This window comes from Homalodisca vitripennis, chromosome 5 (genome assembly GCF_021130785.1).
Source record: "Homalodisca vitripennis isolate AUS2020 chromosome 5, UT_GWSS_2.1, whole genome shotgun sequence".
Taxonomy (NCBI): domain Eukaryota; kingdom Metazoa; phylum Arthropoda; class Insecta; order Hemiptera; family Cicadellidae; genus Homalodisca; species Homalodisca vitripennis.
In genome coordinates this window covers 173,347,086-173,635,443 of record NC_060211.1, presented here as the reverse complement: position 1 = coordinate 173,635,443, position 288,358 = coordinate 173,347,086, and the positions used below count along the sequence as shown (strand labels likewise).

At 35.3% G+C, this 288,358-nt stretch overlaps 4 protein-coding genes across 8 annotated transcripts; 2 read left to right on the top strand and 2 right to left on the bottom strand.

The window, feature by feature from the left end:
* Window positions 1–6,176: 6,176 nt before the first annotated feature.
* Window positions 6,177–18,417, bottom strand: LOC124363737 (protein THEM6). The gene is made up of 3 exons (XM_046818999.1): window positions 18,367–18,417; window positions 14,228–14,488; window positions 6,177–13,013 (listed from the first exon to the last, which is right to left on the bottom strand). Exons 1-3 carry the CDS (start codon window positions 18,415–18,417, stop codon window positions 12,759–12,761), a joined length of 567 nt encoding a protein of 188 aa, XP_046674955.1. The 3' UTR covers window positions 6,177–12,758.
* Window positions 18,418–75,025: 56,608 nt separating this feature from the next.
* On the bottom strand, window positions 75,026–111,738 carry LOC124363192 (sodium/hydrogen exchanger 9B2-like). Of its 4 annotated transcripts, none has more exons than XM_046818349.1 (10): window positions 111,592–111,738; window positions 95,096–95,186; window positions 92,739–93,065; window positions 91,113–91,295; window positions 89,948–90,123; window positions 89,659–89,768; window positions 89,382–89,546; window positions 85,180–85,323; window positions 77,330–77,431; window positions 75,026–75,315 (listed from the first exon to the last, which is right to left on the bottom strand). In XM_046818349.1, exons 1-10 carry the CDS (start codon window positions 111,632–111,634, stop codon window positions 75,082–75,084), a joined length of 1,575 nt encoding a protein of 524 aa, XP_046674305.1. In that variant the 5' UTR covers window positions 111,635–111,738; the 3' UTR covers window positions 75,026–75,081. The 4 variants fall into 4 exon arrangements, with proteins under 4 accessions (XP_046674305.1, XP_046674302.1, XP_046674306.1 ...); XM_046818346.1 differs by lacking the exon at window positions 111,592–111,738 and adding an exon at window positions 101,789–101,911; XM_046818350.1 differs by lacking the exons at window positions 85,180–85,323; window positions 111,592–111,738 and adding exons at window positions 84,266–84,409; window positions 101,789–101,911.
* Window positions 111,739–162,861: 51,123 nt separating this feature from the next.
* Window positions 162,862–212,689, top strand: LOC124363191 (cytosolic carboxypeptidase Nna1-like). 2 transcript variants are annotated; one of them, XM_046818344.1, is made up of 22 exons: window positions 162,862–163,299; window positions 166,113–166,265; window positions 168,768–168,994; window positions 170,380–170,526; window positions 170,686–170,824; window positions 179,597–179,710; window positions 181,774–181,884; window positions 183,387–183,556; window positions 185,556–185,715; window positions 186,535–186,762; window positions 188,007–188,112; window positions 189,125–189,254; window positions 191,892–191,979; window positions 193,405–193,537; window positions 193,665–193,726; window positions 195,010–195,073; window positions 196,072–196,174; window positions 196,854–197,015; window positions 197,986–198,157; window positions 203,611–203,738; window positions 211,430–211,530; window positions 212,659–212,689. In XM_046818344.1, the coding sequence occupies exons 1-19, from the start codon at window positions 163,114–163,116 to the stop codon at window positions 198,137–198,139; spliced, it is 2,637 nt and encodes an 878-aa protein (XP_046674300.1). In that variant the 5' UTR covers window positions 162,862–163,113; the 3' UTR covers window positions 198,140–198,157; window positions 203,611–203,738; window positions 211,430–211,530; window positions 212,659–212,689. The 2 variants fall into 2 exon arrangements, with proteins under 2 accessions (XP_046674300.1, XP_046674301.1); XM_046818345.1 differs by lacking the exons at window positions 211,430–211,530; window positions 212,659–212,689 and adding exons at window positions 207,212–207,313; window positions 208,445–208,499.
* Window positions 212,690–220,476: 7,787 nt separating this feature from the next.
* LOC124363190 (CD151 antigen-like) lies at window positions 220,477–280,325 on the top strand. Its single transcript, XM_046818343.1, has 7 exons — window positions 220,477–220,586; window positions 259,306–259,388; window positions 260,550–260,741; window positions 262,085–262,255; window positions 269,235–269,315; window positions 277,666–277,797; window positions 279,504–280,325. Exons 2-7 carry the CDS (start codon window positions 259,311–259,313, stop codon window positions 279,546–279,548), a joined length of 699 nt encoding a protein of 232 aa, XP_046674299.1. The 5' UTR covers window positions 220,477–220,586; window positions 259,306–259,310; the 3' UTR covers window positions 279,549–280,325.
* Window positions 280,326–288,358: the final 8,033 nt, after the last annotated feature.

Sequence of the window (288,358 nt, the reverse complement as noted above, 5' to 3'; positions counted from 1 at the left end):
TTATGATGAGTATATTCCAAATTCTGCCGAAGAAAGAACAAGTGAAAAGGATATTCCTACATGTACAAGAAAAATAAGAAAATTAAATACAGGACAACAAACCCAAGAATATCAGACTAGCTCTTCAAGCATTCTTGCAAGTATCGCTCTAAATGATAATGAAGATCAAACTTCTGAAAATGAACATGAACTGCTCAGACCTCCAAATTTTCCTAGTTTTGTCATTATCCCTAATAAGACAAATATGAGAAGAAAAAATAAACATAAGTGGTCTTCTGTTCCACCTAAAACAAGTGGCCGAACTCCAAGAAGAAATATTGTTTTAATTCGACCTGGACCTAAAGGAACTGCTAAAGGTGTAAAAAAAGAGGTGAGTGCTTTTCAGTTGTTTATCAGTGATCACATGATAGATAAAGTTGTAAAATTTACAAATCAAGAAATCGAATTCCAAAAAGCTAATTTTGTTGATGCAACTTTTGTTGGACCTACTTCTCCTGTTGTGAGATTAAAGCATTGCTTGGCCTCTATATGTATCTTAATCAATCATCAGAATGCTTCTCCAACTGAGCACCTATGGCATGCATTTAGAGGGTTTACGAATCACTAGAAACATAATGCCAGAGAATCGTTTTAAGTTTTTAACCATCACAATTCGTTTTGATGACAAAACTGTCGACTGGTTCGACAGGAAAATGATCCTTTAGCAGCAATTAGAGATGTCTGGGAGATGTTTATAAATAACTGTCGAGATTGTTATACCCCAGGAGCATATTGTACCATAGATGAACAACAACTGCTAGCATTTAGAGGCAACTGCCCTTTCAAAATGTACATTCCAAGCAAACCTGCAAAATATGAGCTTAAAATCGTGATTATGATCGTGATTCATCAAATGGATATCTCATTGATGCCATACCATATACTGGAAAGAAATGAACTGTGATGGTAAACCCAAAGCAGCTTATTTGGTAGAAAAACTTTCTGAAACGATCCAAAACAGTATCATAAATATTACTGTTTTGTACGGTTTTCATCAGTTTCTCTTTTCAAATCAATGCTTCAACACCAAAACTTGAGTATGGTTGGCACTCTAAGGAGAAGTAAAACAGAAATTCCTCCAAAACTTATTAATTTTAAGGGTCACAAGGTGGAAATATCGATGTTTGTGTTTGATCAACAGCTAACTTTTGTTTCCTTTGTTCCAAAGAAAAGTAAGAATGTATTACTTCTTTCTACAATGCATGTGGGTCGGGTTTTCACAAGAGGAATGCAAAAGCCAGAGATAATTCATTTTTATAATGGTACCAAAGGAGGTGTAGACCTCTTAGATCAGATACTCGTATACTAGCAAAATATACTGTCAGTCGAAAAAACCAGACGCTGGCCTCTTTGTATGTTTTATGGGATTTTTATCTCTGTTTGATTGAATGCATACATTTTACACAGAAAATTTGATAATTTAAAATGAAAAGGTAAACACAAGATTGCATTTCCTTTTGACTCTAGGAGAAGGACTTATGAAACCATTCATGCTCCATAGACTGCAATTGCCTACACTTCGTAGAAGTATCAGACTCGCCATTTGCGAACAACTGGGAGTTGAACTACCATCTCCACATGCGGTAGCATCAAATCGAGCTTCAGGAAGATGCGCACTTTGCCCAAGGTCAAAGGATAATAAAACTACAATCAAATGCAATGAATGCAAGACGTTTGCTTCAAGGAATCATGTCGTTACTCTGCGTAATGACTGTGAGCAGTAAAACCACGACACAAAAAAAATGACAACTTAAAAAAAAAAACTAAATATTTCCCTAATTATTAGTAATTCCCTAGTATTAGTGTGTCTGTATTCACAAAATAAGTTTACTTGAAATCATTGAGAATTTATTTCAGTTGCTTTAATGTATAAAGTGAAAGAAAATATGCTTTTGTATCAAATAAAAAGTGTTTTTTAGACAGATAAATGATTTTTTTTGTGGAGACACACCATAACCCAGTGTACCTGTCATGTGATTTAAAACCACAGAATACCTTACCAGGGTTAACTGGGGGAACGAAACATACTTAGGATGAAGTAAATTGTAATTATTTTCTTGATCGTGGCAACAAGGCAAACTCAAAATCGGCGTTGGAAATATAATTTACTCCAACTTAAAGTGCTTAAACAGGTCCAAATTGCGGGCGAAGCCGCGGGTAACTGCTAGTCCTATTATACTTTCTAATGGGTTTTATTAGATCAGTGTGGCAGAACAGAACAGAAAAGAATTTTTTTTAAATACAGCTTATTTACAAACCGTATAAACTGTCTTATCATAGTGCAGTCCTATGCAGTCTTATTTGCAAAGATATCTGCATCAGTGTTTGTGTTTTATTTTGGAAATAAGCAAATAAACTGTCCACACGTAAATTATCAACAATTTAAAATCTAAAAATCTATAAAAGTAGTAGAACCAAAGCTTCCCACCATAGCTACGTTATGTGTAGAAAACTGGGTTGCTCCACCGTGCTTAGAGATCGTGTCTAAAACATCGTAGTGCACTCAATTGTGTACCTGATGAAACAATGAGACTAGCACTTCACCTATAGAAAATTCCATTGACTCAGATCATTCATTCATTTAGATTCTTTTAAAGCTATTTTTTCATACAAATACTATATTTGTGTATATCATTTTATAGCTTAGATTTTGACTTAAAATTTTTTTTATCTAGCATATTTTTAATATTACGACCTTCATTAGTGTGGACACTATTAGTAAATAACATTCCAGACACATTAAGTGTTTTGTTTTAACACCACCATTACCGCGAAACTATGGGGTGTTTAGGAAAGCGTATAAGTAACTCTTTTTTTAGGTGTATATTTGATAAACAAAATAAAAAATAAAAAAGTTTTCAAAGAGTTTCCTTTATTTCTTTACGAGTAATAGTTGATTTTCTATAGGTATGCAAAATTATGAACAAAGGGGGAATACACAGGGAATCAGGAATTTCGTTAAAATAACACGAAGTATAATGAGCTATAAACACGGAAAAATCTGCTTTTCGGGAAATTACTTCCGACACATAAATTACGTGGACTCACTGGAATTGGCTAAATGACGTCCGCAAGGCGATACAATTATACACAGTTTTGTGGTGTGGAAACCTCTCTGTGGTACGTGCCTCTTCGTCCAGGAGCCGAGTTAATTTGCACTGAATAATCAAACAACCTGACTTTATACTTGAAATTAATACAGAACTTCCAGCCGGGCTAATTTTGGTAGAGGTTGAAATGGAGGCTTTTAAAAAGAGTTAAAAATACTAAATTATTGGCTATATATTTTTGTTTTTTTACCTGACACATTTAATAGGTACCAACCGAAAGACTAAATGACGACTTACAGCCTGCTGTTTATCTAGCTGTCTGACGGTTAGTAGCTAAAACACCTAATCTGAGAAAAAAATTATTGTTTCACGTTTTGAACCCTTTCGATAGCCTCCAATTTCGACCTCCACCAAAATTGGCGAGGTTAGCAATCGATTTCTTTCCTTACATAAAAAATTCTTCTATCTTCTTATTAAAAATGTTATGTGATTATAAAGTGTAAAATGGCTCTCGATTATGTTTATTTTATTGTTTATCCTTTCGTCATTCATACTCTAACATTATATAATCCGGTGATTTAATCGACAGGCCGTCAAAGTACATTTGGATCCAACTATTGCATTACTATTTGCTTTATTAATGGGTCTTTTTTAGAAGAGGACCGCAATTTCAATATATATTTTCTACAGAAACAGGACAGTTATTTTTACGTGTATTGAAGTTATTGGACAGTTACTATCTTATCGAAGCAGAAACATGAATTGTAGACCTTATCTAGGTAATCGTTATCTTTCCTTATCAGCTGACGCGAGCCGCTATCTGGGCGTACGCTGCTTTGGTCAGTGCAGTTTAAGTACAGACTGAACATGTCGTTTTTACTGTTAGCTCGTGAAATAAATTGCAAAGAAAGTGCCGTGCGTTTTCTACAAGAAAAGCGTATTCTTCATAGTGAACGTAGTTGTGTTCAAGGTCATGACATGAAACTCTATCTTTCCGAAACCAAAGAAAGACAGATGGCGGTGTAACGTAACTCAATGCAGAAGCACTATTGGATTAAGAAAAGGTACCTAACCTTAACCTAACCTAACCTAACCTAACCTAACCTAACCTAACCTAACCTAACCTAACCTAACCTAACCTAACCTAACCTAACCTAACCTAACCTTTCTATTGGCCTCCACATGTTTAAAAACTTGTCTAATATGTATAAATATATATACTAGTACCAAATATTGTTAATTTTTACTGTCCCGTATATTCGGAAATTGCGGTCCTCTTCTAAAAAAGATCCTTATTAATTAAAAAGTAAAAAGTAAAGAATGTCTTATTTTACCAGGCGAAGTTAGGGCTAAAAAGCCCTCTCTAACACTTAACCTGGGGACCAACGGCTTAAAGGTGACTTCCGAACCACCACCAATGGCCGGGCAGGCGGGCTGCTTGCAAGGACAGGATCTCTCAGCGGTCACCTGTCCAAGCAGCAGCCACGCTCGGCGTTGCTTGATCTGGTTATCTTGCGATAACCGCCGTACCCACTACACTGCGCCACTGGCATTATTAAAATATTATTAAATTATATAAAAATTATATTAAAATTATTAAAATATAACTGGTAATATCATAGCAATTACTTGCTGGCTCTTTTTAACCTAGATCAGTGAAGTCTTGTTTCAACAAAGTCATACTTTGATCAAAATTTAAACCAAACCAATACAAGGGGAGTTTTTTTAATAGGTTCGTTAGTTACTTTCGCATGCATGTATAGACGAGCACATCGACATGCGTGAGTTTGTGTGAATCCCCCATAACTTCAATAATAATCAAATACTAGCTGTATCCAGCGGCTTCGCACGCTTTTCGTAAATTTTGTCATGTACGAGCACTTCTAGTTCAAATGAATTATATTTCCAACGCCGATGTAGAGTTTCGTCTTGTTGCTACGATCAAGAAAATCTGTCAAAAGTATGTTTATAGCCATTGTACACGTACATGTACTTTATTATAAAGTGGTATAACACTCAAGCTTTACGTTCATCCAGAAATTTATTTAAAAAATAAACATAAAAACTTATCGCCTTCAAATAGTGTTTGGCTATTAATGTACATAACTGTCTTGTAATTGCATTTTATAATGTGCAGGCGCTTTGAAAACTTTTATCTTTTGGAGCGCCGCCTGGTGGCGAGTTACATCAATCGGCATAGCACATTAACCTTCTCCGTGGGAAAAATACATATGAATACAAATTGTCATAATAATCGAACAAATAGTTTCTGAATCAATAAATGTCATACACATACATACATACACACACACACACATTCATTCATTCAAAAAAACACACACTTATTTTTCAAACACAAACTTTTCCAAATAATGGAAATAAAACATGAAGGCCCTACACATCAAATATATAAATGTAATCTGTAACCATTAAAGTATTTTATTCTGTAGTGTGCACGGGCATAAAATAGTTTTGGTTAACTGCAGGGAAATTTCATCATTGAAAGTATTAAGACACGATTATGTTATTTTGTTATTATTATTTTATACTCTATCTTAGATAGACTACGTCTATTTTTGTTGCAGCCCTTTAATCATCCGTTCATCACAATAAAATGTCTCGATTTATCATAAATAAAAACGTCAATTTAATACTATTACTGCAATGAAATTGGTAATATTATTAATTGGGCATTCTTTTATAAGATCGTTATCTTCTGTAGAATGATCCTTTAGAATTTTCTGAAATGGAAGTGGGTTTCTGTATCAATTTGACGAAGTAATGAGGTAATTATGCAGCCTGGGGCCACAGAGTAATGAGGCCTTGTTCACATAGAGAAAGCCGTTGTACTGACTATTGAAATGCGCAGTTCCCCCATAGAGGAATATTTCAAAGAGCAACAAATATCAAAGTGCATTGTGGATAGGGTTTTCAGAGATGTATTGAATGGGAATCGCAAAACCTCATTGACACTTGAACTTACATTGTTAGTTTGTTCCAACAATAGTATTTGGTGGTTGGTCAAAGACAATACTACGGTAACATCAATGGAAGGTATCTACGTAGAAAGTAACCACGCTCGTAATCTTCATTCATAAATTTTATTACGAATAACATTAACATAAATACAACACTAACTATTCTTATAGCAAGTATAAGTGTACCGGTAACTTAACATTACAGTACATTTTACAAATATAATACAAAATCAAAGTTAAAGAAATGGTGCCCTTAATGCTTTTATAAGCTTAAATGTAACTAAAGTAAAATGGTAAAAACTAATAACAGGTAATATAATAACCTTATCGAAATTTATCTACAGTTAAACATCCAACATGTTCTGGGGGTGTTTATTAAAACTAACTAAAACTAACATCAGGTTGACTAATTACAATAAAAATACAACAGCGTTCTTAATACAATTTTGATTTCAAATTATAATATTCAGTCTATTAGTCCGCCTCTTTAAGGTTAAAATTTTAGTAAGGAAGTACGTCGCTTTGTATGGAATGAACTTAAATATTTTACATAAAGTGATTTATAAAATGTTACGTTTCTCTATGAACAAAGACTTATATAGCTTTTTTTTAACCATCAGTGGTTAAAAAAGCTTATCTGAAGGGATTTCAAGGAATACCTGAAATAAAAACACGTAACACACAATTAAGAAGTTCGATAAATAAAGGTCTTCTTCATTAGATGAAAAAATTAGTAGTAGGAAAATTTAAATACTGAAAAAAAATTGTTTGAGTATCGAATACATCACCAAAGGGAACAAACACAAAAAAAGTCACAAGAAAATAAATCTAATTTTGTACCACGACAAGAGCCGAAATATATGCCTAAGCGAAGTCTTCTTAGCCACTATGCAACAATGTAACTTAATTAAAAGTACTTTTGATGTATTCTTTAAGAATTTTATATAATACCATTAATCATTTTATATATTAGAACCACTCTAGTTATTTGAGAAAGAGAAATATTAATTAATGTCTTAATATAGATTAAAATACACAAATTTAATATTTCGCATCAAAATTAGATTGTATTTATTTGTGTATTTTAGATCTTTAGTTTTATTTTCTATGAGACTTAGTTATTGTTCATTCCATACAGTAATTATGCAACATAAACAAATGACAATATCAACATTTCCTTAGTAACCTATTTGTATCACAATACAAACAATTAATTTACGTCAGTACAATACAAGTATTTCTCACTTTATACGTTTATGAAGTGCTTAAAGCTCAAATCAGTGCAACTTTGATTTATTCTAATATTACACTATACCATAACAAGATCATCATAGTTATATTTGTTATATTTATTCAAAGAAAGCACATATATCGCCAGAGAAGATGTATTCAGTTTAAATCAATAAAATCAATTCATTTAAATTTATTATTTATTCTGAAGATGCTACTTACTAACTAAAGAATACCCGAGTAACATGGTTTAATATTTCTTTATGTAAGATCTGTATAGATAGGAGCACTTTTTACATACATGTACAATGAAGTAATAAATAAATAGGTATAGTTAAAATTTAACGATTATTATTCTAGGCCTGACTTAAACATAGTTCAGTCTTCAGCGCAATGGCTCAACAGTAAGTGTACGAGTTAATAAAATAGTTTAGTTCTTTATCTTTTGATACGGTTTTTGATTTTGTTCGTGTGTAATGGAAGAGCTTGCTGTGACGATTTCAAAAGTCTAAGATACAATTAACGTCCTACGCATCTTTTTCTATACTTTACATTAAAATTGCGTTTAAAAAACTGACTGTCGAAACAGTCCATTTTCAATTATACAATAAAACAATCACTTAAATACCTCACGGAAACAAAGAATTGTTTTACCTTTGTAAAGCAAAATATGAGTACTAACTAGAGCAGGTCGCACGAAAGGAGTACAATGACATTTAATGCGGTGTTGCCAAATCGCTGATGACCACCAGCTGTTCCCTGATTAGTACTCGTAAAACTGGCAACAGCGTTGGGCGCGGGGTGTAGAGGGGGGAATAAACGCAACAGCCACCATATGACTATTTTTGTGCAGGCCTACTATAGTCACCAATTACAGCTAACCCTACCTAACCTTACTTATACAAACCATCAACAATTGTAACACTTTATCGCCAGAACTACAGTGTAGGCCTACTCCAACTTTTAAACTGGCTCGTCAAAGTCTAATGCTTGAACAAACTACAACTATAGTGTGCATAATCAGTATTTTCTATTCTGCAACAAAGAATTTTGTCGTGGTGGATCATTACGAATGCTACTCATTACAGGAATAATAATAATAAATCTTTATTGCGTATTGAACTGTATAAATAAATTTAAATATCGTTTCAAATAGTTCAATAGTTCGTATCGTTTTTTGAAAACTATTAACTACTAACCTTAACAGAGAATAAGCACTGTATTTGTTCATGTGCACTGCTCTTTGAAGCTTGGAACGAATCTAGATCACATAATTATCAGGGTGGTTTGTCTAGAGACAGTATTAGAGGAGAAATCAACCGTGGATTGTTTTTGAGGTTATAATTCCGTTTCACTCAATCGTATTTTAGCGGCGAACAAAATTGGTGTACGTTCCATGGCCCTTGACATTTATAAGTGGAATAGAGTGAAGTAACTCAGATCAGGTGTTTGTCTAGAGACAGTATTAGAGAAGAAATCAACTGCGGATTGTTTTTGAGGTTATAATTCCGTTTCACTCAATCGTATTTTAGCGGCGAACAAAACTGGTGCACGTTTGATGACTCTTGACATTTATAAGTGGAATAAAGTGAAGTAGCTCAGATCAGGTGTTTGTCTAGAGACAGTATTAGAGGAAAAATCAACCGCGGATAGTTTTTGAGGTTATAATTCCGTTTCACTCAATCGTGTTTTAGCGGCGAACAAAACTGGTGCACGTTCGATGACTCTTGACATTTATAAGTGGAATAGAGTGAAGTAGCTCAGATCAGGTGTTTGTCTAGAGACAGTATTAGAGGAGAAATCAACCGCGGAGTGTTTTTGAGGTTATAATTCCGTTTCACTCAATCGTATTTTAGCGGCGAACAAAACTGGTGTACGTTCGATGACTCTTGACATTTATAAGTGGAATAGAGTGAAGTAGCTCAGATCAGGTGCATTTTAGAGCAGTTTTGAAGTGCGCATTGTATAAGAGCAGATAGTTAAATCGCATCGCACGAAAAATATAAATTACAGCGCACCAAGGACTTCAGTTTCAACGCTTCATCAACAGCTGAAGCTAGAACTAAAGGTAATATTTTTATTGGGTAAAATAGTATACAGAGTATTACAATATATTCTTTGTGGATTATAAATCTAGTATTTTAGGAATGAATAAAGCGGACATCTCACTGGGAAAATCCTTATAATACTTTTTAAATTCCTGTGTTTTACTGTTTATTGATACTAAACCTATTTTATCTGTTACTTGACAAAACTGAGATCGCTAATTGTTACATGTTTATTTACTATTGAAACAAACTATCTGTCAGGTTTAAAGATTTAGCTTTTGGACTTTAAAGACAGTATGTTTTATAATCACATACTTTTATATTGATGTTATGTGATGATTTTTAGGTAATAAAAAAGGTATCAAACCGGTTAAATTAACGTCTACATTATTCTGAGATTCATTTACATCATACGCTTCGTTATTTAATCATATTTTGTAGAAATGAGTTTTAAAGTTTCAAGATATTTATTTGTTTTGTTATTCTTTAAATAACCCTTATCTGTATGTCACCTGGAAATATTTACATTAACTAATATATAGAAGGATGTGCAATATTTATGTACACAATTTTTTTGTTACATCAGTTGTTACATTCTCTTTCCGCCTTGGCAGTCACTTCAATAACAAAATTAAAGTAATAAAATATTTTATCTAACAGTATGAACGAAAGTTAGAATACATTATTATGTAGTTACAACGGTTTACTTGTTTTCAAATGTAAATTTTGAAACACTGTATAATCCAGTATTATTTTTTTAATTGGCTTTGTTTGAAATACATTAAATAATAACCAGACAGTGATTAAAATAATATAAATATATCTCCTAAGTGTACCGGATCAAAACTCACCATACGAAAACATTGTTAACACAATAATAATAATGACAACAGTCTATCACACTGGCCTTAGCGCTTAAGAACAAAAATGAGAAATCTTACAGAGAGTATAATTTCGAAGTGGTAACTTAACTATTGCGTGCTAGCTAGAAGTCCTAATTTAATGACAATATATATATATATATATATATATATATATATATATATATATATATATATATATATATATATATATATATATATATAACCTATCATTGTTTATGAATACATTATTTTGTGTGTTATTATTACAAATAAAATCGGTCGATATCAATGTTTTACACACCACAAAATAATTAAATACGGTATAGTATCACTTTTCGAGAAACTTTGTACTTCTCAGTGAAGAATGTTAGCCTATATAACTAAGAAGATCTATGTTTATTTCTGGTCAGTTCAAGATTTTGTGTTATGTTCAAAATGATACAAAGTTGACCAGTAGTCGATCCCATTCAATTTGGATTATTTAGTATTTTACGTTTTCTGTTGCCATACAGGATATTAAACGATGTTTATTAGATACTGATGTCACTAAAGATAATATTGCATTAGAAATAGGAGTTTCCCAGCACAAAGACAATAAACACTTCAGCTTGAGTCAGTCGGTGGTGTCAATATTTTCTACACAAATGACCAGGAAACGCCACACAAAATCATACAATTGTCAGATAGGTTTGCAACGGTGGAAGACATACTTTGTCATAACCTTAGTCAAGCAACTGTTCCACTGGCTTGGTCAGACAATGAAACATTAAATTCGGTGGGGGGTTTTCATTGGGTTATTATTTTAATAAACGATTTTCGATTAGTTTATTTCGAATCCAACTTAGCCGTTTAACCCCTTAATGGTTTTGAAGTATTATTGTGTTTATAGCGATTGCGTAAAAACGTGATACTGATTTAATACAACACACCGTTATATTGTTCCTGTTTCAGCACGATGCGGTAGTAGTTCCTACGTTTTCTACTAGATGTCAGGACTTCCTTGGTTCCATGTAGAGTGTGTGCAACCTGTTGAGTTGTAGTCTCGGATCTCTAACCGAGAGATCACGGGTTCAAATCCCGTAGTTCTATTTGAAAAATCACTTTCTGTTTTACCTGCCGCTTTTTGGTATTCTTTTAGTGGAGCAATCCATTTAGTTGTTTTCCTCTTTAGGCCCACTTTGATTTTCATAAAACTCTACAGCTGGTTTTGTTATCCTAATGGGTTGCATCATCTTGATGGTGACGTACCTATCAATACCATCATAAAGGGCTGTGACCACGAAATTTAAAAAAGCGACCCGACCGTGAGTGGATTGCGCGACACAGAGGGGTAGGAAACCTGTCCAAGTGCCATGATCGATAATTGTCCGCAATTAAACTCAAATAAGTGACTAGTTCTATGACCTAGGTGACCAAGTATTCTAGGTCATTCAAACCAACCCGGGATATTAGCTAGTAATTGAGCTTTTTAAGTAAGTAACTTAAAATAAAAAGTAAGTCACTGTATCCTTAACATAGACACGTAAAATTATTTATTATCAAAACATTTACTAGGTTGAATCTGTTGTAGAACATTGTCTCTTAATAGTCGTATTAATAATGTGCATAGTTTTCAAAAGGTTAAACTAATTTTGTAGGATAATAGGATTTCGGACATTTGCCTTCGTAGTATGTTGCAAAATGTAAACACAGAATTTTAATCCATCCTCTTCCTCACGTAAGAGTTAGAAAGTTGGAACCTGCGATAATGGTTCATTTTCTCCTCTGGAATACAAGCATTTTCGGACATCTTTAATCTCTTTTCTTTCTTTTTCAGAGACAGTACAGTGCCGCAGGTTATCATTTTTTGCGCCAATTGTTTTCTTACCTGACGAAGGGGATAGATTTCAATCACCGAAACGTTGTCTTATATTTTGTAACATTTAACGAAGGCATATGTCCGAAATACTTTTATTTTCAAACCTTCCATCATCAATGACAAGCTTTAATTTTATATGTTATTTCAAATATTTTTGGTTGGTAATTCCAAAATTGTCGATTACCATCACAACGAATAGGCTATGTTGTTAATGTAAACGCACACTACTTAATGTAAAGGTTTAACAGGCTAAACACTTGTTCATATTTTAAATGTTAGAGCTTTAGTGAAAGAATCTCTAAAGACACTACCCGGTACATATGAAAAAATAACATTGGTTCACCGATCTTTGTATTATTAGGTCGAACATAACTCCACACACTATGCAGTATTGTCTCTACCACCTCTTGTACCGGTTACTTACAAGCTAGTCGAGGTAATGCGCAAGACGAAGAGAGCGATATAGTCTGTACAAAGATGCACAAAAGACGAGGATTAGTAAAGTTCGTACTGAATATATACTACGTTACACGATCGAGAAGGCCGAGATGTACTTTAGTACCACACCGGGGTAAATGGAGGATATTTGGCTACGGTTTGATGTAGGAATTGATTCGCGTGATTATAATTTAATAAGCGTTTCTCCTAGTGGCGCGTCACACCTCCCCCTTCTCGGGGAAGTGCTCCTGCGGTCAGCAGCCGTTGCGGAGGTTGGCGGAGGAGATCTCGTTACTCTCGTTCCACCGCAGGACCTCCAGAGGACACTCCGGCTTGCCGAGGCCTCGCTCCGGGTCCTGCGCCTTGCCGGTGAGCAGGTCCTGCATCACGTCCTCTGCCGACACGTTGATCACCCGCTGCCGACACAGCGCGATCGCCCTCACGAACTCGTCCTTGGGCGTGATGAACCTGTGCTCCATGTAGATGGAGTTGTGGTCCCAGTACACGATCTGCAAAGTGATGGAATTCTGTTAAGCTAGAGGAAAATATATGTTACTTATGTGTAAAGATGGAGCAAATTCTAAAATAAGCAACTTATCGCGGAACACTCTATTTATTGACAGATAGAACGTCAGACGATCTTACGGTCAGGGACGTACCCAGTGAGGGGTCCAAAGGGGCCGTACCCCCTTCCAAATTTTTTAATTACTTTTTAGTAAACGATTATTATTTAAATAATTCAGTATTACTGGTATGTAGGCCCTACTGCTGAAATATCGTTCTAAAAAAATTTTTTTAATGAACATAATGGGGCCACTACTGGAAAAATTACGAGCCCCCTCAGAATTATTTCCTGGCCTCCCCCATAGTTTTTCTTGGCTATGTTATTGCGTCTTGCAAATTAATAGAATACTATTAAGCGGAAAGAAAACTTTTTATTTGTGTTCAATATAATTAATAACCATGGTGCAACATATAAAATAAACGTGTCGCGTAACAGTCTATGTCTCATTGAATAATTGACAGATAGAATGACAGACGTCCAGGGACGTAGCCATGAAGGGGCTGTAAGGGGTCCGGACCCACCTACCAAATCTTTCAATTACTTTTTTAGCAAACGATTATTATTTAAATAATTCAGTATTACTGACATGTACTGCTGAAAGACCGTTGTCAACAAAGAAACGAGTCAAGAACTATTTAAGGAACAAAATGAGACCTTACTCTCTGCCAACTGCGGAAAAATATTAGTTGTCTGGACCTCCCCCCCCCAATTTTTCTTGGCTACGTTCTTGCATTTTGCAAATTGGTAGAATGCTGTTAAGCGAGATAATATTTTTTACTTGTGCTTAATATAATTAGTTAGTAATTAGTCTATGCCTTATTTCATAATTGATAGATAGAACGACAGACGATCACACGGCCAGGGACGTAGCCAGCGAGGGGTCCAAGGGATCCGGAACCACCCAAATTTTTAAATTAATTTTTTAGCACAACTATTATTATTATTTGAATAATTCAGTATTACTGACACGTACTACTGAAAGATCACAATTCAAAGATTCACAATCCATCCAAAAATAAACTTCAATCAAAGGACTCGCATAGTGTTCTTTTCTTGAAACATGTAACGAAAGCAAAATTTGTTACCCTCTCAAATAAAATATTGTCAATAATGTTTAACGTCTACAATTGCTTATCTTAGAAAACGAATGTAGCCTACCTTAGAGGTGATCTTGTAGCAGGTGAAGGGGCGTACGAAGCGACGGTAGCGGATGGTGCAGGCGCCCTGGACTACTGCCCCCTTCTTGCCCCGGATGGTACGGTACAGCCCTGTGCGCTCGTAGAAGTCCACCCGAGCGAAGTCCAGCTCCCGCAAGTATCGAGCGTTGTTCATGTGGTACAGCAGCGTGTCCACGTCTGTGCTCAGGCACACGCCTGCAACATTGCTCGGATATACTGACTGTTCAACACAAGGCTTATACTATACACTGAACAGGGCCGTACCTAGATTTTCGTTTCGCGGGGTGGAAGGGGGGGGGGCGAAAATTCAGTGGAACTTTGATAGAGGCCGTGAGAAACGAGGCGGTCCCTGACCTTGGAGCAGAGAAAGCAGTTAGAACCGGATTTTCAGTGGTGTACACTTTTATGAAAAGGGAAGCAGAACAAGGGCCAATATTATTAAAACAAGTTCAACAGCGTGTAGCAGAGGCCACAGGAATTTCTAAAACTAGTGTAAAAAGAATTGTGAGTGAAGAAAGAACCGCGCCGAGAAATGGTCCACGTTTCTCAACTCCCAGAAAAACATGGTCGAAAAAAAATTAAAAAAACAGCTGTTGACGACTTTGACAAGACTGTTATACGGCGGACTGTTTCATGAATTTCCACAGAATAGACGGTCAGCGACCTACCCTAAAAAACTCTTCTTCCGGTATTAAAAGAAAAAAATCGGGTTTAGAGAGGAGGAATATGGACTCTGAGACAAGTTCTCAAGGAACTTCAGTTTTAAATGGAGAAATCTACAGATAACAGAAAACTTTTAATAGAAAAACACGAAATAAGAGAACACAGAGTTCGTTTTTTATTAGAGCTATAAAACGTTACAGAGAAGAGGGTCGACCAATTGTTTATACGGATGAGACTTATGTCCACGCTTCGCACACACAAGCCCCACTCATGGTCAGAAGATGGCAGCAACAAAGGCCTCTTAACACCTATTTCTAAGGGCGAATATGGAATAATTGTTCACGCAGGTAATGAGAACGGATTTATCGACAATGCATTGTTGGTGTTCAAATCAGGCCAAAAGTCAGGTGACTATCATGATTGTATGAATTTTAAAAATTACAAAAAATATCTGCAAGAAAAACTTATTCCAAATTTACCACCAAAAACCGTCCTTGTGATAGACAACGCATCATAACCACAATAAACAACTAAACCCCGCACCTACCAGCAATTCCAAGAAAGCAGAGATAATTCAGTGGCTAGTTAACCCATAACATCCCGTTCCATGACAAAATGCTTAAAACAGAACTCTATCAGATTGTGAAGCTTAATAAGAACCCGCACAAAATGTTTGAGATTGATTCCATACTTGCAGAACACGGTCACTCCGCTTTGCGCCTCCCTCCTTATCATCCCGATCTTAACCCGATAGAAATGATAAATGGTCACTGATAAAAAACCACGTTGCCCTGAAAAAACACGACCTTCAAATTAAATGACTGCATCAAGCTAGTGAGAGAAAAAAAGTCCAAGATATTACAAAAAGAGGAATGGGCGAAGAGATGCCAGCACGTTATAAATATTGAAAAAAAGTATATGGAACATGAAGTATCTATTGATGACATCACAGAATCTTTCATCATAAATCTAGAAGCCGGCAGTAGTGATGACGACAGTGGAAGTGACAGTGAACACTCTAGCCATAGAGAAGACAGTGGCGGTGAAATGAGTGGAGGAGTGGAAGTGCTTGAATAACATAAATGACAAGTAAGTGACGCAATTAATTTATTTGCTTATTAGGTTTAATAAAGAATATTTTATTTTGCAATTCTAAGATAATGAAAACGTCAATAGTAAGTATTGATAATAATAAATATATAGAAAAATACAGCAAGTCTCTTTCATATTTTTATGATATAAAAATAATGTACATTAACTTTTCATGACAATATAAACTAATAACATACAGTCAGACAGACAATATTATATATATATATGCTACTAGCTAACCGTGTTGCTCAAAATCGAACAAAAAGTGAAATGTGTAGTTAAATACTAAAAACCAAACATTTATAGTAAACAGCTGTTAAATTGTAGTTAGTAGACATCGATATAAAAATTGAATTTAGTTTGATCCAATGTCGAAGGATAGCGTCACTGTAGACCTTTACTGTATTAAAGTGATACTGTGATACCCGTACTGTTGTTGTTAAAGTTCTAAGAAGTATTAGCAAATCTAGGTAAAGATACCTTTAAATTTGACACCTCAAACGTTAATATCTATCAAGAGCCGTTATCGAATATTATGATTTCGAAGAAAAAACCCCTAGCGTTATCAATACAACGCTCCTACTGGGCTAACTTTTCTTCCTAGAGTAGTACATCACTGGGCCGCTATCATACACTTCCCCTCCACTGGCGAGCTATCCCACCATTACCCGCCTCTTCCCCTACTCAGGGCTCCCTCAGCTCGTTACTCACGTCCTCTAATTCGAAGCTCAGGAGAGCAATGAAAAAATACAAATTATCCAAAATTATGCATTAATTTTAACATGTATATAAATGTTAAGGAACCAGATAAAAAGTTCCAATATACTAAATTTCGAATTATCCAAATGTGACTGTAAGCAGCTATCTAATCACTATGGTTGACGTACATTAAACATAAAAATTATACTTTTATACAAAAATACACATATATACAACGACGTAACCTTAACACTCTGTAATCTAGTTAAAGTTCAAAACTTAAGGAGAGGGTTAATTTAATTACCCATATCCTAGGTGGTGCCGCTCTGATATAAAATAAATAGAGGAATCCTGGAATTAGATTTGGATTATTACAGCAAATGTACAAGGGAGTACCACTCAATAGTAATCTATGGGCATTCATTTTGGATGAAACTCCATTTCTACATGGCCAAGATCGGCATTTCTTCGGTGGTGAAATTAAATAAAAATGCTTTTATTGCGAGAGCGTGTCAGTTACAACTGGATGTCCCTCATATAGCCAAAATGCTGACTAAGATACACTTATAGGCTGTTGGGGTGGGACATCATTTGGATCTGAGCTAGAGATAGCGCAGGGTCAAATCCCGTCTGTAGCACTTTTATCAGCACAATCGACCTTGTACGTATCGACTATCCTCCGCAATCCGTTTCTTTTAGCCTATTCTGATTTTCGCACAGGCCTGAGGCCCATGCGAATAATGTCAAAAGGGAATTAGCGTTTCCTTTTAGTTAATAAATGGAAAATTAGTACCATTTTACTTGGCGGTATTTGGGTCAAGGCAGCGTTTCGGATCCACCATATACCACAAGGATGTTGTGGAGATACCAACAATAGCCTTGAAAGTTAGAGAGCCAGTTAAACGACATATACTTATATGGCACACTCTTGCCTAACTCGTAAGATAGCGGAGCTTGTCTAAAACCTGCGGCGGAATGATTGACACTAATTAAACAACGGGTGTCCTACTGAGTTGGGAGCTCGCCTCCACGCCTTAGCGTGTAAGTGGATCTCAAGTTAGCAAAGAAGTGGGCGGTAAACTAAAGACTCCTTGCCAGTGGGGTTGAGACCAGCACTCTGGCGAGTTTCTTTAAGCTTAGCAGACTGGTATTAACATCAGTACTCTGGATAATTTCTTTAAGCTTAACAAGAACGCAGCCAAGAAAAAACTCTTGGGGAGTGGGGTCCAGAAAACTGATAATTGGCCGTAGTGGACAGAGAGTAAGGCCCCAATTTGTTCCATAAAAGGCACGTTTCTTTGTCGAGAACGATCTTTCAGCAGTACATGTCAGTAATACGGAATTATTTAAATAATAATAATCATTTACTAAAAAAGGGAATTTAAAAAATTGAAAATTTGTGGGGGGGGGTCCGGACCTCTCGGAACCCCTAGCTGGCTAAGTCTTTGAAGCTTAGAGGCTGGAGCTAAGATCAGAACTCTGGCCAATTTATTCAAGCCCATACACTTCAAGCCTATGCGTGAATCTACCTTGTTGACTGGCTGAACGTTTAGCGGACTCTCTCCCGCCAGTTTGTGATGGACGAAATCCGATTTTTATCTGTCTGTATGCACGGTAACTGTCGAACGAGTCTAGAGTTAAAATTTGTGGAGAAACCTCTACTACCTCTGGTCTACTGGGTGTCTCAATTTCTGTCTTGGTCTTAAGGGTAACCATCTTGGTATCAAGAAAAACTGTATATTCAAATATGTAAACATAGTGTAAGGTGAAGGTTATCAGTAAAAAGTTAATCAGTAACTTATCAACTTATATAGTATAAAGCTTGGACATTTAGCTTCACCTCCAATTTCATCTTGTATTAAGCTTCATGGTTAGTGGGCATTTCCTATACCAAATTAAATAATGCTACAAGAAAAAGAAACTGCCCTGAAATTTTTTACTTAGAGAACAACGATGAAATATGTTAATGTGATCTGTTTCCGTATTCGGTGTTGTTTATATATGGCATACTCGCTGACCTCGACGAGGTATCCTTTCAGGAGTTGTCCACATCGCTCAGGAACAAGAAATACAAAAAATCGGTGGTTTACCGTTAACCTTTTGAAATTTTTTAAGATTATGTAACACATATTCTAAAAACTGGTCTTGCAAAAAAGGTTGCTGTTCAAACATTCAGGAAGAAAACAGTCGTAACAATATTAAACGTGTAATTGTACATTAGGTTTCTATTTGAATGTTATTATAGTGCTATGTTTTCAGTTATAAAATAGAAAAGTATTACCTAATTCCATTATTTACCTGTTACTACCATATTAGTTCATTGAATATAGAAGCACATCCGTATTTATTAATTGTAAAGCAGCATAATCACGGTTTTTCAATATTTAAATATTGTTTTTTAAAGTAATTTGTTTTTAAAAAAAACAAAACATTTAATACAATTTCTACTATGAGAAAATGAAGAAAAAGCAGAAGAAATTGTGCTTTAGGCTTGTCAGAATTTTTATATTTAATACGCCATACCAACATAATTAGAAACGTTTGATACAATGATAAACAATTTTCTTCTGTAGAAATTATATTCTTATAATACTCCATTTAAACTTTCATAAAAGTTGGACTGGAAATAAATAAAACGTGATAAAACATATGCTTTAGATCTCTGGTTGATTAAAGTTATGGAAAAACTTATATGCAGAGTGAATAATTAGGTTTACTGAAGTTCTCTAAAATAAGTGAACATGTAGGCGATAAGTATAAGATACACTGGTATATGTAACGTAAGGGCGCATGCTTACACAACATGTACTGTAGTATAATATGAGACGAAAAAGTTTTGCGCTAAACACTAGCAAATAAAAAGTTAAGTATAATTTTAAAATTTTAGTATACTGTGGGTAATATTAAGGAATTAATTTATTGAAATCAAGTAAATAAATAAATCATGTAAGAGTAAAAAAAAACAAAAAAAACGAATACTTTTAATCACACAATATAAAACAATTATTATGAACAGTTTTCTGTTTAGTATTAAATATTTGTAATGTACCATTACAAATAAAAATGCAAACACATTTTTTTTGACGAAGGGTTCTTGGAGCAATGGAAAATTTCAACGTAACTAATGATAATAAACAAACATATAACTAATCTTTTTTTTGTACGAGATCTATCGAAATCGAAGACAAATTTCATGTTCAGGCAAGTCAGAAATCAAGGAGACTTCTCATAAATATAAGTGAATATAAAATCTTTGATTTCGAAAAGGCTCGTATAAACATAATATAGGCTACACCTATGTTGGGAAATGTGTGAATATTATTAGATACATTAACATTTAAATACTTTGAATGCTTTCGAAATTGAATAATATTTGTGATGTTCTTTAGGAAAAATATAAAATATTAAACTTTAGTATTTTAGCTAATAAATTAAATGTTTGTATCTATAAGTTGAGTGGTATAAAACAAATAGTTCAAATAGTTATTCATCTGTTCATTTATAAACTATTATAAAGGTTACGTTATATTTAACACCATTTATTATTGCGTATTACAACAAAATGGTTATAACGCCAGACCGTTACGATTGTGAAGTCTATGAATACAGTGGAAGCGTAGCGCCCGCCTTACACTCTACGCAGTTGACGAACTTGCGAGTACTTGTATTGCATCTCTAATTGGAAGGCGCTAATGGCCAGAGCAAAATGCGTCTTCCAATGTCGCCTCCAATTATTCGTCTGCTACAGGCTACAGCAAAGTAAATATTTCAAACAGGTCGGTACTTTCTAGATTTACGTTTACGTTACAAATGTATAAACACAATTTCTAAAGTTCCATTTTGAAAGTAACGTTTGCCAAGTGACGTTATTGTTTCAAGGTCGTAGCCAGCGAGGGGTCCAAGAGGTCCGAACCCCCCCCCCCCCAAAAGACTTTTTGGAAACGATTATTATTATTAACAGGTCAAGACCTTTTAAAGGAACAAAATGGCGCCGAACTCTCTGTCCTCTACGGGAAAATATCAGTTGTCTGGGCCACCCCCCCGAAATATATTCCTAGCTACGTTCTTGTATTGTAGCAATTTGTGACGTCACGATGAGATCGCGAGCACCGGCTAAGCCTTCGGCGACGACACATCTATCACATTCGCATTTCCTTGCTCCCGTAAAATGGGCAATCAATCGGAAACAATTTATGTTCCTATCAGTCTGCTCGGTGAATCGAATGAGCGGTTTTCGATTCCAAGCGTTTTGACCTGTTGACGTTAACGTGTATAGGTAAAATCAGTGGCGTATACATGAAATTATTCGAGGGTGGCTAATAAACTGGGTTAATTAGAGGTCAATCGGAAACAATTTTTGTTCCTATCAGTCTGCTCGGTGAATCGAATGAGCGGTTTTCGATTCCACGCGTTTTGGAGGCCTGTTGACGTTAACGTGTGTTGGTAAAATCAATGGCGTATACAGAATTTATTCCAGGGGGGCTAACACTCTGGGTAATTTAGGATATAACACACCCTCTTAAAGAAGAGGCTCAGAAATCTTCACACTGGAAATGTTGCGCTTTAAGACCTCATAAATGTGTTTTAGCTTAAAACAAACTACTGGGTGCAATTTCGATGTGTCTTTTAAAATTTCAGGGGGGGCCTTGAGCCCCCCTTTATACGCCCATAAGCAATATTGGTGTAAGCTTGTTTTTAATCATCAACTTCTTCCATTTGTAAATTGCTAAATAATTATAGTAAACCAAAATCATTCCAGATACACCATATTAAACCTATCCTATCCTCTTCGTTATTTTTACCCCATAATAAACGTTTTCTCTTAACGGACTAACTAACTTCAGGCTAAGTAACCTGGTCATTCAACCTCCATTCTAATTTAAAAAATAAATAAACACCCCTTACTTCCATACTTATTGTAAGCTCATGTCCTCGACTAATGACTTATGATGCATACAATGGAAAACGTTACACCCATTTCCCACTAACCCATTGTAAAAACAAATGCCGTAATACGCTTTACCCATGGCCAATTTTCCGAAATTCCAAATTTGGATAGCCCTCAATTTACCCAATGATTCACTGGGAGCTGAGGAGGGAATCCTTTATAATAGTATTATTAATAGACTGTGATCAAAATTTAAATAAATTCTTACTGATTGGTTAAAATTACAGTCGTATATTAGGGTTAACAACAACTATGAATGAAGGGCTAATTTTATGAACAGGTGTTCCTCGTTAGCGGCTGAGATTAATTGATTATGAACAAGTGTTATTAATTACTGTAATATCAAAGTGAAGAATAACCCAGGGATTCCTCACTTTGTATTTGGAATTGTAACTGTGAAAATTCTCGTCCTACCTGAGTTGGTGGTTCAGTCTACTAAATCATGTTCCTGACTGGTTGGTAGTTCAATCTATTGAATAACATTCCTGACTGAATTAGGAGTTCAGTCTACTAAATCATGTTCCTGACTTTGGTAGTTCAATCTATTGAATAACATTCCTGACTGAATTAGGAGTTCAGTCTACTAAATCATGTTCCTGACTGGTTGGTAGTTCAATCTATTGAATAACATTCCTGACTGAATTAGGAGTTCAGTCTACTAAATCATGTTCCTGACTGAGTTGGTAGTTCAATCTATTGAATAACATTCCCGACTGAATTAGGAGTTCAGTCTACTAAATCACGTTATTTGGTCAGCTTTTAGTTCAGTCTTCTAAGTCACGTTCCTGACAGAGTTGGTAGTTTAGTTTAATAAATCACGTCCTGACTGAGTTGGTAGTTCAGTCTAATAACCCATGTCCCTGTCAGAGTTGGTAGTTCAGTTTAATAAATCACGTCCTGACTGAGTTGGTAGTTCAGTCTACTAAATCACGTCCCTGTCAGAGTTGGTAGTTCAATCTATTTAAATCACGTCCCTGACTTGAGTTGGTAGTTCAGTCTACTAAATCACGCCCCTGACTGAGTTGTTAGTTCAGTCTAATAACCCACGTCCCTGTCAGAGTTGGTAGTTCAGTTTAATAAATCACGTCCTGACTGAGTTGGTAGTTCAGTCTACTAAATCACGTCCCTGTCACTGAGTTGGTAGTTCAGTTTAATAAATCACGTCCCTGACTGAGTTGGTAGTTCAGTTTAATAAATCACGTCCCTGACTGGGTTGGTAGTTCAGTTTAATAAATCACGACCATGACTGAGTTTGGTAGTTCAGTCTCCTAAGTCTCGTCTCTGACTGAGTTGGTAGTTGAGTCTAATAAATCACTTCCCTGACTGGCTGGTAGTTTAGTCTAACAAATCATGACCCTGATTGAGTTGGTAGTTCAGTCTAATAACCCACGTCCCTGTCAGAGTTGGTAGTTTAGTCTAATAAATCACGTCCCTGACTGAGTTGGTAGTTAAGTGTCCTAATTTACGTGACTAACGCCAAAGTTCACTCTTTCATCGTCAGATTTTGATACCATAGCGGGGAATGCTTATCATATTTGGAATAAGTTCGATGCGCATGTCCATCCATCCACGGGATTTGGCTAAGCGTTATTGAAGTCTATTTTTCAATAGACTGGTAAAGCCCCATAGCTTTCGCTGTTCGTTTGCTTAGCGTAATCATCTGCAAGATACCTCTTTAGAGATTTCATATGTAGATTTTAGATGTAGAAATAAAACTTCATTTCTACATCGATAAGAATACTTTCGAAGAGGCTATTGGATTTGGCTAAGCGTCATGAAGCCTGTCACTCTGGAGGGTGGTAAAATTTCTCTTATGTCTGCAAGAACTGTAAATATGTATTTTCTGTCTGAAGCTCCTCGAAACGTAGGACCACAGAGTAACATACTGACGTCAGTAAGTCACTCTGTGGTAGGATCACTCACGAGGAACGGATCAAGCCGCCTTGGCTTAGCCTCTCACATTCGTTCCTTACTTGATAACGGGGGCATTTAGGGCAGCCCTACAGCTGCTATTGAGGTTCTTCTAGGACTTCTACCATTAGACAACACAAATCCGCTTACAGAGTAAAAGCTGCGCGCCACTGGAGGATAAGCTCGAGTAGTATCATAGTTGATCTGACCAAAGAAAGAAATAGACTGGGCATTCTCACATAAAGTTCATTACAAGGGTAAAGCCCACCCATACCCTCATATTAATGATTTCCATAAAGCAATGACTAAACCTGACTATTACACGAATATATTGCCATAATGACAAGCATTTAAGGCTAGTTCGTTTTTCTTCTGTATTATCATAAATTTTAAACATAAGTAACAAAACCTTGCTTAACTACAAAAAACAAAGATTCCTTGTATGAGCATTATTTTGGTTATTTGATCAAGCTCTTGCGTGGGGAATCATTAGTCAGTTTTGCAAGCAGTGGTTAAAATATTTGTTTTTAGCCCCCTAATCTCGACTATCTCGATAAAAGCATATTAATTTTATCTGATAGCCAAGCCGCTCTTATGGCGATTCAAGTCTGGTATGGAAATGCGTTAAGTAACATTCTTCCCGGCCATGGCGCTGTTGGTGGCGAGATGAACACACTGATGGGTGGGTTGGCAAGAAATGGGTCAAAAATGCAATTTTTGTGCTGAATCTCTGTGGAATACATCAACTGCTATCAATGCTTATTGAATCTCGGTTTCAGAGATAAGCATCATCTAATGATCTGTGGCAGTTTCTCTGGTCAACAAGAACCTATTGCATGCACCAACACTTAATTATAAACTAGCTTATGAAGGTGGCAAGTAATTTATCTCATTACCACACACAATTGTTAAAAAAGAAAGGACTCAACACTGAAGTCCTGGGTATAGTTGTGCAATCAGTCAAAGGAAATTGTCATTTTGGACTATGAGAGGCTTGAGGTTAGAAGAAAGGCCCTGTTTGAAACCTCACAGGTAAATAAAAAAGTATGTAAAGTATGTTATTTTGCCAGTTGAAGTTGGGGCTAAGAAGCCCTCTAACACTTAACCTGGGAACCAACGGCTTACAGGTGACTTCCGAACCACCACCAATGGCCGAGCAGGCGGGCTGCTTGCAAGGACAGAATCGTTCAGCGGTCATATATCCAAGCAGCAGACACGCTCGGCATTGCTTGCTCAGTTATCCCACTAGGTGAAGGGTACGTTGAAGGTATGGGATGGACAAGCCCTATTAACAGCATCTGGGGTTTCCAATATAATCCTAGGTTGACGCGCTAGGAATTTGTTCTAATCTACATCAGTTCCCGCAAGTACAGTCCCAGATTGTTTCCCTTGTTCATAGAAACATTTTGGGTTATATATTAAACATTTATAGGAAACATATTGCAGACGTAGTCAGTATGTTAATATCATTCTTTAGGGATTAATTTCAACGATAATGTTTTTCAATTATATTTCAATTTCGTGTTAAAATGATACAATGAAATGACAAATTGATTTTTAATAATGATAAATTTATTATTCACATTTAACATCGTTCTTATGGGGGTAAAAAGAGTGGTACAATTAATATAACTTGGATCAAAATGCATATTTTATACTTAATCCGAATATAAAATTTGTTTTACTAATATTTATGAGACTATCGCATTCAATACAATTTTAAAAATTGTCTAATGCAATAGAGTTTGAATTTCTATCAAGGTGGAAAAAGAGGCAATGCGATAAAAACATGATTTTAAGTTGATTTTAATCTGTCTTAATAAGACGTCTGAATGCAAAGACTTAGATTAGCGGTGAAGGCAGTTGAAACAGGGTTGGAGCAATCGTGCCCACGATGTCTTGGGCAACTGCGGGTATCGATTGACATGCAGTGAGGTCGGGCGCACTGAGGTCGCACGTGTGGGACCGTGACCGGCCGTGCCGGTGTCTACTGTCCAGTACAGGCTGGATTTGGGGGCAAAATATTGGGGGGGTTGGGCGACCTCAATGTTTTAAGAGGAATCAAAGTTTTCAGCGAACATATGATTACGTATTGGAGAGAATATTATTTTAATGTTAAGTTTAGCTCCAGTTCATCTTCCTCTTAACAGCCAGACTTGACTTCTGAAATCTGGAGTCATTTTCGTCTGAATATATAAAAAAATCGGCTACGAAGAAGCTCACATAGTTTTGACATCACAGACACATAGACTATACGTAGTCTATGGGCAAGAGGGAGGCGAACTGGAGCTAACTCAACATTCAAATAAATAATAAGAATAGTTTTATTGCTTTCGAAAATGTACACGTTTCAGCAATTGTCAAGCAAGAAAATAGGGTAAAATTTAGGATTCGTACATGACATCTAGGTTACTTTCATACATACGATGTATTCCATTCATCCGACTGCTCATTCATTCGAATTTCCCACTCTAGCACCAGCGTCAGTCAGCCAATCATGTGGTCACCCAAACATGTGCCATGAACTCGTCTGTACTGTAAAAAGTTTCTGGGAGCAATGCGGTTTTCAGACGAGTTTTACATGCCTTAGGTAAATAAATAAACAAACACCTAATAATTACAGACTAGGTTAAAATAAACAAATCATACCAGAGCGTTGTGACACGCTTAAGTCAGGATTAACTTAATATACAAGCTCTCAAGGTCTTTGAAGTTTTTTTTTCCTGTTTTTTTTCCCTGAAAAAGGAGATCAAATTGCAAATCTCGAAACGTAGTGTTACTGAATTTTTTATCACTGAACGATGGCAAATGTCCGGAAAAATCCTGTTTCCTTCACATGTGACGGATATTATATTTAAACTTTTGTACCAACCATGAGCGTATACAAGGGAATGCTCAGGGGGTTCATAGCTCCCCCCCCCGAAATTTTGTAAGACAAACACTCAGTAGATTCTTTTGGCTAGAACACATTTATAACGTCTCAAAATACAGCAATCTTCCGGGGGAACTAAACTACCCAGTGTGCCAACCCATCCTGCGAAATAATTTTCAATATATATTACTGGTACCAACAATAGCTTTTCTCTGGTGGACGATTCTGATCGATCATGCAGCGAAAAAGCACTTTCTGATCGTGGATAATTTCCATTACAACAGAAAACATAATCAGAAAGTTATCAGTACAATCTTATAATATTACCCGTTAATTCACAATAATTCAAATAATTTATTGACACTTTACTGTAACAATTGTTCTGTGCAAAGGTTATAACACAACTAATTGTCACACTAAAAGTAGTTATTGAAAATGTATAGCCCTATCTAAATGGTTCTTGACAGATCTTTCTTACAACGTTGGGAACAGGCAACCTTTTCAAGACTGTCCCGATCATATGACGCCTAAGACGCGCCTTGGAAACTTTGCAATTGGGAGATTTCTTAATATCTTCTGGCTTTGAGTTAAATATGTTGGTACCGTAGATATATATCATATATCTATATGATACATAGTGACTGTAAACAAACATAATCTGATTTTTCCTTATTGAACTCGGATTTGTTTCGGTTATTTGAATTATTTTTTAATGCAGAAAACAGATTTTGGTGCTGAAAGACAAATATAAGAGTGTGAGAAACAAGTAGTGAGGGCAATGTTAAGACGTTATCCGATCGGAAAGGTTCCCGGAAATTGTTAAAGAGAATAAAGACTGTGAAAGTCATGCTGACATCAAAATCCCCAGAATATGACACTGATATAACTCAGGATTAAAAAATTCAAAAGTGTATGGTCTTGAGAACTTTTTCAGAGACACGATCGGGCAGACATCGCAGAGCAAATATTGTAATTTTAATCTTTTGTATCATGAATTGATGTAACATTCATCCAAATCCTGATTAAAGTGAACACCTAAAGATGTTATCAATTTAGACTGATTAGTCTCCAATCCAAACATTTGAGGAAGTAGTCTTGATTCAATCAAGAATGAGATAAACACTGTTTTAACGATTTGAACAATAATTGATTCATCTGAAACCAAGATTGCGATATATGATGGAAAAATAAAATATTTTATTGACAGTAGTTGGATTTGCGTGATGGAGCATTCATTATACTTGTATCATCACCATAAATGACGTCGGAATAATCTATATTCTCCAGGTTATATTTCAGACAAACAGATACATAAAATAGGAGAGGACCTAATATTGACCCTTGAGGAACTTTATACAACAGAAAAGTAGGACCTATAATTCTTATCCTTATGACTTAGTTAAACACATTTGACTCGCCCCATTAAAAAGGATTAAACCATTTACGATAATTATGCAGATACCAGAACATCGAAGTTTACTTACGAGAACATGATGGTCCACAACAAGGAATACTGGACAAAGATTGCAAAATAATTCTAAAGCAGACTACCTTGACTCAAACGAAGATAAATTTGGTGACCGAAACTATTACGTCATTGGTATTTAGGCTTGGGCTGAAGCCAAACTGACAACCAGATAAAAACAGCATGTGTGAAATAAAATCACATAATCGTCTGAACAGAATTTCAAATATTTTGGATATCGCTGGTATAATTGATATTGGTCTGTAAGAATTTGTGTCGGTTGCAAAGATATATTTAGAGATTGTGATTGTTTTGGAGATTTGTAAGGTCAGTTGGGAAAATCCCATACGGAATTATTAAAAAGAAAAGTTAAAATAGGACAAAGTTCTTGAACATATTCTTTAATAGCATTTTAAGACAAATTAAAGCTATCTTCTAATTGGATGTTTTTTAATGAATGAATTCCTTATAATGTTTCAGGCACTGTTATTCATATTACGAAAAAAATTGTAATTAACTGGGATGTTACTGTCTGAAGATGGACAGTAATTCGCATTAATGGGCGTTGTTTTTTTTAGAATATCAGCTACATTTACAAGCATGTTGTTAAAAAACGAGGCAGTCTCTGAAGGACCACCAATTGTTTGACCATCAACTTCCAGCTCACACACTCCAGGGTCACTACGAACGACCAGGCCAGATCTACAGCTGTTGATAAGTCCCAGGTTATTTTAACCGGATTTCCACTAACCAACATAGCATCTTCAACAACTCTTGACTTTGAATCATTGATAAATTTCTAACGTTTTTTCCTAAGTGGACTATACTGAATCTTAAGGGGTCCGCCAATCTGAAGAAAATAAGTATCCCTTAATCCCTCTTCATGCGAAGAATTCCATGGGTCAACCATTTTGGACGTGAACTGAAATGAAATGAAATGCAGAGTTGAAATGGATAACATAGGTGCCCATGAAATGAGAGAACATCGCATCAGTTAAGGTTTGCAGAAAAACACCCTCCCATGGTGTACTGACCAATACAGTTTTTTCAGATTTTTCTTGGGAGTAAATATTTGGACAAATTTAGTTCTGCTCTTTTTACTAAATGAGACATTCAATAATGGAAACTCCAGGATCTGAACTTTGTGATCCGACAGGCAGAAGTTATAGACATGAGGCTTTACTAGGTGTGCAGGAATGTTTGTGAAACTATTATCTAGAAAGGAACTTCCTCGTCTAGACACACGAGCACTCCCTGCAATTATTGCCTTTAACGAAAAATCCTCCAAAGAATCAACGAAATCTTCAGAGACCAACGAAGACTTCAGCAGATTGATATTAAAGTCCAATTTAAGCAGAATGTTGTTTGGAGTAAAGAGTAGCAGAACCACGAACAGTTCAGGGACCAGTAAAAGCACAAAATAGTAAGCTTGAGTTCATTAAGTGGAACAGTCGCAATTTCAACATCCAGATCGGAACTATGCTGTATAATGTTACACCATGATTTGAAGTCACATATCAAGGTGATATTCAGTAATAGCTATTCCGTCACGCTTTCTTGTTAAACCGCAATGGCAACTTACAAAACTATAACCAGTTATAGCAACAGTTTCAGTTTGGTCAAGACTTAAAATATGCTCCGTTAAACAAACAATGTTTCGTATCATTCATCAAGACAATTGACAATTTAATAGCTATATTAGAAAGAAAGTATCGTATAACTAAATAACACCAGGTTACTTCATATTTCAAACGCACAATTAGTTCTAATTGAATGACATAGCACCGCTGCTAGTAGATAAATGAGGCAAGTTAATAGTGCCTAGAGATAATGAGTTGATAGTTTCCTCTCGTATTTGTAATCCGTTAATTATGAAACAACTAGCACATAACCGAAGCTTTGCCTGCAATTTCTGTGCGACATTCCGTGTATTTGTTTGAATAGCTCCCACGATTTCAGTAACACTTGAACTATTTTAGATCAATGTAGAGGACCTTCAAATTCGAAGTTCATTGTTTTCTTAGTGAAAGCACTTGTGATGTAATATGATAGGGTCCTAAGATGTCTTTAAAGTGGAATTAGTCACACATCGTGCATCAGGTACCCATTTTACACTGTTCATGATTAAGAGGACCAGAATTTAAGAAAAAGCGTGAGTAATTTTTATTTTAGGTTTTGCACTTCTAGTTGAAATAAATTATATTCCCAATGCTAAATTGGAGTTTGCAATTTTTGCCCCGAGAAACAATATAAATAGACTTATATATAGTTTTGTAATGAGGTTGGATTCAAAACAGTATATTTTTCTAAATCGTACGGATACAGATATTGTTATTGGAAATTAAAAACTAAAACCGACACCAATAATACTGACACATTTAAATACTTATATTATGACAGTTTTTATCCATTTGTAAACATAATACACGATCAAGTAAATTTCTTGTTTCTCAATCTATGTTGGTTATATCACATTATTTCCTCTGTCCAGTGTAGGAATTAATTCAGTATTTATATACCTGATTATTATCGTATAAATAGCATCTATCAGTCAGTGGATACCATGTCACTTCAACAGTTTCTGTCATAAAAATGTTGTGTCTCGTGTATTGCTTTGCGGCCTAGAACAAAATAAATTGGTTTGTTTAAATAAAGACGTGAAATAAGAAGTGTTAATACTTGTTTTATGCTTTCACTCTATAAATAAAAGAAGCTAATAAATTGCACTTAGTCCTATAAGGACCTTAGCGCTGTTTCCGGAGTGACAGGATATTTAGGATGGGGTAAGGTTAGGGAGTAAGGGCCGCATCCTATCGAGATCCATGAGGAAGAATTAGGGCACTCATCTCAAAGTCATATCTCCCCGAAAGAAGGGGAGGCCAGCTCTGAACCAGCCCTCTCCAGTAAAAGCAGGCAGGGGGTGGCACACCCTTTTTGAGGCTAGCAAGAACCTCTGACAGTGAGGGAACGAACCCCACCAAACTTTAACAGTTATCTCCCGCAGTAGACTAGTCCTATTGATTTACCCCCAGAAATTTGCAATTATAGACAATAGACAATAGACAATTTATTGGCCATTAATAATTTTCAATAAAATTACAATAGGCTTCGTCAAATATTAAGGGCTTAAAATTACTAGCCTAATCTAAAGTTAAAAATCCTTATGAACGATCTCACAGCTAAAATATTCATTAATATTATAGAAAGGTCTATTTTTTAGCCAAGAATACAATTTATTATTAAAAACTTGACATGGTAAAGTTTGAACAGCATAAGGTAACAAATTGAACATTTTAATGCCTAAGGTTGTATGGTAATTCATGGTTTTACCTAATCTAGCTCTATCTACATTTAACTTATCTTTATTTCTTGTATTAATAATGATGAACATCATTTCTTTTCAAAACCATGTGTGACTTTTTTTTCTTACATCTACTAATACCTCATAAATATACAGACTTATAACAGTTTAAAAACACCAATATTTACAAACAAAGGTTTACAATGATCTAACACAGGTGCATCCGCTAAAATTCTCACAGCCTTCTTTTGGATTACTAGCACCTGATCAATGCCTGTACCATTACCCCAAATTATTAAACCATATCTAATAATACTTTCAAAAAATGCAAAGTAGGCCATTTTTATATACCTTTGTGATACTATTTTTTTTTTTAAATTACACAATAAGTAAAATAACCCTAGACAATCTCTTGCATACATAATCAATGTGTTGTTTCCAAGATAGCCTGTTGTCCACTATTATCCCCAATAACTTAACAAAAACTTCAGATTCAAATATAGGCCTATTAATATTCTTAAGAGTTATTAACATTTGTTTTGTTTTTTCTGCGTTTAAATAGAGACCATTTTACATTAAACCAGTTAACAGTTATTCATTCATTGTAGTCTCTACCAAGTTGTTTTAAGTAAAGCAAATTTGTGTGACTATTTAACAAAGTGGTATCATCAGCATATATAGTAGTAAAACTAGAGACATTAAAACTTAAATCATTAATAAATATAATAAACAAAACAGGACCCAACACAGATCCCTGTGGCACACCTATATTTATATCAGCCACTTGGAATAAGCTCCATTTAACCATAACAACCTGTTTGCGATTTGCAAGATATGACCTTAACATGTTCAAATTCTTTGCACGAAACCCATAGAATTCCGATTTGTTCACCAGTATATCAGGTCTAAACACAATCAAATGCTTTGCTCAGATCACAAAGTGTGATCTGAGCCCAACAATTATTTTCCAAAGCTAAGAGAACATTATTTACAAGAGTATTTACAGCTTTAAACCGTTTTGAACAATCAGTGCGGTAACCAAATTGACTAGAACTAAATAATTTGAGATTTTTCAAAATGAATACATATTTGATGTTTAAGTAATTTCTCAATTACCTTAGACAAGATTGGTACACATGAGATAGGCCTATAATTATTCGGACAATCAACGTGAGCCATTTTTTATACACAGGTACAACTTTTGGAAAATTTTAAACATGTTGGAAAAATCCCTTCCAATACACAACAATTAATAGAATATGTCAAAGGCTCAATTATATAATCAATAACAGCTTTAATTAAAATACTGCTTAATCCATACACATCTTTAGAATGGGAATTTTTTAGAGATAAAAAACTTTAACGAAACATCATCTACAGTGACAGGACAAAAAACACACTCCTCAAATGGAGGCAATAACTTATTAAGACATTGATTTGCACTATTCACAGAACTTTTCACTTTGGCACTGATCTCTTCAATAGCTGTCACACAGTGTGAGTTGAATTCATCAGGCAGAATATTACTGGACCGACTGCGTAGGGTTTCCTTCCCCGATGCCTTGTTAATGATTGTCCATGCTGCTCTACATTTATTGACTGAATTTTCTATGTAATCTTCATTACTCTGTCTCTTTTGCTTCTTTAATAGCCAGTCTATAGCGCCTTCTAAGAGTTCTCAGCAAGTTGAGTAAATTATCATTATTCGTTCTATTATAAATGTAATGACAACACAAAATTTGCTTTTTCATGTTCTCTAGCTCTGGGGTATACCAATTTAAAATTTTGCTTTTTAGTTTCTATTATTAGGTTTATTAATCTTTATCTCTTGCATTGGATGGCATTGATTAAAAATTTCTAAAAATGTATTATAAAACAAATCAAAAGTTTCTTCTGCTGTTAAGTTACAATTCTGAGGAGCAATAAAATTCCAGTCTACCTTACTTAAACAGTATTTAAACCCCTCCAGGTTCACAGTTGTATACCTTCTTGCAAATTGAATCGAAGGCCTACTTGAATTTATTTTATTATATTATATTATTATATTATTATTATACTAATAATATTTATTATATAATAATAATTAATATAATATAATATATAATAAATAATAATAATAATAATTATTATTATTATTATAATATTATTATATTATTATATATTTATATTATTATATTATATTAGTGATGTGTCGCTCCTGGACATCCATAAGGTTGGCCAGATTTAAGTGACACAACGTCAAGATTTTGGTCTTGTACCCTAAGGGTTAAAGAGTTATTTCTACTTTACATTCCATTTAAGAAATTTACTTTTTATTCCCTACAATTTAAAATTGTATTCACGCAGGCTCCGTAATCTGGGAACTGTATCATTATAGTTAGACAATATGAAAACTTTACAACCCTAACATTACGAATTTCGAAATCTAGCCCATAAAATATGGTACAGTTATCAATTAGTATTGCCTTATTATAACTGGTACATCAAGCATTGGCGTATATAGAAAATTATTTCGGGGGGGAGAGGAGTGGGGGGCTCACTCATGGGGGAGTTTTTGAAAGTACCGTATTAAAAAATAGAGCCAACAGGAATCTTCCCACTCAGGATTGTTTTGAGCTTGAAGACCTCATAAATGTGTTTTTGGGTGGGGGGGGGGGGGGGTGGGGGGGGGGGGGGGTGGGGGGGGGGGGGGGTGGGGGGGGGGGGGGGTGGGGGGGGGGGGGGGTGGGGGGGGGGGGGGGGTCAATTAATAATAATATCCTAAAATTTCAGTCATTCACACTATAATACACATACAGACATACAATCTTAACAGTCACACCTCTTTCATTCATCGCCAATGCAACCCACTTCGAATGGCAGTCTTCTAATTGGGCGGCCTCCCAGTTGAAAGCCAAAAACCCACCTGCATTATAAAATGCTTGAGACATCAAGAAGCGTTTTAGGCGAGTCTTAAACGCTTTTGGCGTTGGAGCATCTTTGATTGAATTGGGCAGTCTGTTGAGGAATTGAACACCCGCTTGTGAAGGCAGGCGTTCATAAACCAACCGTTCTGTGTCTCCCAGTTCGGTAGTTTGATCTGCCACGTGTCTCACACATGTGTATGTCTTGGCCTCTGGTTAAGGTACATTTATTCATACAAAACATAGCTGTTTCCAATATGTAGAGACATGGCAGAGTCAACAGCTGCAATTTCTTGAAAACTTGCCTGCACAAACTCTCTGAATTTTGATTTTTGCGATGATTCGAATTGCTTTTTTTGGAGTCTGAAAGCACTTTGGAACTGAGTGTTAGCGCAAGCTCCCCAAAGGATCACTCCATAGGCCAGGTGGGGGGTATATCAAGCCATAATACGCCGTAATCAGTACCTGACTCGGGCAGTATTTTGCTAAAGGCCTCAAAACAAAGATGCCTGAGCAGATTGCTGATCAATGTGCACATTCCATGTCAGTCCTCATGTATTTAAAAATATAGGGTGTCCAAAAAGTCCCAGGTCGGTTAAGTACTTTTTTAAATATTTAAAATAGAGCTAAAAAACCTTACACAAAGTTACTGGACATAAAAAATCTATTTTTATCACATATTCAGTGATCCGCTACTTCCTCAAGGGGGCGGCCAGCTAGGAGTCAGAAGAAAGTCTTAAATGTAAGCATAGGTTGATATGCATATTAAATACAAGGTCTTTATTAGTTAAGAGTACAGAGCCGCAAACCTGACCTCAAACGGATAACCGACTCAAACATGACAGCCGTTCAAAGATGGCTAGAGTTTGGGTCCAAAAAGTCCCGGGTTCGGTTAAATATTTTTCATAATATTTAAAATAGAGCTACAAAACCTTACACAAAGTTACTGGACATAAAAATCTATTTTATCACATATTCAGTGATCCGCTACTTCCAAACTCCATTCATTCCAATCATTCATTACATCTAAGACCCTCCATATGTTTCATTTGTTATGTCTGTTTTAAGTGTTTTAATACTTAATACTTACAAGAGATTTGAGAATAATTAGTTATAATCCTCATAGGAATGAAAAATATGTCGGAAGATACAGAACCAGGTATTTCGTAACTAAGCATTCTTAAATATTTAAACGAACTTCAGAAACAGTTTTAACTAAAAATCGTTTAAATTTAAACTGTCTAGTCTTCGTGTTTTCTATAAGAGCAGATCTTAGTTTATATGACCTTATTTTAATAAATAGCAGGCCGTAATGAATGCGTTCTTCCTAATGATTAGGATGATCACAGGGAAAATCACTTATAAAGGCTCGATATGAGAATCGATCCTGTGACCTCCTAAACCGTAAGACGCTCCAAATTTCTCAAATTAGGCACGTCCTCAAGAGACGAAAGTTAAATTTTTAGATTAATAACAGTCTAGAGAAATCGATACTTTCAAAACAATTCCAAAATATTGAAATCTGTAAAAAAAAAAGATTTATGTTTCATAACATTATTCAAAAAGATTCAAAAAAGTTTCGATGAGCTAGAATATTCTACTATACTACAACGCTAGAATATTCTGAAATCTAATCATTTCACCAAATTAACATTGGCGGGTAGGGTACGATAAGCGGACCCGGTTTTTATATCGAAATTGGCAAACGATATTACTTAATCATAACCATCGATATAATCAATCGATACTGATTAACTATTTTGAAGTATTAACTTAAATAATCTATATCAACGGGTAACACTCTGATATAATACACGTAAGATAATATTTCAATTTTACATTGGTACAAAGTAATTTTGATTTTTTTTAGAAAACTACACGACGTTGCTTTTTCGTGGCTTCAACATGTTCGACTCGTACCGAAAAACCCCATTATGTGAAATTTGTGGGAAAGAAAAAACTGCACTTGTGAGAGGAATAAATATGGTCGTCTTCAGTTTTTCTAATTTTGGTTGTAATAATTTCTTTAGTCACTGTACGTAAATATTGAATTCATAGTTTAAATTAAAACATATGATTGTTATTGAGGACTATAGATACTTTTATATAGATTGATAGTCTAGGATTTTAGATGCGAATATTAGGTATCGATGACTATATTCTTCGATATAAAAAACCGGGTCCGCTTATCGTACCCTACCCTTATGTTTTCAACTCTACCATTTTTTCTTTTACCTCTATGAATGGAAATGTCATATGTTGAAATTTCATATGGCATGACACGCATATGAAATTCAAATGTACTTAGTTTGTTAAGGAATTTATTTCTTCTCCTATTTTCTTGCTGCCATAATGTCACCTATAAGACCAATAAATAAAATATTTGCTAACGCTCAGCCAAATCCCATGGACTGACATGCACCATCGTCAATTTCAGCGTTGCTCATAAAAATGACGCTAAAAATTTATACGTCACTTCGTTTTCAAAATATCGTGCGGACAGACAGACAGACAGAAATTAAATTATTCCAATCTGTCGAGTATCGGTCTTCGCTAACGCTCAGCCAATAAGTTGTTGCACAGATGCTGTTTTGACACACACAAATAATGCTGAATCATCCCAATTTCCGTCCTTGTGTATAACGGTGCGAGACCGGTTTAGGGCACTGTAGGCTTTGTGGATGTTGATCATGTCATGTTGGTTCCTCGCAGATTAATGACTCGCTTCAGGCGATGTTGAATAGTTTTAACATGAAACACAAAAAGCTAACTTTAGTCACAGGTTTAGTTCGGAAAAGTTTGTGATTAAATTTACAAAATGACTGAAAGTCCAGTTGATAGAGAAAAAACTTACATAAAATTGCTAATATGGATTAATACTACGTAAAACTTCCAATAACGTACTATTTTACTCAATAGTCAATATTAAAATATTTATTGCAGAGACAAAAAGTCCATTTGTATAGCAAACTTTAAGTATATAATGATTTTGGCGCACATACAGCATCATACTCTCATTTTTACATTTTTGACACTTACTGTGCTCTATTCATCGCCAATTGTTTCTTACCTCAAATTTGGGGTAAGTCCTGTAATTGTGTGGTCTCCCAGTTATACGCCATAAACTCGTTCACGATGTAAAACGTGTTAACTCCATTTTCACGCGTTTCGAACGCTTTAAGTGGAAGCGAATTTTTAGTTTCATTTGGCAAGCTGTTGATGAGATGATCCCCTGCCTGTGAGGGCAAATGTTCATGGACCACTGTCCTGTGTTTCGTGGTTCTCTAGTTTTCTCTGCCTTTTGTCTCGTACGAGTGAACATCTCGTCCGTTGGTCAAGGTATATTTAAACATACACTATGAAGTTATTTCTATAATATAGGGACTTAGCAGAGCCTACATCTGCAATCTTTTAATTGCATTGTTCTTGTTGGCCTGCACGACCTCTTAATTGCAATTTTGCAATGATGCGAATCGCACAGTTTTGAAGTTTGAACGCTCTAAAAAATTGGTTACTTGCACATGCACCCCATGGCACCATAGTCCGTAGGTGAGATGTGGATAGATCAAGCCATAATAAGCCATAATAATAAAATGAATAGGTCAGTATTTGACTAGAGACCTCAACACACACAGCCTGAGGCAAATTTGGAGCAAACGTAATCGATATAAACATTCCATGCCAAATGATGAAGGAAATTCCAAGGAATTTCGAGGAACAGACCTCTTCTAGTGTTGCGTCATCCAATACAATGGCCGGGCCATATTCGCAGTCTGTCGAGCGCAAAACAATTGAAAATATTGGATTTCGAAGCATTTGTTTTCAGACTGAGGCTTTGAAATTTTATCCAGTGTAATATGGTGTACTAACATGTATATCTATTTCCGACCAGAAATCATATCTCGGTAAGGGAATTGATAAATATTAAACTGCCTGTAATCATTAACAGCAATTAGTTAAACCCCAAACGAGACTATGCAGAAGATTGAAGATGCCATTAAAACCGAGGTACACATCTGATAAACGTAACAGGTTGTTTCTTTCACATCATGACTTATTGAAACAATTACGGAGTAAACCGAGCCGGTTATCCTTGGCGTGACCTTGCTGACCAAAGAATGAAATTAACAAAGCAAACATTAATTTTAAGCTAGTTGGATTCTATATAACTTTACCGTTCGTTTCCACGTACTACCCGGACACGTTTTTATTTACCGATCGTAACCCCCAGAACAAAGTCGCAATATTTCAAAGATTATATACTTCGCATTAATACAGAGTCTTAAACAAGCCCGTAGTAAGACCGGGGTTTCGAACTTTTTACCGGGGCCCGGCCCGGGCCCCGCTACACGTCTATTAGAAAGACCTTGTGGACGGACGGGGCCCGGCCGAATATTTTTTCCGGGGCCCGCCAAAGCTGAGTATCCCCGCTCAGCGGGGGGGCCTGGTTTTAAATATCCTTACCTTAATTCTTACTTGACATGTTTTTAACTCGGTTCATAAAGCAGTCAGATTGTATTATAACTTTCGCGATGGCAAAACTATCTGCATGTATGCATTTTATCTCATGAAGCTTGTATGCTATATAGACTAAGATAGTTTATGTTTGAGGACTCCAGAATCGCTAACTAATTTTGTTGGCCAATTTGTCAGAATAGTTTCGGTAATATTTATAAAGACATCTTCAACAGTTCCAACTCTAAAAAGTATGTCAATTATTTGTTAAAAGTAATTTTAACTACTTGCTGTATTCTTAAGATGATGAAATCTGTTTTTATATTGTAGAATAATTTCTAATTAAGGTAACTCTCCTATATAAGCTGAAAATTAACAAAATGTCATCATTCTAAGATGATTTATAGCTATTTAAATATTTAAACTAAGAATTTAGACAATGTCGTGATCTGTATTGCAGATCTCGAAACGCAGTGTTGCTAACTTCTTGTATCACTGAACAAATGGCAAATTTTCGGAAAACATCATGTTTCCCTTCACAACTCCTTACATCGTGAAAAACACTTAAGATAACATTTCTTATTCTGGAACTTCAAGATGGCAAATATACATCAATGTTTGATTTGTCTTACTTAACCAGATGATTTATTGTGTGTACCATTACAGTGTAAAAAGATTTAAAATTCAACTAAACCATTTTCAACGAAAAACATTAAATCCCTAGTTCACTGATTATCAAACCGTATAAAAATCATTATCCTCGTTTAACGAAAACTTCCATATATTGAGTACAGGTTAATACAGAATTACATTATAACGGAACAGTATTCTACCGGGTGTGAATGAAATTCCATTATTATTCTTTTTTAGTTAGTTTTGTCTTTCCTCGAAATCACAACTTGCTGAAGCGAGGGAATTTAGGCCAACGGAAAAAGCCGCACAAGACGAACAGAAATGTTTGTAGTTAAAAGAAAAGAGCATGAAAACACGGTTTAATGAACTAGGAATTTATGCCGATACGAAGTAAATTTTAGGTAATTATAGCAATTTCACGTTTATAGGTTTCAAATCTAATAAATACACATTTACTTGTTAATGTAATGCAATCAATTTTGGTTAAAATGATATTTTTTATGTTATTGTTAGTTCTTAAAAGTAACATGCCTGAAGATAAAGAGAATATAACACCGTTGTAAGAGGCATTCTTGTAAGCGGGCACCAAATTTTTTGAAAACTGCCGAATATAAATATGTGGATGTTTTCACAGTATTACGTGAATTACATTACTTAATTATGAGTTACTCATTTTTTATATACATTGTGTAAACATTTCACGCCCTTGTCTTCCAACAGTTGTTTGTGCCTGTAATAAGATGTTCCTAAAATTCTTTATAAAATATCTACAAGTCATCATGAATGTTCAAAAGATCCTATTTTCAAATCTTCAGCCTACATGTCTTAAATGCTGAATGTCTGGCATGTGGCCAGATTTTGATAAAATAAAATAAATTAATCATCCATACCGAAACTTAATGAAAAAGTTGTTATAAATCAAAATTGTTACATACATGATTTTGTTCTTATACTCAGCTCTAAAATGATTTGCTCAGCGATTACAGCGTGAGCTATTTTTACACGAAAGCCAGAGAAAGGGCAACTTTCAAAGGCTTTCACTCTCTGCAGGGGTAGTACATATTCATCATTCATCTCTGCATCTTCTTTGAAAAGTTCTTTTCTAGACTTCATCTTGAAACATAATAGGCCTGCTATCAATGAATGCTGACAAAGAAAGGTCAAGATGCGTCACTACCGTTTCACAATGTTAACGTAGGTGTCCTATATAAAACTGTTATTTTAATAGTGCACATTCATTATTGATTATTATACTCTGATAAGGAAAATTGTTATTTATTAGAAATAAACAATTTGGGACGTGTAGAAGGTATCATGAATACCAAATTATTAAAAGAGATTTGGCAATAATTTGCTATCATGTTATTTCCATAACATTAAACATACATGTTATTTCACAAGCGGCGTTATTTTAAGAGATTCTTGTAACGAAACATTTATTTATTCTGTAAATAGGCAAAATTAGGACCACATGAGCATTTCTTACATTTACCATCACTTAAAATGGTAAAATAAAATATGTAAAACTTCTAGTAAGAAAATAATATTACACACAAAGAAGACGTGATGGGAAGGGGTGATTTAATATGAATGTTGTTATGAATGAACTTAGATCCAGTTCACCTTCCTCTTAGAGCAGCGTCTGGAATCTGAAACTGTCACAGACTTGATTCTTGGAATCTGGAGTCATGTTCGTCTGAAGAGATTGAAAATAAGTCTTCGAAGAAGGAGCTATTTGCATTGTTTCGACATCAGAGGCACCTTGATTACACAATATAAAATGTAGTATAATCCAGATGAATTAAGAGAAAGGTGTACTACGTTGTGTGTAGAAAACTCGGTTGCTCCACCGTGCTTAGAGATCGTGTCAGTAACATTGTAGTGCACCTGATGAGACAATGAGAATGCCAATTCACCTGGATTACACTACATTTTATATTTTGTAATATAGATGTCTGTGATGTTGAAACTATGTAAATTTCTCGTTTTGACCTCCATCGTCGTCGTATACTTTTCGATCTCTTCAAACGAAGATGGCTCCAGATTCCAGGAGTCAAGTCTTGAACATCATCATCATCAGACGCTGCATTAAGAGGAAGTTGAACTGGAACTAAATTCAAAATTCATATGGAAATGCTATATTACATTTTTTATTTGTATATAATTTATTTTTAAACGTTATATGCTATTTATAATTCACAATGAATATAAAAAGAAAATACAATTTTTTTTATAATCACTCTCATTCCCTCTAACACGCACCCTGTATCAACAAACCCTTAACGCCAACCAACTCTGCACCCTAGGTTGCCCGCCCTAAGCATATGCTATTTAATGGCAATAAGAGCCGTTCTCAGCTTTCCTTTGCTGTTCTCGTTGGTGGAACGGAGTTCCAAGAACGGCAAGCTGATACTACAAACGGCCTGGAGTACGCAGAAGTGGTGTGTGAGGAATGCGCAGCATACATGATCTCATACAAGTGTCATACTTGAGTATGCTCATTACTTACCATTAAAAAACCATTTACCAAATATTTTTGCTGTAAAAATTTAAAAATGGTAAAGAGGATGGTTAAAATAAGAGTTATTTAATTTTCAAATTTGAGTTGTAAATAAAATATAGGTTGGCGTGATCACGTCTTCTTAATATAGTAATAGATAATACTCAGGTGACGTCATAAAAGAGTGAATATTTTGTTACTTATATGTGTTACAGGAGTGTTAACAAGCACACAAAAAAGTGTCGGCGGTTCTTATCGGTTTAGATCTCATAAAAATTTGAAATGATATTGGACACAACAAATGTTTTGTAGAAATGATCGTGAAATACGTTTCTATCAATATCATATAACCACGAAAGGAAATAGTTTATCATTAAATCATTATTCATTAATGAGTACCTAAACATGATGTTCGATCTAAACAATTAATTATTGATGTCCTTCTACCTGATTAAGTAAGAAATTCAAATTATAAACTGAAGTACTCTTCAGAGATTAAAAGAAGTATTCATGTAAATAGATTTGAAATTATAATCTGTATATTATTGCGCAATCAATTTTAGTTGACATTGAAGAATCATAAAAAGTACAAACATGTGGATTTACCAAAGTATTCTACAATTTAAATTTAAATTGAAATTGTTTTTGCTAATTAACAATAACATGATTCCATATAAATAATATTGTCAAGGTGGCATTGGAATAAGAGTGCTTTGTAAAAAAAACCACAAACAGAAATGAAAAAACTGATTGAAACATTCTGCTGGCATTAAAATTGAGCGAGAATGATTAGAATCCTTTTCAAAATTATATTACATTCTTTGGAATTATAAATAACTTAAACAGTACTTTAAACTAGCAAATTGCGGTAGTTTAATGTTTTTGTCAATACAAGTAAATATAAAGTAGTTTAGTTTCTGAAAGAGAACAATATTGTGTGACACATGTTTAGGAATATTGAGAACGAAAGAGCTATATCCAAAATTGTATACTGTACATTACATTGTACTACAGATATTTTACAATATGAAAGTACTGGCTGAGCGTTAGTGAAGCCTATTACTCGAGATACTGGTAAATTTAATTGTTTATTTGATATTCTATTGATACTTCGAGAACAAATTAAGGGGATTTTAAATTTTTCATGAACCTTCACCTTTATATACACACACCCTTCCATGGGAGTTTATTGTGCCTTAGCGAAGTAGGCATCATATATAATTTTTCTTTGGATATCTCAAGAACAATTTGAGTTTTAGAAAAAATTTGCATATTTTATTATATCTTAGAAGGGTGACAAAATTTCTCTTCTATCTGTAGATATATCTTCCGCAGAATCGACTTCAAATTTTAAGTATTACTACATTTCTACATAGGCGAGATTGTGTTCTAAGATTCTGAATACCCCAACATTGGATATAACTGAGCTTTGTCAACCAGGGGCATTTTCTAGCTATGGGGAAAATGAGCTGCAATCTTCAGTGTTTCGATGAAACCTTGTTTCTATATAGGGAAGATCGAGTTCTAATATTCTAAATACCCCTTCATTGGATATAACTGAGCTTTGTCAACCAGGGGCATGTTTTAGCTATGGGGAAAATGAGCTGCAATCTTCAATGTTTGGATGAAACCTTGTTTCTATATAGGGAAGATCGAGTTCTAAGATTCTGAATAACCTTTCATTGGATATAACTGAGCTTTGTCAACCAGGGGCATGTTCTAGCTATGGGGGAAATGAGCTGCAATCTTCAATGTTTGGATGAAACCTTGTTTCTATATAGGGAAGATCGAGTTCTAAGATTCTGAATACCCCTTCATTGGATATAACTGAGCTTTGTCAACCAGGGGCATGTTCTAGCTATGGGGGAAATGAGCTGCAATCTTCAGTGTTTCGATGAAACCTTGTTTCTATATAGGGAAGATCGAGTTCTAAGATTCTGAATAACCCTTCATTGGATATAACTGAGCTTTGTCAACCAGGGGCATGTTTTAGCTATGGGGAAAATGAGCTGCAATCTTCAATGTTTGGATGAAACCTTGTTTCTATATAGGGAAGATCGAGTTCTAAGATTCTGAATAACCTTTCATTGGATATAACTGAGCTTTGTCAACCAGGGGCATGTTCTAGCTATGGGGAAATGAGCTGCAATCTTCAATGTTTGGATGAAACCTTGTTTCTATATAGGGAAGATCGAGTTCTAAGATTCTGAATACCCCAACATTGGATATAACTGAGCTTTGTCAACCAGGGGCATGTTCTAGCTATGGGGAAAATGAGCTGCAATCTTCAATGTTTTTATGAAACCTTGTTTCTATATAGGGAAGATCGAGTTCTAAGATTCTGAATACCCCAACATTGGATATAACTGAGCTTTGTCAACCAGGGGCACGTTCTAGCTATGGGGAAAATGAGCTGCAATCTTTAATGTTTGGATGAACCTTGTTTCTATATAGGGAAGATCGAGTTCTAAGATTCTGAATACCCCAACATTGGATATAACTGAGCTTTGTCAACCAGGGGCACGTTCTAGCTATGGGGAAAATGAGCTGCAATCTTCAATGTTTGGATGAAACCTTGTTTCTATATAGGGAAGATCGAGTTCTAAGATTCTGAATAACCCTTCATTAGATATAACTGAGCTTTGTCAACCAGGGGCATGTTCTAGCTATGGGGAAACTTTGTTTCTATATAGGGAAGATCGAGTTCTAAGATTCTGAATACCCCAACATTGGATATAACTGAGCTTTGTCAACCAGGGGCATGTTCTAGCTATGGGGAAACTTTGTTTCTATATAGGGAAGATCGAGTTCTAAGATTGTGCATGTGCCTTCATGTGGTATGTCTGAGCTTTAGCCAAGCTTGCCACTCAGGGGCATATCTTAGCTATAGGGAAATGAGCAAAGATCTTCGATTTTTGGATGGGACCTTATTTCCACATAGTCTAACATACGTTTGGCTTGTTTATTTATGACGTCATGATCTACAAAAGTGATGACGACTTGTGTGTTGTCAACACTGAGTGGTTGTACTGAACACAAACCTCGCCCGGAAGGTGACCTAGAGGCCGGATCTGTCCCGTAAATACGTTGCCGTACTGACGCTAATAACGTCGTTTTTATTGTTGTCGCGCAAGACTATTTGGCACAGTATACGGTTCTCCTTCAAACGAGTCGAAAAGGGAAAAGGCTTCGACCATCTTGGATTTCTCAGGCTTCAGCTTACCTGAGCGTGAAATGTGGTGTAACTATTTTTTTCTTGGGTTATATTTTTTAATTTACCAGGGAAAAAATAATAGAAAAAAGTGTTTGATCGCTCCATGAGGAATAGATATTTAAAATGTGCATTTTGAGCATTTTTGCAACCAGGGCAAAAAAAGTAAACGGGTGGAGATAAAAATGTGAAATTCTACAGTATTTATATTACTTTGACCTCAGAAAATTACATAATTTTTAACTACTTAAAGTAATTAAAATATAATATAACATAAAAAAATAATGTGATATTTTGAGATTTATATTACTTAAGAAAATTACCTTTTCCTACAAATAAAAATCGAAATTCCCTTCAGTAATATTTAATATACACACTGTAAAAAAGTTTTTTCTGAGGACCTGAATACAAAATGTCAGTAAATAATAGTTTAAACCCCTCCAGTTCATTGTGGAATCGTAAAGAAATGTTTCTTTTTTTCCAGTCCAGTAAAAGATATTAAAATGTGAATAAATGTTTTAAGTAGTTAATGAATTTCACATAGAAGAACATATAAGATTGTGCCACTTTAAGGCGAATACTTATTTTTGATGATACCTTTTAAAGTGTATTAAGTACAGTAGAAGAGGAACTGTTGTTGTAATCACTGTTATTAACACTAAGGGCGCAGTGTAGCGGGTACAGCAGTTAACGAAAAATAACTGAATCAAGCAACGTCGAGCGTGGTTGCTGCTGGGATGGGTGACCGCTGAGCGATCCTGTCCTTGCGAGGAGCCCGCCTGCCCGGCCGTTGGTGGTGGTTCGGAAGTTATCTCTAAGCCTTTGGTCCCCAAGTAAAAAGGCTTCGCCTGGTTAAATGAGAAGTCTAGTAATTTGACTAGTCTGTTATTTGACTTTGAGTAATTTATTTATTTCACTGCCACTTTAAATTTCGTCAACACGCGAGACCTGCTTTTCTATTGACGCAATATTAAACATTTTAAAACATGCTTCTATTTGTATGCATACCAAATAAAACATTCTATTATTTTATGTAATTTCTCTTTTTTCTTACGCGGAACTGACAAGTAGAACACGGTGTTTGGTATTTTGTTTTCTATATATATATATATATATATATATATATATATATATATATATATATATATATATATATATAAATGATTAAGAAGTTCTTAGTGCTTGTCAATATACTGTACTTCATTTACACTACTAATTAGTTTCTTCGCAACTTTCATAACTTCTCGATTTTTCCTCACTAAACTAATCACGAGTAATTTAATTTTAAATGATTTGGTGGTATTCCCACTGGTAAAAAACACTTGTTTGTACACATTTAAAACGGACAGTTATGACGTAAACATTTTGGGAAATTCCTTCTCTGTCGATCCAGGCATTAAAATAATAACCTCATATTTGTGTTGTTTGTTAATGGTGGTTGGTAAATGTTCACACCTGTTTATAAACAAACCAGAGTTTGTGTTAGACAGGGCTGTTTGTTCCAGTGGTTTCATGGCATAAGTGAAACTTGGGGCTGTGTTTGTTGTTTGTGGCATAGCGAATATTCTGGAAAATCCCGCGATTTATTTATTAACTACTGTATTAAATATTTGACAAACCGCTATCCAAAATGTAGAATCGAATAGTACTTAGGGGGGGGGGGGGGGGGTGAAACAAGAACATGTGTGAGCACAATATGTACGAGCTCCTCACGTGTTAGATTTAATGGGGTGATCAACCGAGGCGGAGAGAAAGAGTGGGGACAGAGCCGAGCAGAGCCGAGCAGTACCGATAAATCCCGAAAATTCCTGACAAACTCTGTACATGCGGCTAATAGCGACCTCAGTTCGGAACGGTTCTGATTTCTATTATCTTACCAATTAATGAGTCGTTTTATATCCGAATTAATGAGTCGTTTTATATCCGAACATATCTGCAAAACATAGAAATTATATCGAATTAATTATATTAATATAGAACTTTCTTTATAACTCCAAAGACACTTTACACGAACATATCTGCAAAACATAGAAATTATATCGAATTAATTATATTAATATTGAACTTTCTTTATAACTCCAAAAAGTTACCCTTATTTATAAAGTCATGGTAAATCTTAACATATAACAACCAGTTTTTCAGCAGTAAAATGTTGGCAATACAAAACACATAAATAACAAGATTTACGACTATCAAACTAAAAACAATGGCCGACCCATGGTCGTTTTGATGAGTTGACAGTAGTCACGTGACAAACAGGAAAGTTTCCGATTGGCCGAGAGGGTCACGTGACCTATAGGACGGCTTCGATTGACCGCCAGACGTAAACAAACAAACCCACATTGACAAGGAAAGGAATAATTAGTGAAGTTATTGAAATGGCGTGCGATGGTTTTTTGTCACACGCTAAAAAGACCCTAGCTTGCGTATTCAAAACTCAGATCACGCGATGCTTGCCCGCTGCGCAGCGCTTTGCGCTGCTTGCTCTTTTAGAAAAAAAATTAACTCGAGCTTGCAAAGTCCAAGCCCAGATCACGCCATGACTGCTTACACACACAAAACTCAGACAGAACTAACGCAGGTTTCATTACAGGCAAAAGGTAACCGGCGCGCGTTTATGACTGATAAGATAAGACGAGTTTATACTAGAAGTAGTACCTGGACTACTGCCCTACGAAATAATAACACCAAAAAAAACAAATAAATACATTGTCAGTCAGGTTTTTCAAATTTTATTTTTTCAAAAATTTTTTTGGGGGGGGAGTAAACGGCTACGGCGATAATCGGGACTAGTTTTTTTCGGTGAAATTACGTGCCGCTGGTCTTAAGATTTACCAAAGTCATTTAATAATGTAACTGAAATGATGCCTAACATCATGGAAACTGAAGGATTTTAAAAATGACTGGGATTTTGAATTACCTTTATTTATGGAAGAAAATAGTATAAAAGGCGATACTAGATTAACAAATTTTAGAAGTAAGTAAAAAGAATACGAGTAAAGAAACTCTAAAACAATTGTGGTTAGAAAAAATGTCACTATCACATTTAGGTTATGTTTATGTTTATACTGATGGATCCAAAACTGACACGAGCTCCTCACACGGGCTATCTGTAGTTGGCAGGAGGGGCCCCTCCATCCCCACTCTTTCTCTCCGCCTCGGTTGATCACCCCATTAAATCTAACACGTGAGGAGCTCGTCACAATATGTGACTTCGACATACATAATAAATTGTTAGTTCGTGGTTCGAAGTAGCATTACTTCCAGACTATTGTACGGGAAGTTTAATCAATAATTTACCAACTAGCAATTAATTATTTAATAATAAATAAATAATTAGTTATAAATTTCATAACAATTTTATTTTATTAATATATTATTGATTATGAATTATAAATAATTAACTACATAAATAATTAATTACCATTATTAATATATTATTAAATAATAATGTTATGAATAAATAGAATTATAATTAATTAGTTTGTAATCAATAATTACAATTAATTATTTCTTCGTGTATACATATGCTATGAGTGCAGACAATAATAATTGCGATAAATAAATATTTTTCGAAATAGCGACCGAACAATATTAATATGCACAGTCTCCATGCATTCCTCATTGCATTTTAGTGAATAGTAGGGTCGCTTTGAGTCAGGTTAAGGCTGACACTGGAACGCAAAACACGCGCACCGAGAACACGAACACGTCGCGAAGTATTGGCTGAGCGTCAGCGAAGCCTGTTACTCAGGGGGTTTCCAAAATTTCTTTTCTGTCTACTAGTCCATCTTCTGAATATCTTAAAGACGAATTAAACTTCATTTCTAAGTGGCAAAGATCGAGTTCGGTGATAGTGTGTGTCCCTTAATGGGATTATTCTATTATTAGCGAAGTCTGTAAGCTGCTCATAGTCTACTAGCTGTGACTCAGCGACTCATTATTTAGCGTTCCAGTTGCTACATTTATAGAGAGTTGACCTAATCAGGTCTTGTTTTGAGTCTATTTGGAGCTAACCGACTTTTTATGGGAAATATAGCGGAGCTAAAATGGGTTCCCAGACATTTAAATAAAACAAAACGTTTAGGAGAACGAAATTTAAAAAAAATCGAGTTATTTTATTTTGTAAAAGTGCATAATTTCATTTTTGAGCCATCGGGTGGAAAGTGAAAGAAACAAGTTGCTCAATGCATAGATCTGGATTTGTAACAGTAATGCCTCTCATTGAATTGTATCACGCGTTCCTGTTTTATTCCAGGGCATTACATTATCTCAAACATACTACTCAAAAAAGAGGAAAATCATAATCAATACATCGTCGATAACTAAATACCAGAAGTCTTGTACTACATGCAAAAGCAATATAAACATACATTTAAAACGTGCAGGGTGTCTCATAACTAGTGACCATTATTGTTATTTCACAAATAGCTTCTGAGCATCAAAATTTAATAAAATTTAAGTTGGACTGTCATCAAAAAATGCCTTGTTCTGCTTCTGTCTGTCTATATGTGTTTGGTACAAAAGATCTTATTTAAAAAAAAGTGCTACAGCTCCCATTGAATTTGGTATTAAATGCTAAACGTAGTTGCAACTTTTGATAACGTAGCTATGGTGGGAAGGGTTGATTCAACGTGAATGTTGAGTTTAGCTCCAGTTCACCTTCCTCTTACGTGCAGCATACTGAAGTCTGCTGCACAGTCGCCGACCTTTTTTGGCTTCCTTCAGACGAACATGACTTCAGATTTCAGGAGTCAAGCCTGTAACAGCACCATAGCTGCGTTATGTATAGAAGACTCGGTTGCTCCACCGCGCTTTGGGATCGTCATCATAGTGCACTCAATTTGTGCACCTGATGAGACAATGAGAATGCCTTTTCAACTAGATTGCACTACTTTTTGTAGTCCGGTTGTGTCTGATGTCGAAACGGGGTTTCGGTTTGAGCATCTTCGTTCTTCGTCGCCGACTGTTTTTGGATCCCTTCAGACGAACATGACTTCAGATTTCAGGAGTGAAAGAGAAATATAACTCTGTATTCATGAACATTGAAAACAGAATATTTGTCACATCACAGAATAGTAAAAAGTCCAAATCGATTACATTACAAGAAAATTTTAAACAAGAGGGCGAAAATTAAAGGTCAAGGCTGCAATATAATTCTTCTGTGGTGTAGATGGACTTCTTCACGAGCCAGTCATGTAGTTCTTTTTTCATCGTCTTTGGGTTGTAACTTTTAAGGTCCTCGGGAAGTTTGTTGAAAAGCTTGGCTCCAGAAAATTATGGATTTTTAGTGTAGAGAGTAGTTCTGTGGGCTGGAAGATAATATGCCTGAGCTCTCTAGTTTGATAAGCATGTACCTTCTCGACCCTTGTGGGACTCCTCTTGTCATATTTTGTGGTCTTGATTGTAAAACTTCATTAACACCACTCACACACTGCTTTAATTCCACTACTTGCTCTCGCCCAGTAAGGTAACTTTCGAACCAGCTAAGAGCTGTTCCTTTTATTCCAAGGGCACTGATTTTAGTGAGAATTAGTCTCTGAGACAAGGAATCAAAAGCTTGACAAGGTCTAGAAAAAAGATTGAAGTCTGCAACAGCATCAGATTCCAGACGCTGCACGTAAGAGGAATGTGATCTGGAGCTAAACTCTACATTCGAATTGCCATTTTGATGTTGTACTATACAATAATAGTATAATATTGTTATTTTCATTATTATAATTAAAATGCGTGTACCGGTAGCTTAACCGCTTTAAAATAAAACATTTGTCCCTAAAATAAACACAGACAAACGAAAAACAGGGCCGTTCTAAGATCTATTATCCATTTATTTTTATCTTGCTTTAATTTTTGACCTGAACTAATTTTATCATACTGACCACCCGATATTGGACACCAATTAAAGTCCATCTTTACATAATAGTGTATCTTCTTCGACAATCTGTAAGATTTTAATAATTTTTCAACGTTAGCTTACGTTTATTTTGAGAACATCGTCCTGTGCACTAAGACTTGTTATTGTAGTATCCGTCTGGTACTACATCTCTGAACACTCAAGGTTAAACATTCTTGTGTGCTATAACGTTTACGTACACACTCCATTAAGTCATTAAGAGTCCAGGAAGGCATGTCCTTCTGTCGGAGAGTGGTGGACCAGGAACGTCACGTCGGTTGCCCTCCGGGCTCCGAGGCAAGCCGTTATTTTTCTCAGATTGTAACTAATAAAAACAGAATGTAAAGACGGTATATTTAAGAGTAAGAGATGTGTGTCTCGTCCATCAATGCGGTGTGGTCAGCTAGGATGGCGGTGAAAACTATCTTCATGGTCAGGTAAGGAGTTTTCGAATTATACGTTATTGTCAAGTACAGAAAGGACATGTAGGTTAACTTAGTAAATATAGAGGAAGTATTTTGTTAGTAATTATTGTTAAAAGGTTTAGTAGGCTGGCAACATTTCTCTTCTGTTTCTCTGTTTGACTCCACGATATCTCGAGAACATTTTGACATATAGACTTTAAATGTTTCAAATGGGACATGAATTTTTGCATGTATCTTCATTTCTGTATGGAAAATTTGAGGTTAATTAAGTTGCATGTCCCAAATCAGGATTTGGTTGAGCGTTAGCCAAGCCTAACTGTCTGTAGAATATAAAGAAGGTCTTTAGCTATAGGTTTGACTCCACAGAGTATATATCTAGAAAAGAATTTCTGCTATGGACTTGAGATTTAGCATTTTATTCTTCATTTCTAGATAGAAATCTTCAAGTGTATTGATGGTGTAAGTTGAAACCCACAGATTTTGCTGAACGTTAGTGAAGCCTAACTATCCGTAGAATGTATAGAGAAGGTCTTGAGCTATAGTTTTGAAATTTTATATATATATCTTAATTTCTACATAAAAAGCATAGAGTTTGATAATTGTGCATGATCGTTCATGAGATTGGACTTGTTCACAAAATATATAGGCCTATCTAGAACATAATTTGTGCTATGGAATTGACAATTTGCATATATTCTTCATTTTTAGATAGAAATCGTCAAGTGTGATGATGGTGGAAGTTGAAAGCCACAAATTTTGCTGAGCGTTAGCAAAGACTAACTGTTTAAAAATATATAGAGCTATGGTCTTGAAATTCTATACTCATATGTATCTTTATTTCTACATAAGGAACATCGAGTTTAATGTTTGTATTGGATGCCCCTCAATGGGATTTGGCTGAGCATCAACACTCAGGAGACTGTAAAATTTCTCTACTCTCTCTGTCTCTGGAGGTTGCAAGAAAATGTTTTTCTGTGTGTCTGTCTTTTTGTTTCTCCGCAGTTTATTTCGTAAACAAAGTCTCAAATTTTACATGCAACTCAAGGAAAATCTATTAATATCACGTGGTCTGGCTTGATATTACGTATTAAAATTAAGACGACCATGTATGTATGTTCTATGTTCATGTTTAATATTTACGTAGCTAACACTGAGTAAGATAATTAATCACACTGTTAATGCTACAGTACATTTTAGAAACGAAGTTATGTCATTGTATAATCAATTTCAAATAAATTTTAGTTTAGTTTCTTTTTTTATTTTAATACTAGGTACATTTTGTCTATTTTCATCTCTAGCAACGCCAATTATTAATATGCATTTAACAACCCTGAAATACAGTATTAGCCAAAATAAACAGTACTGAAATGGTAATATTTTATTATGGTAAACACAGTAACATTACATATAGATTTTACCAATAAATACAAGTCAAGGAAGCAGAATCGATTAAACTCGGGTGTTAACATGTTCAATATGACCCCTCCCCCCCCTCCCGTTCAGTTTGAGGCGACACTCGTATCGTTCTTGTAGGTTTTGCATTATTTTTTATGAATAGCGGTTGTTTCATTCTCCGAATACACATGTTTTTTTCTTTGAGGTGAACGATGGTGGATGGTGGGTCCTTGCGGAAAATATTTTTTTGAACATTCCTTCGCATTGACGTATTGCTAATATTCAGTTTAAGAGAAGCTCGCATTAGGATTCTTTTCAGTGACTGTAACACTTGCTGCAACAATCGTCTGGTTTCCATTTGTAACAGACAGTAGTTGGGCGACCTGAAAAGCCCTTTCGCTGTGCACTACTTCTTCTTCGAAATTGTTCAACAACACTAAGAATCACACCATTAGTAGGCAGGTTTTCTGGAAATGTTCCTGACAAGCTTAGCCCACCCGCACGTACAATTCCGTATGAGCGAAAATAATGCTCTACGATAAAAAACTTTCTCTGACGTTGTTAGCACCATGTTAGCAAAATCTAACCTCAAATAAGAAAGAAGAGTAATGAACACGAAACCGTGGCAACAATCCATAATTGAACCAGCTGATCTAAAAGGCAACTATAGCTGATTCAGTTTCAGTACTGTTTATCATGGCTAATACAGTAGTTATTTGGCCGTGATACGGTATGCCAGTATTCAGAATATCTGTTAAGGGGCTGTGGAATACGGCTGTAATACGGATGGCGCCAGAATGCGCTGCAACTGTAATAAAGTGTAATACCAATGAAACAGCGCGACAACCCCATGATTGGATTCCAGTCTCATGTACGACATTGGTGAGCTCCAAGCTCGACTCGTGTTGTTATGTGTACGATACTGGTGAGCTCCAAGCTCGACTCGTGTTGTTATGTGTACGATACTGGTGAGCTCCAAGCTCGACTAGTGTTGTTATGTGTACGATAATGGTGAGCTCCAAGCTCGACTCGTGTTGTTATGTGTACGATACTGGTGAGCTCCAAGCTCGACTCGTGTTGTTTATGTGTACGATACTGGTGAGCTCCAAGCTCGACTCGTGTTGTTATGTGTACGATACTGGTGAGCTCCAAGCTCGACTCGTGTTGTTATGTATACGATACTGGTGAGCTCCAAGCTCGACTCGTGTTGTTATGTATACGATACTGGTGAGCTCCAAGCTCGACTCGTGTTGTTATATATACGACAGTGGTGAGCTCCAAGCTCGACTCGTGTTGTTCTGTATACGATACTGGTGAGCTCCAGCTCGACTCGTGTTGTTCTGTATACGATACTGGTGAGCTCCAAGCTCGACTCGTGTTGTTATGTATACGATAATGGTGAGCTCCAAGCTCGACTCATTTTGTTATGTAGCGTACTCCATTTATCACACAAATGACAAAGTTTATTAAGTTCTCTGTTGTACTTTTCTTTATCTGATATACTTTTTTATATATTTTTATTTTAGCTTCTACAGGTTGTTAGAAGAGTAGAAATGCTCTATATCCAGAGGCTGTTTTACTTTATGTCATGTAAAATAACAACTTTAGATCTATAATCATTCTATCAAATTTTTCATCAGAAATCTCATTTAGCAGAACACAGTAAAAACTCAATTACAGTTCAGCTTGTTACGAGGATAAAATGTTCAAGCATTACATGAACCAATACAACAAAGTAATTTCATCACGTGTGTTGATAAGTTAAAAAATATCATATGATTAAACTGCACTGTACTGTATACTATGCTTTTACTGATGTGTTTTACTCTGTATTTTAATTTATCTTTTGAAATTATTGTTTAACTTTGAAAGATTGTAGGACTTTTCAGAGGGATATCACAAATTTTATTCCAGTGCTTTTTTATAAAAAGTTAGTGACCAAGTTGTGTAATATTTTTAAATTTATAATACAATTTTCTTTAATTTTTATAATTTGGACTGTTATATAAGTGTGTTTAGGTAACTGAACTAAGTGGGACAGTAGTAAACAACAGTTTTGTTTTTTGAAAAACATTTTATAACTTTGAACAAGTATTCAACGTTAAATAGTTTGCTTGAAAAAAAATATGTATAATATGTTACAATTTGCTAATTTTTATGTACTTATCATTTACTTTCAACATTATGTTTCCAGGACTCCTAAAAACGTGCAGTACCACAAGTGAATATAATCAGGACTTTGAGGGTTAAAATTATTTGACGGAAACTAAAGGGTTACAGCCTGAATACACGATCAGGATAACATCCCATAAGGGCTTGTTGTAGGTAGAATGCTTGTGGGGGGGGGAGGGGGAGAAAGGAGAGGGTAGTTGTAGGTCATGTTTGCCCACCGACCTTTGTAAGGACAGTATCCTTTCTCACTTGACGATTCTATCATACACGTCATTCCCTCGCCGCCCGCAGGTGTCCTTTTTGTTTTGGGACTCCTTTCACTCTTTACTAAAATTAATGTCAAACTCCAGAAAAAGAGTGAATGCCTGTGAGTTTACTTTTTTTCTGGCGCTTCTAGCTATCTCTGGGCAGAGCTGGATTGACATATGGGCTGAATGGGCTATAGTCCAGGGCGGCAGAATTCAGGGCGGGGGGGCGGCAAATTTTGGTAAAAAAGTAAAAAAGAAATAAGTCCAAAAGTTAGAAATATGTGAAAAAATTACTTGTAATAAATTTGTAAACATAAAACCTTATGAATTGGAATTGTTTAAACAATCATTCGCTTAATATATTTCATTTACCTGGTAGTCATAACAATATTGAAATATGGTAGTTGTGCAAAATAAAAAATGTTAGTTAAGGAGTTTGTTTTATAATGTGATGTTTACGGGAATTTGTTACAATAATTATTGTAACAAATTCCAATTGGGTAGGTCGTATTTGGTAGGAATATGTGTATCTTTTTTATATACTGATTGTAATTAATATTTATTATTTTTGGTACGATTTAATTCTTAGCGGTTAGACAAATTTGGGTATGACGTATTTGGTAGGAAAATTGGGAACATACGCCTCTTATATTTGTTATGCTGACCTTTTGATTTGTTTCGTGTGTTTAATTTTACATTACATTCGTAATATTTCATTTCATTTCACAATAAAAAATAATAACTTAATTCATTTTCATCCAGAATTTCATTTTCTCCCGTTTCGTTTTATAATTTAAATTTATAATTAAATATGTGCAAATTGCAAAATAATAAATTTCAGATGACCTAAATCCTAAATCTCAGTATTATTAAAATCAGAGTGAAGTTATTGCATTGTAATTCTTAAATATATCTTCTTTAATTTGATTGTCCTTAATCCAACAGAAATGGAAACAGTTTGATGTTTTGATAGTATTTTATTAGTGTTACGACTTTCGTTTCACGATTTTTTTAAGTAATTTCCCAGTTGATAAATGTTGTGACATCTCATCATATTTTATGGTAAAAACAATAACTGCAACTATAAGACGCGTAAATTCAATGTTGGCGATTCAACCTATTTTATTTGAGTTTTATTACAAGCTTAGCACGGCCGCCTCGCTGCCTCCGACGTCGCGTCGACCCACCGCGGTATCAAGTTAAGCCTATATGGTTGTTTGGGGGGGGGGGGGGGGGGCGGCGGTAAATTGTGGATAGCCCAGTGGCAGCGTATCTTCAAATCCGCCTTTGTCTTTGGAGTAGAGTAGACAAACCCGGATTTCAGTAATGAACCATTACTGCTAGCAAGCAGCTGATAATCAACTGACACTTATGGATTTAGTGGGATCTTCAAGCCAGTCTAAATTTTAAGTGTTTTATATATATATACCTTAGTACACTGGGTCCTTTACTGTATTTAACATTTTGTTCTCGAGATGTCCAACGGATGTACAGTCAGGTAATCAAAAAGAACAAAAAATCTCGTAGCTGCCAGGCGGGCAGAAGAGAAAATCTGTTAGTCTACTGAGTGATAGTCTTCGATGACGCCTAGTCTAATCCTATGGATGGACATGCACCTTCACCGAACTAATTAATGTCTAAGCATGCAAATGAAATTGTTCCCGAGATAACAGATCATTAGCTATAATAAGGCTCAGCCACATTCTCTTAACACACACGCGCTGAATATGTAGAAATGATGTTGCATGGATAATTGCATAACTCAATTCATTATCGATATTTCATCTTGAGTTATCTTAGTGATAGATAACCAAAATATAGAATATTTCAAGTTTATAACTCAACTCATTCTCGAAATGTCATCTTGAGTTTGACAGCTATGCTAACGCTCAACCTTTAGTACCATGGAGAGACATGTACCATCTTTGAACCCTATCTTGTCTATATGAAAATAAACCGATACAGCGGATATCGAAGGAGCCGATATAATGTAATGAAATGTTTAGCCACCAATCCACCAAAATTTATCACGTGTATTCGCTAACGCTCAGCCAATTGAGGACCTACAGGCCTCTCTTATGATCTTGTCACTATTTTTTTGTCCGTATAATAACTTTTGATAGAAAGATCCTAGAGACTTTAAATTTTGTTCATATGTTCTTCTTTAGTCTAAGGAAGAACTGTATTGATTTTGGGATACAAGGTAAAACGTAAAGGACAAAATAAAGTTCAAAAATTATACATTGTTGCTATGGATAGCCATGATAGCAACGAGGAAATTGCAGAATAATATTTTTTTTTACCGAGTTCAATAATTTGATATTAATCTCATTATGAAATCGCTGTTGGATAGGTTGGTAAACCTTTCGTTGCATTCTGTTGGGTCCTTTGATACCCAATTTATTTTTGACTTTAGTACGATCGACAAAGAAGATTAAATGTTAAACTTTATGTACAAAATTAACCTTAGATTATTTTCAGTAATAAATTGTAATACAAAGGAAATAACATTGTTTTAACGCTTTTCTTTGTTTCGTGTTTTTTTAAACATTATTTCAATGTAATTTCATTATTATGGACATTTTAGGATTATTTGTCTTTTTTGAATAAAGTGTGAAGGAGTTCTCCGGATATTTGCCATCGTGTAGTGATACAAAAAGAACTGTTTTAGGTGGTTAGTCGCGAGTGCTGACCTAAGGTAACATGTTAATATTCTGTAGTTCCAGCTTTAATAATTGTTGTAGTGTTTTGTTTTGATTTAATGAATGTTTTTAGAGTTTGGTCTGTATGGAGTTGCCACACAGCATAGTTTTTGTGCTTCCTGACATATGTATATCACAACGCTATGGTATGATTTGTTTATTCAACCTAGATTACAGTTTTACGTCACTTGAGGTGGTGGGGGGGGGGGGGGGTGGGGGGGGGGGGGGGTGGGGGGGGGGGGGGGTGGGGGGGGGGGGGGGTGGGGGGGGGGGGGGGTGGGGGGGGGGGGGGGTACAGTTTTCTTGCCGAATGTATAGGATAGACTGTTACGTAAAAACTGAGCCTATATTGAATAGAATATGAATTATGAATATGAATTTGAAACTAGAGCAGCTGCGCAAAAAATTAGTTTCCACAAATTAAACAGTTAGTGTTTATTACTAACCGACCGTAGAAAAGTTACAAAATAATTTTGTATTTTGGGGTTATAAGGTCCAACGAGTTCTCTGTCGTAATAACTCATTATGTTTTAAGGGAATATTGGAAAACTAAATATATGATATATCAAAATGGTACTTATTCCTCTTCCTCTGGTGTCAAAAAAGAAACAAATATCACGAACCTAAGAGAAGAGTCAGCTGTATTAAAAAAAGGATCTTCAGTTCTTTCCAATGAAAACAGTGTAAAACGTCATGCAGTTTTACGCATTTTGTGTTTGACTGTACAATTAGGGGGGTGATTTATTTTTAATATACAGGGTGATTCAAAACTAATCGGCAATCTCTCGAGAGCTTATTCTATAGCTAAAAACAAGTAAAAAAGTTCATATAACCATATGCCCGGAAACGCTTCGTTAGCGAGTTACGCCTAGCGAAAGTATTTCGCCCGGATTTCAGAACCCTTGGTGAAGTCAGGCCGTATAAAAATGGTAAAGGTAGTTACAAAGATACAAATACGATTGTTTTTTATGTTTTTATATCTGAAAAATTTATTAAAATTCGTCCCAGAGCTGTAAAATGCAATACTTTCCAGAGATATCTTACGTAAAAACACAAGAATTGGTGCAAAGCAATAACACATTTTTGTGTTTTAACGTAAGATTTACTTCCATAAATGTTAAATAAAGGTCATTTTTTTCTTAAACAGATTTGTTAGAACATTTAATTCTGAAAAGATTCATGTGGAATTACTTAGGAAAAAAAATTAATAATAGGTATTGAAATTTAGCTTTATTTAAAAATAAAACAGACGCACAAAAAATGCATATTCTTATCTGCATAAAATATTAACTAATGTTTAGGTTGTGAGTAACAGCTGATCATTTATTCAACACTTTTTATCGTCATATTTTCTTTGCAAAGGTTGGCAATAATCAGCTGATCAACAATTAAGTTCATGAAGTAATATTTGAATAACCTTTATGGAGGTTTTTGTATTGTGGCGTTGTGAAGATTGTATTTTGTGAGATCCTGTGATTATTTGGAAATATTTTATACAAGTGTATAAAATATTTTATTAAATATTTGTTTTTAAAATATTTTATTAAATATTTGTTTTTAAAATATTTTATTAAATAATTTTTATAAAAGTGTATGTAATTATCTTAGTTAAATAATGGCAGATAATGTAAATGGTATGTATTCGTTTGAAGAGTATACGGACATGATACTGATTTTACGGCAAAGTTAACAAGAATGGTTTAGCTGCAGTTCAGGAATATCGTGATACTTTACACATCGAAAGAACACCTGATCGCAAAACATTTGAAGCTGTGGAGAGACGACTTAGAGAAACTGGTAGCTTTAAACCGAAGGCGAATAGATACTGGTCGTCAACGTAGCGCAAGGAACTATAATAATGAACAAGCAATAATAAATGCTGTAGAATTATCACCAACCACAAGCACCAGACGATTATCACGTCAGTTAAATATTTGCCAGTCAAGCGTATGGCGGACACTTTCATGAAGCACAGTTGTACCCATTCCATATAACACGTGTTCAAGACTTATTAACCGCAAGATCTTAATAAACGGAAGATATTCTGCCGCTGGTTAAGAAGAAATTGTTTACGACATCAGTATTTTCTTCGGCGTATTCTCGTTACTGATGAATCCTGTTTTATTTTACTAGGAAATGGAATTGTAAAATTTTTCGTAATACCCATACTTGGGGCGTACGACAACCCACATGAAACTGTGACGAGGGCATTTTTCAACATACATTTTCAGTCAATGTATGGCTTGGTGTTCTGGGTGATAATTTGATTGGTCCATTTTCCCTCCCTAATCGACTTAATGGAGTAGCGTACTTAAATTTTTTTAAGAACAAACCTGCCTACCCTCTTGGAAGATATTTCCTGTTCAAAACAGAATAAATGCATGGTTTATGCACGACGGAGCACCTCCACATTTTTTCTAATGATGTGAAAAACTATTTAAATGGATTACATACGCGTAGGACAATGGATTGGTCGAAATGGACCAGTAAAATTGCCCACCACGTTCTCCTGACCTCACGCCAGCAGACTTTCTTATGGGGTTGGATGAAGTCAATTGTTTATTCAAAACGGATTAACACCATAGAGGAGTTACGTAATCGCATTACAGAGGCGGCAGAAACTATCAAGAATGCTCCAAACGTTATGAAACGCGCTAGAAAAGAGTGGATTCGTCGTGCGAAAAACGTGCATTGCTAACAACGGAGGACACTTTGAGCAACTATTATAGGTGATTATTACAGTTTTATAAAGGTAAATACATTTTATGTTAATGTTCCAGTCTAGAATAAATGATCAGCTGTTACTCACAACCTAAACATTAGTTAATATTTTATGCAGATAAGAATATGCATTTTTGTGCGTCTGTTTTATTTTTAAATAAAGCTAAATTTCAATACCTATTATTAATTTTTTTCCTAAGTAATTCACATGAATCTTTTCAGAATTAAATGTTCTACAAATCTGTTTAAGAAAAAAATGACCTTTATTTAACATTTATGGAAGTAATCTTACGTTAAACACAAAAATGTGTTATTGCTTTGCACCAATTCTTGTGTTTTACGTAAGATATCTCTGAAAGTATTGCATTTACAGCTCTGGGACGAATTTTAATAAATTTTTCAGATATAAAAACATAAAAAACAATCGTATTTGTATCTTTGTAACTACCTTTACCATTTTTATACGGCCTGACTTCACCAAGGGTTCTGAAATCCGGGCGAAATCTTTCGCTAGGCGTAACTCGCTAACGAAGCGATTCCGGGCATATGGTTATATGAACTTTTTTACTTGTTTTTAGCTATAGAATAAGCTCTCGAGAGATTGCCGTTTAGTTTTGAATCACCCTGTATAACTAATACGCACTTAAGTGTTTTGATTTTTTTCAATGTTGGTATTGGTTTATCCAGAAAAAAATCTCAAACTTTGTTGTACTTCATCTTTTAAATATTCAAAAAGTATACACTTAAAAATAAAACTAAAGACAAAACGTTTATCTGCGTGTTAATTATATCTTTAGAATGGATACATCCCATAACGCTAAGTCAAACTTTATGATGCTTAACATTGATTATTAATGCGAAAACTCAAGATCATTTTACTACAGCTGGCTCTTAATAACATCCAAAATCATCCATTTAAGATCATCCATCGAGATGGCAGTTCTTTTAGACTATTCAATGAATGTTTAACTGTTACTGCTGAGTGTTCAACAAAATTCTCGTATTGTCTACTTGGACCTTGACGGATTAAACGTATGTTAAACACTCTTTACTTTGTTTTACAATTTAGATTGATATTGTGAAGTACATATTTATCTCATTTTTGATTGAAAATCATGATAAGGCTACTTATCTCAAGATTTTGACGAATGTTTTGACATGCAAAGGAGAAACTGACTCCTTGGAAAACCTACTTATTGTTACAACATGCGGCCTTGACGTATCTAAGGATTAATATTAATTTTAAATCCAAGGTCATATTGTTTTATTTAATATTTATTTCACGTAATCTCTGTTTATATTCACGCGGTTTTTTCCTGTCCCATAGGTGGGACCTTACTTGTAGACACAAAGGCCTACATAAAAATTATGCATTTATAAGGAGATTTTCCTCTCTCGGGATGATGGGGAATATGCGAAAAGCATATTATAACTATTCAAATATGCCCATATTATTTATAAATAGCAAGAACTTAGAGGTACCCCGATTTATCAATACCCTTCAAAGCCAGTCACAGGATGAAAATCCATCCCTTTCTGTCTAAAATTACTCCCACACAGGTATATCATATAATTTCGTTGTTTTAGATCAAGGAAAATAGCAACGGTAATTATATTAAAATGGTAACATTAGAAAATGTATTATAAAAATTGGGATTTTATAACTATACATCTAAGGGCAGAAGTAAATAACAAATTTGTAAAGGAGTTCCTCTACGGAAATTGTTACAAGAAAAGTAGTCAATCAAATAATCACTAACGATAAATTTTAGATAGATAAAAGTTTGTAAAAATACAATGTTAAATAATAATCCAAGCGTTTTCCAAATTTCAAGATACGAAGTAACTCCTAAAGTGTTACGAATACGGTGTTATATAATTACGACACGTTTTATATTTCTTTATATGTACATACAATATATACTTCAAAACTATCGGTTCATTTATTTTCAGTAAATGCAACGTAAAAAATGTAAAACTCTCAATGACCGTATTTTCTACTACTATAATCAGTGGCTTAACCGTAATATGAGTTGGGCGGGGAGACTTATTCCATCATCTCAAAGATCGTTGGACCAAAACTTCAAGATATTTTTGAATCGATTTGAATGAAAAACAAAGTTTTTACCACTCCTAGTCGCCCTCTTAATGACGTAGAAAATTTTGCGTTATTAATATAAATTATTAATACAATATAAGAAGGGAAGGGTACGATAAGCGGACCCGGTTTTTTATATCGAAGAATGTAACCATCGATACCTAATATTCGCATCTCAAATCCTAGACTATCAATCGATGTAAAAGTAGCTATAATCCTCAATAACAACAATATGTTTTAAATTAAAATATGAATTTAATATTTACAGTACTCAAACAAATTATTATAACCGAAATTAGGAAAACTGAAGACGACCATATTTGCTCCTCTCACAGTTACAGTTGTTTCTTTTCCACAAATTTCATATAATAGGTTTTTCGGTACGAGTCCAACATTTTGAAGCCACGAAAAACATGTCTTGTCATCTTTCAAAGCAATGTCTTGTAGTTTTCTAAAATTGACTACCATTTTTAATAATCAAATGTTACTTAATTTATAATGTATAAAATTTAAATATTACCTTACGTGTAGTATTATTTGAAAGTGTTTAGATCTGTTGATATAGATTATTTATGTTAATTGTTCAAAATAATTAATCAGTATCGATTGATTATATCGATGGTCATGATTAAGTAATATCGTTTGCCAATTTCGATATAAAAGACCGGGTCCGCTTATCGTACCCTACCCTATAAGAAGACACATTTAATTTCCCTAATCCCGTATGAGTGACGATAGCCTACTATCTGTGATTATTTCCAAATTGGGGACCAACTAACCACTCTGTTTGATTATCACCATAATACTTCGTAATAATCTAAATTATACCCCAGGTATTGGAATTGTTATAGTTGACATTACACTGATAAAAGTAGAGGATGTTAATAAACATTTGTATACTTCAATAAATAACCGATTGCGCGCGAATTAGCAGGCAATAGATAGCACCAGATTTTACTAGTGCACATTTATATGGCATTCGCGTTGATATTGATATATAATAATAAGAATAACGGTACTAACCCAGTGCTGGAATATATTAGTCTAAATTGCACTTGTCGAATATAATGAATAATAAACTAATGCTCGGATAAGTTAGCTGTGCCGCTGACCAGACAAATAAAATCTACAATCTCTGTTTTATAACGTATTAATTAAATGTTGCAAGTAGCTCTTGTTCAACAGTGAAGTAATGTAACGAAAACATATAATCTAGTGCGTAAACCTTATCTTTGACATGATTATAAACAGCTTATCATTTCAAAGACATCCATCATTTAGTACTTCCAGAATGTTACATAAAAAGAACCAAACAACAATGGTCCAAAGATACATCCCTGCGCAAGATCATATTGTTCTTCCGTACTGTATTGATTACAATTATCTTATGGGGTTTCAACTCGGTCTTAGGGCTATGAATAGAGTTCCAATAAAAGTCTGTTATGGTAAAAAAAAACATTATTTACCTTATTTTTATGCTTAAAATGAATGAAATGTAATGTAAACTTAATTCAATAATAAAAAAAATATTAGTATAACGTTGTAAGATGATTATTATTGTCCAGCAGTTACCCGCAGCTTTGCACACAATTTCATAGGATTTATGCACGTGTATGGTTATCTCTGATTCGAGTGAATTATATTTCCGACTTCAATGTCGGATTTACTGTACTTGTTACCACGATCAAGAAATCTGGCAATAAGTGTCTATAAATTACTCATTTTAAATTACTCAGGTCTTAGTATTTTTTTGTTCTATTGTTGATTTTGTCTTGTTTCGCGATCATACAAAGCTCTGAGAAGCCTTACTTTATGTTAAAAGAAAACAAAGATGGCTTTTATAACAGTCTTTCAATTTATAGGAAAAGTTAGATAGTAACTTTTTCTTTGATGTCTAGTACTTAATATTACGTATCTTAATGCATTGGTATGGATACTTTATTGATGATCTAAACAGCGTCGGAAATACTAATAGAAATGTTAAGTTTAAAAGAGAAATATGGTTATTGTAAGTTATTATTTGGAGAAATATTTATGCTACCACGAACTTTTTTGTAGGGTGTTTGAAGTGTGCAATTCAAAAAGTGACTAATTTATACTATGTATTGATGGTATAAGGCGGTTATGGAAGACACCCAGCCTCCCTAAATACCCAACTGACTGGAACTAAGTTCTGTAGTTAACCTTTAGGTTAACTTCGTAAAACACCAAATTTTGTTTGCTACGTCGTGTGTTTATTCTTCCATTTCATTTACAGAGCATTTTATTGTGTTTTTTTGTACAATATGGACACGTAATATGTAATACTTAGTTCTCAATTTTTGTGCATTGACACTACTGTAGATATAGTATGCGATTTTAAAATCTTGTCTTCTGAGGGGCAAAGTGCAGCATAATCAACTTACGCAAAACTCTGTGAACGAACGTTTTTATACAAAATCAGGTACAGTACACTATTAGCAACCTTAAAACAATTATTGAACACTAATGCTTCAATACACGGAATAAAAATATATTAATTAACGTTTCTTTATTACTACTTATTATGTAGATACACTTTATAATAGGTACAAGATACAGCAAATAGCTTTTCATTCTAACTTTTTAAAATTATATATTTGGTATTATTAATTAATGAACAGTCACAGCCCAAAAAAAGTGTTTTTAATTATTTACATTACAAGTTTAATTTTTAAATAATTTATATCATAGTTTATGTAATATAAATTTCAATTTGTATTATATTTATACTTAATTTATAATATTTATTTTCATAATTTAAGTATCAAAATAAATATGAAGTATTGACAATGTCAATGTAATTAATAACAATCTATTTCTACAGAGTATTGCAGATTAATCTGGAATAAGATAAATTAGTACATAGGTTGTACCGCCTTGAGCGTTAACCAGTGACATTGGACCTTCACTGGAGGTAAAGCAAGTTTTGTTAATCTCTCTAAGCGCTCTCCGCCTATTCTAGTGTTTGAACACAAGTTTAGTTGCCCTATCATTGTAGACATACACTAAAGCAGAGAAATATTGATAAAACGCTTAGATTACGTCACGGAAGCCTATTAAAGTAAAAGCTTAGTCAGCGACTAAATAACTGGAGGTATCGTCATTATTGGCGAGTGTCCATTCGAACAAATTAAGTACCGAATAGTACAACTCTTGCATTCCTTAAAATTGTAGATACAATAAATTTATTGTATTTAAGAACTTGGTGATATATATATGTAATTAATTAGATGGCTTATTACATTATAAAACTGTAATTATTATTCGTTTACGAATTGAAAATGTATTAAAATTAAAATTTTTTCAACAACGATTTTTTATTTTGCAAAATAACAAATTTGTACTAATATTTGTTTAATCTGCATTTTACGAACGGTACTAACACTTTTAGGTTATTTTTTTACATTGTCGTGAATAAAACAATTAATTAGTATAAAGATTGTTTTAATTAACACAATTTAATGTTTCATGGGTGTTTTAATTTAATTAGTATAATAAAAACAGTCGTGACCTACCTATGAGAAAATTGAGAACCCATCCAGCCGGTATTCCAGACACCTTGCGAGCACCTTGACCTAACGCACTACAGCTGACGATCGACTGGACATAGTGTCTGTTATCGATCACTAGTTAACGTGCGCGTCCACGGGGAGCGCTACCAGTCGTATTCGCAACGACCACCACACACCACTGTCACTACGCTTCACTTGGTCGTCTTTGACTCTGAATCCTACTGGCGTTCCCGCGCAACCTTCCGCAAGGTTGGCACCCGAATGCGGAAAACAGCTGGTGGTTCTCTCAATATTCCATTCCGGGTCAGGTCTGAATGCAAAAACCGCCTATGTATTCTCGTCGAGTTTTGTGACCACGGTTGACCTTTCTTTTCGTGGATCTTTAGCCTTTGCTTTTTACGTTGTTTTCGTGCACTTTAAGGCAGTGTTCATTGCATTCGTGAATTACTACCTGGAGATAATTAGTGTTTTATGAATACTGGCGGCCTTCTACGGGCAATGCGGATAGTAAATTGTGTCCTAGACACTAGACAAGCGCCTATAAAACTGATAGCGGTGGTTTGCTTTGAAATGTATAGTCCACGGCTGCACATAACCTCCAATCACTTCCTGATGTGTTGTTTACTAGTGAACTGTTTAAAGACCTATATCAGACCAGTTCTATTAGATTTGTTATGTGAAGAATGAGTCTGGATGACCTGCGTAGTTTTGTTACCTTTGTAACTGATCATATATTATGAGTGCTGAGAGATTACAGTGTCAGTTAAATAATGTTCTTGTACTCTTGAAGGTTAATGCTGAAAATGCAATGTATGAAATAAAGCAATCCAAAGAAACCTTTATAGAATGAGGATGGTTAACTAATACCTACTGCTCCTTAGAACGGTTCAAACCAATTAACGATCCAACAGTAGCTTAACGAGGATTCCGAACCAATTATGTACTGTTGTGAATGTAAAGCCTGACGTTATGCTATAACTGTTTATTTAACGTTATATGCTCATTATGAATTTGTATGAAATTAGCACACCTCATCAAGCTACAATATAGTAAATTTGTTTATATCAAGCATAAATTTCTCCTACATAAAAACACAGTAAGTAAACCTCAAACTAGCTAATTTAGGCTATAATGTGGGGTAATCTCAAGTATTTTGATGCCTATAACTTTCTTTTTTTAACAAAAGTTGAATTCCATGTAACTAGCTTGAGAAAGGAAAATAGGAACACTTTTATAAATAACCCCAAAACAAACACTTGATGATACTTAATTTAATAAAATACTTTTTATAGCCTAAAGTGTTGGCGATGTGATTACTTATGCTCTATAATGGAAGCGGTTAAATGAAAGTGAACTAAAATAGCTAAAACTACCAATTAGTACAGGTTACAAAATTATTAATAACCGAAATGTTTAAAGCGTATATTCAATAATACAATCAATCAGATATGTAACTGTAACTTATTTTGATTATTCGCTCAAGTTGTTCGATGCTGTTAAAACCTTTTATTCTCCAAATTTTATTTAAAGTTATGCTAGTACTACAGTAAGAGATTTTTTTTATGTTTCTTACACTTCTAATCTTTGAACCCGACATTTTCGGTCACACCACATTTTCCAACTTATCCCGGAATGCGAATTTCACTACAATCACTATCCAATGGTGTGTACTTTCTTGCTTAATTGTAGACATGGAATGTGTTACTGAAAGACTTTAACGTAGTGTGTTTTACCTGTTGACAACGTTGTATCTGTAAGTTACTACACATTATTTATAGATTTATAAATTTCTTCTTAATTCAAGTCGACGAGTTATTTGTGTAATTGAATTAAATATAAAAGCTCACATGCTAGTTTGTAAGTAAATGACTAAATGTTAAACAAGACATCAGTGCGCCATATCCCGTACTGCATGTGGAGCTCAGTTAAATTTCAGGCCATGGGCATTTTCTCTCTACGGCATCCTGGTGTAACAAGGTTTATCTTTATTTTCCGAAAAGCTGCCTTGATTAAGCTGCCACAAGAAGTACTAAATGCTATCCTATTACCATGCCAGGGACTTTTCTGTCCTTCTGGATTTAACTGTATCCTTGACAGCATCCTGCCTAGATCAGATACCGAGATCAGAGACATGCACCACCATTGACCTCGAGCTTGCCTTTGTAAAAGTGAAGCCTTTTTGCAAAATTTGAAATCTGTAGCTCAGTTCAGTATTTAAATACCCGCCGTTACTAAGTATTTTGATGTATATATTGTGATATGAGCTTTGGTCATTACATAATGTTGTTTCCTATTTTTTATAATTAATTTTTAGATGTTATTTATGATGTTTTATTAATTATTTGGTATTTTACGTTATTTATTAGGTGGTAAATTACACTTCGGCTGTTATTTAATATTTTTACATATTATTTATAATTTATTGATTTCGATATTTATTTGGATGTAGGTGTTAATATTATATGTATATCATGTTAAAATTTAGTTATTTTTTACATTGTTTTCTATTATATACAATTAAGTGTTGTCGATATTCAAGTGTTAATTATTTTGATATACGTGTATATCACGAAGTAAAGTTTGGTTGTTATGCAATTTTGTTTTCCAATTATTTACAATTTGAGTGATTTTGATATTTATTTGTTGGTATTAATTATTATGCGTCGTTGCTTTCCTATTAATTAAGTAGTATAGGAACATAATAATTTTGTTCTTTGTTATTTTGTTCTCAGTTGTTAATGTCTGGCATGCCATTTGTTACTTAAATATACATGATATAATATACGAAATGGTTTAACGTTGACTCAATAAATAAACAAATTCACTCTCAGGACCTTTTCTACGCTGAATTAAAGGTGATTTAATTTGAATTATATACCTGTACGTACGTTTTCGAGATACCCACGTACGTTTTCGTGATATCCACGTATGTCTTCGAGATATCTACGTACGTTTTCGAGATATCCACATAAGTTTTCGCGATATCCACGTACGTCTTCGAGATATCCACGTACGTTTTCGAGACATCCACGTACGTTTTCGAGACATCCACGTACGTTTTCGAGATATCCACATAAGTTTTCGAGATACCCACGTACGTTTTCGCGATATCCACGTACGTTTTCGAGACATCCACGTACGTTTTCGAGATACCCACGTACGTTTTCGCGATATCCACGTATGTCTTCGAGATATCCACGTACGTTTTCGTGATATCCACGTACGTCTTCGAGATATCTACGTACGTCTTCGAGATATCCACGTACGTTTTCGTGATATCCACGTACGTCTTCGAGATATCTACGTACGTTTTCGAGATATCCACGTACGTTTTCGTGATATCCACGTACGTCTTCGAGATATCTACGTACGTCTTCGAGATATCCACGTACGTTTTCGTGATATCCACGTACGTCTTCGAGATATCCACGTACGTTTTCGTGATATCCACGTACGTCTTCGAGATATCTACGTACGTTTTCGAGATATCCACGTACGTTTTCGTGATATCCACGTACGTCTTCGAGATATCTACGTACGTCTTCGAGATATCCACGTACGTTTTCGTGATATCCACGTACGTCTTCGAGATATCCACGTACGTTTTCGTGATATCCACGTACGTCTTCGAGATATCTACGTACGTTTTCGAGATATCTTGTGGCCAGACATACAGAAGTGAAATTCGACAAGCACCTTTCGGAAGTAAATATGTAATTCTAAATATGAAAGTGGTTTACAGTAGTTTTTATGAAACAGTAGCGGTAACGAAATGTGATACTGGCCAGGTAGGCCTCCTTGTCGATAAGTGATACAATCTGGACAGTCTCAACTTTGCGCCCACGGACCGGTCCGGCGTGGATTTCCGGTTCCGGCAGCTTCTCCCATTGTCAAGGATACCAACCTACGTGTCCCAAGTGACGAAATATGGTTTCTGTGTGACTCCAGTTGGCCTCCTTCGGTTTTTGCCGATTTTAGTTTTTTTATATTTTTTGCATTTTGTCGATATGTTATATTTATAGAGAACAACTTCAAGGCGGTTCACTTCGACTATACGGACAATACCGGATCTTTCAAATATTAAAATTAGGTCAAGCATTTCAGCAATTTTTATGTTAAAACACAAACTGTTAAATTATCTTTATTGTCAAATCTACGACTGCCGTAGGCTGGCAAATGCAGACCTATTGTGACCTTATATTGTGTAGTTCAGTTTTAATAATTAGTGTTGTGTTTTGTTTTTTTATTAAGTGCGTGATTTAGAGTGAAGTTGACAAACAACATGGTGGTTGTGATTCCTGACTTACGCGAGTCACAACGCTCTGGTATGATTTGTTTGTTTTAATCTAGTTTGTAATTATGTGTTGGGTTAGTTTATTTACCTGAAGAAGAGTTCAGACGGCAAATCTCGAAACGTAGTGTTACTGATTTTTATATCACTGAACGATGGCAAATGTTCGGAAAAGTCATGTTTCATTTATTTGGGGTAATTTCATTAGTGTAATGTATACATTTTATTTACTCTACAAAATGTTATTACTACGGTAGCTATAAATTCAATAGTAATTAGCATGGATTTATTATCTAAAATTATAATTAAGCAAAAGGACGTTACTGTGTCAAGATCAATTCGGCGCTGCTTATAAAAGAAGAAAAGTCCGGTTCTAAACCGGTTTAAGAAGCGTGTAAAATGTAATGCAATACTACTATTTCTTGTTACCACAAGATAATTTTTAAAAACGCCCTGAGTTTTGTCCTTAAGTACGTAAGTAGGTAGAAAGCTTTCGTTCAGAATTCAGGCCGAACGCATAACTAAGTAGGAAACGACTTATAAAATTTAATTAAAAGCAATCACGTGATATATAAGAATGATAAGTTCAACTCCAGTTCACCTTCCGCTTAGTGCAGCGTCTGAAGTCTAATGCTGTGACAGATTTGACTCCTGGAATCTGGAATCAACATCCATCTGAAGAGATCCACAACGGTCGGCGACGAAGAAGCTTAAAACGAACTCTCTAAATCATTTCGACGTCAGAGGTACCTGGGCTACAAAAAATGTCATCAAGATGAAGCGGTGATTTCATTCTTTCATCAGGTTCACAAATGAGTGTACTACGATATTTCTGAGACGATCTCAAATCACGATGCAGCAACCGGGTTTTCTACACATAACGTACTATGTAATAGTCACTGGAAGACAGCTCCATGTATTAATCATTCTTGCATGTTAAGTAAGTATCTTCAATGACCAATTGGTCGGAACCGTGAAGTCGGAGAATGAACCGGTTTTTAGTAAGCTAATGTTTGTCATTAGCTTGAGAAAGTTCAGTGGTTGCTTTTGAATTCTTCCTGTAAAGGGCTAATTGGGGCAGTCATCTGAAAATAGTTCGTACAGTAAAAAGTTTCTATAACATATTAAGTTTCTTCGCAAATTATCTACTAGTAGACTACTGGCAGGTCCAGTCGGGGAATAACGCATTAAGCACCTCTTAGACAATGCGAATGCCTATGCAAGGTTTCATAAAATTCGGTTAAGTTTATTTATGGGTCTTCAGAGGCTAGACATTATGAAAAAATTTGGTCCTTTTTCATTAGTTACAAACGCATACAGGGTGTAAATTAAATCTTGATACACCTGGATACATTCCAAACGGATCGAGATATCGATGTAAAATATCAACCATACCTATTAAAATACTTGTATGAACTTTTTTAAGGGTAAAGATATCCCCCCCCCTTTTCAAAGGGGGAAAAGGGAACTCTTTAAATTTTCAAATTGCAACCCATATCTTGTGGCATGTCTTTCAAAAGGTAAATTCAAAAGAAACACAATGACACGAACGAAACATCTCTACGGCAATCCTAGCAAAAGTTATGGGCAAATAATCCATTAAATTTTAATGCCATCTTGAAGAAAGACACCTCTTACCAAAACTATGCACACCAGAAACATTAGATACTACGTAAAGAAATAATCTGGACTATAATCTTAATGCCATTGTGTTTCCATTGAATATACCTTTAAAGTGACATGTCACAAGATAGAGGTTGCCATTTGAAAACATAAAATATAAATATTTGAAAAAGGGGAGATATTTTTATCCCTAAAAAGTTCAAAAAGTATTTTAATAAGTATAGTGAAGATTTTACATCGTCATATCAATCCATTTGGAATATATCCAGGCGTATCAGGACTAATTGTACACCTCTGTATGTGTTGAAGGCGAGCAAGAACTTATATAAAAACTATTGTCAATTAATTACTGCCCTTAGACACCTAAATTTGTTTCAAAAGAACATAAACTTTTATATTTCTCTAAAACCTTACAAAATGTTTAGCTTTGCCTATTCTAAGTACAAACCAAATCACGAATTGTCACACATGAAGTACTGTTCTTCATTAGTAGCAAATGTAAATATGTGTTGGTATTCCATAAACATCCGTTTACTTCTCATTGAAACTATTAATAGACACCTGCATATCAGTACACACCTGTGACGTTACATAAATTCAGAATTATTTCTCAAAATACATAGTGTTAGGTTCAGTTGCTTATGAATCGTATATTTCTTTATCAGTCAGCCGTTCGTGTGGTCACTGTTATATACATAAATTGATGTACCATGTGTTTAATTTCCGAAAATATCTATTTTCTAAATCAAACAATATAATTTTAAAAATTATTTGCATCAATTAATGTATGCAAATAACGTGGGTATGGGAAGGGTTGATACAATGCAAATGTTGAGTTTACTCGATTTCATCTTTACCTTAGAGAAGCGTCTCAAATCTAGCACTGTCAGAGACCAAGAAAACATTTGGTGGAGGAGGTCCAGACAACAAATATTTTTACTTAGTGGACAGAGAGTAAAGCCCCATTTTGTTCCTTAAAAAGTTCTTGATACGTTTTTTTATTTTTTTTATTTTATTTATTTTTTTTTTTTTTTTGAGAATCGATACATGTCAGTAATACTGAATTATTTAAATAATAATAATCATTTTTGAAAATTTTGGGGAGTCCGGACCCCTTGGACCCTTCGCTGGCTAAGTCCTTGTCACAGACTTGACTCGTAGGATCTGGAGTCTACATCCGTCTGAAGATACCCAAATATAAGACGTTCAAAATGATCAGAGACATCTAGATTACAGAGGAGCTCTGCCTGGTTTACCCAGTAGCTATTAATTGAGCTGTTCTCATTGTCTTGTCAGATGCAAAATTGAGTACACACGATGTTTTAAAAACGATTCCAAAGTACGGCGAAGCAACCGAGTTTTCTACACATAACGCAGCTTTGGTGGCAAGGGTTGATTCAATGCGAATATTGAGTTTTGCTCAATTTCGGACTAAAGACCCTACTAAGCGAAGATGAAATAGAGCTAACGTCAACACTAACGTTCAGTATCCCACCAGTATTACATTTGTGGCATAGTTTATTTGAATACAACACTTAAATTTGTTTCGTCCAACATGGTACAAAGTTATTGCTTAGGATTTCCTATAGTCGTGACTCAGTCTACATTCAGGAAACAAATCGTCTAATATGTACCCGAGTCATTGAACACATTAAGATATACGAAATATAAGCATAATAAATAATTGGCCATAGCCTACAGGATCACAATCACAAAACCAAATGTGCAATACAGAAAAAAAACAAACATTATTTCATCATAATATTAGTAATATATATATATATATATATATATATATATATATATATATTTATTTATTTATTTATAAAGGAATGTTTCTTTTTCTTGTATTGCACATTTACAATCCAAGAGAAACCTTAGAAATAATCAAGACAAAATAAATAAATTCAACAAAGAAGATAACATCAAATTGTCAAAACTCTGGCAGCCTTTGATAAAGAAGACATCTCATTGGTTGTTGATTGGTTAACCCACAGACAATCTTGATACAGTTCCGCCCCCTTCAATCCACATGTACAAGCGGATATCCATTACTTGCAGTTTCGGTTTGACATTTTTTTAACTGAAAATAGCTTTCCACATCAAGGTCGAAATATTTCAATAATTTAATTGCTTGAACAATGTTTCGACACTGTGTGAAGAAGAAAACTTTATTTTATGATCATTATTTTATGATAAGATTGTATTTTTATGCAGTTATGTCATCATTTTAGATATTTAATATTCATATACGATACCACTTTTTGTTGTAGTAGTGTACGTTTACGTTTAGTAATATTCCTACTGTCTTTTTATTATAGAAACTCGTTAGACTTGTTGCTGCATTTTAATTAAGATTTTCTAGAAAATTAAAATCACGATGGATACTTCAGATAATTCCGATAAATTTACTTCATAGGTAAGACTTATTTATAAAGGCTTTAAGGATTAAATTTAAACCAGTAGACGCCACGGTGTTCGCGTTTCAAAAAAGGTATTTTCTATTAAAAAGATTAAAAAATATTATGGAAAACGAATATTTAAAATTGTTTTAACTTATAGTCAGTTATACAAATATATAAAACTAAAGTTGTCAATAAAAAAAGTGAAAGAAACAGAAATTTTCTGGAATTTGCTATTGATCGTTTATTGATAAAAAAAAAATCAACACAACGTTTCGAGATGTGTAATCTGATCTCTTCCTCAGGTGAATAGCTTACCTATCACATAACTACGATCTGGGTTAAAATACAAAAAAAATAATACCAGAGCATTGTAATGGCAAATATCCAAAAAATCCCGTTTTTTTCACAATAATTCTTCTATCGTCAAAACAAACTTAAAATAGAAAAGTGTTAAGAAGTTTATTAGGTTATGGGCGTTTTAAAGGTAATTAGGGGAATAATTATAATATTTACCAATGTTTCTTTACTTGCGTCTCATTAGGAGACTGAGGTCATAAGACAAGACTTAATCTTCCGATTTTGGAATCTGTACGTTTGCTTAGTGAATAGAAAAAACACATTTAATAATAAGAACCAGTTTTTATTGCTTATTTCACAGGTGCTTTTGCTCTATCCTCACAGGTTATGGTCTGGCTGGCGGGTGGAATTGGTGTTGGGGGAGGAAGTGTTGGACGAATGCTTGGAGAGCAGCCTAGGTCCTGCCACGCTGGCTCCGATGGCACCCAGGGGGGCGGTGATGAGGATGGATAGGACGGCGATGGTCAGGAATTGAGATCCTCGCTCTAGGTCTTCAGGAGGCGGTGCGGTCATCTTTCGTACCATGTCCAACGCTTGGGGCGCTAGTGCTGCCTGCAACATGATCGGGACTATCACTCTTGGTGGAAAGACACACGCCAGCTGAATGGTAACTCTAACATATATATTTCAGAAACCTTTAATCAAATTTAAAAAATTTCCACTCTGCTAAATCAGCTAATAGCGACGATGAATGTATTTCGTTAAAACTGTGTTATAGTCTTGGTGTGGATTGGTTAAAGAATTAAAAATATAAATTCGATAGTTGTCGTGAGCATTCATTTAAACGGTCCAACTTTGAAAATGTGAAAAGAAATCTATTTTGTTTAATTTGAATGTTGAGTTTAGCTCCAGTTCACCTTCCTTTTTATTGCAGCGTCTGGTATCTGACGCTGTTTCAGACTTGACTCCTGGAGTCATGTTCGTCTGAAGAGATCAAAGAAAGTCGGCAACGAAGAAGCTCAAAACGTACCTTCACATAGTTTCGACACCAGAGACACCTACAAATATGTGTAGTGGTAGTCTCATTGTCACATCAGGTACACAATTGAGTGCACTACGATGTGATAGACACGATCTCTAAGCACGGTGGAGTAACCAAGTTTTCTACACATAACGTAGCTATGGGAAAAAAGGGTTGATTCAATTTGAATGTTGAGTTTAGCTCCAGTTCACCTTCCTTTTACAGTAATCCAGGAGTCTAAGTCAGACAGCGTCAGATACCAGACGCTGCAATAAAAAGGAAAGTGAACTGGAGCTAAAATCAACATTCAAATTTAATTAACCCTTCCGAGCATAGCTACATTTTGTTTATTTTGTAGGCTAATATCTAAGTTAAATACGAAACTAATGATTTTGAAACAAGCTATATTGATTACATTTCATACGAAAATCAAAGTCAAAATAAACGCATTTGTTGGAAAAAATAAAATGTATTTCGAAAATGATTAAATGAAGGCACATTTAACAAAATTGACTGATTGCTTCAAAATATATCCTAATAACTGAAATTAGTACCTTTTTAGGTTATTTTTAGCCCACTTTTTTTTAAATAAATTGCCATTAGATGTTAAACAATCTAACAATAAATGAATATTGTGTGATAAAGTGAAAGAATGGTACAGAGCAATGGTATAGGATATAGTTTTTTTCATTTCTGAAGTAACTTATTAGTATTAATATATGGTTTATTTCTAATCCATATATTGTCAGTCTTTCCATGGTTTCTGTGACTTGTTTTTTTGTGATACAGTTTTTTTCAGTTATATTTGTTATATTGTTTGTTGCTGTAATTATTATTGAGTCTTATTAAGCACTTATTATTTATGGTTATGATTGCCAGTAAGATTTATTGAGCAATATATTTATTTTGCATACTAGTGAATATTGAATGTCCATCTTGTTTTGTTTGTAGTTTATATTATCATCTGTCAACAGATTTACCGTTGGAAAATAAACTAAAAATAAAGTACAGAATAAAATAAATGGATTTAAAAAATGACCAATTCGACATGCTGACCCATTCCTTGGTATAAGTATTAAGGATGTGTATTGTTTTCTTTTTGGTTTCATAACAGTCTTTAAATTTATAGTAAAATGTTAGATGGTAACTTGTCTTTGATATCTCCATTACAATACTTTTCAAGAACTGCATACTTAACATTTGCTAAAATGTACACTTAAAACAGTTTTTTACTAAAACTTTTAAATTTTCTATCTGGTCATGATACTACTCTGTGATTAACAGTGGCTGAAGAAACTTATGAAATAAGAACTGACAAAAAGTGGTAGTATTAATTACATATGGTTGTACTGTCATGAAACACTGGTTTTACTTATAAGTTGACAACATTTAACAAGCCCTTTCAATCTATTGCATGAAACTCTTTTTCTTCGATATTTTAATAGTTATTCTACAACACGCAATGGGAACGATTCCAAGAAGTCAGAGATAATTATAATCAGTACAACAATTCTTGAGTTATAAATGGTGTAACTAAACCCGACTTTGCTTTATGTATATAGATTACTGTTCGAACAGATATAATGAATTTGAACTACAACTTACCTGAACTGTTGCTTTGGGTAGCCAAGCGAGGTTCACGAACACGACTTCCTTGAAGTTCAACTTACCACCAACCAAAACCAAGGAGCATGTCAACACCCGTATCTGTGACAGATTACAGAATAATTAGTTCTGAAACACGTTGGATATCTTTGTACCTTTCGTCATGTCTAGAGACCCTTTGTGGGTTTATGAAACCTACTTTATGGCGTATCTACAAATGTTGGGGGACAGACCCTCTGGGGGGGCACACCCAAACTCAAAATCTTCAAATGGCAACCTCCCCCCCCCGTTAAAACCCCCCGCTAACGTGGAAGGTATTCTTGAAAACCGTTCTAAAATTCATTCTCCTCGACCTGTAAATCCCCCAGATACCGGTTTTTCATTCAAATCCCTGGAAAGGATTACCAAAGGACGAAGGACAACTTCCTTTTTCCACTTTGAAACCACCGCCATCATGGAAATGAGTGGGTAATTTGTAAAACTGAAATCAGGTACGCGTTTCTTGATCTGAAACCCCCCACAATTTAATCCTCACGTTTGTGAATAGCAAAAACCCTATTTTTCGCCATTTAGCGACCGCTATCTTGGAACGGCGATAGATATCAACTTCCGGTTTGCGTCAAAATGTTTATTTTATTCTCTTCAACCTTTTCAACAATGTACACTTACCGTTTGAACATTTTGTGTTGGAATGCGCCCCCCCCTCAAGGGTCTTGTCCTCATTTTTTAATACACCAAAAAGTAGGTTTTATTATCCTACAAAAAATCTCTAAAATTTTATTTTAATTGCTGAAACTGTCTAGAAATGACAGAGGTGGGCACTGAATTTTGAATGACCCTGTATAGTAGTCAATAGTCAATGATTTACTGCTGAGATAAAATACATATGTATAGCAATACGTCAAAACATGTTCAAATTAGGACATACGTACTACAAACGAGCTCTCATTCAGACATACATTTGAGCACATTCCACATTCATCCATCACCAATACTTCCCACTTCGTTCGAGTGTCAGTCTTGTTATTGTGTGGTCTCCTAGTCATACTATAGAAAACTGTTTTTACATTATAAAATTCATTTGGCGATAACAGCATGTCAAACGACAGTAGCGTAGCCCAGAAATTTCGTTCGGGGGGGGGGGTCCGAAACCGGGATCCGGGGGAAGTTTTGTGTGTTATTTGCCAATGAGTTCACTGGTAAAAGGTAAAAATATTGAGCTTTAGTAACTATGCCTTATAGAAAAGTGGAAAGATTTAATAGGCAAATTCAACTCTCACAGCAACTCTAGTACCACAAATTTTCTTGTATAGCTACAGAAACTTTACGAAGTTCGATTCTGGCCGAGTAGAAGGCACCAATGTGATGTTGCATTCACTGGATAAGAAAGAAGAAGAACAAAACAGAGCTTCACTCAAGTGTATAATTGACACAAACTATATTCTGTGGAGAAAATGAAATACCCCTTCGGGGACATTGGGCCACTGACGGCCAAAAACCCTTTAGAAAAGGTGGGCAATTTTCAAGCGTTGCTAGGGTACAGATCAAAAATTAAGTGTCGGAAAATGCACCGGAAAAAACTCTACTGATTTAGAAGAAAATGATCACTTCCGATCGGAATATACTAAGGAAAATGAAATAACTCAGTCAGTGAAATCCAAAGTAGTCGGAACTTCTTATCACTTCTCATTATCCGACCGGAAGTGCTTTTTTCAATATTTCTTCGATAATTATGTAGTTATTAGTCGGCATTCAATTGATACCCAAAATCAATGTTCTAACATAGGTCTAAGTACCACTTTTATCTCAACGACTCAACCAGTGAAATCCAAAATCGTCAAAAACTTGAATCTGTAGAGAGCTTTTCTTCGTATTTTCCGTCCGACCGGAAATGGATTTTATTGTTTTGTTTCTCCGATAATTATATATGTATTAGTCAGCGTGTAGGAAAGAATCAACGTCCTAACATAATTCTAAGTACTAATTTTACCTCAACCACTCAACGAGTGAAATCCAAAATCGTCAAAACTTGAATCTGTAGAGAGCTTTTCCTCGGTATTTTCCGACCGAAAATGATTTTATTGTTTTGTTTTCTCAATAATTATGTATGTATTAGTCGGCGTTGAAAGAATCAACGTCCTATACATAATTCTAAGTACCACCTTTTACCTCAACCAGTGAAATCCAAAATCGTCAAAACTTGAATCTGTAGAGAGCTTTTCTTCAGTATTTTCCGTCCGGAAGTGATTTTATTGTTTTGTTTTCTCGATAATTATATATGTATTAGTCGGCGTAGAATTAATACCTAAAATCAACGTCCTAACATAATTCTAAGTACCACTTTTACCTCAACCAGTGAAATCCAAAATCATCAAAACTTGAATCTGTAGAGATCTTTTATTCGGTATTTACCGACCGGAAGTGATTTTTTTCTCGATAATTATATAGGTACAGTGTACAGTTTAATGGTAACAAAAATCGTCGTCCTAACTCAACTGAAAACACCACGTTTACCTCAATCACTGAAGTCCAAATTAGCTGAAGTTCTAATCAGTAGAGTTTTTCAAGTGTATTTTCCGACCATAGCTGATTTTTTTATTTTGTTCGATAATTATATACACGTCTGCAGTTTAATGACACCTAAAATCAACGTCGTAACTTAATTCTAATCGGTAATTTTACGTCCCCAAGACGAATTTGAACGAAGCGAAGTGGTCGCTAATTTAAACTGTTCGCCGTGTTACGGTTCCGGTTACTTTGCCACGTCACGTGATCGCGCCCTATAGAAATACCGTGATTAAAGTACACTATCCGAAAAGCCGAGCCCAAAAGTATAGTTTGATACTTTATGATTTAAACGGAAGGACAATTATATTTTTAACAACGGCCACTTTCACCAATTAAATCAATCAATTTAATGTTTGTAGACAAAGAGTAATGATAACTCTCCTTTTTTCTCCTGCTCCATGCTTAATTTTTTATGTTTTAAAAATTTCGGGGGGGGAGGGTCCGGACCCCCTGGACCCCCCCCCTTCGCTACGCCACTGTCAAACGAGTTTTTAACTCCTTGAGTGTAGGGGCTTTTCTTAATTCATTAGGCAATCCGTTAATAAAATAAACCATTGCCTGTGAAGGCAAGCGTTCATAAACCATCATCATGTGTCTCCCAGTTCGGTAGTTGTCTCTGCCTCTAGTCCCGTCCGAATGAATGTCTCGGCCCGTAGTCCAAGGCACATTTATACATACAATATAACGTTGTTTCCATGATCTAGAGGCTAGGCAGAGTTAACACTTGCAACCTTTTGAAAGTTGATCTACACGACTCTCTAAACTTCAATTTTGCAAACGGTGCGGATGCTTGCTTCTGTAATTTGAACACTGAAAATTGATTACTAGCAAAGGCACCCCATAATACCAATCCGTAAGCGAGGTGGGGAAAAAGCAAGCCATAATACGTCGTTATCAGAACTTTACTTGGGCAGTATTCGGCTAGAGACTTCAGAACATAAATGCCTCAGGCTAATTTGAGCAAACGTGATCGATGTGAACATTCCATGTCAAACTTTGATCAAGGGTAAATTCTGAAGAATTTCGGGGGATAGACTTATTCTAGTATTGTATCCGCTAACATGACGCTAGGTTTCAGACTCGAAGTCTACTGAGTTTTAAGTGAAATTTAATACGTTAGATTAGAAGAATTTGTCATTAAATTGAGTCTATGGAAGAGTTTGGACACAATTGTTAATTCCAACAAAATGCGTTTTGTTCCAAATCTGATTTCGAAGATCCATTGTAACAAAGAGTCGTATCATCAGTATACTGCACGATTTTCCCGTGTGGGGTAGCGATGATTTTACATCATTGACATGAAAACAGGAAGAGAATTGGCTGAGAATGGATCCTTGAGGGTCTCCATAACTCATATTCGTAGAATTAGAAACATGATTAGAAATTTGGACAACTTGAGTTCTTTGACTTAGAAATGAACTAAGCCATGCGAGAGGCACGCCTCGAATGCCATGCGATTCAGTCTGTCAAGCAGTGTAATATGGTCAACACAATCGAACGCTTTAGATAAATAAAGAAACACACTTAAAGTATATGCATAATCAAATATAAATCAGAAATTCAAGAAGATGAAATAAAGAAACATACAGCTTTTAATCGCAGATGATGTAATCTATATACCAGGACCAGTTTATCACTACACCGAGAAATTGCACAACTTGGCAACGTTGCAGGAATGCCAGTCAGATGCGCCATTGTATTTGCGACGTTTCAATTCTTTCAGCCGGCGCTATCCAAAAGTACAGTTTAAGCGGTTCTATTGTAAACTAACACAAGTGTTGTACCTTAAGTCATACAGTACCGTACTTATGAATCCCAATTCCATTTAGTTTATATTTTCCATGTGTTGAAATCACGTACATAAAAGCAATATAACAACCATACCAATACCAAAAACCAAATTTTAACAGATACGAAATTTGAATTCAATTACCATTTCAAGTTCCAGTGTGCGTAGAGGTTATATAAAAAGAGAGTAGATGTAGAGGAGTTTTTCATTATTGTTTTATAACGATAAAATTACCCAAAACAATCCTGGTGACCTCGTAAAATCTACAAAAATAATAAACAAACCACAAATTAAAACTAATTACTGTACTCGTATGCGAGTTGCCAACAATAGGTACACGTCGGAAATACTGTTAATTAGAGGTTCATAAGAATAGTATAAATTACTTTTTTAAGTTTAATTAGCGCAATTAACTCACTAATTAAGACCAAAGCGCTCCAAAGGCATTATTGATCGCTTCGTGGGAACATCCGTGTGACCTTTCAAAGGCTCGCCTTTGTGGAAATGTCAACAGTTAAAGTAAAGCAGTCGTTTGACCCGTTTAATTGAGTAGAGTATTTAAATGTAATATAATTAATCAAACTAAAATACTTCACACTTCATTTGTAGATAATACCCTGGACAAGCGAAGTGACCTCATGTTCTTTCGTCTTTATACTACACATGTTTATCCGCCATATCTGTATCTGAGCCCCCAGTTTACTGCAAAACATTTCGGGTAATTACATTGACTTTTGCAAGAGTAGCCTACTTTATTCACACACAAAAAAAACAAAACAATTGAAGCATAGAATTCCTCAACTCTTAGTACGTATTTTATTTCACATTATAGAGGCGTTTATGAAACATAGATTTGTTATTCATCAATTCGATATTTTTATTCTCAGCAATCTGTTAGTTAGTTAACAGGGGGAGACCAATTACCTTTTATAAACTTTTAACAATCCATAAATATGTTGTTATTTTTAGCCATTGCCCATTACTTATCTACATTGCCATTGTTCGCGATTACTTATCTACGAAACCTTCACTGTTAATTGTGACATAATCACTATTTGTAGTATTTTTTTATATAAACGTCTAAGTAAGTGATTATTGTAATAGAAGGAAATCGTCATTATTCGCTAACCTCATTTTCTGTAATCATCAAAAGAAGCGATTATTGTCATTGTAGTTAGTCACCACTATTCTCAATCCTCATTTTTTGTAATTATCAAAGTAAGCAATTATTGTCATTGTAGGTAGTCGTTATAGTCCGCAATCCTCATTTTTCTATAATCGTAAAAGTAAGTAATTGTTGTCATTGCAGGTAAACGTCACTATCCGCAATCCTCATTTTTCTATAATCGTAAAAGTAAGTAATTGTTGTCATTGCAGGTAAACGTCACTATCCGCAATCCTCATTTTTCTATAATCGTAAAAGTAAGTAATTATTGTGATTCTAGTTAGTCGTCACTGTTCGCAATCCTCATTTTTCTATAACCGTAAAAGTAAGTAATTATTGTGATTGTAGTTAGTCGTCACTGTTCGTAAACCTCATTTTCTATAATCGTTAAAGTAAGTAATTATTGTGATTGTAGTTAGTCGTCACTGTTCGCAAACGTCATTTTCTGCAATCGTAAAAGTAAGTAATTATTGTCATTGTAGGTAATCATCACAGCCCGTAATCTTCATTTTTTTGTACCCACTTCTATACATAATCGCTACGGTACTTTACCACCACTGTATGTAATAACCACAAATTCAGAAGAAGCCAATATCTGGCCGCCACCCCCTGGTCCAAACCTCTTCTAACTGCCGCCTACACAGAATCCTCATTAATGCTAACGACGAAACATCCATCCACATAAAAACATCTAGAGTTAGATCTTCATACGACACGTACATTTGCATTAACAGATGATATTATTTTCAATTGATTTCGAATTCATGAATAAACTTGTTACAATTTGTAAATTACAAAAAAAATATTATTTCAATAAAAAAATAATAAAATTATTATTTGAATAAAATAGTAAAAACGTTTTCACGTGAATACAAGAAATTGATCATTGGAACAAAATTTGCGGAAATTCGCCATACATTAATAAATAAATAAGGTAATAAGAGAAGAGATAAAAATAATCAAGAATGAAAATAATTTCAATAAAAAAGACAGTGTGAAATCTTTTAAAAGCTGGCAACCCGTGGTAAGGGTCTGTGGTTGGCTAAGCTTCAGCTAATCACATTGTTCCACCTATACAGACGCCTGCTTAGTATTGGCAGTTTCAGTTTAACAAATGTTGATTTAAAATGGCTCCCCAGAGAGAGAACGAAATATTTTGAGAAATTAACGCTTATCGCTCCCTCTCCAATCCCTAGTAGTTTATAAATGTAGATAAGAAGATGCATATATTAAAATATAAGACAATATTAAGAAGTTGTTCAAACACGAACTCACATTTGGTATTTTCTGAACAGAATTTTTATCTTCCTAAATAAAACTCAACTGTATTAAAAAAAAATTAAAAAAAAAAACAATCACTTTGATACAGTATTCTTATTATAAACCAAGAACACATAAACAGTATCCTACAAACCACAAGGGCGGCTGCAATGATGATGACTCCCCAGGTGACAATCTCTAGCTCCAACTGTCTGAGGTCGATCTCGGCACCGATCAATCCGAACAGTACTGGCTGCATCACAAGCCAGATGCTGGAGAACACCTCCTCTACAGCATTCTGTAACAGATGGTAATAATCTCCTAGACAGTAACAACAAACGGGCGGCTGCAATGATGATGACTCCCCAGGTGACAATCTCCAGCTCCAACTGTCTGAGGTCGATCTCGCCACCGATCAGTCCGAACAGCGCCGACTGCATCACAAGCCAGATGCTGGAGAACACCTCCTCTACAGCATTCTGTAACAGATGGTAATAATCTCCTAGACAGTAACAACACGAGGGCGGCTGCAATGATGATGACTCCCCAGGTGACAATCTCCAACTCCAACTCCAACTGCCTAAGGTCGATCTCGGCACCGATCAGTCCGAACAGTACTGGCTGCATCACAAGCCAGATGCTGGAGAACACCTCCTCTACAGCATTCTGTAACAGACGGTAATAATGTCCTAGACAATAATAACACAAGGGCGACTGCAATGATGATGACTCCCCAGGTGACAATCTCCAGCTCCAACTGTCTGAGGTCGATCTCGGCACCGATCAGTCCGAACAGTCCTGGCTGCTGCATCACAAGCCAGATGCTGGAGAACACCTCCTCTACAGCATTCTGTAACAGATGGTAATAATCTCCTAGACAGTAACAACACGAGGGCGGCTGCAATGATGATGACTCCCCAGGTGACAATCTCTAGCTCCAACTGCCTGAGGTCGATCTCGGCACCGATCAGTCCGAACAGTACTGGCTGCATCACAAGCCAGATGCTGGAGAACACCTCCTCTACAGCATTCTGTAACAGATGGTAATAATCTCCTAGACAGTAACAACACGAGGGCGGCTGCAATGATGATGACTCCCCAGGTGACAATCTCCAGCTCCAACTGCCTGAGGTCGATCTCGGCACCGATCAGTCCGAACAGTACTGGCTGCATCACAAGCCAGATGCTGGAGAACACCTCCTCTACAGCATTCTGTAACAGATGGTAATAATCTCCTAGACAGTAACAACACGAGGGCGGCTGCAATGATGATGACTCCCCAGGTGACAATCTCCAGCTCCAACTGTCTGAGGTCGATCTCGGCACCGATCAGTCCGAACAGTACTGGCTGCATCACAAGCCAGATGCTGGAGAACACTTCCTCTACAGCATTCTGTAACAGATGGTAATAATCTCCTAGACAGTAACAACACGAGGGCGGCTGCAATGATGATGACTCCCCAGGTGACAATCTCCAGCTCCAACTGTCTGAGGTCGATCTCGGCACCGATCAGTCCGAACAGCACCGGCTGCATCACAAGCCACATACTGGAGAACACCTCCTCTACAGCATTCTGTAACAGATGGTAATAATCTCCTAGACAATAACAACACGAGGGCAACTGCCCTAAATTGGACATAAATTTAGTCAGAAGGATTTTTCATTGCTTATATGTGGGGAGGGGACATTTTTCTCTAAATCTATTTTGTACTACGCGGTTAATCTTTGAACACCAAAAATTAATTCTTTGTTTATAAAGCTTAAACACGTCCATATTTGTATAAAGTTTGACATGAGAGTGTATCTAATATTAATAAATGATCATTTTATTTTCTACCGCTGGAGGGATTTATTCTGAATATGTGAGTTTGTAGAAAATGTTCTACAGTACTTGTTTTGACATCTAAAATACGCCCTAGGGTTTATATCTTGGGCGTATTTAAGTTATTAGATATAAGTTATTAGATATTTAAGTTTATATCAAAACTTAAATATCAAATGTACAACACGTCATAACGTGCATATTGTTTATTAAACGTGTTTTGTACACAAAATATATTTATATATTTTTGATAATATAAAATCGTAATTGTTAATGGGAGATTACATATGTTATCAATTTTCCTCCCATAAAAATAGAGCTCACAACATAAACAATTCAATATGAATCACGATGAATGTGTATTTACCATGTCGATAAAGCAGATTAACCTCTTCAGTGCTGCCACTGCGGCTAAAGCTGTAACTACGAGCGATATCTACATATAAAAGTATATTCCTGTCGCTATTCTTAGAATTATAACTGGAGATTAACTTCCAAGTAATTAAACCACCTATTTTCTATTGATAATCCATCTTACGCGGGTTGTTACCAACTAATTAGTCCGTGGTTCTCATAACGATTGTTAAATAAAGTTAATAAAAGAAAAATGATTTATAGCAAGTTACAGAAAGGACCTTAGGAAAACATTTTAAAAAGTTATTACAACAAATTTTCTTTTAATTAAAACAAGAAATCGACTATGCAAAAAGGCGTTATTATAAGGTTAAGTAATAAGGTTAAAAATGTCAACAGTGATCCAGCTAGCCAATGGAAATTAATCAATAGTATAAGAGAAACTCAGAGTAATGTCAGTTTTGATAAGATTGAATTAGAAGACGGGTCAATTATCAGTGAGCCACAATCTGTTGCAGATAAGATAAATAGTTATCTGGTCGATGTAGCCCAAACCGATATGGATGTAGCTGACGCGGACATTCCGTGCACTGCTAAAATCGCGAAGCTGTCTTAGATCGTTTATATAGGTATAAGTTTATTTATTTTGTACTATTTGTTTAATTTTCTAATAGGGAGAGGTATTTTTACGTTTTACCCATTGTATTCGACAGATCGAAGGAATATATCAACTGGGTTAATCAAATTGATGTAATAGAGAGATTGAAGGAATATATCAACTGAGTTAATCAAATTGATGTAATAGACAGACTGAAGGAATATATCAACTGGGTTAATCAAATTGATGTATTAGATATATTGGAGGAATATATCAACTGGGTTAATCAAATTGATGTAATAAACGGATCGAAGGAATAGATCAACTGGGTTAATCAAATTGATGTATTAGATATATTGGAGGAATATATCAACTGGGTTAATCAAATTGATGTAATAAACGGATCGAAGGAATAGATCATCTGGGTTAATCAAATTGGTGTAATAGACAGATTGAAGGAATATATCAACTGGGTTAATTAAATTGATGTAATAGACAGATTGAAGGAATATATCAACTGGGTTAATCAAATTGATGTAATAAACGGATCGAAGGAATATATCAACTGGGTTAATAAAACTGATGTAATAGAAAGATTGAAGGAATATATCAACTGAGTTAATCAAATTGATGTAATAAACGGATCGAAGGAATATATCAACTGGGTTAATCAAATTGATGTATTAGATATATTGGAGGAATATATCAACTGGGTTAATCAAATTGATGTAATAAACGGATCGAAGGAATAGATCAAGTGGGTTAATCAAATTGATGTAATAGATAGATTGAAGGAATATATCAACTTGGTTAATCAAAATGATGTATTAGATATATTGAAGGAATATATCAACTGGGTTAATCAAATTGATTTAATAAACAGATCGAAGGAATATATCAACTGGGTTAATTAAATTGATGTAATAACGGATCGAAGGAATATATCAACTGGGTTAATCAAATTGATGTAATAGACAGATTGAAGGAATATATCAACCGGGTTAATTAAATTTATGTAATAGACAGATTGAAGGAATAGATCAACTCGGTTAATCAAATTGATGTAATAGATAGATTGAAGGAATATATCAACTTGGTTAATCAAAATGATGTATTAGATATATTGAAGGAATATATCAACTGGGTTAATCAAATTGATGTATTAGATATATTGGAGGAATATATCAAACTGGGTTAATCAAATTGATGTAATAAACGGATCGAAGGAATAGATCAACTGGGTTAATCAAATTGATGTATTAGATATATTGGAGGAATATATCAACTGGGTTAATCAAATTGATGTAATAAACGGATCGAAGGAATAGATCAACTGGGTTAATCAAATTGGTGTAATAGACAGATCGAAGGAATATATCAACTGGGTTAATTAAATTATGTAATAGACAGATTGAAGGAATATATCAACTGGGTTAATCAAATTGATGTAATAAACGGATCGAAGGAATATATCAACTGGGTTAATAAAACTGATGTAATAGAAAGATTGAAGGAATATATCAACTGAGTTAATCAAATTGATGTAATAAACGGATCGAAGGAATATATCAACTGGGTTAATAAAACTGATATAATGGAAAGATTGAAGGAATATATCAACTGAGTTAATCAAATTGATGTAATAGATAGATTGAAGGAATATTTCAACTTGGTTAACCAAAATGATGTATTAGATATATTGAAGGAATATATCAACTGGGTTAATCAAATTGATGTATTAGATATATTGGAGGAATATATCAACTGGGTTAATCAAATTGATGTAATAAACGGATCGAAGGAATAGATCAACTGGGTTAATCAAATTGATGTATTAGATATATTGGAGGAATATATCAACTGGGTTAATCAAATTGATGTAATAAACGGATCGAAGGAATATATCAACTGGGTTAATCAAATTGGTGTAATAGACAGATTGAAGGAATAGATCAACTGGGTTAATCAAATTGGTGTAATAGACAGATCGAAGGAATATATCAACTGGGTTAATTAAATTTATGTAATAGACAGATTGAAGGAATATATCAACTGGGTTAATCAAATTGATGTAATAAACGGATCGAAGGAATATATCAACTGGGTTAATAAAACTGATGTAATAGAAAGATTGAAGGAATATATCAACTCGGTTAATAAAATTGATGTAATAGATAGATTGAAGGAATATATCAACTGGGTTAATCAAATTGATGTATTAGATATATTGGAGGAATATATCAACTGGGTTAATCAAATTGATGTAATAAACGGATTGAAGGAATAGATCAACTGGGTTAATCAAATTGATGTATTAGATATATTGAAGGAATATATCAACTGGGTTAATCAAATTGATTTAATAAACTGATCGAAGGAATATATCAACTGGGTTAATCAAATTGATGTAATAGACAGATTGAAGGAATATATCAACTGGGTTAATATAATTGATGTAATAGGCATTGAAGGAACAGATCAACTGAGTTTCTCACTGTGGCCGGGGCTCCCCCTTGTAACTTCCAGACGATGGCAGCCACAAATGCAGCGGTGATGGCTATGAGAGGTCCTGCACCCGGGAACCCGATGTAGGAACTCCCAAGAACAGCACACAGACCTGCACCTCCAACCATCACCACCCTCTTCCATACGATTTGCTCCTGTTGGTAAACAAAGATACTGTCACAAAAGGATATCATAAACCCCTGTTTCTAGACAAGTTTATTTCTCCGAATTTCTCTGCGGTAATTTAAAGTATCCTAATCCACTTACGTCATCCAAATGAGGGGTAAGACCAGACACGATCCCCCACAACGACCCCACCGCCAGTCCAACACACACGTCCATGGGTCCTTGCAGAACTTGCATCATCAGGCTCTCACCTAGAACAGAAGTTCATTGGATTCAGTCTTAATGATCAATAATTTGTGTTTTAGATTGTAAGAGATTTCAATACTGTCTTGGATGAGTAACGCATTACCACAACTGCACTTCTTTCCGAGATCAATTGGCCTACCCTTCATAATAGCGTGAAAGACTATTCAAAATGACCCCGAATTACCTGTAGAAAAGATAATGCTGATGCATATCGAGAAGACGGATATAGCAAGGACATCGTCAATACTGGAAGCTGCAATCACCAAGGTCGATATCCCTTTTCCTTCCCCATATCCTTCCTTCTTCAGTTTCAAAAGTGTTGGGACCACTACTGCAGGGGATATTGCGCACATCAAAAATCTAAAACCATTTGGATCAATTTAGTAAATCCATAAAAACTCATTTCAAACATGTTTTTATATTCAAGCAAGCTAGGAAACCTGTAAGTATTTTAAATTTATTTATTCTTTTATCATTGTGAGTTAAGTGGAAGATAAAATTGACTACTCCAACTTAGCCCCCACTAAAACCATAATTAAGTTTTATTTCGTTGTTTGTTTACTTTTATTATGGTTCACGTTAAGTTCTTTCCCTTCGTTGTTTGAAGTTTGTTTTTGACGATGAAAGGATTGTTCAGGAAACAGGATTTTTTCCGAATATTTGCTATCGTTTAGTGATAAAAAACATCAGTAACACACGTTTCGAGATCTGCAGTCTTATCTCTTCTTCAGGTAAATAACTAATCTCACACATAACGACAAACTAGCTACAACGCTATGGTATGATTTGTTTATTTTAACCTAGTTTGTAATAATGTGTTAGGTTAGTTGTATACCTGAAGAAGAGACCAGATTGCGGATCTCGAAACGTAGTGTTATTGTTTTTGTTTTTTTTTTGTATCACTAAACGATGACAATGTCCAGAAAAATCCTGTTTTCTTCTTTTCCTTAATCTTTCACATCCAAATTCCTGAAAGTTGTTGTAGTTATCACATATTAATCTACCAATCCACATCACCTAATTGATGGTCAGTTTGCAAATTTTGAATAACAAATTCTCCTTTAGTAATTTAAAATGGTCACTTATCGTCTTTTTGAAGGCTCATTGCAATAGAGTGCGATTTCAAGTTGTGTACACTAAGTGTTTTTTAATCGTACATAACGCGCTATGAAACATTAAGGGCGCCAAGTGTCTAACTTGCAGTAGTCCCATCAATTTCTAAAATAACTTTTAACTTTATCGTTTATGCATCACATTGACTCATTAGTTTGGTAATCCTTGATCTCAGTATTGATGAATAAAAAAAACGATAATTGATGGTCAAATGGTGGTTAATCAATATGAAGTACCCTAGGGCGAAGCCCCATAGCCAGGGGTAGTCCAGGACGTAGTGGGTCATGACAGCAACTGTCACAGCCTCCATAAGCCCAGGGCACACTGCCAGCCTGATGACAGTGAAGGACAGCTTCAGCAGAGCTACAGGATCCAGACCGAGCCCTGCCTTGATGAGGATGATCCCTAGGGCTACTTCTCTGGAACATTTAAGCATTGCATATTAACATTATTTTTGATCCGGCATGTTCTTATAATCATCTCTTCTGCTCGTCTGTTTGTCTGTGCGATAACTCTTGATAAAAACGCCTAGGTTAGGTTAGATTAGATTAGATTAGGTTAGGTTAGGTTAGATTAGATTAGGTTAGGTTAGATTAGGTTATGTTAGGTTAGATTACGTTAGTTTAGGTTAGATTAAATTAGGTTAGGTTAGGTTAGGTTAGATTAGATTAGGTTAGGTTAGGTTAGATTAGGTTTGGAATAAAAAATTAAAGATCAAAAATCAAAGATTGACCTTCCCTCTATCTGTCCATCTGTACGATTTACTCTTCCGTAACTTCGTGTCTGATCTTTTAATAACTAGTTGCGTTGGTTTATATCTAGCTAATAGGAGATACTTGAACACTGTCTGTTATCTAATAGTGGGGTTTTAAAATTGAATCATTTTTTCCAATCTACCAAAATACTTACAATGATGATTTAAAGAGATAGAATAAACGTAAATGGAACATTAGTAATGTAAAAGCTTATTACCAATTTTTCAATCACGTAAAGAGTTCTGTTACGAGGCGTGTTCAGAAAGTAAGTACCGTTTCATTCTCCGAAGTGCTTTGAGTTTTCTCACACGGTACAGTGATGATGGTGCGGATTTTTTAAACAAAATTGTGACAGATGATGAAACTTGGGTCCGTCATGTCACACCGGAATCCTAACAGCAGTCAATGGAGTGGTGACACACCCAATCCCCGAAGAAACAAAAATTCAAGACGACAATGGATGCACAAAAAATCATGTTCACTGTCATTTTGGATCGGAAAGGTGGTTAGCTGATCGATTTTATCCCAAGAGGTGAAACCATTCATGCGGCAAGGTATTGCGAAACCTTAAGAAAACTAAGGCGGGCAATTCAAAACAAACGGAGAGGAATGTCCAGTAACGGAATTGTGTTACTCCATTACAATGCTTGGCCCCATACCGCTGGTCACACTCAAACATTGGTTCTACAACTTCGTCAGCTGTGGTTCAATCACCCGCCTTACAGCCCGGACTTGGCACCGTCTGACTACCACTTGTTCCTGCACATGAGCGCGAGCTAGGCGGCAAACGCTTTGAGAAAAATGCCGTGTAGTCGTGGCTACATTCGTTGGCGGGAACCTTCTTCGAAGACGGTATAGACAAATTGATCACCCGCTACGACAAGTGTTTCAACATCGGTAGAAACTATGTCGAAAAATAAGTTAAGTTTGGGCTTTCATGTAGAAATATTTTTTGTAACTGTACTTACATTCTGAACACGTCTTATATTACTGAATATTTGTAATAAATGAGTCGCAGAAATCAAAGAGGATTACAGTGTTCTGCCAAAAACAACTGAAGTGTTCATGAACCGATTCATTTTGGATTTAAAAAACTACTGTGATTACCTCAAAGTGCTGACTATATTAAGGTAGACTTCGGACACGTTGTATAGACCCAGAGACCGAGCTGCGATGCCGGTGATCAGCATGCCGAGGATGGAGGGCAGCCCCATCAGGTCCACCAACTCGCCCACAAGCTGAGCTACCAGCACCAGCGTCAGCAGCGTGAACAGTCCGCCCCCTGGGAGAGCTTCTGGCCCCAGCAGCACGATCAGCAGCAGCCAGCAGAGCATCAGCAGCGTCAGCAGTCCTAGGGCCTTTACCAGGCAGTTGTTGGCACAACCACACTGGCCTGCGATCTTCTGAGTGAGCCATCCGTGGCCTCTGATGTTACTGGAAGAGGGTTAGGAGGTTGTTATTGCGTCAATATTGTGATTGTGAAATAGGAGAAGTCTATCAATTGCACAAATGCACACTACATTGCAAATCTAATTTTTGATAAATTACCAGATTGCCTTAAGCTATCAAGTCTGTTCAAACTCTAAACATATAAAACGAAAGTAGCCTTATGGCTACTAAACATAGATAAGTGTGACTTAGAATATTTTACAACTTTTTTGTGTGTACATTAGCTTAATTGTTGATCTTATGTTCATCAGGAGCGTTTATAGTGGGTTGGCGTATGATGTTGTAACTTTGTAGGATTGTGTGTTAAGAGTGTGTCTTCTGTTGGTGGTAAATGTAGGGATAGGAAGGGAGAGAGGAGAGGAGAGGAGAGGAGAGGAGAGGAGGGAGAGAGAGAGAGAGAGATGAAATTTCATCCTCTCGAATGATAGGCTTTGCTAACGCTTAGCCAATTATCTTAAATACAGATTCAATCTTGACGGTCTGTTGATATTTTGTCTTTTAAAATATTTTTGTAGTCCAGCTTTAATCTATTTTATTCTGTAAAGGTTTCAATATATATTATTTCAGCCACTATATTTATCATGGAGTTATTTATTGTTTTATTTATCTAACGACAGGGAACTCATGTTTGGAGGATCTGTTCCCCAAAAACTATCATAGTCTTTGTGAAGGAGCTATTCTTTAATATTGAATATTATACTCTTTAATTGTTTGCAAATATGCATAACCAAATAAATTATTTCTCATTTTTTATACAATTATATATTTATTTGTTTGAAACATATTTATGCCACTGTCCGACCGCTTATTAATGGATTCTCGTGTTTTTATGTATACTACTCTATATGTATAATGTATATTGTGTTTTTGTTGCTATACTACTCAAAGTAAAAAGTTTCAACAAATCTAAAAAACTCAATTTTACACACTTCCAAGCCTCCTAATAAACGGTTATAGATATAATCTTTTTCTTTTATATAAGTGAAGTTAATATTATTGTAATTATTTATTAATCATTCATTATCACATGATCATTTCTGAAGTGCTTATCTCGTAGTTATCTTATTGTCTAACACTTGCTTTGTTAAAGATATGATGTATTTGTTATTAATAAAACCGTACGTTTTGACAAGCACACTTGGAGGTCAAATGAAATCTATCTGATTTGCAAATTACCTTTTTTGAAATAACATGATTACAGAATAACAAAGAGTGAATTGTTCTGTTCCCTGCCAACACATCTCGGTTCGTCACATTGTGTAAGTTATTTAATTGACCGACCGCAGAATTGAAAAAGTTCACATTCCAGTAATATGGGTGGAATTTGGGTGAAAACATTCCACGTGTTATAAGTTATCCTCAACTGAACTCATCCTTCAAATCGCTAGAGGAATTTCCTATATGAAAGACACCGATCGTCAGCCATACTAGTTTTAGGAAGAGGTCAAAATGAAAGAAAAGGGTTAAAGATGTGAGAGGATTGTTTAACCATATAGGCCGTTAAAGAGGTGGCTTTCAGTCTAATTATCTACTTGGCTGACAATGATTTAAATATTTAAGTGTGTCAAGTTAAGTAAAATATAATTTCATATTTCAAATACCTACTTCCTACCCTCCCATTTAGACCTCATCCAAAACATGGATGACAATCGATTTATTACTTACGGGAAAATTCCTCTATCGATTTGAAGGAACCTCGGGTTACAGGCTTATGCAATGATCATTGGTTCTAGGCCCTTCTATACGATATACTCTAAGGACTCTAAGGATTGTACGGAAACTTACGTATGGTTCTAGATTACATTATGCACCAAATACCAGGACCAGTTTAATTAGCAATCCTCGTAAAAGAAAAGGATATAATTAATAATTGTAAAGGGTTGATAACTTCATTATCGAAGTAAATTGAAAAGTAAATTATCCCATTTTGATCGCACTTGTCCAGTATTGACTTTTGTATAGAACCTCTATCCTACATCGTAAAACTACGCTTTGAGTTGTTATTTTGTAAATACCTGTTGTTAGACACTGGTCTGGTGTCGACAGCTGGGTCAGTTCTGTTGTCATTGTAAGAGTTGTTCTGCGGTGAAGTTCCGCTATCCGCATCTGAAACAAACCTCCAGTAGAACTAATTGCAGAGAACAAACAACTGGAGATACTAACCTGTTTAAACCAGTGCTACCACAATTAATCGAGGAATTTACCCTCAGAGCAGTCCGAGACCGGCTCAGATGTGGCCAAGGGAATCATTAAACTGATCTGATCACGACACTCCGGGATCTGACTGTCGTAGATAACGCCCAGAGCAAGCAACGAGAGATACTAAAGTGCGGATCACTTTCAACAGTGCTACCACAACACATCGAGGAACTTACCCTCAGAGCAGTCCGAGACCGGCTCAGATGTGGCCAGGGAATCATTAAACTGATCTGATCACGACACTCCGGATCTGACTGTCTAGATAACGCCCCCAGAGCAAGCAGACGAGAGATACTAAAGTGTGGATCACTTTAAACAGTGTTACTATAACTAACCAAGGAACCTACCCTCAGAGCAGTCCTGAGCACCGGTTTTAGATGAGGCCAAGGGAATCATTAAACTGATCTGATCACGACACTCCGGGATCTGACTGTCTAGATAACGCCCAGAGCAAACAACGAGAGATACTAAAGTGTGGATCACTTTAAACAGTGTTACTATAACTAACCAAGGAACTTACCCTCAGAGCAGTCCGAGGACCGGCTCAGATGTGGCCAAGGGAATCATTAATGATCTGATCACGAGGACTCGGGATCTGACTGTCTAGATAAAACGCCCAGAGCAAGCAACGAGAGATACTAAAGTGTGGATCACCTTAAACAGTAGCTACTATAAACTAACAAGGAACTTACCCTCAGAGCAGTCCGAGACCGGCTCAGATGTGGCAAAAGGAATCATTAAACTGATCTGATCACGAAACTCCGGGATCTGACTGTCTAGATAACGCCCAGAGCAAGCAACGAGAGATACTAAAGTGTGGATCACTTTAAACAGTGCTACTATAACTAACCAAGGAACTTACCTCAGAGGAGCAGTCCGAGGACCGGCTCCAGATGTGGCCAAAGGAATCATTAAACTGATCTGATCACGACACTCCGGGATCTGACTGTCGTAGATAACGCCCAGAGCAAGCAACGAGAGATACTAAAGTGTGGATCACTTTTAAAACAGTGCTACTATAACTAACCAAGGAACTTACCCTCAGAGGAGCAGTCCGAGACCGGCTCAGATGTGGCCAAGGAATCATTAAACTGATCTGATCACGACATTCCGGGATCTGACTGTCTAGATAACGCCCCAGAGCAAGTCAACGAGAGATACTAAAGTGTGGATCACTTTAAACAGTGCTACTATAAACTAACCAAGGAACTTACCCTCAGAGGAGCAGTCCGAGACCGGCTCAGATGTGGCCAAAGGGAATCATTAAATGATCTGATCACGACACTCCGGGATCTGACTGTCTAGATAACGCCAGAGCAAGCAACGAGAGATACTAAAGTGTGGATCACTTTAAACAGTGTGTTACTATAACTAACCAAGGAACCTACCCTCAGAGCAGTCCGAGACCGGCTGAGATGTGGCCAAGGGAATCATTAAACTGATCTGATCACGACACTCCGGGATCTGACTGTCTAGATAACGCCCCCCAGAGCAAGCAACGAGAGATACTAAAGTGCGGATCACTTTCAACAGTGCTACCACAAACACATCGAGAACTTACCCTCAGAGCAGTCCGAGACCGGCTCAGATGTGGCCAAGGGAATCATTAAACTGATCTGATCACGACACTCCGGGATCTGACTGTCTAGATAACGCCCAGGAGCAAGCAACGAGAGATACTAAAGTGTGGATCACTTTAAACAGTGTTACTATAAACTAACCCCCAAGGAACCTACCCTCAGAGCAGTCTGAGACGGTTTAGATGAGGCCAAGGGAATCATTAAAACTGATCTGATCACGACACTCCGGGATCTGACTGTCTAGATAACGCCCAGAGCAAACAACGAGAGATACTAAAGTGTGGATCACTTTAAACAGTGTTACTATAACTAACCAAGGAACTTACCCTCAGAGCAGTCCGAGAACCGGCTCAGATGTGGCCAAGGGAATCATTAAACTGATCTGATCACGAGACTCGGGATCTGACTGTCTAGATAACGCCCAGAGCAAGCCAACGAGGAGATACTAAAGTGTGGATCACCTTAAACAGTGCTACTATAACTAACCAAGGAACTTACCCTCAGAGCAGTCCGAGACCGGCTCAGATGTGGCCAAAGGAATCATTAAACTGATCTGATCACGTAAACTCCGGGATCTGACTGTCTAGATAACGCCCAGAGCAAGCAACGAGAGATACTAAGTGTGGATCACTTTTTAAACAGTGCTACTATAACTAACAAGGAAACTTACCCTCAAGAGGAGCAGTCCGAGACCGGCTCAGATGTGGCCAAAGGAATCATTAAACTGATCTGATCACGACACTCCGGGATCTGACTGTCGTAGATAACGCCCAGAGCAAGCAACGAGATGATACTAAAGTGTGTGGATCACTTTTAAACAGTGCTACTATATAAACTAACCAAGGAAATTACCCTCAGAGCAGTCCGAGACCGGCTCAGATGTGGCCAAAAGGAATCATTAAACTGATCTGATCACGAAACTCCGGGATCTGACTGTCTAGATAACGCCCAGAGCAAGCAACGAGAGATACTAAAAGTGTGGATCACTTTAAACAGTGCTACTATAACTAACCAAGGAACTTACCCTCAGAGGAGCAGTCCGAGACCGGCTCAGATGTGGCCAAGGGAATCATTAAACTGATCTGATCACGACATTCCGGGATCTGACTGTCTAGATAACGCCCAGAGCAAGTAACGAGAGATACTAAAGTGTGGATCACTTTAAACAGTGCTACTATAACTAACCAAGGAACTTACCCTCAGAGGAGCAGTCCGAGACCGGCTCAGATGTGGCCAAAGGAATCATTAAACTGATCTGATCACGACACTCCGGGATCTGACTGTCTAGATAACGCCCAGAGCAAGCAACGAGAGATACTAAAGTGTGGATCACTTTAAACAGTGTTACTATAACTAACCAAGGAACCTACCCTCAGAGCAGTCCGAGACCGGCTGAGATGTGGCCAAGGGAATCATTAAACTGATCTGATCACGACACTCCGGGATCTGACTGTCTAGATAACGCCCAGAGCAAGCAACGAGAGATATTAAAGTGTGGATCACTTTAAACAGTGCTACTATAACTAACCAAGGAACTTACCCTCAGAGCAGTCCGAGACCGGCTCAGATGTGGCCAAGGGAATCATTAAACTGATCTGATCACGACACTCCGGGATCTGACTGTCTAGATAACGCCCAGAGCAAGCAACGAGAGATACTAAAGTGTGGATCACTTTAAACAGTGCTACTATAACTAACCAAGGAACTTACCCTCAGAGCAGTCCGAGACAGGCTCAGATGTAGCCAAGGGAATCATTAAACTGATCTGATCACGACACTCCGGGATCTGATTGTCTAGATAACGCCCAGAGCAAGCAACGAGAGATACTAAAGTGTGGATCACTTTAAAGAGTGCTACTATAACTAACCAAGGAACTTACCCTCAGAGCAGTCCGAGACCGGCTCAGATGTGGCCAAAGGAATCATTAAACTGATCTGATCACGACACTCCGGGATCTGATTGTCTAGATAACGCCCAGAGCAAGCAACGAGAGATACTAAAGTGTGGATCACTTTAAACAGTGCTACCACAACACATCGAGGAACTTACCCTCAGAGCAGTCCGAGACCGGCTCAGATGTGGCCAAAGGAATCATTAAACTGATCTGATCACGACACTCCGGGATCTGACTGTCGTAGATAACGCCCAGAGCAAGCAACGAGAGATACTAAAGTGTGGATCACTTTAAACAGTGCTACTATAACTAACCAAGGAAATTACCCTCAGAGCAGTCCGAGACCGGCTCAGATGTGGCCAAAGGAATCATTAAACTGATCTGATCACGAAACTCCGGGATCTGACTGTCTAGATAACGCCCAGAGCAAGCAACGAGAGATACTAAAGTGTGGATCACTTTAAACAGTGCTACTACAACTAACCAAGGAACTTACCCTCAGAGGAGCAGTCCGAGACCGGCTCAGATGTGGCCAAAGGAATCATTAAACTGATCTGATCACGACACTCCGGGATCTGACTGTCTAGATAACGCCCAGAGCAAGCAACGAGAGATACTAAAGTGTGGATCACTTTAAACAGTGTTACTATAACTAACCAAGGAACCTACCCTCAGAGCAGTCCGAGACCGGCTGAGATGTGGCCAAGGGAATCATTAAACTGATCTGATCACGACACTCCGGGATCTGACTGTCTAGATAACGCCCAGAGCAAGCAACGAGAGATATTAAAGTGTGGATCACTTTAAACAGTGCTACTATAACTAACCAAGGAACTTACCCTCAGAGCAGTCCGAGACCGGCTCAGATGTGGCCAAGGGAATCATTAAACTGATCTGATCACGACACTCCGGGATCTGACTGTCTAGATAACGCCCAGAGCAAGCAACGAGAGATACTAAAGTGTGGATCACTTTAAACAGTGCTACTATAACTAACCAAGGAACTTACCCTCAGAGGAGCAGTCCGAGACAGGCTCAGATGTGGCCAAGGGAATCATTAAACTGATCTGATCACGACACTCCGGGATCTGACTGTCTAGATAACGCCCAGAGCAAGCAACGAGAGATACTAAAGTGTGGATCACTTTAAACAGTGCTACTATAACTAACCAAGGAACTTACCCTCAGAGCAGTCCGAGACCGGCTCAGATGTGGCCAAAGGAATCATTAAACTGATCTGATCACGACACTCCGGGATCTGATTGTCTAGATAACGCCCAGAGCAAGCAACGAGAGATACTAAAGTGTGGATCACTTTAAACAGTGCTACTATAACTAACCAAGGAACTTACCCTCAGAGCAGTCCGAGACCGGCTCAGATGTGGCCAAAGGAATCATTAAACTGATCTGATCACGACACTCCGGGATCTGATTGTCTAGATAACGCCCAGAGCAAGCAACGAGAGATACTAAAGTGTGGATCACTTTAAACAGTGCTACCACAACACATCGAGGAACTTACCCTCAGAGCAGTCCGAGACCGGCTCAGATGTGGCCAAAGGAATCATTAAACTGATCTGATCACGACACTCCGGGATCTGACTGTCTAGATAACGCCCAGAGCAAGCAACGAGAGATACTAAAGTGTGGATCACTTTAAACAGTGCTACTATAACTAACCAAGGAACTTACCCTCAGAGGAGCAGTCCGAGACAGGCTCAGATGTGGCCAAGGGAATCATTAAACTGATCTGATCACGACACTCCGGGATCTGACTGTCTAGATAACGCCCAGAGCAAGCAACGAGAGATACTAAAGTGTGGATCACTTTAAACAGTGCTACTATAACTAACCAAGGAACTTACCCTCAGAGGAGCAGTCCGAGAAAGGCTCAGATGTGGCCAAGGGAATCATTAAACTGATCTGATCACGACACCCTGGGTTACTGACTGTCTAGATAACGCTCTGCTCAATCTCCATCCGTCATGCAGAAAGCTGGCTGTCAATCGACTTGCGGAAGCCGACTTGAACAGGATTTAATTTTTATAATTGCGAGCTCCACCAGACTAATAAAACTTTTACAGATTCCATCATTGATAGCGTGTTATTTAAAGATCAATTAGGGTTATCTGAAGTTGTTTGTCGGATTTCAGTTATTATTGACGATATATTTAAATATTGGAACGATAAGTTTATAAACTATTTTTGCAGTACTCGCCGTATGGAAAAACATAATGTTGGGGGAAGGAACTGGTTCCCATATCGTAATTTGGTATATCCCTGAATATAACGAATAAGAAACTTATATGGCTGATTTGTTTTAATATTTAGAACTCGCTATTTATGAAACAATGTTTTGTTGTATACTTTACAAAGCAAACTATAAGTATGGTAGATCTGAAGCATACACGTAAACTTTCTAACAAAATCCTAAATAGGCTAGGGTTTTCACATTGTTAAACCCTTTAGCCTATTACAGGCATGCTAAGAGTAAGTAAGTAAAGTAAAGATGTCTTATTTTACCAGGCGAAGTTAGGGCTAAGAGGCCCTCTCTAACACAACTGGAACCAACGGCAGTTGACTTCCGAATCACCACCAACGGCCGGGCAGGCGGGCTGCTTGCAAGGACAGGATCGCTCAGCGGTCGCCCATTCAAGCAGTAGCCTCGCTCAATGTCGCTTGATCTGGTTATCTTGCGATAACCGTTACAACCGCTACACTACGCCATTGACAAAGTGTGGCCAGCGCTATAATCTGCCATTCAAACGTTACTCTTTCGGATAAATGGGTATTTAGTTAGATGTCGGGTGCCGATAGAGTAGTGGGTTAAAGAACAATCACAGAAGTGATTTGATTCAAGTTCTTGGTTTTGATTTACTGACCTTTCAAAAGAAATGTACCGAAGAATTAATTTCAGCAAAGAAGAAAAAAGAGTTGTTACCAAAATGACTGCTAAGAGATGTATTGGTTAATCCATACAGAATTTCTTACCCCCTCCCACCATGCATAAATGTATACACACACGCTAACTTACCGTTACAGGAGTATGTAGGTTGAGTTACGTCCTGACTGTACGACGGGACGTGTAACGACATATCGTCGTACGACGGGTATTGAACCAGACTGTACTGAACAAAACTAGGCAACTAGAGGCCAACAAGTCAATTGACTCCTCGCTCCACCACAGAGTTCTGCACATCAAAGCGAGCGCATCTTCTTTAATTATTGCAAGAATCTTCTGTTATTTTGGATAACGAAATAGGAAATACGATATCTTGAAAGAGCAAAGTAATAGAATCATGTGCTTACGTTTCTGATTCTGAGACTAACCCTAACAAACACTGAAGTCTTATAATTATATTGTAATTAAATTATGTTATATTTCTTAGTGAATTTTTTAGATTTAAATTTAAATCAAGCAAAAATTTTAAAAAAATTGGAAAATTATTTTCCAAACAGTACCAAAGTAATATGTTGCAGTGGTGTATCTATGAGGAGATAAGGGGGATAGACTCCCCCCTCAAGAGCCCTAAAAAAAGATAATTACATAGCAACAATTCCACGTGTGTTAAAAGCAGCACTTTGAATTTGAATTAGGCCTATATAATTTATTCAAATTTAGACTTAATCTATACCACACGACGTGGTTTCCTCTTCAAAAAAAATTTTAAAAATCATAGTCACGCCACTGCTTGCTGGGAAAACTCCATTGTGAATATATTATGTACTCCCCACACTCACCCCACTTTGAACATCCTTGTTACGCTACTGGTGTTTATTAAATGGAATTTTAAAACTTTCTGGAAACTTCGCGTGTGAAGTCAGACGTTATTTCTTGAAAAAACCCCTTCTAACATAGAGGTAAGCCATTTTTTTACTTATAGACGTAAATTAGTTATGTTATTTAAATACTTATAGTATTAATAAAATGTTATTGTAAATAAATATTTTGCCTTTTAAATTCAATTTAATAGCTTTCTATAAAAATCTACCAATATTATACGATAACTATTAATTTTACTTTCACGCATTTTAAATTTGAATCTTATTGAAGTAAACAAATGATGAAATTAATTCATTGATATTGACGTAAAACTCAAAACCATAGTTCAATATTGTATTGAAATCAACATAATAGATAAGCAATATTTCCTTTTTCAATGGTAGACAGTAAAAATGACAAGGGCAACAATGTAACTGTTGTGGTATTACGTAAAGAAATGTTTTGCGTGCGCGTCCTTCGTTATGAACAGTTAAAGTCTTCTGCAGTCTAATAATAGCTTTATTTTTCTGCAAATAAAAGGGCCCAGCTATAAATTACTTCTTTTTGTTGAAGCCCGACTCAACTACAGTTCTTAGTCGTATTTTTCTTAGAGTTATTTTTGTTCAAGAGTACTTAGTAAATGATTTTCAGATCTTATCAATTACCATCGAATGCTATACTCAACATTGTAGTTTAAGATGGGTAATTTTATTTGGATTACAAATTCAGATACTGATCTTGGGGGTTGTGTAAATCCAGTTTATAATTCGTTTCACTTATCTATTATTCGATTCCACTCCATATGGACGACCCTCAAGATGCACAGGAATATCGACCACCACAATGAGAACTTCATCAACGAACAGTTTTATTTATGTTTACAAAAGCCAAAACGGGTGGTTGGCGCTGAGCGTTAGCGAAGCCTGTCATTCAGTAGGTTGAAGAAATTTCATTACCACCTTTATGTAAGTCTGTCTTTGGGTTTTACACTGAAAATCATTGCATTAGCCCTTTTCTTTTCATAGACAAGATAGAGTTGGATGATAGTATATGATTGTCCAAAGGATTTGGCTGAGCGTTAGCGAAGCCTATCACTAAAGTAAAATATATTATGTCTGTTTGTCAGTCTGTTCACAGAATATCTCGAAAAAAATTTTGGCTTTGTCCTTGAAAATTTTGAATGAATCCTTCATCTTTACACAGGTAAGATTGAGGTCGTTGATGAAGCATGTACCCTTCATAAATTCCTCATTCAAATCTTAGCGAAGCCTGTTTCATAACGGAGGTCTGTCGTTCTCTTATTTTGTCACTATCAATAGTCCACGAGTATGTAGAAGATGTAATCATTTGAAAAATTGAATAAGCTGAGCAATGGTGTCCAGTACATTTCAAAACAGATCCATATCTGAGCACGAGATGCTAGTGTGTAAAGTGGGCTGCACGCGAAGTCTTGGTTATATGCGTGGGATGACAAAAGACTTCAAGTGTTTTATTTTCATTTAGGGGTATTAAAATCTATGCACATTATGTTTTAATAAGAAGATATGATATACAAAATTCATTTCATACCTACGAACATTTTAAATGTATTCTTCCATTGTACATACCTTAGTGAAACAAACATTACAAATATATTGATGAAACAAAATATTCGATTGATTAACAATACAACAAAATTAAGATAATCGGTGAATATGGGAACTAAAAAATAGCTTCTTGTTTTGGTTGATGTTGTAACAACTTACATCACAGCAGCAAATAAAATCTCGGTTTGCGAATAGGATCGATGCTACTTAAATTTCATACCCTATAGTTTCCATGATATGAAAAACAGTAGAAAAATGTTTAGTGAAAAAAAAGCAGTAGACGTGATTTGCCAATAGTTTGCTTGTATTAATAAAATCTATATATCACTTCTGATAATGTTCAATTTAACATTATTTTTAATCACCTTTCGAACAACTGTGAACAGGCTTTTTTACTACATTTATAAAAATCCTCTAAATTGAATTGAGTACATTGAAAATTTTGATTTAAAATAGTGAGCCAAACTATAATGTTTCCTTCGTTTAACCTGAATAAATGATAGAGAAATGATTGTTACCTGCTGTCATAACGAACGAGAAAAGTGCTAACTAACACCTTTAGTTAGCAGACACCACTGGCACTGGTCACAGCTGACTCACATCTCGTGACTGCAGCACGAACTGAGGTCTGAAATCTCAGTGGAAGTGCTAACAACTGTAGTTAGACACTTCTGGCACTGGTCACAGCTGACTCACATCTCGTGACTGCAGCACTAACCGAGGCCTGAAATCTCAGTGAAAGTGCTAACAACTGTAGTTAGACACTTCTGGCACTGGTCACAGCTGACTCACATCTCGTGACTGCAGCACAAACTGGGGTCTGAAATCTCAGTTGAAGTGCTAACAACTGTAGTTAGACACTTCTGGCACTGGTCACAGCTGACTCACATCTCGTGACTGCAGCACAAACTGGGGTCTGAAATCTCAGTGGAAGTGCTAACAACTGTAGTTAGACACTTCTGGCACTGGTCACAGCTGACTCACATCTCGTGACTGCAGCACTAACTGAGGTCTGAAATCTCAGTGGAAGTGCTAACAACTGTAGTTAGACACTTCTGGCACTGGTCACAGCTGACTCACATCTCGTGACTGCAGCACGAAGTGAGGCCTGAAATCTCAGTGGAAGTGCTAACAACTGTAGTTAGACACTTCTGGCACTGGTCACAGCTGACTCACATCTCGTGACTGCAGCACGAAGTGAGGCCTGAAATCTCAGTGGAAGTGCTAACAACTGTAGTTAGACACTTCTGGCACTGGTCACAGCTGACTCACATATCGTGACTGCAGCACGAACTGGGGTCTGAAATCTCAGTTGAAGTGCTAACAACTGTAGTTAGACACTTCTGGCACTGGTCACAGCTGACTCACATCTCGTGACTGCAGCACGAACTAAGGCCTGAAATCTCAGTTGAAGTGCTAACAACTGTAGTTAGACACTTCTGGCACTGGTCACAGCTGACTCAAATCTCGTGACTGCAGCACTAACAGAGGTAGGTCTCTGAAATCTCAGTTGAAGTGCTAACAACTGTAGTTAGACACTTCTGGCACTGGTCACAGCTGACTCACATATCGTGACTGCAGCACAAACTGGGGTCTGAAATCTCAGTTGAAGTGCTAACAACTGTAGTTAGACACTTCTGGCACTGGTCACAGCTGACTCACATCTCGTGACTGCAGCACTAACTGAGGTCTGAAATCTCAGTGGAAGTGCTAACAACTGTAGTTAGACACTTCTGGCACTGGTCACAGCTGACTCACATCTCGTGACTGCAGCACAAACTGGGGTCTGAAATCTCAGTTGAAGTGCTAACAACTGTAGTTAGACACTTCTGGCACTGGTCACAGCTGACTCACATCTCGTGACTGCAGCACGAACTGAGGTCTGAAATCTCAGTGGAAGTGCTAACAACTGTAGTTAGACACTTCTGGCACTGGTCACAGCTGACTCACATCTCGTGACTGCAGCACTAACTGAGGTCTGAAATCTCAGTGGAAGTGCTAACAACTGTAGTTAGACACTTCTGGCACTGGTCACAGCTGACTCACATCTCGTGACTGCAGCACAAACTGGGGTCTGAAATCTCAGTTGAAGTGCTAACAACTGTAGTTAGACACTTCTGGCACTGGTCACAGCTGACTCACATCTCGTGACTGCAGCACGAACTGAGGTCTGAAATCTCAGTGGAAGTGCTAACAACTGTAGTTAGACACTTCTGGCACTGGTCACAGCTGACTCACATCTCGTGACTGCAGCACGAACTGAGGTCTGAAATCTCAGTGGAAGTGCTAACAACTGTAGTTAGACACTTCTGGCACTGGTCACAGCTGACTCACATCTCGTGACTGCAGCACAAACTGGGGTCTGAAATCTCAGTTGAAGTGCTAACAACTGTAGTTAGACACTTCTGGCACTGGTCACAGCTGACTGCAGCACTAACTGTCTCAGTGAAGTGCTAACAACTGTCACTTCTGGCACTGGTCACAGCTGACTCACATCTCGTGACTGCAGCACTAACTGAGGTCTGAAATCTCAGTTGAAGTGCTAACAACTGTAGTTAGACACTTCTGGCACTGGTCACAGCTGACTCACATCTCGTGACTGCAGCACAAACTGAGGTCTGAAATCTCAGTTGAAGTGCTAACAACTGTAGTTAGACACTTCTGGCACTGGTCACAGCTGACTCACATCTCGTGACTGCAGCACTAACTGAGGTCTGAAATCTCAGTGGAAGTGCTAACAACTGTAGTTAGACACTTCTGGCACTGGTCACAGCTGACTCACATCTCGTGACTGCAGCACAAACTGAGGTCTGAAATCTCAGTGGAAGTGCTAACAACTGTAGTTAGACACTTCTGGCACTGGTCACAGCTGACTCACATCTCGTGACTGCAGCACAAACTGAGGTCTGAAATCTCAGTGGAAGTGCTAACAACTGTAGTTAGACACTTCTGGCACTGGTCACAGCTGACTCACATCTCGTGACTGCAGCACAAACTGAGGTCTGAAATCTCAGTGGAAGTGCTAACAACTGTAGTTAGACACTTCTGGCACTGGTCACAGCTGACTCACATCTCGTGACTGCAGCACGAAACTGAGGTCTGAAATCTCAGTGGAAGTGCTAACAACTGTAGTTAGACACTTCTGGCACTGGTCACAGCTGACTCACATCTCGTGACTGCAGCACAAACTGAGGTCTGAAATCTCAGTGGAAGTGCTAACAACTGTAGTTAGACACTTCTGGCACTGGTCACAGCTGACTCACATCTCGTGACTGCAGCACAAACTGGGGTCTGAAATCTCAGTGGAAGTGCTAACAACTGTAGTTAGACAGTTCTGGCACTGGTCACAGCTGACTCACATCTCGTGACTGCAGCACTAACTGAGGTCTGAAATCTCAGTGGAAGTGCTAACAACTGTAGTTAGACACTTCTGTCACTGGTCACAAGTGATCTCGTGACTGCAGCACCTTATAGTATCAGAACTCTGAAGACGTGATTAACATGTCTTTGTCGAGTACATTGTTAATAACTTACTTGGTCACTTGCTGAGTACATTAATCCTACTACTACTTTTCGTTTCTATTCATATGCCGTTACTCAAACTACCATTTTCAATTTTGTTGTCGAAGTTGTAGAGGAAGCATGAAAACTTATTGAATAAAAGTGGCACTATTTTTTAATCTGATGAACTTCATAATTGATGTACTAATAGCGTTTCCTAAACTTAATTGTAATTTTGTGTTATTGGTTTGTACTTGTAGGGGTAATTTGATATAAATTATTAAAAAATATATAACTTAGTTCAGCGAGTGAACCATTCAGTTGTTACAAAATGTACAAGAGTTTTAGATGTTTTGTTAATTATGTTCAGAATTCGAAAATGAACGCCGCATTTTTGTAACAATCTGTAGAGTTAAAAGTGTTTTATCTATTGAAATATCATTAGTACAAGAATCATCAATGCTATTTTGTTTGTAGGCTTTACATGTACTTCACGCTGCAGTTTTATAGTAAAGTGTATATTTCTAATTTATCCATATTGGAATTCCAAAAACGTCGGCTTACATTTTTACTACATTATGTTTTTGTCTTATCACTCTTTATGTTTTCTTTTGGAGATTCTGAGCTTGATTCTACATCGCCTGACAGTAAAATCGAAGTGTGGAGACACCCAATATTGTAAACATAAATTTAATATTTTAAACGTATTTCTATAGAATTTTGAGATCTAGAGAACTTTAATTTCACAATAGCAGGTTAAAAATGCTATTGAATGACAAATTATGAAACGTCTACTCATTAATTGCTAACTCTATTAATTAATTTTACTACAATCATAAACCTAAAGAAAACACAAATAAGTTTATAAATTACATTGTAAAATCAAAAGCAGTTTTGTAACCTATTTTTAAGCTTTTTTAACTCAAAATGAAATGAAAAAATGTATTGTTACTATTGCACTTACAGGCTAGTGGTATTAGTATAATATAATACATTAAATCTAAGAATGGCAGGAATAAAATAAACATTATAACTACATTGTACGTGATTTTTTGATAACAGTATCAATAAATTTGCATTTTTTACGTGCTACAAAAAGTGAAACAAGGGTTTCCACAACTGGTATTTATTTTCCTCGTCAGTATTCTAAACCTAATTAATTAAATTATACCTCTAACCCCATGAGCTCAAAAATGCACTGTAAGCAACATTTATGTTGATAGCAAAATATTTTCGAATACTCTGGTATTCCGTTACGACTATCTTTAACATATATTATTCCTGCATTACTTTTAACATTACAATTCTCCCTCCTATGAAGTACCTAACCCTAATTAGATACAGCTCCTTAATCAAGGTTTTACTCTCACCAGCTTATACTATAAAAAAAACACATTTTCCGTGAATTTTTACAAATTGTTAAATGTAAAGTGTTTTATATTTAAAAAAGCTTTTTTTAAACAATACTTTCAATGTAACACAGATATGTTAAGGAGGGTTTATTCACAGACTTTGTCACAGACTTACTACTGGTATCTCTGGAGCCCACTACCGTCTCAGACGCTACACTAAGTGGAAGAAGCTCAACTAAATTTGAATATGTTTATTTGATTGTTTTACTCACATTAAATGCTTATATTACTCTGGTAATGTGTTTCAAATGTTGTCATCTTTTAAACATGTTTATGTTGTGTATAAGTAATTACAATTTTCTTCATTTTCATAATTGAGCAAATTGAACAAGCAATCTAATTGGATTCTCTTCAGGTATCTCTGCTTTTTCCATAATAGACTTTATTTCATGTGCTTGATAATATAATTTGTTGTACTACTTGTTCTTAAAATACTAAATATTTTGTACTTGGTATACAAAAACAATCCCTGGAATGAATCACACTGCATTAGGATAAGATAAACTTATAAATTGATGAAATTGATTACAATACCATTTGATGAATCAAACTCATGAAGTTAGGGACTAAAAACAAAAGTTACCTTTACATAGTAAAAATTTAAAAGTGAAATTCTTAGTTTTCCTTTAATCCATGATAATGATCATCCTCTTCATATGATTATTGATTTTAGCTCCAGTTCAAATTCCTCTTACCGCAGCATCTGGAATCTGACGCTGTCACAGACTTGACTCGTGGAGTCTGGAGTCATGTACGTCTGAAAAGATCCAAAAAGACACTGGTGACGAAGCTTTGAAATGAAATTATTGCTTCATTTCGCCATCAGAGACATGGTGATCGAGGTGAAGAGGTATTCCCATTGTCTCCTAACGTGCATAATCTCTTCAGACGAACATGACTCCAGATTCCACGAGTCAAGTCTGTGACAGCGTCAGATTCCAGACGCTGCACTAAAAGGAATGTCCACTGGAATACTCAACATCACACATGCGCATTGAATCAACTCTTCCTACCATAGCTTCATAGCAATATTCATTATATCAGAGTGGGAAAATTTTTTCCTGGTTTGCAGATCCGGTATGTAACTCTTAACTTGGATGATTAGACGTCTCCAAGAATGACAATAACAAACACTTTTGTCGTTAGCAATCCCCTCCCCCAAGTCCTCTATCACAAGACCATTGGAAGCTCGAAATTTTGGTAAGGTTTTTCCAATCATACTCCGCACTCGTTCTACGACTGAAAATTTTTTGTCTCCAACAAGAGCGCCATTACGATCATCCTTGACAACACATAATACAGATATTTCGTGTACGTTACATTATATTTTATTCCAAAAACTCTTAATTTATCAAGTTATGAGTACCCTCCAGCAGAGTTCATTTCTGGCTGGTTTATACCTTCCATTTGAACCTACAATGGGCACAGCAAACGTCGATGTGTCACTAAAATCTGGGCAACCGTATGGATGTCCAGGAGCGACACATCACTAACCGCAGATGTCGAGATATTGGGGCGCAAGGGTAGATCGATACTTCTAGTCTTCTGCGCTAGATGACTGTTGGAGCTGTAGGAGCTCCTTAAATGTTAAGAGCTGTTGCTAACCTTGACTTAAGGGCGTGCCTGCCTGCTTTGGCTGGAGAGGTTCGAAAAGCGCTGGCTTTCCCTTCTTCCAATAAGACAAGACAGATTAATTCCCAAACCCCTTCTTCATGGATCTTGACAGGGGGCGGCCCCTACCCCCAACCTTATCCACCCAGAATGTCATGTCACTCCGGAAGCAGCACAAAGGTCCTTTTATGAATAAGTGCAATTTCTTAAGAGAACAAAAAAGTGATAACTTTATTTAATCTTGTCCCATTAATTTATAACTATACATCTATTATAACAGGAAAAACAATTTTATCTTATGGTGTTTATGCTCATCTTCAGTCTAGTTGCAAAGTTTTTTTCTGTCTTCAGGGAGGATTACTGAGTTCCCAAAAATCAGTTGCTCTTCAAAATATCGGAGTCCGGACTCCTAAGGATGTTCACCTCTGTCCCTTTTTCAAAAAGGAAATTTCTTGGATCCTAAATAAATGTAAATGTTGCATCACAGCGTAAAAAGTTTTACATTATAAAAATACTCCTCAGAAATGAAGGAAACAGGATTTTTCCGGACATTTGCCATCGTTCAGTGAAACAAGAAATCAGTAACACTACGTTTCGAGATCTGTAATCTGATCTCTTCTTCAGGTAAATAACTAACCTAATACATAATTACAAACTAGGTTAAAATAAACACATCGTACTAAAGCGTTGTGGCACGCCTAAGTCAGGGATCACAACCACCATGTTTGTTTGTCAACTTCACTAACTCTAAAAACATGCACTTCACTCTCAGTTGAGCTCAGTTATTTACCTGAAGAAGAGATCAGATTGCAGATCTCGAAACGTAGTGTTACTGATTTCTTGTTTCACTGAACGATGGCAAATGTCCGGCAAAATCCTGTTTCCTTCACAAAAATAATCTTCAAATCCTCAGAAATATTACCTTTTACATATGACAACAGCGCAGATTATAAGTCAACCGTACCTGGATATTCGTCTCCAATGTAGAATGACCTGTTGATGTACATGGTGGGTGGCAGACAGATGTATCCTCAAACTTGTGCATCTCTACACTACGTGAAGACTCACCACTTTGTTCACACATATCGTCGTGACCGTGGCTGGACATTTAGACGTTTGGCCTCTACACTGGTTCACACCGGTATCGACTTGTCATCGCTTATCAGCACCAAAACCTCTCCAACACACAAGTAACCGATAACACAATCTCCTTACGCGGTAATCCGTACTCGACCAAAGTGGCTGCTAATACACCTCAATAACGAATTTTATTTCGTTATTATCTTCCCATTCAACTCATAAATAGACATTCACTCAAACAGTAACGCGTTATTAACCTAGAAGGTTCTTGAAGTACCCTAATATTTTAGTATTACGTTGGTGTAAAATTCGTTCTCTTGCGATAAATTTTCTTCTGGAGACTTGAAAATACAAAAATAATTTTTTATCATTCAACAAGGAGTTGAAGAACATTCACTCAAATAGTAACGCGTTATTGGCACAGAAGGTTTTTGAAGTACCCTAATATTTTAGTATTAAGTTGGTGTAAAATTCGTTCTCTTTGCGATAAATTTTCTTCTGGGGACTTGAAAATATTAAAATAAATTTTTTATCACTCAACAAGGAGTTGAAGAACATTCACTCAAATAGTAACGCGTTATTGACGCAGAAGGTTCTTGAAGTACCCTAATATTTTAGTATTAAGTTGGTGTAAAAGTTGTTCTTTTGCGATAGATTTTCTTGTGGGGACTGAAAAATACAAAAATAAATGTTTTGATCATTCAACAAGGAGTTGTAGAACATTCACTCAAATAGTAACGCGTTATTGACGCAGAAGGTTCTTGAAGTACCCTAATATTTTAGTATTACGTTGGTGTAAAATTCGTTCTCTTTGGATAAATTTTCTTCTGGAGACTTGAAAATATTAAAATAAATTTTTGATCACTCAACAAGGAGTTGAAGAACATTCACTCAAATAGTAACGCGTTATTGACGCAGAAGGTTCTTGAAGTATGACGCCAACACCTGTGGACTAACTGTCCTACTTTTCAAAACTGACCTGGCCGTGCATTTTCTACCTGCACTTATTCTTTATTCTGGTCAGTGATGCTTCCACTACATTCGTACAGCGTACTGCTAAAGCACTAAATATTAACAACAGTTTACTCAAGCTATCACATATGAAGTGGATTATAATAGGGATTATATCTTAACGAATTCCATATAGCATTATATTACTATCTGATTAATTTGGCATTGTCCTAATGAATCATAAACATCTACAGTAAGTTTGTATTAGTTATTCCTTATATTGGAACATCGTTTCTCGTATAATACTGTATATACCAGTAGACACGTTACTCGTAGTACACGTTAATTGAAATGGATGGTTTATTCTTTTATTAACATTGTTAATAGTTAAAAATAACCATTTAGTTCATATCTAATATATCATTTTTAAAGTTGTACCAAATTAAGTTAAATAGATACGAAGAAAAAATATTTTATTACCTTAAATAGTGGCTCTTGGCATATAATCCAAACAGTAAACAAAACATCTGCCTACACAGACATACAACTTACATAATAGTGACCTTATGCCGCTAACGATACGTTGTAAATATCACTCAAACAGGAATTCGATGAACGGGTAAAAAATTTGTGTAGTTTCATTCAAACTTCCAATTGCTATTCATCGCTATATCCCGCTGCGAAAAAATGTTACGTTATTTCAAATAGTGATCCCGGAACGACAGGATATAACATGTTTAATTTCTAGCAGTTATAAGGGCTTCGAACGCTCCAAATTCTTAAATTTATTCTTAAACCCTATTAGTTTTATTCCTCTTTAAAATAAACCGTTAACCGTTAAAAGTTTTAAAATTTGGTGTTTAGTTAATAAAAAAGCCCTAGTTAATATTGCTTTTTTTTGTCGAACAAGGTACATACAAACTTCTGAGAAGCCTACTTCTGTCAAAAGTCAAATAAACTATGCGTTTTATAACTATATAAAAGTTATATATAGTACATTCCTTTGATGTCTACATACAGTATTCATCATGCATACTCACTATTTACTAAAGTGTACAGTTAAAAGTAGACTTTTAATAAAACTTTTAGTTTTCTTATCTAAGTATTTGTCTTACTTGTGCTCAACAGTGGTCGCAAAAAAGTTTGAAATAAGAAGTGTTGTTATTATCAAGCTTAGTCTATGCTTTCACGACTGAATGTAAGGTAATTTATGATTGTGCTACTATAAAACAATGTTTACACAGAAAATTGACTAATGTTAACAGGCTCTTATACTATTATATAAATGTCTTGTTTTCACTTTACCTGATTTTTCTGTGCATTCTTACGATATTTTAATCGTTGTTCTCCTAGTCGGAGCGAAAACGTATCCAATAAAGCAAAGACCACTATAATCGTTACAGACATTCTTAAGTTAGAAGTGGCGTAACTAACCTGACTTTATTTTATGTATATAATTTTGTTTCACTCTTTTTGCAGCTGTCTTATGTAGTGTAATGAAAACTATCTAGCAGATATAGAGTTTAGATCTCGAAACATTCAAGTGCTGCAGTGTGAGTACGACGCTCCCTTGACAACCCCTCGTCAAAAGAAACCCGTGAGTCGGACAGTGGGTCCCAGGCCGGGACCGTGGACCCACTGTCCACCCCTTAAGAAGTAGGTAAGAAATGCTTCCGGCAGTTTTATGACGTGGACCTACAGTCCGTTTACCCAACTGTAAATATCACGTTTTTTGTATTCAGCCGATTTAATTTGGACTGGCGGTAAAAATGTCCAAATTTCTGACTTTAAACGCGTTTAATTCCTCCTGGAAGAACAACATTTGACCGTTCTTCTTTCTTTTGAAATTGTCATTAAAGGAATTTGAAAAAATAAGATCATAGTAGCATAATGGTAAAGCTGCAGCTGTATAGCCGAGAGTTCACAGATTCAATTGATGTGAATTCAAATTTGCTATTACGGCTTTGGGCGGTTTCCCTTAGAAGCGTTCAGTAAATACATTTTAAAATGCCGTTAATCTGGAAAAAATCTACTTAAAAATCATCTCAAGAAAATAACTAGTTTGATTTTTTAATCATATAATATGATTTTAATGTTAATAGAAAATTAGTTGGAATATTAATTAATACCAGTTGATTCTCTAAGCGGGTATTAAAAAGTTGAGTACAGTACGGAATTATTAATTAATATAAGACTTATTAGTCAGTGACAACAAAAAACATACTACTTCTCTTGAGACCGTCTTTTTCTATTGGCTATTGGTCGGTTGCCAATGGTTGGTTATTGCGTGCGGACCTATTTTGACATGTATTCTTTAGATGAGTTTTTAATTATTTGTGTTAGTTTTATTAAAATCATGTTGTAGAGTAAATATTAGAGTTAAAGTCTTTTTTAACAGGTGAAGTTAGGGATAAAAAGCCCTGTCTAACATTTAAACTGGGGACCAACGGCTCAAAGGTGTCTTCTGAACCACCACAAACGGCCAGACAGGTGGGCAGCTTGCAAGGATTTGATCACTCAGCGGCCATCCATCCAAGCAGCAGCCACGCTCGACGTTGCTTGATCTGGTAGTTTGGTCGGTATATAGTGTGTATGGAGTTAAAACATAACATGTCTGTTATGAATCCTGACGTATGCATGTCATAACGCTTTAGTTGTATTTGTTTATTTCAACGCATATTTTGTTATATATATATATATATATATATATATATATATATATATATAGATTAGTTATTCCACAAGAGGAAGACATCGTATTGTATATTTCGAAACGTTGCGTTTGTTATTTCTTACCACTACAAAACTGTGGCAACCAATCGGTCGTACATCCTGCATGTATGGATTGTTTTATTGAATCCAACTAGTTTTGGTTGAAAAATTGAATAAAGGTTTCAGTTTTATTTTAAGGTGGGGGATGATTTAAGGATAACATGGTGGTGATTTGTAATATAGTTTTATAGCTCCATAACAACAAAGTATCGCATTGATTCAACAAGTATTATTGTTTTATCGATTGGACTTTGAAAAAAGTAAACGTTCATGCAATAAACCTTGAGATCGGATTGTATATTCCGAAACTTCGTGTTTCTAATTTCCTACCACCAAAAAACTGTGGCAAACAATCGGTCGTACATCCTGCATGTATCGGTTGTTTTATTGAATCCAACCAGTTTGGTTGCAAAGTTGAATAATGGTTTCGATTTTATTTTAAGGTGGCGGAGGATTTAAGGATAAACGTTCTGTAGCTCCATACGACATTGTAGCTCATTGATTGAACAATTATTATTTTTTTATCGAATAGCCTTTGAAAAAAGTAAAGGTTCGTGCAATAAAGTATCGGTTTATTTCTTTCGATACTATTCGGTTTAAAAGTAATCCGTTAACGAATTTTAACATAGAGCTGTGAGTATGAATTAAACAGGGATTTAGAGTGTGTTAAAATGCGAAAGGAAAAGTCACAATACGCTAGGACACGCATTTTTATTTGACGTCGTACTTCCACGTGTCAGCAGGAGCACGTCACGCACGCCAGCCGAGGAGCAGGTAATGAAGATGTTCGCGAGAGAGGGAGACGTGTGCCAGGAGCAGCCCTTAGCCGTGTTCACTGTGACGTGATGTTAATAAACTGGGATGGCCCATACCGAGACAGTATGGGACACCGGTATTGATTCCATTAGGGGTGGATGGGGGACAAACGTGTTTATCGGCATTTTATGTTAGTTCCTTGTTTCCTGCGAACCGAGAGGGAGCTCGTGGTCTGCGGAGGATGAGAGCCCAGGAACAGCTGGCAAGGGGTGAGTAGCTAACAGCTGATCATCAGCTGACGCCTTATCGCTTCTCGGAAGTAATAATTATCTTATCGTCTCCAGCCTCTCCTACTTGCTTATCTACATTGTTTGCAAACTTCAACTAAGGTATTGTGTCTATCCTTGCAGTACGTAATCCCTGGTAAGTAAAATATAGACCGATACTAACCTCAAAAATGTTAATATAGTTATATTCTACGATCATAGCAAGAGTTCATAACAATTCGTAAATAGGGATGAAACTAAAAACAAAATTATTTTTTTTATTTATCATGTTTTACGAAGGGAAACTAAGTCCATTCAGAAAACAACCACAATACTTCTAAAAGTTTACAATTACCTTAAATTACATTTCTGTAAAGGTACCCGTAACAATTATCCGAAAATCAGTTTAAATTTTAAAACTATTTACCTTACTCGCTTGCTCCAAGTACATTCAATACCTAAAAGATCATTCGGAGTAATCGAGGATTTGTTGGTAAACATCCGGAAACTCTATAATTACAATTAATTGCTTCTTTAATTGTAATAGTGATTATGTTTGTTTAAATGTGCAATAACTTAATGTACAAAAACCTCAAGAACATTTTAGTCAATCAGTGTGTATTAAATTTATTATTAATTATGCCCATCTTTATAGTTTTTTGGTTCTACCTCTGTGTTAGAAGCCATATTGCACGTGAAATGTGAATAATATCACACCTTGCAAGATGTTTAAGTGAGATGTTCACATTACTAACAATAACAAAACTCAGTCCGCTTCTCTTAAATTACTTTCGGGGTTTCCGGAAGAATCAGTTTATAAGGTGGTCATATATAGCCTAATGTAAGAAATTCTGCATCGTTGATCACTTCCAATCAACTACCTGTCGAAAGTCTTGACTTTTGCACAGATTGTTCATGCCGATGCTCGTGATTTGAATCTTTGAATCGAATTTGGATATTTAGGATTTCATCTTTCTTTTTCCCACTACCTGTAGGGAATGAAGACCATAATAATCTCTGGCGTGAGTGTAAAGTTTGTTGTTCGTTGCTCAGCCTGCATTCTTAATTGACAGGGTAATTAGTAATTGGTATTATTACATTTATTATTTTATCTCATTCAAAATTTGTATTGGCGGTGTTCTGACTATTGTTATTCTAATCAACACAAATGTGTACTTAGGTAATGATGAATTAAACACGTGTTAATTCAAGGACGTAGCCAACAAGGGGTTCCAAGGGGTCCGGACCCCCAACCATATTGTATTTTTTTAAATTACAATTTTAGAAACGATTATTGTTATTTAAATAGTTCAGTATTACTGAAATGTACTGCTGAAAGATCGTTCTCAACAAAGAAACTGGTCAAGGACTTTTTAAGGAACGAAATGGGGTCTTACTCTCTGTTCACTACGGGAAAATTTCAGTTGTATGGATCTCCTCCCCTGCTCAATTTTTTCTGGCTACGTTCTCGTGTTAATGGACGTAGTCGTTTTTAAATTTACTTTAAAATACAATAGTATATGGTAGAAATTCGAATTCGTAGGAAGAAGACGAAAACTGAAAAAATGCTTTATAACAGGCTTTGAAAATAGTTAAGGCGTAAAGTATGAATTAAAATACAGAGGAATGGTAAATGGTTATTGGAATGGATTTTCAAAATTCTAAAAAAAGAGGAACGACAATAAGTCCACTCAAAAACTTTTGTAAATTCGAAGTACCCTCCCTAACCGAGTGCCTGTGGCTAAATGAAAGAGCACGATCCATCCATGGTCACTGAACTTAACGTATTAAGAAAACACGAACCCACTTCAATGCCAACTAAACTTCGGTGAATGGGTTTTTACTATGTCTCGGCATGTGAGAAATCCGGGAAGTACTCTTTATGATTTCATGTTTATTTAAAAGTTAAATTAGGCTATTGCCATTTATATAAATTTCATTCATATAAATTAAAGCCGTTTGACAGCTATTTGGTCTTCCGATCATATGTTAGTTTGGTTATTTTTAACGCATACGTGACAGATACGACCAAATACAAAATCATGGAATCGTAAAAAGTAAGCGCTCTGTGGTGTAGTGGTAGAATACTCACCCGGCAAGTGAGTGATCGGGTTCGAGTCCTGGCGGAGCAAGTACTTTTTGTGATTCAATGTTTATTGAAAAGTTAAAGTGGACTATTGCCATTTATATAAATTTAATTTATGTATATATCTCTATGTATTATGTTATTAACTCCACTTATAGGGTTATCTATATATATATATATATATATATATATATATATATATATATATATATATATTAATGTAATGAAAATAACTAAAACCCTTTAAATTAAAACTTTTTATTACATACACGTGTTTCGGTTTGTAATCATGATGATGGTTACAAACCGAAAAACGTGTATGTAATAAAAAGTTTTAATTTAAAGGGTTTTAGTTATTTTCATTACATTAATCTCTATGTATATAAATTAATGTTTGTTTGTATGTCCTTTATAGAATCGTAAACTATGAGACCAATCATAATTAAACATTGTTTGTGTATGTATTTTTCCATGTAGAAGGTTCATATGCTACGCCCATTGATGTAACTCACCACTAGGTGGCGCTGCGCTGCAAAAGATAAAAGTTTGCAAAGCGCCTGCACATTATAAACTGCAATGAAGAGACAGTTACGTATATTAAAAAGCCAAACACTGTTTGAAGGCGCTAAGTTATTGTGTATATTTTCGTTAAAATACATTTCTGGTCGGGGGAACTTAAAGCTTGTTGGTCTTAACACCACTTTATAACAAAGTACATGTGCTAGTAGAATTCTTTTACAGATTTTCTTGATCGTGACATCAAGGTAAACTCTACATCGGCGTTGGTAATATAATTCACTTGAATCATAATTGCTCATACACGAGCAAAACTTACGAAAAGCGTGCGAAGCCGCGGCAAACAGCTAGTATATAAATTACCAGCGTCTGAGTGGTAATTTTGGACTATGTTTCTTTGTATTGACAATTTCTCATTTTCTTCGACTGTAAAGTATGTATTATTGCAGTATAATTGTGTTCCTAACCGAATGCAATTAAATTCAAAGCTTTATAACGAAGTTTTAAAACAAAGAAACTGTTTATACCCACAAAAAAAGTCCGTAAGGAACGAGTTAATCTTTAATTCGCTAAAAAACAAAGAGGGAGCTTTTTTCATTAAGCACAAATTAAGTACAAGATGTTTTAATCTCTCTCTTAACCACCCTTTAGTTTACAATTGTAATGACTCATTTCATACACCCATCTCACATTCATTTCGATATTTAATTTAATTTAGAAATTTATTAGTAATAATAATTAAATAATTAAGGAATAATTAATTATAAATTGTCTCAAATTTTAATACAAACAATAATAAATACAAAATTAAATATATCAAAATTAATCAAAATTCACCTTATTACATATAAAACTCAAAAGTTATAAAGTGAACTAAAGTCAGTGATACAGTGTGCAGGGATGATTGTTGAGTGAAGAGAGCAGAGTTTTAAAAGTTTAGAGGAGAGAGAGATATAGAAGAAGTGAAGCAATATTATTATTTTAAATAAAGAAACTGGTTACATTTATTCAGCAGTATTTGGTTCAAAAGAAAGGTTAATTTATTAAATTCATATTATCACTGAAGTACAGAGAAGCAGAAGACAGACATTGGGTGAGAAAATTCCTTTTAAAATTTAACAGTGATCCATTGGAAGAACATAAACCCCAGGAACATTCGATTTGGCTAACAATTCAAAATTAATATAATTAAAATTTAACAAAATTATTTTTCAAAATTACAATATCTTTTATTAAAAACAATACCTAATATTTCTATTTCATTAAGCCAGCACGACCACCCTGCCCTAAAATTTAAGAACTGTATTTAAAAATGTACCATTATTGTATCCTCCATCTTGTTTCAAAATTCAAACTTGTATGTCAATTAATTTATCATCATTAAAGTTCACATTTGTATCATACTGAGTTATTTATTATTTCTAGCTATAATCATCAGAATACAAATTAAGTTTAACCATTTATTTAAAGTGTATAGTAGTAGTATATTACAAAATGAACGCAACTCAATATTAATCAATTCGGGTGACGACAAAAGAGTATAAAAATAGTAAGAGATTGCGCAGTTGACGATACTTTGCTTGACGTTTCGTAAACTAGATCCAGCACCATCACGCGAACATACAGTTATATCTTTGCGAATTTCCATTTTCTATTTGGCGTGCCCTTGTTGGATTGTTACAACACTCACAATCCTAAATTGGATTGCTTGGGGAATTGTGCTGTACAATAAAAAGTTGTTATTCCAAGGCTGAATATATTTACTTGATAGTGCATTAGTGAAACTACTGTGTTTAATATAAATTATGTTATAGCTACCTCAAAATGGAAATTGAATAAATTACAACATTGTCCAAGTCAGATATAAACGTAATTTGGGTATTACACACATAAGTAATATATTTTAAAATTTTGAGATTCTGGCTAATACATTGTTTAGAGTCCATTGGTGATAATGGATTGTCTTACAAGATAACAGGATTTCGGATCGCTCTATGTACTAGAACAAAGAGACGACGTTTCGAAAACGATCTGCATGTTCTCTTTTTCTATGGCACCTGAAGAAGAGGGAAGATAGAATTAGTCGAAACGTCGTTTTCTTGTGCTGCTGTGGGTATATCTCAGCTTTCTTGATTTATTTAGAGACTTTTCTCCTGGCTTCTTTTTATGCATCATTAGGGTGGCTTATCTTTTTTTAAGGTGGGAGGCTCATGTGAATGTTGTCTGTAACTCGTTGGCTTCTTCACTATTTTTGCTCTCGCAGTAAAAAATGGAGTATTAAACAAAAGAAACGTGAGAATGGATCAGACCAAAATTAATAGGGTTCAAAAACTCACAGAGGCCAAAATTTGATCAGCCCCATAAATATTACTATTACTTTTAGCATGTAGAATTGAAACATTCCAGACCAAATACCAAATCATTCCTAAAATATGAATTAGCTGATTAAACTTTTTTAAGAAGTTTACAACAGTATGTGTTTAATAACATTATAAAAATATAAATCATCTGATAGGTATCAAATACTAAAATTGAATTGTTTAAGCTAATTGTTTAATTTGTTGGTATCCATTACAGCGATGATTTCATTTTGTGCGTTAATTAAAAATTGTTCAAAAATTGTTTTTTTAATATTTATTATAATTGTTTTACTACGCATTCACAGGCTTTAGCTAGTCTCTGAATCTGTCAAAATGCGTAACATTTGCTGTCTAAAATATACAACACGTAGGCTACGTGATATGCATGTTAAATGCGCTGACGTAGGTGAAGCCTACATTTGAAAGAAGCAAAATATGCCCGGTACCTTGTAATAAATCTGTTAAGCCATGTCGTATGTAGTATCAAATTCCAGTGCCTACCTCCATGAATCTAAATAAACAGCATGTATCTACATTATAGACCCATAAGTTGCTGTACTTCTTGAGTCAGACGTAGAGAAATGGGCGATCATGAAATATTACACTGACTACGTCAGGCTTATGCGTTTATTAGTCCGGGGAACTAAGTGAATTATTAAATAAGATCAATATCGATAATTGTTTTAGACATATTTCAATGCTTAAATAACATTAATTTACATTTTAACTTACAAAACTCGTGTTTTTATTGAGTTCTCTCTCGTTCAAAAGTCAGATTACCCATGCATACATATTCATGAGAAATTGGTAGCTCAGGCACCTGTTTTAAAATATCTTGGAATTCAAATTGATGAATGTTTAAGGTGGGAGGCTCATGTGAATGTTGTCTGTAACTCGTTGGCTTCAATATTTTTGCTCTCGCAGTTTGCAAAATATAGGAACCAATCAATATCTGATGAAACTTATCTACCACGCACTGATCGAGTCTCGGACGAGATAAGGTCTGATAGTCTGGGGCTCAGCATCGCAGGCTCTGTTGATAAGAGTGTTTGTTTTGCAGAAACGTACGGTTCGATTGATAGCTGCACTCAGGAGAAGTTCATGTAGAAACGTATTTTCAGATTTAAGAATAATGACATTTCCTGCTTTGTACATTATGAAACCATTGTTTTTTCCAAATCCAAAAGCAAAAATACTTTAACAGGTAATGAAATTCATGACACAACACTAGATCTGGCATTAATTCACGTCAGACTCCTCATCGTTCAGCTTTAGCTGGCAATTTACCGCACAATTCTGGAGCGAGGTTCTTCTCTTGTTTGCTCCGAAATATAAAAAACGAACCCATAGAAACAAGATTTAAAGTCAACTGAAAGAGTTCTTGATCAGGGGGAGATGTACTCGGTTGGCGAGTTCTTTGACACTAGTTTAGAGTTTTAGCGTGTTGTGAAGGAAACAGGATTTTTCCGGACATTTGCCATCGTTCAGTGAAACAAGAAGTCAGTAACACTACGTTTCGAGATCTGCAATCTGATCTCTTCTTCAGGTAAATACTAACCTAATACATGCGTTTTTAGCGTGTTTTTGTTGTTGTCTGGATTATTTTGTTGCTTTATTTCATCCTGTGTTTACTGGTCTGCAACTTGGATTTTATATTTGACTTTTTTGAAATCTGTTTATTTTAAAATGTTTTAGAATTTTAATAATTTTAAAATTAGTTAAGTTAAAGTTTAGTTTTAGTACAATATTGTTGTATGTAAAATAGATTCGTTTATAGATGTTTGTACCGTTGACTTTGTAATACACAATTATGTGTCACTAGACAATCGAAGTAGAAGTGATATTGCCAACATTGGAAAGTTGGAAGACCCGCATTTTTTCCCAGATGCGGGTGAACTCGCATAGCGCGTTGACCTTCACCTTAAACCCCAGTATATCGGGATGAAAGTACCATAAAAGTACCAGTGGTGATAACTTACTTGTTCAACCACAAAAATGTACAGACCCGCACAAAACAGCAGCCGTATTCGGCTCTAGTTGCCTCTCTACACGACAGTCCGAACTGAAAGTTACACTTATTAGAGAAGGACATGCAAGCTCTGTCGAAATTCGCGAAGTAGGGAAATGCCAAGAATGGCTTGGTTGTAAATTAACATTTTTAGTTTTATTTTATAATCCTGGCAAGGTCGTTCTCTCCATACTGTCATAGTGAAACAAAATTAAACTTCCGAATTTTTACAACGCAGGTTATTAACCCTTTTGAGGAGCGATGGTCGACATTAATTGTCCAACGATGTTCAAACATGTTCATTCTTGTTTCACGAACGAGTTCAGTTGTTCAAATAGTCATGTTTTATGGCCATCATTGCTCACTAACACGAAACAGAAAGAAGCAAACGTGATTACCAAAGTTTATATACTGTGTTCGTGAAAGATTAACAACCATTTACAAAAAAAATAAAAATAGCTTATTTCAATAATATGTGATATATTAGAATTTTTGTACGATTCAAACATAATTTGGCATACTTACTTCTCTTTAAGTGTAATTTTAAAAATACACCTTCCCACGGGAAAACACATTTTGGGTTTTATGCTGTTGAGAAGCAGCAGGATATAAAAATAGGAACAGATAATTGTTTATAATTAATAACTATACTCAAATAAAAGTTTTGTTAGAAACTTTCTTGTTCAAATATACCTTTCATAACACAAGTTATGAATTATTTTGTAAATCTCTGGAAATTACTCATATTGGACACGATCCTTTTGGATTATAACCAATGCAATGTGATAACAAAAATATTTAGTGATATTGAAGTATCTAGTGAAGTATGATTGTCTCTGTTCTCATAGGGTTTTAAACATGGTGTTACATGATCCTACTATTGGTTCAATTAATTGGTTTTAGGATAAAATAAACTTTGAATAGTTAAGGAAAAGTTTGGTCACAGTCCTTAAGATGCTATTTATGAAGAAAAAAATAGATGGCTTTTATTGATTCCGCGAAGAGGGGAAGGCACCTGATGCCAAATTTAGCATCTTGTAATTAATTAAGCTCAAAGCAAAACTGCTAAAGATAAAGAAATTTTTACAGAATCTACATATAAAACGACGGCAGGAATTCGCACTTTTATTATATATAATGCAAATAATTGTCTCAAGAAAGACGATTAAAAATGTATTATTTTCCTAAAATATATTTAACTAAAGAAATACAATTACCTTAAGTGATAAAATATTTTTAAACGTGGCGAACTGTAAAGCGAAAATTCGTGTACCTATATATATATATATATATATATATATATATATATATATATATATATATAAATTGCAAATTTTATATTGAGCCAATTTTATTTGGCCTAATTGCAATATTACCTAAACGCCTTATTAAAACTCCTCGCAGAGTGGTCAAATGATTTTTACACTTAAATTTTAAATAAAAAAAGTACTTTATCGATCAAAACGTAACTGCATCATTTTAAAATGGTAAAGTGTGATCAATCTGTTTTCAAACATTTTTTAACTAGTAGAGATTTCCCAGGAGGGTTCACTTCCGGCTGTTTTATACCTTCCAGTTGAACCTACCACTGGGCACAGCAAAAACCGATGAGTCACTTCAATCTGGGCAACCTTTTGGATGTCCAGGAACGGCACATCACTTCACTAACCGCAAATTTTGAGATTCTGGGGTGCAAGGGTAATTCGATAGATCTACTGCAGGAGATGACTGTTAGAGTTGGTGTGGTTCCGTAAGTGTTCAGGGCTGTTGCTAGCCTATACATAAGGGTGTGCCGCACTCTGAACGGGAGAAATTGAGGCAGTAAGTAGCTTCTTTCGTCAAATCAAAGTTTGACAGAGACGCGGTGGCGGGAGTGTTGACCACTCACTCCTAACTTATAATTGCCCGAGTCAAAGTCTGCAGGACCTGGAGTGCACGTGCTGCGGCGGTAGAGAGAACGGGGGAGGTTGGGCAGTAGCTTGCTTCATCAAATCAAAGTTTGACAGAGACGCGGTGGTGGGAGTGTCGACCGCTCACTCCTAACTTATAATTGCCCGAGCCAAAGTCTGCAGGACCTGGAGTGTACATGGTGCGGCGCGAGCAGACGGTAGAGAGAACGGGGGAGGTTGAGGCAGTAGCTTGCTTCATCACATCAAAGTTTGACAGAGACGCGGTGGCGGGAGTGTCGACCGCTCACTCCTAACTTGTAATTGTCTGAGTCAAAGTCTGCAGGACCTGGAGTGTACATGGTGCGGCGCGAGCAGACGGTAGAGAGAACGGGGGAGGTTGAGGCAGTAGCTTGCTTCATCACATCAAAGTTTGACAGAGACGCGGTGGCGGGAGTGTCGACCGCTCACTCCTAACTTATAATTGCCCGAGTCAAAGTCTGCAGGACCTGGAGTGTACGTGGTGCGGCGGTAGAGAGAACGGGGGAGGTTGAGGCAGTAGCTTGCTTCATCAAATCAAAGTTTGACAGAGACGCGGTGGCGGGAGTGTCGACCGCTCACTCCTAACTTATAATTGTCCGAGTCAAAGTCTGCAGGACCTGGAGTGCACGTGGTGGGATGGTAGAGAGAACGGGGGAGGTTGAGGCAGTAGCTTGCTTCATCACATCAAAGTTTGACAGAGACGCGGTGGCGGGAGTGTCGACCGCTCACTCCTAACTTATAATTGCCCGAGTCAAAGTCTGCAGGACCTGGAGTGCACGTGGCGCGGCGGTAGAGAGAACGGGGGAGGTTGAGGCAGTAGCTTGCTTCATCACATCAAAGTTTGACAGAGACGCGGTGGCGGGAGTGTCGACCCCTCACTCCTAACTTATAATTGCCCGAGTCAAAGTCTGCAGGACCTGGAGTGCACGTGGTGCGGCGGTAGAGAGAACGGGGAAGGCTGAGGCAGTAGCTTGCTTCATCACATCAAAGTTTGACAGAGACGCGGTGGCGGGAGTGTCGACCGCTCACTCCTAACTTATAATTGCCCAAGTCAAAGTCTGCAGGACCTGGAGTGTACGTGGTGGGGCGGTAGAGAGAAGGGGGGAGGTTGAGGCAGTAGCTTGCTTCATCAAATCAAAGTTTGACAGAGACGCGGTGGCGGGAGTGTCGACCGCTCACTCCTAACTAATTGTCCCACTCAAAGTCTGCAGGACCTGGAGTGCACGTGGTGCGGCGGTAGAGAGAACGGGGGAGGTTGAGGCAGTAGCTTGCTTTATCACATCAAAGTTTGACAGAGACGCGGTGGCGGGAGTGTCGACCGCTCACTCCTAACTTATAATTGCCCGAGTCAAAGTCTGCAGGACCTGGAGTGCACGTGCTGCGGTGTTGGGCAGGAGCAATGAACTACCTTCCGCCCTTACTCCTCTCACATGTTTTGTCAATAAACCCCCAGCATTATTGAAAATGCGTAGAGAAGCCGGTCCGCAACACACGCACCCTGCGTCGGCCATCTTTATCCGGAAACTGTCTGCACGCTTAGCTTTCAATATACCTTCTAACTTGTGTCTTCAACGATTTCTATAGCCGACGAACCTGAATAGAATGTTTATCATTTTTCAAACATTTCCGTGTTCCAACGGTTTTGTTTACAATCCGAATAGAAATCTCTGGATTTATTGGTTTCGTGGAAGAAGTCAAGTTATTGCTAGTATTTGAATAAACTATGCAAGTTCTTTGTTTATAAATAACATATAAATTCATTGTTGTTACAGATCTTGTCTTTACTAAATCGTAGTATGAATTCAGAGTCTAAGTATGACACTTATATACATATTTAAATATTTTGCCATATTTCAAATACCCTTATCTAGAAATAACTTTCTGCTCATAAGTGTTGTAGCGACAGATTTTTATATCGATATCAACAGTTTGCCTAAATAACTTTTAAACTTATGAAATACTGATAACGGTTTAATAGCCGCCGTTATAAAATTGTACAAGAGGTCATTCCTAGTGTTTCTTTCTGTGTATTTAAAAAATATCGTTTCTAAAATACAAAAATCTGATTAAAACTATAATTTTTTGCTAGCTAGTTTTTTATGCGATCTTCACACTTATCAGAATTGTTAGCAAAACAAACTGTATTGTGTACCGTCCGCGTTTGTTTAGGGGAAGAGAAAAAATTACTTTTATAAAAACTTCATTACTATGCCCTCCATATATAGCATATAAAATTATTTCATTAAAAACTAATTGGTTTTTTAATTATTTAAACCATCGACTTTACACACAATCCTTAGATAGTAACCTCAAAGACGGTTAAAAATACTTGCATGAAATTTCCAAATTTGTAGAAAATGTTCACTAAAGTTTTAAGCAATTTGAAACAGCCCATTCACATTTTACATTTCTTAAAGTTTCAAGATGGCGACATCCGAATCATTGAAAAGCAGTGATTATTTGTGAGCTGTTGGAGTCTTGTCCTAAGTAATTTACAACAACGTTTGGTTTTACAAAAGTTCATACCTGATGAGTTTGAGGTATAAATAGAAGGCTTACAAAACGCTCGATAACAATATAAATAAGTATATTTGTTTTATTTTTGTATAAACTCTATTTGTAGAGTTTGGAAAAGGTATATTCTTATATTTACAACTTAGTTTTATGATATGTGAATAGAAATTTTACATTAAAATGACAAATACCTTGGAAGAAATATGATCAATCATTGTATAGCTAGCAAATTTATTCGAAATAAGGATATAAGATCTATACAGGACGTGTGTACATGAAAAGAGGTTGGGGGAATGAAATATGATATATGAAAAGGTTAATTTCCAGAAGAAAAAAATATTCAAAATGTGTCATAATTCCCTTAAGTCATAAATTCAATTTTTTTATCTTCAACCGTTTTTGCTTGAGCTTGTTTACAAAGTTGCATAAATTTCCTAGTTGAAACTCCAGTTATTCCTTGTGAAGTGATAATTAAATAGTCTTGTGGAATGAGAGTATAAAATAATAAGAATATTTGTCTAATTGAAAATCCACCGTAGGCGTACATCTATCTGGAACAGACTTCCAGGCTTCGGACTGTATATCAACAAATGAGATCTACCTTTCCTCGACCATGCTGGAGAAGATAATTTATCGAAATGTAGATAATTGATAAATGTAGATAACATCGGTTTGTAGATAACAGAAAGCAAGATAACCTTTCCCGATATGAACAAATTAGAGGAAAGATAAACTATTTATAGGCTCATCGAGATTAGGTTCTTTCTGTAAACTAGTGCAGTGTTCTGTAAAAACGGGTAGGGTACGATAAGTGGACCCGGTTTTTTATATCGAAGAATGTAATCATCGATACCTAATATTCGCATCTCAAATCCTAGACTATCAATCGATATAAAAGTATCTATAGTCCTCAATAACAATCATATATTTTTAATTAAAATATGAATTTAATATTTACAGTGATCAAAAAAATTAGGAAAACTGAAGACGACCATATTTGCTCCTCTCACAGTTACAGTTGATTCTTCCCCACAAATTTCACATCATGGTTTTTTCGGTACGAGTCCAACATGTTTAAGTAACGAAAAACATGTCTTATCATCTTTCAAAGCAATGTCGTGTAGTTTTTGACTGCCATTTTTAATAATCAAGTGTTACTTATATAAAATTGAAATATTACCTTACTTGTATTATTTTAGTGTTAACAGCTGCTGATATAGATTATTTAGGTTAATTAATTGTTCAAAATAATTAATCAGTATCGATTGATTATATCGATGGTTATGATTAATATCGTTTGCCAATTTCGACATAAAAACCCGAGTCCGCTTATCGTACCCTACCCACTCCATTAATAATATTGTAGTCTATAAATAATTAAGAAACTTTTAATGTGGTTTTGTTACATAATTAATATACTTGGTGTTTTGATAGTCTAAAGTTATAAAAAGACTTTATTTCTAAAATATGTATCAATATATTGCCTGTAATATGGTCATGATTTACTCTCAGTAACAATATTCTAAATAAAGAACTAAAATAGGTATTTTTTTTTTTTTTTACTTCAAAACAAATATTCCAACATTGTTTAAAGTCTACTCTAAACGGCAAAGAAGATTACTAATTTATTTCTTCCATAAAAACTAACTTATTGTTGGTCTAAACGAGATTGTTCGTAATAAAGTCACAATTTTATTCTTCCTTGTGTTGATAAGTTAAAACACTTGAAAATACTTTAACTCAACTTCATTCGTATCTGCAAACATACCTGAGCACTGACAGATCTTGATACTTTCTTGGTGTTGTTATAGATTCTGTAATTTTCACAATGGACTTGTAAAGCCAAAGAAAACAAGATTGAGGTTAGTTTCAAGCTATTTATTGTCATTGCTCCAGAACAGGGTCCACAGAAATAGCGTCCCAACTCATCAAATTGAATATCGACCACCCATCCATTGTCTCCTTATACGCTTCTATCACATCATCCACCATATCGGAAATCTTCAATGAGTTGTCAATGATTGGCCAGCAGTGCCAACAAGTGGCTGCGAAAGCGGTGAAAATTACCAAGAACGTTCGCATTTCGAAACCCACATTAACGGTTAACCTTAGCAATATTAGGCGAAACTGCGTATTAGAATGTTCACAATGTAATAATCAACAATAATATGAAACGCAGTACGGGTTGAATGTCGTATACCATATGTTATAACATCTGTCATGTGTATTCAATATTTAAAACCAAAGACAACCGAAAATTCCAACCGGTAAATTTAATATGATAAATAGTGTCAAAGTACGACCCTAAATCAGAACAGACCTTGCATCCAATATAACCGTGTCGACAATTGTGTGTTATAAATTCAACTTTCAATTCTTTAACAATTCTTTCATCTTTCCTTTCAATTTGCCTTTAATTGGATGCATAAACACATGAAAGAGTTTCTGTCTATATTTATTCATCAATTTCGTGAAACAAAAGCAATGAATTCGACTAATTAGAAGTGAATTTCTTGTAATAAGTGCACCTTTTTAGTGATAATAAGTGGAAAAGGAAGAGAACATCATGGATCAAGGACTACTTGAAGAAAAGTAACTATCAAATTGTGGGTGAACTAAGTTAGGATAAAGGTCTTGTTCAAAACTTTACCAGAATTTCAAAAGATGACTTTGATACAGTCTTTCAATTCTTCAACAATCCTTTAATCTTGACTTTAATTGCATGCATCAATGCATGCCCAGAAAGAGTTTTCTGTCTACATTTATTCATCAATTTCGTGCAACAAACGCAATGGCTTCGACTAATTAGAACTGAATTTCTCGTAATAAGTGTGCATTATTTAGTGATAATATGTGGAAAAGGAAGAGAACATCATGGATGAAGGACTACTTGCAGAAAAGGAATTATCAAATTGTGGGTGAACTAAGTTAGGATAATAGCCTAGTTCACGACTTTACCAGATTGTCAAAATCTGAAATAGATACGAGTACAATCCAGAGATATGTAGTTCAAGTATTAGGTTAATTAATTGCCCACGTTATTGTGCCATTTGAGATAGTTCAAGTACTTGGGTTATGTTATGAAGTTCCAAATGTGCTTGGAGTTAATAATTGTTGTAATCTGCCTCATTCTGTGTGTGCTATGTGTCGTGGTTAATAATGTTGATTCTAATGCGTTGTGTACCATATGGATGTCCGATGTAGTTTAAATGAAGGTGTTGAATTATTTGATATGGCTTCGTTACGGTTAAAAGTGAGGTTATGTTAACCGGTATACGTGGTCACTGCATAGGCTATGTTGAAGCCCAATTTCATAAAATTTATTTAATAATTTGTGTTGTCTGCATATGATTGTTTTGACTTTTTGTAACATTGTATATGTGATGAACAGATAACGTGATTGCGAAGTAATTGCAATGAGGTCCAGTCAGTAAAAAGCAATGCCGATGGCGTAGTGTAGCGGGTACAACGGTTATCCGGTTATCTTGCGATAACCGGATCAAGCTTCGTCGAGCGTGGCTGCTGCTTGGATGGGACCCCTGACAGATCCTGTCCTTGCAAGCAGCCCGCCTGCCCGACCTTTGGTGGTGATTCGGAAGTCACCTTTAAGCCGTTGGTCCTCAGGTTAAGTGTTAGAGAGGGCTTCTTAGCCCTAACTTCACCTGGTAAAATAAGATATCTTTTCTTTACTTTTACTTTTTTAATATAACCATACTCCCCAATTAGATGATCTCAACTGGATAATAAATTGTCTTTGTACTTCTCTCATATTACACACAACGTAAATCCTTTAGCAACCAATTTAATGTACTTGAACATTTGACCTGACTGATAGGTGTAGTAACACTTGTTTTTTCACAACATAATGATTAAATTAAATATATTGAGACATAACTTGCACTATATTATGTAATATCCAATAGGCACTTAAAAATCAAAATAAAATTATTTTATAAAAGCATGTGCTTTCTAACACGAGAACTACCAACACGTCCTCTCTCTTTAACTAATCGGACAAGAAAGCATAGCAATCCGCTACATCTCTCAGCTCTACAGACCGGAAATTGTGGGGTATTTCAGCCTGCGACCCCAAGAACCTTGATGCTAGTTAATATCGCCAATAGATTTTAAATTCCCTTAGTGATTATCGAAGTTAAATAACTCGAATTGATTCCAGTATAAAGTTGACTTATCTTTTGCTTTATTAATTATTTTAGTCTTAGACGTAATAATCAGCTGTTTGTGATACACGAGAACTTCCGCTTACCGATCTTGCCGCGAACTATTTGAAATTTAAATTTGAACTGTATTGATCTGTTACAGTCCTAAGACTGATTGAGCGTAAAATCACAAAATCAGGCTGGCAGTCTGTGATAAAGAGATCAGACCGCTAATTGGTCATATTGATCGTTGGATTGATTAATTTTCATCCAATCACAACACAGCGCCACCCCCTCCACACACACCTTTATTACGGATGTGCATTACTGCCAGTTTAATATCTACTAGGCCTATGGCCGAAATATCTTTCGAAGACTTTACTTAATTGTGTCAACAATGTTTCGACGCAGTGTGCAACGATGATAGTTGGGAAACGTTAAAATAAAAAATAATGAATAATTTCAGTGCCATGATTATAAAGTGCTAATTTAATTTGTATAGTCCACAGTACCGGATTTAATAGAGTACGGTAATAAAATAATATTAGTTAAAATAATTGATTAAGTACATTGTTTTCGTACTGAATCAAAGTTATCGTCCATGATATCTCTACAAGTGAATTGCTCAGAATAAGATAACAGAAATTGACGTAAGCTGTCTGACGAAAGCCTTGAGGGCCAACTTTGGATTTGGCCAATTTTGCTATGATCACGCATTAAACAGAACTTGGCATACCTGGCATCTCATTGTCGGCAATCCATCCCCCACTGTCGCTGCTGTCAGAGAAGGATAGGCTCCTTGGATGCTGCTTAAGGACATCTTTCTCCTCCTGTCTGGCAGTGTTCGTGGATGTAATGAGATCCAAAGAAGATAGCCGGTTACAGGACATCGGAACCACAGCAGATTGCCGAGTCAGTTTTGCAAGTTTCCGTCTCCTTGTTGGGTGTCGAACAAGAGGCTGAGTTGCGTTTCTTCTCTTTCTTCTTACGGAAGATCTCGAACTCTTCATCTTCCTCTGTTGTTTCAGCCCATTGGATTGTCCCATTCATAAAGGACTTCAGCGATTGCTTATGTTTGGACGCCAGTGCGTACCCTGAATCTCCAGCAGGTATTCCAACATCAGTATGCGACTGGGTAATGTGGGAGTCGATCACCTTTATATCTCTGAAGTCCTGCCCACATTGCCGACACCTGAACCTCCACTGTTTCTTGTGCTTATACTTGAAATGTCTGGTCAGCTCACCGTATCTCTCGTACACACTGCTGTACCTGCTGACGGTCGAACACAAATCACAGATGAGCTTCTCGTCGAAAGGGTACAATATCACGAAATAACCCATTTGACCTCAAATGAGGTTTAATGTTCACCGCGAAAAGAACAATCTTTGAGACGAGATACTATAACGTTAAGGCATTCACGTTTCTTATACAGTTGAACCTTACAAGAAACCCATAACAAAACTCTTCCACCACCAAAAAAGTCCGTGCTATGGATCTTATAAAGTTTATACGAATCACAAAAATCCAAAACACTTTCTCAGCTTTACATTTAGAAAAGTCCTGCCACTTGTGTAATCATTTCACGAATAAACCTGTTATTTGTCTTAACCGTGAAAAAGTAACGGTGAATATCTGTCACTACTCTCCCAGTAGACCACAACGATCGAATACAACCTGTAAAGAGAAGCGGCGCCGGCGGCGCGACCTCGGGTTGTAGGCTTATAGCGTGACTGGACAGATAACTTTAGATATTTCGTTATTCGCAAGAAGATGGAAAAGCGAAAAATACCCATTTTTATACATTTCACATTTTATTTGTCACAAATAACTGTTTCTTTTATATTATTACTAAGAACTGAACAGGCAAATCAGACATGAATTTCTTTAAATTTAAATTTCGATTTCTTACTGATTTCTAGCAAAATTTTTGAAGCTGGAATTTTTTTAAACATTTACACTTCCACACTAAGAGGGGACAGTGTTCAACATTGTTAGGCAGAGTCTGATTCCTTCGACTGGTACATCAGTTAGTTGTACTTATTCACCATTCTTTGTTTAAAGTTTGTTATTGACGATGGAAGGTTTGAAAGGATAACATGATTTCGGACATTTGCCATAATTATAGGTTATAAAAGGTATTCTACACAACGTTTCGAGGATTGGAATCTATCCTCTTCGTCAGGTGGGGGAGATATTAATAGATAAAAATAACCAACAGAAAGAAGTTCTTGTAAATAGTGTAAACTATAAGCATAAATTTAATATATTAGTTTCCCACTTTCTTTTTCAAATTTTCAACAACAAAAATAATAATCTAGGAATATTAACCGGATCGTATGACTACAAAATGTATTGTTATGGTTATTAATATATATTTGATCAAAATATTTATTTAAACACTTAAAAACTGTATTTTCCCTTATTTTAAATAAACTTATACAATCAACTATGTATGTATGTGGGGGTATATTCGAAACTGGATGTTATATAACCCTGTATCACGTAATATAACATAGTATAATTCAGTTATAGTAGTAAAACCCAATATCACATAGTGTAACCTCTATCACATATTAAACCTACTATCAAGTAGCATAATTCAGTATCACATAGTATAACCCAGTTTCACATGATAACCCACTATCACATAGTATAACCCAGTACCACTTCGTATAACCCAGTTTCACATGATAACCCACTATCACACAGTATAACCCAGTAACACTTCGTATAACCCAGTTTCACATGATAACCCACTATCACATATTATAACCCAGTACCACTTCGTATAACCCAGTTTCACATGATAACCCACTATCACATAGTATAACCCAGTAACACTTCGTATAACCCAGTTTCACATGATAACCCACTTTCACATATTACAACCCAGTACCACTTCGTATAACCCAGTTTCACATGATAACCCACTATCACATAGTATAACTTAGTATCACTTCGTATAATTCAGTATCACATGATAACCCATTTCTCGTGGTATAACTTAGTATCATATAATATAACTCAGTATCACATAATATAACCCAGTATCGCTTCGTATAACCCAGTATCGCTTCGTATAACCCAGTATCACATGATAACCCATTATCACATAGTATAACTTAGTATCACATAATATAACTCAGTATCATATACTATAACCCAGTATCACTTCGTATAACCCAGTATCACATGGTAACCCATTATCACATAGTATAACTTAGTATCACATAATATAACTCAGTATCATATACTATAACCCAGTATCACTTCGTATAACCCAGTATCACATGATAACCCATTATCACATAGTATAATTTAGTATCACATAATATAACTTAGTATCACATTATATAACTCAGTATCGCTTTGTATAACTCAGTATCACATGATAACCATTATCACATAATATAACTCAGTATCACATGGTAACCCATTATTACATAGTATAACTCAGTATCACATGATAACCCATTATTACATAGTATAACTTACTATCACATAATATAACTCAGTATCACTTCGTATAACTCAGTATCACATGATAACCCATTATCACTTCGTATAACTCAGTATCACATGATAACCATTATCACATAATATAACTCAGTATCACATGGTAACCCATTATTACATAGTATAACTCAGTATCACATGGTAACCCATTATTACATAGTATAACTTAGTATCACATAATATAACTCAGTATCACATGATAACCCATTATCACATAATATAACTCAGTATCACATGATAACCCATTATTACATAGTATAACTTAGTATCACATAATATAACTCAGTATCACATGATAACCCATTATCACATAATATAACTCAGTATCACATGATAACCCATTATTACATAGTATAACTTAGTATCACATAATATAACTCAGTATCACATGATAACCCATTATCACATAATATAACTCAGTATCACATGGTAACCCATTATTACATAGTATAACTCAGTATCACATGGTAACCCATTATTACATAGTATAACTTAGTATCACATAATATAACTCAGTATCACATGATAACCATTATCACATAATATAACTCAGTATCACATGGTAACCCATTATTACATAGTATAACTCAGTATCACATGGTAACCCATTATTACATAGTATAACTTAGTATCACATAATATAACTCAGTATCACATGATAACCATTATCACATAATATAACTCAGTATCACATGGTAACCCATTATTACATAGTATAACTCAGTATCACATGGTAACCCATTATTACATAGTATAACTTAGTATCACATAATATAACTCAGTATCATACACTATAACCCAGTATCACTTCGTATAACCCAGTATCACATGATAACCCATTATTGCATAGTATCACATAATATAACTCAGTATCACATGATAACCCATTATTACATAGTATAACTCAGTATCACATGGTAACCCATTATTACATAGTATAACTTAGTATCACATAATATAACTCAGTATCACATGATAACCCATTATTACATAGTATAACTTAGAATCACATAATATAACTCAGTATCATATAGTATAACCCAGTTTCACATGATAACCCACTATCACATAGTATAACCCAGTACCACTTCGTATAACCCAGTTTCACATGATAACCCACTATCACACAGTATAACCCAGTAACACTTCGTATAACCCAGTTTCACATGATAACCCACTATCACATATTATAACCCAGTACCACTTCGTATAACCCAGTTTCACATGATAACCCACTATCACATAGTATAACCCAGTAACACTTCGTATAACCCAGTTTCACATGATAACCCACTTTCACATATTACAACCCAGTACCACTTCGTATAACCCAGTTTCACATGATAACCCACTATCACATAGTATAACTTAGTATCACTTCGTATAATTCAGTATCACATGATAACCCATTTCTCGTGGTATAACTTAGTATCATATAATATAACTCAGTATCACATAGTATAACCCAGTATCGCTTCGTATAACCCAGTATCGCTTCGTATAACCCAGTATCACATGATAACCCATTATCACATAGTATAACTTAGTATCACATAATATAACTCAGTATCATATACTATAACCCAGTATCACTTCGTATAACCCAGTATCACATGATAACCCATTATCACATAGTATAACTTAGTATCACATAATATAACTCAGTATCATATACTATAACCCAGTATCACTTCGTATAACCCAGTATCACATGATAACCCATTATCACATAGTATAATTTAAGTATCACATAATATAACTTAGTATCACATTATATAACTCAGTATCGCTTTGTATAACTCAGTATCACATGATAACCATTATCACATAATATAACTCAGTATCACATGGTAACCCATTATTACATAGTATAACTCAGTTATCACATGATAACCCATTATTACATAGTATAACTTACTATCACATAATATAACTCAGTATCACTTCGTATAACTCAGTATCACATGATAACCCATTATCACTTCGTATAAACTCAGTATCACATGATAACCATTATCACATAATATAACTCAGTATCACATGGTAACCCATTATTACATAGTATAACTCAGTATCACATGGTAACCCATTATTACATAGTATAACTTAGTATCACATAATATAACTCAGTATCACATGATAACTCATTATCACATAATATAACTCAGTATCACATGATAAACCCATTATTACATAGTATAACTTAGTATCACATAATATTACTCAGTATCACATGATAACCCATTATCACATAATATAACTCAGTATCACATGATAACCCATTATTACATAGTATAACTTAGTATCACATAATATAACTCAGTATCACATGATAACCCATTATCACATAATATAACTCAGTATCACATGGTAAACCCATTATTACATAGTATAACTCAGTATCACATGGTAACCCATTATTACATAGTATAACTTAGTATCCACATAATATAACTCAGTATCACATGATAACCATTATCAACATAATATAACTCAGTATCACATGGTAACCCATTATTACATAGTATAACTCAGTATCACATGGTAACCCATTATTACATAGTATAACTTAGTATCACATAATATAACTCAGTATCACATGATAACCATTATCACATAATATAACTCAGTATCACATGGTAACCCATTATTACATAGTATAACTCAGTATCACATGGTAACCCATTATTACATAGTATAACTTAGTATCACATAATATAACTCAGTATCACATGATAACCCATTATCACATAATATAACTCAGTATCACATGATAACCCATTATTACATAATATAACTCAGTATCACATAATATAACTCAGTATCACATGATAACCCATTATCATAAATATAACTCAGTATCACATGGTAACCCATTATTACATAGTATAACTCAGTATCACATGGTAAACCCATTATTACATAGTATAACTTAGTATCACATAATATAACTCAGTATCACATGATTAACCATTATCACATAATATAACTCAGTATCACATGGTAACCCATTATTACATAGTATAACTCAGTATCACATGGTAACCCATTATTACATAGTATAACTTAGTATCACATAATATAACTCAGTATCACATGATAACCCATTATCACATAATATAACTCAGTATCACATGATAACCCATTATTACATAGTATAACTTAGTATCACATAATATAACTCAGTATCACATGATAACCCATTATCACATAATATAACTCAGTATCACGTGGTAACCCATTATTACATAGTATAACTCAGTATCACATGGTAACCCATTATTACATAGTATAACTTAGTATCACACATATATAACTCAGTATCACATGATAACCATTATCACATAATATAACTCAGTATCACATGGTAACCCATTATTACATAGTAAACTCAGTATCACATTTTTCCTCTGTGGATGGCTGAAAGTGGTGACTGACGTGATTTGTTGCTCTCGTTTATTTGGTTGATTTACCTTGTTTTTGTCATTTGTCGGGACTCTCTGTGCACGCTTGAACTCGGTTATTGGTTCGGTAAGTTTTCCACTGTCACTGAATATTTTGTGTTCCTTCATAAAGGCATCTAAATCTTTCTCACATAACTTTGTTTCACTCTCCTGGCTGGCAATCCACTTATCGTGTTCATGCAGGCAACACTAACAGTCAATGTCATTAACGCAGGTCGGTAACGTCACTCACAATTGCCAACTCCCATAAACAAAATAACGTGTACATCTTTTTTTCGCCACTGCCTTCTGGATCATCTTTCGGTTCTATCCTGCAGTACTATACTAAAACGTTGTGGAACATTCTCTGTCCTCATAGATTGAGTTTGATCAAACTGGGGTGGATCGAGTAGCTCCAGAGATCGAGGACATCTCGCAAAATTATACGTCTACTTTCCTAAAGTTGTTTGAACTACAATCGCTTACATAATGGCATATGCTTCGACCGCTTGTATGGTGTGTATGAGACTAGTTCTGGATTCTGAAGAGGCATTGCGTGTGACGGAGGTTGTAAGCGCTGGTTTCACCGAACTTGCGTGAACTTAACTAAAACTGAGTACACTCAATTCTCCAAGGACTTAAACAAGAAATGGCACTGTAGCAGAGTGGACTGTAAACCGTCAACTGATGACCCCATAGTGGCTCTAACTTCGAGCGTAAACAAACTGATGGACAGAATCGAGGGCTGGACAGAGAAAATTGAACAGATAGGCGGTGTCTCCGATGGAATTGAAGCCATAAAGTCGGATGTAGGTAAAATTAGAGACCAATTATCCAGCTTGAGCCAAGAGTTTTAGCTAACGAGTCAATGATTTCATCCCTTGCTGCTGATATAAAGATATAAAGAATAATAAGCCACTTGATTCGGAAACTGTCATTGCTGAAGTTAATGATCGGAACCAGCGCTCAAAGAATGCTATACTATATGGCATACCCGAATCGTCTGATATAGATATCAGAGTAAAATACAGCATGATAAGGGAAAAATGGATGACGTCCTCAAAGTCCTCCAAGTGAGTGACCTTCATATTAGTAAGATAGTTCGAATTGGTAAAGGGAAGCCCGGAAAACCTCGTCCGATGAAGGTTTCCTTTTGGTGACACAAGTGAGGCCATCAGCTTCTTTAAAAATTTTGATTCTCCCAAACTTAGCAGTCTTTTCCCTGACAGTGCTGTTGAAGTGTCCCGTGATCGAACTGTCAAGGAGAGATATCACTTGCAAGAACTTCGAAATTCTCTAGCTGTCAGAGAAAGGAATGGGGAGAAGGATTTAACAATTAAGTATCAGAATGGGGTGCCGATGATAGTTAAGAAGACAAAAAACTAGTTTCATCCAACGGTCATACTTATTTTTACTATCAAAATGTGAATGGAATGAGAAGCAAACTGAATGAATTCAAGTCCTCAATTACTATGTCTAACTTCGACGTTGTCATATTGGCAGAGACAAACTTGTCAGTTGACGTTGACGATGCTGAGGTGTTGCCTAAGAATTTCTCAATTATAGATGTGATAGGTCTCCACTGAGCAGCTCTAAGTCTGGTAAGGGTGGAGTAATGGTGGCCATCAGGGATGCTATCAACTCAACTCAACTCTACTCTGAAATCAATGATATTGAGCACCTTCTTATTGAGCTTAAGCCCTGCAAATACACCTCATGGCTCCTAGTAGCTTGTTACATCCCTCCTCAGCTGCCTCCCTCCAGATACAATAGTTTGTTACAGTCAATAGAGGCACTAATGTCAACGGGGCGAAGATTCGATGAGGTGGTTGTCGTGGGTGATTTCAACCTTCCCGGGATTGATTGGAATGTTTGTCAACTGGTACGCATTCCCCAGCGTCAAGAGTGGTACGGTCACTGATGGACTTGTTTCAGCTTTACCAAATCAATCAAATCTATAACAGCAGAGACGTCATGTTGGACCTGATTCTGAGTTCTAATAAAGATATTAATGTATCACTGGAGAGCGATAATCTGCTGCGGTTGAGGAGAGACACCACCCACCCTTATCCTTTGAAATCCACTACCGACATATCAACCAATCTCATTCATTCAAAAGACAGATATATGATCTGAAAAGGTGTAACCTTATGAATGTTCATCGCTCGTTGTTAACTACTGACTTTCATGCAATACTGTCCAACTCAGACCTTAACAGGGCAACAAATTCCTTTATCTCTACAGTTTCCAATATAGTAAAGGCTAAACTCGCCAGTAAGAAGAATTGGCTACTCTCCGTTTCCTAAATGGTTTTCACCTTATTTAAAAAACTTAATAATAACAAAAAAATGTTTACATAAAAAATACAAGCACTTTCCGTCAGCATCTAATTATTCCAGATTCGCTAATATAAGAGCAAGGTGTAGGGTCTTGCTGCCTGGGATTAATCGCCAGCATATACAAAGGGTGGAAGCTGGAATCCCAACAATTTCCGTTTATTTTGGAGTCATGTCAATTCCACAAGAAAATCTTCGTCTGTGCCCTCTCAGATTGTTCACAATGGAGTCGTTGCTGAGGAGCCTCTTGCGATGTGTGAAGCATATCAAGGACTTCTTCTCCTCGGTTTTCACGAAGCCTACGGAGGTCGTTGTTCCAAGCGGATATTACCATCTCGGTGACGGAGTTGCTTATGAGTTCACCCCTGAAGAAGTATTGGAGAAGCTTAGAAACCTTGATGACAAAAAGGGCTGGGGCCCTGATGGGATTCCACCAGGGGTACTCAAGTACAGCAGAAGCATCTTGGCCATTCCAGTTTTGCCACATATTTAATACTTCACTTGCGATGGGAATTTTTCCTGAGGCGTTCAAAGCAGCCTACGTGGTCCCCATTCATAAATCAGGACCTACTGACATCACCTCAAATTACAGGCCCATTTCCATTCTCTCAGCGATATCCAAAGTTTTTGAGGATCTATTTCTTGATCGAATAAGATTTAGGATTGCTCAGTTAACCTGTCCTCAGCAACACGGTTTCTCACCAGGAAGGTCGACTCTATCAAACTTAATGGTACTCCAGACTCAGGTGCAAAATGCTTTTGCTAATGGCAAACAGCTGGATACAATATATTTAGACTTTTTCCAAGGCCTTTGACACTGTTGACCATGCCTTATTACTCAAGAAAATCTCTGCGCTTGGTTTCGATGACATTTCAGTTCGTTGGCTGTCGAGTTACCTTTCTGAGCGCAGCTTGCAGTGAAGTTTGCTGGCTCAATATCCTCTGAGTTTATCTCACTTTCCGGTGTTCCCCAGGGCTCTATCATTGGACCTTATCTCTTCGCACTCTTTATAAACGATCTTCCTCTGAATATCAACAGTGACTGCCTATTGGTTTGCGGACGATGTCAAGTTATACTCACAGATTTCTCATGTTGCGGATTGTGAATCACTTCAAGATAGTCTTCATGGCGTATATGAATGGTGCTTAATAAACAAAATGTCACTAAACGCCAGGAAATGTCAAGCCATATCATTTCACCGTTGCACTTCGCCTATAAAATGTACAATTACTTGTTGCAAGGAGAAACCATCGCTAGAGTAAATGAAGTGAGAGATTTGGGAATTACTCTGACACAGAATTTTAGCCCTGAGGCTCACGTTCATAATATTTGCTCGAAGGCAAACAGAATGCTTGGTTTTATCTCCCGTTTTTCTAAACATATAACAAATATGGTAGCCCCTGAGGACAATATACTGTGCCCTGGTACGCCAGATTCTGGAATATGGATCGACTGTTTGGAATCCACACCAAAAGTACCTTTGTGATGATCTTGAACGAGTTCAGCGTCGTTTCATCCGTTTGGTGGTGTCAGAAATGGATACCAATACCAACAAGTACCAATTGATGATATGTACGCCAGGCTTAAACTGGAACATCTTGATACTCGCAGGACTGTAGCCGACTTAGTGGTTCTCCATAAGTTGGTGAACGGTGAGATGGTTTGCCCGGACGTCCTTCAACTCCTCAATTTCAAGACACCATCCAGCACTCGTTCCAATGACCTCTTCATCAGGCAACACTATGGCACAAACTATGCAGCAAACAGCACGGTGGCTCGCCTGCAGAGGGCCGGCAACAACCTGCCTATAACTGTCGACCTGTTCCATGATGGCGTGAGATCATTGAAGTGGAAAGTGAAAGGTGCAGTGCTGCCAACGTAAATGCCTCCACTTAATGTCTATGTTTGTTCATTTTCTCGGTTTATTGTATGTCATAGTTTGTCTATTTACCATTGTTATTTTTACTGTCTGCTGTTTTGAAACACTGTTACGAATATCCCTGTTATATTATTTTATAGTTTATTATGTTTTTTCTGTTGTTACTGTTATTAAGTTATTTCTGTTATTATGTTATTTCTATTGTTATAGTTTATTTATTGTTGCGTTCTTTCATTATGGTATTGTTATAGTTTTTAAAACATTTAAATACGGTTTTATTCTAGCATATATCATGCCTTGTATTAGAGTATATTAGAGTATTATGTAATATTTCCTTTCAGTCATTCACATGTTTTTGTTGATGTTTTTTCACATGTTTTTGTTGATGTTTTTGTTGAGGTAATTTTTTTGGTTTAGGTTAAGTTGTAATTATTGATCTTGAACTATGGATCTTGAATGTAAAAATGGAGTATGTCCGTTGGAAATAAATAAATAAATAAATAAATAAATCACATGGTAACCCCTTTATTACATAGTATAACTTAGTATCACATAATATAACTCAGTATCACATGATAACCCATTATTACATAGTATAACTTAGAATCACATAATATAACTCAGTATCATATAGTATAACCCAGTATCACTTCGTATAACCCAGTTCACATGATAACCCATTATTGCAGAGTATCACATAATATAACTCAGTATCACATGATAACCCATTATCACATAGTATAACTTAGTATCACATAATATAACTCAGTATCATACACTATAACCCAGTATCACTTCGTATAACCCAGTATCACACAGATAACCCATTATCACATAGTATAACTTAGTATCACATAATATAACTTAGTATCACATAATATAACTCAGTATCACTTCGTATAACTCAGTATCACACAGTATAACCATTATCACATAAGTATAACTCAGTATCACATGATAACCATTATCACATAGTATAACTTAGTATCACATAATATAACTTAGTATCATATGATAACCCATTATCACATAGCATAACTTAGTATCACATAATATAACTTAGTATCACATAATATAACTCAGTATCACTTCGTATAAACCCAGTATCACACAGATAACCCATTATCACATAGTATAACTTAGTATCACATAATATAACTTAGTATCACATAATATAACTCAGTATCACTTCGTATAACTCAGTATCATATGATAACCCATTATCACATAGTATAACTTAGTATCACATAATATAACTCAGTATCACATAGTATAACCCAGTATCGCTTCGTATAACCCAGTAGCACATGATAACCAGTATCACTTTCACATAGTATAACCCAGTATCGCTTCGTATAACCCAGTATCACATGATAACCCATTATCACATAGCATAACTTAGTATCACATAATATAACTCAGTATCATATGATAACCCATTATCACATAGCATAACTTAGTATCACATAATATAACTTAGTATCACATAATATAACTCAGTATCACTTCGTATAACCCAGTATCACATGATAACCCATTATCACATAGTATAACTTAGTATCACATAATATAACTTAGTATCACATAATATAACTCAGTATCACTTCGTATAACTCAGTATCATATGATAACCCATTATCACATAGTATAACTCAGTATCACATAATATAACTCAGTATCATATGATAACCCATTATCACATAGTATAACTCAGTATCACATGATAACCCATTATCACATAGTATAACTTAGTATCACATAATATAACTTAGTATCACATAATATAACTCAGTATCACTTCGTATAACTCAGTATCATATATAACCCATTATCACATAGCATAACTTAGTATCACATAATATAACTCAGTATCATATGATAACCCATTATCACATAGTATAACTTAGTATCACATAATATAACTTAGTATCACATAATATAACTCAGTATCACATGATAACCCACTTATCACATAGTATAACCCAGTATCACTTAGAATAACCCAGTATCACATGTATAACCCATTATCACATAGCATAACTTAGTATCACATAATATAACTCAGTATCACATGATAACCCATTATCACATAGTATAACTTAGTATCACATAATATAACTTAGTATCACATAATATAACTCAGTATCACTTAGTATAACTCAGTATCACATGATAACCATTATCACATAGCATAACTTAGTATCACATAATATAACTTAGTATCACATAATATAACTCAGTATCACTTCGTATAACTCAGTATCACATGATAACCATTATCACATAATATAACTCAGTATCACATGATAACCCATTATCACATAGCATAACTTAGTATCACATAATATAACTCAGTATCACATATAACCCAGTTATTACATAGTATAACTTAGTATCATAATATAACTCAGTATCACACAGTATAACCAGTTATCACATAATATAACTTAGTAATCACATAATATAACTCAGTATCATAGGTATAACCCAGTATCACACGTATAATCAGTATCCCAGTATCACATGATAACCCATTATTGCATAGTATCACATAATATAACTCAGTATCACATGATAACCCATTATCACATAGTATAACTTAGTATCACATAATATAACTCAGTATCACACAGTATAACCCAGTATCACTTCGTATAACCCAGTATCACATGATAACCCATTATTGCATAGTATCACATAATATAACTCAGTATCACATGATAACCCATTATTACATAGTATAACTCAGTATCACATGGTAACCCATTATTACATAGTATAACTTAGTATCACATAATATAACTCAGTATCACATGATAACCCATTATCACATAGTATAACTTAGTATCACATAATATAACTCAGTATCATATAGTATAACCCAGTATCACTTCGTATAACTCAGTATCACATGATAACCCATTATTGCATAGTATCACATAGTATAACTCAGTATCACATGATAACCCATTATCACATAGTATAACTTAGTATCACACAGTATATATAACTCAGTATCACACAGTATAACCCAGTATCACACGTATAACTCAGTATCACACAGTATAACTCATTATCACATAGTATAACTTAGTATCACATAATATAAACTTAGTATCACATAATATAACTCAGTATCACTTCGTATAACTCAGTATCACATGATAACCATTATCACATAGTATAACTCAGTATCACATGATAACCCATTATCACATAGTATAACTTAGTATCACATAATATAACTCAGTATCACATAGTATAACTCAGTATCACATTATAACCCATTATCACATAGTATAACTTAGTATCACACAGTATAACTCAGTATCACATGGTAAACCCATTATCACATAGTATAACTTAGTATCACATAATATAACTCAGTATCACACAGTATAACTCAGTATCACATGATAACCCATTATCACATAGTATAACTTAGTATCACATAATATAACGTAGTATCATTTCGTATAACTCAGTATCACACAGTATAACTCAGTATCACATAGTATAACTTAGTATCACATAATATAACTCAGTATCACATAGTATAACCTAGTATCACGTATTATAAAACAGTATAAGCCAGTATCATTCACGTACATTTCATATCCTCTCATTTTTTTCTAGGCCTACTGCTAAAATGGGGTGATCGTAGTTTTCTATTTTAAGCGGGAGCTATTAGGCGTTGTTCCCAAATCCATTTGTTAGTATTAATCCTATGCCGTCGACAATCGAACAGAAATGGATGACAGTTAATTCCTAGTACAGAAATATGAAGACTAACCGAAAGACACGAATGACTTCAAGGACATAAAGAACTAAATACAAGAAAGTGTTGAACTTGGTTGTGTGATTGATTGATTAAACTTCATAATCGCCTGATAGATATCTTTGATCTACGAAACTTCGGGAGATGCAGCAAAGTTTAAATGGAAAACTTCCCAAACCTTTCAGCTTATCAAAATGATGGTCACGCTATGTCTGGAGAAATCATCCGTAACCTTGAACTAACCTTCAACACTGACGTATACCGCGAACTGTGCCGCAGGTTTTCTGAGAAGATATTACTGGCTTTAGCTGAAGTTCTGCATACACGTCTTTATTTCAAAGTAATTAATTGCTGAAGTACACCTTACCGAAAGGTTTGTTAACTCCAAGCTATGGTTTGTTTATTAAGTGGAGTATTTGCTGACTGAGAATACCTATATTTATATATTACAACTGACGTATTAAAATCAAGTGTATCATTCTTAAACAAATTACATTAAGCATTGGCCATCAAACTGTTTGCATTAGTGATTCCTTTTTGTAAACAAAGCTAAAATTGTCTATTTTGAGTTAAAAAGATTCTTAAGTTTACTAAATACCCTACAGTAAATTCTGATCATTTTCTGTTAATAAATGCTAGATTTTAATACACATCTAAAATGCAAAAACAAATTTTATAAAACTAAGTAATTCTGAAATATCAACAAAGACTCTAAATTACTAAATTTGTATAGTTACCCGTTAAAAATATTGAACTTTTTAATGATTCATGGAAATTATTTCCAAAAATATTTCAATTTTAATAAAAACTATTCAGTTAAGTAAAAACTATTAAGTTGGATTAACTATCCAACTTTTTGTATTGGATGTTCTAATTTATTTCACAATATTATTAAATTTGTAAGTTCATTTTGTAATTTTTAAAATCACGTGTTTGTTTTGAGAAGGTGTATTAATTTATCATATTGTTTATAAGTATTTCGTGATTGGTGTTACATTTTCAGGTGAATGTTCAGTGAAATAAAATAAAATACCAACATTCTAATAAAGAAAAGTAATAAGTTGTTTCTATTAGAAGAAACCAATCTCGCGTAGGAAGGGGTCGAGGAAGTACCGGAGCTAAAAGTATTATTACGGGGCACCCCAACCACGGCAAGTAAATTGGGTGCGAACAAAGCGGGGAAGGAAGAAGTGGCGAGGAGGTAACAGCGAGAATGAGTCACAAATAATTGTCGTTGTGTCGGTGATTGGTCGGCAGGTGCCTGGTAACGTAGCGATAACGCCGTGGGTGGGAGGTCGGAGACGGGGACAGAGCAGGTAGCGTGGCGCGGGATGGCAGCTAGCAGCAAGCAGCGGATAAGCGGCTGGCAGTAGCAGGACGATATGGACGTGTTCGCTACCCGACACAACGACGTCAAGCAGCTTCAAGCCCAGCTCTTCCCCGTCTGCAACAAAGGTACTTTTTATATTGATCACCTGGTGACAGTGGCGGTGCGCGGAACCATCGGATATTCCATATCGCTCCGTCCGACAACGGTACGTAACTGTCTCGACTACGCTCGTACGTAGTTGGGGTGCGTCGGCATTTGTTATTCATGCGTAGCTCTTATAGCCTCCAATCGAACGCTTGTGCATGAATATGACGAATGCGTGTAGATAGATAAGATCCACCTTACCTGTCTCGGAGTATTTGTAGTACCATTCGGTGGTCTGTGATCGATATTTATATTCATACATATTTGTTGGTTAATACAGATTTTAACTCGATTTATACATGAGTGATATCGCCGTCATGATAGTGATACGATACATTTTCGTTATGAACTTTATTGAACAAACATTATATTCGGTGGTCTGTGATCGATATTTATACTCAAGCGGTTTATATAACTTGTAGATTTTGTTGGTTAATACAGATATTACCTAGTTTTATACATGAGTTATATTGTAAATTACTACGTTAAATACTTACTGATGTCAGTAGGCTATCTAAACCATTATGGTAGTGATATGATAAATTTTCGTTATGAACTTTATTGAAGAAACATTACATTCGGTGGTCTGTAATCGATATTTATATTCAAGCGGTTCACATAACTTGTAGATTTTTTTTGGTTAGTTAACAAGTTTTAACTCGCTTTATACATGAGTTGTATTGTAAACCACCACATTAAATGCTTCATTGATGTCAATAATCTAAATCTTTGTAAAAATTTAGACAAAGGCTATTATGAAATTTGTAAAGCACGCTTAGCCGAATTCTCGTGGTTTGTAATAAAATTGCCCAACATCATTGCCCTGTGAATATTTCTTTGGGTTTATCATGAGAACCAGTGCTATATAGCTATGGTGGGAAGGGTTGATTCAATGTGAATGTTGAGTTTAGCTCCAGTTCACCTTCCTCTTAGTGCAGCGTCTGGAATCTGACGCTGTCACAGACTTGACTCCTGGAATCTGGAGTCATGTTCGTCTGAAGGGATTCAATAAAGGTCAGCGACGAAGAATCTCTGATTGTGAAATTGTGCACCTGATGAGATAATGAGAACACCCCTTCACCTCGATTGCACTATATTTTGTAGTCTATGAATCTCTTATGTAGAAACGATGTAGAGTTCATTTTGAGCTTCTAATGTTTAACTGTCTTAGTACGTAAGACCTATCAATGTGGCGAGAACAATTAATTATAAAAATTATGAATTCATGTTACTGGCTATAAAAAAATACTAAATATTATTTTGCAAATATTTAAGTCTCATGTGGACCTTTAGTAACTGTATAACGGTAACTTCGCAAGTTTTCAAAACCTTCCATGAGAAACTTTTTCATAACAAAGTTGTTGACTATAAACAGTAGTCATTCAAAATCAGATTGTCAAAAACATTACGTAAGTTCTGGTGGATTATTGGTAGTGTTTTTAGAACAGTTAGTAGGCCTACATGTGGCAAGAAAAACCTAATTTTAATGTATTAACTTTTAGGCTATTGTGACCAATTAAAAACTAACTTAAATACATAAAATTATGTTATTTTCTAATATACATTACAAGTGTTAAACCCTTTAACGCTCGCTGGTCGATATTTCAACCACCTCATTATTTGCTCTGTGCACGCTTTATTTTTACTTGTAATCCCTAGACGCACGGTGGTTGAAATTTCAACCACACCGAAATTCTTTCTGTGCACACCCCTAAAATTTGCAAATTTAACATGTTTTATTGATTTAAATTAATACTGGGGTTGTATCTAGACTTGGAAAAATAATTTAAAAAAATCCTTTCTTTTATTTCATATTATATTTTAGGTTATGGTTGATATTTCGACCAGTGACCTTTCAGGTATATGCATAATACCTCATGCTCACTGGTTAAAATTTCAACCACTTATGGATAGGGTTAAAAATGTACAAATTATAATGAATAAACATTATTTATTTAAACCCAAAAAGTTAATCACATTAAACAGAAACTTAGTTTAATTTTAAATATAATTAATTGTTATAAAAAACATCATTAATTATTAAAGTAAAACAGTAATCCAAACCAATATAAACCAAAATTATTATAAAACCTTAATTATTTAGATACAAATATATATATATATATATATATATATATATATATATATATATATATATAAAACAGCTTAAATCAAAATAACTATTATCACGAAAAATATTTAATTCAATGGTAAAAATTAAAAATTTTAAATGAAAACAATGTTAATTTTAACAATTTTTGCTAAGAGAAAATTAATAGTTAATAATAATATAAACTATCATAGAAAAAAACGTAATCTACTTAACTCCAAACAATTATACTGTACATATTATTAAATCAAAACATATTTTCATTTAACCATATTCAGAAGAAAAAAATTATGGTTGGCCTGTAAAGTCGGTTTTACGGGCGAAGATTTTACGTGACAACGTCTTTTTCTCGGTAGAATATTTATTGAAACATATTTAACTTGCACAATAATTGAATGAAAATAAGAATTACAAATTTTAACTATAGAAATATATTTTGGGGGTTCTAAAACATTGTACATATCCTTCCCAATTTGTTAATTGTAAATGGTAAAGTTGAATACCAATTTTAAAATTGGAATTTGAAATTCTTGCTAAACACAGTTAAATTCTAACTCCGCGCGTATTGGTCGGTTTAGTTCGTTTGTTTGGTCGCACTGTTATGACAGGTTAGAGGTTATAATTTGTTATTTTAACATTTTGACTAGAGCGGTTCTTCTCAAAAATTACGATTGATTGCAAAAAAACTAATAAGTTTACTTAACACTATAACATTTGTTAGTAACATAAAAATCTCATTTCTCAACTTTTTTGTCAATCTAACAATTAATCAATCAATTTTTTTAATAATGAAATATCAGTGTACAATTATTTACCTTTATTGTTGTAGTTGTTGTAAATGACGAATCTAAGCACTCCACATCTAAACATAGTTATCTGCTAAATCCCGTGCGGATCCCGTACCCACTGGACGGGCATCGTAACGTTACCGGGCGTTACACTTTTTCATGAGTGATGAGCCGCAACCTAATTTAAGGTTGTCACGTCAAAAATATGTATAGGCCTAATCAAAACATAGTCATTTGGAAATGAAAAACATATTTAACTTACCTAATTAAAAACTTAAATATCTTAATTAAAAAAAAATAAAGAATATAAATTATAGCTCAGGGCTTGTGGAATGGGGCGAAGCAGGCTAGACACAGGGCTTCATCACATTTCTCACAGACAATACTTGTGCGCTTACATTTTTCCTTCGTACTACATCTTGCACATCTACAAGAAGAAGTGGGAATTGGAAAATGTTCTCCAACATTAATAAGGTCTAAATTCGTTACCTTCCTACAAGTTACTTTGTTTGCAGTTACTGAGGTATCAGCTTTTGGTGTTCTACTATGGAAATTCCCAATGAGTTCTGCTGCCAGCTTTTCACGAAAAAGTAGTTGTGTCGTTGGTTTTTTTCTTGGAAAAGATGGAGATCTAGTAGTATCTATATAGTCATCAGCTTCACTGTCACCACCTATTTCTGAATTTGTCCCCATGTCATCGGTTACGTTGAGAATGAAGTCTTCCTGGCGACTAGTTGTCAGAGTGTCAAATAAATCGGCCGGATACTCTCTTTCCCTTCTTCTTTTTCTCCAGTACGCTGCTTCATCATCAGAGGCCGAGGACATCTTCTGAAATAAAAATATTGTTAAACATTCAATTGGAATAACGTATAGTAAAGTTTTTAACAATTTTATTCTTAGCGGTCATAATACAGCTATAGTTTACCCATTGTATGTAAATATATATATATATATATATATATATATATATATATAATTTCATTGAACTTTGAATCGCAAAAAGTACTTGCTCCGCCGGGAGTCGAACCCGGATCTCTCACTTGCCGGGTGAATGTGCTACCATTACACCACAGAGCGCTTACTTTTTCCGATTCAATTATTTTGTATTTGGCCGTATCTGTCACATATGTGTTTTTAAATAAGCAAACTAACATATGATCGGAAGACCAAATACCTGTCAAACGACTTTTATTTACATTAAATTGTATAAATGGCAATAGCCTTATTTAATTTCATTGAACATTGAATCGCAAAAAGTATTGTATATATATACAAAAATGGTGTCCAGTAATTAGAGGATCAAACTACCAGGTGATTTTTACAGTCTAAATATACAAAATATGTCTAATAAAAGTCCTCCATTTGTCAATAGTCATACATTACATTTATACAATATGTTTATACTACAAAATTATCTCTAAATATGTCACGTAATTTTTCAAGCAAAGTCATTAGTTTTTGTTTATAACTTGCATGCCCAAAGATATTCGTCTTATCTGATAATTTTGTCTTCTAGAGGAGAATATCCACATTAAAAGTGTATAACACCAATTCAAAATCTATAATTATAAATTTTTTATAATTATTATAAAATTACCATAATTTATGATAAAATTGTTTTAGTGTAATATTTAATTTGTTTCAAGATTCTATATGGCTAATATAATTTAAAAACAAAGCATAATGTAAAGTCTCATATATCACAACCAATGCTAAATAATTTAAATGTATTAAAAACTCACCTTTACTCAGCTGCAGTTAAAAACGTAATGCCAAACAGGATTTTCTCTGATGTTGATGATTCCTAGACGCACGCTGGTCGCAGAATGGACCACTTTTTGTTGTTTATCTCGATAGAGTGCAGTACAAGTTCCGTTCACGTCTATTTCATGTCCCAACATGTCAGGTTGAATTCCAAGAATGGCTAGTGCTGACAAGGACTATATTCGCCCATCCGTATGAGCCAAACTTACCTTAATTGAAAGTGGTTGAAATATCAACCACCGTGCGTAAACGAAACTGAATGTATTTTTGGGTGTGCACAAGGAAGTTTTCCAAGTGGTCGATATTTCAACCAGTGAGCATTAAGGGAATTAAACATAATTTAGGCAACCTATAAAGGGTAAACAGAGTTTTATAATGTATTTTCAAATACAAAGCAATATCGAAATTTTAAATGAATATAACTATTTCAGTCAAACAAACCAACACGTGTGATCCCTTTAAATTTGTCCTAATTATACCTAAAAGGTATAAAACAAAAATTTAAATGAAATTGAAAAAATCGCAATCAATCAGGAACATGTCCATGACAATTGCAAAATATACTACGACAAAATTTCTTATTTGTTTTAGAGAATATTGCTGCTATATGAAATGTTAGAAAAAAGAAAAATCAATCATTCTTGCGAATTGACTTGAATGTTATTCAATTATTTCGACACACATTTTACAGCTGTTAAACACGTCACATATACATCGACACCGAAATGTATAAAAACCATAAATGTATTTACTTTTTCTGTATCATTGATTTGTGTATGTTCTATTTAGTTAAACTAGTTCCATAAACATAGATAACGCCCAAATCGGAAAATATAGACTATGAAGTTGTTATTCTTTTATTATTTAAAGTCTAATATAATAAATATTAATTTTTATTAAAAATAATGTAAAATATCTTTGAAAATTATTTTATATTTACAAAACTTTAATGTCTATTCAATTAATTATATGACTGTATGTAAAACATTTTGAACGCATTTAATACTATGTAATACATTTAATATATTAACTAGTCTATAATATTTATTATTTAATGAGAAATATTTAAAGGTCATTTATGTAGAAAAATTATGTAAATGGCACCAATTGTGAAAAGTTTTATTTAAATGTTGTATTTTTTCAGTTATTTACGCTTCAAATATAACTCCCTCAAGTAATGTAACTTGAGGGAGCGACATATTTTGAATTATATATAATTAAAAAAAACAACACTCTAATGAAGGATAGTTTAAGACATTTATATGGGTTTAAAACAAAAATTTTACAAATGGCAATTAATTAATCTTAAAAATACTAAACATATTTCACTTCCTCAGTCAAATTTAAATGCATACTATAAAAACTTATATTTTTATCTTCTCTTTTTTCTGTGAAGCTGATGAAATACACCAAAATACCACTTTACGAGTATAAGCTTAACATTTCTTTTGGTTTTAAAAATAAAATGTTTATATTTTTCTCGTCGTGAGAAAATGTTTTCTAGAGGTGTGATTAAATTTCTTAATACAAAATGTACCTATCCGAACACTAACTGCACCACTTCCCAAGTTGCAAGCTTGAGCAAATCTAAAACCAAATGGCTTAAATGCACTTCCGAAGCCCTTTCAATGATGGCTTGCAAGGACAAAATCGTTTAGCGGTCATCCACCCGAGATGCAGTCACGCTCAGTTCGGTTCCCCTTCAATAACCGATATACCAACTTGACTACACCGTACACATGTTTCTCGTGCATAATTTTTGTTCGCATCAAAAATAAAGTGTTTTTTTTTTTTTTTATTTATAAATTATAATTCATCAATGACCGGCTGGAGAACCTTACCTACGGACACACGTTGAGTATTATTTTAATATTCAAGAAGCGCAATAACATATATGAAGAACGTAACTTTATAGTTGTTGCTGTAAAAAATATTGCTGTCGAGGACATTCGGGTTATTGCTTCTATTGATTCTAATTTTTTTATTTATTTATTAAGAGCCAGCTGCAGTAAAATGACTCAGTTTCCCCCCATAAAAACAATGTTAAACAACATGCAGTTATACGGTCTTATTTTTAGTTCTAGAATTATGGTAGATGTCCCATCGTAAAGAAATACAAAAAATGTAAGTTCCATATTCAAAAAAACTCTCAAACTTTGTTATACTTCATTATTTAAATATTCAATACATAAGTACTTTAAAAGAACTAAAATGTGTTTGGATGCTTATTGATAATATATTTAACCAGCTGTTTCCCGCGGCTTCGCATGCTTTTCGTATGCTTTGCCCATATATGAGCACTTCTAGTTCAAGTGAATTATATTTCCCACGCCGATGTAGAGTTTGTCTTGTTGCCACGAACAAGAAATTCTGTCAAAAGTCTAAATAGCCATTGTACACGTACACGAACTTTATTATGTGGTCTAACACTCAAGCTTTAAGTCCAAACAGAAATTTATTTTTTAAAGACAAAAATTTACATCGTAACTTAGCGCCTTCAAATAGTGTTCGGCTATTTAATATACGTAACTGCGTCGTAATTGCAGTTTATAATGTGCAGGCGCTTTTAAAACTTATCTATTGCAGCGCCGCGTGGTGGCGAGTTACATACATGGGCATATCATATAAGCCTTCTCCGTGAAAAAAATACATATACATACAGATTTCAAGTGAACCATATTTCCAATGCCGATGAGGAGTTTGTCTTGTTGCCACGATCAAGAAAATCTGCCAAAGTGTATGTTTATAGCCACGTACATGTTCTTTATTATAGTGGTCTAACACTCAAGCTTTAAATTCAAATAGAAATTTATTTTAAAGACAAAAATATACATCAAAACTTAGCGCCTTCAAATAGTTTTCGGCTATTTAATATACGAAAATGTCTCGTAATTGCAGTCTATAATGTGCAGGCGCTTTAAAAACTGTTATCAATTGCAGCGCCGCCTGGTGGCGAGTTACATTAATAGGCATAGCGTATAAACCTTCTCCGTGAAAAAATACATATACATACAGATTTCCATAACGACCGGTTATATAGTTTACGATTTAATAAAGGAATACAGACGTTTTAACAATGTTCTTACGTGACACAGATGCAAGGCCACTTTACTACCAGTCAGAATGTTCTCTGAATCATCTATTACATACGAGGCCAGGATATGTTGGGGGAATATTGTGAGTCATCCCTCCTGACCTGAATAAACCAACAGCCTTGTATTTTAAAGTAGGAGATAAATTGTTGCCAAACCATATTCAAATGACGAGTTCTCAGTAGTGTAGATCCTCTGACATAGATTCGGTTGACGGATCTTGGTTAGTGTGGGTTGCCGGGAGGGGTGGAGACGCACGCACGCTATCTAGCCTGACTTGTCTTAGTAAGTTGGCGGCTCGACAGGGACTTAACACCCAGTCTGTGCCCGCAGCCAGTCTGTGGTCCGGTCCGCTCCCGCCAGGCAGCGCTCGTGTCGCCATCCGTTATCTCCAGTCGATGTGAAATTTAGACGCATCACTTACAGTTTTCTTGGCTGTGTTTTTAGGTTATGTTTTACGTTAAATAATCAAATTTTCAATTGTTACCCAAACATTTACTGAATCTTAAAAAAAGCTTTAAGTACTCAACTTTGAAAACATTCCAATTAATTATTTCTCATTCCGTTTGTCATAAACTTCGTTTTTTAACCATTAAAACAATGTTTTTATCTGAATTCTAGGGAAATTTTCATGGTTCTAGCCATCTCGACCATTTGACGATTATAGCCACGAAGTACTCGGATTTAAACTAAAGTCACAGTTCTATTTACCAATTTTCAGTGTTCATTATATAGTTAAGTTGCGTTAAAACATTATTTCTTCCGTAGCAAGTTGCTGGAATGTGTGTCGACGAAATCACGTATTATACCAATGCCAACAACATCTAATTTTTTTATCACGAGTTTGAAGTTTGTACATAGACAGAATTATAAGAAGTTACCAACCTTTACCTGGTCTGAGATGTCATATTTCTACAATGAAGGCGCTGTTCTCTGTAGAAGTATATCTTCAGGTAAATAGTTTCAGATTTATTTTTTTCCGTTTTTCTTTGAAAATGGAATTTTAGTAAAAATTCAAAATGTATTTATTTTCAGAAAAGCTGGTATTACATTGCAGTATATGTATAACTATATCTAAATCTGACAGCATTGCTTATCGAGGGAAACAATTTTATTTTAAAAAAAAAACGTTTTTGTTTATATTAAACATAATTTAAATGCATATCGTTTTACATAAATACATGTACATTAATTTTAATTACATTAATTCATCAATAAATAATTCTTATAATAAGGAACAAAAAACACACACAAGTTCATAAATGTGATCGTTTATTGACCTATCATTTTTAAAACAAATGACAAAATTATGAAACTTGATATAAGCCGAAATACATTAAAGTAAAATTATATTAACGTATGTCGCTATTGTAGGCTATAATACACACGGTGTTGCCAATTTTCTCCACACAATGAGTGAATGGATTATGGATCTATCGCCGCACAAGTAACAAAGAGGTTATGTCTCCTTTCATCGGTTTTAGGTCACTCAGAATAAGTTATTAGATATATATTTAGGCCTTGAGAACCCATTTATGGGGTTTTTAATTTTTAGCATTAAACCAGAATAATGTACAAGTTCTCTGAATGATTCTCAAATTTTAAAATTAATTATTGTCTGTTACCCACTTCCGTTATCAACAGCAGTATATACTTTATTTATTAATAAAAAATAATATCAATTATATAAGGGAGTTATTCTATTGAATGTTGCAGTTTAAATACCAGAATTTAGTTCTTGATGTGATGTTAATAACTTGATGTGATGTTCTGATAAAAGTAAAAAAATATTTCAGAGTGCACAATAGAAAATTAATTAAGTTTTTAGTGATTGCTAATGTTTTTATTTCTCAAAGTAATACAATATGCACATTATCAAAGCTTTTTTTAACTTGTGGAGAATGAAATCAACTAAAGTTTTCACAATATTATTTTATTAAATACTACAATTATTATTTTTATAAATAAATTTTGGAGTGTCTGTTAGGAACGTCACCAATTAGAGAACTATGAATGTATCTTAATTGTTCTAACAATACAATACTATTTATTACTTCAACTTTAATATTTATATTAGTATATTTATAGACCATTTTTAGTTGCGTATATAATTTCCATAATTACGCATTTTAATGGAAAAATTGCTTTTTAAATGGCCAATATAAAAAATAATTATAAAGCTGTAAAGTGTATTATAAGATAATAAATCGTAATTTTTAAATGAGACTTGTAGCAAATTAAATGCGGTTATTAGTGAAATGATTTAAGATTGACCTTCCTTCTTACACGATAAATTCCAAAATGGTCGTCGTTAAGGCAAGAAAGCCAACCTTTACAGTACTGTTTATTAATAGTAAATAAATAAATAAATTTTCAAACAAATAATAATATTACAAACGCGTTTTGTTTAATATTTAAATTGCCATTTTTTCAATTTATAATTTTTAACATTAAAATAATTAATAGAGGCTTATGTTTTTAGACATGTTGCGATTAGTCGCAGGTAAAGACCTGAACTAACAATATTCAGATTTTTCTTATGAGGGTAGAAAAGTTCACTTATTGCCCTCGGAAAGAGATGTTTTACCACAAGAGGTGGAATCGTGACAGTGCTCTCGTGGGTGATAAGGAACATTCCACGAGCACTATACACACAACATTTCACTTACAGTGTTACTAAAATCCCTCCATTTATGTATATCTTATGAGTTACCATCTATTCTAAATAGCATTTATTCCCACCATAACCCCAGTAGCTCAAGAATGTTTTGTTAATGATCTAATGGCTACAAAACAACTGTTTTTTGTAATTAATCACTAGCGAAGCAAAGGAAGTTTGTCTCCTTTGGGAATAAAATAAATCTTATTCACTCATTTTGAGTGAATAAATGCAGTAGTTTGTTTGCGTAGCAAATGGAAGAACAGTTATGTATACGCATATTTTAGATTAGCTCCTAGAACAGAGCTGACTCGCAAAATGTGGTGTATTATAAGTAAATTAAAACTAAAATAGTTGTTTGTAAAAACTAATCATTTTAATGGAATAACTTTTGATATTCTATAGCGTATTGTATGAATATATAAATAAAAATATTTTTTTGAATATTGCTTTGAAAATGGGCTACTTGATGTACATTTTTTCTATATAAACATTAAAAAAACAAATACAATTTTTAGACACTTTTTTGTTAAATTGTAATTTGTAGCAACGTAACGCCCTAACTGGTTCAAATTATCTTGCGGCATACATAGATATACAAGGTGTCTCGAAACTCTCTGGACAAAGGTATAACAAGTTCATGGTTTAACATTGTTCTTACGTGGCTAAAATAAAGGTAGCCGCCAGTAAATAAGTAATGAGCTAACATAGGGTTATAGTAAGAAACATAACTAAAACATAATCAGCATTACTTGTATATTTTATTCGTATCCTTGTTAAGATTCTTAATTAGGTATGCTCGTAGCTAAATTTGATAATATACAAAATTAACTTAGTGCAAAAAATTATCGTAAGATTCAACAAAAATAAAACACGAACAATTTATTATAAAAAACTGTAAACAGCACCATAAATGTTGTGATTCAGAAACGTACGTACGCAAGGAGGAAATTGGTACGTACAATAAAATTGATCATTTTCCCCCTTTTCAAATTTTGAAATTGAGGTTGAAAAGTATAAGTAGTAGTATTCGAGTGATAACCACCACAAATAATTCTAATCTCAGCAATACAATATGTATTTTAGTAATCAGCTGTTTGGACTAAACAAACATACCCCCATAATATTAACATTGGAAGTCCCTTTGGGTCAGAGCCCTGTGTAGTAAGATGTATTTCAAATCCACAAAAGGCACATGTAGAGTGCCTTTTGTAATTCAGATACTGTAAACGTCCATGTGTTTTGCTAGCTGTACCCGCGGCTCTGCTCGCAGTTCAACAGAGTTGCCTACAGTATTTTCCAAACGACCTCTTGAGCATTTCTGTGATATGTCATGGTAGCTACGGTGTGAAGAGCAATAAGAATACCTCTTCGCCTAGATTACGACACTTTTTGTGGATATGATTTTTAAAATTTCATAGAACATCAATAACATATGAGTTTGGTCTGTACAATAACTTTGATCTTTCTCTACGAATTATTTGAGGTTTCTTGGAATGTAAAGGAGGTAAACGGAACAAGATGTATCGGAAGAAAAGTGCCTGTTCTTCTGCAAGACTGTTATTGCATGGCGGGGGGGAGGAGTGGGTCAATAACTTGGCCTTCAGACGTCATAGGTTAAATCTGGCTCCACGATACACTACAATATTCGTATTAAATTGATATTTTAATACAGTTTTCGTGTTGAGTGCCAACATTCAGATATAAACTCTCCTACTGTAAAAATCCCTTAGTAAGTTTTGTATTGAGAAGTTTGGAAATCATTAGATTTTGTTAAGTACCACCGCCCTATATTCAAACGGAATCTGTTCTATATGCACACATTTATATCAGTGGGAAGACGCTTCATGCGAAAAGTCATAACTTGCCGTTAATATCACCTAATCTTTGGATTTACTTCCCAGAAATATCGACGGAAACAAGGAGAGGAGTGAATTATGGGAATAATGAAATGATGGATGAGGGAGTTATGAGAAGGATGGAATGTTGGAAAGATTGAAATTATTGGAAGAATTAAATGGTGGGATGAAGGGAGTGGTGAGAAGGATGGAATGTTGGAAAGATTGAAATTATTGGAAGAATTAAATGGTGGGATGAAGGGAGTGCTGAGAAGGATGGAATGTTGGGAAGATTGAAATAATTGGAAGAATTAAATGGTGGGATGAAAGGAGTGATGAGAAGAGAGTAGAAGTATGGAAAAATTGTATTGGTGGGAAGAATGAAATAATGGAAGGTTGTAATGATGAAAAGGATGGAATGATGGGATGAAAGGAGTGATGAGAAGAATGAAATGATAGGACGAAATAAGTGATGAGAGAGGGGTTGTACTCAAAAATGTTGTCCAACACTCTGGATGAATAGGAAGATTTCATGAGCCTCGAAGTATCTGCAATTCTGCTGTTCAAGATGTTCTCCTTACTAAAGTGTATCTAGTTATCTCGGAAATCCTAGAAGTAGTTAGTATAAATTAAAAATTATATTATGACGGTTTACGTTGCTTACAAATAAAAGCTGTCAACACTTGATTTGTATAGTTTATTAATATACCTAAGTGAATTATTTAATTGTTTACAACAACATATTAAACCAATTTAATTAGTAGACGGTATTAAGTTCTTGTCACGTTGTTCATAAAGCATATAAGAGGGGTATATTATTCAATAAATACAATTGCAGACACATTAATTAAACCAAGTTTCTCTACTACAAGTACCCAAGTTAGGATACAAGTCGCGCTACGACACGCAGTGCATTCTTTAGTGGAACTTCCATCTTTGTTTCGACCTTGTCCCTATTAAGTTACATTCTTATTTTTCTTTTAAGTTGCTGAAATGAACTTAAATACCTGTTTCCTTGGATTTTACGGGTATATAATAATACATTGATTAGGCTCAGTTGGATGCATTCTTCATCCTCATTGAGGCTACAGGAAAGAAACGGTCAAGAGTAATCAGGTGGATACAAACACTGACAGGCGGACATTGTGGCCCATCGCCAAGCTCCGGGAGCCTCGAGAACTGTAAATACAATCGTATGTTCGCAGGTTCCTATCTAAGCAGTTTCCTACAGAACACGCTCAAGAGTAACCAGGTGGAGATAAACACTGACAGCCGGACATTGCGACCCATCGCCTAGCTCCGGGAGCCTCGAGAACTGTAGTATAATCGTATGTTCGCAGGTTCCTATCTAAGCAGTTTCCTACAGAACACGCTCAAGAGTAACCAGGTGGAGATAAACACTGACAGCCGGACATTGCGACCCATCGCCAAGCTCCGGGAGCCTCGAGAACTGTAGTACAATCATATGTTCGCAGGTTCCTATCTAAGCAGTTTCCTACAGAACACGCTCAAGAGTAACCAGGTGGAGATAAACACTGACAGCCGGACATTGCGACCCATCGCCAAGCTCCGGGAGCCTCGAGAACTGTAGTACAATCATATGTTCGCAGGTTCCTATCTAAGCAGTTTCCTACAGAACACGCTCAAGAGTAACCAGGTGGAGATAAACACTGACAGCCGGACATTGCGACCCATCGCCAAGCTCCGGGAGCCTCGAGAACTGTAGTACAATCATATGTTCGCAGGTTCCTATCTAAGCAGTTTCCTACAGAACACGCTCAAGAGTAACCAGGTGGAGATAAACACTGACAGCCGGACATTGCGACCCATCGCCTAGCTCCGGGAGCCTCGAGAACTGTAGTACAATCATGTGTTCACAGGTTCCTATCTAAGCAGTTTCCTACAGAACACGCTCAAGAGTAACCAGGTGGAGATAAACACTGACAGCCGGACATTGCGGCCCATCGCCTAGCTCCGGGAGCCTCGAGAACTGTAGTACAATCGTATGTTCGCAGGTTCCTATCTAAGCAGTTTCCTACAGAACACGCTCAAGAGTAACCAGGTGGAGATAAACACTGACAGCCGGACATTGCGGCCCATCGCCTAGCTCCGGGAGCCTCGAGAACTGTAGTACAATCATGTGTTCGCAGGTTCCTATCTAAGCAGTTTCCTACAGAACACGCTCAAGAGTAACCAGGTGGAGATAAACACTGACAGCCGGACATTGCGACCCATCGCCAAGCTCCGGGAGCCTCGAGAACTGTAGTACAATCATATGTTCGCAGGTTCCTATCTAAGCAGTTTCCTACAGAACACGCTCAAGAGTAACCAGGTGGAGATAAACACTGACAGCCGGACATTGCGACCCATCGCCTAGCTCCGGGAGCCTCGAGAACTGTAGTACAATCATATGTTCGCAGGTTCCTATCTAAGCAGTTTCCTACAGAACACGCTCAAGAGTAACCAGGTGGAGATAAACACTGACAGCCGGACATTGCGACCCATCGCCAAGCTCCGGGAGCCTCGAGAACTATTCGCCCTGCCCAAGGAACTCGACTGCCCTCAGCAGGCTGCACGGTGGCCCGCAGAGTGCCAGGTAAAGGGTATCCCCTAGCGATCTGTACTATAGTCTGTAGAATATGCCCTGTCTAGATAAAAGATAAAAAAGTTTATTTATTGGGGAAGCTAATAGTAGGTGAGTCGTTGCGGGGGGATGACTTTGCCAGGAAATGGCCCGGGCCAGTCCCAGGTAGCCGAGGGTCCAGGAGACAGGTCACTTTGTACAAACTATAGATGATCGAAAACATTTAAATTTACTATACTCCGTCCAGAGTACAACATCGCTATGGATAAACCGCTTACAATAAGACTCAGGGCGATTTTAGTTCACACAGGGTGCTCCGTCTCTTTGATACTCTCCCAGTATCCCCACCACTGCTCGGCACTCGCCCGCTTGCTCTATCCCCTGACCTGGCCACCGCCACTTAGCGGTTAATCTCACACCAAAACGCAAGCTCCCTGGATACGTCTATTTTACGCTTGTATAGGCCTACACCCAAAAATACTAAGTAGCTGCAGTGTAAACAATATGGCGCGAGCGAGACACGATCCACACAGCTGATAAAACAGAGACAAGGAGATGCATGTCACACTCCCCACCACTGGAGGGGGCCCCTCCTGCGCGTGGCTGCTTTTGCGCAGGCTTTTTGGGAGCGGTTTATCTAATAGTACACTGCATTACACAAACTGGAACACTTGTTATTTTTACAATTATTAATCATTCGTTAAATTATATTTTTAGATTTCAATAACCATTATTATTATTATTAGTTAATTCCGTTTCAGTTATATTTTGCTATTCATCAGTATATTTTGTTCCTCTGAATTGTGTACAACCTTTTACTGTCACAAAATCCAGAAACACAATATTAAAGCTGGATCATGGTCTAGGAGCCAAGAGGGAATTTTTCCTGTATAAGGAGATAACGTGGTTTTCTTATATTCGATAAGGAGTTTTTGCTAAGAACGAAATCGATCTTCAGCCATGCTAGTTTTGGTGGAGACCGAAATTGGAGGGCCTTGAAAGGGTTAAACATATGAAACGATGCAGTTTCATATTATATTTTTCCTAGCTTTATACATTTTAAACCGATCGTTAGGCGATTGTTATTTATTGTCAGACAACTAGGTAAAGAGACTGAAATTGGCACCTTTCAGAGACTGTAGTGGTTATCTGACTCTAATTTTACGTGTTTAACGTTCTCGGCGATTGGTTCGGTGTGTGTCTAGTTAAGAAAATATTATGTGAAGAAAAAAATTCATCATTTCATATTGTTAACCCTTTTGATACCTTTTTATTTCGACCTTTACCAAAACTAGCGCAGATAACGATTGATTTCATTCTTAATATAATTTTATCCATTGCTTTCAGTGGGAAAACAGGTCGTGTGCTTATACAATGCAAATTTGTTCTCAACTTCTGGACGATATACTTGTATGTATTATAGACCGTGGTGATTTATATTTGTTTGTCATTGAGGATTTGCACTAGTACGGCACTCAAGAAGTGTCTCCTGCCGACCAAGGATTCTCGCACGCGCATTCCTTAGCTGTCGGGCTGCCCTTTCGACCCATGAATTGTTTCCGATGTGAAATTACCAGTTTTGTTTATTTTTATTTAGTTCAGTTTAACGCTAACATTGAACTGCAACAATTCAAATTTATGCCGAGTTAAGCTCATTTCCTTTATTTTGTCATGGAGAAAAATTATAATTTCAATAACTTACATTTCAAAATAATTAGTTTGTGAACTCCATGGCACAAGCTGATGACTCAGCAGGCAGAAAGTGAAGCTTACCGAAATCAGCTGTTAAGTAAAGTTATTTTACCAGGCGAAGTTAGGGCTGAGAAGTCCTCTCTAACACTTAACCTGGGGACCAACGGCTTAAAGGTGACTTCTGAACCACCACCAATGGCCGGGCAGGCGGGCTGCTTGCAAGGACAGGATAGCTCAGCGGCCATCCATCCATCCAAGCAGCAGCCACGCTCGACGTTGCTTGATTTGGTTATCTTGCGATAACCGTTGTACCCGCTACACTACGACGTTGGCTGTAGGGGTGTGTTTGGGTTGGCACAATCAGTTTTGGCTTTGGAAGAAATTTTTTATGTTGAATCCAAGTTCTTTAGATAATTTCTCAGCTTGAAGAAAGTAGAAGTGTCTTTTATGACTGCACATTAAATTAAAATTATTTAAAGTATACAATTTTAGACATTTTTTTAATCAGGTTAAGGGGTACCGGTTTTCGAAGGGTCCTCCTTGGTGTTAGTTTACCATTGTCTTTACTACAACAGGTTATAAGCATTTCGATACAACAAAAAATAAAATTGTTTAGAAATAATGTACTCATGCTTGAAGTTTAGTTCAAGTTATCTATATTATATGGTTGCAATAAGGGAGTTAAAGTTTGTTTACATAATCTTTTTTCAAAATCCATGGCCCCTTGGCCCCTCCTGTGAATCCACCACTTATTAGGCAGCAAATTATATTTGCTGAAAATAAAAATGATAATAAACATTTTTATTCATTTATGACGTATAGAGAATTTATTATTTCAATTAAATATAATTTAAGAAAATGTAATGTTTTTAAATATTTTTATGAATAAAAAATGTGACTCCTTGAAGCTATCACTCGTGTACATACTGTAAAAATTCATATTGTTATCTCTTGCCGCTTTCTTATTAGCGCCTGATTACAAAATACCTGAATGATCTACTTTTAATGCCTTTAATTATCATGTCGATTGAAGATAGTGAGTTTGGATCCTGGATAATATAATAATATATTTATATCCACAAAGATTACTTCAAACTGTCACGGAGTTGACAGGTTCTGTCAAACAATTTCAGGTGTTAGAAGAAAGAATACAACACATAGAATACTTGCCTCCAATGCCAGAACAGTATTACCAACCTTCTGGAAGAGAAATCCAACCCAAGCCTGTGGGAGAAGAAGCTGGCACCATTGTCTTCCAATACTATCCTATGAGCGCTGTCAATTATGTAAGTTACTTTGTCGTAATTATTTGTGAGGCTATGTGAAGCATTATCCTGACTTAGTTGTCCGTCCGTTCTTTTGTTTACTTCTTATCTCGATCCACCGATAAGAATGTTTACTTACTGCGTCACTTTTATAACCTTATACTGTATTTTCTGTTTGACCACTACGCACTTTATTTATATGTATACGTTTGGTCCCTGTTCTGACAATACATTTTTTTAAGTTTTACGTGGATAACCAAAATGTTGAAACTTCTTATTTCCGTAAGAAACTTATTTTGAACTAATGGAACTCATTCTTTTACGCACAAGTAGTGCTTTCGCATCAAGCATCAACATTTAATATTTTATAGTTATGACTTTTTAATTAGAAAGTAGTTATATATTATAAATCGAAAATTGTTCCCCTACAATATATCTTTTTGTATTTTATTGTAACATGATGGTAATAAAGATTTGCTTTATTTCATTTCACCACTACGAACTTTATCTATATTTATACGTTTTTGCCCCAGTTCTGAAAATTTATTTTTGTACGTTTCAGGTAACAAAAATGTTGAAACTTCATATTTCCCCAAGGAACGTATTTTAAATTAATACGCACTTTATCCATATTTATAAGTTTGGTCCCAGTTCTGACAATACATTTTTTACGTTTTACGTGGATAACCAAAATGTTGAAACTTCTTATTTCCGTAAGAAACTTATTTTGAATTAATGGGGCTCATTTTCTTACGCACAGATGCTAATATTTTTAAATTTTTACAGAATTATGACTTTTTAATGATAAAGTCAACAATCACACAATTAGAAATCCTTCAATCGCAGAAAGATTCTCAATACCAGGTGCCACAGATTCAGAGACAAAATGTATTACAAATGGAAATTGTGCTCTTACGATATATCTTTTTGTAACATGATGGAAATAAATGTTTTTTTTAATTTTATTTTATGCGAATAAATTACTCATAAGGAGCCAGAATACCTTCAATTCACTTTAATTTATTAAACAAACACTGAATAGATTTGACGCCCTACTTCCAAAGGTGGAGTATATAATACAAATGTATAATTTAGTGTTGAACCAGTCAGTGAGGGAGAGAACTCTGCGGCAGTAAAGTGAACACAGTATTAGTAGAGAGAAGTACGCGCCAATCTGTGCCTGGTGCGTGTGTCAGGACGTGTCAACGTGTCAACATGCTGTACTGAACATATGAATTGATTCGCTTCTACTCCAGCTCTTGTATACAATAGCTCTCAGCAAGTACATCCTCGTTGTACCCCACAAATTGGAAATAAAACAACGAACACTGTAAAGGGAATTTGATTGTGTTTACCAACTTTGCAAAGAGGTCAAGTTCGGTAATTCAGTACTGGGCAAGAAGCCATTGGTTGTTTGTTTTGGTGCAGACAGGGAATTTATTGTCTTGTATCTGAATTTATGAAATAAAGGATTGTTTTCACAGTGTGTGTGGTTTTGTATTCTCTATAGTGGTAAGTTTCTATCCATAATTTCTTTGTATGAGAACCTTATTTCTCGTTCAAATTATTGTTTCATTGATTGGTAACTATATTTGCAAGTAAAAATGCGAATAACAAATGTATCCCTTGAGGGATTAAAATTAAAATGTTGACTGCTGTTGATTTTAACAATATTATTCTGTAAATGTTGACAACATTCCGGTCTGTGCTGCGTCTGAAATATGACGCTCTGGCACACTCGACTCCTGGAATCTGGAATCAACATCCGTCTGAAGGAATAAAAAAGTCGATGATGAAGAAGCTTGAATGAATCCTTTGCATCGTTTCGATATTGGAGACACCTAGACTGCAAAATAAAGTACAACTCAATTGTGCACCTGATAAAACAATGAGAACATCTATTCATCTAGAATGCAATTAATTTTGTAATCTACGTGTCCCTGATGTTGAAACGATGCAAAGGATTCATTCAAGCTTCTTCATCGCCAACTATTTTTATTCCTTCAGACGGATGTTGATTCCAGATTCCAGGAGTTGTTTGTCACAGCGTCATAATAAAACTCAACAATTACATTTAATCAACCCTTCCCACTATAAAATGTCCTCTATTTTAAAATTCAGAGTTCTTCTACATACGGGCATTTTTGCCACAACCAAAAATAAATTCTATACAACTAATAATTTACAAAAAACAATTTTTGGGCTATTTGCCCGAATATAACATCTAAGTTTTTATTTTTTCTAACTTTGGGATACTTCAGTACCAAACAGATTTGTTTTTGTAAAATTTTAAACAGGCCAAAAGTCTTTGGACATGCTTTTAACATAATACTCAAGGATAACCTCAGGTTATTATTTGTTATCGTGTGAAAAAGCTGTATCCACCCCAAACCTGTTTGAATCCAAGTTTCTGTGATGATAAGATCAGATATACCCACTTAGCTACCTGGGATGTTTACTCTGTAAACAAAAAGAAAAGGTGAGGACACAAATTCAACTTTGCAAATAAAGTTTTTCTTCTAGTTTAGTCGTTCCAGTGTAGGCGGGAGCAGGTTTTTCCTCCCGTCTATGTCAGACAAAGAAGACGACCTCAGGTTCGAGTCGAGGTTCGAGTCTGGGAATTTGGCGAAGGCTGTGAAGATCACTGACACGTACTACGAGCTCTCTCTGCGGACCGATCTCTACACCAACAGACACATGCAGTGGTTCTACTTCAGGGTCGAGAACACCAGGCGGAGATTGCTTTACAGGTAAACCATCTGTGCGGGCGACCATCTTGCTTTTAACCTCAAAAGAACAATGTTAAACTTCAAACAATTTTACCGCACTTAGTTACGTAACTGTCCCAGCTCTGTTCACTAATTGTATACAGCAAGCTTTGATAAAAAAAAAACATCGTCTAGCCTACAGATGTGAAGTGAGTACTGGCGACCATCTTGATTTTAACCTCAAAACAATAATGTTAACCTTCAAACACTTTTACCGCACTTAGTTACGTAACTGTTCCAGCTCTGTTCACTAATTGTATACAGCAAGCTTTGATAAAAAACCATCGTCCTAAATACAGATGTGAAGTAAGTCATTGAGTTTAAACTCGAAACCCCCGGAAGTGTTCACTTTTAGCTGGCTTAAACCTTCCTACACTGGTTGCAGCAAAAACCCATGAGTCGCTTAAATCTGGGAAACCTTTGGATTCCCAGGTGTAGCACATCACTAACCGTAAATGTATTGGAGTTATTGGAGTGCAAGGGTAGATCGTTATGTCTAGTCTATTGCGGGGGATGACTGTTGGAGTTGGTGAGGCATCTGCTAGCCTAAAAATAAGGGATTGCCCCCCCCCTGCCTTTGGACTGAAAAAGCTGGTACAGAGCTGGCCTGGATTATACCCAAAATCCTTCCTCGTGGATTTCGACAAGAGACGGTTCCTTCCCCTTACCTTATCAGTCCAGAATATCCTGTCATTCCAGAAGCAGCGTAAAGGTCCTTTTAGGACTAAGTGCAATTTATAAGCTTCTTGTCCTAATAGAACGAAACCTCCAAAAAGCACTTAGATTTTTGGTGGAAACCTTAACTTAATGCATATCTTATGTTTATGTAAATTGTAAAATAATCATGATTATTCTTGATTACTTCTAAAGTTTCTATTATATCCTTGAATAATAAAAGGGAACTTTCCCAAGTGCTTGTTTCTCGTAAAATTCTGTTCCGTGTCTGTTCTTGAAATCGTGTTTGGCTATGGCCGATTTTCACGTATCATGATGTATCATGTGTGTAATGTGTTCACTCATTCGTGTGAGTACTAATAAACGTCCTGTCTTATTATTCATGCATGGATATTATCTTGTCTTAATAAGATAGCGTGAAATTATCTAAAAGCTGGCAACCGGAGATAAAGAAGCCATTTTGATTAAAACTGGTCGGTGGTTGGTCAATCTTCAGCCAATCACAAGAAAGCTCCGCCACTTCAACTCGCCTATACAGGCAATTGTTTATTATAGGCAGTTTCTGTGTAACAAATATTAACTGAAGCTGTCCAAAGAAGAGCTAGTCGCGCTGTTATTAAAGGTAACTGTGTATAAGAGAGGAAAGTAATTCTGTACAGTTGCACACATAGCTTTAATGGGAAATGTTCCAGATTTTCCATAGTGAACCTGACCAAAGCTGAGAGCTTGTACTGTGCGGGTATGAAGCCGCTGTTGTACTCCAACAAAGACGCTCTGGTGAACGGCATCGGCTGGCGAAGATGTGGCGAGAACATCACTTACTTCAAGAATGAACCCCAGTTAGTAAGCATTCACCACCACACATACCTTCATCAATTGTTTGACCTACAATTCAAATTCATAGATGCATTGATAATGTAAATTGAAATATACTGTGTACTACAAATATTCTTTTTAAGTGTAGTGCAATTCACTTACATCACAACGTCCCTTATTAGGAATGGAGAAGAAGACCAGTACCCGAGCTTCACTCTGTCGTTCAACTTGGAGTTTCCACACGACAATGACACGGTGTATCTCGCACAGTGCTACCCATACACCTACACAGACCTTCAAGACTACCTAATCAAACTGCAGGTATTGCAGTAGATGTAGGTATTATAGGTAAACCGCTTACAAAAAGACACTAGGTGATTTTAGTTCACGCAGGGTGGGGTAAATACCCCTCCGCCGCTGTGATGACGCCCTCTCCCAGTATCCCCACCACTGCTCGGCACTCGCCCGCTTGCTCTATCCCCTGACCTGGCCACCGCCACTTAGCGGCTAACCTCACACCAAAACGCTAGCTCCCTGGATACATCTATGGCTAAATTAAAGTGTTCAATTAATATTTTACGCTTGTACAGACCTTTACACACAAAAATACAATATACTTATGGAATAGGTAAGTAGCTGCAGTGTGAAAAAAATGGCTTTGATCCAAAGACGAGACAAGATCCACACAGCTGATAAAACAGACGAGGAAATGTTTGTCCCACTCCCCATCACTGTAGGGGAGACCCCTCCTGCGCGGCTGTTCAGATATTTGCTTCTGCGCAGGTTTCTTTGCGAGCGGTCTATCTATAGTATACTAACAATGAATTGACTCATAATTGGCTGAGCGTTAGCGAAGCCTATCACTCGAGAGACTGAAAAAATCGTATTTCTGTCTGTCTGTATGTCTGTCTGTCTGCACGACATCTCGAAAACTAACTAAGCTAAAGACTTTTAATTTTGCACGAAACTTCATTTCTATGCAGGCAACACTGAGTTCGATGATGGTTTTTGTCATTCCATGAGATTTGGCTAAGCGTTTGCGAACATTTTTCCATGGTTTTAAAATGAGTAACAGAGATGGCAACTTGATAATAGCAGAATAAAATATAATTTGGTAAACAAACTGAATATAAGCATACGCAATGATGTGACATATTAAGATATGTTGGGCAACTAAATACCCAAACACATATTTTGGTGACACAGAGTAAAAAGAAAAGTGTTTAAACTTTTATTACTCAAACACTGTTATTGAATTCGATTTAATGAACAAAAACGTAAATTTGTCAAGATCTCAAGAAGGATTTTACCAGTAGACTTTAAATTTTGCATGAAATTTCATTTCTATGAGACAAAAATTAGTTCTATGATGGTGCATGTCCAACCTTGGAATTTGGCTGAGCGTCATTGAAGCCTATGACAATAGGATGAATAATTTCCATTTCTCTTCTGGGCAATGTAAAAATTAGCTTTTCTGTCTGATTGTATGCCTTCATATCTGTCCATAGGACATCTCGAGAATGAAATAGAAATAAACTTGAAATATTGCTTGCAATCTTATGCATCCTGTGTCATAGAAAGATCAGAAAATTCTTGATTTATCACAAAGTTATAAACTAATCAATATGTGGGGATGAACTTGCCACAATCAAAGTTAACAACAGAAAAAGTTGTTTGTCAGAGAGCTAAGCATATAGCTTCACACTGGTACAATAAGAATGGTTCCAAACAATGTCACTGCACAGAACCAGGCGAACTACACAACACGTGTCACATGCACCAGAGACAGTGGGAGACTGGAGATATTCTCAACAAGTGTTATTAGTTACAGGTCAATGTTCTGTGTATAGTCTGAAATACATAATTTAGTTCCTTGTATTGGCTATTATTTTTAGGCATCTAAAATTCAAATTCAATGCTAAATTGTGTCCCTTCAAAATCCAACATTTATCTAGACATATTTATTAAGTTCCATGCCATTTAAAACATTTGTGCAGACTCCAAATGAATCTGAAAGCATCCTCATCACCAGCTTCACAAACATACACCATCAGTCTCAGAAATTATACTAGGCAAGGACCTAGCCAGTGGGGGGTCCAAGGGTTCCGGACCCCCAACATTTTTATTTTTTAAATTACTTTTTTAGTATACGATTATTATTATCTAAATAATTCAGTATTCAATTCAATTCAATAATATCTTTATTCACACATTCATCAAGAATGGTTACAGAGTCAACACATGCAGTAAAAATTGATGTCATCAAGAAGTAGGTAAACTAGTTTAAAAACTATTATAAATGCAAAGAGAAAATATCTTTAAAATTTGATATTAACTAACATTTCTGTAAAATAAAATATATATGAGGAGAAAATATATGAATGCATATACATACACATACATGTCTTAAATAATAGCATTAACAGAATTAAAAAACTCATTCAAACTATAAATTGTAGAGTTTATCAACAGGCTGTGCAGTCTTTTCTTCAGAGTTTTAGAGTCACATGTTTTGAAGTTTTCTGGAAGCATGTTAAAAAGAGTCTTGCACCGCTATAGGAAGGCTTCTTGGTGTAAAGGGTTGTTCTATGCGCTGGAAGGGATATAGAACATGTCTGTATGACGGACATGTACTACTGAAAGACCATTTTCAACATTGAAAGGGGTCAAGAACCTTCTAAGGAATAAAATGGGGAATGAGCAGTTGACTGCACTTGCCTTACTTTCTGTCCACTACAGGAAAATATCAGTCTTCTTGAGCCCCCCTTTAAAATTTTGTCCTGGCTACGTTCTTGTATCCAAGAGGACTAGTGTATAATGTGAATGTCAGAATTTTATGGAATGTCTGATGCTAGAGTTCAGAGATTTTTCTTCCGTTGTCCTTGTATTAAAAAAGGAATAGGTAATTTAGATGTTGCGAGATTCCACAATTACCAGTGGAAATGCCACTCTACTAATTCAGACTCCTTCAGTTTGGTTTACATGTTTTTCACCTGGGTTGATAAACCTTTTTCTTGGGTTTAACTGCTTGACATATCCTTAGGAGAGTGCACTTCTGGCTTGTTTATACCTTCCAGTTAAACCCACACTGGGCACAGCAAAAACCAATGTGTCACTTAAATCTGGGCAACATTATGGATGTCCAGGAGTGGCACATCACTAACCGCGAATGTCGGCATTCTGGGGTGCAAGGGTAATTAGATAGATCTAGTCTACTGTGGGAGATGACTGTTGGAGTTGGTGGAGCTCCGTAAGTATTAAGGGCTGTTGCTAGCCTAGAAAAAAGGGAGTATCACCCTCTACCTGCTTAGACTAGAGAGACTGGTACAAAACTGGTTTATCCTTTTTCCAAGGAGACATGACTGAAATTAATGCACAAAATCCTTCTTCATAGATCTGACCCCCAACGGTACCCATCCAGAATATTCTGTAACTCTGTAAACAGTGCAAAAGTCCTTTAAGGACTAAGTCCAAGCTACTTGTCCTAAGAGAAAAAAATACTTCTTGATATAATTTATTGTGTTTTATAGAAAATTAAACTTGTTCACCCATCATAAAACAAATGGAATCATTTTTTTCTCTGGAAAGCACTAACATTTTATTGTTAGAGACTGCTACTTCCCTTATGACAGATATTGACACTGGTGGTAGTAGTGCTAATATAGAATAATGTTGTGTAACTGTTGTACAGAACCAACCCAGTGAAGTCTGAAGTACAGCAAGCTGAGACTACTGTGCCGTTCGCTGGCAGTAGTGCTGTAATATAGAATAATGTTGTGTAACTGTTGTACAGAACCACCCAGTGAAGTCTGAGTACAGCAAGCTGAGACTACTGTGCCGTTCGCTGGCAGTAGTGCTGTAATATAGAATAATGTTGTGTAACTGTTGTACAGAACCACCCAGTGAAGTCTGAGTACAGCAAGCTGAGACTACTGTGCCGTTCGCTGGCAGTAGTGCTGTAATATAGAATAATGTTGTGTAACTGTTGTACAGAACCACCCAGTGAAGTCTGAGTACAGCAAGCTGAGACTACTGTGCCGTTCGCTGGCAGTAGTGCTGTAATATAGAATAATGTTGTGTAACTGTTGTACAGAACCACCCAGTGAAGTCTGAGTACAGCAAGCTGAGACTACTGTGCCGTTCGCTGGCAGTAGTGCTGTAATATAGAATAATGTTGTGTAACTGTTGTACAGAACCACCCAGTGAAGTCTGAGTACAGCAAGCTGAGACTACTGTGCCGTTCGCTGGCAGTAGTGCTGTAATATAGAATAATGTTGTGTAACTGTTGTACAGAACCACCCAGTGAAGTCTGAGTACAGCAAGCTGAGACTACTGTGCCGTTCGCTGGCAGTAGTGCTGTAATATAGAATAATGTTGTGTAACTGTTGTACAGAACCACCCAGTGAAGTCTGAGTACAGCAAGCTGAGACTACTGTGTCGTTCGCTGGCAGTAGTGCTGTAATATAGAATAATGTTGTGTAACTGTTGTACAGAACCACCCAGTGAAGTCTGAGTACAGCAAGCTGAGACTACTGTGCCGTTCGCTGGCAGTAGTGCTGTAATATAGAATAATGTTGTGTAACTGTTGTACAGAACCACCCAGTGAAGTCTGAGTACAGCAAGCTGAGACTACTGTGCCGTTCGCTGGCAGTAGTGCTGTAATATAGAATAATGTTGTGTAACTGTTGTACAGAACCACCCAGTGAAGTCTGAGTACAGCAAGCTGAGACTACTGTGCCGTTCGCTGGCAGTAGTGCTGTAATATAGAATAATGTTGTGTAACTGTTGTACAGAACCACCCAGTGAAGTCTGAGTACAGCAAGCTGAGACTACTGTGCCGTTCGCTGGCAGTAGTGCTGTAATATAGAATAATGTTGTGTAACTGTTGTACAGAACCACCCAGTGAAGTCTGAGTACAGCAAGCTGAGACTACTGTGCCGTTCGCTGGCAGTAGTGCTGTAATATAGAATAATGTTGTGTAACTGTTGTACAGAACCACCCAGTGAAGTCTGAGTACAGCAAGCTGAGACTACTGTGCCGTTCGCTGGCAGTAGTGCTGTAATATAGAATAATGTTGTGTAACTGTTGTACAGAACCACCCAGTGAAGTCTGAGTACAGCAAGCTGAGACTACTGTGCCGTTCGCTGGCAGTAGTGCTGTAATATAGAATAATGTTGTGTAACTGTTGTACAGAACCACCCAGTGAAGTCTGAGTACAGCAAGCTGAGACTACTGTGCCGTTCGCTGGCAGTAGTGCTGTAATATAGAATAATGTTGTGTAACTGTTGTACAGAACCACCCAGTGAAGTCTGAGTACAGCAAGCTGAGACTACTGTGCCGTTCGCTGGCAGTAGTGCTGTAATATAGAATAATGTTGTGTAACTGTTGTACAGAACCACCCAGTGAAGTCTGAGTACAGCAAGCTGAGACTACTGTGCCGTTCGCTGGCAGTAGTGCTGTAATATAGAATAATGTTGTGTAACTGTTGTACAGAACCACCCAGTGAAGTCTGAGTACAGCAAGCTGAGACTACTGTGCCGTTCGCTGGCAGTAGTGCTGTAATATAGAATAATGTTGTGTAACTGTTGTACAGAACCACCCAGTGAAGTCTGAGTACAGCAAGCTGAGACTACTGTGCCGTTCGCTGGCAGTAGTGCTGTAATATAGAATAATGTTGTGTAACTGTTGTACAGAACCACCCAGTGAAGTCTGAGTACAGCAAGCTGAGACTACTGTGCCGTTCGCTGGCAGTAGTGCTGTAATATAGAATAATGTTGTGTAACTGTTGTACAGAACCACCCAGTGAAGTCTGAGTACAGCAAGCTGAGACTACTGTGCCGTTCGCTGGCAGTAGTGCTGTAATATAGAATAATGTTGTGTAACTGTTGTACAGAACCACCCAGTGAAGTCTGAGTACAGCAAGCTGAGACTACTGTGCCGTTCGCTGGCAGTAGTGCTGTAATATAGAATAATGTTGTGTAACTGTTGTACAGAACCACCCAGTGAAGTCTGAGTACAGCAAGCTGAGACTACTGTGCCGTTCGCTGGCAGTAGTGCTGTAATATAGAATAATGTTGTGTAACTGTTGTACAGAACCACCCAGTGAAGTCTGAGTACAGCAAGCTGAGACTACTGTGCCGTTCGCTGGCAGTAGTGCTGTAATATAGAATAATGTTGTGTAACTGTTGTACAGAACCACCCAGTGAAGTCTGAGTACAGCAAGCTGAGACTACTGTGCCGTTCGCTGGCAGTAGTGCTGTAATATAGAATAATGTTGTGTAACTGTTGTACAGAACCACCCAGTGAAGTCTGAGTACAGCAAGCTGAGACTACTGTGCCGTTCGCTGGCAGTAGTGCTGTAATATAGAATAATGTTGTGTAACTGTTGTACAGAACCACCCAGTGAAGTCTGAGTACAGCAAGCTGAGACTACTGTGCCGTTCGCTGGCAGTAGTGCTGTAATATAGAATAATGTTGTGTAACTGTTGTACAGAACCACCCAGTGAAGTCTGAGTACAGCAAGCTGAGACTACTGTGCCGTTCGCTGGCAGTAGTGCTGTAATATAGAATAATGTTGTGTAACTGTTGTACAGAACCACCCAGTGAAGTCTGAGTACAGCAAGCTGAGACTACTGTGCCGTTCGCTGGCAGTAGTGCTGTAATATAGAATAATGTTGTGTAACTGTTGTACAGAACCACCCAGTGAAGTCTGAGTACAGCAAGCTGAGACTACTGTGCCGTTCGCTGGCAGTAGTGCTGTAATATAGAATAATGTTGTGTAACTGTTGTACAGAACCACCCAGTGAAGTCTGAGTACAGCAAGCTGAGACTACTGTGCCGTTCGCTGGCAGTAGTGCTGTAATATAGAATAATGTTGTGTAACTGTTGTACAGAACCACCCAGTGAAGTCTGAGTACAGCAAGCTGAGACTACTGTGCCGTTCGCTGGCAGTAGTGCTGTAATATAGAATAATGTTGTGTAACTGTTGTACAGAACCACCCAGTGAAGTCTGAGTACAGCAAGCTGAGACTACTGTGCCGTTCGCTGGCAGTAGTGCTGTAATATAGAATAATGTTGTGTAACTGTTGTACAGAACCACCCAGTGAAGTCTGAGTACAGCAAGCTGAGACTACTGTGCCGTTCGCTGGCAGTAGTGCTGTAATATAGAATAATGTTGTGTAACTGTTGTACAGAACCACCCAGTGAAGTCTGAGTACAGCAAGCTGAGACTACTGTGCCGTTCGCTGGCAGTAGTGCTGTAATATAGAATAATGTTGTGTAACTGTTGTACAGAACCACCCAGTGAAGTCTGAGTACAGCAAGCTGAGACTACTGTGCCGTTCGCTGGCAGTAGTGCTGTAATATAGAATAATGTTGTGTAACTGTTGTACAGAACCACCCAGTGAAGTCTGAGTACAGCAAGCTGAGACTACTGTGCCGTTCGCTGGCAGTAGTGCTGTAATATAGAATAATGTTGTGTAACTGTTGTACAGAACCACCCAGTGAAGTCTGAGTACAGCAAGCTGAGACTACTGTGCCGTTCGCTGGCAGTAGTGCTGTAATATAGAATAATGTTGTGTAACTGTTGTACAGAACCACCCAGTGAAGTCTGAGTACAGCAAGCTGAGACTACTGTGCCGTTCGCTGGCAGTAGTGCTGTAATATAGAATAATGTTGTGTAACTGTTGTACAGAACCACCCAGTGAAGTCTGAGTACAGCAAGCTGAGACTACTGTGTCGTTCGCTGGCAGTAGTGCTGTAATATAGAATAATGTTGTGTAACTGTTGTACAGAACCACCCAGTGAAGTCTGAGTACAGCAAGCTGAGACTACTGTGCCGTTCGCTGGCAGTAGTGCTGTAATATAGAATAATGTTGTGTAACTGTTGTACAGAACCACCCAGTGAAGTCTGAGTACAGCAAGCTGAGACTACTGTGCCGTTCGCTGGCAGTAGTGCTGTAATATAGAATAATGTTGTGTAACTGTTGTACAGAACCACCCAGTGAAGTCTGAGTACAGCAAGCTGAGACTACTGTGCCGTTCGCTGGCAGTAGTGCTGTAATATAGAATAATGTTGTGTAACTGTTGTACAGAACCACCCAGTGAAGTCTGAGTACAGCAAGCTGAGACTACTGTGCCGTTCGCTGGCAGTAGTGCTGTAATATAGAATAATGTTGTGTAACTGTTGTACAGAACCACCCAGTGAAGTCTGAGTACAGCAAGCTGAGACTACTGTGCCGTTCGCTGGCAGTAGTGCTGTAATATAGAATAATGTTGTGTAACTGTTGTACAGAACCACCCAGTGAAGTCTGAGTACAGCAAGCTGAGACTACTGTGCCGTTCGCTGGCAGTAGTGCTGTAATATAGAATAATGTTGTGTAACTGTTGTACAGAACCACCCAGTGAAGTCTGAGTACAGCAAGCTGAGACTACTGTGCCGTTCGCTGGCAGTAGTGCTGTAATATAGAATAATGTTGTGTAACTGTTGTACAGAACCACCCAGTGAAGTCTGAGTACAGCAAGCTGAGACTACTGTGCCGTTCGCTGGCAGTAGTGCTGTAATATAGAATAATGTTGTGTAACTGTTGTACAGAACCACCCAGTGAAGTCTGAGTACAGCAAGCTGAGACTACTGTGCCGTTCGCTGGCAGTAGTGCTGTAATATAGAATAATGTTGTGTAACTGTTGTACAGAACCACCCAGTGAAGTCTGAGTACAGCAAGCTGAGACTACTGTGCCGTTCGCTGGCAGTAGTGCTGTAATATAGAATAATGTTGTGTAACTGTTGTACAGAACCACCCAGTGAAGTCTGAGTACAGCAAGCTGAGACTACTGTGTCGTTCGCTGGCAGTAGTGCTGTAATATAGAATAATGTTGTGTAACTGTTGTACAGAACCACCCAGTGAAGTCTGAGTACAGCAAGCTGAGACTACTGTGCCGTTCGCTGGCAGTAGTGCTGTAATATAGAATAATGTTGTGTAACTGTTGTACAGAACCACCCAGTGAAGTCTGAGTACAGCAAGCTGAGACTACTGTGCCGTTCGCTGGCAGTAGTGCTGTAATATAGAATAATGTTGTGTAACTGTTGTACAGAACCACCCAGTGAAGTCTGAGTACAGCAAGCTGAGACTACTGTGCCGTTCGCTGGCAGGAAACAACGTCTACTACCTCACCATCACTGCCCCTTCTCCCATCGACGAACCAAAGGTAAAGTTTTTTACCTTTTGATCGATTTGATTTTTATTCTGTTATCAGTTTACTCTTCAGTGTTATGACATAAACCTTTTTTATCAACATAAATCTATGAATTAAAACATCATACCTTTTTTAAATAATGGTTTGGCTTCACCTTTTTCAATAAAATTGGTTTATTAATTATTATCTCAGTAAAAGCAAATGTTTTGTTTTCCGGACAGAAACTTGAGAATATTGAAATTTCATCATATATTGGTCTAAGTAGGATTAAGGATTTTTTGACAAAAATAATTTTGTATTAAATTCAGATAAATCTAATTTTATTAATTTTTTTACAAAGCAATCCAGATCAAATTTAAACTGTGACATTTTTCTAGAATTAAACAAGCAGACCACACAAAGTTCCAAGACTTATAAATAGATAAAAATTTAGCTTGGGATAAACATGTAGATCATGTTACTAATAAGATGTCTACTGGTCTATATGTATTGCGACAAATAGAAAATGTAGTAATTTAAATACACTGAAATTAATATATTTCTCATTGATCCACTCACATTTAGCTTTCGGAATAAGCATTTTTGGAGCAACAACGATAAGCAATTTAGATAGGCTATTGGTCCTACAAAAAAATCTTTGAGAGTCATGAAACATTTAAGATATACAGATTCTGTTAAATATATTTTTTCTGAACTTGGAATTCTGACAGTATATATAACCAAATATGCGTTAACCATATTATGGTTAACGCATATTTGAATCAATAATTTATGTAAAACAATTTTTTTATCCTATACTAAAAACTAATAAAGATACATAATAATACTCGTTTTAGTAGATATATTGATTAACACAATCTTGAATTTACAAAAAGAAAACATATTACAGATATGTGAAATATTTACATAATTTACCAACAAAATTTATAATGGAAACAGAACTGTTAAAATAAAAAAAAAAGAAGTAAAGGATTAGTTAAGTAATTTGTCTCTATATTCTTTTGAGGAATATTTCAATACAAAAACCGATTCATTCATTTAAAGAAGAATTGAAGATAAATGGTTGAGATGTAAGTTTGATCATTTAAATGAACTAATGTTACCATTTTTATTTATATTTTAAAATTAATATTAGTTTTTAGTTTTATTTTATTGACGCTATTCTTTGTACCTTGTACATATTATGGAATAAAGTGGTTTGACTATTTACTCATCATCATCTGATGTTTCCGTTATCACGGGTCGTCGTCGTACAGCCTCCTCCACTTTTGTCTGTCATTCCAGGTCTCCTCTTCCTCCAGACTATTTGACTATTTACTATTGACTAAAATAGATAACTATAGGCCTACTGTTGAAAATTGTGTAGTAGAAGAAGAAACTATTTTTGAATATGGTTTGGCAACAATTTATCTCCTACTTTAAAATGCAGGGCATCTCTCCTAGATCAGAGTAAGGAGGATATAAGAATGATATTAGGAATTTTGACAAGACATGGACCCCTAAGGAAACATCTTAAGAGGGTGGGCCTTAGTCAGGCTGACGAATGTAGAGTCTGCGGAGAGTAGGAGATATCAGCGGAGCATATTTGGTTAAATTGTCCTGCCATCTCTAGAAATTCGGAAAAGATTCCTGAGAGCATATCTCCTCAGCCCCAAGGACATCAGAGAACAGGAGCCCTCAAATCTGATCGGTGTCTGTAAAAGTCTTAGATTCTGAGGACACAAATATAAGTAAGGGAGGCGCAAAGGTCCTTTTTAGGACTAAGCAAAGGGGACAAACCATATTTTTCCCTCAGGAAAAAAAACCCTTTTTAGGTTTTTGTGAAGTGATACTTTTTTTAATATTTAAAGAACGAAGTACAAAAAAGTTTCATTGAATAACCTATAAAAATATTTAATGAACTAAAAATGGTGTTTGGATGTGTACCTATTCAATAAAAAAAGAGTTATCTGCCATAATTCTGCGATTAAAATAATTAAAAATGTATTATTGACAGAAGACTTCAAATAAATATTATTGCACAAAATGATAAGATTAAGATTGAATTAGTTATTGAATTGTTTGCACATGTTCAGAAGAAGAGAGCGATCGTGATCACGGGCCGAGTTCACCCAGGGGAGACCCCTTCCTCCTGGATGATGAAGGGATTCATGGATTTTTTAACGGGTGACACGCATCAAGCCAGGGTGAGTATCCAAAAGATTTTTGGAGTAAGATTTATAATGCCCTACTGATGATCCCAGAGGAGATGCAAATCATTGACATTGTTATTTTATATCACAATCCAGTGCAGTGGCATAACTAGGACTTCGCTTTTGGGGGCGGAGGGGGGAAATATGGATCTGATTGAAGAGCACACAACATAGGGGAGGATATGGAATAAATTTTAATAATTCTAAATTTGAATAACTTAGATAAGTCTAATTCAAATTTAAACATTTAACTACTGTTTTTAAAACAAATTGGATGGGATGGCTGTTATAAAGATATGTTTTTAATTTTTAGGGCTTTTTAGAGAAATTGTTTCCTCCACCTTAGTTACGCCACTGTTACAATGCGAACAGTCTTCTTTGCAGTGTTGCTAGCAGAACACTTGCAATAAAAATGCACAAAAGATTCCTAAACTGTATGCTAACATTAAAAATAATATTTTTTATAAGGCACATGATTTGATGCCATATAAACTTTATATAGGGTTTAAAAAAAGTCCCGCAATGGCCTGGTAACTCCCGAACGATCACAGGTAAAGCAATAAAACTTGGTACATCATTACTGCACCTATAAATCTACTTTTTGAAGTAACTACTATTTTTTTGTCATGTCAAGGGAATGAATGGCTCGCAAGGAGTCGGAAGGATATCTTAAATGAGAGCATAGGTCAAGTGATATCAAATTAAATGTCTCCTCAATTGGATGTGAAGAGTCACTAACTACCTTGAAAACTATTTCGTAAGTCCAGTGTTAATTTACTAAGTTTAACTTTCACAACTTGAGCCAAGACAAGAATATTAAACCACCTAGAACAGGACCTACATTGTATATGTTTCAAACTTTAAACCAGCATAATTTTTTAAAGAGTGAACCCTTTGAGGTCAGATTTGCGGCATTGTACTCTACTAATGAAGACCTTTAATTTGATGTACTACTCGACTTATGCTCTCATTTAAGATTTCCTTCTGACTCCTTGCGGGCCATCTCCCTGACATGACAAAAATACAGTAGTTACTTCAAAAAGTACATTTATAGGTGCAGTAATGATGTACTAAGTTTTATTGTTTTATCTTTTCGGGAATTATCAAGCCCGTGGGGGACTTTTTTACACCCAGTATAAGCTAGCTGGGAAGGGTTGATTCAATGCAAGTGTTGAGTTCGACTCCATTTCACCTTCCACGTAATACAGCGTCTGAAGTCTGACGCTGTCACAAATGTGGAGCTTCTCCTCACCATTCTTTTTATCTTTTCACATGGATGTAGACTCCAGATTCCAGGAGTCGAGCTTGTGACGTCAGATTTCAAACGCTGCATTAAGCGGAAGGTGAACTGGAGATGAACACAACATTCGCATCTTTATATAAGCTTATGGAAATATTTAATGACTTCAAATAGAAAGGAAAAGTGAAATTGGTCACAAATTGTATAACTCTGTTATTTCACTGACCGCTGAGGTGTTCAAGTAATATTGTTCCAGGAACTGAGGGAGAAGTTTATATTCAAACTAGTGCCAATGCTCAACCCAGACGGAGTCATAGTGGGTAACAACAGGTGCTCTCTGACTGGCCGAGACCTCAATCGCCAGTATCGGACAGTCATCAGGGAGACCTACCCACCCGTCTGGCACACCAAGCTCATGATTAGAAGGTAACTAACTCTCTGTCTACGGTTGACATAGTGTTGGGAAAATACTTATAGGATCATCAGAAAAATATGGTGTTAGTGGAGACGACCGTTCATGGCATGGAAGTGTAATAGAGTTTCTCAAAAATTAAATATTGACTCAAATTTATCGGATTACCCAGCACTGGACCACTAAATGGTATTATAACAGTAAACGTTTATAATTTACCCAACAGGGATCACTTCTGGCTGGTTTATACCTTCCAGTTGAACCCACCACTGGGCACAGCAAAAACTGATGTGGCACTTAAATCTGGGCAACCTTATGGATGTCCAGGAGCGGCACATCACTAACTGCAAATGTCGAGATTCTGGGGTGTAAGGGCAATTCGATAGGTCTAGTCTACTGCGGGAGATGACTGTTGGAGTAGGTGGGGTTCATTCCCTAACCTCAGAGGTTCTTGCTAGCCTCAACAAGGGTGTGCCACCCCTGCCTGCTTTGACTGAAGAGGCTGGTTCAGAGCTGGCCTTCCCTTCTTCCGGGGGAAACTAAACCCAGTCCTAAAAGAACCTTTCCACTGCTGGAGTGACAGGATATTCTGGATGAGTAAAGCTGGTGATGGGGGCCGCCTCCTGTCGAGATTCATGAAGAATGATTTTTCGCTTTCCTCTTAGTGTACCTGATAAGATCATGAGAAGAGGTCTTCACTAAGATTACACTATATTTTGTAGCCAAGGTGTCTTTGATGTCGATGTAAAGAGTTCATTTTGAGCTTCTTCGTCAACCACTTTTTTTGGATCTCTTTAGAGGAACATGACTCCAGATTCCAAGAAGTCAAGTCTGTGACAGCATCAGATTCAAGATCTTTCACTAAAAGAAAGCTATTCTCAACATTTGCAGAACAGAATCAATGTTTCTATGAAGATTATTCTATTATTCAGGCCTAAGTATAAACATTTTTCTTTTTCTTTTTTTGTTCTCTTATGACAAGAAGCTTATAAATTGCACTTAGTCCTATAAGAACCTTAGCGCTGCTTCCAGAGTGACAGGATATTCTGGATGAGTAAAGCTGGTGATGGGGGCCGCCTCCTGTCGAGATTCATGAAGAATGATTTTTCGCTTTCCTCTTAGTGTACCTGATAAGATCATGAGAAGAGGTCTTCACCTAGATTACACTATATTTTGTAGCCAAGGTGTCTTTGATGTCGATGTAAAGAGTTTATTTTGAGCTTCTTCGTCACCGACTTTTTTTGGATCTCTTCAGAGGAACATGACTCCAGATTCCAAGAAGTCAAGTCTGTGACAGCATCAGATTCAAGATCTTTCACTAAATTGAAGCTATTCTCAACATTTGCATAGAACAGAATCAATGTTTCTATGAAGATTATTCTATTATTCAGTCTTTATTATAAACATTTTTCTTTTTCTTTTTTTTGTTCTCTTATGACAAGAAGCTTATAAATTGCACTTAGTCCTATAAGAACCTTAGCGCTGCTTCCAGAGTGACAGGATATTCAGGATGGATAAGGTTGGGGGGTAGGGGCCGCCCCCTATTGAGATCCATGAGGAAGAAATTAGGGCTCTACATCCAAAGTCATGTCCTCCCAGGAAGAAGCGGAGGCCAGCTCTGAACCAGCCTCTCCAAGTCAAAGCAGGCAGGGGGCGGCACACTCTTGTTGAGGCTAGCAAGAACCTCTGATACTTAGGGAGCGAACCCCACCAACTCCAACAGTCATCTCCCGCAGTAGACTAGACCTATCGAATTGCCCTTGAACTCCAGAATCTCGACATTTTCAGTTAGTGATGTGCCGCTCCTGGACAGCCATAAGGTTGTCCAGATTTAAGTGACAGATCGATTTTTGCTGTGCCCAGTGGTGGGTTCAACTGAAAGGTATAAGCCAGCCAGAAGTGATCCCTGTTGGGTAAATTATAAACATTTACTGTTATTATATACCATTTAGTGGTCCAGGACAGAGTTGCCAAAGACTATAAAAATATCTCGGATGAACTTTGTTGTTCCAGACTGATGGAGGAATGTGGGATCGCAATGTACTGTGATCTTCACGCCCACTCTCGTAAACACAATGTTTTCATTTATGGCTGTGAGAATAAACGATACGCCGACAAACGACTGCACGAACAAGTCTTCCCGCTCATGTTACACAAAAACGCTGCAGACAAAGTAAGTATATCCTCTTTATGTCCCAAAAAACTAGTTATTACAGCGTATGACTTGTATTTGTTGGAATAAACAATATGCTGCAACTGCAATCAACAAATCAAAATCATACAATATACAGTTACAATCAGAAAAATCCACAATAAATAGTGTACTGTATAATTTTTATTTCAAAACGATAATTTAACTGTTGTATATTTGTTTGCTCAGTATTAAATTTATTATCTTTTGTATATAATAGATTTTTTAATTTTTTACATATGTGTTCATGGACGGAAACAAAATAAAATGAACAAAAAGACTTAATTTTAATTTCTTCAAGTTTTGTAAGTCTACAGAAATTATGATGTGTTAATAATATCTTTTAGTATTATTTAGTACTAGCCAAAAAAGGCCGTATAATACTTGATATTTTGATAAATATTTATTTTTTCACAATTTTGCTGGAATTAGAGAAATAGCCTAGCATTTTAGAAAAATTTACCAGCAGTTAAGTCACAAAAACACTCTTTTACTATAGTATGTGATCTATATTTTATCAAGAACGTAGCCAGGAAAAAATTTTGGGGGGTCCAGACAAGAGATATTTTTCCGTTGTGGACAGAGAGCAAGGTCCCATTTTGTAACTTAAAAAGTTCTTGATCCGTTTCTTTGTTGAGAACGATCTTTCATCAGTACATGTCAGTTATACTGAATTATTTAAATAATAATAATCGTTTACTAAATTAATTATTGAAAATTTGGGGGGAGTCTGGACCCCTTGTACCCTCTCGTTGGCTACGTCCTTGTATTTTATGGAATAAATAAAATCGTAATTTGCAGTTTTCCTTCGAGAACTGCAAGTTCCGTATCCAGCGCAGTAAGGAGGGCACGGGCCGCGTGGTGGTGTGGATGATGGGTGTGGCTAACAGTTACACGATGGAGGCATCGTTTGGCGGCTCCACGCTCGGAGGTCGCAACGAGACACACTTCACCACGCAAGACTACGAGGCCATGGGCCGCTCCTTCTGCGAGACCCTGCTCGACTTCTGTGACGAAGATCCAAGCAAGGTTTCTTGGTATTTCACATACTTTATAACTGTCAGAAGTAAAATATGTAATTGGATATTTCTTCAGTCTTACCTTTTTGATTTTTGTGGTTGGTTACAGTATAAGTAGAGTTCCCTTTAAAAAATTACTCTTTTATTTAATAAATGTTGCAATTTTCATGCTGCAATTGTGTGTCATACATGTGTAAGTATTACTTTTTGTTACATTATCGTACTTGTGCGATTTAAGCAAATGTTTACATCCTTAAGGGGAGACACTAGCAAGCTTCCAGTCACACATCTGAGGCTGTGCTTTAAAATGGGGCTAAAGTTTAAAATTGTGTTATAAAATAGAATTCATCTCACATCCATAGATTTTTCACTTTAGAAACTTAGATTTTAGTGTCTCAATGCTGATGAACTGTAAAGAATATTAATATCTAATAATGCTAGTAAATCATATTTTTTACATTCATATCAAAATGTTTGAACCTTTACGTTCAATAGTTGGCTGACTTAAAAGTAAAATTTCAGAAGTTACAAGACCAAAAACAAAGAGAGGTTTGGTTAATAAGAATTCCTTCAAAAACTGAAACAGACAATGAGGGAAATATTTGGTTGTATAATTTTAGTTACTGTACTAATCTGTTAAACGCACTGCTGCTCATCATGGTCCATGTTGCTTAGTCTGCTCATCCCAATGGACCAAGTTATGCATCATTAGTCCATGTTCCTTATTCTGGCCACCCTAAGAAACCAAGTCATGCATCATTGGTTTATGTTCCTTAGTCTGCCCATCCCAATAAACCAAGTCATGCATCATTGGTTTGTGTTCCTTAGTCTGCCCATCCCAATAAGCCAAGTCATGCATCATTGGTTTGTGTTCCTTAGTCTGCCCATTCCAATAAGCCAAGTCATGCATCATTGGTTCGTGTTCCTTGGTCTACCCATCCCAATAAACCAAGTCATGCATCATTGGTTTGTGTTCCTTGGTCTGCCCATCCCAATAAACCAAGTCGTGCATCATTGGTTCATGTTCCTTAGTCTGCTCTCTCTGCTCTTTCCAATACGCCAAGTCGTGCATCATTGGTTCGTGTTCCTTAGTCTGCCCATCCCAATAAGCCAAACTCCTGCATGAAGACCTTATCAAACACAATATGAGGATAGTCAGTGAAGTACAAAGTGGATGAAAAATCCTCATCAAGTGACATTTCTCAAATGATGAGTACTATCATTTTTCTAAAAATATCACTTTTTTATTTACAGAAATGTGATCCTAGGAGCGTCTGCGAACAAAGATTATCGATCGGCTCAACAAGGAAGGATCAAGTGCTGACGAACCTACGAATATTGTCCTGTCCGACTATTCAAGGTAATGTAACGTTCTCTTTTAACTTAAATAGTTCTGATCTTTCACTCAAGTCATGAAAGTTAGATAGTAAAAAAACTCATGCCTTATATTAGTATGAAAAGAGTGCAAAGTAATCATACCTATGAACTCTCAATCTCTTAATGTTCTTCTTAAAACTGGAGCATGAATTTCACTCTTGTATAGTCTTGAGAAGATCTTTGCATGTGCATTAGCTGTTCTTCTGTCTCTCTCTATACATCAATTTGTTTTTTCAACTCAAGGCCTTTGCGTTAAGAAATTATTAAGGTAACTACTATTATTAATGTTTTTTTTTCCAAATTGCGTTGTGGTCAAAAATGCTCTGTAAATATATTGTAAAACATAACAGCCAGGGTGGTCAGAAAAAGGTGTCACAAACTTCTGTAATTGATAGTACTCAAAAACATTTCCTGTAAACAAATGTTTCATTTAGCCGCTAGCTGCAATTTTGTATTTTTTATAAAAACATTAATACTTCTAAAACTAGTAAAGCTACAGACAGATACCAATCTTCGCACATTTGCAGTAATAAATAAGTGGAAATTTTTTTTTTAAATGGTATGATTTGGTATATTAGTAAAATGTTGTGCCTGTTGAAAATTTTAAAAGTGAAATAACAAAAAAAAACTGGTATAGTTATAAAACCTTTACAAGATACCAACTATTTTGCAATTTTTTACTACAATTCCAACGGTACTTTTTTCAACAAGCCAAGAGCGACGAACATGCCAAAGTGAAGTTCGGCTTATCGAAACATTTCTCGACCTATGATTTGTATTTAATTTAATTTCTATTCTAAATTAATGTGAAATTTATTTATGAAACCAGTTTTAAATGGTAATTAAAAGTTAATCAATTAATAACAAACTATAGGACTTTTTTTGTTTGAATGATGAGTGATATCAGTCACAGATGTTTGTGACACCCTTCTGAACACCCTGTATATGTTTGAGATTAAATGATATCACACCAATTCCTGGACTTGTTCTCACAGTGATGAAGGTGACACGAGCAGTTGCAGTGACGATGACCAGACGCCAGGGGTGGGGATGGACCGAGACTGCTGCTTCACCCCCAGTGTGCCTCCTCCCTCACCAGTCCTGCCTCACCACCGGTCTGCAAAGGTACCAACCTTCACTCATCGTACTATTAAATAGTCAGAGAGTATACAGAATAAAGTTATGAAGTATTCCTTTTCCCTCTAAATAAGTTCCTTACACGTGACTCAGATCCTTGGCTCAATAGCCATTGTGCTTCAAGCAGAAGTTGGAACCATAGAAATATGTGCATAACTAATGAGAACCTAGAACTATAATGAAGCAAAAATTCTTATTCTTTCAGACAACCAGCAGCTCTTAAGGTGTTAAAAGACTACGAGTTTATAAGGCTGGATTGAATGTTGGAATTTAGCTCCAGTTGACCTTCCATTTATTGCAGCCTCTGGTATCTGACGATGTGTCAGACTTGACTCCTGGAATCTGGAGTTATTTTTGTCTCATTGTGTCAACTGTGCACCTGATGAGACCATGAGACTGCCACTTCACCTATTTATGAGTGTTTCTGATGTCAAAACGATGCAAAGGCTTCTTCGTCACCAACTTTCTTTACATCTCTTAAGACGAATATGACTCCAGATTCCAGGAGTCAAGTCTGAGACACCGTCAGATACCAGAGGCTGCAATAAAAGGAAGGTGAACTGGAGCTAAATTCCACATTCAAATTGAATCGACTCTTCCTATCAAGGTTGGTGTTTAGTTGTCACCAAATGCTAAAGGAACTGGCAAAGCATAACCAGGTAGTGCTTGCGTGGGTACCAGACCATGAAGGCATCAGAGGAAATGAGGAAGCAGATTCACTAGCAGAAAGGGGGCAGGATCCACACTGACAGGTCTGGAACCTTGCTTTGGAATACCCTTTAGTTATGGAAAAGGGTTCATAAAGGGATGAGAAAGAAAAGTTAATCTTCTCCCAAGGATTAATAATGTCAAAGTTATTCATAGATCCACAACAGGAATGTAACGAAATGGTTTTGTCCTTACCAAAATAAAAACTAAGACTTCTGATGGGAATGTAACAGGCCATGGACCTCTCCAGAAACACCTTCGGAGACTAGGACTGAGTGACTCAGAAGTCTGTAGATTCTGTGATGAAGATGAGGAGTCAGCAGACTATCTCCGGCTGGACTGTCTAACCATCTCAAAACTCTGACACAGGTGGATAGGAAAGGCTTTTCCTGACCCCTGTGGTGTGAAAGAGGATGACTTCAGAAAGCTAGTAGAGTTCAATTCAATTCAAAACAGCTTTATTCAGACTTTTTCCGGAAATTTTAGCCTAGTTTGTAATTATGTGTTAGATTAGTTATTTGCCTGAAGAAGAGACCAGATTGCAGGTCTTGAAACGTAGTGTTACTGATTTTTTGTTTCACTGAACGATGCCAAATGTCCGGAAAAATTCTGTTTCCTTCACAATCCTTCCATTATCAAAAATAAACTTCAAACAAAGAAGCTTTATTCGTTTAGCATAAACACATATATACAAGAATAGTGCCAGGATTTTAATTCATGTCCTTACTAGATAAAAAAACACACACAAAAAACAGAATACATACAGAACGTACGAAATATATCACAGAAAATAGAAAAAAGTTAAAAATACAATTATTACAAATAAAAGGTTACAATTAAAACAGTTCAAACTAAAATGTAAACCATTACAATTTAAACAGCTTTTGGCAGAAAACTATTATTTATTAAAGGAATATTGTTGATGACAAACTTAAACTTTATTTTAAATTTATTGAATATAGCCTCTAACTTAATTTCAATAGGAGATTGTTATAAAATTTTGATCCAATACAATTTGGTTTCTTTTAACAAATTTGTAAGGTACAGGGGATTACGATTTCTTGTGAAATGGTTGCGATTATCTTCTACCAATTCCAGTTTCTTACAAATTGAAGTTTGCTTATAATTGACAAAATAGTTTCAAAAACATACATCGCAAAAAACCGTCATAATATTTTCTTCTTAAAGTATTCTTTAACGTATTGATCTGTACTGAACTGTGGATCTGTACTGAACTGTGGCTCTGTACTGAACTGTGGATCTGTACTGAACTGTGGATCTGTACTGAACTGTGGATCTGTACTGAACTGTGGATCTGTACTGAACTGTGGATCTGTACTGAACTTGGATCTGTACTGAACTGTGGATCTGTACTGAACTGTGGATCTGTACTGAACTGTGGATCTGTACTGAACTGTGGATCTGTACTGAACTGTGGATCTGTACTGAACTGTGGATCTGTACTGAACTTGTATCTGTACTGAACTGTGGATCTGTACTGAACTGTGGATCTGTACTGAACTGTAGATCTGTACTGAACTGTGATCTGTACTGAACTGTGGATCTGTACTGAACTGTGGATCTGTACTGAACTGTGGATCTGTACTGAACTGTGGATCTGTACTGAACTGTGGATCTGTACTGAACTGTGGATCTGTACTGAACTGTGGATCTGTACTGAACTGCGGATCTGTACTGAACTGTGGATCTGTACTGAACTGTAGATCTGTACTGAACTGTGGATCTGTACTGAACTGTGGATCTGTACTGAACTGTGGATCTGTTATAGCTTGCAGCTTGATGGGAATTAATATTTTTGGGAGTGCAAAAGACCTCAGATCGCAGTGCATTGGGCTTGATAGCCATACCTCTACAGGAAAAAGAAAAGAAGTACTTATTTATTTGCATTTGTTCTAGTCTAAACCGTGAATACCCTCTGGATGGTTCCAAACTGATGAGATCTGCTATTTCCCTCTCACCACCAGTTGCCAGGAAAATATTACAGGTTTGTGTAATACCAACAATACTCGTTCTGTTTTTTGTGTTCTATTAATAGTTCTGGGGATAATTCAAAGATCACAATTAAAATAGGAAGATAAATGTTACAATATGATTACAGAGATAAAAAAGTTGCATACACCACTGATGTAGACTAAAATTTAATCAATAACTAACATTTCAAATCACATATCCAATTTAATATCAGATAAGACAATTATTAAGCCCATATTAAAATTATCATTTTCAGATACACATAACTCTCTTATGTTTCGTAGTGTAACTGTGAAATTTTTTCACCTTATTTAATATATACTGAAGCATAATAATAGGAACCAGAAACATTATTGGAGTAAAAATAAATATTTTATAAATTGTATACCATTTAAAACTTTTTTTATTATTTTTTTTTTAGGAAATAAAACGTATTTATAACTGGAAAAAATCTTTTCTATCATTGCTAACTACAATGTAAGGATCAAACAAAAATATTGTGAAAATCTACCAAAACTTATGCATACGAAGTGTACCAAAGTACAAAATAAGGTAATTTACGGAAAATCACATGATCATTTTAGATGCAAATCATAGTTAATAGAGTTTAATTGGTTTTAATTAAAAGTTCTGAGGAGATCCAGATTAAATTTACATGCTAAATATATCCAAAACTGATAATCTGTATGGATGCTGTTACAGTATCAATTGCAATTCACCAGTAATTCTATATCTCACAACTTTTAAATAAGAATATGTAATTAGATACAGTTTTTGCTTTTCAAAACTTTTATTAGTATGTAAATACAATGCTAAAAATTATTAAAAATAATTTCAGTAACTCTTTAGTAATATAAATATGGTTTTGTGGCAAATACAATTTTAAAATTAAAAACCAAAATATCTTATATGATTATTTTTACAGCACCGTAGCAAATTTGGACAAATTGTTCCGTTTATGTGGTTATGGCCAATGCTTACATGAATAGGCATATAGAAGGAAACATTTTTCTGAAAACCATTTCCTTGTTTGGTCGATATCATTTGTTATTGATTTAAACATTTAAAATTTGATTTTGTTAATATTTTATTTTCAAAAAGGTCTACCAAAGGTTAATACAATTCTCAAGTTTCATAACTCTATCTTCTGGTTCAAAAATACAATTTTTTTAATAAAAAACACATACAGACAGATAGATGGAAATCTAAAGGTTTTAGGACTTTCATATGAACTTTTTTCCTCATTTTTCTGTGTAGAACAAAATCCCAAAGTATTGGAATACTTTTACTGAACACCCTGTAGGGTTAAGAAGGGTCAGTACTGTGTACTCCAGCACACTTCTTTTTCTATCCTATTCGTTCGATCCTTTTCCATGTTAGATTTTGGCATTGTAAAAAGTGGTTTCAACCTCTATTCCACAGTCTCTCTGGCTTACAGATACCCAGAGCTAACCTAGACCTGCTAGACCCAGGGGGGAGTGATGTGTTTGACGGTACCACAGAGCAAGACTCCGGAGACGATAGTCCGACTTGTAGGCGCAGGAACAAAACTGTGGACGGCACCAGTAAGGGTAGGTAATGTTTGAAAATTTATTTTGTAGAAATGCTTTGTTAGCCAAACAGAATTATGCAGTTTTACCAATAAAACTATGTATATTATTTTGATTTATAAAATTATGTATATTATCTTTCTTTCAGGTTCTCACAAGTGTTGTGAAAAAATCAGTATGCCCCCAGAGCTGATAGTGACCCCAGCTCAGGCAAGTTCTCTTACTAAATTTGAAACCCTTTCAATGTTCTAAAATACACAATAATTTGTTGCACATGTCAGCGTAAACTTTTTGAAACAAAATGAACTACTTTTAACACCATATTACTATAAGTGTAATTGACTAAAAATGGCAGATTTAAAAATAAAGTAATAGTCTTTTCAAGAATTGAGCCCCTTTTAATTTAATTTCTTATCAGGTTATGTAACAGCAGAATAAAAAGATTATACTTGGAACTAACCAAGTTCCTTGAGGAGAGAGTAATGTGTTTAGCTTGTGTTAATTTCTTATAGTGTACATGATTATATTGTCATGATAGTATAAAAACGTACGATTTACGTGCAAAACCCTAGGATAATATATCAAACAAATTAATAATACATGTAACTTGCTATAATTATCACATGGTCTGACTTTCACACCAAGACCATTCACAAGACAAGAACAAAGACATGATTGAATTGAATTTTGAAGTGGTATTAAAACAAAAAATCAAATCAAAATCGTTTATTCTCAGAAAAAATAACTAAAGATGCATATTAATAATTTTCATTGTCTTAAAAAATATATTATTACATTAAATATTTGGTTTAACAGAGGTTAACAGAGTTGAGCCATATCCTGAACTCAAAAATACCAATGTACAGTGCCGTAAGGAATTTCTGAGAGGAAAACTGGAAAAAATAGGATTAAAATAACGTAATAAATTCATGTTTTTCTTCAGTGAGTTATTTGATTTCAATTGTGTTTTTGTCTCATAAAACTTCTGTTGTAATTTACTTTGGTTAAAAAAATATGTTTTAGTTAAATTTACTCAATAAAATAGATAAGTTAATAAAAGTTATACTGTAATGTAACAAACTGGAATAAATTATATACCAAGGGTAGGTTTTTTTAAATTTCAAATTGTTTTATAGTGGACTGGTTTAGGTAATTTGATATGAAGAATAAAGAAGAGGGGACCTAAAATAGAACCCTGCAATACTCCTGTACTAATAAACATCATTCCTTGTAATTCAAAAGTAATTAACTGTTATCAGCAACTTTCTATTTAACCTGAAATACTTAGATAAACTGTTTGAAACATGACATAAATGAAGAATATAAGATAAAACTCTTGTTTTACCTTGTAATAACTTAAAGCGATTCATAATATACAGTAAAATATACATTTGTGTAGATAATAAATCATATTTATGTAAAACTATCCTCTTTAATTACAACTATAAATATACATCTAAGTATTATTAAATTCTATAATTGTTGTCTTTCAGGTTTATGAACAACAGTCTTTCAGTGATGCCGGTGAGAAAAGTTCCAGTAAAGATACAAGTAAAGGTCGGTTTATATCACTTTCAATAAGTCTAAGAAAGATTAACAGAATTTATACTTGTATTTGGTTTTCAAAAAAGTAGTATTATATTTTCTGATAATCACTAGTATTGAAAAACTACACAGACAAGATGAAAGTGTACATTATGCAGAATATTCCATAAACAATTGTTTTACTAATAATATTTGCCTTGTCTTCCATAAAATTCTTGTGATTGTAATTATTTTTAGAGGATACAGATAACTTTACAGGGTGTTCACAAAGGGATGCCACAAACTTCTGTGGGTATTCATAATTTAAAGCAAAAAATGTCATTTAATATAGGTCGAGAATTGTCTCATCTAGCCACTAGCCGCCATTTTGTATTTTTTTATTGAAAAATGATTATCTCCAAAAATAATGAATAGGTAAGTGGAAAGTTTAAAAATAATTGTGTTATTTTCTTTTATATTAACAAAATGTTGTCTGTTGAAAAATTTGTAAAGTCAAATAAAAAAAAAAAATAAAAAAGTATAGTTGTAAAAAATGTATTAGAGACAAACTATTTTTAAAATGTTTATTTTCCAACAGTACTTGTTTCAACTAAATCCTTTAATTAATAAGCGAGCATGACCACTTTAAAGGTACGCTTGCAACAAGCCGAGAGCAGCAAACATTTTGTCTTTTGATAGGCATCAGCTGTTTTACATAGGATATAAAAATTGTATAGGATACCAAGTATTTTGAAATTTCCATAACAATTCCAATGGTACTTTTTTCAAACGAATTCCATGAATGCATAAGTGAACAGGTTTTTTTGTTAATCCAGGTTTGTCAAAATGGCGGCTAGCCAGTAAACGAGAAATTTTTCAACCTATATTTATATAGCATTTTTTGCTTGAAATTATGGAGTACTATCACCCACAGAAGTTTGTGGTACCCCTTTGTGAACACCCTGTATATTCAATCGTAAGATTCTTTATGAATGTATCTATCTGCAATCTCACTCCAGTGGATGCTACAGGGAAACATGAAGATTCTCCGAGTCTGCCGAGGAAAGGAGACAACTCCTGGAGTCCTGAGAGAGCCCGTGTTCATCAGCCACAGAAAACTCCATTAGCACTGAGGTAATGTTTTTTCATTTCAAGTATTTCATTAATGTAGCAACCGAATTGATAATATACCAGACACAATTATAAGTCAGTATAATTGTCCTCATCTACCAATCACCTTACTTCGTCTGCTGCATTCGCTCTTAGCCCTCGAAATGGCAGTAATTTTTTTCCTCAGACGGATGGCCATTTTTTACCTGCACTTTAAACATTTTGTAAAAAATACATTTTTACTATACTTATGTGTGTTGTATTTTTTCAAGGAAAATGTGGAGATAATTAAGGTATAAAAACATTGTGCATAAAACATAAAATAATAAAGTTCACACTAAACAGATGTTGAAAAATGGCGGTTGACGCATGCCATCTTGATCTGCAGCATCGTCAGTCTCATTATTTAACACCTCATATACCACATAAAAACTGGTTCAATAGAGTAAAATTTAAAATGGATGAAACCTTTTTCTTTGTCCGAAAATAAGAAACACTCTATTTTTGGAGTTAGCTGATAAATTATTGAATATAACACAGTACAACTAAATCTTGCTTGTTTGTGAAAATTGTGGATGGGATACAAATATGCAGACCTTAAAAATATCCCTACTGGATAGAGAGCACGTTAGTCATTGCTCTCTGCCACAAAAACTTTTGTGTTCTCTTCCGAAAAATCTTCTGTGATGGTTACGAGTTACAGGTGTGAGTTGAGTCACGAAATCCAGACGAGGCTTTCACTCCAGCCGAGTATCACCCTCCAGCAGACTGTCTGGACAGATGCGTGGACTACTGCACCGACTGCACCAAGAACGTACCTCTGTCCTGGGGCAGAGTTCACACCTCCAACGATTCATTTGCTCAGGTGAAATGTTCCAGTCATTCAACTCAAAAAGTTTCAGACTGAAATAGTACAGAGCATGTCATTGGTGTGGGGTAATCCTAATTTATATATCCAAATAGTAAGTGAAAAGCCTCCATATCGTACTAAATGGTAAATTAATGTTTTTTAAATAACCATACAAAATAATAACATTACATTTGTATAATATTTCTGTCGTATTCATGATTTAATACAGTCTCTCCCTAAAGTAAAAATATCCCAGGTATCATTTCAGTACTGTGAAGGAAACAGGATTTTTCCGGATAATTTACCATTGTTAAGTGAAACAAAAAATCAGTAACACTACGTTTCGAGATCTGCAATCTGCTCTCTTCTTCAGGTAAATTTTACTCTTCTTTTTAGTAGGGATCATCAATTTTACATCGTCAGGGAACATTATTGTTTTACACTTAACATTTACATCGAGATCGTTTAATCATTATCAAAACAACAGTAGACCCAGTACAGATCCCCTATGGTACCCCAAAGGAAAACTTCAGCAAAGCCTAAAAATTTTCCTATTGAAAAAAACCTTTTGCTGCCAATTGCTGCTCAGATTCGAATAAAGACTTTGAACGTCCAGTAATATTATAGTTGATGCAGTTTTAGTCAACAGAATGTCTTGATCAACACAGTCAAAGACCTTAACAAAGGTCATAAAGGACAGCTGTTGTATCGTTGCCTACTTCAACATTTTAAAAGTACTTAAGAAATCAGTATTTTACTAGGAATGGTGAAGATTTTTTATAGCAACATCGCAATCCGTTAGGAATATAGACAGGCTTATCAGGACTTATTTACACCCTGTGTACTGAAATATAAGTCAGTCACATATCCGTAGTTATAACATTAATTTAACTTGTACTACTAAGTAATACAGCAATTACTAAATCTGTAATTACACTAGTCCTATTCATTAAAGATCAGGCTTAATTCCAACATGTCTGTACAGGTCATGTTCACAAAAATTATCGAATCTGAAAAAGATCAAACAAGTGAAAAAGGACAAAAACGACAATCAGGCAGAAAGCAAAACCAAGTTACAGAGGACTGGAGAAGAAGATGACAGCACACCCCCCTCGCTCAACAAACAGGAAAAAAGTTAAACTAAAAGCAACAAAAAAGTGAGTTGTTCCACTCTTTATAATAATATTTATTACAAGTAATTAATCTTAATTATTTAAATAATTATAATTATTAATCTTAATTATGATCCAATGGAGGATGGTCTACAAGGAGTTTTGCAAAACAATTTTTAACGTGAGCATAACTCAACATGTACATTATTTTAAACAAACAAATATTTGAATTGGTCATTTTGAGAAACCCCATAAGTCAATTTTTAGCTAAATTTAGTTTTTTATATTTTTGCAATCAACAGATATAAATACACAGTTCCTCTGAGAAAACAACATAAGTCAGACTTTTTTTACCAACTTTATAATGCCACAAAGTTTTAGTTCACTTTGAGAAACACCATAAGTCAGTGACTTATAGTGTTTCTCAAGTGAACAGCAGCAACAGCTGACACCTTGATCAGTGATCAGCTGTTTACATTGCACTAACAATTCCAGCCCAGGTTTGAGGTTATGGTGGGATATTAAAGAGTAGCCTATTTTCTTTGTTCGTCTAATATCGAAATTGAAACATTTTAAATCATTATCAGAATGAATGAGCTAGATGTTAATTTAGAGATTCAGAAACGTAAAAGGAAAAAGGGTGTTCTCAATAAATCCGAGTACAAGGCCGAAATAATTAAAAAAGCCAGAGTTTCAGGAAGCTCATACATAAGTTGGACTGGAAAAGAAGTACCAGAAATAACTCCAGGAGAAGATTGCAAGTAAGTATTTTTCACTTTTATTATGTTCGTTCAAGTACTAAGCTTACATATTTGTACATATTTTATGTGCATATCTCTTAAATGTCATATGATAATAGTAGATTATAAAAGATAGAAGTAAAAACATTTATTATTTACTACTGTCCCTATTATGGACTACGTCAGTTTTTCTACCTTAGCTGTCATAGTGCTATAGCAATAATTTCTATCATTGTGTTTGTGATAGCCTACTTTTTTAGCTCTTATCCTGTAAACACAATTTAATATATAATATACACACACACACACACACACACACACACATACATGAACGCACCATACGCATACCTATTTACTGTTGGAGTAACACTTAATAAACTAAAACTTTCTTTAAAAAATCCTTTTCACAATACACTTTGGTATAGACTAAGTTTCTATCCTTATATGAAACCAATAAATTTGATGTGTTAAAGTGAAGAAAAATATTTTAAACACACACTCACACAAACAATTGCAACATGGCCTAATTTGATGCAATATAATCTATAACATTGAAGAAACTCTTTAAAAACTTTAAATAAATAGATATATTCCCAGAAAATAATTTGTTGTTTTTTTTTCAGGTGTCGGCGGAAGTGCTTCACAAAAGTGGCAGATGAAGAACGGAAACGGATATTTTGAGACCTTTAGAAGTTTTGGGGTCTAAAAAATGAGCAAGACAACTATCTACAATCTTTGATTGCAGCAACTGAAGTTAAACAGAAACGGCGGAGGAAATCAAGTGAAATATCACGTAAGCCAGATAGAGGAAATACATTCATTTACGAAGTATCAACACCATCTGGGAAGCAGCAGGTATGCAAACTTGCATTCTCTAATATACATGGAATAAGTAGTGACCGCATCAGGAGATTTGACAAAACTACTAACAGAGGGTAAAAATCCTCAGGATATGAGAGGCAAAAGTGTCCCGGGCAATGCAAAACCAACTAATTTTGTCAATAGAGTTAAAGAACATATCGCTTCCTTTCCTGTGAAAATAATAACACACTATGGTACAACTGATTATAGCTACTTGAATGAAAAACTTAATGTTCTTGAGATTGTATATAAACTGTTTAAACAGGCGAATCCAGATATTGATATTGGGTACAAATTTTATCTTAAAATATTTAAAGAAAAATTTTACTCTGCATTTTGGTCGTCCACAGGTCGACACTTGCTGTACTTGTGAGGCTCTTGAGATAAAAATTAAAAGTAAATTCTTGAATATGGATATAGCTAAAAGAGTCCATGTAGCTGAAAAAATAGTCCATAAGCGCAGGGCTAAAAAGTTTTTACTATAAAATCAACGAAGTTCAGGAACAGGCTGCTACTAATGAAAATATTGGTGGCATATGTATTGATTATATGCAAAATTTTACAGCTACCAACTATCCCAGTCCAAGAAACATTTTTATCTCAGACAACTCACTGTTAGTGTTTTCTCTGTGTCCATAATCTTAAAGACAACAGTGTAGTATTTTTTATGTATCATGAGGGAATTGGTGGTAAAGGCCCAAATGAAGTCTGTTCATTTCTGTTGAGCTACATTCAAAATCATTTAATAGAAGGGATTGAACACTTACATATTTTTTCTGACGGATGTGGAGGCCAAAATAAAAACCACTCAGTTCTCAGATTTGGCAAATGCCTTGGCCTCCACAGGAAAGTTTAAGACAGTTAGAGCAGTATTTTCCTATTAGAGGGCATTCTTTCTGCCCTGCGATAGGGACTTTTCAGTTATTAAAAGAAAAGTGAGAAGGTGCGACAGAGTGTACACTGTTAAGGAATATGCTGAAATGTTCCTAAGTGCCTCATTAAAAAATGAGTTCTATGTGGTCCTACCTGAGTCAGAAGACCTTTTAAATTTTCAAGGATTGGTAGGCCTGCATTTTTTAAAAAGAATGTAATTCTCAGGAAACACGAGGCAAAGATGTACCCAAAGAAAAAAAGGTTTCTTTTAAAATCTCAAATTTCATGCAGTTTTCCCATTCACATGAAAATCCTGGTATAGGTAAAAGCAAAAGACTTCCATTGATGGTGTAACTGAACACACTTTTGATATAAAAAACACAAACCGTTAATAGGTTGAACCTGCCTACACAAAAAGCTTATCAAGAGGATTGTGTACCAATAATACAAGAAAAAAAAATGGATGACCTTGAAAAATTAAAGCCTTATTTACCTGACGATGAACAAATAAAGATGTTCTAACGACAAAATATTCTCATGGAAAACTGTCAATAAAGGAGATGTTGAGATAGATTGAGAAAATATTGCTTAAAACTCCAGAACTTTTGTTTTATATATTAACATGAAACATAATTATATGTTAGATTTACTAATGTATAAAATTATAATAAACATTTTTAGCTGTTTTAACTGACTTTATTTTTCCTCCATATCAAAATCAAGTGTCTCTATTTTCCTTTAAAAACCCTATAAGTCATTGTTTTTTGCTCCATTTTCTTTTAAAAGCCCATAAGTCAAAAAAATTATTTTTAATATTTCTATGAACTTAAATACTTATAACAGTTAAAATTTGTAAATTCACAATTCTAATAGTGGAATTCTATAATTAGATTGTGGGTTTTTTATTATTTGGTGCAAAATTACCAATCTGAGAGTGATTTTTTTACATTTACCAAAAGTAGGTTTTTTTGACTTAAAGGGTTTCTCAAATGACCAATTCATTTGATGTGAAGAGTCAATAACTATCTTAAAATTTATTTCTTAAGTCCAGTACCATATTCATTTACTAAATAACTTTCACAACTTGAGCAGGGACAAAAGTATTAAACCATCCAGAACAGGACATACATTGTAAACGTTTTTTCAAACTTTAAAACCAGCGTCATTTTTAAAGAGCAAACTTTTTCAGGTCAGATTTGAGGCATTGTACTCTATTAATAGAGGCTTTTTTAATTTTATGTACTACTTGACCTATGCTCTCATTTAAGATTTCCTTCCGACTCCTTGTGGGGCCATCCCCTGACATGACAAAAAATGGTAGTTACTTCAAAAAGGAGATTTATAGATGCAGTAATGATGTACTAAGTTTTATTGCTTTACCTGCAATCATTCGGGAGTTATCAGCCGTGCGGGACTTTTTACTCCCTGTATGTATGAGCTAATAAGCATTGGGTTCATTTTTTTCAATTATAAAAAGAAGGGTCTTGTGTGTTTCAGTGGTGTTTTTAGAAAACACCTAAAATTATCCTTTTTTTGTTTTTCTTAAACCCAGCCACTGATTTTTCTTGTGCAATTTTTCTGAAGTAACATCTTGAAATTTAAGTCTGCTTCATCATATTACAGACTTGCTCTGGGTGTAAATTTCTCTTGATAAAATAATTTTGAAATTTTTGTAGGAAACTCGCTTGTTACAATTGTATCAGCTAACATTACCTACCGTATGCCACTATATTTTTCTTCTTCCTTTTAGTTTAACCATAACTAGGCCTTTTTCTTTAAAATCAGTCTACTTAATGGAATGTTCCTTCAACGTTTTGATGAAACCATGAACAAAGAACACTGTCTGCTAACTTGTTTGTTCTGACTGAGTGTGTTTTATTAGAGTCTATTGAGTACAAAAACTCTGAAGAGATTTTCAACTCTTTCATCAGTCAGTTACAGTACTCTTGTTGACATTTAATTTGTCTCAAATTAGTTTCAACTGATTGTCCTTTATCAATCCATTCAAGAGCATTTAGTCACATGATGTGTCCGCTTCTCATTCATCTTTTTACAAACAGCACAGTTAAGATAAAAACAGAGAATAAATACACACACAATCATATTTACTCAGCTAATACAGTCACACATTGGACAAACACGCATAACGTACAACTGAGTTTGTATGTTTGTTAAAACGGTGAACGTCAATACGCCACGAAAAACTCTAAACAAACTAAAAAAGAATTCAAGACCGTACATGAATAAAAGCAAGAACATTAAACGCTGTAGTTGGTCTGTAGGAGTTATAGAGTTAAGTTGAAACATCACCGTTGTTTATTTCCAGCCAAAAAAACGGTGTCGAATTAAATTACTATAAAGATTGAAAAGGAGGCTATATCTAGGTGCTCACTTTGGGAAGTACATTTAAATTATTTAAGTGAAATTATCATATCATTTTTGAAAAAGTTTTCATGATTGATTATATTTAGCAAATTTAGATATATCACCTAATTTAGGATTAAGACCAAGAGCCGGTGGTGGTTCTAAGAACTTCTCTTCAAACTGACAGATCAATAGCAAATGATTCGTGGGTTTTTGCAGTTATAACAAAGCCCACCAGTTTGTATAATTTAAGTAACAACATTTTGGGGTAAGAATACAGTAAAGTATTCACATGAGTTGAATCGCTTTATTCAACAGCTATAAACATCAGTCCAAAGCTAACAGAAGAGCCTTTCTAATATCCATGGTGGATAAACTAATAATGGAATTAATGTAGATTTTTCTTGTATACATGTACCAAGCCAAATTCTCAGTATTGAGGGAACCACTTGATTTATAAATTTGTCTCCTTTGGGGATCCTTTACAGATCGTGTGATGATGAAGTAAAACCGTAAACAAAAACCGAACCACACAAAAACAAACCGTATTGACATGTGAGATATCACTTCTTAACTGATAACATAGATATTCTTTTTTCATATACTTGTATTTAGTCTTTATGTAACAGCATTTATATATGATTCTCGCTTGTATTTTAGGATGAAGAAAATTGGGGAGCCTATTTCGGAGTTAATAATGAAGACAACAGAAGAGACTAAGGCTGAAACTAGCACAGCTGTCCTGACCCTGTCGCGGAGGATTCCAAGAAAATTGCAGATGGAACATGGTCAGAGTTTACTGTAGATAAATCAGAATCTAAGCTGATTTTAATCACTGCACTATTAATATTATGCCATCGTTCAGTAATATAAACAATCAGTAACAATACATTTCCGAGATTTCTACAATCTTGTTTCTTCCTCAAGTAAATAATTATCCTAACACATAATTACAAACTAGGTTAAAATAAACAAATCAAACTGTGTTTATTGTTTTATTATTTATGAAGCGTTTGTGACACGTGTAAGTCAGGAATCACAACCACCATTTTGTGTGCCAACTTCACTAACTCCCAAAACATGCACTTAATAAAAAAAACACACTAATTAATATAAAACAACTACAGATTACAGATCACAATAGGTCTGCATTCGTAGACCAAAACCACTTACAAACTGATTATTGATTATATTTAGCAATTTTAGATATAGAGTATCACCTAATTAAGGATTAAATGAAGACTAAGAAATGGTGGTTCGACCAAGTTAAGTGTGAAGCTGATTGGTCTAAGATTGGGTCTCCGCAGACTGACAGTTGTAGGTGGTTGGTCTGCGAATGCAGACCTATTGTGATCTGTAATCTGTAGTTCAGTTTTAATAATTAGTGTTGTTTTTTTATTAAGTGCGTGTTTTAGAGTTAGTGAAGTTGGCACACAACATGGTGGTTGTGATTCCTGACTTACAGGTGTCAGAACGCTTATAAATAATAAACAAGGTTTGATTTGTTTATTTTGACCTAGTTGTAATTATGTGTTTAGGTTAGTTATTTTTACCTGAAGAAGAGATCAGATTGCAGATCTTGAAAACATAGTGTTACTGATTTTTTTGTATCACTGAACGATGGCAAATGTTTGGAAAAAATCCTGTATCCTTCACAATCCTTCCATTGTCAAAAATAAACTTCAAAGAAAGTATTAATATTAATAACAACAGATTGTCAATCTGAGTATCTGCTTCTGTTTACATATCTTAGTAATCATCAAAGAAGATCATACGTATCTGATTTCATAGCAATGTCTAAATATACAAAATGAACACGTTGTCGGGATATACGTATCACACACATATTTGTGAACACATACACATACATATTCACTGTACGTACATGAATATTCATCATGAAATCGCTCTTGTTCAGATGGATTGGATCTGACTATTTCTTTACGATGCCTTCTACAGAGCCAAGAGCCAATCTGCATTGTATAACACCCATCCTTACCCAGCAGTGATCACTTCTGGCTGGTTTATACCTTCCAGTTGATCCTACCACTGGGCACAGCAAAACGATGTGTCACTTAAATCTGGGCAACCTTATGGATGTCCAGGAGACGGCACATTTCTAACCGCATATGTCGAGATTCTGGTTTTGGGTGCAAGGGCAATTTGATAGGTCTAGTCTACTGCAGGAGATGACTGTTAGAGTTGGTGGGGTTTGTTCCCTAACCTCAGAGGATCTTGCCAGCCTCAACAAGAGTGTGCCACCCCCTGCCTGCTTTGACTGGAGAGGCTGGTTCAGAGCTGGCCTCACCCCTTCTTCCAAGGAGACGTGGACTTTGAGATTAGTGCCCTAAATTCTTCCCTCATGGATCTCAACAGGAGGCGGCACCTACCCCCTAACTTTACCCATCCTGAATATCCTGTCACTCTCAGAAGCAGTGCAATGATTCTTATAGGACTAGGTGCAAATTATAAGCTTCTTGTTGTAAGAGAACAAATTAAAACACACGTCTTTAGTTTTCTTGAATCATCAGCCACATTATTGTTGGTGAAGGTTGAAATGAGGGATATTAAAAAAGGTTATAAATAGAAATGACGTGTAATTTTCTCTCCAATTATATTTTTCTTTGGTTGACACACTTGTGTGCCACTGATATAACTATTATTATTATATAAAAAAGTATAATCTGAGAAAATAATTATATGTATTAACCCCTTTTGATACCTTTCCATTCTGCCTCCATAAAAACTTTTGTGGCTAACAATTGATTTCTTTCTTAGGAAACATTCCTCTAAAAATGTAATGCAACAATCTCTATCTTCAAAATATCAATATTGTGAAGTTATTACAATGTCGATTCTACATATAACATTTAAAACAATAGAAAACATAACCCATTCATGTTAGAATTGAGACTCAATCAGCTCTTTAAACTCCAATTATTCTACTGGTAGGAGGTTTAATTTTCACTAAAACATGACGTTGACTAAAAATTAATTTTTGCTTCAGTTCAAGATAAATTACAACTTGTTGCAGTGTAATATAGACTGATAGAACTGAAAGTATCAACCTACATACATAGTTCATACATATAGTCCAAAAAACTTTATATTTTAACTGTGCAAAAATTTTAACATTTTCCAATTATTAAGGTTTTTAAACTTATGTTGGATTAAGGTGATTCAATTCAATTCAATTCAATTCAAAAACCTTATTTATTTCCAAATACAGAAATTATAATTCCATAATAGATTAATTTAAACTATAATATTTTTTTAAATATGATTAAAACATAAACTTTTCTTAAAATATAGGAAACAAAGTACCCACTTAGGCAAGCCTGTGCGTGGGTACGAGTTGTTGAAAAAAGATAGGTCTACTTACATTGCTGATAAACTTTAATCATATACATATGAGATATATAACATACAAAAATACACATGTGCACATACATAAATATACAAACCTTGCTCCCTGTACAGTAGTACTGAAAATAGAGTTAATCGTTAACGGGCCCAGGTTTGGTACAACCAAGGGTTTAAGTATAAGCATATATGTTAAAAAGCTAAAATGTTAAAAACTTATATTATCAATTTTATTAATTTATCAGCTTGTTTGCAGTTGTGTACTTATTTATATATATATATATATATATATATAATATATATATATATATATATATATATAAATATATACATACCTATACATTTTAAACCAAAAAAACATTTCATTTATATTTTTTATACATGCCTTATGATACAATAAACCCAGATTATTTAAAATTTTAAAAGTTTTTATAGGTATGAAAAACTTATTCTACTTGTTGATTAAAATAGTCTTTTATAACAGTTAATTTAAAGTAAAACCGATTAAAATTGATATATTTATCTCTACAAACAAATTGACAATGAGGTTTATCAAACCGTCCTCAAAAAATTAATAACTTCACATTAAATTTATGTTCAAAAACAATCAAAACTCAAAACATTTTACCCTTAGATTAGTGACTAGGACCAAACAACAGAATGCGCTAGTGATGCTCTATGTCCCGCCAATAGTATGTTACTAGGTCTGGCCGTAGGATAGCACTGTGTTCCAGTAAGACTTCTGAGTTTTTATTTGTCAAGATTCTCCTTAATTCACAGAAAGAATTTTTAATTTAAATTGTACATTTAGGTTATTTATAAAAATTACGATAGTACGAATGTGTTACCCACAAGCTTCCCAATTCTGGATAAGTAAATAAGAAAGTTGGTATTGCAGGTCCCGAGGCAAGAAGGCAGTGAAGCAGCCAGTGGCGAGGAGTCGGTTCCGTAAAGGGAGGCATTGTTGCCACCGCCACCATCCATACATATGCAGATGCTGGTTGGTATCACTGAAATACGTATCGAATCATTCACTGTCAAATATTCAAGGTTTTTGTATAAAAACGTACAAGGGAGTTTATGGTAGTGGTAAAAACAAGAAAGGAGATTATTTTTTCCAAAATTACTGAGCAAGATCATTCTAGAACCATAATTTTTTTTTCAGGCCAACTAAAAATTACCATAGTCAATAATTACACGAATGATATTAACTCTCTGTTTGTAAAACTCTTTTGGTGAAATCAGATTTTTTTAAAACTGATTTTTGTATATCAATATAAGTACTGGGACCAGTTAAATATTTTTAAGATGGAATTCAAATAAAGCTAAATAACAGGATTTAAAACATTTATCATCGTTATAAAAGGTATAATACAAACGTTTCATGGATTGGAATCTATCCTCTTCGTCAGGTGGGGGAGGTATTACTACATAATAAAATAAAGAACAAGGGAAAGAAAAGGGTTCAAACATATCCAAAAGCTACTTGGAGTCCAGTCCAGGTGTTGTCACTGTAACAGGATGTAACTCCCCGAGCACAAATCACAAGAACGAGGATAACAATCACACATCACACTAACACAGGCTTCAGTGGGACACTAACAAGAATGTCGATGTCGAGCTCTTTCATTTGGCACCGTGTTGGGTCATCTCATCAGATAGGATAATCAGAACCCTTTTCCCTTTTATCTTCTTTCTATTCTTTATTTTTGTATGTATTAATACCTCCCACACCTGACGAAGAGGATAGATTCCAATCCTTGAAACGTTGTTATACCTTTTATAACCTATAACGATGGCAAATGTCCGAGGATCTGTTATCCTTTCAAACCCTTCCATCGTCAATAACAAACTTTAAGCAAAGAAGGTTAAATACTCGTAAAAACAATTCACAAAGATTTTTGTACAAGGATTGTGTGAAACACCTATATTAGGTTGAGCTTCGAAGTGTTAAAATACCACTTCATTTTTTATTCATGTGATATCACTATATTATCTATTATTTAAGTATTACTTAACTAAACTGGTTTTATATAATAGGTAAACTAAGTTTTATCTCTTTATTTCGTGAATGCAAATATTTTATATAAATCATGTACAAGATGATATTTAATGTTCCTACTCTTTACAGAAAGTGACGATATGGATGGCAGTTTGGGCGTCTGACAAGAAGAAGAAAAAAGAAAAAACGAAAGTTACTAGGAATGAATCGCAGAGTGCGTAAAGTAATAGCAACCGTCGTCGCTACATCGCAGAAACCAGAGAATGAATTAATGGCATCGCAACAAAACGATAACATCACCAACAAAAACACCGATTGTTATAAAATAATATTAAAAATTTTCATTCCTTTTTAAAAAAATGAAACATCAATGCTTTCCTTTTTTGTTTTATGGTGCCTGAAAACTGAATGAAATTTGGTTTTGTAGAAATATGTACGGGTTCACTGGAAACATTGCTGCAAAATTGCAATGAAGATAACTTTTAATTATATTATTTGTAAAGTTTTTGAGGTAAGAAAATTACCCCTTTAGAGCACACCTAACAGATTTTTCTTTCTTAATTTTAAAAAGCTTTTAGGAGATGAGACAAACTATTTATTACAAAAGAATCTATAACAGTGCCACACACTAGCGTGTATAGAAAATTATTTTTGGTGGGTGAAGGGGGAGTTGACACAATGAGTTTTTAAAAATAAGGATAAAATACCTCCAAAAATAGGGTGTCTGACCTTCCACCGGGAAATTATTTTCAGGATCTTCTACTGGATGCAATTTTTCATTTTTGTCTTTCAAAATTTTGGGGGGAGTCAAACATTTTCAATTTGAAGGTAGATAGAAGATTCCCTTTCTGCTTAATTTTTTATCTGGAAAGTTTTCATCACTATAAAAGACATAACGTAGTTATGGGGGGAAGGATTGATTCAATGTGAATGTTGAGTTTAGCTCCAGTTCACCTTCCTCTAAAATCTGATTGCTGTCACAAATATCGCAAATGAAAAAGCTCCTTACATAGTTTCATCAGAGACATCTGGACTACAAAATATAGTGTAATCTAATTAAGAGGTGATCTCATTTGTCTCATCAGGTGCACAACTGAGTGCACTCTACATTTACACTATAAAAGAATTAAGTTTTTTTATGATATATAGTCTAAGTAAGATGACACAAAACCAAAAACTAAAAGTGGATTCATCCATGAGTGTGTGGTTTATACGTATACTGCAACACTCAGACACGGGTACTCAGACCCGGTTTTTTCGGACAATTTTACCAATGTCCAGGCCCTCTGTGGGCCCGACGGGGCCCGCCAAACGTCTAATTTAACGGAAAGTCGACGGACGAGACAGTTTTTCATGATTCTAAAGAAATTAACTAGGGCGAGTCATATAGGCACTGGAAATTACCATTTCTGAATTTCTTATTTGTTGGTCAAGGTAAAAGTGTTAATATATTATTTTAGTGTATCTTCATGAATTTTGGATGTAACTGTCAGTAAAGAAATGGTCCGATAATTTGATATTACCGATTTTTTGTCCAGATTTGTAAATAGATCACTTTGGCCAATGCTTACATCGTTCCCCTAAACTTCTTCCTCATGGATCTCAACAGGAGGCGGCCCCTAACCTTACCCATCCTGAATATCCTGTCACTCCAGAAGCAGTTCAATGGTTCTTATAGGACTAGGTGCAAATTATAAGCTTCTTGTCCTAAGAGAACAAAATAAAACACACACGTCTTTAGTTTTCTTGAATCATCAGCCTCATTATTTGTAGTAAAGGTTGAAATGAGGGATATTAAAAAAGGTTATAAATAGAAATGACGTGTAATTTTCTCTCTAATTATATTTTTCTTTGGTTGACAGACTTGTGTGCCACTGATATAACTATTATATTATATAAAAAAGTATAATCTGAGAAAATAATTATATGTTTAACCCTTTTGATACCTTTCCATTTTGACCTCCACAAAAACTTTTGTGGCTAACAATTGATTTCTTTCTTAGGAGACATTCCTCTAAAAATGTATGCAACAATCCCTATCTTCAAAATATCAATATTGTGATGTTATTGCAATGCTGATTCTACATTTAACATTGAAACAATAGAAAACATAACCCTTCATGTTAGAATTGAGACTCAATCAGCTCTTTAAACTCCAACATTCTTCTGGGACGAGGTTTAGTTTTCACTTAAAACATGCTAGCATCCCACCTGTAAAACGATGACTAAAATTATTTTTGCTTCAGTTCAAGATAATCACACCTGTTGCAGATTTAATATAGACTGCTAGGACTGAAAGTTTCAATCTAGACACATATAGTTCAAAAGATTTATGATATTTGAATTGTGCAAAAAAATTTAACATTTTCCATTTATTACAATTTTCAAACTTATGTTAAATAAGATGAGCGTACATGCTAAAAAAGCTAAAATGTTAAAAACTTATCTTTGCAATTTTATTAATTTTCCAGCTTGTTTCTAATGGTGTAGGCTAATTATTTTTATAAATACCAATAGATTTAAACAAAAAACATTCCATTAACATTTTTGCATATGCCTTATCTTACTATAAACCCAGATTATTATAAATTTAAAAAGTTTTATAGGTATGAATAATTTATTATACTTCTTGATTAAACAGTCTTTTAGAACATTTAAATTAAATTAAACACAGTTAAAATTGATATATTTATATCTATAAATAAATTTACAATGAGATTCTAAATAGTCTGCAAAAGTGGTTGGTGCATGTTATCAAAATGTCCTCAAAAAGATGAATAAATTTACATTAAATTTTTGTTCAAAGACAATCCAAACTCATTTTACTGAGGTTAGTGACTAGGATCAAACAACAGAATGTGGAAGTGATGCTATATGTCCTGCCAATGGTAGTTCCTATGTCTGGCCATAGGATAGCGCTGTGTTCCAGTGAGACTTCTGTGCTTGTATTTGTAAGGATCTCCATAATTTACAGAAAGAATTTTAAATTTAAATTGTACATTTAGGTTATTTATAAAAATTAACAATAGTACGAGTGTGTGAAATGTGTTACTCAGAAGCTTCCTCTAACATTTTCCAAATTCTGATAAGTAAATAAGAAAGTTGGTATTGCAGGTCCCGAGGCAAGAAGGCAGTGAAGCAGCCGGTGGCGAGGAGTCGGTTCCGTAAGGGAGGCATTGTTGCCACCGCTACCATCCATACGTATGCAGATGCTGGTTGGTATCACTGAAATATGTATTGAATCGTTCACTGACAAATATTTAAGGTTTTTGTATAAAAAACGTACAAGGCAGTTTATGGTAGTGGTAGTTGGATACAAAAAACAAGAAAGGAAATTATTTTTTCCAAAATTACTGAGCAAGATCATTCTAGAACCATAATTTTTCAGGCCAACTAAAAATTACCATAGTCAATAATTACACGAATGATATTAACTCTCTGTTTGTAAAACTCTTTTGGTGAAATCAGATTTTTTTTAACTGATTTTTGTATATCAATATAAGTACTGGGACAGTTAAATATTTTTAAGATGGAATTCAAATAAAGCTAAATAACAGGATTTAAAACATTTATCATCGTTATAAAAGGTATAATACAACGTTTCATGGATTGGAATCTATCCTCTTCGCCAGGTGGGGGAGGTATTACTACATAATAAAATAAAGAACAAAGGAAAGAAAAGGGTTCAAACATACCCAAAAGCTACTTGGAGTCCAGTCCAGGTGTTGTCACTGTACAGGATGTAACTCCCGAGCACAAATCACAAGTACGAGGATAACAATCACACATCACACTAGCACAGGCTTCAGTGGGACACTAACAAGAATGTTGATGTCGGCTCTTTCATCGGCTCTTCGTTGGGTCATCTCATCAGATAGGATATTCAGAACCCTTTTCCCTTTTATCTTCTTTCTATTCTTTATTTTTGTATGTATTAATACCTCCCACACCTGACGAAGAGGATAGATTCCAATCCTTGAAACGTTGTTATACCTTTTATAACCTATAACGATGGCAAATGTCCGAGGATCTGTTATCCTTTCAAACCTTCCATCGTCAATAACAAACTTTAAGCAAAGAAGGTTAAATACTCGTAAACACAATTCACAAAGATTTTTGTACAAGGATTGTGTGAAACACCTATATTAGGTTGAGCTTCGAAGTGTTTAAAATACCACTTCATTTTTATTCATGTGATATCACTATATTATCTATTATTTAAGTATTACTTAACTAAACTGGTTTTATATAATAGGTAAACTATGTTTATCTCTTTATTTCGTGAATGCAAATATTTATATAAATCATGTACAAGATGATATTTAATGTCCTACTCTTTACAGAAAGTGACGACATGGATGGCAGTTTGGCCTCTGACAAGAAGAAGAAAAAGAAAAAACGAAAGTTACTAGGAATGAATCGCAGAGTGCGTAAAGTAATAGCAACCGTCGTCGCTACATCGCAGAAACCAGAGAATGAATTAATTGGCATCGCAACAAAACGATAACATCACCAACAAAAACACTGATTGTTATAAAATAATATTAAAAATTTTCATTCCTTTTTAAAAAATGAAACATCAATGCTTTCCTTTTTTGTCTTATGGTGCCTGAACACTGAATGAAATTTTGTTTTTATAAATATATACAGAGTCACTTGAAACATTGCCACAAGAGTGCAATGAAGAGGTAATAATTATATTATAAAGTTTTTGAGGTAAAAAAATTATTCCTTTAGAGCACACTTAACAGATTTTTCTTTCTTAATTTAAAAAGCTTTCAGGAGATGAGAAAAACTATTTATTACAAAAGAATCTATAACAGTGCCACACAGTAGCGTGTATAGAAAATTATTTTTGGTGGGTGAAGGGGGAGTTGACACAATGAGTTTTTAAAATAAGGATAAAATACCTCCAAAAATAGGGTGTCTGGACCTTCCACCGGAAAATTATTTTCAGGATCTTCTACTGGATGCAATTTTCATTTTTGTCTTTCAAAATTTTTGGGGGGAGTCAAACATTTTCAATTTGAAGGTAGATAGAAGATTCCCTTTCTGCTTAATTTTTTATCTGGAAAGTTTCATCACTATAAAAGACATAACGTAGTTATGGGGGGAAGGATTGATTCAATGTGAATGTTGAGTTCAGCTCCAGTTCACCTTCCTTTTAGAGTAGCATCTAAAATCTGATGCTGTCACAGATTTTACTCCTGGAATCTGGATTCATGTTTGTTTGCCTGAAGAGATAAAAACATATAGGTGATGAAAAGCTGCTTACATTGTTTCAACATCAGAGACATCTGGACTACAAAATATAGTGTAATCTAATTAAGAGGTGATCTCATTGTCTCATCAGGTGCACAACTGAGTGCACTCTACATTTACACTATAAAAGAATTAAGTTTTTTTTAATGACATATAGTCTAAGTAAGATGACACAAAACCAAAAACTAAAGTGGATTCATCCATGAGTGTGTGGTTTATATACTGCAACACTGCCACTCTCTACACCAGGCCCGTACTCAGACCGGTTTTTTCGGACAATTTTACCAATGTCCAGGCCCTCTGTGGGCCCGACGGGGCCCGCCAAACGTCTATTTAACGGAAAGTCGACGGACGAGACAGTTTTTCATGATTCTAAAGAAATTAACTAGGGCGAGTCATATAGACACTGGAAATTTACCATTTCTGAATTTCTTATTTTGTTGGTCAAGGTAAAGTGTTAATATATTAATTTTAGTGAATCTTCATGAATTTTGGATGTAACTGTCAGTAAAGAGATGGTCCGATAATTTGACATTACCGATTTTTGTCCAGATTTGTAAATAGATCACTTTGGCAATGCTTACATCGTTCAAAAAAATTAACAGTTGTTTATTTAAGCTAACGATATGTAAAAATGATACAATCAAGCTTTGAATTCAAAATTCTGAAAGTTATTTATGTTTTTTTTTCTTTTATGCCATTGCTACTGGTAAAAATTCATGGTAAGTGGCAGACCACAAGACAAAAACAGTGTTCACAGTATTGTCGGAGTCTTTTGCAAGTTTCTTAGGGTTCGGGTCACCAGTTGTATGTTTTCAGAGGCAAAAGTTTTATTTAATTATTGACTTTACTTTTTTATTTGTTCAAAAGTTGCTAGGAAGGTTCGCTTTTGGCTAAATCTTACTAGTCAGTAGAACCTACTTTGGGTGCAGGAAACGTCCGATGTTATGTACATCCGAGCAACCCAATAGCTTTCCAGTACGTGGCATATCACCAACCGTAATTGTTAGGATATTGGGGTAAAAAGATAACTTGACTATAGAGGATGAATTTTGAAATTTTCAGGACTTCTTAGTGTTCAACGTTTTGGCATGCCTAAACACGAGAGCTTGCCCAAGATGTTGGTAAACAGAAAATCTTTTGTTCCTCCAAGGTGGCATAACTGAGATAGTGCCCACTATGCTTCCACATGGTAGATAACAACGTCTACAGGAGACAGCCCAAATCCCATACTTTTACCTATCCTAAATATCCTGTCTCTCCAGAAGCCACAGAGAAGATTTTATAGATTTGTATTCAGAAGAGATTTCCTCAGCTCCCTTTACCATACTAGTAAAGCATAAATCATATGTCACAGGAAGAACAATAAGTCTTATCATCAGTTTAATGAGATTATTCTTTAGAATTCTTCCTTAGTCACTCAATTCTCCTCTTTTAGTCTTCATTTCACTCAATAATTAACATTTTAAAGATATAACACTTTTTGTTATGTACCTAAAAACTACAAAAATCAAAACATACTTTTGCTTATATCTTAACTCTCTCGAAGACTGTGAGTAATATTTATAAAATTCCAATATTGTCAATAACCTTATAAAGATTAATGTTTGAATTTATTAGAAACGTGAGGCAAGAAAAAACATATGAAATACAGTACTGCACTTGTGTTTGATGCCATTTTGTTTAGTAATAAATCTTAACTATACCAAACAAACTGTAATGCTTATATTTAAATAATTTTAAGTACCTACAAAAATAAATTGTTATATTTTGATGACTGTTTTACAATTACAGTTATTATAATATTGATGTGTTCTAAATTTTAATCTTGAAGATTTAAATGAATTGAAAAGTGCCTTTATTAAAGACGTCTCACACAACTGCATATAACAGAAAATTAACAATAGTTGAATACAGACACTGTAAACTGTTAGCATTATTATATTTTATAATAACATAAACAAAATTGTTTGATTTACATAAAATAACTCATAAACTAATAATGTCATTCTTAATAAAAGATTAACAAATTTTAAAATGTGTATATGAAAATAAAAGAACAAAAATACATTCAAGCCCTAACAAACAGCACATTACCCTCACAGTCCCAAAATTAAACTTAATTTTGTTTATTCAATTTGTATCACTAAATCTAAAATGATAACATCTCTGTGAATTTAAATGTTATAAATTTTGTATTGTTTTAATTATTTGATTATACATTGTAGATGGTGTATAGACATTTAATACTAATGATATAAAAACTTTGGTGTTTAATATAAATACAGTATTATATTTTTAATGCTTGAAATCCAAAACAAATTAAAATCTTTAAAATTGTTTAAAAAAATAAAACCCATATGATTTATTTACTTAATAAATGTTAAAGTGCTAGTCAATTAAAATCATGTAAAAATATAATTTTTGCAATAAGTCATACATAACATGTATTTTAATAGAGTAAAGGCAAATCAAAATAACTATGTTACATTGTAGAATAGATAAGAGCAAAAAATACGAAACAGATACTTTTGAAATAACTTTTATGGATTCCAAAGATTTATATTTTTGATTATTTCTTATAGTGTGTTCTTAGCTTAGAGTACCTAGGGAAATTCTGGAAACAAGTATAGTGCTTTCAGTTACAAACTACTCAATGGCATTATACTTAAAATTTCAAACAGAACACACAGAAAAAATTAGTTTTCAGAGATGAAAATAGTTTACAACTTACCTAATGAATTGTTCAAAACAAGTTATCCTTTAACATTATAAAACTACGTCACATTCAACACGGAACAATATTGTTGCAGCAACCTTTGATTTTAACAATGGGTTTTGTTTGAATGCAAGTTTTAACTAACTACAGTACTTTCAAACCGGTTCCGCAACTGATTCACAAGAAAGATAAGCTACCTGTCTGGAAGAGATAAGCGCGATAAGTCTCAAATTTATGTTGCACTCCAGCTGTTTACTATTTCTATTGTGTCCATTTAATATGTCCCTACATTACTGTAGTTCATTTAGCATTTTTTGGACTTGAGTGCATCTTGATCGTGATTCTGTGCTTTACAACTAGCGTAACATTTTACATAGTTTCAAGGATAGATTTGACGTAACTAAACAACAATAATGGTTTTAAGGTTAAGAATATATGCATTGTTATTGCGGATATTGAAGAGAGAGCTCTTATAAAGATGCTAGGCCGTACTCTTGATAGTGAAACCTTCTATACAGTCAATCCTTGGCTGAGATCCTGTTGCTTGACCACATCATGATTTTTAGAGTCCATAACGCCTACGGACGGCTGGTGGGTGGTAGGCCTGGGCGTCCTTCCAAGTGCATGACCCAGATATGATGCGGTCTCAGAAGTGCAAGCAGATCCTGAAAATTGAGGACTCGCAGAAGGCTGAAGTGGAATTCCAAAGAAAATAGCCCATCTCATGCACGAGCAAGGAGGTTTTTACCCATAGACCTACCAATTTAAAAAAAGTTCAACAGTTTGAATTCTTCAAACCTGAAGAATATCCGAGAAGAATATTTATAATGAAATGTTGCAACATGGAATATGAGGTGATACACATAATGTAGCTATGGAGCGATTCAGTGTAAATCTTAAATTTAGCTCCAGTTCACCTTTCTCTTAGTGCAGCTTCTGGAATCTGACGCTGTCACAGACCTACTCTTGGAAACTGGAGTCGTTTTCAAGTCTGTGACAGCCTCAGATTCAGAAGCTGCACTATGAGGAAGGTGAACTGGAGTAAACTCAACATTTACATGAGATGATAATCTTTTTTCCAGTAATATGTGGTGGTCACACTTTAAAAGTTGTGCTATTCCTGGAGAATTAAAGACCTACTCCTCTCACGAATTTATCATCTTCAAGAATGCTTCAGCCTTAACTCGTGGTCTGGAATCGTGAACGCTCAGGTATTCGGTTCCTGAACCGCCTGACCGCTAAACAACGTGTGATATTAGATATTTTACAACACACTTAATTAAATATTTTAAGATTTAGATCGAGAAACCTGCCGAATTATGATGTATTTTAAATGAAGGCAAACTACGCCACTAAGCATTGGTTGTCAGGTGATATTTAAATGAAAGATTTCGATAAGCAAATTTTGTCCCTTTGCGGCAAGCACAGTCCCAAATTGTCGGTTTATGTATATGAGAATTCTGCTGAAAGTTAGAGCACGCCATATAAATAAGAAAAATTATGATTAATAATACAATTAAGAGAAGCATTTGCCCAAAATTATAAAAATAACGTTCACACAACTTGAAAGAAAATATTTTACATAACGTAAGATAAGAAATAAGAACGAAAGTCGTTGTTACGAAAACGTTTCTTAATTTTCACTAATAAAACATGTCAAGGAAAATGCAAGAACGTAGCCAGGAAAAATTTTTTGAGGGTGGACAGAGGGTAAGACCCCATTTTGTTCCTTAACCCTTTCAGGGCCAGGACCAAATATGAGATGTTGCAAATTTTTTTCACATATCATATCCCCTGTGACTAGTCAAAAGTGCCAGGCTAAAATTGGCGATTTTGCAGTCTCTAAGATTAAAATTTATAACTTTTCATAACAATTAGAGAATGACCTAAAAGTTGCACCAAATTACTCGTATAGATATATACTATCAACAAGAAATATATAGATGTAGTTTTAAGTAATTTAAAAATTTAAAAAAAAATAGTGTTTTAATAGATTACATAAAAAAAATTTTTTTTTTTTTTTTTTTGTAAATAACTAAAAAAGGAAAAATAATTTTACCGTAGGAAGCTATTTTATTATATTTTACATTTAGAAAGGAACAGCCATACAAAATTTTGTGTTATTTCTCTCATAAATAAATTTTTTATGACACATTTTGTATAAATACGCATAATTGTACTTCGCAACAAGTGATAAAGCAACTGACTCTTACACTGCAAGAAACTTAAAATAAATATTCACATTATGGATTTACCGGTAAACAGATGATTGTAGGATCCATAAACAGTTTCAATACAGTTAAAAACACTATTTACCAAGAAATATTTACACAATTTTATTTGAAATTACTTACACTTTTTCTATTTACAAATATGCTACTTACAATTTTACTCCCGTGAGATCGCAAATTGTCAGTCATTGTAACTATTACACACAATAGCTAAGCACGTAACTACTAACACTACTAATATTTACAACCACAAAATAAAATAATAAAGGAGAATCCAGCATACAATAGTACGATTACACTAAAGCATAAAGAATTAACAACAATAGATCGAGTCAACTGATAATGTCACGTGACAATTACGAAATAAAATTGCATAGACCTCCAAAATAAAAATGATATTCATATTAATTATCTACAAACATACCAGGGAATAAAAAAAACATAAAACTATAATCATTTGACGTCGTATTTATTTAAGAAAACGACGAATATCAAGGCGACTATATATTGCCGCCTGGCACTTTTCAGACGCGATCTGTGGCGGCAATATATTGCCGCCTGGCCCGGAAAGGGTTAAAAGTGCTTGGCCCGTTTCTTTGTTGAGAACGATCTTTCGGCAGTATATGTCAGTAATACTGAATTATTTCAATAATAACAATCGTTTACTAAAAAGGTAATTGAAAAACTTTTGGGGTGTCCGCACCCCTTGAATACCCTCACTGGCTACGTCCTTGGGATAACGAATGATTAAGTGCATAATCATGTTCAACTCGCCATTTAAAATGATAATTTTGGCTTTGTGTATTTTGAGCGAATGTTTGCCGTGTTAAGCCGAAATTACTCGTATATTGTTCTAACCGTAGAGGTAGCTCCTTAACTTTACAGTGTAAAGAGCTGGTACAATTTAAAAGGCCTTTTAATTATACCAGAAAGTGATGGCTTATTTACATCTTAATAAATACTACGCTTTCATAATTTAAAGTTTAATCAAATAGTTAAATCAACGCCTACTTTATAATGGATCTTGTTAAAAACTTTGGCCATAACGTTGAGATGAATGAAAGCGGAAACCTACATTCTTAATCGTTACTCCTTTTCAAACAAAGTTTAAACATTGGGAATTTCTAATTGGTAAAGTTAATTTGCGGCATATCTCCTTTCGAAGAAAAACCCCTCAAAATTTCAAATACGACAAAACGTTGTACGCCTTAACAGATTTTTTAGTTTAATTTTTAATTTTAAAAGTAGTGTTTAGCTTTTAGGTTTGTAATTTCTAAGTAGCCTACTGTTAAATAAAAAAAACTTTAAGAATCGAAACTTCTTTTGTAAAATGTGTCAAATCTGTTAAGAAAAAAATAGTTTTCTTGAGAGATAAAGGTAATATAATTACCAAGATGGAGGCTGAAATTTAACTATGACAAAAGTAAAATGTTATTGACTAATCAATAATAAGTAAAATTTTGCCCAAGGACCTATAAAGTCAGTTTTTACCAAATAACACCAGAAAATGACCAAGAAAAGGTCATCAATAACAATTGTTGAAAAAAAACCATAGCAATTGCACAGCCTGACCAATTGTTTTTTCTATTATTACTCTATGTATTTAGTCCGGAAATTCCACCAATTCAGTTCAACTAACCACAACGTAGCGGTGTACAGTTTGATGGTTAGTTTGTTATCCGAGTTACGATCAGGAAACACGAACCGAGATCTAGGTTAGACAATTCTAGCTTAATTATAATTCAAGCTTCCGTTAGTCCCGGACCATTCAGATTGCCGTCATTAATCCTAATAGTAGGCGAGGCTGTGTCCATGTCTTCAATGAGCGAACGAGGTGGATTCCTTGATACCTGAAAGTGAAAGTACCCCCGAGTCAGCACCGCCAGATGACGTCATAGCACAACAGGTGTGACGCGCATGCGCAGAACTCGCGCGCCGCGCAACCTTCAGTTGAAGTCGAAGACTTGAATTGTTTGGAAGTGTCGAAGGCGGAGTTCAATGCGCTTTGGAAGTTAGTTTGCGTATGTGTTTTGTTTTGGACGGATTGATCTTTACATAGGTGAGTCTTTCACTTAGGTGCATCTTTTCAGGAGGATCTATTCATAAATAACGATGTCATTCATATAACATAATGTTGGTTTGACAGTACACAATCAATAACACTAAACAACTTATTCAGAAGACGTTATTTTGGCAGTTATATATTCTATCTTGACATACTATCATATTTTTATGGATGGTGCATTTTACCAACGTTTTACTGTGAAATATTATTGTAAATTCCCAATTGTGAGCAAAATTACGGTTTTAATTTGGAAAGTTAAAACAAGACGAGATGTTTCACACATTTGGACAACAATATACTTACTAATTTATCCGCATAACAATATTGATTAAACATTATACACTTTGTGTAGTATTTTTGCAGATTTATAAAGACTATTCAAAACGAACAAGGATTGCAGAAGATCGACTACGTTATTTTTTAAAGACGAAACGCTGAAAATAAATTGTTGACAGAAAAATTGCATTTATGCATCCACTTAGTAGCCTAAGTAGTGTTTTTACACTCATAATAAGAGCCAGCTGTTATTAAACGACCTTGAGTTTACTCCAATGAGAACAATGTTAACTTAAAACACTTTTTGCGCTTTTATTTTTAGTATTAGGATCATGTAAGGTATATCATTTAAATATATAATAAATAAGCATCCAAATGCTTTTTAATTTATCTTCTAAATTGTATCATTTTTGAGTATTTAGATGTTAAAGTACAATTTAATTTTACATAATCAACAAAAAAACTTCGTAAAAATTTAAAACAATATTTCTTCCATAGTTATACGACTAAAAATAAGGTCACAAAAGTTTTTGAAGTTGACTTGTTGATTGTTCAGCAAATATTGTTAGAGAAGAGATTGTTTATCCGTCCTTTACCCACTGATAGAATTATAGCTACGTCTTGGCGTCATAGAAACTCTGATAAAGCTATTTATAAAACCAAAAAGTCAGTGATAAGTACCAGTTAGCAACAAAAAAAAACAAACAAAAAAATTATATTTTTTTCTAAAAATTATGGTAGGATATTTTTTACGATCTATGGTGGGGCCAACAATATATCTGAAAGGATAATTCTATTTTTTACGTTTACCATTGATATATATTATAAAATGAATAACACTAAGGAACGTTTCGAAATCTGCAATCTGATATCTTCCTCAGGTGAATTAATTTTTAAGTTTTTCACCTGAGGAAGAGATCAGATTGCAGATTTCGAAACGTAGTGTTATACAATTTTTTACATACAACGATGGCAAATGTCCGAAATCCTGTTATCCTTTCAAACCTTCTATAGTCAATAACAAACTTCAAACAATATAAAACTATTGGATAATGAACTCAATTCAATATAAATCGGGAGATGAAGACAGTTAAACGCAACTGCGGGAGGAGACAACTGTAAAATGTCCGCCCGGTTTTCCCCGGAAGTGTTATAGTTAACACATTAGCTGCATTGAACCGGTTGTTATTGACCACATCGTCATTCTCGCGTACACCTAATGCAGAAAACCCGTTTTTAGTTGACTCGCTAAATGACTTAACAGTCCATTTTTACATATTGGATTTTTACAACAATAGTTTTCTGTTTTTGAATATTGAAGGGCGTGGCATATACCATATTCTCATACATCGTGTTGAGCTTAATCAGTATAACATCACCAGCAATATAGAGTCAGCTTTGGGAGTATATGTTTAATCAAGTATAATTCTTATACTTATTTTTTTATTATTAGATTAAATAAGATAAAGCGATGTAACGAAGTGTCGAAGCACCCTACAGAGCACAACGAAAGTATTTAAAATGACCGAATTAAGTAACTTGATCACATGTGTTAATAGGCCTATGTCACATGAGAGCATATCACTGATCGTACTGTTTATTTTCAAATTTATATATTTTCGATCCTCTCATTGCCATCATGGTTATCCAAAAAAACCAATATAAGAATGTCATTTTTACCTTTAATATCGACTTTATGACCCCAAAATCTGCAAAGTTCTCTCATAGATTCAGATACCTCTTAAAGTTTCAAATTTCTAGGGTCTTTATATCAAGAGTCGTCGTAAGAGCGGACAGATAGACAGACGCATATACAACGAAGAACACCATACGGGTACTTATAAAATTATTTTCGTGGTAGTTGGTGTCGCGACCATAATTAGGATTATATTTTCAAGATAATATTTACCCAAATAATAGTGATTTAAAGATACATCCTCAGAAATTTGAAATTTAAAACCATTACTCACTTGAACTTAAGCTAATTGATAAATCGATAAGGTGATTTAAGATCTTAGTAATGGCCACGTCTATATGCTGAGCACAAGTGTATGAAAAGAAATTAATCATTATCATTTTGAAATATCTACTTGCAATTTCAACACTGGCACACTGAAATCGCAAACCTACGTCCACAAAGCCAAAGCATACTCTCAAATCCTTTTGTGAATGCATTGGTTTATATCTGCTCTTTTACTTCCAACAATTGGGCGTATAGTGTACTGAAGCTTCATACAACACAGACCTTCATAAATAAGAAAGAAGCTGAGTGCAAGATTGAAGGTTAACAAGATGTTTCACTAAAGGAGATCGGCTACGCCTTCATCATCCATTTTCTGCGAACAATTGGACGTACAATCTACAGAACGACATACAACACAGACCTTCATCTATAAGGAAGCAGATGAGTGCGAGATTGAAGGTTAACAAGATGCATCACTAAAGGAGATCGGCTACGCCTTCATCGTCCATTTTCTGCGAACAATTGGACGTACAGTCTACAGATCCTACATACAACACAGACCTTCATCTATAAGAAAGCAGATGAGTGCGAGATTGAAGGTTAACAAGATGCATCACTAAAGGAGATCAGATACGCCTTCATCGTCCATTTTCTGCGAACAATTGGACGTACAGTCTACAGATCCTACATACAACACAGACCTTCATCTATAAGAAAGCAGATGAGTGCGAGATTGAAGGTTAACAAGATGCATTCACTAAAGGAGATCAGCTACGCCTTCATCATCCATTTTCTTTTAACAATTGGACGTACAATCTACAGAACTACATACAACACAGACCTTCATCTATAAGAAAGCAGATGAGTGCGAGATTGAAGGTTAACAAGATGCTTCACTAAAGGAGATCGGCTACGCCTTCATCGTCCATTTTCTGCGAACAATTGGACGTACAGTCTACAGATCCTACATACAACACAGACCTTCATCTGTAAGAAAGCAGATGAGTGCGAGATTGAAGGTTACCTAACAAGATGTTTCACTAAAGGAGATCGGCTACGCCCTCATCATCCATTTTCTGCGAAACAATTGGACGTACAGTCTACAGATCCTACATACAACACAGATCTTCATCTGTAAGAAAGCAGATGAGTGCGAGATTGAAGGTTAACAAGATGTTTCACTAAAGGAGATCGGCTACGCCTCCATCGTCCATTTTCTGCGAACAATTGGACGTACAGTCTACAGATCCTACATACAACACAGCCTGCATCTATAAGGAAGCAGATGAGTGCGAGATTGAAGGTTAACAAGATGCATCACTAAAGGAGATCAGCTACCCCTTCATCATCCATATTCTTCTAATAATTGGACGTACAGTCTACAGATCCTACATACAACACAGACCTTCATCAATAAGAAAGAAGCTGAGTGCAAGATTGAAGGTTAACAAGATGCTTCATTAAAGGAGATCGGCTACGCCTCCATCGTCCATTTTCTTCAACTTGTACTTTCTTTGTATTGGCTCTTCGTAAACAGGCTTTTACTCGAAAGACCCAAAGGACTTTTTCAATCCCGAAGAAATGTCACCAAAGCAACATTTGACGCTATAATTAACTTGTTTTTCTGGCATCGAGGCAGTGAGGCCAATCGACCGGGAAAACCGGGAATAAGCACGGAATTTAACGCACAAGGAAAAACCGGAAATAAGACGGGACTCTCTTTGTAGAACCGGAATAATCTGAAAAATAAATACCTCCCTTTCTTTATTGACTCTAAGACCTTATGAATTCAAGAGATAATTTGACAGCTTCTTCAATCAAGATTTGGTTAATCCAAAGCATCGTATTTTATGATTCGTGTAACTGAATGAAGATCGATAACATATTATGGGTAATGATGTCTCCGAATCGATTACAGAGTGCGTGGACAGCGCGTTTAAAATCGACCGACCGATTGTTTTAGTTTAGTTTGTGTACGATTGGTCCTCACAAACGCCCCGATTGATCGTCAGATTACAGGCTAAAACAAAGAAATTGAGGTTATGGTTTGATATGACGGTAACATCCAAATCTTAAGTAATTAATATTATCACCAGTCCGAAGACGACCGGCCGAATTCTCCACATACGTCAGTTTTCGTCGTCATAGCGGTATTGGTTGGACGACGGTTGACTCCCATCTGTTCTCCGATCAACTTGACTGAACTACTGGCGTAATCCACCGAATCTCCAACAAAGATTCGGATACGAGAATCGATCGATGAGATTCGACAATCGATCGACGAAATTCGACAATCGAATCTGTAGAAGACTCGCCGCGTCGTTATTGGATAATCGGCAGAACACAAATTCCAATAGCCAATAGCTAAACGTACTCTTGTCGTCATTTCTGTTTTAAAAAATCGTAAATAGATAACCCAAATAAGAAATTCCATACTTTTAAAATATCTTGCTTGCAATAGTAATTACCGTATTTATGTTCGTGTATCGCCGCTAGTCTGCTGCGTATATTCGCGGGCGACAGCTGATCAGCATATGCAAATTACCGATCGCGAAAACATGTTTTTGTTGTGTTTTTGTTTGAAAACCTGTTTATAGATATCTGAACTAACAAATTGGCGTGCTTTTGTAATATTTTGCTTTCGGACCGGATTTTCTATGTTTATGTCTGCACACTTCCGGGCGTAAGATGTATCTATGCGCGGACGTCGGCTGCTCGACGGGAAACAGACGACTGCTACTTTTATTTTAACGTTACGTCATATTTTCCGTATTTTTACATACATCTACTCTATGAAAATATAATTTATAAAATTTAAGTTAATTTTTTTGATCGCGAATAAAAGATTTTGAATTTTTTGTATTATTATACCATAGACCATAGATATTTACGGAAATGAAATATATTCTGGGAGCCTATTGTATAATTTGTGTCGCAATTAAAAGTAAAAGGTCAAGGACATGACTTGTAGCATTAAAAATATACCTGTCTCTCTGAACCTGAGCAAATTCCTTAGAAGTCTCGTGGTATTCTATGGGGGGGTTTCTCCCCAAAAGGACAAAAAGAGTTAAAATAGAGTTCAGATAAATGTATATTTTTTGTTCTAACGAACCGATCTTGTGTACTAGCAGAATCGTATCTCATACTCTGTGTACTAGCAAAATCGTGGTGTTATATCTTGCGTACTAGCAAAATCGTATCTCATACTCTGTGTACTAGCAAAATCGTGGTGTTATATCTTGCGTACTAGCAAAATCGTATCTCATACTCTGTGTACTAGCAAAATCGTTGGTTATATTCTTGCGTACTAGCAAAATCGTGGTGTTATATCTTGCGTACTAGCAAAATCGTATCTCATACTCTGTGTACTAGCAAAATCGTGGTGTTATATCTTGCGTACTAGCAAAATCGTATCTCATACTCTGTGTACTAGCAAAATCGTGGTGTTATATCTTGCGTACTAGCAAAATCGTATCTCATGCTTTGTGTACTAGCAAAATCGTGACTGTTGCCTTGTGTACTAGCAAAATCAGTGGTATCATACCTTGTGCACTAACAAAATCGTGGTATCATACCTAGGGTACTAGCAAAATCGTGGTATCATACCTCGTGTACTAGCAAAATCGTGATTCTTGCCTTGGGTACTGGCAAAAGCGTGGTATCATACCTTGTGTACTAGCAAAATCGTGGCCTCATGCCAAAATTTAGTACACTCTCGAGACTGCTGTATGCCTGTAACTCTGCGTCGGTAATTATTTGTTCTCTTTATTTTTCCGAATTTCATACATTCATTTTCCAGACATTGCAGAACGAAAGATTATTATTATTAGCTATACGCGATGTTATATCAACACATTGAAAAACACATAGCTTAAATTAGAGGTAGCGACGAATCTTCACCGAATTTCTCGTATATACCGCTTGCGACTGAATTTGCTAAGCTCGCAGCTTCGCGGAATTTCCTGCTAACACATCTGAAAAACCACCACCGTGACATCTGGGGTGAGGGTTAAATACAGTATTATACTTTTTTTGAAAATGGACTAGAGAATTGGAAATTGTCGACCGGGAAAACCGGGAATTAAAAAAAGAAGGTTTTGAGTGGCCACTCTGTGCCGACAGCGGCTAGTGTTCACTGGCACACTCTTCCCACGCAGACTTTAGGACATGGCGTCTCTGACCTCGACTCGCCTGAGTTTGCTGAACAGAAGGCAAAGATATCCGGTCTGTTGATGGCACGACACAACCACAACCGGTTTCGAGTACTCCTGAACTGGTTCTAGCTGGTGGGAACGGGAACGGCACCTGAACTGTATTATAGCTTTTACTAGTTGAGCAATCGTACTTCAAGCGGTGAGAATGTGTCCAGAACCAGACCTTTTGATGCAGTTCTTCTATAGAGGCACTACTGATTCCTTAAATGCAGGATTTATTTAGTTGCCCTTTTGAGGAATAACTCTGGTTTTGAGTAGGGTAGGAATATTGTTATAGTTCATCTACCCCACCTTATCAACACAGGAAAGCAATGTTTTCAAACGAACTTTTTGCACATTCTAAAAGATCCAAGTTTCTTCTTCAGTAAGCAAAGTCAAGGGCAAAGTGAATGAATAATAGATTTGTTATGTCTTGAAAATGTGACATGGTAAACGGAAATACGGTATTACTACTTTGTGTACAATGATTCTAACTAACGTGTGATGAACTTTAGAGCCTGTTTTAAATGAGAAAGTAGATGTCGGAGGGTGGTATCTGCATCTCCTAAATTAGGGCAGTTGTTCTCCTAAACCAATGAGGCATTACTGAGATCAATGCCTAAAATCCGTCCTCGAGGACCTTTGCAGGAGGCAGTCCCTCCCCCAACCTTCCAGGGAATACCAATCCAGAATATCCTGTCACTCCGGAAACAGCGCAAAGGTCTTTTACGACTAAATACAATTTCTCACCTACTTGCTCTACAGAACAACTGGTCTACCCAATTGACTAGAGTTCACGTTAGCAGCTGAGTGCTGAAGCACCAAATTCAAACTTGTAATGCCATCTCTGCACACAAAGTACAAGTAGAGATTATATTTCTAGTCCACGAAGAACGCGGCGCATGGAGGTTATTCAAATCAGACTCCACCTCACCACAAATTCCGTCAACCCCTCGAAGCTGTTATTTTAACGGAATTTATTTTCCTCTCGTGTAATTCGCGGCCGTAACCACGGATTTCTTCTTGTCCAAATACTGTTACGTTATTTTCCATACAGAATTGTGATACGTATATCGTACTTTTCAGTCCTATACCTAGGCAGTGAAACTAATTAACACTTTAAACTGGGCGAATTTTAACGACTTTGCACCTTTTACATCTGAAATTACAAATCAAAAAGTTTTGCGTCACTTTCAAAAAGCACATCAACGATTAAGACTCATTTTCCCGCCCTACGAATTAAATCCTTTCGTAATTGTTGGAAAACACAGCACGTGTCAAAATACTTGACGTAAAAATTGTATAACTTTCCAGTAAGAAGTATGATTAAGGGCGACTAGCTGCCTAGTAAAGGGATATCTTCCGCGTTAGTTTTCTAATCTGAGAGTGTATTAGTGCACCTGTAAGCTTGCTGTGCTGTAACACTGATTGATGTTCAGCTACCTTGCAGCTCCTAAAGGTTATTGTGCCTTGACAAAATATATTTTATTTCTCAATCTCGTTCAGTTCTCGGAGTACATCGTCTGAGGTTATCAATCATTACAACTGAAGATTGTGACCTATTCTTTCTTAAGCCTATCTGAACCATGCCTAGTTCTTAACTATTGTTGAAGTAACTCAGCACAATCTCTGTCTGAAAGTTTCTTGAAATGCGCGAATGTGTTTCGGGCGAGTTTTACTTATAGTGTGGACATTGTAGTTGTAAAACGTTCTTTATTACTTTACCGAGGTCTAATCAAATCTTTGATTCTTCCAAGTAAATTGAGCCCCTGATTTCCTAAGCCCCCTTGGACAACTGGATTATGAATGCTACAAGATAGAATGCAGAAGCAGGTCAGATTCTTCGAACTCAATCTTACCTATGTAGGAAGTTAAGTATCATGAAAAATGTCAAGTGTAGACCTCAATTCGTTTCCAAACTATAATCCTGCGTGATAGACTTCGTCATGTTCATCAAATTCTATCAATAGAAATGGGCGATCATGGATATTTGCTTATACAGTATAGTAATGAAGTTTAAAGCAACATTTCAAGTTTCTACCTCAACTGGCTCTCAAGATATCCTCCTGGGAGACAGGCTACGTTGACCTTTATGAAATCCCACGAATGGACATACACTACCATCGAGCTCTATCTTGTACGTGTACTAGTAAAGTTTCAAGCAACATTTCAAGTTTCTACCTCAACTGGCTCTCAAGATATCCTCCTGGGAGACAGGCTTCGTTGACCTTTATGAAATCCCACGAATGGACATACACTACCATCGAGCTCTATCTTGTACGTGTACTAGTAAAGTTTCAAGCAACATTTCAAGTTTCTACCTCAACTGGCTCTCAAGATATCCTCCTGGGAGACAGGCTTCGTTGACCTTTATGAAATCCCACGAATGGACATACACTACCATCGAGCTCTATCTTGTACGTGTACTAGTAAAGTTTCAAGCAACATTTCAAGTTTCTACCTCAACTGGCTCTCAAGATATCCTCCTGGGAGACAGGCTTCGTTGACCTTTATGAAATCCCACAGATGGACATACACTACCATCGAGCTCTATCTTGTACGTGTACTAGTAAAGTTTCAAGCAACATTTCAAGTTTCTACCTCAACTGGCTCTCAAGATATCCTTCTGGGAGACAGGCTACGTTGACCTTTATGAAATCCCACAGATGGACATACACTACCATCGAGCTCTATCTTGTACGTGTACTAGTAAAGTTTCAAGCAACATTTCAAGTTTCTACCTCAACTGGCTCTCAAGATATCCTTCTGGGAGACAGGCTACGTTGACCTTTATGAAATCCCACAGATGGAAATACACTACCATCGAGCTCTATCTTGTACGTGTACTAGTAAAGTTTCAAGCAACGTTTCAAGTTTCTACCTCAACTGGCTCTCAAGATATCCTCCTGGGAGACAGGCTACGTTGACCTTTATGAAATCCCACAGATGGAAATACATTACCATCGAGCTCTATCTTGTACGTGTACTAGTAAAGTTTCAAGCAACATTTCAAGTTTCTACCTCAACTGGCTCTCAAGATATCCTCCTGGGGGGACAGGCTTCGTTGACCTTTATGAAATCCCACGAATGGACATACACTACCATCGGGCCCTATCTTGTACGTGTACTAGTAAAGTTTCAAACAACATTTCAAGTTTGAACCTCAACTGGCTCTCAAGATATCCTCCTGGGAGACAGTCTTCGTTGACCTTAATCAAATCCCACAGATGGACATACACTACCATCGAGCTCTATCTTGTACGTGTACTAGTAAAGTTTCAAACAACATTTCAAGTTTCTACCTCAACTGGCTCTCAAGATATCCTCCTGGGAGACAGGCTTCGTTGACCTTTATGAAATCCCACGAATCGACATACACTACCATCGAGCTCTATCTTGTACGTGTACTAGTAAAGTTTCAAGCAACATTTCAAGTTTCTACCTCAACTGGCTCTCAAGATATCCTCCTGGGAGACAGGCTACGTTGACCTTAATGAAATCCCACAGATGGAAATACATACACTACCATCGAGCTCTATCTTGTACGTGTACTAGTAAAGTTTCAAGCAACGTTGCAAGTTTCTACCTCAACTGGCTCTCAAGATATCCTCCTGGGAGACAGGCTTCGTTGACCTTTATGAAATCCCACGAATGGACATACACTACCATCGAGCTCTATCTTGTACGTGTACTAGTACAGTTTCAAGCAACATTTCAAGTTTCTACCTCAACTGGCTCTCAAGATATCCTCCTGGGAGACAGGCTTCGTTGACCTTTATGAAATCCCACGAATGGACATACATCATCATCAAGTTCGATTTTGTTTATGTAGTAATGAAGTCTGTACCTCAATTCTTTTTCGAGTTATCCTGTGGACAGACAGAAGAGACATGTTGCAGGCCTCTTGATAAAGCTTTGATAAAGCTCAGCAAAAAATTACCACTGCTAACTTTCTTTTTTAGGAAGTCGTCGTAAAATTGCCCATACCTTTTCGACTTGTTACCGTAAGATTCTGCTCTCTGACATTTTGATCTAAAACCGAAGTTCAAGGCTTCTTCAAGTGTTACCAACACATGTTGTGACTTGCTGTTTCTTGTACTAGGCCTACTCTGCAGTGCAGGTGTGTCGGACTGTCTCCTTCCACTGCGAGTGTTTACCGCCCATAGGGCCGGGGAGGCGATGATGGAATGTATTGTGTAACACGAGCAGTAACGGCCATGTAAGCCGAGGTGCCGCGAATGTGGGTCGTCCACTTGCCTTGTTTCTTCGCCTGTTTTTCTCCGGCTTACTTTCGTAGTCTTCATTCAGTGACAGGACCTCATTAAACGTTCTTGGACGTTTAAGGTGATGCAATTGATTTCCGGTTGGAATGTGCTTTTGTTGTAAAAGAAAAAGTTGATCACAGCACTTTTAATGTAACTTTTAGAGGACAGAAGTTTATAAAAAAACCCGTTTTTATCAATTAAAAGGAGTGGAAGACATTTGAAGCAGAATTTAGGGGCCACCTTATAATCAAGGCCAAAGAAATACTGTTAAAGATCAAAATTTAATTTTCTAACAGTGTAAGGAATGACCTTTTATTTATACAAAAATTTATATACTTAAAAAAATGTTATTTAAAATTATATTCCATTTAAAATGTAATGTCCACAATTTGAAAATCATAACAAATATCACATCCTGAAGCCACAACTCATTTATATACTGTAAAAAATTCTCTTTTTTTATCTTCAGTTTTTTATTGTTTGGGCCTGGTTGCAAAATTGACTGATTTTCTATCCTAAATACTTATAATTTCTCGTGGAGTGGAATTTCTACTTTTTTCCATTCGTAAATACGGTCATTCCATTTTTAGCAGCTTTTAACGTTATTATAGTTTTTTGTTGTTGGAATGTTTATATTGAACATTTATTTCGTTTCAAATATTACCACTTAAGTGACTTCTTACCTGATCCAAGTTTAATCAGCATTACTTAAAGAGACTTTAACGCTGATTTTTCGAGATTCTACAGTATAAGATAGGCCCGAGTTTTCATTTGAGAATTGTTTATTGGCAGAAAAAGTTGTTCACTAATTTTGCCCAATTTGCTCTGCACCGCGTGTAATACCGTTTCTTATCTCCAGGTAAAACCAGTTAATACAAAACATGACAAAATTAGTGTTTATAATTTATTATTTATGGACATAAAAATGACGTAAAACAACTTAAGAAGACGATACGAATTCAACTCGAACAAATTTAAACTTTTTATTAAGCCTGTAAACAATTTAATGATATGCCTATAACATAAAGTTTCTAATCACCTATTGTGAAGTAGTATATTTTAAAATCACATGTTTTAAGTCCAGCATTTTCTATTTAACTGGTTTATATACAGCATTTCGTATAGCGATTTAATACAATCATTAGGTTTTATGTTATTTTATTCAAATATTATGTTCTCACTGGAAATAGGATGTGGGCAATACGTACACAGATCTCCCACACAGGCTGCAATAATGTTTCCCATGTTTTTACTCGAGGTAGCATTTAACATTAGTTTCTCATACGCTACATAACAATAATAGACTGCTTAACTATAACAGTTATTGTAAAACAAATGAATTTGTAAAATAGTATTTTTGTTACGGAAAAGTCAATAATACTACTAACATCGGAAGTAGCTAGCGACTTTAAGAATACAAGTTGCGCAATGTTTTGAATTCTTGCGGAAATCGTGCCTCGAACAGAGAAAGCAACATTGTTTAACCGTAGTAAACAATAAGGGGGACACATTAAACATGATTCTTAAGTTGGAATTTTTTTTTTATAAAAATATGGTTGATTTTTTAAATTTCATATTTGGAAAAGTTAGGACCATTTTCTTTAAAATCATAAAAAGTCTTCGTTGAAATGCCCAAGTGTGGATAAAAAAATCAAAGACGTTCTTATATGAATGTGTCATTGAACTCAGTGGTTCCACAATGCTTTCTGATAAGAGAAACACGACACATTAGCAAGCACCTGCTCACGCGCGACCAGGCACGCAATATGACGCAATCAAACAATACAAGCACTAACGCAAGTATGCGAGATACGACTACGACGAAGCATACTAAGTGTGTATCCTTGCGTTGTCGTTGCGTGTCATTTCGTAACTTGGAATTTCATATTCTTTCGTAACTAACATGTCTTGTTTTACGCCCGTCGTAAATGATGTAAAACACACACATTGACGACGGTGAACAAACCCATCAAATATTCACTTCTTAATTAAAGTGTGTTTTGTATGATACGTAGCGAAGGAGTATAAATTAATAGTCTCTGTGATTAATATGCGATTCTGTACAGTACGAAAATAAGGATTCGTCCATAAAATTCCTTGCAATTTAAGTTGAATCCCGTACGGCAGGTGGCGAACGATTAGACCATAATATTTCCTGTGATTAAAGTTCGATGCTGTACGGTACGTAGCGAAGATTTCGACCATGATATTCCCTGTGATTAAAGTGCGATTCTGTCTGATGCGTAGCAAAGAGTGCGACCATGATATGACCTGTGATTTAAGTTCGATTCTGTTTGGTACGTAGCGAAGGGTTCGACCATATTATTCCCTTTGATTAAAGTACGATTCTGTCTGATGCGTAGCAAAGAGTGCGACCATGATATGACCTGTGATTTAAGTTAGATTCTCTCTGGTACGTAGCGAAGGGTTCGACCATATTATTCCCTTTGATTAAAGTACGATTCTGTCTGATGCGTAGCAAAGAGTGCGACCATGATATGACCTGTGATTTAAGTTAGATTCTCTCTGGTACGTAGCGAAGGGTACGACCATATTATTCCCTTTGATTAAAGTTCGATCCTGTACGGTATGTAGCGAAGATTTCGACCATGATATTCCCTTTGATTAAAGTTAGATTCTCTTTGGTACGTAGCGAAGGGTTCGACCATAATATTTCCTGTGATTAAAGTTCGATCCTATACGGTATGTAGCGAAGATTTCGACCATGATATTCCCTGTGATTAAAGTTAGATTTTCTCTGGTACGTAGCGAAGGGTTCGACTATAATATTTCCTGTGATTAAAGTTCGATCCTGTACGGTACGTAGCGAAAATTTCGACCATGGTATTCTCTGTGATTAAAGTGCGATCCTGTACAGCAGATATTGAAGGATTAGACCATAACTTCCTCTATGATTAAAGTGCGATTCTGTCTGATACGTAGCGATGAATAAGACCTTTGTTCACTGTATCGTCAGGTTCTTCGTTAATTGCCTGTGGTAGATAATGGAAGACACGTGCCTTTGTAGTATTTACGTAACCAACGAGATCTAATGAACATGTTCCATTCAAAAGACGTTATTCAGTATAACGTGATGCAGCGGTGGTAACCTTGACTTCTTAATCAAGGTCGTTATAGCAACGCAACACATAATTACTTTTTTATATGATAAAGATCGTAATAATATACAACATATAGTGAATGCTATAAAATATTTCAAGTATAATTCTCTAAAACACTCACGTCCTCTAAATGTTTACGTATTTCTAAATTATGTTCTATTATATAGATAACAACTTACAAACTATATTCACTTAGTATATAACATTTGTTTCGACATTAGCCATTTATTCAGTAATATCAGAAAAACACCAGTAACACTACGTTTCGAAATCTGCAATCTGACCTCTTCCTCAGGTGGGTAACTATCCCAACACATAAAACACCTAGGAAATCATATCATTAGCATGCAATGAAAATTGCCGCACTAATTGTAAGGAAGCTATTTCTACGTATAGGAATACAATTAAACACATGCTACAAATTGTTAAGGTAGCAGTAATTTTTCGAGATTTACCGTCGTTCAGTGACACATATGAGAATGCCAATGGCGCAGTGTAGCGGGTACGGTGGTTATCACGAGATAACCGAATCAAGCAACGTCGAGCGCGGCTGCTGCTTGGATGGGTGACCGCTGAGCGATCCTGTCCTTGCAAGCAGCCCGCTTGCACGGCCATTGGTGGCGGTTCGGAAGTCACCTTTAAGCCTTTGGTCCCCAGGTTAAGTGTTAGAGAGGGCTTCTTAGTCGTTACTTCACCTGATAAAAAGACATTCTTTACTTTATTTTACTTCTTACACACCACGTTTCGAAATCTGTAACCCAATCTCTTCCTCAGGTGGATAGCAAAAACTCGACAATTTTTCTGAAAATCTATCTCGACCACCACCTAAGGAGAAATCGTAACAGAATTATCCTGCAGCTGAGATGTGTGTGTGCTCATCGGAGGATACTAAGATGACGGACGGCATTTCTTGCACAAGATGTTATCAATATTCAACAATTCTTGATGAGTGTCCATTTGAATAATGTCTTACAGCCTAGTTTACATACATATCCTGTTTGAGCCCAGAGCTCGTTAATAGCCAATAAGTGGTCTGTGAGCCGGTGCCGGAAAGTTTGTGCTTTCATGATGACACTTTTACTCACAAGAAGTGATTTCTCCAGGAAGGTAAAGGTTAACATGTTTCGTCTCCTAAGCGCTGTGTGGCGTGCGAGAGATATAGGCCTACGTTATTAAAACTTGAAGTAGTTCCCAGTTATGGAAGACGATCAGAGGCTGTCGTGCTCAGCTTGGAATGTTTACCATTCTGTCTAATGACCAAAACGCCATCAATCCTTGAAAGTTGTATACGGTTGTAAACTTTATCGACTGCTATTTGTTGCATTTAGTGTAAATAATTTACCATGGTACACGCATTTTTTATTGATATTTATTTTAAAGACACACTATCATTTAGGATCATAAATTTGAGGTAGCAGAAGAAAATGTGACATTGTTATAAAAGTACAAGCACTTAATACATTCGTTAAGTTTCAATTCTTGTGCTTGGTTTTCATTTTTATCATATAATACTGAAAAATATTACCGGAGAGTACGTTATCTCAGCAGCAAATAAACCGACTAAATTGGATAACCAGACATAACGTAAAGAAAGAGTTGTCTAACAGACGGTAGGACGGACAGCCCTTTAATCTTTTAACCCTAAATTCGATACTCCTCTTCCTTAGACAAAGGGAAACCTATATACACTTATAATGCACACATAAACGTACATACATCAAGTTTAAATTCTCTAGGACGTTTTTATCAAAAGTTATCAGACAAACGGCATACAAGTCAGATAGGACTTCTTAGCCATAACTTCACTTGGTGAAATAAGACTTTCTTTACGTTTTCACAGGCGTATAGACAGACTTCCCTTTGATCTTCTGCTCTTAAAAATCAATAGGGTTGTTCCTAAAAAAAAGAGGAACCTATATGCCAAGATTCAAGTCTCTATGGTCTTTCTATCAAGAGTTATCGCCCAGACGGACGGACAGACAGACAGACTTCCCTTTGATCCTCTGCCCCTAAAATCAATAGGGTTCTTCCTAAAACCAAGAGGAACCTATATGCCAAGATTCAAGTCTCTATGGTCTTTCTATCAAGAGTTATCGCCTAGACGGACTGACAGACAAACAGATAGACAGACTATCCCTATGTGACCCTTTCCCCCTAAAATCAATAGGGTTCTTCCTTAAACCAAGAGGAACTTACAAGCCAAGTTTCAAGTCTGTAAGACCTTTCTATCAGGAGTTATACGGACAAACAAATTGACGGCAAGATGTTATCAAGGCTCTCTCAGGTGTGCAATAAAGAATATATTCAATTAGACTGCTCATGTAACAGAAGATTATTGTAAATTTATGTATCAAATATGAGTTGAGATTAGAACTATAGATTTGTCATGGAACCCGCGTAAATGCGTCAAAAGTATCCCGGAAAAGGATTTATAAAATAACCATTGGCTATATAATTCAGATCAAACATAAGCGATTGCAGCACGAACTTGGCAGGGGGTGTGTCTTTGGCTGTCCGCGGAGGGAGGTGGGAGAGCATGTGATTAACCCATTCTCACAACACCCCCAAAACATGCAACCCTTTAGGTCGCCGACCTTTGTCGGTTATACTTACAGCGTAGTATTCGTGCCTTAGGGGTCTTAGGACAGTTGAATTACTCGTAGAAGAACAATAGAATCAGGAATATTCAAACTAATATAACAAATAATTTTCTAAATGTTTTATGCACTGGAGTGATTATATAAACATTTTGTACTCATGAGTTTAGTTTAATTACAACTTGCAATCTATGGATGATGGTGTATGGTACAGCTGGATGACAATTGTAAGGTTAAAAACATTCGAGATTTTTTTTAAACTTATTTACCCCAGAGTGTTTTCATCACCCTATGCATGGCATAATAGGACAGAAGAGAGGTTTAACACAGTTCAAAAGTAAAGATATTTTTTGTAAACTAAAATGTTATTCATTGTGTTATTTTAATCATCAATTGGCTAAGCGTAGATACAATATTTTTTTACTACCAAACATTAAAGAAATCCAACAACAAAACGTAACTAGTATTGGTAAACCTCTAAAAAAATTCAGTTTATAAAATATTATTTTTTAGAATTTATGAACGGTATTTACATGTTGAATTTGATCAAAACTAAATCATTCATGTGTATGATTTTTGTTGGTGTTTCGTTGAATTTTACTCAAAATTAAAACTAAATGTCTGATAACGAGTGCTGTTAGAGAGGTTATAAAAATGGGTCGTAAACATTAAAAATGGAATAAAAATCAATAATTAGGTATTTATGTAAATTTTTAGACTTGAACTAAACATCTGTTTTGGAGGACTAATCTCCTTAAAGACCTTGTAAATTTTATAAATGTATTTGAATAGGAACTTCACTTACATAACGAAGGTTTTCAAAACCGATACCTATGATCGTTTTGTTATGGCGGGTGGTTTTACACACACTGTTCAGTCAGACATGTTCGCTTTTTTACTTTTTTTACCCCGATAAGCCCAAATTGACTTCCACTAAACCCAAATTTTTCTCTTCATTATGAAGGAGAAAGTCAGAAGGAGATCCGTGACACACCTTGATGACACTCATCGTACATTATAGAGGAATGCTTATTTACGAGTAATCTACACAAGGCCTACTAGACAAGGGCGTTTGGTAAAGGTAACTCGACAACTCTGCAACTCTTTAGAATAAAAAGGACGGGATGTGAAAGGCACTTGAGAAGGGAAATCACGATTCCAGATGATAATGTTGTTGGGTGAGAAACAAATCCTTGTGAAGGTGCAATGTGTGTAGAACTTCAGCTTCTTGGAAGCTGTGTATGAGAACACTTTAGATAGTTATTTGGATAAATAACTCTCGATGACGATTCGTGACATACGAGATAACATAGTGCACAACAGTATTAACAAAAAAAAAGATATTTTAACAATGAAACCAACCTCAACCAACAAAATTTGTACACACGGCATGATATTCAGGTTTAAGGCCAAAACATACGGCTGCCTTTATGCTCCCCCTTCCTGCCCTACTTTTTAGATGACACGCCGCGATACCACAGGAAATGCCAACATTCATTTTCTTGTTAGTGATCCACTATCGCTTGTCCGAGTGTAACATGTGTTTGTGCTCTTGTATTATGTGCAGTGACAATGCCTGGGTTCATTTTCTCCTGACTAGACTTCAACCCGTTGTCGAGTATGATAACTTATTATTTTTTTAGAGGCAGTCCATTGCTGCACGTTGTAGGTTTTAAGTACCTTTTACGCAGTAAAATTCTTTCACCTGACGAAGAGGGTAGATTTCAATCCCCAAAACGTAGTGTTTTACATTTCGTACCACATAATGATGGGAAATGTCGGAATTTCTATTATCCTTTCAGTATTATCCAAGTTTTATCTCTTGGAGGGGACGCTGAACGAGTATCGAATCTTGTATCTCAACGTTTGAATCTAAAATTTGTTTCTGAAGGTTAAAAAATACATGAAAAAAATTTTCATATTGAGGTAAAATTTCACCCACATGTTCAGAACTATATATACTTAACCAAAAATTCCACTTTTTGGAAAAGTTTTAAAAAATTTAAAAATCGGTAAAAAAATAGTGGTGGATCTCCTTAATGATTGTTATATTCAACAAATTGACTCACTATATATGTTAACATAGTTTTTACTGTACTCGTATTTATGGGTCGAATTTTTAAGTACTGAAAAATTAAGGGAAAAAACAGAGCAAAATGTTTAGAAAATATTTTTCTTGGAAGCGGATTTCTTTTAGATAACTAACCACCATCTAGAAATACATGTATATAAATGCACATGTTACCACAAGAGATTCGTTGGTCAGTAGCGTAACCACGACTTGGCTTGAGGGGGCGGTAAATGTGATAGAAGAGCATACTATACCAGGAAATGTGGAATAAATGTGACTAAATGTACATTTAAATATATTACATTAGCCTAATACAAAGTAAAATATTTAACAGATGTATTTTAAAACTATATAGATTGATAAAATACGTAATTTCTTTTACTTTTGGAGTGGCTCTATCCCCCTCAAACCCCCCCCCCTTAGTGACACCACTGTCGTTGGTAATAATCAGCTCTTCACTTCGGATATACTAGTTTGAATATGGCTTCGGGCACATCATTTTCTTGCTATTATATCGGACCGTAGCTTAAGGTAATGTGATATGAGTATTTCCAGGTCTAAAGCTGCATACTGTTCACTTTGCAAATGTAATTAATTTTATTTATACTGTTTTAGATAGCTTTGTAACATAGGTACAAGGATTTATCATAACTCTGGTTAGAAACAATTCTTCCATACAAACAGTCGTTCTGTAAGGACAACATAATTATGTCGGTACGAATATCTATTATTCTCTTGACCAGTTAAGAGCTCAGTAAGGCTTTACGCAGTTTTGGTTTGGAACATTTTAAATAGTTTTAGATAAACTAATTCATCTGCAGCTCGAAAATATTACCATGATTTCTTCCGATTGTCAGAAAAAGCCTATTAACTTATTTTCTATGTGTTTTCCCACAGTATAATAGGATATTTATAGGCTAATCCTTTTTAAATAACATACCAAACATTCATAAGATAAGTGGAGGTCATTAGAAGATAACTTCATCTCCAAATTCACTTTCGAATCACTAATTGTCTACGATTAAATGCCATTTTACTAAAGTAGGAGATCAAAATAGTTTCTTAATGGCCACCAACAATGTAACATCTAGGCGTCTATGCGAGTTTTCATGGCAAAGATTGTTTTTCCTCAGTTCAGTAGTTAACATTGGAAACATTTAAAAGCATTTGGATCAATCCTTGGACTTCGACCCTATAGCAATGTTTTGATGTATAGTAAGTGTGTGGATGGCTATGGAATTCCAGTACATTATGAGATTTCAATGCGTTCTAGCTTTAAACACTAGAAGGTTGGAACTTGAATTCGAGAGGGTAGAGTGTGAGAACAACCGTGTCCAAGTAACCTTTGTGGGGTAAGATGGATTGATCCAAACAGGCGGGGTGTTTGTTTCTGCACTTCTTGAGAGTAAGTTTTCTTCTAACTTTAAAGCCCACAGTGGCAGTGTTGTGATGTTTGAAAGCGAAATCCTTTTAAATAAGAGCTATGAGAGAACATGAATCTATGTGCAGAATTCCATGTATTTCAGTTAATGAGTGTATGGGAATTCAGTAACGTCACGAATATACTGAACGGATTGTTCAATTCCTTGCATACGCCATCTGTGGTCATGACAAACAAATACTTTATAATAGCAATTTGAACCAAGAGGGGTATGCACCAATTAAGGTCTGTGTTAAGAAAGGTTTGTGGTAAAGAAGATATGTACTAAGGAAGGTTTGTTCTAAGGAAGTATTTTTCCAAGGGTGGTACGCTCCAAGGGAAGAATGTGCCAAGGAAGGTTTGTGTCAAGGAATTTTTATGTCACGAAAGATTTGTGCCAAGGAATATATGTATCAATAATGGTTTGTGCTAAGAATGGATTGTACCAAGGATGGCACGTGCTAAGAGAGGTATGCACTAGTTAAGGTCTGTGTCAGGAGAGTTTTGTGTCTAGAAAAATTAGAGCCCAAGAAGATCGTATAAAGGAAAGTTTGTGTCAATGAATATGTTTTGTTAAGAAAGGGTGGTACGTACCAAGAGAGAATGCACCAAAAAGATTTGTGCCAAGAAAGGCTTATGCCAAGAAATATTGGTACCAATGAAGACGGTTTGTACCAAAGAAGGTTTGTGGTATCCGGACTTGGCTGAAGCTACGAGAGTGACCGCAAAACTTTCCCTACGGGAATTATTTAATGATATACCTACCACAACATTATACGCGCCTCATTGGAGTTTACAACACTCTACAAGGTTCATGACATAATGTACTTAATACTCGCATGGTTTGCATGTCATAAGGTGACAGTTAAAAAGTATATTATATAATATCTTGCTTTTTTCGTCTCTGAGTTGAATTTGAAAACAGCTGTATCTGTAGAATATGATGTAGGCAGACCAAAGTGAATGAGAGAGAACTATGCATTTTAATCGCTAGTAAGTGGAATAAGCTAGATTGGAACGCGACTTCCAGTGTAAGGATTTGGGTGAATGAAGCACGAACTTGTGGCCATCTAATATACTAGCTAATTTATTAATAGTTCAATAACAAATGGCACAAGGGATTCTACTAGGAGTCCAAAATGTAAAAAATTAGTCGATTCTGATCTTAGCTATATTCGTTGGCATTCGATATATTAGGATTGAGTTGATACAGATCCTGGCTATATTATTGGAATGCCGAAGTATGGGGATTGAGTTGATACAGATCCTGACTATATTACTGGGATGCCGAAGTATGGGGAATGAGTTGATACAGATCCTGACTATATTATTGGAATGCCGAAGTATGGGGATTGAGTTGATACAGATCCTGGCTATATTATTGGAATGCCGAAGTATGGGAATTGAGTTGATACAGATCCTGACTATATTCTCGAGCTGCCGAAGTATAGGGTTTGAGTTTATTCACATCCTGGCTATATTCGTGGGCTGTCGAAGTCCAGTTTTTAGTGGTAACCCAATTCATGCTCCTCCCTAGATCGTCTTGCACACCTTTAACAAACTCAACGTCATTGAAGCAGTTATTGCAGATCCAGGGTAACTCAAGTTCAATACATCCTAACCTCCTTGGTATCTCCTTTTAGGTTACAAGGTAACGCCACTAAATTGTTACGGTATGTATGTTAAATTTTTATATTGCTCGGGGAGGAGGAGGTTTAAACTGCTCACTTTTACCACTAAAAGGGTCTGCTAATATCTGAGTGGTGAAGCTATCCACTTTCCACTTATGGTAACCACAGCGTCCAGCGATGTCGCTACCGCCACAGCGGACCTTGCGGCCGTTGCCATGGTTACGAAACTCCCGCCTTCCACCACAGGCGGGAAATATGAGCGGCCTCGCGCGGGAAGGATTGCTGCAGTCCCGCCACACGATCGAGATGGCTGTGGCGAACCTTGCCGCTCGCCTTGGCCCGCTTGAGACTTGAGAGCGAGGTGAAGACCCCGCCCCCCCTCCGCCCTCGTCCAGTAGCGCTCATAATGGAGCCGGGCCTTGGAGAACTGCAGGCTGGCATTCTTGTTTGGACAAGGTGAAGTGCTCAGAGAGATGATCTGACTCGCCTTTCAAACTGGAACTGCTTTGTAAACTCCCGATGCCAACGTATAGAATCCGGAGATCCTTAGATCATCAATCTCATCTTTGTGACAGCCACTACTGATTTGGCTGGCTAGAAATTTCAAAATAGCACATTATTTATTTTGAATTAGAAGTAAAAATACATGTATAGAATACATGGTAACACCGGGAGTGCCGATGGCCGAGCGGTCTAAGACGTTGGACTTTAGGTCTGAGTTAGAGATAGCGCAGGTTCGAATCCTGTCTGTGACCGTTGCACTTGTTATCAGTACCGTCGACTTTGTACTGTATCGAATCTCCCTCATATTCTGTTTGATAAGATCCTCGCACAGGCCAGTGGCCCATGAGGACGGGCAGAATAAGGCTTAAAAGAGCACCGGCCTCTCCTTAAAAAAAAAACACATGATCTCATAGTAAATTATCAAATAGCTCCTGAAGAAAGTGCCCCCACTACATTTTGTGTGGTAAATGAATATGATGTATGTAAGTTATTAGGTAAATTATAAAACTGTGTCAAGAATTTGGATTGTAACCTGGGGCTTGGGGCATATTTATGACCTACATGTCGTAGGTGGTTAGTCGACGAATGCAGACGTATTGGTGACCTGTATTCCGTAGTTCAGTTTTAATGATAGTGTTGTGTTTAGTTTTTAATTAAGTGCATGTTTTAGAGTTAGTGAAGTTGACACACAACATAGTGGTTGTGATTCCTGACTTAGGCGTGTCACAACGCTCTGGTATGATTTTGTTTATTTTAGCCTAGTTTGTAATTATGTGTTAGGTTAGTTATTTACCTGAAGAAGAGATCAGATTGCAGATCTCGAAACGTAGTTTTACTGATTTTTTTGTTCACTGAACTATGGCAAATGTCCGGGAAAATCCTGTTTCCTTCATAGTTATTAACCAGACAACAGTATTAGGGGAGTGACTTGGTGTATTAAACCGGTTACTCAGTATTAAATCGAACTGTATATTACTTGAATTTCTGTTTTTATGAACTCAAAGTTTTGATTTAGGACTGATGAAGTTGCTTTATTTCTAAATAAAATCCCAATATCGGTACGAACTTATAATTCGTATAAGTTATATTCGTATAATTTATCGGTGTTAAATTATAATTGATTGGTTAGAACCTACTTTCTTTCTATCACAAGCATATCTACGAACGTCATAGCAGTCTGTAGAAGTAAAATTTAACATCATATAAAACTTTTACTTCCCATCGCCTGCTTTGTCATTAAGTGTAGGAATTTTAATTAAAAACGGAATCCGATTCGAGGAATCACCAGAGGGAAACGTTTCTCATATAAATTAGGGAAAGTAAATATGATAATTAGTTCGTTATCCATCGCAATGGAATGGATAGGGAATGTATCGCGTTTTGATACATATTCACAGATGTTACTGTGTACACATGTGTTACTGTGTACACAGGTGTTATGTGTACTGTGTACACAGGTGTTACTGTGTACACAGGTGTTACTGTGTACACAGGTGTTACTGTGACACACACAGGTGTTACTGTGTAGATGTTACTGTGTACACATGTTACTGTGTACACATGTGTTACTGTGTACACAGGTGTTACTGTGTACACAGGTGTTACTGTGTACACAGGTGTTACTGTGTACACAGGTGTTACTGTGTACACAGGTGTTACTGTGTAACTGTGTACACAGGTGTTACTGTGTACACAGGTGTTACTGTGTACACAGGTGTTACTGTGTACACAGGTGTTACTGTGTACACAGGTGTTACTGTGTACACAGGTGTTACTGTGTACACAGGTGTGACTGTGTACACAGATGTTACTGTGTACACAGGTGTTACTGTGTACACAGGTGTTACTGTGTACACATGTGTTACTGTGTACACATGTGTTACTGTGTACACAGGTGTTACTGTGTACACAGGTGTTACTGTGTACACAGGTGTTACTGTGTACACAGGTGTTACTGTGTACACATGTGTTACTGTGTACACAGGTGTTACTGTGTACACAGGTGTTACTGTGTACACAGGTGTTACTGTGTACACAGGTGTTACTGTGTACACAGGTGTTACTGTGTACACAGGTGTTACTGTGTACACAGGTGTTACTGTGTAGATGTTACTGTGTACACAGGTGTGACTTTTTTATACATCCGGTTTTGTCTCTTCTTGTAAATATTGGCCTAAATTTAAACTTGATGTATATTCATGATATTGTATGTATTATGATATGTAATACGTGTAATGGTGTATGTATGTATAAAATGCAGAAAGGAGAGGTCGATCTACCCCTTTTCCCCAAGGAAGAGAAGTTGAGTTTACCCCTCCCTCCTGACTCAAATCTTGGATACACACTGAGTTTAGAATCTTCTACTTACGCTCTTCGCTCATTGTTTTCTCAAGATTTGTGTGAAAAATGTCAAACACTCATTTTCTCATGAGATGTCGTTTCTTGATGTTCAATTTCCCATGCTTAGTTTTGTAAATACAAAATAATTCGTTCCAAAGTGAACTAAATACATTACGAGTTGATAATGTAATCGTTTTGAATTGCAGAGGTACAGAATCTACTGTATTTGTAGTAAATAAAGATTCTGAGATAATACGAAACTGTAAATCAGTATTATACTCGAGGAAAATCTTTTTGTTGACTTTTGGTATAATGGACTTGTACGATACAACGCGTGTTTGTAAACACGATAATTGTCGTAATTTTAATAGAGCCAAACTAAACTTGGCTAAGAGTAAATATTTGCACCACCTTGGATGAGTTCGTTGCCAGTCGTTAATGAATAAAACATTTCCATATGGCGGCCATTCATATTCGTGCAAAAATATTAACTCGACTACTGCATTTCCCAAAATGTTTCTAAAAAATATTAGGTAATTATAAACCACTTTTATTCTTATAACGTTTCAAGATGGCCACTGTTCAATTGTTGGAAAAGGAATGGTTATTTCTCAATTATTATGCACCGTAAATTACAAAAAATAGTGTTCAAATTTTCAATATTTTCAGTCAACAATAGTAATTTTAGTTGCGTGATTTTTCTATACTTCGAAACGTTACACGACAGTGTCCATACAAAGTTTTGAGCAATTTGCAGTAACGTAGCTGAAGTAACGGAAAACGCTACAACTGCCGTAGTTTCTAACCGATTCAAGCTAATCTTGCTACTAAGACACACTGCTAGGGTAAGTTAACTAATCTCCATCAGTAAAAGGTTTGAAATGGAGGCCATTTACATTTTTTAAATCGTTTATTTCCGGTGTTTCATAGTACAAATAAAAATCAGCACTTTTTATTGAAAATATCAAGCAAATTCAATCAAATTTAATCGTTACTCATTTCTCATTACTCTTATGTTTCAAGATGGCGAGAATATGTTAACAAACATAATTTTAAATTGATTGCAACTAAATGAAGTCAACGTTTTTTTTTTACTCAAATGTATATTGTTATAACGAATTTTGTCTTGTTAGATTTTAAAATTATCGAACTTCTAAATATTTGATGGCGTTATGAGTATATTAACATATCAAACTTGAGAATCATATATTATAGAAATCAAGCTTATAAATTAATGGACCAACACAACGGAATACCGAAGAACCCAAGGTTCTAAAAGAGTTATTGCACTGACGGAGGGGCCACCCTTTCACCTTTTAACACTAAAATTAATAGAGTTCTTCTTTGGATCAAGAGGAACCTTTGTACTAATTTTCAAGTCTCTATTCACCTTTCTATCAAGAGTTATCGCCTAGACGAACGGACAGACAGACAGACAGACAGATAGTTAGTTAGGCGGACTGACCTTTTACCTTTTGACCCCAATATTATCACAATTCTTCCTTGGACGAAGAAGTATCTATGTACAATACCAAGTTTCAAGTCTTTGGATCCTTTCTATCAAGAGGTATACTTTCCTATATTGCACAGAGAGGCAGACCAAAAAACGGACGGACGGACTGTCCTTTGACCTTTTAACCCCAAAATTAATAGGGATCTTCTTTGTGCCAAGTTCAAGTCTTTATTACGTTTCTATCAACAATTATTATCATATAAACGGATGGACAGACAGACGGACTGTCCTTTGACCTTTTAACCCCAAAATTAATAGGGATCTTCTTTGTACCAAGTTCAAGTCTCTATGACCTTTCCATCAAAAGTTATCATCTAGACGAACAGACAGACAGACGGACTGTCCTTTGAAATTTTAACCCTAAAGTTAATAGGGTTCTCCTTTGTGCCAAGTGCAAGTAAGTCTCTATGACCTTTTTATCAAACGTTATCAACTAGACGGACGGACCGACAGACGGACTGTCCTTTGACCTCTTACCCCCAACCCCTGTAACCATAAGGAAGTCTCTCTATGTTTTTATCAAAACGTTATCAACTAGACGACGGACTGACAGACGGACTGTCCTTTGACCATTGTAACCCTTATTATAGGGATCTATTGTCAAAAGTTAAGTCCTCTCCTTTTAAATCTATTTTTATCAAACGTTATCAACTAGACGGACGGACCGACAGACGGTGACTGTCCTTGTGACCTTTTAATTCTTCTTTGTACCAAGTTCAAGTCTCTATGACCTTTCCATCAAAAGTTATCATCTAGACGGACAGACAGACAGACGGACTGTCCTTTGAAATTTTAACCCTAAAGTTAATAGGGTTCTCCTTCTTTGTCAAGTGCAAGTAAGTCTCTATGACCTTTTTATCAAAAGTTATCATCTAGACGGACGGACAGACAGACGGACTGTCCTTTGACCTTTTAACCCCAAAATTAACAGGGATCTTCTTTGTACCAAGTTCAAGTCTCTATGACCTTTTTATCAAAAGTTATCATCTAGACGGACAGACAGACAGACGGACTGTCCTTTGACCTTTTACCCTAAAATTAATATCGTTCTTCCTAGAACCAAAAGAAACCTATATGACAAGTTTCAAGTCTCTAGAACCTTTGTATCAAGAGTTACCGCACTGACAGACAGACAGACGGACGGATAACGACACGATTGTAAGAAAGTCCTGTCGAGTCCTTAATCTTCAGTTTGGTATGTCGAAATGACAGCCACACGTAAAATCTACCTTCCTTCCCGCTAAGCCAGAAAGGATATTTGAGCACGCCATATGAGACGGATCGCATGACGACAGCTGACACAGTGCCCTTGAACCTAACCTTACACGACCTTCACACTGGCACCTACATGCATTACGCGACGTGACAGCTGCTGTGTCAGCCCAAATTAAGACTACTTCACATACAGCTGTTGCTACTACACTACTGTGTCATCCGGGTACAAACTTTAGCACTTACTTCGGGTGGAATTAAAGGGTTCAATTTAGAGTGTAAAGTAGAAATGTTATTGCTCACTAAAGTGTGTAATTTTGTTCCAAATTGTTAGAACCATTGCTGAATCAATAAAAAGGTGTACTCGTAAGTTGATTAATTACGCAAGTGGACACAACAAATTATTTCTTTTTAAGGTGGTGCAACCCATTTTATAATTTAAAAAATATTAAATCATATTATATTATGAGAATTTATATGCTTGTTAAATAAGAATGTTCGGTTATTTTGTAACTGGGCCTAAGGAAAACGGTTGGATATAAGAATGTTAATTTTTTTTAGTGCGTCATGAGTTATAGAAATGACATCTAAACTATGTTTTATTGATAAAACGTAATCTAAGAAAAGTATAAGTTATTTAGTAAAATATTACGTAAGGAAACTACATAAATTTTTATAAATAAAAAAACATTTCAGTCCCTTCTGTCACATTTCATAACTAATCTTCGGTCATTTTCCATAGACCTGATTACAAGATATCTCAAATACTCTCTTTAAATTCCGCCAAGTGCTTGAAAGACTAAATTTTTTTATTTGTCTTGTCTTCCAAAAAGTGTCTTAAAACACTGTGACTATTTTTTTATAAAATAATGAATATATCTAGAAATCGTATTGCATCACATATCTTAAGGATCTCTTCATAAACACAATCATATATGACTCTTTACTAGTTAGTGTGCCGAACCACTGACATTAGAATCAGGCAAGGTGATGTATATAAATGACACATGCTATGTAAAAGGTTAACCAGTAATATTGCTAGCTAGTTTATAAAATTAGTTACAAAACTAAACAGGTGTCTCTGGCAATATCAGTTCAAGTAAACAATTTGACAATACTTAAAAAAACTTGTACTTATAAACCGAGGATAGAGGGCGCGTTGAGCCCAAAAGAAAAGCGAGAAAGGTACTATTATTTATTCTAAGAATATCTTATAAAACTATATTTGTATAATGTATATTATTAATGATAGTGTTTGGTTGTCCAATATATACACAGCCTACAACTTAAAATTAAGTTTTATTTCATAAATACTGTAACTCGACTAATATGTTTCACTGAATGTGGAAGATGCTGGGCACCAGTGAATTAATTAATTTCAGAGGTACGTATACCTTTTATAAGGGCTAGATACGATACTAAATTAAAGCTGTGCAGGAACGTTTAAGGAGCGAGGTAGCCATCTTTCACTAAATTGCGCAGCTCAAGATCACCCTGCGGAGTCTGGAAGCTAAGAGAACGAGAGCTGAAAATTGAACTCCTCCTGTAAAAACTAGAAGAACGAACTAATAACCGGAACTAGTGATAACACGAAGAAGTAACCTAGAAACTAGGTTAGCGTCCAGAATTGGCGGGCGGCACGATCAGCTGAAGCTATGATTAGTAAGAAGTACGGCTACTGGCTCGACCACCGACCAACAAAGTAAAAGTGGCAGACGCCACAATACAAGCAAAAGTATGATGCTAGGTTAATACTATACTTAAACCTATCCAATGCATTACTCAACTTCCGTGTCCATTTCAATATTGTGGAAACACTGTCAATCCACTTGTTAGGTGTCTTAACATACTGTAGATTACAATAAAATATTACACCAATCTTCCAATACTTCAAACGTGATAACAACGAAAAATGGTGTAACAACACAAACTGAAACCGAATTTGGTTTTGCACAAATGGTACGCCTGAACATTCGCTCAGTGTTACCACCAGTAGGGTAAACTAGCATGATAAATTACGCCACAAAGACAAAAAAACTTTAAAATAGTCTAAAACTGTTTGACCATTGATTTTTTGCCAATGGCGCAGTGTAGCGGGTACGGCGGTTATCGTAAGATAACCAAATCAAGCAACGTCGAGCGTGGCTGCTGCTTGGATGGGTGGCTGCTAAGCGATCCTGTCCTTGCAAGCAGCTCGCCTGCCCGGCCGTTTGTGGTGGTTCGAAAGTCACCTCTAAGCGGAAGTCCCCAGGTTAAGTGTTAGAGAGGGCTTCTTAGCCTTAACTATGCTTGGCAAAATAAGACATTACTTTACATTTCTCTCGATCTTGGACACAATTTTATTCTCTACGTGAAGGCAAGTTGATAGAACGGTTTTGAGTAGATACTAGCAAGATCTCTTGTTCAGAGATTTGTCCTTTTATGCTTCCTGTATATATTTATAATTTCAGAGACCTCTGTGGGGCTGTGACACATTCACTTGCTGTACAGTTCCCTTGACCGACTGCCCACACCTCTTTCATCGTCGTCCTAGCATTGAACTGCTCCTATGCACCTATAAAACGTTACATTACCTCCTGCACCAAGGCTAGTTTTGACAGCGTGTTGTTGCAAATGACATTTGCTAGAGGTCGTCGTGTGAATTACAGGTGACAGTAGATAGCGACGCGATATTTGTTATTCCCTTGCAGCTACATTTTTATGAAGGTCGTGAAGCCGAGGTTCGTCGTAACAGTAAAGCAGCTTCTGAGCTGATGGCCTTTCATTTCACTTCGCGCTGCTTTCGTAGTGACAGGATGTTCAGGATGGGGTAAAGGATCACTTTGGAAGAAGGGGAGGCTAGCTCTGTTCCAGCCTCTTCCAGTCAAAGTGAACAGGAGATGGTTTAATGTCTAATGTTTAGGCTTCCAAAAACCCATAAATGTATGAGAGTTCAGCCACCCCAATAGTCATCCACAGCAACAGAAGAATCTAGACCTAAATTAAAGTTTTTTTCGTTTATTGCGTATGTTCTTGCTGCTGTAATCACTTTACGATTTTTTCGTTGGTAAGATTATAAGTGACTTTTGCAATTTAAAATTTGTCTCCCTCATTATCAACCGGTTTTCTGAAACTTAGTATCCTTGGATTTGAAGTTAATTTGTCTAAGTAAAATGTAACAACTGAAACTTTTTTTTATCATATGTCATTTTAAAGATAATATTCGTTAAAGTTTTTAGGAAGCCGTCATTTTGAAAGTAATGCTTCAAAAATTGAATATTTTCAATAATTCGACCTTTAGGTTATAAAGCTACATAGCAAATTTCAAGTCATTACAAAAAGCTCAAATTAAAAACGTTTTAGTGAAAATTCAAAATAGTGGCTATTCGAGTAATTATTGAGTTTTAGAAAAGTTTTGATATGAAATTTTGGTTTGTCTTTGGTTCAGGAATAATACCGGAAAATATTGGTAGAGAGTTCTGGAGACACCCTGTATATATGTTTAGTAATAATCATTTTTGCCTCAAGAAAATTAATTTTTTCGATGAATAAAATTAACTGCATTCCCAGCACCTTTCTTCTGCATACTGTAAAAGTTCATATCCTAATCTTTAACAATGTTTCTTTGTACCTAAGTATAAAGCGGTCCAAAATTCTGCTTCCAATCTTTGCTTATTGTCTTCGTGGAGTTATAAATGTATTTCTATTTCACTGTCCTCAGAAAAGGCATATCAGAGAACTGGGACCATAATTTTCCTAAAGACATATTCTATAAACTTTCCACCTCCTACTTCCTCCTGTCTACATGGACCAGTGTCTCCAGAAGCCCGTTTGTATTCGGTCAATTAGCGCCTCCTGCCCAAGGCCGCTCCCACCTCCTGTTCATCCTTGGTCCTGGTGCTCCCATGGGAACCGTGTCTGGAGGTCGTGGGACTGGAACCCTACGAACCCAGGCCCAATCCATAATTGAATTTGTTCCTCTGTCTATACTGCGGTTCAACTCGGCGAGACGGATCGCAATTTTATACTATTTTCGTCGTGTTAGTTTCCTGAATTATCCATGAAATCTTGTCGATACTGCTTTATAAAACATATCGCTAGAAAACAAAACATTATTTTGTAATTTAAAGTTGAATTTTGTGGTTTACATGCTCCAAACCGTTCCATAATTTACTTTGTAAATCTTTAAAAATATGATTATATGTTAAGTTTCTGAAATTATCATTTATAAGTTCAGTTTTTAATAATTAGTGTTGTGTTTAGTTTTTTATTAAGTGCATGTTTAGAGTTGGTGAAGTTGACACACAACATGGTGGTTGTGATTCCTGAATTTTGCGTGTCACAACGCTCTGGTATGATTTGTTTATTTTAACCTAGTCTGTAATTAGGTTATCTGTTAGGTTAGTTATTTACCTGAAGAAGAGATCAGATTGCAGATCTCGAAACGTAGTGTTCCTGATTTTTTATCACTGAACGATGGCAGATGTCCGAAAAAATCCTGTTTCCTTCACAATCCTTCCATCGTCAGAAACAAACTTCAAACAAAGCATTTATAACTGATTTCATTTGTGAAGTGTCGGTTGCACTGGTGGCCATCTTGATTTTATATTCACAAAAACTATATTGAGCTTTAAACAGTTTTACTCTTATTTTTGCCATAGAGATATGGAAGACGTACTGTTTTAAAGGCAAACTTAATCCAAACACTGTTTACATTTTCGATATTTTTATTTCGGTTAGTCTTTCCTCTAAGCCAAAATGAAGGCTAATTAGAATTCATGCTCAGACCTATTTATTTTTATCGGCAACCCCATTCAAAAAAAAATCACACCTGTTAAAAAAATGGCGTGTCCTTTGCCGCTTAACTTGCTACGAATAAAATTGTAGATCAAGTTGAAACGTTCAAGATTGTTATGAAACCAACCAATCCAATAACACTTTTATAATTAGTTATGGTTTACCTGTAAAATAAAAGTAAATATCTTAGAATTTTATTTTTATACTTACTTAAAAAAGTATATATTTATTATTTTACTATTTATTAGTTCACTATCATCCAGTTCGGAGTATTGTTCAAAATTTTTTAGTTATAGCTCGTCACGACATTATTTGAATATTGATTACGTAATGTATAATTTTCGGACAGTCGAGAAAGTGAGTTAATAAAAACGTTAAATTGGTTGATAGCCTTGAGAGGAATGCTTATTAATTTTTGATTATTGCAGTTTTTTGTCCAACTCATAACCTTCTCTTTCACATGGCCTTCTATACTCCCACGGTTGACATTATATCGTCGCTAGATATGCTAACCGACGAAACGACTTATTGATATACAAAAAAACTTGTACTGTCACACAACTTGTTTGTTGTGACTCCTGACCTATGCATGTCACAACACTGGTATTATTTGTTTATTCTGACCTAGATTGTAATGATACACTATATTGTTGTGACAGCTTGTTGTTGGAAATTGCGGTTACGTGTTAGGTTGCTTACTCACCTGAGGAAGGCATCAGATTGCAGATCTCGAAACGCAGAGTTGTTAATTTTTTCATCACTGAACGATGGCAACTTTCCGGAAAGAAATTCAGTTTCCTTTACAATTCTCCCATCGCTTAAAACAAACTGCAAAGAACAAAAAAGGTTTTCCATTGAAAATGTTTTTGTCACGTTAACGTTTTATATCGAAGCCTTATACGTTTTTAATAACATGTTCCGTATTAGCCTACTTAGAACTGTTTTACATCCATTTGTATTTATTGATTTTACCATTACTTACACAGGTTTACACGAAAGGCATAAACACCAATATATCAGGCTCCTAAATCATTAATGTGGAACAACATAGTTACCTTTTACGACAACGATAAAAGATAGCAAGGAATTTATTTGTTACAAATATAACAGTAAAAGAGAGTCAATTTACTATATTGTTTTACGGAGATTATAGAGAAAGGTAATAAAATAACAGATAAAAATCAATGTTGTTTACCGCATCGTAAAAACGTAGTCAGTCTCTGTTGTTTAACTTTGCTACAATTCTTCCGGAAAGTACGATCACGCAGGTCTTCAAAACCTTGGATTTCTCCACTTTGTAAAAACAAGCCGGATAAACCGGACATCCGGATAAGTGAGGTGCGAATAAACGGGGTTGTTATGTAATTGAATCTTTACTAGCCAACTTTAGTGTCTATTTAAACCTAAACAACGCCAAACCACATTATTGTTGTCTTGGGAATAGTGTAGATAATATTATAATAAAACATCCGTCTTCCAGAGTTTAAACTCGGTACCACATGAATTACAAAACCTCATTGTGGTCTCACACAAACAGGACCTCGGAACTCGACACTCAACATCTGCTCAGTGCTGCCACCTGTAGGGAAAACTATCGCGTTAAATTACACAACCAAGGTAAAAAACATGAAAATCGTCTAAACTGTTTTCGTACAACTTCTCTCGAACAAATCTTCTTTTCTTGTAATTTCCATTCGGATAAATGTCGATGGCACGGTTTATATTCGGTTTTGGCGATAATCACTTTACAAAGATTAGTCCTTTTAAATGTTATAGATTATCCAGGTTCGTCTGTACAATGGTAGTAGCGCTGTTGAGTGTTGAGGTTATAATGACGGACTTTCCCGCCATTTAATGCTTGTGCAACAACAAACTAAATAACTGTCCTTGGCATAATAGTTGTGGGAAATCGTGTCACAGGAGTTGTAGTTAGGTCAGCGAAGATAGTTTATTTTAACAATTTATTACAACAAAATTACTGAAGCTAGTGCAACTTTGATTTTCTGTACACAAAGCAAATATCTAACGCTTCAAGGTTATGTCGACATCGCACCCGCGTCCTGTTGATGTTTGACGAATGGCCGGTTGATACAAACAATCAGCTGATTGTGTACGGCTGCCCGGTGACCTTGAAATATTACTCACGGCCGGCTTAGTATACGCCTGTGGTTAATCCAACGAACTATACTACTGGAACGCGCACTGCCCATAAGCCACATGTTGTGTTTTCCGGTCGCACACAGCTGTGCGTTACTGGTGTATCCATGGATTTGCAGGCGCTTAAAGTGGGCAAGAACTCACTGAGTTCTGTACTCCATACCAATGATGCTGATCTTAGAACACATTAACTTTTTATTGATTTTAAATCTAAGGGTAAATTAAGTAGATCAAGTGATGATGTACGGTATTAAAAATTGTAAAATATTCTTATTTGCTCTAGTTATCTCAAACAAATGCGACCACTTCTAAGTTGACGAATTCACTGAAAGCCACGAGTTATTTTTAATTAAAACTGTGACTAAACTATTATTTTAAATAATATCTCATCACATCCAAAAAACAGAAAACTTTTGACATTATAAGAAATCCAACTTAGAAATAAAGCAAAAATTGGTCAAAATAATTTTATTTTCTAACACGTAGATTAAGTGTGTCATGTTTGTAAATTTTATGTAGTTTACTTTGAAATAAAATACTGTGAATAAAAAGTTGTTTTTTTTTCATCTGGGAAATATTTTAATGCCTGTAATCTTTGTTTCCGACTTTGTAAGAAAAATAAAAGTCAAAATCTCAGTTATTTTAATATTGTACAAAAGTCCGTTTTTTTTAACTAAAAATAAAAATCCACGGTGAAAAGCAGCTACTAACATTTGTAATAATAAATAAATTGTAGTATCTAACAATTGTATTAAGTATAGAAGGCGTTTTAAAGTGATGTTAGATCATTACTATAATGCCTGCCATATGGGCGGAGTTAGTTCTTGCCCATTTCCAGCGCCTGCAGACTCGGAACGCAGCCCAGGATTTCGGCTCGGTTTCTCCGGCCCAGAGCGCGTTCCATTATTATAATTCGATGGGTTAATCTGTCTTCAATAAAGAGAATAACCATAAAAATAAATGAATTTCCCAATTAGATTTTTTTAAGAGCGCACTGCTTGTGCGTTCCATATATAAATATAATTGGACCATTGTTATAAAGCGTACCTTATTAGATATTCAATGTAGTGTCACTTTTTGGGACTTCATATACCAATCGATAATCGTAAAACCTTTTAGAGCTTCAGTATAGATCATGTGGTCAAAAGCTTTTGGTACTCCAATATCAATCAATACAGAGGAGACCTAAGCTCTATTTACATATTATTGAGTTATCAAAATACTGTAGGTACGAGAACAGAACTATGAGGGAGACCATACTTCATGTGGTTAGAAATGTTTACTATATGATCAATTTAGAATTGTTCAACCACATAAAAACGATTCTCTCCATTTCAAAAAAATATTAAAATATTAAAGAAATATTCTATAAATACAAAAATGTTTGTAATTTCATAAAATCAACCGTTGATCTTTCTCTTATATTGTAAAGCGCTGAGTTAAAATTCAACCAATTCAACAGCATTTATAGTATTTTTATGATATTTTCGCCGAAAGAAAACGAACTTCTTGTGAATTAGGTCGAATAAAAAGTTGAAAGTGAGGCTTATAACAATTTAGCCTAAGCAAGAAATTTGTTCCAAGAATTTATCAAAATATAGACAAAACGGATATCGGTCTGTAACTATTAATACAGGAATTGTGTCTTTTTATTGTATCAGTGTGGTTAGCTTTAGGCGATTTTATATCTGGAAATATTTTGAAAACAAGAGTTAACCTTGTCAGCCAGTGACTCACCATTACATATTATGGATATAGTAGTACTAGGGTTTTAAATCAATATTAATCGATACAATAAATATCACTTGACTTACTGAATGTGCATTTTTAACGTTCGTATTTATTATTTTGTCATCAATAGAGCAATATAGACGACAGGATAAACATTGTTATTTCAAACTTGAATTGAGTAAATAAATTGGGCGTAACTTATATATTGATTGTGTAAAAAGTGAGAAAGAAAGTTAAGATATTTCTTCGAATCAGTGATGATGAGACTTTTATTTATATAGGTTTGAAGTATATCTAACAATGTTGCCATACATTTATTTTATATATTTCTTAAGTTTTTATTTTTAGTTTGTATGTTCCAACTAGTTTTCCTTATTGCTAGTTTTTATAATATTTTTGCATTTAATTAATAATACAAATTGTGTATAGCATAAGTGACACTGTGAATGTCAAATTTGCTCCAGTTCACCTTCCTTTTAGTGCAGCGTCTGAAATCAGAGGCTGTCAAAGGCTTGACCTCTGGAATCTGGAGCCATATTGTTCGTTAGAAGAGATCAAAAATTCCTCGACGAAGAAGCTCAAAGTGAACTCTGATCAGACAATGAGAACCACTTGACCTAGATTACATAATATTTTGTAGTCTAGGTGTCTCTGGTGTTAAAACAATCTAGAGAGTTCACTCTTTGCTTCTTAATCGACTCTCTAGATTACAGTACTTTTGTACCAATTTATATGATAACTTTGTCTTAATCGTATCACGCATTTCCGAGCTTTGAATTTTCAGAGTTGCAGTGGTCGAAAAGCGTCAAAAACGGGTACATGTTTCGTTTTTAGACGTAAAAACTGGGTTATTTTTTATAACAATTTCCTTTATATGACTAAACGCAGAAATAAACAAGCTAAATTTTAATGTAAATACCGTTATTGTAGATCTACTGGTTAGTTTGTGGATCTAAACTTTTAAATCCGAAGTTAAATTGCTGTTAAATTACTGTCACAACATTTAAGTGATTTTAGTATTGGATAAAATGTGTCCACATGATTGTTATACAGTCAAAGGCTGAAGTGTATGTGTGGTAGTAGGCGAGTGAAGAGTAATCAATGCAGGTATACAGTACAAGCAGGCACGCACCTAACCTATTGTGCTCTTATACATTGTGTTGTTCTATTGTCAACACAACGCCTGCAGCTTTAAACCTGATAATTCCAGAACAGTCCTGTCCTGTAGGAATAGTATTTTTTTGTTTGAAGGCGCTGTGTAAAATGTACGCTTTATTGTATGCGAGTTACATCAAGGGTTGGAAAATGTCATTATTGTCTGTCTGTCTGTGTATCTGACTGCACGATATCTCGAAAAAAACTTACCTTTAGCAATGACGTAGCCAGTGAGGGAGTCCAAGGGGGTCCGGAACCCCCCCCCCCAAGTTTCAATTTTTTTCGATTATGTTTTTAGCAAACGATTATTATTATTAAATTAATTCAGTATTACTGACATGCACTGCTGAAAGATCATTTCTCAACATAGATACGGGTCAAGAACTTTTTAAGGAAAAAATGGAGTCTTATTTTCTGTCCACTTTGGGAAAATATTAGTTGTCTTGATCCTCCTCCCAATTTTTTCCTACCTACGTTCTTGACCTATAGATTTAAAATTGTGCATAAATAAAGATTCATGTTTATATGAGGAACACGAATTGAAGCAATACTTAAATTATGGATAATATAGTGATATCACATGAGAAAAATTAAGTACCGTACCTTAGTACTGTATTATAACACTTTGAAGCCCAAAGTATTATAGGGGTATCACACCTGTGGTCCAAAATTTTTTTTGTGAATCGTATTTATCTAACCTTATTGTCTGAGTGTTAGCGAAGCCTATTATTCGAGGAGTTGGAAAATTTTCATTTCTGTCTATCCGCAGAGTATCTCGAAAACGAACTGATCTATAGACTTGAAATTTTGCATGAAGCCTTTTTTCTATTAGTAACACTGAGTTAGATGATTAGAATTAGGTCATCTCTTGGGATTTGGTTGGGTCTCTCGAATAATTTACGTAGGTCTTGTGGGTAACCATGAAGGCAGTGAGAAAATATCAGAATAGATTTGTAAAAAAACTCACTCAGTATAATCATGAGATTTTTACATGTGACATATCAACACATGTAGTTAACTATACCAACACACATCTAACGACATTTTATGGTGACTTGGTATGTAGACGTTTTATTATGTAAACACGGATATGAAACCCAATTTAATGAAAAAAATGTGATTGTATTATATGTTAAGATATTTCAAGAAATATTTCATCTGTAGACTAGAAATTTTGCATGAAATTTTATTTCTACATAGACTATAATTAATTATGTAATGGTGTATTTCCAAGTATACTATTTTGCTGGGCATCATTGAAGCCAGAATTTCTCTTGTGTCTTTCCTTGGGGTGAAAAATGTCTTTTCTGTATGATTGCCTGACTATTTATTCACAGGATGTCTCGAGAAAGATTTCATCTGTAGTCTTGAAATTTTGCGTGAAATTTCATTTCTACATAGGCAAGAATGAATTCTATAATGTTACATGTATAGCCATATAATTCAGCTGAGTGCTGTTGAAGCCTAGCACTAAGTAGGCTGGCACAATTTCTCTTTTGATTGCCGGGAGATGTAAAAGTGTCATAGCTCTATGTTTATCTGTCAATAGTGAAAGATCTATAAACTTGAAATTTTGCACGCAATCACAGCAAAGCTTATTACACGACACTTGGTACGGCGTACTCCTGCCTTGTATACACAAGTATAGTTAGATATGATCTGCGATTTCGGTTTACCTTCGTTACAATCAGTTAATAACTACGGTGGACACAAATTTGTTTATAAATTTTGTGATACCAATGTTTGAAATGCAAACAATTATTATTAATTTGTTATTTCTGTTCCAGAGGTGATGGGGTTTGGTTCGGAAATGAATGGCTGCGGCCAGTTCGTCAAGTATGGAATGTTCGTCTCTAATTTTGTTATCTTTGTAAGTATTTTGCACGTTATAAAAGTGTACGTAAATTTGAGTACGTACTTAAAATTAGTAAATTTTCGCTTTTGACATTTTAATCAATGATAAGCACAATTTTTTATGTAGCAATACTGTGTTATCTCTTGTATGAATAATTATTAACTATTTTACAATTTTGACTTGTAGGAAAGAAGACAGATTATATGTAAAACTATATTAGAGATGCATTAAAATGTTTGTTAATATATTAAATTAAAATGAAGATTAATCCATGAAAGCTCATTTCTTCAATTAATTATTCATCAATGGTTAAATTTTTAACGTGTTCATTATTTCAATAATTTATCTCACACTGTATTAATGTGTATAAATAATGAGTTTTAAATATTTGAAGATCAAAAATACCTTACTTGCTTTACATGGGAATATAACCAAAATAAAAATGTCATGTTAGTCTAAATTTCCATAATGGAACATTTTCTTGAGTGGAAGTTTTACTCATTCAAAATTCTAACGTAATAAGTTATGCCAGGTAGGCAAGGTAAAAATATATTCAATTATTCTATTAATAGGCCTATATCATAGTTGTGTTCACAAGCCCATGTTATATCTTGTAACAATGTTTCAACTGAGTATATAGAAATATAATGATATATATTATAAAATTATATAATAACATTTTGAGGTGGTTTTTGGAGTGATTCAATGAATACATGGAGAAATGGTTTGGAAATTAGACTACGAGGGTGATTCAAAATCCAATTTCTATGAACTCTATCTAAAACTATAAAATCATTTATAATTTTAATTTATTGTACAATATCTCTTTATTGACCTCTCAGAAGAGTGTCAGGGACTAAGATACTATAACATGTGAGCTGTCTTATAGTAACAAACAGTATATGAGAGGTACTGCCTTAAATTCCTTAAATTAAATTAAATTAAATTCCTTAATTGCTTAAATTCCTTTTAAGCTTATTAAAAAAACTACTTTTTGTCTTGATCTTTGGGACTGTTATTAGTAATTTATTCCTTGTATTGAAAAAACTCTTTTGTACGAAGTTCAAACATTTTTTCTTTACTTTTGATTCTTCTTTAGAAAACAGAGTGTGCTGTGGTCTTACAAGGAATTTACAACTCCAGTTTCAGGTGGTTTTAGATCCATGTTTTTTACAGGTGGGAGGAATCACTGTATTCGTGATCGGAATATGGACACTTATCGACAAATCGTTCATCAACGAGCTCCTCGGCACGAATCTTTTCATGGGTGCCGTCTACATCCTGATAGCCACTGGCGCTCTGGTCACCCTCGTCTCGTTCTTCGGCTGTCTAGGAGCCATCAAGGAGATCAAGTGCATGCTGCTTACGGTCAGTAGCTTTATGCCTTGTAAGGAAGCATTTTTTGTCCACGACATGAATATTATTAATAGAATCAAGAAGCTTTATTGTCATTAAATACACAAGTTTACAATAGACATAGTCATTAACATAGTAAGCATGTATTATAACTAATATAAACTAGATTACACTAAAATTATTTTCCTTTAAATTGTTCACATATTTGTGGAAGAAAAATGTTATTCTAGTGGTAAAAATTAAAATTTTATCAAATAAAACACATAATTTATTAAATAAAAATGCACAAAAGAGGAAGATAAAACAATTTTGTACCATCAGTGTGACTAGAAAGCTTCAACACTTAAAATTAAAATGATCACTTAAACAACATTAATAAATAAAAAACAAAGTTACAAACAGATACAATATTTTTTTTTAATAACAAAGTTTACAGTTAAAATACTCGTATTAAGGTACTAGTATCACAGCCAAAGAATTCATTAACAGCATATAAAGAAGCTATTTTAAGCCAAAAGAAAAAATTCTTAAGAAACATTTTTAATTTATTGGTACTTGTTGTCCATGCACTATCAGGTAACTTATTGAAAAGTTGAACCTCCATAAAGCAGTGACTTATTTTTACTTCTCAAGTCTTAAAGGAATCAAATTCAACAACTTACTGGAGTAATTGTCTGAGGCAGTTATAAATTTATTAATTAGGGTATTGTCAACAATATCCATCTGCCAAATTTGATAAAAATTCATCATATAAAATTGGCCATAGCTTACAATATGCAGAAAACAGATTTTTACAGATTTTTTAAAATTTGAGTTGTTTTTAAATAAATTTTTCACTAAAAACCAAAACTAAAATTTTGGACCTTCACATCATTTTTTAAACACTGAAGAAGCCAAGTACTAAGAAATCTTTTCAAGAATTTCCATCGATCTTAAGATGAAAAGTTCTGATAATATGACTTGTCCTCATCTAGATGATTTTCATGAATTTCAAAAATATGAATGATAAATTGGCATATGAGTACCGTAATTATAATATCACTGGAAAATCACGATTCTAATAAGATACCTACTTTTGTTAAGCTTTATAAATTTTGACTTGATAATTTTTGTAGAACACATTCCACTATTTAGATATCATAGCTCAAAAAAGGAACAGTAGGAACCGCAATATAGGTTTTAAAATGTTCTGTTCAACAGAAAATGCTATTTGATTTGTTGAGCAGTGTATTCTTTACCATTTGTGTGCAGTTCATGTTGGCCAAAATCCTACTTTAAAGATGTTCAGTTCTGTTCAATAGAAACACAGGTCTACAAATCATAGTCTTAATACCTTGTTTGGTTTCCCGTTGCAGTATTTCATCATGGTGCTGATCATCCTGGTGGTGATGCTTGTGGGTGGTATCCTTGGGTACGTGTTCCGCGAGAAGGTGCGGTACTCCATGGAGCAGGAGATGTACAGCAGCATCAAGTCCTACAACGAGAAGAAGAGTCTCCGTCGTGCCTGGGACGACACGCAAGAGAACGTAAGTGAACATACTACATTCAATGATCCTTTAAATCTAGGGCACGTAATCATGCTCATAACCAGAGCCAGGTTGCAGGATAGCTTTCTCCAACAGCAAAGCTCTTGTATCAAGAATGTTCTATGATGGTGCATGTTCGACCATAGAATTTGAATGATGTTATTTATGTTAAAATTACTTGTATCATACAACAATTTTATTTAGTGAACATTTTAGTTAAAACAGTGCTGAAGTTGTGGGAAAATCTGTGGTAAAGTATCCTTAACTTTTGAAAACAGTTAAAAGTTAACATTTATTCTAGTTTCAAACAAATAATTTAATTATAAATATTACCTGTAACAGAATTTCTAAAAAGCACATGGTTTTTATCACTGCACATTTTCATTTGTTTCTTTGCAAAAACTCATTTTCAATTCCAAGATAAGCACTCTTTTTCAATAAGTATTTGTGACTGTGACCTAAGAAGACGTTTTGTGATCTAAAATTATTTTATTTCACAAAGATAAACTCAGAAATTTGACTACAGTAGTTGTTTCCTGCAATACTTCAACAATTGGATTTTCAAGCATACACAAGCAGTGAAGGTATAACCTGTACAGCTTGCCATCAGCTGTTAATGACTCAACTGGTGTACTTTGAACCTCATTGTTGTGCAGCAGATAACATTAAGACTTTCTCAGCCACTAATAGTGTTTCCATATTTATTTAATAAATGCTGACACGTATTTTATTTACAATAATACCTGCATTTTTTCTTCATAATAAAATACTCTGATTTATTATCACTTGGACGTTAAAATAATTTTATGGATACTTCCTTGAGTGACAATGTACGAATAAATCTCTTCTCTCAGGATGGAAAATTGAAGAAACAGTTAGGAAAAAGTGGAGTAAATCGAGGTAAAAATAACTGATATAAAAGTAACAACCCCTGGTGGTAAAGTGTTACGATCAAAAAAAGAACTGGAAGAATACATTAAAATAAAAAAAATTAAATTTAAAAACTTGATGATTTTAATTTTACCTCAAGAAAAAATGTTAGCATTAAGAAAGCTAGTAAGGGTGAAAAATCAACCAAGTCAAACATGAGTATGAAGTTGAATGTTTCTGATTCTGTTTGTGAATCCCTCTACCACTTTTAAATAAGGAAAACCCATCTAAAACTCAAAATAATGATATTTTATCAGAAAAACAGCCTCAACCATTAGTTCAAATAATTCTTCAGATTCCGCTGTGGAAACTCCTGTACAGTTTTCAAGTATTGAAACACAGACTGAAATTGAAGCTGTAAAAATGTTGTTAGTTTCTGATGAGCTTTTGAACGATAAATGGCTCACTGACTTGACAATTCAGCCGTATTTTCAAAATGTTAAATGATAGGTTTCTGGATAAAAAATCGGGCATCATAATCAATCCACTCATTGTTCATGCAATAAAAAATATTAATGACTTCCATTTCATGCTAGAACCACTTAATATAAAGGAAAAATGTTACATCATTCTACCAATAAATGACTCTGTTAATTTAACACAATCTGATAGTGGCTCACACTGGAGTACACTAGTATATGTTGGGTCTGAACAAAAATTTTTACATTTTGACTCTTCTGGTACATACAACCAAAGTTCTGCTCTCTCGGTTGCAAACAGGCTAAACACTTATTTAAACAAGGACAATGCCAATCAATTTTTTTAGATCTTGGTGGGCCGCAGCAGTCAAACAGTCATGATTGTGGTGTATTTATGTGCTGGACAGTGGAGTCCATTGTTCACGATATAATGACTTCGAACACAATAAATAAATACAGAGTTTATTCGAAAAACTATTTTAACCCAGTCTGACATCATACAAAAACGCTCTCTTCTATCCTATGTGATTTACAACTTGTATAAAATCAGTAACAATGCTGTTGTTTCATTAATGATGGTAAAGCATGGTAAGTGTGAAAAAGAAAACAAATTTAAATCTGGAAGTGCAATTCAAAAACCAAGAGTTGTAAACCGTAATAAACAACTGAAAATGAATTTCTCAGAGCATATTTTTCATAACATTAAAAAAACAAAAACAACTCTAAAACACACAAAAAATCTCAAAAAGCCAGTAGAATACAAAGTTTTAAAACCAACGTTACAATTTGCTCTGACAGCCAAGGTAAAAATCTTGCTCCAAAAATTACAGAACTGTGTGAAGGAAGAGTAAATGCTTTTTGGCTATGTCAGACCAAACACAACTCTTCTGCAAGTCATCGACTCAGCTAAAATTGATGAAGAAAGTAGCCCTTTAGTAGTTCTTGGCGGAACAAATGATAGTCTTAAAGAAAACTTTAATGAAATCTATGAGAGTTTAGAAAGTAAACTAAAAGTGCTTACTGTAACCAGACCTGTTTTCTTATGTACTGTACCTAATAGATACGACAAAATTCTTAATGGTCTGGAAAACGATCAAATACAAAAAGTAAATAACTACATCATGGAGATAGCTGCCAGGATTGATGGAGTTTACATTATTAATCTTAATCATTTGGGACGACAACACTATACTGTCCATGGTCTGCACTTAAACATGCAAGGCACAACAAAATTGGCTCGCATTATTTTAAAAGCCCTTACTTGGTGGAACAGTCAAGAATTACATTTCAAGTATGAGAGAGTTCAACCTCCAGTAAAAATAATAGAAAAGAACATGACTGGAATAATTACTGAAACATAAAGACTGTGAAAAAACTGCGTTTGCACACTGTATTTCTGGCGACTTTGAGAGATGAGCGACAGATGACTGCTGGTGTTGCAGTGTGATTTTCAAACAACAATTTGGAAGACCACATTGCTTCAAACTGCATAACCAGTCACCTTGCTTATCAACAAGTCCCTGATGGAGCTGGAATCTATTCATTGATTACAAAGGATAAATACAAAAATAAACCTACTTTGACTGATTATGATAAAGCTTTTGAGGATTTCTCAATTGATTTTAAGAGAAGAGGTTTTACAAGGCTTATATGTTCGGCTATGGGTTGCGTTCGTGATAAAATATCCATAGGAACACTTTGTAACCAAAATAATGAAATTTCATCACCTTACTGGAGCTTCTGTGGACATCATATTGTACAACCAGTGTCCTCCAGAGTATTATGGAATGGCTTAACACATGATGAATTTATCACTGATCTAAAATACAATATTTTGTCAAAGTATCCGCAAGCTACACCATCATCGTTTGTTGTTGTTGATCACATGCAGCCTGAGACCTCTTCACTTCAACCACTGTCATCAACCATAACTACAAACCTAGGACCACAAGGAGACAAGGAGATGGCCCTACATCAGGATCATCTTGATTTCCAATCCAAACAACACTTGGAAGCAGTGTCTGGTGAAAGTGAGGTGAATCATGGGCAATATGGTGTCAGTGATTTTTGTTCATCTTTTTCAGGTTTAAACTAAACTTTTATGACAATGAAAACTGTTCTGCATATTTAGATATAATAGTTTGAATGTTATTGATCTGGCTCATAATAATGCACTATTAAGTTCAAATAACAGTAATCATTTTACACTATCAGGGATGAAAAACTACCATCATTTAAAATATACTGAAACCAATAATCAAACTAAATTCCAAAAATAAACAAAATTTTGACAACATTCAAGTTTCAACCATTAAAAATATTACATCAAAATGTTCAACACTTATCAACACGTATTAATATATTAAAATTAATTTAGAAGAAATCCAACCAGATGTAGTAGCAAAATCTGAACATAAAATGACTGAAGCAGAAATCCTATATCTAAATATTCCAAATTATAAAATATGTTCATTTTTTTACAAAGGTCTAATCTCACTTGGTGGTGGTGTATTGATCTTAGTTAGAAGTAACATTAAAAGTAAAAAATTATTAATTCCTGAAGTCCAAGATCTTACAGCCGAAAAAGAATTTGAATGTTGCTTATCAGAAATTACTGTAATTACATTTTCATTTATTTTTAGCATGTATTTATAGATCCCCACAGCAAGGCTACTTGAATCTTTTCTAGGTAGACTTGATTTGTTATGTAATACATTAAATGATAAATTCAAGAATATTATCATAGCAGGAGATTTTAACATCAATGTGTTGAACAAAGACAATACATATAGGAACTTTGTTAGTATTTTAAATTCTTATAAACTTAGTTTATAAAGTAAATTTTCCTACTAGAGTTACCTCCGAGTCAGAAACCAGCATAGATAAACTTCCTCACTAATATTACAACTAAGAAATTAAAAACATCTGGCCTTATAACATGTATATCAGACCATGATGGGCAATTGTTTGAAATTTTTGGTGTACAAAATACTCTTCATTGTGTGAATAAAAGGTATTGTAGAAAAGTTATTCAAAAACTAAACACAGATTTATTTTTAAGGCTATTGGCTAGTGAAAATTGGTTAGAAGTTTACCAGGCTAGCGTAGAAACTAAGTATGATGTTTTTTTACTCAATATTTGTTCATGTTTTTGAAATTAGCTTTCCTAAATTATTATCTGTTGAAAAAGAGAAAAACCTAAATAGTTGGATTTCAGATGATGTAAAGATTAAAAAGGAAAAAATTGCGCAAATTGGAGAAAACCATATAGGGTTTGGAAAACTAATGATTTAAAACAATTAATTAAGCAACTAAAAATTGAAAATAAAATTCAAATAAACAACGACAAAAAAAGGTTTTTGACAGTAAAATTAAGAAATCTACAAATAAGTCGAAATCAACTTGGAAAATTATCAAATTCTGAAATCAACAATGGCGCCAAGATCACTGATAACATACAATTAGTCCGGGATGGCACATCCATATCAGACCCAATTCTTGTTGGTAATATAATTTAATGATTTTTTTTTATAAATGTTGTTGATAGATTTGTGCTTCCAAATATTCAGAAAGATTTTGTTAATCAATCGGGTCATGAAAAAACCACCTCAAGCCTCAATTTTTTTCAAATTTAAAGAGGTTGATGAAAGAATTTTAAAAGCGATTGTAATGGCTTTTGAAAATAAATTCTCAACAGGAATGATGATATACCAATCACTATCATTTAAACAGTCTTTTCCGCTAATCTCAAAACCATTAACCCACATAATCAATTCATCATTAATATCTGGCTTTTTTCCCATCCAAATTAAAAATTGCTAAAGTTGTTCCACTCTATAAAAAGGGAGATTTAAATAGTCCAACAAGTTACAGACCTATATCTTTATTACCTGTGTTTTCTAAAATTTTTGAAAAAGTAGTATATAATCAACTTTTGGATTACCTGGAAAGTAATCACATATTGATGATCAGCAACATGGTTTCCGACCACAAAAATCTACGATAACTGCAGGTGTTAATTTCATTGAATTAATAATAGATTTGGTTGACAGGAATGAAAAAAGTTATTGGAATCTTCCTTGACTATTCCAAAGCATTTGACAGTGTGTCCCACGATGAATTACTTAAGGTACTTTACCAATTTAAATATTAAGAGTAAGGAACATGAATGGTTCAAATCATATTTAAAAAAACCGACAACAATGTATTCAAATTCAAAATAGTTTTAGTTATTTAAACAGCAAATATAAATATACACAAAATTTTTATTCAATATCTTCCAAACTATAAAACATGGTTGTCCCACAGGGATCTATACTTGGCCCTCTTCTATTTCTTTGCTATTTAAAGGGGTTGCGGGTGTGATACAGGTGGATGGGTCAGTGTGTCTCTACGCTGATGATACCAACATCACAATTTCAGGTAAAAGTCAAGAAGAAATTGAGCTTAAATCATCTCTAAGTCTTACAACTGTAAAAGAATATTCAGACACTAAAAATCTCCTAATAAATATAAATAAATCGAATTTTATTTCATTCTGTACAAAACAAACTAGATCAAAATTAAAGCAAATATTTATCTAGAAAATTCAAAAACTGAATCAAGTAGAAAATTCAAAATTTCTTGGACTAATATTGGACCAACACTTAAGTTGGGATAAACATGTTGACCATGTAGTAAATAAAATGTCCTCTGGTCTATACGCTCTACGACAAATGTCAAGGGTATGTAATATTGAAACCTTGAAAAACTATTTATTTTGCACTAATCAATTCACACATGTCTTATGGTATAAGCATGTATGGAGCTACAACAACAAAAAAATCTAGACCGAATTCTTCACCAACAAAAAAAGCTATTAGAATAATGTTAAATTTGGAACGAAATGAATCTGTCAAACAGCAATTTTTCTAAATTAAGAATCCTTTACTGTATATGGTCTATATATTTTTCAAAACTATAATGCTTGTGAAATCAAATGAAGATTAGTATACCTAAATTAGGAGCAAATCATGATTATAACACTCGCCATAGAAATTATCCATCAATCCCAAAACATAACTTAGAACTTTTTAATAAAAAACCCACTGCTATAGGATCCAAATTCTTGTTATTTCTTCCAAAAACATTTCTAAAAATTTCACAAATTAGCATATTTAAACAAAGTTAAAATCATTTTTAATTGAAAAATCAGTATACTCATTTAAAGAATATTTTTGAGGTAACTTAGTTCATCCAACAATTTAGTAGTTGATATGACATATTGTAAATAGTAGCAGAATTGTAAAATCATTTCAATAACATTTTGAGGCAAACTGCTTTATTTAATGATTTATTTAATCAATAAATGGATATTGTAATGTAATGGTTGACGCTATTCTGTATTTATACTGTATGTGTACATTGTATGAGTCTTGAATAAAGTTGAATTGAATTGAATTGAATATGTGTAAATTTTTTTTCTGTACAATTGTTTGTCTCTCTCCGCCCACAGGACATCTCGGAGAATAAAATGAGCTAATAGATCTGAAATTTTGCATGGGACCTCAGCAAAGCGTGTTACGTGACACATGATGTGGCGTATCCTTACCTTGTTGTATAGAAAACTAAATGATAACATGTAATTGCAGTTGCACTGCTGCGGCGTAACGAGCTTCACGGACTGGCGAGGAGTCATCCCTGACAGCTGCTGTAGGGATCTGGCAGGCAAGGTAATACATATATTCTTCTTCTTACTTTTTTCCAGATGTCATGTAATGTTTTTGTGGGTTTCTTTCTAAAAATGGCATTTTTACTTTTACTTTTGTATTAACCCTCCCTTTCCTTCAAACAAACCCTTTATATCTTGGTTAGAGAGCCAAATAATTAATGTTTTAAAAATTACAACATCCGATTACATTTATTTTATTAACTAATTTAAGTTCAGTCACTTTAGACTATTCTCTAAAAGTTCTTAAACATTTTTAGGATAAACCAGAAAATCCGTTATATGTACTCATTGGAAGTCAATGAGACAAATTTATATCATCACACTCAGTAAATTGCTTTTGATTAAACTTAAATTTTAGTTTCAGTCCCCTGTTGACACTAGAAATTTTAATTTTACTAACTGAATTTTATTTAATCAATAATTACTCGTACTTTTAAGGAATTGTGATGCTTATTTTGATGCATCTCGCTCCAATTGTCCAATCTCATGAGCCTCAGATATGCATATTGTGAGTGCTCACATGTCCTCTGAGGTGAAATGTTGATTCATCACTGAACATGACATGATCCAGACTTCATTGTCTTGCAACATTTTTTGCTAAATTGGCACATAAACTATAGTCTGCAGGCTGCAACAACTGTAAATGATAAGGACATAGTTATAAACATTTCTGAAAAACTTTCAAAACAGTCGTCACTGGAATTGCTAATTCACAAGTAGCCATCTGAGCTGAATTCTGTGGGTTTTGCGTGAAAGTCTCTCTCACTCGCTCAACACTCTCTTTACTAACCATTGGTTGTCCCGTACTCTTTCCTTTGCAAAGGCACCCGATATCTTGAAGCTGATGATACCATCTATGGATGTTATTACAACATGGAGGATCACAACCGAACTTTATACGGAACGCAAGTTGCACAGTTATTACAGATTTGGTCTTTGCAAACTGCAGAATATAAAAAGCCTTTTGTTCACAAGTTGCCAATTTTGTTACTAGCAGTTTCTAACCGATGGCAGAAGAAACATTTTGTCCGCATGCGCACAGGTGACAACAAACAAAACAGTTGGCAGTAGCGTAGCCAGAAATTTCGTTCGGGGGGTCCGAAACCGGGGGATCCGGGGGACGTTTTGTGTGTTATTTGCCAATGAATTCACTGGTAAAAGGTAAATACCAAAAATATGGAGCTTTAGTAACTACGCCTTATAGAAAGTGGAAAGAAGTAATAGGCAAATTAAACTCTCACAGCAACTCTAGTACCACAAATTTTCTTGTATAGCTACAGAAACTTTACGAAGTTCGATTCTGGCCAAGTAGAAAGCACCAAAGTGATGTTGGATTCACTGGATAAGAAATAAAAAGATCAAAACAGAGCTTCACCTCAAGCGTATAATTGACTCAAACTATATTCTGTGGAGAAAATGAAATACTCCTTCGGGGACATTGGGCCACTGGGTGACGGCCGAAAACCCTTTATAAAAGAAGGGCGATTTTTTGAGCGTTGCTCGGGTACAGATCAAACTAAACGGTCGGAAAATGCACCGGAAAAACTCTACTGATTAGAAGTTTGGCCACTTTGGATTTCACTGATTTGGGGGTATTTATGAATGAGTTATAATGACGATTTTTTTGTATCATTACACTGTAGACGAGTTAATTATCGGAAAAAATCACTTTCGGTCGGAAATAAAATACACCTGAAGAACTTCAACTACTTCGGACTTCGGTTTGTTGAGGTAAACGTGGTATTCTTTTATTGAGTTAGGACGACGATTTTTTGTTATCATTAAACTGTACTCGACTACCTATATAATTATCGAGAAAAAAATCACTTCCGCCGGTCGGTAAATACCAAAGAAAAACTCTCTACTGATTCGTTTTGACGATTTTGGATTTCACTGGTTGAGTGGTTGAGGTAAAAGTAGTACTTATAATTATGTTAGGACATTGAATTTAGAGATTAATTCAACGCCGACTAATAAATATATAATTATCGAGAAAAAAAAACAAAAAATAATCACTTCCGATCGGAAAATGAAATAATACCTCAGTCAGTGAAATCCAAAGTAGTTCGGAACTTCTTATCAGTAGAGTTTTTCGGTGTATTATCTGACATAAAGCGATTTTTTTTTCAATTTTTATTTGATAATTATATAGATATAGTCGGCGTTCAATTGATACCTAAAATCAATGTTCTAACATAATTCTAAGTACCACTTTTATCCTCAACACTCAACCAGTGAAACCCAAAATCGTCAAAATCTGAATTCAGTAGAGCTTTTCCTCGGTATATTCCGACCGGAGGTAATAATAATACTTTTTATTGTGTCAACAATAATAAAAATTGCATACAATCGTCAAATTAAATTATTTAGATATATGTATATCTATTGCCCCCATTCATACCCGTTCATACGCAGTCCACACTTATTCCTAAGACTGATACATACTTACAGCCATAGGTTTTAAAATCTTCTAAATTTTTACCACCAGAAATAGAGGATGATCGAATTACTTTAAATTTCTTCCCAGCGGCTCATCTTAAAATCTTCCACTGAATAAAACACCCTCGACACCAAAAAGAGTCTCAATCGAGCTTTAAATTTTGTTGGTTCATTCAAATTTTTGATTTCATCAGGGAGCTTGTTGATCAGCTTAACACCAACCTCGGATGGCAAACGTTTAAATGCGGCTGTTCTGTGCGGATGTAACCGAAGGTTGTCCCTGCCTCTTGTCCCGTATTGATATACGTCCCTGCCCCCGGACGAACTCGCACTTAAATCGGCAGAACAGGGCGACATCGAGGATGTAAGAGACAGGGCAAAGTTAGCAATCCAAGCTCCCTAAAGGCATCTCTGCATGAATTTCGGGATTTCAATTTTGAAATGATGCGGGACAGCTTTCTTTTGACTTCTAAATACTCCCTCAAATTTGTATTTAGAACAGCTGCCCCATAGCCTCAACTCGTACATTAGATGGGGGTGTACAGGGCCGAAGTAGGCCATTTTTAGTACATCCCGGGAGCAAAATTTTGAAAGGTTCCGTAGAGCATAAATGCCTGAAGAAACCGTTGAGCAGGTACTTTCAATGTGATTGTCTCAAGTCAGACTTCGATTAAGGTACATTCCGAGGAACTTGGTGGAATCAGTTTCCTCTATGAGGACATCGTCCGCCATCACAGCAGCGCGATCCTCAATCTCTCTTTGCCGCAAACAGAAATTTAGTGCATTTGATTTGGAGTTGTTGGTCCTCAGATTTAATTTAGAAAAAAATTGAATAGGTACATGAATTCAGTTCTAAAAAGGAAATGATTTCTAATTCATGTTTTGTTGGAGCTTTAATGCAGAGCGTTGTATTGTCAACATACTGGACCATTTTTCCCTCTCAGGAGCGATGAGTTCCGCCTGCTGATGTACACAAGGAACAAGACTGGTCCAAGTATAGATCCCTGTGGGACTCCCATAGGAAGAAAGTCGCTAATTTAAAATGATTTAATTGTTTTTTTTTTCTCGATAATTATATATGTATTAGTCGGCGTTGAATTCATACCTAAAATCACCGTCCTAACATAATCCTAAGTACCACTTTTTACCTCAACCACTCAACCAATGAAATCCAAAATCGGCAAAACTTGAATCTGTAGAGAGCTTTTCTTCGGTATTTTACCGACCGGAAAGTGATTTTTTTTTCTCAATAATTATATAGGTATGGTGTACAGTTTAGTGATAACAAAAAATCGCCGCCTAACTCAATCGAAAAACCCCACGTTTTACCTCAATCATTTAAGTCCAAAGTAGTTGAAATTCTAATCAGTAGAGATTTTCAAGTGTATTTTCCGACCGAAAGTGATTTTTTCGATAATTATATACACGTTTACAGTTTAATGACACCTAAAATCAACGTCTTAACTTAATTCTATGTAGTCACTTTTACGTCCCCACGACGAATTTGAACGAAGTGGTCGCTAATTTAAACTGTTCGCCGTGTTACGGTTCAGGTTACTTTGCGACGTCACGTGACCGCGCCCTATAGAAATACCGTGATTACACTACACTATCTGAAAGACCGAGCCCAAAAGTATCGTTTGATACTTTATGATTTAAACGAAAGGACAATTATATTTTTAACAATGGTCACTTCAGTGAAATCAATCAATTTAATGTTTGTAGACAAGAGTAATGATAACTGTCCTTTTGTCTCCTGCTCCATGCTTTATTTTTTAATATGTCTTAAAATTTCGGGGGGGGGTCCGGACCCCCTGGACCCCCCCCTTCGCTACGCCACTGACTGTTGGAATTGTTCGTTGATTTGATGTATGAATTATAATTTTAAGTTATATTTAAAACAAGCTGCAAAGCGTTAAAACCCCAATATTTATTTATAAACACCCACTATAGTATGGTCGGTTTGAACAAATAGTATACTGTGAATAAAAGTAGATACACTTCATATTATCATAATAGATGGTAGCAGAAACAAGTCAGAAAGTCCTTTGTGAAATCCAAATTGATATTATATCTTAGATAAGCACCACACTTTCATGAAGTTTGGCGTTTATGTTGTTTTAGTTGTATAATTTAATGGAAAAAATAGTGAAATTTCTGAAATTAATTTTGTTAGCTATTTGGAAGTTGAAAATTAAAAGTTTTAATTTGTTATTTCTAACTTGATTTAAAAATCTCCGAGGATTATGAGCTGAGGTAGATGGTGATGTTTTGATATCCAAGAAATGGTGAATCCATTTGTTGTAAGGTTTTTGTATTCCAATGTTTCATCACGGAAAACAAAGTCGGTGATGTGTATTTGTTTTGTCAAAATGCAAATAAAGTTTTTCGTTGGATATTGACAAAGAGACAATAGACAATACACAATAGACAATAGACTTTATTTACATAATCTTGGAGATTAGCATTAGCGTCAAGTTACAAATCATTAAAAAATGTTACAGATTTTTCTGAAAGTTATCAGTTTTGAGATCGACCTGTTTTATTCAGATATTCTTCTAGTGAGTAAAAAGGATTCTTCAGTAGCCAGTTTGTTAATTGTTTCTTTAGCTTCTGGGGGGGCACATTCTTCAGGTTCTCTGGTAGAAGATTAAAAAGTTTTGCACCAATGTATGATGGTTTCTTGCTGTATAGAGTGCGGTGGCGAGGAGGTAGGGCAAAGTTTGCTGCATGCCTGGTGTAGTGATGGTGGATATCTCTGTGTCTTTGTTGTTCTGTAGAGACTGTGTGCAGGATGACCTCTTGTATGTATAGTGACACCACTGTGAGAATGTTTTGCTCGACAAATGCCGCTCGGCAGCTCTCTCTTTGCTCGAGCCCTGCCAGAGATCTTATAGCTTTCTTTTGTTGAATGAGGACTCTATCCAGGTTTGTTGCAGACGTTCCTCCCCAGGTTGCTATGCCGAACCTTAAATGGGTTTCAAGGAAGGCATAGTAGGCGGTCTTTGCTGCCTCTGGCGTGCTTATTTGACGGAGTCTACGGATCAGAAAAGCTCCTGAGCTGATCTTCCTACATAGTAGATCTATGTGTGTCTTCCATGAGAGGTCGGAGTCGATTGTGACGCCCAGGTACTTTGTGTTGGTTTTATACTCATGTAATCTGCCTACTGATGTTTCTGTGTTTTTTAATCTAGTGTTAAAAATTATTTGTACAGTTTTATCAACATTAAGGACTAGGTTGTTTGGAGCGCAGTACTCTTTGGTCCGGTTAAGAGCTCTTTCGGTATTTGTGGTGAGTGACTCACTGTCGTTTTCTGCGAGTGTGATAACTGTGTCATCTGCGTACATTACAGTGTGACAGGGCCCTTGTAGGTACGTTGGTAGGTCATTTGTCAATAGGATGAATAGTATTGGCCCCAGGACAGATCCTTGTGGTACTCCTCGTTTTACTTCCAGCAGATCAGATTGGACCCTTTCTGATGAGTTATTAACAGTATGTCGCAGCTCTACGAGTTGTTTTCTATCACTCAGATAGCTAAGAAACCATTTTGCTGATTGTCCATTTATTCCCAGTGCTTTTAATTTTTCTATCAGGCAGGTATGACTTATGCAGTCGAACACCTTGCTGAAATCTAGAAAAAGACTGGTGACCATATGGCCTTCCTCTAACATGTCTATAATGTGCTCGACGAGTTGTATTATGGCCGTGGCTGTTGATTTGCCCTTTAGGAAGCCATGCTGCTGGTTTGTGAGTAGTTTATTTTGGTTCAGATAGTGTAGAAGTTGTTCCAGTACAATTTTTTCTATGACTTTAGAAAAAGTTGGTATGAGAGAGATAGGGCGGTAGCTATTAGTTTCTGTTCTTGGTCCTTTTTTGTACTTGGGATATATCTTGGAGATTTTTAGTTTGTCTGGAAAAATGCCTTGCTGCAGGGATTTATTTATAATGTTGGTCAGCGGCATGGTTAGTTCGTTTTTGCAGTCTTTGGTCAGCTTGGCAGATATATCATCAATGCCGGCGGAGGTTTTTGGCTTAAGGGTATCTATAGTTTTCTGCACCTGTGTTTCTGTTATTTGTTGAAATTTGAAACTATTGTTCGTTATTGGGGTTTTGTAGTTGGTAGTACTATTTGGGTTGATGTTTTTGTTAATGTATATTGAGAGTGGTTAATGTATATTTTGGAGACAAGTTGTAGATCTGAATTTGTTGTAATGTGCTTTTTTTTATTTAAAAGTGATTTGTAATTTAATATAACTTGCCAGGAAACGGATATGCTTCAAAGATTTCTGACACAATGAAGTCAAATGAGTCTATTATTATTTTACAAGCATTCCTTGCAAGCTTGTCTAGATTCTGTAAGAGCTCTAATAGCATTTTTAACACGTTGACTGCGGCAGACATCTCAAGCCACATAGGCAGAGTGAGAGTACCTAAGATCACTCATTTAGAGCCGCAATGAATGTGTTTTTTGTGATATGAAGCAAAAACTTGCGCAGCAGATGTGACAAGTATGAATAAAAAATAAATATTAAATCTGCAGTTTGAATGCTAAAGTTGGAGTACATCTGCTTTATTTACTCCTACATATTGATGATTTTCTTCATCAATCCTGGAAGCCTTTATCAGAAATCCTGAAATGCACACCTGTTTTAAGGGATTTTACAGACTTAATTTGTAATAAAAAAATATTAATCTCTTTAGATATAGTCTGTATATTATGTTATATACCATTTTTCTTATCAAAATTTATAGAATCAAATTATATAAGCTTTTTTATTAGTGGCTTCTAAAAGTTATCAGTAAAATAAAAAAATCTTACTTATATAAAAGTATTTAAATGTTAATAAAATATTAATATACAAAATCCAGAATAGGGAAATCTTAGCAAATGTAATCCTGACAGTAGAAATATAGGTTCTTTTCCGTTAATTCACTACCATTAGTTTTATGGTCTGGAATTCCGTTAATTCACTACCAATGATGTTTGTACTTAAATTAGATTAAATTTTGGTTTTCTTTAGCCAATTGTGTTAGTTAATAATAGTAAATACCTGGAATGAAGTGATTTAAATAGCATCTAAAAAACATTTTACACGCCTTCATATGTTTTATTTATAATTCAAAAGGATACAAATAATCCAAAACTATTGCCTGTAATGAAACCTGCGTTAGTTCTGTCTGAGTTTTTTGTGTGTAATCAATCATGGCGTTATTGATCTGGGCTTGGACTTTACAAGCTCGAGTTAATTTTTTTCTAAAAGAGCAAGCAGCGGGCAAGCATCGCGTGATCTGAGTTTTGAATAGGCAAGCTAGGGTCTTTTGTTACTAAAGTAATAGAGATATTATTTATATACACCGGGGGAAATTTCTGGCAATGTTTCTTTTTTTGGAATTAACGGAATTCCAGACCATAAAACTAATGGTAGTGAATTAACGGAAAAGAACCGAAATATATAATGTTACAAGGTTTTAATTTGTTGTTAACAGTCTACATTTTCAAGGAAAACCCGCAAAGTCAAATTGTATGGACATTTACTGTTGTTCGGTCATGTAATTAAAAAAATAAAGATCATGCAATATATTGTGTTTTTATTACCTTTCCACAGTAATAATAACTTATGGCCTTTTCATTCATGTAGTCTAAAATTGGATGTCACCCTTAATAATATGACCTGTAAAATGATTTTAACCGGAGATTACAGGTTGCCATAATTTGTGCTCATGGCACTTTTGAAACAACTAGGTCATAAAAAATTATGACGATGGACACTTGAAGAACTAAACATTAGTTTATTGGAATAATTTCCCCTTTTTCATTTTCATTAGCTTGTTTTTAAGGTTTCTAAGAACAATCATAAACAAATTAAATTTATTTAAAATTATGGCCGTTTTAAAAATGTTCAATTTTCAGAAACTGCCTTGCAAGTCATTCCAGTCGGATGGAAACATCTACACAGATGGATGTCTTCGTGCGGCTGAAGTGTTCGTCAAAGACCACGCTTCTGTGATTGGAGGAGCAGCTATTACAGTGTCTTGTCTCATGGTAACGTAATATTTTGTGTTTTAGTTCACCAATCTTAACCATTTTAGTAACTTCCCTTAAGACCTCACCATCTTGAACTGACTTCGAGTTACACCTGTTGTTAACTATGGGCAATTTCAACCGCGTCCTGGGTATGCAGAAAAGGGCAATCAGAGTAATAGCAGGCTTAAGTCCAAGACAAAGCTGTAGAGATGTTTTCAAGAACCTGAACATCCTGACGGTCACTTCCATCTACATCCTAGATACTGTCCTTTACTGTGTGACCAAAGACCCCCCTAAACAAAGTGACGTGCATGAATACAACACCAGATATGCAGGAAACTATGTGCTGCCAGGTCACAGAACAGCCATGTATGAAAGGAAACCATTGTATGCAGGAGTGAAGATGCTAAACAAGATACCAGACCACTTGAAGGCTGGAGGCCCTGTGCTGATGAAGAGGAAGCTACAGAGATGGCTGCTAGACAAGGCTTTCTACACCCTAAATGAATTCTTTACTTGGGGAGACCCCACATAACACTGAAGAAGCTTTGTACCTATTATACTAATTTGACTTAAATTTGACGCTGTAACATTTCTTGAAGAAATTGTAATAAAGGATATTGTCTATTGTCTATTGTCTAATAGACTAGTTTTCCGTTGCTTCTAAATGACCAAAGTCTTTAGTATCACTACTTGACAAATGGACTATGGTTGAAACTGTATGATTAACGTACACAATTTGTTTAGAGTAATTGTGTTTTATCAAGATAGGTTTTTTAAACCAACAAAATAAAAGAATATGATGGAAAACAAACATTTGCGTTATAAAATCATCATTTTCGTTATGGTGGAAATAAAAATCTTTTAAACTTGTTTACAATGTTCAGTTAGTGCAGGGTGCATTCCTATAATATTTATAAGAAATTATTTAAACTTCCGCCCATTTGTTTCCTACACATAATGTTTTAATATAAGAGAAGTCTATTGCATAGCTGTACAAAATGGCGGTTTATCTTCTTCACTATATCTGGTGTCGATTGTTGGAGTTTTTCTATTGTAACTAATTAAAAAAGATGTTATCAGCAAGCATATGTTTATAGATTCAAACCACTACCATTTTGTATAGATTGGACCGTTTGAGGCTGAATTTGTGGCATTGTATTCTCAAATCAGAGTCCTTTAATTTGATGTAGGCCTACTATTCAATCTATGACCCCATTTAAGATTTTCTTATGACTCCATGAGGGCCGTCCACTGATATGGTAAAACGTACAATAATTGCATGAAAAAATAGATATTTATATAGTATTGATGTGTAAAGTTACTTTATCTTCAATGGCTGAAAAATTTAAAAACGTGTCGTTTTTTAAACTTTAATAGCTGTAGGCTCCTAAATGAGTAAGTTGAAAGAAATTTTCCAAGGTTAAGATAATGTTTTAAAATTTGGTATCATATCCAAAAATTGCAAGAAAATACAGGGTGTCCCTCAAAAAATGTTAAAGTCGGCCACCATTATGGAAAGTAGTGGCCAAATTTTAAATTCAAAAATCATATTCTTAATTGCCACTAAAAAGTAGGTGAGGTCCCAATTTAAACTTACTGGTAAATTTAGTAGTTTTTAGATACTCCTGATGGCATATAGCCTATAAAGTTGACACTCTGTATTATTAATACTATGAATTTTAAGTAGTATGGATTAGATTATAATTTCAATTTTGTTTCAGATATTTGGACTGATCTTTGCGTTTATCCTGTTCAAAGTCATATGAGAAGAAGAAAAAGTCTACTGAGGTTGCTGTGAGCTGGAAAAAAATAAATCAGCAATGTTATTCTAGTAATGCGGCAAAAAGACTAGGACTTAGGTTAAGAAAAATGTCTGAAAAGCAATCTCACAATCAACATTTAAAATTGAATTGGAATATATTGTGTGTTGTTGGTAATATGGACAAATTCAAAATATTGTTTCTTGACTATTTATCTATATTGTAATCTTACTTTTTGTAAGATATATATGTGAGTGTATTTCTTTTTGGTAAACTTATAAAAAGATTACCAAAATTTTAAAATCTATTTTGAGGTTTGCTAAAAGAGTTATGGTGCTTATAACAACTGGTTGTACTTGTTTTATATTCACTGACCTATTTCTTAATATAATTATTTTGTGACATCATTACTTTAGATAAAAGGATCACAAGACCAATCTTCAATTTAAAATATTTTTAATTACCGGTACACATTTCCAAAAAATTAAGAATGTACCAAAATCAAGGAGTGTAACTTTCCATGAAAAAAGGGGTAAGAAAGTTTTCCCCCAGAACATTTTAATAATATGAAGTATCTTAACAGTGTTTATGCATTTATAAGGTTCAGGGAAAATTTAGTGTGCAAACCAAAAGAGAGTATATATTTATATAAAACCAACAAGCAGAATTCGAGCAACTATAAACCAAATTTTATGCTTGTAAGGCACTTGTAAATGCCTGTAAATTTAAAAATTGTGATATATCTATTACAATACAAAATTTGTTGAAGGGAATTGACATAATTATGATTATGGTATAAAATATAAACATTCAAAACAAACCTCAAAAGTTTTTAATTATACTAATAATTTTTTTATGTTTTACTCGTGCATAAGTGCAATTTTACAATGTATAGTACTTGTAAATGTATAGTTTTAGTTTTTGTAAATATGATTGTTTTTAATGTTAGCATAGCTAATTATTCTAAAATCACAAGTTAAATTATTCTGCATCCATCGAATTATTGTGATTTATAAAATATTACCCATACAAGTATCATAAATTATATAGGTTTAGAGGAAATCTTCACATTAATAATAATATTTTTTTTAATATAAGCTATATTGTAACCTAGAATGTCACTGGTAGCTAGATTTTCCTTGAAACAGTGAAGAAATACTAAATAATTGTTGTTAAGAAAAAAATAGAATATTGTTATGAAACTATTTTGACTACTACAAACTGTTTGCCTATAGCTACTTATTAGGCAATATATTCAACATAAATAATAAGGTTAAAAATGTAAGTTTAAATTAAACATTTATATTTCTTATTAGGTATGAACTTAAAGATGCAAACATTAATTTATGTACAGTATATAAATATTTTTATTTTGCTTATTTATGAAAGGTTTTTTTAATTTATGTGACAAAGCACTAGTATTGCCAACTGTAAAAATATGTAATAAATAGATCGAGTTTTATGCCTACTTATTTTTCTAACACACACAATAACTTTACAATTATCAATTTCTGTAATTTTTACAATGTTGTTGAATTTGTTACAGTGTTTTATTAAGTTAATTTCCTTGTGTCATTAGCCTACAGATGCCTTTATAAAGTCTTAATAGAAAAAAACGGACTGATCATCACCAGCTGTACATTTATTTCTAAATATATTTTTACATAATATGATGTTCATTATCGCTGTCGTACTGTTCCTTCACTTTCAAAAACGAATAATTTAAAGTATTTTGTAAATAGTAATATTATATTTATTGTAGATATAGCTAAGATAATAACTAGTATTAAGTTGGATAAAATTGTCTATTTGCCATGGGTTAAACAAAAGTGAGAGAATTTACTCGGAATTAATTTATTGGAAGTATTAAAAAACAATAGTTATAAAATTTCAAAAAATACAAAAGTAAGGCACACCCAAAAATTTTGTATTGCAAGTATTATTTGTGCGTATATATACGCAAGTATTGCAAGTATTATATATGTATATATATATATATATATATATATAGTATTATGTATATATATAGTATTATATATATATATATATATATATATATATATATATATACACCAGGTATATATATATAATTTCAATAAGCATTGAATCACAAAAAGTACTTGCTCCGCCAGGACAAGTATATGTATATAAACATATAGTATACACATATAATGTTTATATAAATTATATATAATCCAGAATTTATATACACTAATAACCGTCCAAGCTATCACACAATAAAACATGTTTAATTCCTTATCTGTTATATAACGAAAAACCAAAAATGATTAAAATAAATATTAAAGAATTAATTGTGTTGGTTTAATTAGCTTAAATGACATTTTTGAATTTTTAAATATTTAAATAGTGAAGATCTTGGCCATGTTTATTAAGTGGATTTTTATGTAACATAACAAGTAATTATTTTAAGTAAGTACGCACATTATTTTGTGTTTACTCTTAAACAAATTATCTAAAATAATATTTTGTACGTCTTGCTATGTATTGTACCTTAATTTTAAGAATGTTCTGTAATTGTGGGTTTTAATAGTTGTATTAGTTTTCTATAAAATGTGAAGTTTTCTTTTGTTACCATGTCAATTGTTAGTGATGTATAATAAATCGAAAGTATGTAATGAGTTCGTTTTTGCCTGTACCATTAACCCTTTTTTCCACATTCAATCTCGGACTCACGTCAATACATTCCAAATTAAAAATTCAATCTCTGTTTATAAAACAAATTTATTTTGTAATTGACATAATTAGATTATTTTAATTTACTCCAGTATAAAGTTTTTCCAATGAATTTATTTTAGCACTTACATGTGGTTTGATGAGCTGAACTTTATGCACTTATCTCAGAGCTTACATGTGCGCTTGCACACGTCACACATGCACGAGCTAGTCTTGTTAAATAGTTGTCCTCATAAATAGAAAAAAGCTTCTAAGCCCTTTGAAATGCACCAGGAGTTCCAAATAGTTTTCCTCCGTAAACCAATCACTTAGAAATAGGTAGCTTAAAATCGTAGGAAATCTTCAAACAGTGTATTAGGGTTTTCCTAAACAACCAAATTATAAATAGATTGATTTTTTTATTATAAACAATCTCATTTTTATTTTGTTCAGCACTAATTCTTATATTTCACACGCACACTGAATATTAGTAGTCACACACTTCCCTAAATACTGGTTGTTTTTACATGTGTATATCACTCTCATGTTAGTGCAGTCATTGAAGCATTATTGCTCCGAATTTTTTTACTGTGAACCGAATTGCATACAATTTTGGAATTAGGTTCATCTTACCCTTAACTTCAAAAGTGAAAATGATTTGAACTCCGCAACCACCCTGGGTGTGGTTGCCATCCCTTCTCGGGGGTGAATTGTTTTTTTTTTTCAAAATAACCTCGGATATCGATAGGGCCTAATTTTAAGCAAAAAAATCATCTATAAAGTTTTTCGAAAAATTCAATAATTTTCAAGTTATTGGCAATTGAAAATTCACAATTTTTTCACGTTTTTCATCGGTTTTTTGCAAATATCTCCAAAAATATACGTTTTATCGAAAAATTTTATAAAAACAAAATTGTAGCACGTAAAAAAATAAACAATTATGTTTTTTATATAGTATTCTAAGTGCAATAATAAGCTAGATATTACAGATCAAAGCCGTTTTTTATTTTGTCTGAAATTTAATCGATGTGGTCAATGCCATCTAGCGCCGAGCAGATGCATTTTAGGCATTCTAATAAAAAAGGGTTGTGTAGTGCTTGAAGTAAGCTTTAAAATGAGCACTATTAAAAGTCTTTATCACGTAAAATAAGTGAGCTGTATTGCAAATAAGAGGAGCATCTAATGTTTTTTCTTTTAAATCAATGGGTTTCATAAGTGCCATTTCCACCAAAATTAAAATTAATCATATTCCGCCTAGAATTAACTTTATTATGAAGAGTTTGATAGATTATATCAGTTTGGCTGCTTCAGGACACATATTTTTCAAAAAAGTCACGATTAAAAAAAATTTTAAATTTTTAAAAAACCACCTTTTTTCATAATATCTCAAAAATGACGACAGATACGTATAAAAGTGTAAGAATGAAACATTTAGGTATTTTCTGACAAAAAATTTGGTTTTTTTTGTTTTTTCTGTCAAACAAAAATTTACGGAGATATGATTGTTTAAAGAGCGCATGGCAGCGCAATCACAGCCTCTCTTAAGCCCTTTAACCCTTCACCATTTGAGAAAAAGGTTTTTTACTATATATTGCAATAAAGGATGTTGTAGCTCTCTTAATTACCTTTACAATGATTTCTTATAAATTGTGATAGCATGAAAATTGAAGGAGTTGTGGTCCAAAAACTTATCATATTTTTTTCTACTTAGTAACTGAAAATTTCGGAGTGTGAATATTTGGAGCAATGTGAAAGTATGCAGTATAATAGAGACCCAAAAATATTGTAATGTGTAGATATATACATAATATGGCTCATATATTTTGGAAACGTAGGCATGAGTACATACCAACGTTCTTATATGTATATATAACACATTTGAGTGAATTTTATATAATTTGTAAATATTTTATCCAATAAATGGCAATTCTTTACTCTAAATTAAATTATTTTTAAATATGTAATCATATATATATACAGTTTTAATTTAGGGGTAGTTTTAAGGGTAGAAAAGCTTAAGAATACGATAACTTTTCAAGAGTGTGGAATAATATTTAAATCCTTTTTATTTTATAAAAAGGGGTAGTTTTCAAGGGTTGAAAGGGGGTTAAAAATTTGATAATTATTACAGAGAATATAAAATATTACTTACTCTATACTTACATCTTTTTATGTCATACATAAAGTATTTTTTGTGATTTTTTCAATTTAGGGGTTGTTTGCAAGGGTTGTAAGATTATCAAGGGCTTGAAAATTATTTTAATATGAGGTAATTGTGTTAGAAAACACTTTACAATTTCACCACTTACTATTACACATGTTTTATAGCGATAAAATGGCTTAATGTCAATTTTTCCATTAAGGGGTTGTTTACACCCCTTAAAAATAATGGGCGGAGTTCAGATCATTTTCACTTTTGAAGTTAAGGGTAAGATGAGCCTAATTCCAAAATTTCATGCAAATCGGTTCACAGTAAAAAAATTCGGAGGTAAGACGGTATTTTTCGCTTCAATGACTGCACTATGTGTAATTGAATCGTTTATTGCAGAAACCACAAAAATTGTATAAAATGTGGGAAGAATGGCAGACCTCCTTACACCATCATGAAACTGCCCATGCTTATGCCCTAAAATGTTTGGTTTCAGTTTTACTATCTTTTCCATATCTATTTATTACATTCATGATTACATTTTTAGGACAATCTGAGTAATAGAACGGAAAACGCCACAGAGGAACGGTTATTTGAACATTAATGTAAAAAGTATAATTAACTTCTTCAAACTCAGTTCTAAGTTGGAAAATAGGAATTTTTGCTCCATAATATTTTTTCCTATAAACACATGATTTGGCAATCAACAACAAGGGTTAAAGAGATATAAACATCAATGATTTATTTATATTTAAGTCAGTAAAAAGTTTTGTTTAAACCAAAACAACAAGTAATTATCTTAAAATCAAGTATAATAATTATCAAGTAATTATTATAAAAACATATTAATTTGTCTTTTAAATGAAAAATTACAATGAAATAGGCGGGCTAAAAGCTAACAATTACACTAAATGTTATGAAATACATAATTATAGCAAATGTAAACTATAGTTTACATGGCCTTTCTAAAACAAGAATGTTTATTGTCCATCTTGAAGTCTTTTATGGAGTTTGAGACTGTAATTATTGAGTATTCATCATATTTACTAGTATCTCAAAGAGAAACAATATTTTTAATTACAATGAGTAGTTGTAGGACTTACCGTACAGTTACAGAGAAAGGTCTGTAGTACAGTCTAATCATTCTACCAGAGAAGGTCTGGTTACATCTTCGTGGCACAACCGTACAATTACAGAAAAAGAAGATATATCTCCTTTATGATACAGTCCACTCCTCAACCAGGGGCAGTCTGGCTATTTCTTGAAGGGTACAACCATAAGAGTGTTAAAATTTGAGTTCTTGATATTATCAAGTTACAGATAATAGCTACAATGAATGAAGGACGTTTACTAGGGAACACTTCCATTACCTAAATGAAATACTAGGGCTACATTAACAATATCAGAACCGTTGGTCCTCCATCAATATACTGAATGTTGTGAACTTTGGAGGGACTCCTCACCTGGAGGTTACAACAGTTCAACAATTACTTCTAGAGCACATCTGGTAATTGGTACTTGCTAATCAGTATTAACAGTGACAATGTTCTACTTCCTTTTCTATAGGGCGGCCTATTGCCATGCATTTGAGCCTCAAGGGCCTTTTGCACACCCCGGAAGCACACCATGAGGCCTACCAGTCTACGGTTTCAGCAGTTCCACAAACCGCCGAAAACGACCTATCAGATCATCCTGGGGAAATTCATCACTCTTGTCCAAACTACCAAAGATGGCGTAGCACTCCCTTGCTATTGCATGCCAATTAAAGAGCTCTACTTATAAACTTATTGTACAAACTTTTTATTGTAATGTCGGTATGTTCAAAAAATATTATCTATCAACTGGTGCAACAACGGTGTAAATCCACCAACAAACAAGCTCGGTATCAAGTATAATATGTTTACCGCAGGAAAAAGTTGGAACAAAAAAGGAGTTGACTCTTTTTTGCCCCAAGCAAACAAGCAAATAGGGAAATTTACAGAGGCATGAATACAGCTGGCACCCTGCACCTTTGATAGTTTCTGATGATAGGTGTACATCTTTAGTTTCTCAACTGGATTTGGAGGTTATATTTTAATAGATGAGTTTAAGTTGACACATTGACTGCGTCAGACACACCCTGGTGTTATTCCCGTTGTCTGAAATCCGCTACATGACTCACATCATGACTAGTGTTGCAGAGAATGTGTTAACTTGTAGCTTTTTTAAATAAAAATAGTATTAAATCATACATAATATCTACTAATAAAAACTTTTCTCTCTGTTCATGGAGTTTGATTGAAGTGAATTGAAAACATAGCTTCTCTACGTTATTAATGTGAATGTTGAGTTTGCTCCAGTTCAACTTCCTTTTAGTGCAGCATTTGGAATCTAAAACATGAGAAGAAGGTGAACTGTACAAACTCAATATTCACAGTGAATAACCCCTTCCCACTATAGCTACGTTATGTGTAGAAATCTCGGTTGTTCCACCGTGTGTATAGATCATGTCTAGAATATCGTAGTGGACTCACTTGTGCACCTGGTGAGACAATGAGAATATCTCCACCTAGATTTCATTATAAGATCTCTTCAGAAGAACATGAGTCCAGATTTCAGGAGTGAAGTCTGTTAGAGCCTCTGATTTGAGACACTGCTCTAAGAGAAAGGAGAAGTGGAGCAAACTTAACATTCTCAGTATTACTGATGCTACAAACCCTTTGGGTATTCAAGTACAAATATTCGGACATATGAAGAAACACAGAAAAATATTAACGTCCTGTTGTACTTGTAACGTGATAACCTTTAGATATCGGGATATTTGAGTTTTATTCTTGTATTTTGTATTTTCTATTAAATTAATTGTATTTAACATTAAATTGATCATCAGAAAATTTACATATCTTTGAAATATGGGTTTCCTCTGACATATATGATTGTACAGACACTCAACTTAAAATTCAAAATTTGTGAAAAATTCAAGCACATGCCAAAAAGATTATATTTTTATCATAAAACCAATAAAATATTAGTGATTTTTACAGTTTTATCTGCAGTGTTAAATGAAATAAATATTTCGCAACTTGAATTTGTATAAAGAATGTTTTTTTTCCTATTCAAAGAAGGGGGGAATATTTTGTATTTTTGGTGAGTACATGTTTTGTTATTATCTTTCATTCTTAGGTTTGTTTTATAAATAAATGATTATGTTGTTATTATAACAGAATCAGTTTATGTATAATTTTAAAACATTTATTGATTCTTACCCAAAAGTGATACACCCAAAAATGTAAAATTGTGCACACTAGAGTCCAGTATTATTAAGCAATCCTTGGGTAATGTTGTCAGTATTCCTCAGACACAAAGAAAAAGTTTGTTCTTGTATCCCAAGGGTTATAAATCATGTTGATACATATAATTGTAGTTTCTGTAGAAGTGTATACAGTAGAACCTCTTATATCCGACCATGACGGGACTGAGCCATGGTCGGAACGACTAAAAGGTCGGATATCGGGAGGAGCAAAAATGCCTTTCCCATTTAAAACATTTACAGTTTTAAATTAAATGAAAACGTGAATAAAATCTAAGCGTATATACAGTACTTTAGAATACAGTAATACATGTTTCAATTTTGTCAATCTTGGCCGTGCGGAAGTGTCCCTCTTATTTTTGAAATTTATAAACGGTATGACCGTTTCTTCTATTAACCATTATATATCTCAGTGCCTAAGACACAATTGACAGACAATTTGAAAGAGGGTCTATTATACTGCATTGATATACTACAGTGAAATACATATGTGCCCATGTACAACAGCTAGTGGTTTTTATATTCTCTAAGTTAGTTACCTCTAGCCGCATATCAGGCATCGCTGTGGGTATGTGTTACTATATCAAATGTACAAATATTACTTAATTTTACTCAGTTTTTAACCACTTTATTTACATGGCGATTTTCCTGCTATCACCATGGTTAACCATAAGTCAAATACAAATAGGCCAAATTCAATGTAGT

What these genes read in the sequence shown, in the direction of transcription:
- LOC124363737 (XM_046818999.1), bottom strand. Translation starts at nt 18,417, where the DNA reads ATGGTTACCCTTAAGACCAAGACAGAAATTGAGACACCCAGTAGACCA. An exon ending in AGACACCCAGTAGACCAGAG is followed by an intron (nt 14,489 to 18,366) that starts GTAGTAGAGGTT and finishes TTCAGTGTATAG; the next exon opens with TATAAGCCTTGTGTTGAACA. An exon ending in GCTACAAGATCACCTCTAAG is followed by an intron (nt 13,014 to 14,227) that starts GTAGGCTACATT and finishes ATCACTTTGCAG; the next exon opens with ATCGTGTACTGGGACCACAA.
- LOC124363192 (XM_046818346.1), bottom strand. Translation starts at nt 101,849, where the DNA reads ATGTCGTTACACGTCCCGTCGTACAGTCAGGACGTAACTCAACCTACA. An exon ending in AGACCAGTGTCTAACAACAG is followed by an intron (nt 93,066 to 95,095) that starts GTATTTACAAAA and finishes ACCCTCTTCCAG; the next exon opens with TAACATCAGAGGCCACGGAT. An exon ending in AATATAGTCAGCACTTTGAG is followed by an intron (nt 91,296 to 92,738) that starts GTAATCACAGTA and finishes TAAATGTTCCAG; the next exon opens with AGAAGTAGCCCTAGGGATCA.
- LOC124363191 (XM_046818344.1), top strand. Translation starts at nt 163,114, where the DNA reads ATGTTCGCAGGTTCCTATCTAAGCAGTTTCCTACAGAACACGCTCAAG. An exon ending in GTCCTGTCCGACTATTCAAG is followed by an intron (nt 188,113 to 189,124) that starts GTAATGTAACGT and finishes TTGTTCTCACAG; the next exon opens with TGATGAAGGTGACACGAGCA. An exon ending in AAAACTCCATTAGCACTGAG is followed by an intron (nt 196,175 to 196,853) that starts GTAATGTTTTTT and finishes TACGAGTTACAG; the next exon opens with GTGTGAGTTGAGTCACGAAA.
- LOC124363190 (XM_046818343.1), top strand. Translation starts at nt 259,311, where the DNA reads ATGGGGTTTGGTTCGGAAATGAATGGCTGCGGCCAGTTCGTCAAGTAT. An exon ending in TCAAGTGCATGCTGCTTACG is followed by an intron (nt 260,742 to 262,084) that starts GTCAGTAGCTTT and finishes TTCCCGTTGCAG; the next exon opens with TATTTCATCATGGTGCTGAT. An exon ending in GTAGGGATCTGGCAGGCAAG is followed by an intron (nt 269,316 to 277,665) that starts GTAATACATATA and finishes TTCAATTTTCAG; the next exon opens with AAACTGCCTTGCAAGTCATT.